Source organism: Maylandia zebra, linkage group LG18 (genome assembly GCF_041146795.1).
Source record: "Maylandia zebra isolate NMK-2024a linkage group LG18, Mzebra_GT3a, whole genome shotgun sequence".
Classification (NCBI taxonomy): Eukaryota; Metazoa; Chordata; class Actinopteri; order Cichliformes; family Cichlidae; genus Maylandia; species Maylandia zebra.
Genome location: NC_135184.1, coordinates 24447518 through 24704466, shown reverse-complemented (window position 1 = coordinate 24704466; position 256949 = coordinate 24447518). Strand labels below are relative to the sequence as shown.

At 41.4% G+C, this 256949-nt stretch overlaps 19 protein-coding genes and 1 non-coding gene across 31 annotated transcripts; 9 read left to right on the top strand and 11 right to left on the bottom strand.

The window, feature by feature from the left end:
- The first annotated feature begins 622 nt into the window (after nucleotides 1–622).
- On the top strand, nucleotides 623–2591 carry LOC101482396 (carboxypeptidase N subunit 2). The gene has a single exon (XM_004570515.4). It carries the CDS (start codon nucleotides 748–750, stop codon nucleotides 2305–2307), a length of 1560 nt encoding a protein of 519 aa, XP_004570572.1. The 5' UTR covers nucleotides 623–747; the 3' UTR covers nucleotides 2308–2591.
- Nucleotides 2592–11615: 9024 nt separating this feature from the next.
- LOC101482682 (transcription factor HES-1-B) lies at nucleotides 11616–13237 on the bottom strand. The gene is made up of 4 exons (XM_004570516.2): nucleotides 12901–13237; nucleotides 12715–12810; nucleotides 12532–12619; nucleotides 11616–12324 (listed from the first exon to the last, which is right to left on the bottom strand). Exons 1-4 carry the CDS (start codon nucleotides 13006–13008, stop codon nucleotides 11873–11875), a joined length of 744 nt encoding a protein of 247 aa, XP_004570573.1. The 5' UTR covers nucleotides 13009–13237; the 3' UTR covers nucleotides 11616–11872.
- A 2214-nt stretch (nucleotides 13238–15451) lies between these two features.
- LOC101482989 (polyamine-transporting ATPase 13A3) lies at nucleotides 15452–50256 on the bottom strand. 4 transcript variants are annotated; one of them, XM_012924472.5, is made up of 33 exons: nucleotides 49970–50256; nucleotides 47009–47078; nucleotides 38982–39155; nucleotides 38669–38848; nucleotides 38481–38551; nucleotides 37668–37751; nucleotides 37480–37549; nucleotides 37253–37387; nucleotides 37084–37156; nucleotides 36844–36975; nucleotides 34742–34909; nucleotides 34469–34626; nucleotides 34207–34395; nucleotides 33338–33399; nucleotides 31826–31976; nucleotides 31551–31673; nucleotides 31444–31461; nucleotides 31052–31229; nucleotides 30771–30891; nucleotides 30006–30130; nucleotides 29748–29911; nucleotides 26826–26954; nucleotides 26651–26730; nucleotides 26532–26574; nucleotides 25976–26085; nucleotides 25776–25872; nucleotides 25369–25441; nucleotides 25089–25266; nucleotides 24580–24761; nucleotides 24321–24409; nucleotides 24065–24145; nucleotides 23712–23807; nucleotides 15452–23093 (listed from the first exon to the last, which is right to left on the bottom strand). In XM_012924472.5, the coding sequence occupies exons 1-33, from the start codon at nucleotides 50026–50028 to the stop codon at nucleotides 22854–22856; spliced, it is 3903 nt and encodes a 1300-aa protein (XP_012779926.3). In that variant the 5' UTR covers nucleotides 50029–50256; the 3' UTR covers nucleotides 15452–22853. The 4 variants fall into 4 exon arrangements, with proteins under 4 accessions (XP_012779926.3, XP_012779927.3, XP_012779928.3 ...); XM_012924473.5 differs by having other exon boundaries at nucleotides 31052–31202; nucleotides 49970–50255; XM_012924474.5 differs by lacking the exon at nucleotides 49970–50256 and adding an exon at nucleotides 48264–48728.
- Nucleotides 50257–52274: 2018 nt separating this feature from the next.
- Nucleotides 52275–62346, bottom strand: LOC101483930 (nucleolin). 2 transcript variants are annotated; one of them, XM_004570521.5, is made up of 14 exons: nucleotides 62217–62346; nucleotides 60891–60948; nucleotides 58367–58519; nucleotides 57634–57696; nucleotides 57423–57546; nucleotides 56552–56709; nucleotides 54972–55043; nucleotides 54762–54885; nucleotides 54500–54657; nucleotides 54070–54196; nucleotides 53392–53552; nucleotides 53220–53309; nucleotides 52979–53102; nucleotides 52275–52884 (listed from the first exon to the last, which is right to left on the bottom strand). In XM_004570521.5, the coding sequence occupies exons 1-14, from the start codon at nucleotides 62235–62237 to the stop codon at nucleotides 52749–52751; spliced, it is 1569 nt and encodes a 522-aa protein (XP_004570578.2). In that variant the 5' UTR covers nucleotides 62238–62346; the 3' UTR covers nucleotides 52275–52748. The 2 variants fall into 2 exon arrangements, with proteins under 2 accessions (XP_004570578.2, XP_012779925.1); XM_012924471.4 differs by lacking the exon at nucleotides 62217–62346 and adding an exon at nucleotides 61354–61506.
- On the top strand, nucleotides 61422–74631 carry gk5 (glycerol kinase 5). The gene is made up of 17 exons (XM_004570519.5): nucleotides 61422–61531; nucleotides 61873–62170; nucleotides 62263–62356; nucleotides 64556–64631; nucleotides 64739–64832; nucleotides 65023–65154; nucleotides 67193–67268; nucleotides 67663–67724; nucleotides 67815–67888; nucleotides 68916–68976; nucleotides 69209–69335; nucleotides 69406–69510; nucleotides 69668–69762; nucleotides 70138–70241; nucleotides 71683–71742; nucleotides 72037–72170; nucleotides 72763–74631. The coding sequence occupies exons 2-17, from the start codon at nucleotides 62045–62047 to the stop codon at nucleotides 72933–72935; spliced, it is 1593 nt and encodes a 530-aa protein (XP_004570576.1). The 5' UTR covers nucleotides 61422–61531; nucleotides 61873–62044; the 3' UTR covers nucleotides 72936–74631.
- A 6644-nt stretch (nucleotides 74632–81275) lies between these two features.
- Nucleotides 81276–87797, top strand: atp1b3a (ATPase Na+/K+ transporting subunit beta 3a). Its single transcript, XM_004570523.4, has 7 exons — nucleotides 81276–81602; nucleotides 82825–82953; nucleotides 84789–84887; nucleotides 85046–85236; nucleotides 85413–85463; nucleotides 86007–86093; nucleotides 86184–87797. Exons 1-7 carry the CDS (start codon nucleotides 81491–81493, stop codon nucleotides 86349–86351), a joined length of 837 nt encoding a protein of 278 aa, XP_004570580.1. The 5' UTR covers nucleotides 81276–81490; the 3' UTR covers nucleotides 86352–87797.
- A 2522-nt stretch (nucleotides 87798–90319) lies between these two features.
- Nucleotides 90320–97036, bottom strand: grk7a (G protein-coupled receptor kinase 7a). Its single transcript, XM_004570524.2, has 4 exons — nucleotides 96278–97036; nucleotides 94594–95049; nucleotides 92068–92348; nucleotides 90320–91913 (listed from the first exon to the last, which is right to left on the bottom strand). Exons 1-4 carry the CDS (start codon nucleotides 96872–96874, stop codon nucleotides 91574–91576), a joined length of 1674 nt encoding a protein of 557 aa, XP_004570581.1. The 5' UTR covers nucleotides 96875–97036; the 3' UTR covers nucleotides 90320–91573.
- A 4319-nt stretch (nucleotides 97037–101355) lies between these two features.
- Nucleotides 101356–104418, bottom strand: fbxo36b (F-box protein 36b). The gene is given in 5 exon segments (XM_012924463.4): nucleotides 101356–101543; nucleotides 101546–101669; nucleotides 102315–102487; nucleotides 103198–103306; nucleotides 104262–104418. Coding segments are annotated over 5 exon segments (555 nt in total). The 5' UTR covers nucleotides 104358–104418; the 3' UTR covers nucleotides 101356–101490.
- A 213-nt stretch (nucleotides 104419–104631) lies between these two features.
- Nucleotides 104632–117667, bottom strand: agfg1b (ArfGAP with FG repeats 1b). Of its 4 annotated transcripts, none has more exons than XM_024806139.2 (12): nucleotides 117273–117666; nucleotides 114091–114184; nucleotides 113710–113825; nucleotides 111443–111581; nucleotides 111128–111281; nucleotides 110824–110934; nucleotides 107826–107970; nucleotides 107439–107518; nucleotides 107242–107334; nucleotides 106879–107037; nucleotides 106238–106332; nucleotides 104632–106118 (listed from the first exon to the last, which is right to left on the bottom strand). In XM_024806139.2, exons 1-12 carry the CDS (start codon nucleotides 117647–117649, stop codon nucleotides 106059–106061), a joined length of 1623 nt encoding a protein of 540 aa, XP_024661907.1. In that variant the 5' UTR covers nucleotides 117650–117666; the 3' UTR covers nucleotides 104632–106058. The 4 variants fall into 4 exon arrangements, with proteins under 4 accessions (XP_024661907.1, XP_024661908.1, XP_024661910.1 ...); XM_024806140.2 differs by having other exon boundaries at nucleotides 110824–110931; XM_024806142.2 differs by lacking the exon at nucleotides 106879–107037 and having other exon boundaries at nucleotides 117273–117667.
- A 133-nt stretch (nucleotides 117668–117800) lies between these two features.
- zgc:110269 (putative flap endonuclease 1 homolog) lies at nucleotides 117801–123408 on the bottom strand. 2 transcript variants are annotated; one of them, XM_004570527.5, is made up of 11 exons: nucleotides 123119–123408; nucleotides 122324–122390; nucleotides 121404–121506; nucleotides 121158–121212; nucleotides 120986–121047; nucleotides 120752–120888; nucleotides 119442–119502; nucleotides 119185–119316; nucleotides 118952–119097; nucleotides 118677–118821; nucleotides 117801–118567 (listed from the first exon to the last, which is right to left on the bottom strand). In XM_004570527.5, the coding sequence occupies exons 1-11, from the start codon at nucleotides 123198–123200 to the stop codon at nucleotides 118511–118513; spliced, it is 1047 nt and encodes a 348-aa protein (XP_004570584.1). In that variant the 5' UTR covers nucleotides 123201–123408; the 3' UTR covers nucleotides 117801–118510. The 2 variants fall into 2 exon arrangements, with proteins under 2 accessions (XP_004570584.1, XP_004570585.1); XM_004570528.5 differs by having other exon boundaries at nucleotides 119185–119271.
- A 52-nt stretch (nucleotides 123409–123460) lies between these two features.
- Nucleotides 123461–134934, bottom strand: LOC101485256 (mitochondrial fission factor homolog A). 2 transcript variants are annotated; one of them, XM_004570525.5, is made up of 7 exons: nucleotides 134780–134934; nucleotides 133966–134186; nucleotides 133697–133875; nucleotides 131125–131216; nucleotides 130819–130989; nucleotides 125304–125379; nucleotides 123461–124859 (listed from the first exon to the last, which is right to left on the bottom strand). In XM_004570525.5, exons 2-7 carry the CDS (start codon nucleotides 134180–134182, stop codon nucleotides 124728–124730), a joined length of 867 nt encoding a protein of 288 aa, XP_004570582.1. In that variant the 5' UTR covers nucleotides 134183–134186; nucleotides 134780–134934; the 3' UTR covers nucleotides 123461–124727. The 2 variants fall into 2 exon arrangements, with proteins under 2 accessions (XP_004570582.1, XP_023010127.1); XM_023154359.3 differs by having other exon boundaries at nucleotides 133966–134148; nucleotides 134780–134929.
- A 1841-nt stretch (nucleotides 134935–136775) lies between these two features.
- stk25b (serine/threonine kinase 25b) lies at nucleotides 136776–142417 on the top strand. Its single transcript, XM_004570529.4, has 11 exons — nucleotides 136776–137184; nucleotides 137889–138119; nucleotides 138218–138274; nucleotides 138391–138499; nucleotides 139815–139972; nucleotides 140099–140284; nucleotides 140701–140846; nucleotides 140960–141065; nucleotides 141146–141217; nucleotides 141845–141981; nucleotides 142076–142417. Exons 1-11 carry the CDS (start codon nucleotides 137155–137157, stop codon nucleotides 142113–142115), a joined length of 1272 nt encoding a protein of 423 aa, XP_004570586.1. The 5' UTR covers nucleotides 136776–137154; the 3' UTR covers nucleotides 142116–142417.
- Nucleotides 142418–146112: 3695 nt separating this feature from the next.
- On the bottom strand, nucleotides 146113–155008 carry septin2 (septin 2). 2 transcript variants are annotated; one of them, XM_004570531.4, is made up of 13 exons: nucleotides 154874–155008; nucleotides 154044–154086; nucleotides 153257–153371; nucleotides 151072–151158; nucleotides 150853–150976; nucleotides 150529–150663; nucleotides 150291–150408; nucleotides 149929–150030; nucleotides 149240–149385; nucleotides 148955–149077; nucleotides 147865–147925; nucleotides 147375–147469; nucleotides 146113–147243 (listed from the first exon to the last, which is right to left on the bottom strand). In XM_004570531.4, the coding sequence occupies exons 2-12, from the start codon at nucleotides 154065–154067 to the stop codon at nucleotides 147383–147385; spliced, it is 1122 nt and encodes a 373-aa protein (XP_004570588.1). In that variant the 5' UTR covers nucleotides 154068–154086; nucleotides 154874–155008; the 3' UTR covers nucleotides 146113–147243; nucleotides 147375–147382. The 2 variants fall into 2 exon arrangements, with proteins under 2 accessions (XP_004570588.1, XP_004570589.1); XM_004570532.4 differs by having other exon boundaries at nucleotides 148994–149077.
- Nucleotides 155009–157433: 2425 nt separating this feature from the next.
- On the top strand, nucleotides 157434–157505 carry trnap-ugg (transfer RNA proline (anticodon UGG)). The gene has a single exon. It is a non-coding gene; the product is annotated as a tRNA-Pro (tRNA).
- Nucleotides 157506–164183: 6678 nt separating this feature from the next.
- LOC101487145 (transcription factor Sox-14) lies at nucleotides 164184–165508 on the top strand. Its single transcript, XM_004570533.2, has one exon. It carries the CDS (start codon nucleotides 164412–164414, stop codon nucleotides 165135–165137), a length of 726 nt encoding a protein of 241 aa, XP_004570590.1. The 5' UTR covers nucleotides 164184–164411; the 3' UTR covers nucleotides 165138–165508.
- Nucleotides 165509–166704: 1196 nt separating this feature from the next.
- On the top strand, nucleotides 166705–170973 carry cldn18 (claudin 18). Its single transcript, XM_004570534.4, has 5 exons — nucleotides 166705–167040; nucleotides 168419–168583; nucleotides 170017–170155; nucleotides 170262–170375; nucleotides 170534–170973. Exons 1-5 carry the CDS (start codon nucleotides 166821–166823, stop codon nucleotides 170628–170630), a joined length of 735 nt encoding a protein of 244 aa, XP_004570591.1. The 5' UTR covers nucleotides 166705–166820; the 3' UTR covers nucleotides 170631–170973.
- A 375-nt stretch (nucleotides 170974–171348) lies between these two features.
- Nucleotides 171349–180687, bottom strand: selenof (selenoprotein F). Its single transcript, XM_004570535.6, has 5 exons — nucleotides 180565–180687; nucleotides 177951–178118; nucleotides 173422–173485; nucleotides 172967–173016; nucleotides 171349–172847 (listed from the first exon to the last, which is right to left on the bottom strand). The coding sequence occupies exons 1-5, from the start codon at nucleotides 180610–180612 to the stop codon at nucleotides 172716–172718; spliced, it is 462 nt and encodes a 153-aa protein (XP_004570592.2). The 5' UTR covers nucleotides 180613–180687; the 3' UTR covers nucleotides 171349–172715.
- Nucleotides 180688–180929: 242 nt separating this feature from the next.
- On the top strand, nucleotides 180930–217646 carry hs2st1a (heparan sulfate 2-O-sulfotransferase 1a). Its single transcript, XM_024806148.2, has 7 exons — nucleotides 180930–181585; nucleotides 203726–203976; nucleotides 204073–204158; nucleotides 204416–204554; nucleotides 205333–205430; nucleotides 210319–210476; nucleotides 214394–217646. Exons 1-7 carry the CDS (start codon nucleotides 181462–181464, stop codon nucleotides 214615–214617), a joined length of 1080 nt encoding a protein of 359 aa, XP_024661916.1. The 5' UTR covers nucleotides 180930–181461; the 3' UTR covers nucleotides 214618–217646.
- A 2182-nt stretch (nucleotides 217647–219828) lies between these two features.
- pkn2a (protein kinase N2a) lies at nucleotides 219829–242126 on the top strand. Of its 2 annotated transcripts, none has more exons than XM_024805911.2 (23): nucleotides 219829–220128; nucleotides 226236–226400; nucleotides 226577–226712; nucleotides 230484–230638; nucleotides 233628–233757; nucleotides 233885–234030; nucleotides 234189–234396; nucleotides 234836–235021; nucleotides 235240–235349; nucleotides 235444–235587; nucleotides 236700–236775; nucleotides 237010–237166; nucleotides 237469–237595; nucleotides 238024–238160; nucleotides 238417–238492; nucleotides 238672–238763; nucleotides 238852–239028; nucleotides 239120–239182; nucleotides 239266–239342; nucleotides 239529–239671; nucleotides 239784–239891; nucleotides 239972–240052; nucleotides 240141–242126. In XM_024805911.2, the coding sequence occupies exons 1-23, from the start codon at nucleotides 220108–220110 to the stop codon at nucleotides 240342–240344; spliced, it is 2919 nt and encodes a 972-aa protein (XP_024661679.1). In that variant the 5' UTR covers nucleotides 219829–220107; the 3' UTR covers nucleotides 240345–242126. The 2 variants fall into 2 exon arrangements, with proteins under 2 accessions (XP_024661679.1, XP_076733197.1); XM_076877082.1 differs by lacking the exon at nucleotides 219829–220128 and adding an exon at nucleotides 223552–223835.
- Nucleotides 242127–242210: 84 nt separating this feature from the next.
- On the bottom strand, nucleotides 242211–250309 carry gtf2b (general transcription factor IIB). Its single transcript, XM_004570537.5, has 7 exons — nucleotides 250158–250309; nucleotides 246859–246971; nucleotides 245487–245620; nucleotides 244506–244652; nucleotides 243779–243908; nucleotides 243200–243481; nucleotides 242211–242741 (listed from the first exon to the last, which is right to left on the bottom strand). The coding sequence occupies exons 1-7, from the start codon at nucleotides 250172–250174 to the stop codon at nucleotides 242608–242610; spliced, it is 957 nt and encodes a 318-aa protein (XP_004570594.1). The 5' UTR covers nucleotides 250175–250309; the 3' UTR covers nucleotides 242211–242607.
- Between the last annotated feature and the right edge of the window lie 6640 nt (nucleotides 250310–256949).

The following is a 256949-nucleotide window of genomic DNA, read 5'->3' as shown; positions in this document are numbered from 1 at the left end:
TGTGAGCAGCAGTGATCATCTGTCCCATTGTTTGTTTGTTTGTTTTCACTTTATTTTTATAATTGAAGCAATATACAGAAATTCATTTAGTGAAAAAAATAGAAATACTGTAAAAAATAAAGCAAAATACACTCCACTGGCACTCTACCTATTCTGATTCAGCTTACACATGAAAAAAGGGACAAAGTGCACATTTATTAAACCACTAATCTCCATAAGTTATCTGTTGATTTTTATTCATTTTTCTTATCAATACAAACATTAATTCTAATAACAGAATATTTACATGCCATAAAATACAAATTATTATCAAATTATCCGCAGATCAAAGCCGAGTACTCCAGCTTTGGAACGTTAACCCTAAAATCTTAATAAGAAGGAAGTAGCATAGTTGATTGTATGATTCCTTACATTATTTCACACATGAATGATCTTCTCAGTGCGACTTCTCTCTGATTTATTTGTTCCGTGAAGAAACATTTGCTTTTGCTGGTTTGCTGAATTGCATGATAATCTTTTTTTTTTGTGGCCAGAGCTGACCAGCGGGCAAAGGTTTTTCTTGCCTAACCCATACTTGTGTTGTTGTTTGCACTTTTTGTCAGCTGACTTCCAAGCCCACAGAGAAACTTGTCACAGTGTTCCTCGATCGCTGTAACACAGAGGTTTTTGTTTGCAGTGCATGAGTCTGAGCTTTTTTGAATTTCCTCTTTCTTTGTTGTTGGGTTTGTTTGTTTTTTTCAGTAAAAAATGGACAGAAATTTGGGTTTGATCCTGCTCCTGCTGCTTCTCTGCCACAAAGGCAGCGGAGAGTTTTGTCCATACCGATGTCAGTGTTTCACTCTGGTCCAGGTGCTATGTGCTGATGCAACAATGACGTCTTTACCAAAGAATATTTCCAGGGAGGTCAAGGACTTTATTGTAATGACTACGGCTGTGCAGTACCTGTTCTCTCACACTTTGGAGGGCAGTCCTCAACTCACCAAGCTTATTTTCCTGGATAATCAACTGAAAAGTATTCACTGTCGGGCATTCGAACATCTGACTGAGCTTCAGGAACTGGAGATCAGCGGGAACCCCTTGGATCATTTATTTCTAGGAACTTTTTCAAAGCAAGGAAATTTGACTAAACTGCTGCTCAACTTCAACAGGTTCCAGACGGTGCTTCCTGGTATGTTTGACTCCTTGAAACAGCTAGAAACTCTGCAAATGAAGGGCAACGTCATATCAGATCTACCTGCGTTTCTTTTCCTGAACCTTCAAAAGCTGCGTGTCCTGGATTTGTCCCAAAATAAGCTTGAGGGAGTAAAAAAAGAAACTTTTTGTGGTCTGGAAAAGTTAGAGATCTTGAAAATGAACAACAACCTCCTCAGCAATTTTACATCTGACACATTTCACAATGTTTCTCAGCTGACAGAGCTTCATCTGGAAGGGAACATGATAACAAAACTTGATGATGGCATCTTTGCTGTGTTAACTGAATTGCAGGTGCTGAATCTCCGTGGGAACCTTCTTACAACCTTTAGCGATAAAGTGTTTGGATTTGAGGGCTCAAATTTGTCGGAACTGAACCTAAAAGGCAACAGACTAACTGAGCTGTCCTCTCTAAGCAGTCTGACTTTACTTACCAACCTCATCCTGTCCTCTAACCAGCTCTCCAACCTTACTGGAGACATTTTTAGAAATGTTACAGCCCTGATGATCCTGGACCTGTCTGAAAACCAGATCACTTCACTGCCCGAAACAATCTTTAATGATCTGTCTGAGATTAGGACAATCTACCTGCAAAAGAACAATCTCAGCACTTTGGATGCCAAACTGTTCAAGAGCCAGGAATTCATTCAGCAGCTCTACCTGTCTGACAACCAACTGGAGAGTCTCCCAGAGGACCTTTTCGACCATTTTATCCTGCAGTACACCGTGAGGCTGCATGGAAACCCTTGGAAATGTGACTGCCACATATGGTACCTGCATGACTGGGTGTTGGAAAACAGCAAAACCATGGAGATGCTGGACAGGGTGGTATGTGAGAGCCCAAACTTTTTGAAAAAACGGGCGGTCATGTCCATCAACAAGGATCAGCTGGTCTGTCATTTGTCCAGAGATGAGATGCCAGATCTCAGCACCTGTAGCCTACAAGCATCAAATGGCATCATGATCATAAAGTGTAAAGTAGATATATGTTCTCCACTGACAGTGAAGGTACAGTTTCAGAAGGAAGATGGCAACATTAAGGAACATATTGTGAAAAATGAGCATGAACCCTCACAATGTAGCAACGAGACACTGATCGAGAGCCCCATTCAGTAGTTTTCAGACTTTTTCTGGGTGCAAATTGTTTCACACTCAGAGTCACGTTATATGTTCAGTGACTGCCATAGTCAATACTCTAAACAAACCTCTAACTCACCAGCTGACTAGTATACATAAATGTGACTGAATGATAAGAAAGGTGGATGAACCTTTTTTTTTAAAAAGTTCAAAGTTCAACTCAATTTCCAAAGATCCTGTCACTGCTCAAAGAAGCAATGAGTGAGCTGTCAGTCATCTGCTAACACATGCTTTTCCTGTGATTAAAACTCCAGTAGACGTCAGTGCTTCTCTCCTCTGTGTAAACTGCCAATGCTAGTCCCCTCAAACAGAACAGTCATCACTGACACAGTGCAGAGTAGTTATGAATATGTTTTTGTTTTCAGCAAGTTTGAGGTTAGTTTCCTGTGAACAAATAATTGAGTAAAACGTAATATTTGCTTCATGAAATTACTGGATTGAATTTTCAAGGCAGGAAAATGTATTAATCCTTAAATCAGGGATAGAAATTGTATGAAGAGTCTTGAAAGGCATGTGGTGTAAAAATCACCATACGAACTACCATGAAGTGAGGGCCATCTGATACCCCTGTATCGGTGTTGTTCCTGCATCATCATCATCATAAGTTTCTCCAGGACTGACTTTGCAGCTAACTAACAATTGTTGTCTGTCAGCTTGAAATGTGGAATAAAAAAGGGGGGGGAATGTCTTTGTTTATATAAGACTGTCTTCTAGAACAAATGGAAACAATTCTAGGTGTGTTCTTTATTAATTTATACAATATCATATACTGGTATGTATTATCAAGCTAGGTTTGCTGTCAGCCAAATTTAGCTTTCTCAATGTTGGTTTGCTAGGGATAGCTTTTAATAGCGGTAGCTAACTTTTTGGCTAATGCTAACTCAATTCTCAGACAACATGACTGATGGTCAGTTGTAATGCTGATCCTGGACTGACATTGCTATGATAATGTCAGAACAACACCAACCCAGAAATATCAGATCACGCAGCAGGCTACACCATGAGCTGGTCACCGGGCTGTCACAGGGCTAACACAGTGAACTTTTGGGAAATTTGACTACACTAGCTTGTATGTAGATCTGACCACACATGACAGCCATTGCTCCCCATGTGTATCACTGAGCCTTGGGCACCTATGACTCTGTCACTCAAATCCTCACACTTGCTCATTTTTTTTGCTTCTAACACATAAACTTTGAGGACAAAATTTTCACTTTCTCTTTAATATATCCCACCCACTAACAGCTGCCACGATGAAGAGATAATCAGTGTTATTCACTTCACCTGTCAGTGCTCATAATGTTATGCCTGATCGGTGTATGTCATAAGCTAACTGTGGTTTGTTTACCTAATATCATCATCAGAATATGATCATAGCAGCCGGCAGTAAGTAGTGCAGTAATTTTCTGCAGTGGAGCAGAAGGGCAAAGCAGCTAAATGAATATACTTACACTATTGCTCAAAAGTCTTGAAAAATGTTTTTATATTCAAAAGAAAAAGACAATTTATTTTCATTTGCAATAACAAAAAATGATTACAAGTGTTCCAACTGATCTATTTACAGCATTTCTGTGTGATCTGATTGCTCAGAGAAGTGCAGCCTATTCAGTGGAGATGAAGTGACAAAATATTACACTGTTTTCAGAAATTTCCCACATAGAACGGATTTCATTTCTTAGAAGAGACAGTGATCACACCCACAAAACGCCCACAGACTGTCCAAAGAATAGCCAAAGATCAGTCACCAGATGAACTTGATAAACTTGCTTTAGGTTACGCAATATACCACTGGATCACAGGGGCGATCTTACTGAAAACAGGCCTCTTTGTGTCTATGTACATAAACTATGTACTGAATTTATGATGTATGATTTGAGTAATTATTCATTTTCACTTAAAGCATTTCTTTAATATTATTATTTATTTTTCAAAAAAAATTTCCTTCTCTTTCTTTTAAAAACAGGAATATTTCAAAGTGACCCCAACCATTTAAGCTGCAGTGTGCATTACATCTCACCACTGCCTTTGGCACGCACATATATTGAGGTTTTTACTTGGCTGTGGAGTGGGTGGACTATTCATTGCAGTTCTTCAAAAGTATGTCGGTATCAAGCAGCCATCCTCTGATCAATCTCACTGCTGCTGCACACTGGGAGGGATAATAAAGATTGAGGGAGGAGGAGAGCCCCAGCGCAACAAGGCACACAGATGGCTACACCTTGAATACAGCACTTTCACCCGTGGTTAATAAGGGTCAAATGCCAAGGGGTCAATTGGGTCCTCGTTTTGAGGTGACTGACATCCCAATTCAAGTGGTGGCATACTTATTTCCAGAGTTTGGAGGGTTGTCCTTAAGCTGGAGGTAATCCTCACTTGACTCAAAGTCTGAAAACAGAACATTTAATGTTAAAAGTACAGCTAATGAGCAGAAAGAGATATGGAAGTCGTTAAATGCATATCTCTGTTCAGTGAGCGTGCTGGCATTTAAATGAATAGAAAAGAAACTAATAGGATGTGTCACAGTTAGCAGTGCAGTTGCTGAAGAATGTTTTTGAGGCTGTTTCCTTTGGAATTAAGGTTACTTAGAGTTATGCAGGAATTATATTGTGAAGTAAATCAAGTCAAATCTAACTGATTCATTTCATGGTATTGATGTGGCCTTTTGAAAGCAAAATGTTGCCAATCAACAGGTAGACACTAGATGTTGGAGTTTAGCGGCTAAACTAACAGATGAAGACTTGATGAAGAACTAGTGGGTCAGAGTTGTGTCTACATAACGAAACCCAGCACTGAAAACTGGATGCTTGAAATAAAACAGCTGAAAGCAGCCTAAAAATGAGAGCAGGATAAATTAACTGCAATTTACAAAAACTAAAACAATGAACTGATACTCTGAAGCTTTGTGCACAGAGATGAGATTAAAGATCTCCTCAGTTTATCATTCAAGTGATCACATTTTTAGGCTACTATAAAAGAAAATCCTTTTTTTTTTTTTTTTTTTTTTTAAACTTCCTGGAATTCAGGTCTCCTAAAAATTATTATTGGGATACTGGGAAGTTTTGGTAGAGTTTAAGTTTTGCCACAAGAAATGAAGAGGTTAATGTAGTTATCAACACTAAATCACCTGCCAGCATCCATCACTGGTAATTGCTCAGCAGAGTTACAGCAGCAGTGTTTGAGAGCAACCCAATGAGTAGGAATGAAAAGCTGCTTTTCCCCCACCCATGGTCACATCTCATCTCTGTATCCAGCTTAGTGGGCATTTAGCACCGGACACCACACTCCACACAGCAGCTCTTCAGATCGAAGAGAAGAGAAACAGAGGGGAGGGAGACATTATCCGGTGAGGCGCACAATGTCCAAAACAACACAAAGCACTGGGGAAGATGGTTTCCCACAGAGTTTAGACTGGTCAGTGAGAAGGGAGGTGGCGAGGGCAGGGCAGGGTCCTCAGGACAAAGACCAGAGGTCATCTGAGGCTCAGTGCTTGTGGCGAGAATTTGGGACTTTACTTTTTTTGATGGGAAAATGTTAACTAATTTCACACAGAGTCGCTGAATAAAATTTTATAACTGATCTGAAACACTGAACTCAATGTTGAGGACAAAATTTTTTTACTTGTACTTCAAACACCATGATTATGGTTTTTGTCTCTCAGCCTTATTTAAATGAGTTTAGTCTGTCATGAAATGATAACCAACACCAGTTGCTATCATGTGGGCAGGTGTCTATTAGGTCCTCTCTCTCACACAGCCGAGAAGGGTGAATGCGATGACCTAAGCATCTCGCGAACACAAATGGGCCATTTTGCACTCTCAAACTGTGAACCTTGCTTACAAACAAGGGTCAATATTTACCCCTCAGTGCACCCAGACCCCTGGATGGAAGCTTAATTGGTGGTGCTGACCAAATTAAGAACAGCTGACCTGATGTGGGTGTTAAGTGGACGGGGAGATGTTACTAGAATGGAAATCTTTTAGCATGCTGGTACACTGCCCTTTGTTTTGTCAGTCCCTATTGGAGGATAACAAGAGGCTATAAGCTCCTTATCATCACATTACATTTATGAAGGATGAATCGGGAACTATGGCCCTCTGGACCCCCATCCTCAAAAATAGCTATCCTTGTTTTGTGCCCAGCTGGTTTTATTATGCCTGCAAGCAGCACTTCATTCTATACTTTTGGTCGGACACTGAAATACCTTCTATGCTCCATCCTCCAGCAGCAAAGATCCTATAAAACAATATGTGTTTCACACATTTGGGTTTGTTAAAACATTGCCAGTTTATTTTCCCTGGTTTATTTTATGAATTCAATGCAGACAAGTCATGTTTCCAGGTTTTGATTAAAAACCTACTTTCACTTGCAGTTGTACATGTAATGTGGATTTCACAGATTGCAGGCCACTGCTTGTGTTGCAGGCCACATCAATTCCTATCAGTTCAATTCCGTTTTATTTGCATAGCACCAAATCACAACAGCAGTCACCTCAAGACCACAAGGTAAAGACCCAATAGCAATACAGGGAAAACCCCAACAATCAAAGGATCCACTTTGAGCAAGCACCTGGTGACAGTGGGAAGGAAAAATTCAATTTTAACAGGAAGAAGCCTTCTGCAGGACAAGGTTCAGGGATGAACAGGCATCTGTCAGGACTGGTTGGGAGTGACAGGAGAAAGAGAATCCTAAAAGCGTTAAGAAAATGTAATGCAGTTATCATTTTTAACCACCTATAAATCAGTCATGCTGCATCATGCAATGTAATTAGTAACTGCATTTAAACCCTTTCAAAGATGTTTTTATTAGAAGTGAACACCAAACAACAGAGAAAACAATCAGATGTACGTACCTACCCACTAAGGACACTTATTGTCGTCAGTTGTTCAACAGTGTCCCTTGGACTAGGATGGCAGATGGAATAAGTAGATCGAGGCCTGAGGCTGTTGCCAAACCAAGCCAACTTTTTTTAGAAAGCGTTTTAAAAACAGCAACCACTGACCAAAGTGCTGGACAAAGCACTGAAATACAACTTAAATAAAGTTTAAATAAGTAAAAGTAAATAAATATAAAAATAATTTGAATTAAAATTACTACACAAAATAAGAGCATCAGCACGATACAAGATTTGGGAGCCGCTACAGCAAAAGCCCTTTCTCCTCTGAGCAGCTCCTCTGTGTCCTCCACATCCAAGAGTACTTGCACCATCTGCAGACAAGACAAGGAAGACTGGCTAAAATCAACATATAGAGTTACAGTAATCCAAGTGAGTTATAATGACGGCATGGATTACTGTTTCAAAATGATCTTTTGATAGAATGTTTTTTTTATTTTAGCCAGCTGTCTCAGCTGAAAGAAGCTAGATTTTACCAATGCGCTGATTTGACTGTCCAATCTAAAATTCTTGTCCATCCTAAAAATCATGCTTCTGACAATAAGCTTTACATACTGAGCCACTGGGCCTATGTCGACAGAACAAGCCTCACCAGTGATGCTAGGCCCAAACACAATAACCTCTGCCTTCTTTTGATCAAAATTTAGGACGTTTAGCACCATTTAGGTTTTTAATTCCTCAAGGCACTCAGCTAAAGTTTCCATGGAGTAGGCATCCTTCTGTTTTAGGGAACATAAACCTGAGTATCATCTGCATAACAATGGAGAGCAATTTTGTACTTGCTAAAATTAGAAGCAAGAGGCAGCAGATATACAAAATAGCAGAGGCCCAAGTATCGAGCCCTGCGGAACCCCACAAGACAAAGGAGCAGAGGAACATCTGAAATCACGTAGTCTAAGGTTCTCTTGGAAAGGAAGGATTGGAACCACTCCAGAACAGTGCCACAAATGCCTACCCTGAGCTCTAAACAAGACATTAAAATATTAAGATTCGCTGTGTCAGAAGTGACAGTTAAGTCTAGAAGAACTAGCATCAGATAGTCCCCTGCATCTGTAGCCAGGAGGATGTCAGTAAAAACCACCAGCAGTGCAGATTCCATGGATCATCCATCATCCATCCATCCATCCGTCCATTCTCTTCCACTTATCCTTGTCAGGGTCACGGGGAGGCTGGCGCCTATCCCAGCTGTCTCTGGGCGAGACGTGCGGTACACTCTGGACAGGTCGCCAGTCTGTTGCAGGGCTAACACATAGAAACAGACAACCATTTTACGTTCACACCTGTGAAAATTTTTGAATTACCAATTAACCTAACCCCACTAAATGCATGTTTTTGGACTGTGGGAGGAAGCCAGTGTACCCGGAGAGAACCCACGCAAACACTGGGAGATGCAAACTCCACACAGAAAAACCCTGGCGTGATGGTGGACCTTCTTTCTGTGAGGCAACAGTGCTTACCACTGTGCCACCATGCTGCCCGTGCTATGAAGAGACTTAAAACCAGATTGAAAACCGTCAAGAACATCATGTTTCACTAAAAATGCCACAAATACACTGTGAACAATTTTCTCCATAATTTTTTAAAGAAAAGGAAGCTTGGAAATAGACCTAAAGTTAGATAACAGGGTAGGATCAAGGCAAGGTTGTTTTTTTTTTTATTAGTGGTTGCACTGTTTGCATCCTTAAAAATTTTAGGAACAACACCTGAGGACAGGCTGCTGTTAATAACCTCACGACAGATGGGATCACATCACAGGGGGGAACCTGAGGCCTTCAGGTGACCAAATAAAGTCTCATAAACGACGGTCTCACTGAAGACTCGCAGTAACTACGGGGCCGAGCAGAATTTCACCTTTATTACATTTCTGCCTAATACCTTCAAATTTAGACACTTTGCAATCACTTTTACAACTGTTTCTTACACCATTCTAGCACCACATCCTCCACTTTAAGAGCTTCATTTTTTGGTGCTGGCTATGATATCTGGCTGTGGAATTCATCGCTCATGTATTTTGTTTCAGGTCTCTTTGGCACTTGGATTACTGAGAGTTCTCTCTAACAGCGTGGCTCATTATATGCTAAATCTAACAGTATACCCATTTGCTATAAAGTCCTTGTTTTTCAACGTTGCATTTGTATTTCTGGCTCTGCTCAAACTCATGGTGAAACAGCAAACTCCTGTGTAATAGCACAAACTTCGGGGGTAAACTGAAAGTTACTCTTATTAAAGGCTCTTGTTACATTAGAGAGATAGACAAAATTAAAAACATGTGACTTATGGTGGGCTTTTATAAGCTTGTTCTGTCGGGTTTTTGTTGCTTTTGATCTGATGTAGCTGATATTTGACTTTAAAGGACTATTATTGCATGACGTTCTTCCTAAATTCCCCCCCTCTGGGTTGTTAAGATTTTCAAAAACAACCAGCTAAATCAAAAAGTGATGAATTGGAGCGTGGCGACAAAGAGTATTGTTCATTCACCATTGATATTGAGCGCATAATCTATTCATTAGCCTTGATGTGAACCACTGGTGACTACTTCGACCCCCATCAACACCATAACAACCTTAAGAACAATAGTAAGGCGATTCACCCACAGAGGTGGAGGCGCTGGAGGTTTCCGGTGTGTGTCAGAGGGAGACGGTTGTGAGAAGCAGGGAACCTGTCACTTTTGCCACTCTGATTTTGAGGGGAGGCCATCAATCATGGAGCTAAGTAATAGGGGCAGGGTCTACCCGTCTTCATGTTTACCAGTCTATGCTTTACGGCGTTTTGGAGAAACTGCAACAACGTGGGGTTTTGATTCGGGAGGGGGGCGGCAGATAAGCAACAATAAGACGAGACATGAGATGAAGGCACAGACACCAGCAGGAGTCATGATCTATTGAAGCCGCTCTGTCCAAAGCCCCTTCACAGAGTCTGTCTCATATACACAGCGATAACCTGTCAGCACCTCAGAGCTCGTCTTATCTGAATGGCACAGCTTTGCCTGAAGAGTTGTCAGAAAGCCTTTAAAACCAGGACCTTTGGGAACAGCCAACAATAAGCCTTCTTTAGCACGGTGAAAGTGACAGCATGGTCCTCCCCCGCTCCCAGCCATAAAACCTCTTCCTGGATAAACAAGGGGAAAGGCCCTTTATGAAGATGGAGAGGGTCACAAAGAGAGGAGCCATTGAGCCACCGAGGGGCCCGTCTTTGTTTTTGTCTTTCCGAGGGTGTTCTCAAAGGATGCTCTGATAGGAGGGGGCAGCTCTATTTTTGTCTTTTAGTCCTCCTTAGCGTCGATCTTCTTGCAGCTCTGCCAAAACAGAGACGTGAACTTAACACGACTGAGTCGTTTGCACAAGTTGAGTTTAATGTTTTTGACAGGGTGGCAGACGTGTTAATTTGGTTCATTTAGTAAGAAATTCAGATTTAAATTCAGTTCCTTAAATTTAGTTAATCTAAATGCTTCTCTGTTAGGATCAAATCCCTTTAAATTCCATGGATTTGAAATCAGAAGCCGTCAAATGACTATGGATGGTGTGAGTGTTTGCCTTCAGAGGTGCCACTGTGTGACGCTGTCAAAGAGAGGCCCCGTCTTTTGGTGACAGGCTCCCAGGTCAGTTGATGGGTTGCCAGATTTAAGGCAACATGCTGATGGAGCTGCGTTGTGTTGGGAGTGTGAATGAGGGGCACCTGTGACCTCTGGTCACGCTCTGCTTGCAGCCCGCTGTGCGAGCACCACGCTCAGGACACACGCTGGGACAGTCAGGCCTTCAACTGTCCACCACAGGGGTTGGAGCGTCTCTGCAGGGCTGCTGCAGAGAGGGTGTTTTACATCATCGTACTCACATCATCAAATTGTTTCAGACACATTTACAGCCTGCTTTGTCAAAAAGTTTAAATAACAGCATCAAATTTTTCGAAATTTAATCCGCATTTAATCCTTGAGTAATACCGGGATCTTATCATGACTGGTCTTCCAGTTTATTTTAACATGATTTCCCATCTGGCAGCAGCACAAGCAGGGCTGCGCGTGTCTGCAGAAGCCAACACGCCCTCCTCTCTGGGCTGGCAGCACGCCTTTTAGATTCAACACAGCCTCTCAGGTTCCACACCTTCTTAGAGAGGTATTTAGTTCCAGCAGAAAACAGATTTCTCCTAACTGCAGAAGGGATGACAAGTGATAACACGACACACAGGAGGGGGTCTATTTTTAGAGGACTGCTTTGAGATGATTTATAGTTATAAGTATAGCAATTAACAGCATTTTCTGTAAGCAACATAGACTGAACTGGACCCTAAACTAGGGGAATGCAGTAACACTGATATCATAAGCCATTCAAGTGTGATGGGTAATGTAAAAGTATTTTTTTGGAGAAAAAGAAAAAGTCACCAATCCTGCAAGTATTGCTGTAAACATAAAACCATTTTATTTATTTCAGAAAATACAGTGCTTTTCGGGGGCTTCTCAGCCCAGAGGCAAAATAAACTGTGCAGTATCAAAAATAGAAACCCCACAGTAAGAAAAGAGGCCCAGAATAACTTTTATAGTCCATATAAAAAAACATAACTGTGTCTAAAGTTTCCTCAGTGTAATAACAAAATGTACAAAATATACAAAAATAGGATTTACAGTGTGAAAGTACTCTTCTCCTCAAAATCTACTCCTTCCTACCACGGCCTCCACACAGAGTCTGAGGTGACAGCCGGTGCAACAGGTGACACGTGGTGACCATTCTGTGCGGTCAGAGGTCCGAGGGCTGCACTGGGCACGAGAAACGCAAACTGTCCATCGGGCGTGGGCACCACTTGGAAGCCTCCATAGAGTTTCATCGATTCTGGGGGAGCGTGCATGAGCGAATTGCTTTTGCAGGGTATCTGTGGGACTGAAGCGACTGGAATCTGTGTGCCGGTCTGTCCGAGTCCAACCGCACCGAGGTGAGGTCCATAGAAGTTCAGAGTATTGATTTGGGCCACGCAGGCTGCCAGGTGGCTGAGGAGGCGAGTCCTCACCTCTGTGTTCACCCCTTCGCACGTGGACAGGAAACGGGTGACTTCTCCTACACACTCACTGAATCCGGCTCTGTATTTACCCAGAACGAAGGGGTCTGTGTTTGCAGCAGCTGGAAAAGAAAAGAAAAATGCATAAATACAGACAGACAGATAAATAGATAGATGGAGAGATGCATGTGAAATGAATACTACAGGGCAAACATACATGCGGGTTGGGCAATAAATCTTGGAGAAAGATGGGCCATGTGTGCCATCTAAAGTTACTCCTCCAAGACTCAGTGCTCTCCAGTAAACATCCAGAAATGGCAGTTACATACCAGTCATCTGAAGTCGCTGCAGGTTCCTGAGGTGCTTCACAGTCATCTCAAGGATGTCAGCCTTCTCCAGTTTAGAGTGTCTGGAGCTCTAAATAGAAAAAAAATATTGAAAATTTTAAATTTGCTTTTTTAATTCACAGATGTTTACATCTAACTGGATTGTTAGCCTGTGCGTCTCCTTACGTCTTTCTTGAGTGCGTCCAGGATGAGGGTCTTCAGCTGACCCAGGCTCTCATTGATGCGCGCGCGTCTCCGCTTTTCCATGATTGGTTTGGAAGACTTGGAAGAGGGGGGGGAACGCAGTTTAGACAGTTTTTCGTAGAAATATCAAACAATTAAACACCGGTGTAAAGAGCTCATTTAACCGACCTTTCTGCTCTCTGTCAAAGCCCGGGGTTTCTCGGGCGTGGAGTCGCCACTTGTAGGGGTGGCAGCCACAGCGGACGGAGATGCTCTCTCTAAAGTACCGGCTGGCATCTTCAGTTCAGTATCAGTAAAAGAAAACCAGCAGAAGCGGTCTGCGAATACCCAGCAGTAAAAAGTCCAGTTCAGTGTGTCCCGCCTTCTCCTGGCAGACCTCGGAGATCCTCGTCGATGACAACACCACCGCTCAAAAGCGACTTCTGTCCACTCGCCAAGCTGACATCCAGACCGCTCCTGTTACGGGCTCCTCGGGTTTCTTTTATACAGCTGGGGCCTGCACGCGAGCGGCTCGTGTGCGGGTTCCCTGGGTTTCAGCCGTCTGTCCAATGAGCGCGCGGGACACGGCGGCGGGGAGGCGGCGGGCTCGTGCGACAGGACGCTCTCATTGGCTACCTGTCAGGATGCTGAAAGAGTGTTTTACAAAGGCAGCGTGAGTGAGGAGAGAAATGTCTGAGCACCAGTTCTCCTGCTGCAAATGAGGCGTCCCGCTCCACTAAAGACGCCACTGATGTGCTCTCGGGGTAAAACAAACAGCACGCTGTTTTATCTGTTTTTAAACGAGACTGTAAAACATAAATTAAAGCTGCTTTTCCGCTTTGTTTGTGTCTCTCTTGTGCTGGATAAAAACTTACAGCTAAAATATGTAGTCATTAAATTTCAGTTTGATTGTCTTAATTTCGTTTCTCCTCGAATTAATTCAGTGTTTGTTTGTTTTTTGCTTTAGACTAATCTAATAATAATAATTTTAAGATTAATATAAGACCTCTCCTGTGTCAAGCGTCTCTTACTTTTCTTCCTGTTAATTATTCTCTTCATATTTTTTTTAAAAGAAAAGGTTTCAAAGATGTTTCTTTACTTGGCGTTTGTCTGTGCGTTTAACTATAAAAAAAAAAGAGCAATCATTAATTTCATTTATTTGCGATCAGTCAGCACTTTTCTCCTGAGCCTAAACTGTCTTTGCTCTACACCTTTTCGTTTGGAAGGTGAGCGTTGATTGTGTCCATTATTATTGACATTTAAAACAAATATTGGAGAGGAGGTTACGTTTTCCCGTCTTGTATTTAAATTAGTTACTTTAAAATGTGTCTAGATCAGGGGTGTTAACCGTAAGGCCCAGAAGCCAGAATCAGTCAGCAAAGGAAAATGTGAAAAATATTATGGCATAAATGTTGAACTTTTAGCTGGATTTTCAGGTTTTACGGCATTTCCTATGGATGGCCCCTATTTACTGTCTACTATACAAATATCTGTTTGTCTGTGTGTTTGTCATGCTGAAGAACTGACATGTGCTGTTGAAATGGCACTTGCTTTCTTATATTAAGATATCTCCGGGATTCAGTCTATTGTTAAACTTCCTAACACTGACAGAAAGTGGAGTTTCAATGTTCCGGACTTTGATGTGTATTTGCGTGACTGTACATGTGTTTTTGTGTGTTTTTGTGTACTGAGAGGAATATCTCACTCGCATTCACACTCCCAGTTTCGTTGGGGAGGGGTGGGACGGGGTTGTTCACTGAGTGCTTCTGAATTTGAAGTAAAGAGTTTCTGACACACTCCAGGCCTGATGTCCAGTGAAGAAAATCTCTGAAGCACTGAGCTGTCTTCACTGGCTTGACCTCTGACATCTCGTGTCTACTATCAGAGAGTTTAAAGCAGAAAGTAAAGACGTATTTAAAATCCTTCTGAAGATGAAAAACAATACAATCTTTTGTGTTTTATGACAAACACCTGAATTGATATTTTTACCCTTCTGTCCTGATTTTCTTAATCCTAATTTATACCTATTACTGACTGTTATTCATCTTTAAATATGTTATATTCTCATCTTTTCCTTCAAAGCTTATATCTGTGATAAATCATACTTCTGCACGTATAAAAACACAAGAGATTTTATGCAGATTTTTATCAGTTATCATTTTGTGTGGCATTTAAGTAGCTTCTGTAATTTTCTGGTACCTGTAAGCGCTTGTTGTCTTGAATTTGCAATTGTTTACCTGCAAGCACACTCAATATCTCTGTGATAAACCACTCATCTCCTGGCGTCAGTGCACATGCCATCTGTAACGTGTTTCATTAACATATATGTTGAGAGACATCTCCATCTAGTCCAGGTTTCTATCGGGAGTTAGCTCGATCCTTTCAGATAGAGTCCTCAGAGGTGAAATGACCCCAGAAGCAGGTCATCGTTTGCATCCAAGACTTCCTGTCTGTGTGAGCCAGACAAACTTCAAGCACCACTGGCTTCCTGACACGAGCTGGTATCAAGTGAAGTCAAATGAAATTGTCAAACCTGCAGCCAAGACTGGGATCACCTCATATAAACCTAATTATACCCATTCCTCAGAATTAAAAGAAAGTTCGCTCAGTTAAATTCAATTTTATTTATATAAAATCTATATAAAATATGCTTCATATTTATTGATTATTTTTGAAAGAACCCACATGTCAGAGATTTACAGTTAACAAACAGTCAGGTGAGTAAACAACACTGAGACACTTAAGATTGACAACGTGCGGCACGGGTGAAAAGCTCAGAGCAAATCACACCGAACTGCAGTATTCGTTTATTTTTATAGGTTACATCGTCAATATGCAAATATAATCACATTTTCTGTTACGCAGGTCCTGATGCTGTCTGCATGCAAGCTGTGTGTGTGTGTGTGTGTCACAAAGTATGTGTGTTGCAAGTCAATTTCTAAGAATAATATAATGCAAGTCAACTTCTGCGGATATGTATTTCTGTGCTGGTCTCTTATGGTAAATCCCAGTGTCACAGGGTCAGCTTCCTGTTTCTACGGAAAACTGTGTCTGGTGGAATATGTGTAACATAACTTTTGAAGCATAAGCAAATAAAACAATAAAAACTCCCTAACACCACAATAATACAGAGAAAATGTCAACAATCAGACGAAATCCTGCGAGCAAGCACTTGGCAACAGTGGGAAGGAAAAACTCCCTTATAACAGGATGAAACCTGAAGTAGAACCAGTCTTTCATTGTCAGTAATAAAGTCACTGTCAAGCTGTCAGCAGAGTGCTGTTGCATGTTTGTCCTTATGGAAACATTATTGAAGATTATTTTTGTTCCACAACACACAGTTCAGATGCTCTCAAACACAAAACCTTTTGATCCGTGACACACAAACACTCACATCAGAGCATCAGATTCAGTGGCTGCTTGCATTAAATGCTCTGTTAATCTTGAAGCTGAATGCTTTCAAAGCTGCTAAATTACAAAGAGGTTCTGCATGCAGCAGATGAGACACTTGGTGCAGCACTAAATTACATCCTACCAGCTCTGTTGGGGGACATAAACAGGCCCCGGTTGTGCAGATGGCGATGTAGAAATTAGGTTTACAGCACAATCCTGATCTGTATCAGTGTGGGAACTCTAGGGTGGGGCGGTCCGAGCTATCCGGGTGTAACGCGTGACAGATAGTGACAAGCTGAGGAAAACAGGGCCTTAAATGTATGAATTATTCTTGATTCTTATATACTTTGACCACATTTGGCTTACATTTCCAAACACACAGCATGTCGATGCCAGCGATCATACAGTCAGGTGTTTATCAAGGGGGAGTTTGGGAGTTTGGTCAGTGTTCAACATTAAGAAATGTTCAAACTTTATGAGATTTCTTTGGAAAGCGGATAATATAACACTTAATACATATCATACAAGAAGAATGAATATAATGAAATACTACTTATGATCAATAGCCTTTGCCTTCAGGAAGATTTGCCTCCTTTTCAATTAGAGGATGTAGCTAATTACACCCTATGACACAAGTATAGAGTTATCTTTACCTGCACAAACAAATTTTTTCCCTCCCATGTTTCCTTAAAACATTGTTTCATTCACAACATAATTTCAAACATGCTTTAAGTCCAGCAGTTTAACCTCTCTATAAAGATATAGCTCTGGCATGTGAAGCTGTCCCCTGTCCAGAGATTTATACCACGATCAGCACAAAACATAGCAGCGATTCTTTTCTCGGCACATGTAAAGCATTAAAATAACAACAGTAAAAGTGATTAAAAGTCACGTATGGATGAAATGTCTTTGTAGGTAGAGGTTAGAAAGCGGGCAGCAGTCACACTCCTCTCCCATCTTCACCTGAAGGCTGCGGCCGTGATTCCTCCTCCACCCAGCCGCCACCTCTGTGTGGGCAGTGAAATGACCATCCTCATCATCAAATACTGCAAAGATTCCCTTTCAACTGCTGGCATGAAAACATCTCAAGCCAGGAGGGGAGGGCACAGACAGAAGGGATCGCTTAAACATCTCATCCAGTGCTCAGCTTACTCTCCGTCCCGTCTTCGGCCTTTGAATTCCCCCTTAAAGAAGAAGGAGGGGGAGGCCCTCCCACCCTTTGCGACTCCCAGCCCCAGCTCGGCCCGCCTATTGTCCCCCTCCCCAACAGCAGTTTCTGCTCCAGAGGCCTTAGACAAGGCTTCCATTAATTGCAGGCCTGTGAGGAATACACGTGGGACAATGGGGCCAACAGAGTGTCCAGCCCCCAGACAAGGCTGGAAACAAGTGGTACAGGAATCCAGCAGAATAGACTAGTCCTGGCTGATGTCACTGAATACATTTACCTACCTCAGAGAGCATTCACTCTTTGCTTTGTTTTATTTGGACAAAAAAAAGAAGGGGTAGGGGGGAGGTAGCAGTATCAATGGAGAAGAGGAGCATGGGAGTGAGGTGGGGGGCGGCTTCTCCGGGATGGGAAATAACCGGTTGTCATGGTGATGTGCTGAATCAAAAATATGGCTGAATTTAGCAGATTTAGCAGAGGCAGAGATGTAAAAAGAGGGAGAGGGCATCAGATTAAACCCTGTGTGAGATAAGAGAAGGCTGCAAACAGAGGTTTAGTTTTTTTGGTGTATTCAGCCCTGTTTATACGGCAATAAAGAGCAGATAAAGGACCAGGAGATTAGCAGACTCATCTAGGCTCATGTTTGTCAACAACAACCTGAGCAGTTTCAAGTCAGCTTATTCCAAGTCAGTACACCAGCTTCTGATGGGATGCTTAGCTATGGCAAGTGAAGCTGCGGAGGAAAAGGGGGAGCATAGCAACTGGTATTTCAGCACAACAACCTGCCATCTGTTACCTAACATAGGGTTTCTTCTTCTTCTCATAAAAGAAAAAGGCATCATTTAGATCTTCAACTTGAAGCCAAAGGCAAGGAGACTGAAGTCTTATTGAAATCTGGGTCTCCCCCTTTGAAAGGGAAACCCAGTCATCGCCTTATCCCTCATCAAATTGAAAACCGCTTTGAGAAATTCTAAGAGAGGCCTCACATTTAATTTTTAAAACCCAGACATGAAAGTGTTGCCTAAACCACATTCAGCAGTGGAAACTCTTTAAAGCGCTAGTTAGCATGTAGATTATATGCATTTCAGTGCATTGTCAAAGTATCTAAGTGTATTTACATGTTAATATGTTCAGGGATACCACCGTCTTGAAAAGGTACTGGGGGTAGATTGGTGAACTGTTTTCTCTCCGTGGAATCTTTGGGAATGTGATTTCTTTGTGCCATCATGGTTCAAACACATTCCTGTAAGGCCATTGATATGATGAGCGCTGATTCGCTGCAGTAAAGCAACTTGTGAACCTTCTGATCCTGCCTAGAAAAAGAGCGTCTTGTCTATAAATATACCGTAAAATAAACTTAGCTAGGGGTTAAACTGGATCTTTTTTTGTTCTGTTTGTGTGTTGAGTGATCTGTTCTTTTAATATTTGCAACAATCAAAAAGCGTCCCTCAAGAAGAGCCCTGATGATGTCCCACCATGTGGCGCTTATCCTCACCCAAGCTTAGTCTATATCCATGAGTGTGTTTGTGTTGGGATTTATGAATGTGAAGATGCCCCATTCTTGCCACTCAAGATGACTCACAAGACCAGCGTTTTGGCCACTTATGCTGTGAAAGCAGCCTGGGGGATGCCCTTTCAGCACTCGAGGACCTCTGGCTGAGTCCCCTTCACACAGCAGATCAGCCTCACTTGGCAAAAAAAAAGTCCCTGCTCTTTACAGAGGGAGCCGTCCTGAGGGATGGCCCGCTCCTTGTCCCCGGGCCTCCCTTCTTCACCTGCCGGCTTAGCACTCATCACTTATGCACATAATCCCTGGTTAGTGCATGTGATCCACCAGCCCAGGCCCAGGCCCCTGGCCCCCGAGTCTCCCCTGCTCACATGCTTGCTGGGTGGCTCCTGGGTGGCCATGGCAACTCTCATCTTCTCATGACAGTTAGGCCTCAGTCATGCCTCTAAGTCCCTCTTCAGTCACAGTGCGTCTTTTTCTGTCCACTGTTTTCTGTCTCCTAAAGCCCTCCACTGTTTGTGTCTTGCTCCATCTATGGCTCTCTGTCTCCCTTTTCTCCCGTTTGTGTCTGTTCCCATGCTTCGGCCCAGCTGAGCCTGAGAAAACGGCCATAACTCAGCAACACTGTGGCACCTTCAGGGGCCACTGAAATGCATTGGTTCCATTCTAGTCCAAATTTAAATAGTGTCACCGTAAATGAAGGCCTGACCTCTTTTTGCTCTCAGTCAGATCTGTAAATGGAGATTGTAAGATACACTTGTGCGCTCCTTTTCAGTTTGGCCACCGCAGGCCTCCGAGTGCAGATCATCTTACCCCAGTGCAACTCTGCAGCCTCTAACCATTAGTTTGTTTAAAGCGCCCTCAGGGAGAGCAACCCCGGCAAATGTTGTGCGGCCTCACTCTAACAAGTGTCGCAGTGATCCGAACCGGTCCTCCCCCTGTGTGAAGGCCATGTGAGAGGCGGCTCCATCCATGCCCCTGCCACCTCCGCACAAGGCCCTCCATTGACTTCTAACCTGATGAGAGACCACAGGAGACAAAGGGCCGTGGGGCGGGGCCCTTCCCTCCGACAAGCCTGTGAACAAACGTTAACACGGCTGCAACTGTCCACCCCCTGAATCACTGAATTTATTGACCAACCACAGAGCCCATTCAGGCCTGGAAGGACTGATAAAGGAAGGGGGGACAGGAACGCCACCAAGGCCCAGTGAGGGAACCCATGCTTAGGTGACATGAGGGAGGAGAAGGGCTTTGTGACCGTCTGGTGGGTCACGGACCTTTTACCGAACATGGGAGCCTTTGTGTCATCTGTAAAATGAGGCCAGGCGTAAGTAAGCGAGCATCAGGTTGGCCTTGTGTCCCGAGTATTAATCAAGGGTCTTAAGGGGGGTCCAACAACGTTGAAGAAGCTGCAGGACAGTGATGTGCAAAAACATGCGTAACACCTAAAAGAACAACGTATGGTGGAGAAAAGTGTGCCTTTGGGGGCCGTTACTATGCAAAATATCCTGAGCAGACACTGTTACAATCAGCAGACAGACTGTGCACCACGGGCCCACGTCTTGGAAATACACAACACCAAAAGAAAAAGCAAAAAAAACCCAAAACATGTGGGCGGGGGGGGGAGAAAAAGTCTAAAATGCTTGAAATAGCGCACGTCTGAGTGCAAGCTTGAGAAAACCTTTTTCAGCGAGTAGCTAGCTGTGAGGAAGAAAGACTGTGTGTTTTAGCTTCTTTATGTCCTTCTACCACTCTCCATCTGTTCCTCTACTGATACAAAAGGAATACAGCAGAGAGTACACAAAAACCCATATTGCTTTGTGGAGAGGCAACACTATCCACGAAACTACATCGCAAACACAGACAGAAAGCACGACATCCTGGCTCTGTGGACATCGTGTTTACCGAAAAGATGATCCGCGGGATTCACAGACACACATGAATTCATGATGCCTCCTCATCCTCATCATGAATATTCCCAAAAAGGCTCTTCCCCTGATCTGTGGGAGATTCTTTTCTCTTTTTTTTTTGGTACAAGCGAGGACCCCCTTCTCTCATTCACAGTCTCCTCTAAATCCACCCATTCACTGCCTATAGGCCCTGATCTCCACATGAAATGATACCCCTCTTTCTCCTCCACTCTGGCGCCTTTAAGCACCCATATGCCAGGCAGCGAGGAGGCTGGGAAAGCCCATAATTGATCAGTAAGTCTAGGCTGAAAAAGTGTGACCAAGGTCAGCCCCCCACGAAGCACGCAAGAGTGGCTTCAGATACAGATTTATTGCAAATTGAAATGGAAGTTCTGCAGAGCAAACACAAAACATTTTTTTTTTTTGCATGATCCAGATAAGAAAGAAAGCACAAACATGTTACAGTTTCTGTTAAAAATGTTCTGTTTTGCATTAAGAAAGAACATTTCATCACATAATTTAAAATTACATTTTAAAACTGCTTAAAATATATATATTTGTTTACAAAATTAGACATTAAAATTAGCTGTTAAAACATTTTATAGCAGCAAGTGTTTTAATGATTGGGTTTGATTAATTAATCAAAACATTATTATTCTTCAGTACCTTTGTGATGTTAAATGGTGAAATGCGCAATAAAAAGAATTTCAACTGATATTTTTCTGCTTTTCACTTCCACAGGAAGAAATTCAGGCAAAGCAACTAAAAAAAAAAAAAAAAAAAAAGACTAAGAATCCAACAGTGGAATGTTTTCTGCCTCAGAAATCGGAAAGTACCATTTACGCCCATGAACAGGCGTTAAATCTCTCACGTTTCTTTGAAAGTTTCTTTGAATTTGTACAGCTTTGAAGTTCTACCAGCAGCAATGTAACTGAATGGTAAAAACAGCAGGAGGGCAGTGTATCCATGTGATAGAGCTGATCTTTTGTTCAGTGTCAGACTTTCAGATATTTCAAAGAGTGGGGCATAATGAAAAAACTCAAAACAATGGAAAGATTAATCTGACCATTCCCAGTGTCTAGTGTCCAGAGCAGTACTTGATTTTCTTTTAAGCTACTAACGGTTGGCACTACAAGACAATACCAGTACCATGCCTGCACAGCAACCAGCAATTAATATTAGCTTAACACCAAGTGTAGCAACAAGAGGGAATGCCTATTAGAGCCTAGCTTTGCACAGAGACAGGATGCCCAACAAAAAAATGCCACCATGTGAGTCCATAGTGGGCAGATTTGAGTGAACTGTGCTGTGTGGGCAGGAAAAACCACACATGCATGTTTTGAGCTTCCTTAAAGAAAGCCTAAGTGCAGCCCATAGCAGTTTTCCCTTTTGGGTCTCCATAAGGGTCTTCTCTGGTAACACATAGCCCATATAAAACTCTGGTAGTTCAAAGGCAAAATTGCAATGGCTGGATGTTGTTGATATGGAATGGACTTCAGGAAAGTCGTGTAAAAATCTGCCAAATTAAATATGAGCAGCTGCCTGTTGTGGTGACCCCCTAAGTAGTTTGTTGTTTTTTGTTTGAGTGACATTCTGGTCCACTCTTCACTCCAGTTTGATGCATGTGAGGTGGAAAATATGTACTCAATGAGCTATAATTATATCATATCTCAGTATCTGATAGAGCACATAGGGGCCCAGTTTTGCAGCCTACCTTGGGACTCACACGAAATGCATGGCTTAAACCTGCACTGTCAGGTACAGTTAGGCCCCAGTGGGGCAGCCAGTACTATGTGCAGAGAGGAACCAACTGTGTGGCCCATTACAGGCCTGCAGTGAGTAAGCCCACACTCTGCTCTACAGTTCGGGGCCCCGATGCGTCCTACATTTCATACTGGTTCTCAGACACTGTGGCCCATGTGACTGCCCACAGTAACCCCTCATGGGGCCCAAGGTAGCATGTTTGCTAAGGTAGCTATTCCCCCCAGTTTCCAGGCTTGGTGCTAGGCTAAATTTAATGAGACATTGAACATTGACCGAGAAAACAAATAATGCCAAGCTTTTCCTTTAATAATCCTCTGGCTCAAGTTTCAGTAGCGAGATACGACAGTACGGCTACGATAGAAGTACAGGGTGTTTGCCCATTTTGAGGAGGTGAATTAAACCATCATACAAGCTTTAGGGAAGCTTCAGGTTTAGCCTGTGTTGAGTTTTGGTTGGCAGTCACATTGAGGTCAGAGATGCTGGATTTTAGGTCACTGGCATAGGTGACAGCGGAGGGTTGGGGGGGCCACTCACTGCCTTCCTGCAGCTCCAGAGCCAGCTGCATATACAGCGCCCTTGGTGCCTTGTGTCTCCGACAGAACAACCAGGAGAGGACGGACGAAGCCCAGCGGTCATTGGCCACCTGAACATGTAAGGTGGAAAATATGGTAAATGGTAAATGGCCTGCATTTGTATAGCGCTTTTCTAGTCCATAGGACCCCAAAGCGCTTTACACTACATTCAGTCATTCACCCATTCACACACACACATTCACACACTGGCGATAGCAAGCTACATTGTAGCCACAGCTGCCCTGGGGCACACTGACAGAGGCGAGGCTGCCGGACACTGGCGCCACCGGGCCCTCTGACCACCACCATCTCCAATGCGTCATTTTCTGTCACTTTTTTGTGAATTTATGGATTTAATCATGGATTAAAATTGTTGTTTTTGGCTGTTTGAATATTACCAACACTCCCAGCCCCATATTTATGTATCTAAGCCTACAATGGCCCCAATAAGACATTATAACCATTGGTGACTGAAAAAAAGAGCTTGAAGCTGATGGGTTCATAGAATGAGCTAGACTTGGTCATTCATGACCTGCTCAATGGTGTAAATGTTAACTTTTTTTTGGCTATGTAATCCGTGTTATTGTTGTAAAATGAGAAGAAAAAAAAGCAGGAGAATCGAGGTTAAGGATAACATGCTACTGTCTACACAGTGAAAGAACAGAAAGTGTAGTGAAAAGCTTCCCAACCTGCGGCGTGTGAGCAGAGGAGGACTCTGCGGGGCGACTTGCCCTGTGATTGCCTCTGAAAACTAGCCTCCACAAGATGATGTCAAGGATCAAAATCTATGGAAGATTTCAGGAACTTGAGAATCAGCTGATTATGAAAATCAGAAAGTCGAAAACATCTTAAATGGAGAAAAAAATGATTCACTGATTTCATTACTTAGCAGTGATGCACCACCGACACTTACTCGGTAAGAAAGAAAGCAAGAAATCACATGCAAAATAAACTAAATTAAAGCATGCAAATCACAGTTTGCAATTTTAAAAGGAGCTCAATCACAGCAAGCAGGCAGGGTGTGGTGGTTTCTGAGCCGTACCTCCAACAAGAAAGAAGCAGCCGCATTCCCGATCATAATGATCACCAGAGTGACACGCCAGTCATGGGGAACACACACGATCTGGGGAGGCAGGAGAGGATGGAGAGCGGTGAGTGCGGCACCTCTGAGCCAATGCAACATCTCAGATATTCACGCTTTTGCGCAGATGTTTCTCTTTTTCGGTCCCAACACGAGGCAACTTAAAGCCTGTGGTGTGACAGTAACACGCGGAGAAAATGAGAGAAACAACGTTTACCTGCAGGAAGTTGTCAACAGCAGGGAAGGGATGCAGCATGATGAGGAGGAGAAAAGTGTACAGACCGATGCAGGTCAGCATGAACAGCCCTCGTGGAAGAAAAGTTACAATCTTTATCAATTTATATGTGGGATACGGGGAAATTCCTAAGTTGTGACTGTTTTTACACTCCTTTTCTGTCTTTTTAAAGCTTAAAAGTGTATTTGTGTTTCCTTAAAATTTGAAACACGCATCGCTGACAAAACAGTCTTAGCCTTACAGTTCTTGTAGCTTGGTTGTCTGAAGGGTTTTCCCTTGGAAAAAACGATCGCCACAGCTAAATACTGGAAGGTGGAGATGTAGAAGAGGGACGTGTTCTCATAGTTCCTGATGTTTTTATGGTTTTGAGGATCAGTTACGTTAACTCCGAGAGAGAAGATGGACCTGGAAACATTACAAGCGCTGCAGGAAAAGAGAAAAATGCAGAAAATGAGGACAAATGTCTCCTTTTACAAACAAAGAATGCAAAAATCAAACACGATAAAGGCAAGTGAAAAGCAAACGTTTCAAACGTCTCTGTTCTTTTACTGATATTAAACAGCACGCCGCCAACTTGAGCAGTAAATAAAGAGCTTCACATAACAACTGTTAGAGAAATCGGTTTATGTTTAGTGTGTCTGAAAGAAATATTGGGCAGATTTTTTCTTTTTAAGCACGTGCCATCACCACATTAATAATCCTAACAGACCACAGATATGTTAAAAAAATAAATAAATCTACATCACTCACTCTGACTCAGGCGTCCATGTCTCGTACCAGCTCTGCTGTCGTACCAGGAGAAAAGCCAGGACCTGGAAGACCAGGCAGGTGAGGATCTGGGTCAGGACTGAGAAGAGGAGCTGGCCTGAGATCAGACTGGACGGCGGGCGACGCCACACCAGCTCCTTCCAGGCTGGGTTCAGACTCACTGACAGAGAGGATATAGTCATTAGAGAGCTGTTTTTTGAACACTGACTGGAAAAAAAAAAAATTTTTTTTAAAAATTGGTGCTCGTCGCCACGCTGCTCACTTGTAAAGGCAATGGTAAGAATGATGATGAGGTCAATGAAGAGAAACTGGAAGTCTCCCAAGTTGCTGAGAACCTAAAATATCAAAAGATCACACAGCGACAAATTAATGGCTCTATAATCTCAGCTGACACTCGCTGACTTTAGAGCTAACCTACATTCCTGTGTCACACTGTGTCATTGTCATCCTTTTCCCAGCAGCGGCGCGTCACTTTGCTGTCACGTTCCTTTGTTTCACCTAAACTTCTTTTTAAAGACGCAACTTGTGGGAACCGTATCAAAGTTTGATATGGTATACATTCCTATTTGGGACCCTTCCCCCCATTTTATTCATGGTGTCTCAAATGACACAATGTTTTCCCAGCAGGTGACAAAGAGAAAAAATTTGGAAGGACAAATATCTATTCACCGAGTAGAGCAGGATGACACTGATGAACTGGATGATGCTGTAGAGAGCCATGAACTTAAACACGCAGAACGATGTTATGAGGGCGGCCCGTCCCTCCCTTTAGAAGGAAACACAGGATTTAGAGTTCAAATCAAAGCTGTTCTCAGCTGAAGATGCTCTCAGAGTGTGAATAAAGCTGTGAGATACATTTACTCCTTTACCTGATTAGGTTGGGGACGCAGGAGATGTTTGAGGTAGAGGAGGTGAAGGGTGACGCAACTGACGCCTCCAGCTCTGACAGAGAAATCCCGCTGTGAGCTCTCTTCAGCGCCTGAGAGGGAGAGAGGACTAAATTAATATAACTCACTTTGGGTTTGAGTAACGCTGCAAAACCAGAGGTAAAACACTCAGTTTGATAAGAGTAACTTATTCATCAATACATCAAATAGATCAATTACTGTTTGTCAGTACATAAAATATTTAAGGAAACTACAGCTGTGGGCACCGAGGGAACAGAGAAAAAAAAACAAAAACACCACAAAGTCAAAAGGAACCATGACTGCAAGTAAAATGTAAACCTACATAAATGCTTTTAAAGCATGCATACATGTGGTTTACTTTACACTTAGTCCAAGTATGTGATATGCAGGTTGCTTTATACCACCTGTAGCCTCTTGTTCAGCTTTAAGAGGCTACAGTGTTTCAGTTTGTTTTTGCAAAAAAGCATAAGAGACGATGAAAAATATCATTTTTATTATAAAGCTGACTCAGACTTACTCCACAGTCATTAGCACCATCACCACACATCCCAACGGTGTAACTGGAAGATAAATAAAACACGTGAAGACACATGAAACGGATTAAACGCAAAACCACAAAACAGAGGAGCGACTCACTCCATGCTCTGCAGGACTTCCACCAGCTGAGTCTTCTGGTCTGGAGCCATGCGAGCAAACACGGTGGCTCTCAGCACAAGCTGCAGTGCCACCATGAGGGGAAAAGGAGAATTACACAGCTTTACACATGTTCAAAGCTAACGTGGACCAAGTAACAGACAAAGAGTACGTGTACCTTCTTGACCAGCTGGGGAAAGTATTCAATAATGACAGCGAAGGCCTTGCCGCTTACAGCGAAGTGATAACTTTGCTCCTGAGAAACCTCCCCATCCCAGGTCCCTTCATCCAGCTCGATCTCCACAATCTGAAGGATTAAAGATGAGCCAGTCATACCATGGTACTATTTTATGTGGAGAATAAAATATCAGATTTAAGCCAAACAAACCTTTTTACTCCCCCTTTTTTTTTTTTTACCTAAAGTGATTCATGCAACTGAACGACTGAAAAATATATAAATGTATAAAACGAGCTCTGCACTGACAAATGCTTCAGTTCTTGCATTCTATATGAACTCAAAGGCAAAAATACTGTAAAAGTAAAGAGATGCCTCAACATGTAGGTGTCAAACCTACTGCAAACAGCAGAGTGGTTGAACAGGATTTGGAACAGTATTTAAAAACCAGCCTTAACAAGAGAAGGTAAATCATCTGTCCAGGCATGTGTTGTTTTCCTTGAATTACAGTACCATGAAAGTGTCTCGACACACACGTCAACGCTTTTAATGGTTGCTTCCAAGGAGCCAGACCTTCCTGTAATATTCGTATCTTGAGGCACTTTGTTACCAACAGCCTGTCACAAAAACACATTTGTTCCCATTTCTTGTGTTCAATCTATGAAAAATGCCAACGAAAACACAGTTTGACAGGCATAAAATTGTATTTTTGCACTAACCAAAAATGAATGCCAAAGAGCTAATAGCTGAAAGCTTTTAATGTCTCAGAATGGTGTGCAGTGTGTCCCTAAAACAGGGGTGTCAACATAAGGCCTGGGGGCCAGAATCAGCCCAGCAAAGCCTTCAGCCGGCCCTCTGGAAGGCTTTGGAAAAGTAGTTAAGTTAAGGATAAAAAGATACTTTCCTACTATATAAATGTGTTAAAAACTTAAAACTTAACTTATATTAAAATATCTAAAATACATTATATATAAATACATACATTTTGTCACATTATAGCCACAAACATGAATCAGTTTTATTGGAATTCCACGTGAAAGACCAACACAAAGTGGTGCACACGTGAGAAGTAGAACCAAAATCATACATGATACCAAACATTTTTTACAAATAAATAACTGAAAAGTGGGGTGTGCGTAATTATTCAGCCCCCTGAGTCAATGCTTTGTAGAACCACCTTTTGCTGCAATTACAGCTGCCTGTCTTTTAGGGTCGATCTCTACCAGCTTTGACTCGGCCATTCTAACACATGGATATGTTTTGTTTTAAAACAAACCATTGTTGCCCTGACTTTATGTTTAGGGTCGTTGTCCTGCTGGAAGGTGAACCTCCACCCCAGTCTCAAGTCTTTTGCAGACTCCAAGAGGTTTTCTTCCAAGATTGCCCTGTATTTGGCTCCATCCATCTTCCCATCAACTTCCCTGTCCCTGCTGAAGAGAAGCACCCCCAGAGCATGATGCTGCCACCACCATATTTGACAGTGGGGATGGTGTGTTCAGAGTGATGTGCAGTGTTAGTTTTCCACCACACATAGCGTTTTGCATTTTGGCCAAAAAGTTCCATTTTGGTCTCATCTGACCAGAGCACCTTCTTCCACATGTTTGCTGTGTCCCCCACATGGCTTGTGGCAAACTGCAAACAGGACTTCTTATGGGTTTCTGTTAACAATGGCTTTCTTCTTGCCACTCTTCCATAAAAGCCAACTTTGTGCAGTGCACGGCTAATAGTTGTCCTATGGACAGATTCCCCCACCTGAGCTGTAGATCTCTGCAGCTCGTCCAGAGTCACCATGGGCCTCTTGGCTGCATTTCTGATCAGCGCTCTCCTTGTTCAGCCTGTGAGTTTAGGTGGACGGCCTTGTCTTGGTAGGTTTACAGTTGTGCCATACTCCTTCCATTTCTGAATGATCGCTTGAACAGTGCTCCGTGGGATGTTCAAGGCTTGGGAAATCTCTTTGTAGCCTAAGCCTGCTTTAAATTTCTCAATAACTTTATCCCTGACCTGTCTGGTGTCTAAATCCAATTGAGAATCTGTGGCAAGATCTGAAAACTACTGTTCACAAACGCTGAAGAATGGGCAAGGATTTCAGTCTCTAGATGTGCAAAGCTGGTAGAGACATACCCTAAAAGAAGACTGGCAGCTGTAATTGCAGCAAAAGGTGGTTCTACAAAGTATTGACTCAGGGGGCTGAATAATTACGCACACCCCACTTTTCAGTTATTTATTTGTAAAAAATGTTTGGTATCATGTATGATTTTCGCTCCACTTCTCACATGTACACCACTTTGTGTTGGTCTTTCACGTGGAATTCCAATAAAACTGATTCATGTTTGTGGCTGTAATGTGACAAAATGTGGAAAAGTTCAAGGGGGCCGAATACTTTTGCAAGCAGCTGTCTTTACACAGACAGAAAGGGCAGTTTTACTGGTCTAGACCACATAAGATGGGCTGTATGTAAATGAGTTTGATATTCCTGCCTTAAGATTTGAGGAAAGAGAAGAAGAAATAGCAGACCATTAAAAATAAACAGTATCTGAAAGTCATGTCTGAGAAACAACAGCACAGAGCTGACACAGAATCTGAGAGATAAATATGGGCCTTCAGTTGATCCATCCACTGTTCACTGAAGCCTCATCAGAAATGGTCTCAGTGGAAGGGTGACTGTCAAGAAGCCATTCTTAAGGGAAACAAAGAGAAAAGGCTGAGGTATGAAAATTACACAAGAACTGGACTGAAAATCAGTGTCAACATATCTGATGGAGAGATCATTCAAACTTTAATGAAGCAGAGAAAGGAACAAAAGGCAGTCAACATCCAACGAAGAGCTCTGGAACATCCTTCAAGAAGTCTGGAGAACTACAAGGGCTGGCTCAAACCTTCTTCCCAGTACCGTCCACTAACCGGGGATTACTCGGTGGTTCTTACCTCGTTGTCCTTAACAGCCTGAGCTTGGTTTTCAGTGTAATGCCACGTGATACTCGCAGGCTGGAAATCTTTGGGAGGCCCAGCATCTGCTATTATGACCTTCTCGCATGGACGGACCATTCCACAGTCTCGAGCCACCGATATGGCCGTCAACATATTGTCGCCTATCAGAAGATACAGAGGAGAGGAGGGAAATGAGAGGCACAAACATTTGAATTTGCGTCGCAAATAAAAGACAAATTGACTGAGCTGCATTACCCGTGACCATCAATGTGCGTATGTTGGCTCGCTGTAATTCACATAAAACACCAGCAGTCTCTGGTTTGATTTTGTTCTGCATAATGATCAGACCGAGGAACTCCATGTTGGTCTCTATTACGTCCCTATGAGAGAAAAATCATAGACTTCTATAAATTGTGCTGCCATTTTTTAAGGAATCCACAAAAAGTCACATTTAGAGAAAAACATATCAGGATGAATCTGGGACACACGGTGACTTCTGACTTTTAGACATCATAAATCTGAGGTTATCGCTGCATCAAAGCAGTTTAAGAGCTCAGCTCACTTACATAATATTCTTCCTGTTTTTAAGTTTAGTTAATGATTTCCTACTTTTATCACACTGACCCCAAACACCCGGAAACAAACACTAATATGCTGCTGTACAGCGAGCACGTCTTTGAGCATAGAGTCACTTAATAAATCATTCATATTGCAGTCGCCTCAAACAGTTTTGTGCCTTTTGGCAGCACGACATTGTGGCAGATGACAAAACTGCTAGTCATTTCAAATACTTCCAATATAAAAGCTCTCAAACAAGCCTTCCTCCTCATGTTTCACTTAGCAAGGACATTTTCTGCCCTGCAATAGAAGGACTTTGAGCTAAGTTACTCTAAGAGCAGCTTCGAGCTTCTAAAAGCGTCATCAGCAAGATGAGAAACCACATTACAAGCATTTTCTTCAGGGTGGGAGTATCCACATGCACTGTGGGCAGTATTATCTGAGGATACGGACGTACAGTACCTGCTGAGGCTCTGGACTTTGTGCCAGGAGAGTTTGGACTCTAGCTGACGATGTGCCAGGGCAATAACCCTGAAGCCCTGCCTGGTGTAGGCCTCCAGAGTCTCTGTGAACGTCTGTGGGACTAAACAGAAGGTCAGAGCTATGTTGGTGTGACCTTATTATATAACATGAGACAAGATAAGAAATGATTTTGTGGGACAGGGAGGACATATTTTATTCATTTGTATTTCTTTACAGCAAAGTCAAATTAAAAGGGAGGAAATAACCATCCCATGTCTGACTTGTGTGCTGTCTGCAGAGGCTGGCCACCACCTCCGGTGCCCCTTTTAAGAAGGCGTCCATGTGTTTTGCCCCAAGCCTCCTGACCACCACGCTCATCCTCTGCAGCGCCGAGGAGAAGGGGAACTGACGCACAATGCCCATCTCACAGGCCTGAGGAGCAAAAGTCACATGTTTGAACTGGGGGGGGAAAAAAAAAAAAAAATTGCTCCGATTCTAAAAATGTGTTGATTTATTCTCTTCATAACAAGTGATTCAAAGACAGTTTGACAGCTGCTTCCAGGCTTCATGCTAGGCTATAATTTTCAGTTAGCTACGTCAGATTTACAAGATTTAACACTGAGTAACAAAGTGAATACAAAAACATTGATGTTTTCATGAAGTGGCAACTTACAGATAATTCAGAAAGCTCCTGAAAAAGAAAAAAAAACAAAATGTGTCATATTAGGAAAATCCGGCATTGATTTATAGTCATCAATGAACATACGGAGGTCACGGTACCATGCTCTGAGGTAGTGGATTGCTCTGATGGGCTTCAGGGACGATGTGCTTTGGAGGGCGTACAACTGTGGGCATTATGGGATTGTGGAGCGCGGTTTCTTCCTCTGTGGGTTCTTCTAGGATCTAAAACAAAAACATCACCTTTCTGCCTTGAATCACTGAGTCAAGGCTGCTGTAAATAAAGGTTGTTTTTTTTTCCTGGAGCTTGGAGCTGGAGATTTCACTTACAGGCTATCAGTAACTAACCACGCTAAACACTCAAAATCTCTGCTTACCCAGCCTGTAGCGCTGAACATCTTGAGGTCCAAAGGGTCTCCAGAGAGCTCTCCTTCTATTTTGGTCAGTGAGTGGCAGGTTGCCATGCAGGCCACGAATGTAGTGTTTACAAGACTGACTTTAGCAGCCTCAGACTCAGGTGAACAAAAGCTGCAGTGAAGAGAGAAGGTCTGACTCAACGACTCGATTCTTTGTAGGTGCGAAAGAAGCAAATCGTGACTCTATATAACTGTGTGAGAAAACAACACAAAGTTTCTGTGACATTTCCAAATCTGTTAATAGAAGCCCTGATAGTAAAGGTCTAAATTTCTCTGTCCAGTGTTTCATAGAGGCAAAGTTAAAGACTGTACATAAAAGATGGAACTATTGGTTCACAGGCTACTAATGTAAGCGCGGACGTTGTTTGGTTGGTTTTCTGAAATCAGAAGAAATTAGCATCGAGTGGATTCAACCGAGAAACAGTCCTCAGGATGTTTACTGTAGCAACATGTTAGCCACACCCTAAAGCATACGCGGCTTTACTCCAAAGAAAGATTTTCTAAAAAAAACAAAAAAAACAAAAAAACAACAACAAAAAAAAAAACAGACTTTTTATATATTTAACAAGATTTAAAATAATTGACTTTGCCCATAAACTCATCAACAAAAGATTTAGCAAGGTCAAAATCAAAAGTGAGTACGACTGTCACGACTGTGAGTACGAAAGCCTCAGACTTTCACGATCAGATACGCCCTCTGCTTGCCATCTACTATGTACAGTTTGGGGTGATCGTGGCTCAAGAGTTGGGCGTTCGCCTTGTAATTGAAAGGTTGCCGGTTTGAGCCCCGGCTTGGACAGTCTCGGTTGTTGTGTCCTTGGGCAAGACACTTCACCCGTTGCCTACTGGTGGTGGTCAGAGGGCCCGGTGGCGCCAGTGTCCGGCAGCCTCGCCTCTGTCAGTGCGCCCCAGGGCAGCTGTGGCTACAATGTAGCTTGCCATCACCAGTGTGTGAATGGGTGGGTGACTGGATGTGTAAAGCACTTTGGGGTCCTTAGGGACTAGTAAAGCGCTATATAAATACAGGCCATTTACCATTTTACAGTCTATGACCAAAGAAGACACAATTACTTTTCCTTCAGATGTGTCAGGACAAAATTATTAGAGAAACTGTTAGCGGACAGCAGTAAAATACAGATACATTCTTTGTTATTCAATAAATCAACAAGCCGCTAAATGAAGCATTTTAAAGCTATGATGCAGTGATGCAATACCGTTTTGTATGTGCCGTCTTTATTTTGAGAGAACTTTACAGAGACTAGACAGTAAAGCATGGATGGAGTGGGGGGGAGCAATATGCAGGAAATGACTGAGGGGCAAGTTGAACTAAGGCACCTGCAGTTGCCTTTGGCATATTTGCTACTTGCACAAAGAGGTGAGCTATAGCAGTTCCTATTTGTTTCTGGTTATACTCGGAGATCTGATCTTAATATGCACACGAATGGCAATAAACCCAAAGTTGCCACTTCCTACCTGCCATCCTCAGCCCTGTGAATGGCCCACAGGTCCAAACCGTCCTCGGTCAGAGTACCAGTCTGAGGGAAAACAAAAACTGCACATTATTACGAAGCTACCAACTCAGGCCTCGTACATCTCATCAGCAAGAGCAGGAAATCAATCTGAACAGCCCATAATTCTAGACAGTGGAACGGAACAAGACTAAGCAGCTTCCTCAAAGGACAAAACAAGGACAAAGATGTGACCCAGCATGTCTGTGTGGAAGCATTTAGCTGTTTAGTACATAATCTTTCTACCAACTGAGGTCAGTGTTAAAAATAAATAAATAAAACCAACAACAACAACCTTTAGCTCCTTTACAACCAAACAAACTATGAATAAAGTCTGTGTCTTTTTATTTTCAGAACTGATGAATTTGTTCCTTCTCTTAATGAATTATACAATCTAGAAAATGTTGGAAAATGCCTGGAAAAACAGACTTCACTGAATAATGAATCAAATTTATCAACTTTGAATGCTTTTCTCAAACTAACAACATTACAACCCGTTTCTCATTGTGCTCACTGGGTGCTCGTGATAACAAAAGGAAAATTACATGTCAAGCACAGCCTGCTTAGATACGTCTAAGTCCTTATAAACTTGTACAGCATCACTCTTTTGAGTGCATAAAGCTCGGTGCTATGAACAAACAGCATATTTGCACGACCACAGCTCTGCCTCGAGACATTTACGGTCATTAAATCATGCACTCACTCTCAAAAAAAGAACTTGTGCTTGAACTGGAAGTGGGTTTGAATGTGTTGAAAACCAATTTCCATGCATTTTGTCTGAGGACTGATTTCTGAGCTACTTCAGATCCTCAGCTTCTACATTTTCTAACTCACCTTGTCAAAGCAAACCACGTTAAGCTGACCGCACATGTTGATCCTCTGCGGACTGATGCAGAAGATGCCGACGCGCTTCAGACGCCGCTGTGCGTAAACGATGCCGGCCGTCATGGCGGCCGGTAAGGCCGGGGGCACGGTAATGGTCACGATGTCCAGAGATTCAATAATGATGGTTTTAGCTGGGACCTGGAGAGAACAGACAGCAACTGTGATTCAGCTCACTGAAGACCTTCATAAGCCTCTTAAAGAGCAGTAATACCTTGTTCATGATGCTCAGGACGATGGTATAGATGAAGCCGATGCCTGCCACCCCAACAAGACACAACAGGAACAGGTATGCGTCGTGGTACAGCTTGAAGTCAGTGGGTTTAGGGTAAAGAATAGAACGCACAAGTTGGCCTTTCTCTGTGCTAAAGCCTGTGGAGACACACAAGTAATACTCTCTGATTATTTTCTTCCTTTTGAGGGTGCTCAGTCTAAAGCAGAAGCTAAACCACCACAGTGGGTCCCAGTCCGTCTCTCTCCAGTTTACCTGTTCTCACCACAACAGCTTTCACCAGTTCTCCGGTGTAGAAGCGGGTCTGGATGACGTGGGTACCACAGTAGAGGGTGTGTTTTTTATGCTCATCTATATTGTAGCTCCTGGCTCCTTCCTCGCCAGCACTGGGCAGACTGGTCTTGGTGACTGGCACACTCTCTCCTAAAAGAGATTTTTTTTATAATCAAAAGAAAATATCAAAAAGAACAGATGCAGAAATGAAGACCAGAACACCAGAATGGCTTTTACTGAAATATTGCAGAAGAATCCCAGCAAAATATTTATTTAATTAACCACCAGGGCATCACATATTGTGACCTACAGGAGGGGAAAAAACAAATGGTGCCAAAAACCATGGCTACCAGGACATCACAATATGTGGACAGGATCCAGCTTTCAACATACAGTCACGTGAAAAACAAAGTCTGCATTTCACCTTGTCTGGTGCATATCAGCACAGAGAGCTCAAACAAACTGTCAACCACGGCGGTAGAGGCGTGATGATTCGGGTTTGTTTTACATCCACACGACCTGGCACCCTGCAGTTATTGAGTCGACCATAAACTCGTGATAAGTCAAATGTGATGTCATCTGTCTAACAACTAGTCATTGAACAGGACAACGATCCCAAACACAGCAGCAAATCTGCATCAAGATGTCTTAAAAAGAAGAGAATTGGGGTGTTGCGAATGCCTTGGCAAAGTCCAGACCGCAAACTTACTGAAATGCTGCGGCAGGACTTTAACAGGAGAACTGTGCATATCTCGATGCCCAAAAACGTTAAAAAGCTAAACACTGTGAAATAAGTGGCCCAAAATCCCCCATAATGATGTAAGACACACGTGTCATACATAAGTTATTGCTGCCAAAAGTGGTTCTACAGGCTAATGAATCATAGTGTATTCTTAGTTTTTCAAAGGACCGTTTACAGTCATGTGAAAAACGTTCTTCACATGACTGTACTTAATTACATGGGATATTTACTTATGACAAATAGTCATAAAACAAAAACAACACCTAGCAATACAACGAGGCAGACATAAATAAAAGGAACAAACGTCAAATATAAAAATTCTATGATGTAAAAAATGTTATTATCAGATGATAGGCAAACAGATGACTTTTAAAATGAGAACACTAGAGATGCAGAAAATAAAACATCTCAGAGCTCGCATCATTCCCATTCACATATAGGCAGGCTTCAGCGTCCACCTGGCTTCAAGTCACCTCGCTGGACAGCTTTGGAAAATGTGAAGAAGGAAGGCATTTTGAACTTTTGTAATTTTTCCAAACCATGAATCGTAGCGCTAATTAAAGACTGGACGATGCTTTTAGTTTACTCACTGGTTGGGGTGGAAAAAGTCCAATTTCAAAGTATATTAGCGTGTTTTCCTTTAGTTGGTAAACAATAATGTGCAAATGTTAGAAGATGCTTGCCTTGGATCCAGGTACATCTGGGTCCATGTTTTCAGGACGAGCTTCTACGTTCTAATGTGACTACTGCAAAGCCCCGCCCACATGCTCTTAAAAACCTCCTGTTTGTGAACGCCAGCCAATCAGAGTAAAATTATCTTAAACTGAGCAAAGTGTGAGGTGCCTTAACAGCTTTCTAACTGAGAGCAAAAGGTCAGAGAAGGATATGATGTCCAAATCTATGGATTCATTCAAGGAAAGCAGATGAACTTTGCATAAGTTAGAGCCTGCTGAACTTGTTTTAAAGGACCAGTGATGATACAATAAAGTAATGTATGACAATGTGGGCAAAAAAAAAAAAGAAGAAAAAAAAAATGCAATGATGACATAATAGCTCATCAGGTTATTCCCTGTAAAATGACAAATGTGACTTAAGTTCTTCTGAACTGTGGACGGGCAAAGAACGCCTCGCCGTGGCATAAGCTAATCAGTCCTTCAGCTAGACGAGCTAAAAATCAAAGCCAGCTTAATCTTTGATATATTGTAGCAGTGACGGAAGTACCAGCTGCCTCTCACGAACAGTCATAAAGTGTAAAGAGATAAGTGACGAGAGATAACCACTGATTCCTGGAAGAACGGTAGTAACTTTTCTCCACGGCGAGCGCGGCGAAGAGCAGTCTCACCTGTCAGCATGCTCTCGTTCACAATGCAGGTTCCGCAGACGAGCACTGCGTCGCACGGCATTATCATCCCATTCGCTGGAATGGCGATGACATCGCCGGGCACGAGCTCCGTTGACATGGCCTGTTCAATATCTGTGGTCAAGATCATGAAAGAAGACTTTGGATACACACTGTCTCTGTAGCCAGTCACAAGGCAAAGCAGCTATTAGCTGTGTGTCATGATCAGAGATGAAAACATGCCTTTATTCCCTCTGCACACAGAAACACGAACCACGCTGTGGGCTGCCACCATGTCGTGCAGCATGACGTATTGCTGAAAGGAGAAGAAAAACAGCTCTTGAAAGGCACCAGAACACAACTGCGTTGAAAACGGGTGACCGAGAGCAGAGCCGTCTCAGGCATGACCCACCTTTTTAATGGTGTACAGTGAGGTAGCGATAGAAATGATGGACATTAAAACAATGGCCGAGGCATAATAATAATAATCTTCAAAGCTCCAGAGAATAATGCTGAAGAGCTGGAAGATGTAAAATGGGTTCAAGACCTGAAAAAAAAAAAAACATGCAAACAGGGGGAATTAGAAGAAATGATAGATGTGCTGTAAGAAAATATGTTATGCAAGAGCTTGAAACTCACCTCCTTTACCAGAAGCTTTAACAGAGAGGGCACTCTCACTGCAATCTCATTCTCCCCAAAAAACAGCCTCCTGATAAAGAAGAATCCAATTTGTCCATCATGAAAAATCCATCTGCTGCTTCTTCATTTTTTTTTTTAAATGAGCAAATAACTTAAGAAAACAGCCTGTAAGAAAGCCCAGCATGTACCTGTAGTCTTGTAATGTTTTAGAAAGCCCAGAGCTGTGCTCAGAGTGAAGGCTTGCACAGCTCACATTCACATCCTCCAGGCCTCTAGAAAATGAATACAATTCATGTCAACTGCAGCTGAGCAGAGCAACACACACACCGACCGGGCATAACATTATGAGCACTGACAGGTGAAGTGAATAACACTGATTATCTCTTCATCGTGGCAGCTGTGAGTGGGTGGGATGTATTAGGAAGCAAGTGAACATTTTGTCCTCAAAGGTGATGTGTTACAAGCTGGAAAATCTGGGAAGTGTGAAGATTTAAGAGTCTGACGAGGCTGGGCCTGGGCAACTGAGTCAGAGCATCTCCAAAGCTGCAGCTATCGTGGGGCGTTCTCGGTCTGCAGGGGTCACTGCTTCATGTATGCAGGATGTGCAGGAGAAACAAGTCGGACCCATGGACACCCCACCTCCTAACTTACATGACCTAAAGGATCCATTGTTTGGTGGGGGCTGTTTTGGCAGCAAAAGGGGGACCAACACAATATTAGGCAGGTGGTCATAATGTTATGCCTTATCGGTGTGTATCTGATCATGCAGAACCTGGCAAAAACTATGCAATCAACAAAAAAACTATTCTGTTACACCTCCTCACGCTTTTACGTTTAAAGCATATATAATATATATATAGCATATATAATTTATATATATATAAATTTATATATTCATATAATTTAACTGAATTTGTAAAAAAAAAAAAGCTGTAATACATGTAGCACATCAAATATTCTGAACACAAGACTACAGCACACATACTCAGTGGGATGCTTACTTGTATAATTCAAAGTTCTGCATCACATCATTCCAGTAGTATCGAGCGCTGTGGTGGACGAAATAGTGAACCTGAGAGGGGGAGAGGGGAGAATCCAAACACTTAGTCTGTGAAACAGATTTGTTTAAAATGGGTTAGTTAGAAAACTATCAAATGGTAACAGGAGACACGGCTTCATACTAAAGTACCTGAACCAGCTGCCTGTGAGAAAACTGTCCGTAGCAGTCTTCGTGTACAGCGCTGACACCAAGGTCTCCGTCTCCATTTGTTACCTGGCTTTCAGGCTGGGAAGCCAAACTGTCAAAGGGCTTCTTCCCAGGAGCCAACATCACATGCACTTTGGCTCGAAACCACTGTCTGAACTCATCCTGAGGTAACAATATAAAGCAGCACAGTTTTCCTGTTCGTGAGGCCACACCAAATTTATCAGACACAGTATGGAACAGTATGTGTGCCACAGAAATAAAATGCTTCATTTCAATATTAACCTACAGCACATACCGTTGTCCTGAGCAGCACTGTGTGTGCGTCCTTCAGCGTGGTGTGAGTACAGGTGCTCTTCACACCCCACTCAGGTAACCAGTAGAGGAGCAGCAGCAGGAGACCACCAGAGCAAATAACACCTGCGCCCACCAGGATCATCTTCCACAGACAGGGTCTGTAACCCGACACCTCCTGCACAGATACGCTAACATGTTAACATGGCTGCGTAGTTGTCTCTTGTCTGTAAAACACCTGGTAATATGCTGGATTCAAGGACTTATTTCAGCCACAGATTAATTAATAGACAAGTGATTCTCTACTAAGTATTTCCCAAAGCAGGTGGATGGTGTGCACTGGAATGCATCAGGAATGGCATCCTTCTTGCAATCCACCCTTTTATCTGTGATTGGGACCGGCACAAGGAGCTCGCTAGCTTGTGACCCCCCCCCTGAAGCTGGTGCCTCCCCCCAGTCTCAAACCAGGGATGGACGGACAAAACCTGCATTATTTCATCTAACTGAAACTGAATTTGAAATCAAAGATATTCAATGTGTAATAAATACTAAGAGAATTGGAAAAACATATTAGTGACTTATCCTAATCTGGAGTCTAACACCGATTTACATCTTATATGTTAATGCACAGCTAGCTAGAGGTGGGACTCAGTAGACAACCCACAATACAATATTACTGTGATTATTAACATTGTGTGACCTGCTGAGCACTGCAGTGACATATGTTGTTCAACTACAAATTATGTCCTCAAAGTTAAACTTTATCAGTATCTGTTTTGTTGCAATACGATAAAGTTATCTCACGTCAGTTATTTTTTGGCTGCAAAATGAGATCATCAAGCGTACCAACACTGTCCTTAAAACCTGCTTTAAATGTAAGACAGTCTGCTATCAGTCTGTGAATGAATGGTAATTACGTGCAATCTGTTTCTGATAATACACCAATTAACTGCGACAAATCACTGAAAAAAAAAAAAAAAGAACATCAATGCTGTCTACATAAAAAGAAATTCACATTTAACAGTAATTCATACACTCAACAAAAATATAAACGCAACACCGTTGTTACTGCTCCCATTCCCCATGGGATGGACGTAGAGACCTAAAATTCATTCCAGATACACAATATAACCATCCCTCCCAAACAGTGGTCACAAATCAGTCCAAATGTGTGGTAGTGGGCACATCTGCTATATTGAGATAATCCATCCCACCTCACAGGTGTGCCACATCAGGATGCTGATCTGACATCATGAGTAGTGCACTGGTGTACCTCAGACTGCCCACAACAAAAGGCCACCCTGGAATGTGCAGTTTTGTCTCACAGCAAAATGCCACAGATGCCACAAGCAATGAGGGAGCGTGCAATTGGCATGCTGACAACAGGACAGACAGACAACCAGATCTGTCGCCCGTGCATTGAATGTTCATTTCTCAACCATAAGCCGTCTCCACAGGCGTTTCAGAGAATATGGCAGCACATCCAACCGGCCTCACAACCGCAGACCTCGTGTAACCACACCAGCCCAGGACCTCCACATCCAGCAGGTTCACCTCCAAGATCGTCTGAGACCAGCCACCCAGACAGCTGCTGGAACAATTGGTTTGCACAACCAAACAATTTCTGCACAAACTGTCAGAAACCGTCTCAGGGACGCTCAACTGCATGCCCGTCGTCCTCATCGGGGTCTTGACCTGACTCCAGCTCGTCGCCGTAACAGACTTGTGTGGGCAAATGCTCACATTCGATGGCGTCCACAGGCCACAATTGACAATCTGATAGACTCCATGCGACGATGTGTTGCACTGCATGAGGCAAATGGTGGTCACACCAGATACTGACCGGTTCTGGGTCCCCAGACCCCCAATAGCGCAAAAAAACTGCACATTCCAGGGTGGCCTTTTGTTGTGGGCAGTCTGAGGTACACCTGTGCACTACTCATGATGTCAGATCAGCATCCTGATGTGGCACACCTGTGAGGTGGGATGGATTATCTCAATATAGCAGATGTGCCCACTACCACACATTTGGACTGATTTGTGACCACTGTTTGGGAGGGATGGTTATATTGTGTATCTGGAATGAATTTTAGGTCTCTACGTCCATCCCATGGGGAATGGGAGCAGTAACAAAGGTGTTGCGTTTATATTTTTGTTGAGTGTATTTAATTATCAGAGTTTAAGTTTGTAGTTTTTCCATCGTATTTTAATTAATTTAACAAAAAAAAAATTTTTTGGTGTCTATATCGATACAATATCGCAACACAAAATGCAGCTATGCTGTATCAATTACCCCCCACCCCATTACTAGTTACCTTTTTTAAGAAGGATGCATACTTAATTGCTCCCAGTATAAAGAAATTGTTAATACTACCGTAATCATAGGGGTGGGAAGTAACGAAGTACAAATACTTTTTAAGTGTACTTAAGTAGAAATTTCAGGTATCTATGGAAGCCCATTTCCGCAAGTAAAAAATAAATAAATAAATAAATAAATAAATAAATAAATAAATAAATCCATAACTTGAAATTTTGAGTTATTTTTTAAAATTTCAACTTATTAACTCAAAATTTTGAGAAAAGTAACTCGAAATTTCAAGTTAGCTCTGCCAATCAGTAATCTATGTGAATGATGTCATTTCCTTGTTACCCGGAAGCTGAAACCTTCAGCTACAAATGCTACAGCTAAGCTACCAGTATTACATCCAGTCATGAATCCACAGATTGCTGAGTATTTTCAGCGTGGCTTCAAAAATGATGAAATCCTTGTGTTATTAGCTGAATCACATGGCGTTACTATCAGCAAACGTACTCGCGAAAGAGCCAATTTGTTGCGATCCGGTTATAGTGCGCGTTACTCTGCGCCATATGCTTCCAGGTAACAAGAAAGTGACCTCATTCACCTAGATTACTGATTGGCAGAGCTAACACGAAATTTCGAGAAAATAACTCGAAATTTTGACCTATGGATACTTGTTTTTTTTGGGGGGGGGGGGGGGGGGGGGGTTTAGTGGCGGAAACGGGCTTCCATAGGTATCTGTACTTTACTTGAGTTTTTTTTTTTTTTTTTTAAACAACTTTTTATTTTTACGCTCTACGTTTTTAAACAAATATCTGTACTTTCTAATCCTTATATTTTCAAAACAGACTCATTACCTTAGGTTTAAGGCATTTGAGGAGAGTTATTATTTCATGACTTTCAGATATCAAACCGACTTGAGCCTAAACAGTAACACATGAAAGGCCATCCTGTTCCAGTACTATTCGGCAAGTGATGTGCCATAAAAAGAGATTAAAGATGTAAAAAAAAAAAACTGCCTGGTAAAGTTAAAGGGATTAAAGTGAGGCGTGTTTTCTTTTTTTTTGGTACAGTACCAGAATGACTGCAGGTGTCCAGAAGTTGCAGTACTTCAGCATCTAGCTAGCCCCACGAAAGATGAGCGAGCATAAAGGCAGTAATGTTTTGTAAATGGCAGCTAATTTCAAATACAGCATTTCTATCAGCAAACACACAAACAGTTTGTGTGCAGTTTATCTGCTAACTAAAGGTCGAGCTGCTGGTTTTCACAAGGAGAGAAAAGAAAGAGAGCCAACTTCACTCAGAGATGGAGAAAGATGACAAAGACAGGAAAGGAAGAGAGGTTAGATTTAAAGGTAAGGATGGCTCATTGGTGTTTGACTAACTGGAAATGTAAATCTTACATGTAAGTCCCCTTTTTTTAAATCAGATACTGGGTCTGTACATGTCACATTATGATGTTTTGCAGCAGGTTGCACAATATGAAAAACAAACTGAGGTAGACTAACTGTGCTATTTAAAGGATACACGAAAATCCTCTGCAAGTTAGCACAGGATAAACAGGTTTGTTTGCTGCACTGTGATGAGTTTAAAGTAAAGAACAGTGTGTGACCGGTGCACAGTGGCTAAGGTTTCATGGTCAGAGTTAGGTTACATGAAGGGTGGCAGAGATGATGATGCTGAGATCCATTCACTGAATTCACCTTCATACCAACTTTATAGTGTCTAATATAAAGACAGCATAAATTGTGTACTGTATCGAGGATGGAAATCAGTAACATCTGCTGACATCTGGTTGAATAAAGTTGTGTATTTTGAATTTATTGTGGTTAAATTCATATTCTATTAAACAGATTCAGGCTGACTACAATTAGAACTACAAAAATTTGCATTTCCTGCGAAAATGCTGTGTGGATGCCTTAATGCTGAAAAAAAGCTGAAAAGGTTGAAAAGTTGCAAAAAGTTGCATGGCGGTGAAGAAACTGAAAATTCTGCTGAAAACAGGTGAAGAAGCAGAAATGTTTTGCTGAAAAGTGGTGAAAATCAAAAAATTCTACTGAAAGGGGTAAAGACGGAGAAATTTTTTCTGAAAAGTGTTGAAATTTTTTTTTTGCCGTGAGCAGGATTCGAACCTGGCCCTTCTGGTCTCACGGCAGCTACTCAGCTCACTGAGCCAAACTCATTCTCACAAAGAAGAGGTGGAGAGACTGACAATTCTGCTGAAATGAGCAGAAGCTGCTGAGATTTGTGCTGATAAGAGGTGAAAAGGCTAAAAATTTTGCTGAAAAGAGTTTAATGAGCAGAATTTCTGCAGAAAAGATGGAAAGAAGCAGAACGTTGCGCTGAAAAGAGGTGAATGAGCAGAATTTCTGCTGAAAAGTGTTAAAAAAAAAGTTTAACTGTTAACTGAAAGAAATGTTGCCATAAGCGGGATTTGAACCCGGGCCTCGCAGTCTGAGAACGGCTGCTCATCTCACTGAGCTAAAACACAGCTCAAACCGGCAAGGAAAATCAGTGACCACACTGATAATGTGGAAAAAATGGGCAAAAAATAAAAATTAAACTGAAAACTTTGCATGAAACAGCTGGCAGAAAGGTTCTTCAAAGAGCTACTTTCTTACTCCGAGTACATTTCAGAGCCTGTACTTTTTCACTTATACTTGAGTAAAGAAGTTGAATCAGTACTTCAACTTTTACTAGAGTATTTTTAAACAGTATCTGTACTTCTACTTAAATACAAAATCTCTGTACTTTTGCCACCTCTGCTAATCACTACATTCCTTTTGCATTACTCGCACTCTCACATAATTACCAGTTAACAACATAAGCTTTAGTTTCCAGTAGAGATGGACCGATCCGATATTACGTATCGGTATCGGTCCGATACTGACCTAAATTACTGGATCGGATATCGGAGAAAAATAAAAAATGTAATCCGATCCATTAAATATCACGAAAGCACCTCACAAAACTTGCAACACGCTGTAACTCACCTCAGAACGTTAGCACGTCGGAGCAGTATGCATCACGTGATAGAGCGGCTGTGGCATGCGGGACCTTGTCGGTGGTCTGGATAGCATTTGGAGCTTCGCTAGCAACCCGGCATTTCATCTCCGACAAAGTTATCCCCGAGAGAAGTAAAGCAAGTGTGTAAGTCCATCTCTGAATGTTTGTAAAGCATTCCTGCGTTAAGCTTAACAAGCGATATATGGAGCGACTGCCTCTTCTCGCTGCTACTTCAATCATGAAACTGCTTAACTATCAGCTGATCGGCTTTTCTGTCGCGAGTTCGTCTCTCTTGTTTGCTTTTGGCCCACTTTGCACCAGAAAGAGGAAACCAGCGGCTGAACAACAGCAGCACGTTTAAGCTTGATCAGCTGTTGTTAGAATGTATTTAATATTACTTTCTACTCGAGGATCTTTTTCTACGTAGCTGACGCTGGTAACTGTGCAGGGGCGCATCTAGCAAAGTTTAGCCAGGGGGGCCGATAGGGCATGAACAGGGAAAAGGGGGCACAAAGACATACTTTTCTTTCTTATTCTCATTTAAAATGTCTCGCTTTTAATTATTTAATATTTATCTGAATCTTACACCCAAAGTTTTAATCTGATGTAAAATGTATAGAAGTCCATTATTGTATATAGTAACTGTTAAGTCTAATATACCCTAGTAAGCTATAGTACTTTTTCCTTTGGGAAGGTACCATCTGTGCAGTCTGCAATTTTGTTGAAGAAAGATGTTGAATCTATTTAATATTTCTTGAAAAAGAATTGATTTCTGTGCATTTTTTTTCACACTGCATCAAATTAAGGTTGATTACGTCGATTAAGCATCATGAGGTGGCGCGTGAGGGGTGGTTCCCTATTTTTTATTTATTTATTTTTGTTGTTGCTGGGAGTTGGAACCCTATTAGTTAGGTTGCTTAATATTTATGCTAAGTACTCTTTAAAATACCAGAATAGGGAGGATGGTGTAGGTTTAAGTTTATTAGATTGATCAGTATTGCTGAACTATGAAATTTTTTTTTTTTTGCATACAGGTATAACAGAATAGCTTTAGTGTAGTTGTTGTTTTAAACTTGAGTATGAACTTGCAGCAAGATATTTAAAAAACAGTTTTGTTGATTAAAAAACACTATATTGGATTCATATCGATATCGGCAGATATCCAAACTTATGATATCGGTATCGGTCATAAAAAAAGTGGTATCGTGCCATCTCTAGTTTCCAGTCACACACACACACACACACACACACACACGCGCACACACGCGCGCACGATCCTTGAACACAAAGCAATAATGTAAACCAGCCCAAAGAATCTTGAAAGCGATCACTATGGTGATTCTACCTCAGAAACACGTACAGGTAGGAATGGATGCTACATTTATATTTCAAAAATAGCGATAATCACTGCTTTTGTTACCTGTTGAGGTTCAGGCGGCTGCTGGTTTTGGCGTAGGCAAACATTCAGCGTTAACACTCTGGGTTCTTAGCTAGCTCTGTGTTAGCATGCTGTCTAATGTTTGCAAGGAGCTGATGATGTCAGTATAATGCGACTGTTTCTGCATCGTGTTCTTGTTCCCTCATGCAAAGAAAAAAGGTAATGCCCAAATTTCCACTCTTTAAATGTTGTACACCACTCCGGTTTTCCAGCTCTCTGCACATTAACTGAAATCAGCTGACTGTAGCCCAGCAGACAAAAATGATACACAAAATATGCCGTTTTAGTTCTACCTGCCTGACGTGCAGATAACTGGAGAGCCTTTGTAATTTAAGTACCGGCATAATTGCAACTTTAATACAGTAATCACATTGCATTCAGTTAGTGCATTACCAAAAAACATGTTACTTTGTAGCGAGTTACAACTATCAGTATATTGGATTAATGCAATGGCCTGCCAAATAATACTGTCTGCTTAGTGGTTCAGACCATCCAAGTATTTATTGGTCTGTTACTGAACGCCAGTTAGCCATGTCCATGTGTTACAGGAAAAATGATTCTATGTTTCTTTACCTTCTTTTAAATGTGCAAGCATGCCCTTTTGTCTATGGTTAGATTAGTTTAGAATTATCTTTTTAGACTTTCTCAGCAAAGACATACTGTTTTGGGACATATTGTTTTAGATTGTTTTATCTCTCACAGCTTTCTCCCAGCTCTCTGCTGACGAGACTAGCGCCACATATGGAGTTGTTTATTTTATCTGTTTTGTATTTTCTTATCCTGTTCTCACTGTCTTTCCTATAAAAAGTGCCCAGCCTCTGTACACGTGTGAGTTGTTCTTAGCAGCTCACCCGTGTACACGTTTGATAAAGAAAGTAACTTTGTCTCATTGTGTCTTTATTTCTCCTGGGTTTTTTACAGAGTTTTCCCCCAACACCATGCGTTTTGCCCATAGTTTATGGCTTCCTAGTGTTAGGTGATAACTTAGCTCTCCACCCACATGTCTAAATATTATAACTTCTGGATCTAGTAAACCAACGGGCCAACAGTAACACAGTTGAGGCTTTAACACGCCAAGTCCACAGACCATTGGCTGATGTCCATCTGTAGTAAACACAACCTGCTTCCTTCAGAACAACAACAACAACAAAAAACAAAAAACAGTTGTACCCATCTGACTGAAACTCACTCTTCTTTTACACAATACTTACACACACTGGTGCATTTACATGCCAAAAGTAGATGATATGAGAAAACCAAAAAGTGAAATAACTGAAATGATACTCACCATCTCATCCTCCAGGCCTGGGCTGATGAGCTTCACCTCGTTCGCCTTCATTTTCTCAGAAGTCCCGAAACTACGAAGAAATGCAAAAAAGTATAACTTGTCACCACTGTATACCCCGCAGGTGTGTCATCACTAGTGGAAGCTCTTCAGCTATCAAGGATCTCTTCAACTCTGTGTAGTCGATAAAGGTCCTTCAATAGCAGTCAAGGGCATAAAATGACTTCATTTTATAGTCTCTCAAGAGATAGCAACCTAAACTAATAATGAAGTCAGCCATTTATTATTTATTAATTTTTTCCTATTTGGCTTTTCATCATTGGAGATGAAAATAAAGTTAGATACAAGTCAAACAACATCACGACAAGGACAAAAATCTTATCCGTGAGATAACCGATGAGGTGTCTGTGTGGAAGAAAGATCTGTCACCGAACCCGCCTGAACTGAAAAATGCTCCAACGTATTCCAAGCCTCTTGTGATTCTTCTGCAAACATCTACCTTCATTAAGTCCTGACAGTTCATTCTTAATGTTGCCGATTTTCAAGTTTGCCGGAACAGTATTGTTGATGCACTCAATATGACTCGAAGCACTTTATACACTTGCTTTATTTATCTATCAAATCAATAATCAGGAATGTAATAAAAACAGACAGTGTGTAATCTGCACATCATAATCCTACTCACTCTGCATGACCCCAGTCCAAACACATCTGTTAATTACTTATAATAAATATAAGAATAGTATTAAGCAACAATCAGTGCATGATAGGCCGCAATATACACAGAAACCTTTGCACTATTGTTAAGTTCAAAAACAGTCACAGCTGCAGTTTTGTGTGCGTCATCCGCCTGACCTGGCCCATCAAGAGCTCCATGTCTGTAATACAGTACTTAATATTTAAAATGTACTTTTTCATTTAGCACTCTTTGCAATTTTGATTTAAAGGTTTAACATTAAAGTGCATTTTTTATTCCACGGAAAATTTTAATTAAAAAAAAGGAAAACAAATAGACCTCAGCTTTGATCAGCTCTGATCAGATGCATCTCAAAAACTCACAATATCTTTGGAAAAATTCAAAGTTTTCTCTCAGTTATTTAAGAAAGTGAAATTGTTACGTATTCTAGACTCGCTATACAGAAACTGCAATGTGATAACTCAGAGTTTACAGCTCAAAGAATTATTGAATGAAAAGTATTCAAAGATTTCATTTGGGGTTTGGGTGAATTATTATTTAAACAGTGTAAATACTGTGTACCTCTTGGTCTAATTCAGTACACGCAACCACAATCATGGGGAAGCCGGCTGACTTCACAGTTGCCCAGATGATGATCATCGACATCCTCCACGAGCAGGGTGAACCACAGGAGGTCACAGCTGAAAAGGCTGGCTGTTCTCAGAGTGCGGTATAGAAGCACATCAACAGAAAGCTGACTGGAAGGGAAAAGGCGCACAAGCACCTTCAGCCTTAAGGTGACTGTGAAGAAAAGTTAAGTCAAGAACTTGGGAGAGCTTCAAGAGGAGTGAACTTAGACTGGTGTCTGCATCTACAGCCACCGGGAACAGAGGTCCTCAGGAAAGGAGCGACGAGAGTCATAATAGGAAGCCACACCTGAACCAGGGATTCAGAAATGTCTTACCTGAGCTAACGAGAAAACGAACTGCTCAGCGGTCCAAAATCCTCTTTTAAAACAGAAGTAAATTTGGCATAGAGTCTGGATGAAGAGCAGAGAGGCAAAGAACCCGAGGTGTTTGTAATCCAGTGTAAAGTTTCTGCAGTCTGTGATCTGCTGGCATCGGTGGTGGTTGGTCCACTTTATTTTTTATCAGATTCAAGGTCAACACAGCCATCTACTATTAGAGCTTGATTGGCCAGCCAACTCACCTGATTCAAACACCACAAAGAATCTATAGAAGAAGGTGAGACAACCCAAAAACAAGGGGAGCTGGAGCCCACTATCAAAGCAACCTGGGCTTCAGTAACACCTCAGCACTGCCACAGACTGAACTCACACATGCACAAATTCATGGTAAAGGAGCAGAAACCAAGTAGAGTGCATAAATGAAGACGATAAGAGATGAGATTGGTCTCTTCCAGATTTGATAAGGATAGAAATCATAAACTACACCCTTCATAGTTATCAGATCTGATATGAGACAATATCTTTTAGCTAAAGTTGTTAATTCCTCCAGTGGAGCTTGTGGACAACCAGCAGATGTGCATAAAAGCAGTTCTGTCCAAACACCTTACCAACAGCCTTTATATTGGCTTTTCCTTTAACTTTCCCTTTATCTGTATATAAAACCACTTTATCACCATTAAAAAGTCACTAAAAGTGAACACACGGTGCTTCTCTGTGCCAGGAAAACTTGTAGGGGCAGATATGAAATAAATAAAACTGAAACACTGCTGCACTCTGCAAGAATCTGACACTCTATGTAAGCAATGGCTTCCCAACAGCTTGATCTTAAATATATTGGAGTGTCCAAATCAAAGCCAGTCCTGAATGTGTAGCAGGGATTTAGCCGAGCTGTTCAAGTACACATGTGCAACATGACAGCTTAAACCCTTCAGCACATGCAGCCCACACAGACCCAGGTGTGTGAATCCTCTAAAAGGTGTCTCCACCACATGCCAGCCCCACTTGAGCCATATTTAACAAATCCGACAACCAAAGCGATAAACGCGCTGCTTTAAATGCGAAAATTTCAACTGTTGATGTTTGAGTGTAAGAGCAGAAAAAACACAGATTTCCACGGTTTTAATCACAGCCTATCGGGCATGATCAGTGGACGCAAAGCACTTTCCAGTCTCTCTAACTTTCACCAACATGGCTCAAAGTCGTCAAAAAGTTTCGCAAGCTGTCGCTAAACTGAGATTTGGCGCATTTTTTGCTGAAAGCGTCCAAAAACGTTACAATCATCGCGTAAACGAGCGTGGATTCATGCGAGCTGCCGACTTACCGATGCCTCCACTCTCTCTGCTGGATCAGATCAGCCCCTGCATGGTGGAGCTGCTGCATTAAAGTTTGCTTGGATGCCCTCTGCAGCCCGCAAACACTGCGGATCGTGCAGCGAGTGTCTGGAGAAACGCGCGGTGGACACAGCAAGAGATCCACGCTGCGAGGCGACCCGGACCGTCCCAAACCGGTCCATTTACAAGGAAGTGGGGAAAACAGGATGTGAGGTCACTGAAGGACACCGCTTTTGGGGCGAATTTCTGCAAGTTGCAACGAATCGTGTGCAAGGCTGACTCGCAGTATTCAGACTGGTTATTCGTGGTTTGATATTGGGGCACGTTTAGCCGTGAGGGTGGTGTTGTTTCAGGACGGAGGCCGCTAAGAAGTTTCACCAAGTTAACCTTTTATCTCTTTATTGCAGATGTTAAAAATAAAACACACACAAAAAAAAACTTGGTTTTGTTTCAAAAATCTATTTCATCATCTTATCAAATCGTAATAAACGTTTTGACATGAAGTCAAAGGAGCTTGGAAAGAAGCTCCTTTGCTTGGAAATAGCTCCTTTGACTACGATGACCTGGATGACTGAGAACCTTCACAGACGTTTTGACATGAAATGACGTTACATGAGTGCCAACAAGGCGGGCTTCTTTCATGAGTTTTTATATATTTATAAGATGAACGGTTTAAAGTGCAAAATATGACAACTGAATTTAAAGCTGTCAGATGCACGAGTATTGACCATTTTACAGAAACACACAGGCTTCACATTAAATCAAGAGAAAAGAAGTCATATATTCAAAGTTCAGCATCCTGCGATCCACCTCTGCGTCCTTTTCCTGAAACAAACATATACATTAACTTAGTTTCCATTTGATCTGAATCAAAGCTAAATAGCCAATTAAAATTTAGGTCAAAGCACAAAATGATAAAAAAGTAAACTCCAAATTAAATCCTTATCTGGACAGGTTTTAGTTTAAGTTTAATAATAGCCGAACAGTCTTAGTCTGTTGTCTTGAATATATCTACATATGATTCTGCAGATTTGTAGTACTGCAAGCTTTCCATTTGTAGTCTGGCACATGTTGTGCAATGTCATTTTTCACTGTGCCACAGCAGTCTGTCCCAGCACCAAGCAAAGTGCAAGCTAGGCACAGCTCAGTCATGTAGCTTGTTGCGGGTCAGCAATGTGTGTAAACAGCTTAAATTTGTTAGTGTTACTCCAAAAAGCTCTGCAGATCTACTAAAGCTCTGCCTGCTTTGCTCTATTCTTCCCTCAGAATGCCGAACCCAGCAGCGAGCACAGCGCTTGTTAAAACCTGCAAAAGTCATCAGATCATCAGAAGGACGCACAGAATGATTGTCTAAAACAAAGTCGGTCCATAGTGAGCACCAAGTGCAAAATGATGTCATTTTGAGTTTTATGTTTTAAAAGCATTGGAACAGGGCAACAAGAGGCTAAAAGATTAAGCGGTACTAAAAAGAAACACCTGGAGGAACAATTTAAAATGAATTGTGTTAATCAGCAGCAGGTCAGTAACGTGATTTGGTTTAAAAAGAGTATCTTAGAGAGGCAGAAGTTCTCAGACGTAAAGACGGGCAGAGGTTCACCGTTCTGAAATTCTCTATTCTTTAAATATCTCATCATCTACAGTACATAATATCTTCAAAATAATCTGGAGAAATCTGTGTGTGTGCAAACTATAATACACCATCTGCGAATGGACCTCAGGCGGCACTACTGTCGTCTTCTCTCAGCTAAGTTCAGCTCTGATGGTATGGGGGTGCATTAGTGCTCTGGAACTGCCAGATTGCACATCAGGAAAAGCACCATCAATGCTGAAAGCTATATACAGGTATTAGAGCAACATATGCTCCAATCCAGAAGACGTGTTTTTCAGGGAAAGTCTTGCATACTTAAGCAGGATAATGTTAAAGCGCGTGCTGCATCTATTACAGCAGCGCAGCTCCATAGTGACGATCTGGACTGGCCTGTTGAGCAGCTACAATCACCGAGACAACAATAGGACGACATTCTTCTCCCAAATTCAGCAGCTGGTCTCCTCAGTTCCCAGATGTTTATGCGCTGTTGCTTAAAGAAGACGGGATGCTACACAGTGGTAAACACGAACATGTCACGTTGCTGCCGTCAAACTCAAACAGATTTTTCTTTCTTAAAATGATAAATGTCTTCAGTTTAAATATTTGACAGGTTTTCTATGTTCTTTTTCTGTGTTGTTATTTGGCGATATATAAAAATAAAAATGAACTGAATTGTTCTACTCTGAATAAAATATAGATTTACGAGATTTGAAAATCACTGGATTTTATTTTTTTGCTTACATTTTACACAGTGGCCCAACTTTTTTGGTACTGGAATTGAATTAGGTACATTATTCTTTACATACTTTTCATGTCGGTGTAGAAAATCTAACCCAAAGTGAAAATAGCATCATCAAGTTGTACTCACTAACAAACAAGAAGAAAAACTCTGTGGACTACAGTGGATTTAATTCAGGGTTTGAGCAAAGAAGCAAAACAAAAACAAAACAATGAAGTAAAAGACAGTAAAGCGCTACAGTGAAGCTAAAGGGGACTTCATCCCTCTGTGTGTGATCACACAGTCTACACTATAGTCTGCTGACCTCTCCATAATGAGCATTTTATGAGGCAGTAGGTTACGTCTTTCCTCCTGTCCTCGCTCTTCCACCTGTCAACTTTCTTCCTTCTTTGCCAGCTTACAGACCTGCAGACTTTCCATCGGGATCCCCCTCCAAGCCTCCTTAGGCTCGCCGACTTTTTTTACCCTTGGGATATGCATAAGCGATAGTCACTTTGCAGCCATCTAGCTCGCAGTCCTCCATAGCCTCTTTAGCAGCTTTGCAACTTTCATCGCTGCCAAAGTTCACAAAGCCGAACCTGACAAAAATGAAATGTAAAATGCATCCAAGTGAGAATCGTGAACTCAGTTTAAGCAGTTAACACAGTAAAGAGACAGCTTCGCACTACAGACCTCTTTGAAACGTCTTTCTTATTTACAGTGACTCTTGCGTTGACGGCTCCTTCAAAGACACTTTTGAGCATCTCTGGACTCGTCTTCTCAGCGAGGCCCATGACGATCAGTGTTTTTGACAGGACTAGAAAAGAAACATTTAATAATTTAACGCCGCTGTTTTACTCAAACTGACATCACAAACGCCACACTTCTGTAATCAAGCAGCCAATCTGAAAACATCAAGATAATGAGATGATACCCTTTGCTTTCTCTGGCTTTTCACACGATTCTTCTTTGGCTTCTTTTTTGCCGGCCTCAATATTTTGGGATGACTGCAAGGCCTTTTTATCTGTAAGGAGGTCAGAACATGCAAAGTCCACATTAAATTTACTAAAAAAGAATATTCAAACAGCTTCACTGATTTCACTTACCTTTTTTCCTTTTGTTTTCCACATCAGCTTTAGTGACTCTACAAGCACCTTTTTCTCCTACACAGTTCAAAATCAAAACCCTCTTTTGGATCGTCACTCCTTGTTTTTGCTTCTGTACCTTCCTAGCAATGCTTGTGTTTTTGAACTCCAAAAAGGCAATTCTGTTGAAAAATAAAGACATTTCACTTGTTATAAACAATCTTTAAAAATGCACCTATTATATTCATTTTCAGCTTAATATCTTTAATGTTATCTCTTTGAACTCTCGTAGAAAGCTTTGCCTGATTCCCTTTTAAAAATACCATTAATGATCTAATACTAAGCCTTAGCGCATTCACTAACAGCCTTTATGCTAACCTGGTTCTGATTGGCTCTTCGTCATAAACAAAAGGATTAAACAGCAGGTGGGTGGGGCTTTTGCCATAGCCATTGCAAGAGGACCATATAAGGATATCCCCTCTTGGTGGCGTCATCATACTACGAGTTTAAAGCAGATTCAAGCTTCAACTTTTAGCTCACAGGGATTACTTGTACACATTATGACCTCATCATTAGAATCTCAGCTTTAATATAAACTTCCACCATTCTAACATGAAAGCATAATAGGTCCCCCTTTCAAAGCATAAACAAGTAATGAATGACTTCCTCATCTGACAACTTCCTGTTCAAAACTCTCACCCTTGGGTTGGGCCTTCAGTTCCACCAGGAAACCGGATGGCGATGGCCTTGTGGAAGACCTTCAGAATGTCTTCCTTCGTTACGTTGTAAGGCAAGTTCTTTACAAACAAACATCTGGCATCTCTGGCTGCAAAAATACAGGAAAGTTCCACTTTTTTTAAATATATAAAGCTTATATTACTATTTTGATCCTCACAATGTTTTATATTTTAAACTCACTAAGAAAGTGTTTACAAAGGTTCCTGCTAATGACCATTGCCACAGATTCCTATAGGACTGGAAGGCTCAAGGAACTTCCACATTGGTTTTTCACTACCAGAGGCCAGATCCATCTCTTATACTATGTGACAAATGCACATTCTTAAAGTTCGATAAGAAGTTCATTAATTTAATCAACGCACATTAAACAAATCTATTTGGTCATTTTTACCTTGCTTTTTTAGTTCAGGAGATTTCACCTTCACTTTTTTTGCACTTTTGATCTTTGCTTTGGCGATCTTCATTGGTTTATCGAGCAGCACCTCCCCATTTGATGTCAAGGCTTTAGTCAGGTCCATTTCTGAGAGCAAATCTACAAATGCATGTTTCCTGTAACAGCAGAAAATCACTTTATGTACTTTATGTAGCAGCAATAAATAAATAAATAAAATGAAAATAAAAAAATAAAGCATAAATTAAGAAAACATACTCACCTGGATTGGTCCAATCTGATGTCTTTGAACAGAAGATTTTGTGACATGAGATATTTTTCTAGTGACTCTTTCAGTTCTTCAGAATTTTTAGAGCTGTTGAGGTTTCCAACGAAAAGACAAAATCCTAAAGAGGAATAAAGCAGCGAGATGTGTAAAGGCGTCTTCAGGATCACTGGATATCTTACAAGACAAGCAGTAATGAGTTCATACCATCATTGATGCGCTTTGCTTTCTTTGATGGGGAATCCTCAATGACGGTTTCTGCCTTCCTTTTACCATTTACTGCAAGAGATAGAAAATGTGGTAACCGCCATCGTCCTGGGTTTTGGTCAAGGTTTTTCAGCTTATGGACTTTGTATTCTTGTTTATTTATTTTTTCATCTTCTATTCCTTTAGTAATTTGAGTCCTGATTTTTGGATTAAGTTTACTTTTTTCTTTGATGGAATTTGTGAGGATGTTGTCATTTTCTTTGGACAACCCACCTCACCAATACAGCGGTGCTTTCTTTTTACTAAGGCTACGTCCACACGTACACGGGTATTTTTGAAAACGGAGATTTTCTGTTTTCGTTTTAAAAAATAATCCTGTCCACACGTAAACGCAGAAATGAAGGAAAACGCTGCTAGGAACATGCCAAAGCAGCAGGTGGCGCTATATTCCTATCCGTGTAGAAATGTTGGCCAATCAGAAGTCAATAAGCCTGGGTGGGAAAGCGTAAACAAAGATGGCGCATAGAAGCAGAATGTGTATGCATATGTAAGCATTTAAACACTGCAGAGAGTAAAATTAACTGTATTTTGTCTACGTCCGCCATTGTATATATTCATTTCACCGAAACAATAACGTGACGTACAGTGTGACGTCAAAAAATGCGCACACCTTTGACGCTGCGTTTTCTCCATTTACCTCGTCCACACGTAAATGCAAAAACTGGGTTTCGAAAATATCCACCCTGGCAGGAGTTTTTAAAAATCTCAGTTTTCAGTGACCGAAAACGCCGTTTACATGTGGACAGAAGGCGCAAACACATAGAAAAATCTGCGTTTTCAAAAATAGCCGGGTACGTGTGGACGTAGCCTAAGTCTGTCTGCAGAGAGTGTATTTGAGTCCTCTCATTTAACGCTATATGGCACAATGAGACAACAAGCAACCAAGAGGAGAGAATAGAATAGAATAGAATAGAATAGAATAGAATAGAATAGAATAGAATAGAATAGCCTTTATTGTCATTGTACAGAGTACAACGAAATTGGAGTGCCACTCCCTTGGTGCAAGTTTCAATAATAAATATAAATGTAAAATATAAAAAGTACAAAAAAAACAATCGTAAGTACTCAAACAATAGTATGTACAATATATACAGGATAGCAGCATTAATATAATGACAGAGAGAAACTATAAAAACACAGACAGTAATGAGGGAAAGGGGAACAGGAAGGCAACTAAACACAGCTGCAAATTATCAGGAATTTTTCAAAGGACGTAGATGCTAAACAAAAGAAGTGACTATCAAAAAGAAACAGGAAGTGAGAACTGTAACTAAACAGCAAAACAAAGACAACAGTAAACTTGACATAAAGGAAAGATGCAGAAGTCAGGCAAAGAGGAAATTATGAGACAATAAAACTCTTAATAAAAACAGCAAATTAAACTAACAACTAAGGAAATGTTGCAAGAAAAATTAAATAAACTAAATAAGAACCAAATGAAGATTATTTAAGAATAAACAACCATGAAAAACTCATGTCTGAAACGTCATGTCTGATATCAATTAACAGTACTATTTTACCTTTTTTGTCCAGTGAGCGTGCGTTCACCTTCGCCTTGTCCTCACTTGTGATCTTTACTTTGGTGATTTTCATTGGCTTATCGAGAAGGATCTCTCCATTTAACGCCAACGCTTTCGTCAAGTCCATTTCGGTGGCCAAATCTAGAAAAGCATGTTTCCTACAACAGCACACATTCATATCAGTTATTTCATCTAGCAGCAAAATTTACAAAACACAGAAAATATTTTTTAGGAGGGGCAAAGAAAAGGTTTTGATGTTTTTCTTGTGCATACTTTCATTTTCCACATTGCTAATTTTTGGGGGCTTTTATGAAGTGTTAAATATGCAACTTGTTAACCTGACAAGTTATAATGCACTCTCAACTGTCAGCCTGTCAAAGCAAACACCACATCTGTAGTGCTCTTTCTCAGCATGAAGCCATACTGCTGCTCACTGATCATCACCGCTCTCCTTGACACAGCTCAGGACGAACCGCCTTTCTCCTTATCCATGAACTTACAGCTTAGATTTAACACAGCAGCTACATGCTGAACATTTTTGTCTTTGTGATTTAACCAAAAAGTCGGCTCCCTTTATGAGCAATGACCGTCAGCAAAACTGTTAAGTTACGTTAACACAAAAGATGAATATTGTGCAAATTTTAGGTCAGTTTTGAGAATGCAAATACGTTTCCAAGAAGTCACACAGGACTTTCACAGCAACCTAAAAATAACACTGGAATTTGTCCCACAGTGCAGGAGAAGACCGTTAAATTCAGATCAGGCACATTTGTTGCTTTCACAGGCAAAGAGGTTTTTCATCACACCTTTTAGAGGACTTAACATGAAAAAAACAAATCACATAAACAAAGAAACAAACAGAAACACTCACCTGGATTGGGCTAATTGAATGTCTTGAAACAGAAGGCTTTGCGACATGAAGTATTTTTCTAGTGACACGTTGACTTCTTGATAGGTTTTAGTTTTGTTCAGGTTGCCAACACAAATACGAAATCCTAAAGAAGAATAAAGGGATGAAACATGTGAAGGCGAAGCCTCTCCAGGAATACGAGGTAATGTACAAGATAAAGATGAGTCCTCACCATCGTTGTTCACCTTAGATTTCTTGGATGGGCGATTCTTAACTGCTTTTTCTTTCCCATTTACTGCACAGGACAGAAAGTATTACAGATGTTAAATGGACTTTTCTACTTTAACTGCACTCTAAGAACATTTTTTACCAAAAGCCTCATTCACCCAGTAACACACACACGGTTACTGGGTGAATGGATGCAGTGTGGGCTACTTAGGGTTCAGTATCCAACCCAAGGACACTTCCGACATGAAAACCAGAGGAGGCAGGCAGTGAACCGCCAACTTTATGATTAGCAGACGACCCGCTTTACCTCCTGAGCCACAGCCAATAAAACACAACTACTTCTGCCAGCTAAGGCTTCATGGTCTCTGGAGGGTTTGGTCTTAAACGCCTGTTATCACAATTTTATAGCATGCAATAGCTTTTATCATTTGAAGAATAATATTTATGTCTTTGAAAATACTTTGACAAAGGCTGGGGTCGATTGGGGTCTCTTCATCTAGTAAAAGCAGACCTGCCATCATTTAAAGATGCTGTAAATTAACTGTTGTGACTGGATCTTTTGTGACATCAGTGGAAGGGGTTCGTGTTTCATATCGGAAGCAGCGCTCTAAAAATCTTGTATGAAATGCAACAGATAGACTTTATTATTTTATATTATTACACATGCACACTTCAGAGGAGAAAGGATATTGAAAGATTTTGGTCATGCAGCAGTAACATCCAGTGAACATCCTTACCACAACCAGTCATCTTTTCGGCAGTCATCTGATCGCTTGCATCAAGTGTCGTTTGTGTGTCATCATCCTCTCCTTCCTCATTCTTCTTCTTCCAGGATACAGTTACTGTGGGGGCATTTCCTTTAACTTTTATCACAGTGTCCGTCTGACGATCTGAAAAGATATTTTAATTACTCACACAGCTCAAGTGCAGACACCCTGTGTGACAGTAACTCACCGGCCACCTCAGTGGGTACACCTGCCCAACTGTCCACTAAATATCTAATCAAATATTACATGGCAGCACCGCTGTTGAATTTAGGCAGGTGGACATGATCCAGATGTCCTGCTGAAATGGTAAATGGCCTGTATTTATATAGCGCTTTACTAGTCCCTAAGGACCCCAAAGCGCTTTACATATTGTGGGATTATAATATTATTTTATGCCATGTTAGACCCCTAATTAAAGATTGTGAATTATTATGTAGTTTTAGTTTGCATTATTCTCCTGAATTAGAAGAAGGTGATAACTATTGCATTTGTTAAACTGATTTGCATTACATTAGACTGCTGATTTATTGTGAATGAATGATATTGTTTTATGATGCATTATACTGCTGAGTTATAAGAAATACTGTTCGCAGAAAGTCATCGCCTTATTTGTCTGATTAGAAGAGAACAGAACATACTGGAGTTTTCTGCCCCATCTCAGCAGGAGCAGATAAACAGGGAGCCAAGGTCGTAGCTTAGGCGCTGTGTGAGAGAAAGAATGTGAATGTTTAGGCTTTTATGATTAGGTGGGGGCCACTAGAGGCTATAAGAGTTTGATCAATGCTCCACCATTTTGAGATCTGATGCTGTCTGCGTACGGTGTCCATCTCCCACGCGTGTGATCATTAAAATCATCGTTTGACTCAACCCGGCTGGACCAGTGTTGTTCTTTTGGCTTTTCCTCTTGTATCCATCCCCAATATATTGAATCCGTAACAATATCCAGTCATCCACCCATGATAACAAGATGGCGCGGCCACGTCCAGACGCCTTCCTGACCGCTCCGCTCCGGTTACATTTCACTGTGTGTTATACTTGTATAACTATGCATGTGACAAATAAAGAACCTTGAACCTTGAACCATCCACACACACATTCACACACTGGTGATGGCAGCTACATTGTAGCCACAGCCACCCTGGGGCACACTGACAGAGGCGAGGCTGCCGGACACTGGTGCCACCGGGCCCTCTGACCACCACCAGTAGGCAATGGGTGAAGTGTCTTGCCCAAGGACACAACGACCGAGACTGTCCAAGCCGGGGCTCAAACCGGCAACCTTCCGATTACAAGGCGAACTCCCAACTCTTGAGCCACGATCGCCCCTCAAATTCAAACCGAGCACCAGAATTGGGAAACGTAAAGTCATCTTAACTTGGAGTTTAAGTGACTTTGAATGTCGCATGATTGCTCATGCCAGATGGGTGGATCTGAGTGGAAACTGCTGATTAATTATTAATTTCCCACATAATCATCACTATGATTACAGAAAATGGTCTGAAAAAGAAAATATCTGTAGGCGGCAGTTCTCTGCGTCAAAATTCCTTGTTGGGGTCAGAGGTCAGAGGAAAATGGCCAGACTGATTTAAGATAATAAGATGGCAACATTAACACAAATAGTCAGTTGTTATAACCAGGAAAATGCCGACGAGCACCTCTGAAAGCACAACATCTTGACACTTGGAGCAGATGGACTACAACAGCAGAAGACCACACTGGGTATCACTCCTGTCAGCTAACAACAGGAAACTGAGGCTACAAGCTCACCAAAAATGAAAAATAGAAGTAAGAAAAACATTGCCTGGTCTGATGAATCTCTATTTCTGCAGCAACAGTTAGGTGGAAAGGACGGAGTTTGACATAAACAACATGAAAGCATGGCTCCATCCTCCCTTGTATCAACAATTTCCGGCTGCGGGTGGTAGTTTAATGTTGTTGGGGATAATTTCTTGGCACACTTTGGTACCAGTACCAGAGGACTGTTTAAACACCACAGCCTACTTGAATATTGTTCTGGTCATGTCCATCTCTTTATGACCACAGTGTATCCATCTTTTGATGGCTGCTGTCAGCAGCATAACAAACCATGTCACAAAACTCAAATCATCTCAAACTGCTTTCTTAAACATGACAGTAATTTCATTGCACTCCCCAAATGGCCTCCACAGTCACCAGTTCTCAATCCAAAAGAGCATCTTTGGGATGTTGTAGAACAGGAGATTCACATCAACTGTGCAACTAACAAATCTGCAGCAACTGCGTGATGCTGTCATATCAATATGGACTAAAATCTCTGAGCAATGTATCTATCGCCTTGTTGGATCTGTGCCACAAAACAGTAAGTTAGTTGTGCAGGCAAAACTATACGCCAGTTGTACCTTATAAAGTGTCCGCTGAGATCATAAAGATTGAAGGACTTATAGTTACTAACATTATTCAGCTCAAACAGTTATGTTTACTGTGAATTTCTACATATTAATAGGGATTTACTTGCCAGTGTCAGCTGTGTCCTCTTGTACAACTTTGCTCTGTTTTTTTCTCCGTCTCGTAGCCTGAAACAAACACAACAGTTTCAGTGAACGATTTACCATTTACGTTTACCAAAAACCCAACTTGAAGTCTGTAAATTCCTTTGCGATGTCTGACAAAACACTGTGCTAACGGCAGAGATGTTCGTGTTACTTTTAGCATTTTTATCATTAAAGACAGAAAAATTAACTCTTCCCTAAATAGCTGGCCTTTCTAATGTAATAACGGTATTATATCCGAGTACTCGACTATAATCAGACTCATGTTTTGTACAATTTTAATTATGATAATTCACAAGTTAACCGACTGCTAGCTCCTGAGTTCGCACTGACCCCAAAAAACAACGTGATATAAACGCTTAACACAATGCATTATTATCACATCAAAGCCTGTTTGTGTAAGTTGCACAAATGCGGTATAACTCTTACGTCTGTTTTTGCCATATTAAACCTTTAAATAGCACAAAATCACAGGCTGAAACAATTGTAGCGTCAGTCAGAACCATACACGCGTGCTAGGATGAAAACATCCACATGCTACCGGACTTGAGTACTGCGCATGCGTACGATGTACTCTACGGATGCCCGCACAGAAACACGCTTTCGGGTAAGTTTACGCGGTTTTACGACTACTACTTTCGTTATTCCTTGCTGATAATTAGACTACCGTTTGCGCTACCGCACGGTGAGGGGAGTAGATCCCGGAAACAGAGAAGGTTAGAATAAAGCGGTTAGACAGATTTGGGGATGTTTTTGGAAGCTAATTACTATTTAAATGTCTTCTAGCCAGTTAGCCCTAGCTTAACTTTTGAGTTTGGTGAACTTGTGAAAAGCATTTCGGCTCCAGCCAAACTTTGGACCCATTTTCACTTTTAGCTACAAAAATTTGTGATGCGAATGTTTGCTCTGCTGGAAAATCATGCTGTAGCAATCTGTTGACTCAAACAGGCTGAACTGGAACCCGAGTCCAAAGGTGGAGTTACAGTCCCAACACGAAACCCGGTGCAGATAAGCTACTATCGGATTAAACGAGCAATTCAGGTTGTACACAAGACCACAATGAGTTGATCACAAATGGCGTGGGACAGCACTGAGACAAAATAGGACACACTTTCCCACAATGGGGAGCCACAGGAACGGTTTCAAGAAGGAAAGCTACATTTTGTCGGTGGACGTGGGCACAACGTCAATCAGATGCCACGTCTATGACAAGGAGGCAAAGATCCGAGGATCATGCTCTACAAAGGTATTCATCTGTTCTGCCTTTTTAATTCCTCACATAAACCACCTACTTGGTAAATTAAATGCAGCATCCACACAAACTTGATCTTTCCCCAGGTTGTGCTCCTCTATCCAGAGGTAGGACATGTGGAGATGGACCCAGATGACCTGTGGAAAGGGTTTATCTCTGTGGTTAAAGGAGCCGTGCAAGGTACATCTGCTCCAATTCCTACTTTTATGTCAATCCGGAGATGTGCCATGAAAAAGTGTTTGTCCCCTTCCTGATTTCTAAGGTTTTTTGTATATTGGTCACACTTGAATCTAAAGATAAACTCTTTTATTTGCCATTGTTGCACTAGGTCAGGGTACCTTGGAAATCTCGTGGATAATGGCTATCACTGTGGTTCAGTGAGTCCCAAAGCCTTAGAAATGGCTTTGTAACCATTTCTAGGCATGTTGTAATACAAGCATAATAGATAAAACCAGAGGTGTGGACTCGAGTCACATGACTTGGACTCGAGTCAGACTCGAGTCATTAATTTTATGACTTTAGACTTGACTTGAAAAAATGTTCTAAGACTTGTGACTTGACTTGGACTTTTACACCAATGACTTGGGACTTGAATTGGACTTGAACCGGTTTACTTGAAAAGACTTGATATTTTACCCCAAATATAAAATTTAACATGCATATTATATAGAGATTGAAAATGTGACGTCATTCACGGGTAGAACCGCAAAGGATTCTGGGAACTCGTGGCAAGCGGTACTAGCACACGCAGGCTTTCAATTGAAATCAGTTATACAGCGATAAAAAGAAACACAAAAATGTCAAGAAGCCGTTGTATTATTAACTGCAATAGCCGGTCGCATGACAGCCACGAGAAGCCGACGGGTAAAGAGATCGGTTGTTATCGGATTATGTCGTTGAAGAGAAATTGTTCAAGCCATGTTTCCGAAGTAACAAAGACGCGACTGGATTGCAGCCATTCAAAGATCAAATATAACGTCCCAGAACCCTCCAGCTCACAGGTTAGTCTGCTCCAAGCATTTACACGAAGGTCAGTGTTTTTTAGTAGTTAATGCGTCATTTTCATAACATAATTGGTGATATAGGTTACAAGCAAGTCTGGCGCTGAACAGAAATTGTCGCGCTATGCTCCTTTATTTATTGTGCATAAATAGTGAATTGTCCTGACACAATATTGCGTTTCGCTTCTGTTATTATGGTACATTGACAAAAACATATACTTTTATTCACAGGATAAAACAGGTTTTTTGTATCACTAATTGTCCAGTACGATTACAGCATACAATATTATTGTCACTGCTACATTTCTGTGATGGGTACCAGAAATTATTTCCACTACTAATTAATTACCGTTGAGCTCAAAGGTCCTATTAATAAACGGTTAAGGAATGTATATTTATGACGACGATTTGTGAGACTGGTAAACTTATGATACGTACGATGGTCTTTCGTTCTACACGGTGCATTTCAAGGTCCTGCACCCATCCGTCGGTAAACTGTACCTGGGCTTGTTGCAGTGACCGGAAGTTACTAAACTTCATGAGTGTATGCACTCACTCCAAGAACCGTATGATTATAAATATGCATATAAATATGCTACGATGAGATAGCTGACTTCATCTAACTAGCAAATGTTGTCCAGGCTACGTTGGTGATGCAGTTTTTTTTAATGTGTATGATATTTTTGTCATGCGATTTTAAAGCCGGTCCTACAACCGCATCCAAGAATAACATGCAGCTTATCTCAGAACTGTCGGTGAAAATTATTCTTGGAGCTAGGTTTAATTGAGCTGCATTTTATAGAGGTGCAATTTCACAATTTGTGTATATTTTCTAAGTTCACTATTTTGTCATGTGTTGAGAAAAACACAGATTTTAAAATTACATGGTCTAATATTTACATTTAGCATAACTGCAACATTATTTTTTCTTTCTTTTTTTTTAAAGACTCGAAAGGACTTGAAATTCAAAGTTTCAGACTTGTGACTTGACTCGGACTTTTACACCAGTGACTTGAGACTCGACTCTGACTTGCCTGACATTACTTGAGACTTGACTTGAGACTTGAGGATAAAGACTTGAGACTTACTTGAGACTTGCAAAACAATGACTTGGTCCCACCTCTGGATAAAACACTACCGAAGTTTCCCATAGTTCATTTAGTTTTGTTGTCAAAGAGAAAATTGCGTGCGAAAGATCATATACTGATATTCCAGTTAAGCACACTTGGCTTTTAGATTTTTTTTAATTGTTCTTTTTTTTTAATCATTTACTGCAATGTGAATGTCTTATGTTGGAATTTTTTTAGAAAAACGATCCTTGTCCTTCTTTTTCTCTGCCTAACCGTTTTGTGCTCGTGTTGCTGTCCTGATCATATAGATGCAGGAATACAAATGCACCAGGTAGAGGCCCTTGGGATCTCCACTCAGCGCAGTACCTTCACAACATGGGACAGGTGAATAGCTTTGCTCACATACCTACTTTAGCACATCTTTGAATAATTCATGCCCTACGCTGGCTTTTCCTCTAGCTTGTTTCTCATCTCCTCCTCCGCTTTGACAGGAGAACTGGGGTTCCTTTCCACAACTTCATCAGCTGGCAGGATCAGAGAGCTGCAGACCTGGTGAAGTCCTGGAACAGATCCTGCACCATGAAAGTGAGGCTGCTCCCCATTTCTATCTTTCATGATCTTTAGTCAATAGATTGGACTTTAAAAGGCAAAGGCAGGAAAAAATTTCAAATAAATATGATGTTCCCATGTAAACTCAAAATTCTTTTCAACCAGTGCTGGATGTGCTTTTTGTTTATCCATCTTATTTGTTTGTTTGTTTTTACAAAAATCTCAGGCAATCCATGGTGCAATGAAGGTCCTCTACTTTGTTACCAGGCAGAAACGGTTGCTTGCAGCAAGTCTCATCGTCTTCTCCACTCAGCATGTCACTTTTCGCCTCGTCTGGGTCTTGACACATTACAAACAGGTGCGTGGAAGGGTTAACTAACGGGCTTGTGCTCAAAAGTAGAGTAACACAGTTGCACACATTTGCATGCATAACAACTGGGAACAATGTGGGCCACTGTTTAACTGCAATCAAACAATTCGTTTATGTGTGAAAAATCACAACTAAACGATGAATTCAGGAACAGTGAATGCACTGAAAAGTTGAAGTTCCCTCATATTTGACGGAATATAACAAATCATTCATTACTATTAAGGGTTAGGGTTAGACTCTTACAGTTGTTACCATCAGTATAAGAGAATAAATAACTATTTACCATTTGTAAAGGATTTTCCAACCACTAGTCTGTATGTATTTTTAATACATATTCAAAGTAGATTTGTGGAGTAATAATCAGCTATCTCCTGTGCATGGATAACATCAAGCTGTACAACCGGCATGAGTGAGACATTGACTCATTGATCCTCAGCCTGAATAAGTGTGACTCAGTGGTGTCAGAGTGTGGGAAGGTGTGTGCATGGATAACATCAAGCTGTACAACCGGCATGAGTGAGACATTGACTCATTGATCCTCAGCCTGAATAAGTGTGACTCAGTGGTGTCAGAGTGTGGGAAGGTGATCCACACCAAAAGGTTTTCGAGAATGCAGGATGACAAGCACATAGAACAGCTACAAGTACCCACAGTCCTTTGGGTTCCACAATGAAGATCTAAGACAAGTCATTTAATACTCAACTGTAATATTAAACAGGAGGAGATACACTGATATGTCAAGACACAAAAAACCTGCTCACAATGGACGGAGGTCTCCACCCAAAATCTGACACCCTGAGGCTGTGCAAGTAGCGGAAAGAGGTGAGGCAAGGATTAGACGGTGACGGAGGATGCATGAGTAGGTTAGGAAGATGGTTCCACTTGAGATGAAGAATACTTCAGGCAGTTGAAGAAAGATGATGGTGAGGGAAAGGAGGAGGAAGCATTGTAAAAGACCAAAAGCCTGCATTGGGATGTACCATCGACAGGTAGAGGAAGTGGCTGACATCAAGAAATCCCAGCAGGGGCTAGAAAAATGTTGGCTTTAAGGACAGCACAGAAGCTCTGATAATGGTGGCAGAAGAGCAAACCCTAAGCACCAGATTCTGAGATAAACAGAGAAGCGCCAGTGGCTGAAGGAACAACTGGACCAGATGTGGAAGATACAGTTCAAAATGGTCCCAGTGGTAACACCAGCATCAGGAGCTATAACCCTAAAAGTGGATGAGTGGCTCCAGCAGATTGAGGACACATCAGAGATTTCTGTCCAGAAGAGTAAAGTCCGAGGACAGCTCGGCTAAAGCGGAATTTATGCTTTGCATGTTCACAGTCCACCGCCAATCAGGGGATGGCCCGTCTACCTACAGAGAACTCTGTTGTTAATGGAGGCAGAATACAAAGTATGTGGTATAACTGGTTTGTGGGCTGATTGCTGTGTGCTGTTTGTGGTCCGTCAGCCACCTGCAGGGAAGAGCAAGGTTCAAATATACAAAGCGCTGAAGTCAAACAAAGAGTCCACTGCAGCCACTCTCAAAGCTTCTGTATTATTATTTTTTTTACGTTTTTTTGTGTGTTTGTTCGTTTGGTTGTTTTTTTTATGCTTCTCCCGTTCCCGGTGTACTCCGCTTTCCTGCTCTGGCCCACTTATCAACCAATCAGCATTCAGCATCCAGCGACATGCAGTTAGGATTTTGGAGGACTGCATGGGAGCACGGCTGTGATGGGAGAAAAGCCTTCAGGTCTCGCTGTCCGAACAGAAACGTGTACGCAGACTGACACATTTACAGGAACATAAATTACGCTTGAGATGCTGCGCAGAACCCTCGCTCCCAGCTTGTCCCTCTTAAGAAACACAAACATGCTACGCCCCAGGAGGGAGGTTTTTATTTATGTAAAAATAAACTTGTGTTGATGCCCTTATGAACCAAAGAGTTGATTAATAAAAAAGGAAAGGAGAAGCCTCAGTATTAGATGGCCCACAGCATTCTTCTGTTTTCAGCCTCGTCGTGTTTCTTTCTTCTTTCAGGTTTGTCAAGCAATAGATGAAGGTTACTGCTGCTTTGGGACAATAGACAGCTGGCTCCTGTTTAAACTCACAAAAGGTGGGTTTGCATTGTTTAGCTTGGTTTCCCAGACATCGAGTAAGCCTAGACTAAAAACACTTTTTCTTTTTTTCTTTCCTTTCAGGGGAGAGTTTTTTTCCTAGCTATTCTCGTTTAGTCTCTTGAACTCAGTGACATCTAAAACAAGTTCAGTAATATAAGATTTGTGCAGTGAACTGTGATTTTTGTACAGTTCCTAACAGGATAATAATCCCCAGACAGAATGTCCTTTGTCTTATCAATCCTACTGAGTCACTGATTGGCTGAAATTCCTCAGGAATGTTTCGGCTCACTCCTGGGGAGGAGATTTGGAAAAGTGACAAGCAGCTCGAGTTTTTTGTTAATTAACCTTTCTTTTAGAGAATGATTATATGCATCTCCTAATCTGTTTCAGGACACCTGCATGCCACCGATTACTCTAATGCCAGTTCAACAGGGATTTTCGACTCTTATCAGGTCTGGTGTCAGTCATAATTATTTACTGTTTATTCTGTGGTTGGTTTGAGTTTGTCTTTTTATATCCCTGTAATGTGACTTGTTTCATAGATGTGCTGGAGTGGGTTTCTTTCCTCTCTTGTGTCCCTGCCGCTCTCTATTTTCCCCAAAGTAGAAAATACAGGGTGAGTGGACCATTCGCTTCCAGTTTGTTCATGTTTTAGCAAAAGTCGCTCATATTAATAAACATGATCACATTTGTCTTTGTATTCTATGTTTTTTTTATGTCCCTGCTGAGTCTGAGACATGCTTGTTTTTGTTATTGTTTGTCTTTTTGTTTGATTCAAAGTCTATCTGTCTAAATTTAATGAAACTTTGTGGAGACAGTGAGTATCAATAAAGGAAGAACCTATCAATGTTTAATGCGGTTCCATATGAGACGCTGACTTTGGCAGAGAATCCAAGAGTCCTTCTTTTTATACCTATTTATATATAGATCAATGGGTCCCAACTTTTATCCATGCACAGTGTTATAATATGCAAGGAAGTGGGGGAAAAGAGATTGTGTTCATTTTGTTTCTGTTTTTTCTCTAAAAGATTTTTCTTGAGAAACACTGAGTGTGTGCCACAATCCCACATGATCACATTTAATGTGACTCACATGTTTGCTTTCTTGCAGCTGGTGGAAGCAAACATGTGTGTGCATAAGAAAAATGTATACATTAAAGTTCAAATGCACTGACTGAAAATGTACACTGTCAACAGTCACTTCAATATGTTAGTTAGAGAGTTATAATTAAAGATTCAATTAAACCCAACCTTTGCAATATACAGTAAGCATAAAGCGGAGCATCTCGTTATGTCCTTTGCCTTCAGTTTGCCTTTAGAGTAAAGCTCTGAAAGAGACTGTGAGACGATTCAATTCAATTTGATTTAAATCACAACAACAGTCACCTCAGGGTGATTTATATTGTAAGGTAGACCCTACAATAGTACATAGAGAGAAAACCCCAGCAATCATATGACCCCTCCCCCCATGAGCAAGCATTTTAGAGACAGTGGGAAGGGAAAACTCCTTTCTAACGAGAAGAAACCTCCAGCAGAGCCAGGCTCAGGGAGGGGCGGCCCCAGCCACGACCGCTTGGGGTGAGAGAAGGAAGCATCGTGATGCATTGTGTCTGATTTCTCCGGTTTCTTGTCTTGACACCACAGCCATGACTTTGGTTCCACAGACCCATCCATCTTTGGCGTGCCCATTCCTATCATGTCAGTGGTGAGTCAACATCTGACCGTCACACAATCTCTTGTCTGCATTGCAAACCTCTAACTGCTTAAACCTGGGATTTCACCACCATTATGTTGTAACAAAGATGTCTTGCAAAGTTAGCTAATCAGCAGCTGATTGCACGTCATCCCTGCACTCTACTTCACTTCCCTTAATTGCAAGTTTTCAACATTCATTGTCATCAAAACTTTCAATTATCTCCTCTGTCCATGTGCCTTAGATGGCAGACCAACAGGCAGCCATGTTTGGAGAGTGCTGCTTTGATGTTGGTGATGTGAAGATCACCATGGGAACAGGCACCTTCATGGACATAAACACTGGGAGCAAACCACATGCATCTGTAGCAGGTAAAGAGTCCACACATACATTCATATTCACCCATTCAGGCTAATCATAACCTCTGACCTCTCTTTACAGGTCTGTATCCTCTTGTGGGGTGGAAGATCGGCTCAGAGGTGGTGTACCTGGCAGAGGGAAATGCAGCCGACACAGGGACCGCCATCAAATGGGCACAGAAGCTGGGTGAGCAGTGAGGCGTATAGTGTGAAAACACCACGCAGGACTAATTCATCCATCTTTAAATCATAGTCGGTTTTCCTCTTCCACACTGAACACTGAGCGTGGCAGTGACGGACAGAACCAGGGATTGTGTGTGACACCTGTGTGTGTGCTGTTTCAGAGCTCTTCTCTGATGTCAGAGAGACCAGCACCATGGCTTACAGTGTCAGTGATTCAGATGGAGTGTGTTTTGTTCCTTCCTTCAGCGGCCTGCAGGTCTGTGCACTTTTTGTTTTTCTGCTGTAAGCGTGTGTTTCTTATTACGTGTAGTTTCTTTTAACTCAACACTCATTCATTTCTTTATTTTATTTATCTCTCTGTAACATGGTGTCTCTTTTTTTTTTTTGCTGCCCTCCATTGTGAACTCGCCCTTGTAAGTGTTTATGCTGGATGCTAAATGCTTATAGTTAGACACGCAAAAGCTACTTTTCGACAGTAACCCTGCAGGAGCTGCGTAACAGCACGTCTGCTGACCAACAATTTTTGAGCTTGACTTTAAGACACAAAGACCGTTTAGAGACCTTTTTTTTCTTTCATCCTTTCTTTAACGACTGCAGTTTATTAACTGTTGGTGTAAATGTTTTATTAAAGGCTCCTCTGAATGATCCAAAAGCATGCGCTTCCTTCATGGGCCTAAAACCATCTACTACTAAACGCCACCTGGTCCGGGCCATTCTGGAGTCAGTCGCCTTCAGGTGAGGCATTTTCAAAAGATTAAATACTGTGCAAAAGTCTTGAGCTATCACTCATTTGGTAAATATTTTTGCTTCCAAGAGCAAAGAGCAAGTTTCAAAGTTTTTTTTATTGAAAAACTTTGTTTTTTTTTAACTCCTTCTCAGTCCTGTCCTTGTACCTGACCATTTTTAGCCGTGTTTGGAGTTTTTGGTAAGCTGCTTAAAACTGATCTGTAAATCATTCAAGTATTAAAAAGGCACCTAACTCAAGGGAGGAACCAGTGTTGTGTCTACTCATAGCAGACAACTTTGTTAGTAGCAGCTGGTCACAAAAACGCGTAATCTTTTTCAATTTCTGTAGAAGAATCTATGAAAATGTTAAATAACACACTTCTTATATTGGCATCAAATATTTTTGCACCACACAATAACTCCCAAAGAGCTATTAGCTGAAACCTTGGCATATTTTGGAAGAGTGCGCAAGTATATCCTTAGAAATGTTGAGGAAACTGGATAAGTGGAGGACAGAATAAGAAATGTTCGACCTAATAACTATCTAGCAGATACAGTGTATCTGAAAGTCATGTCCTGAAGACATGAGAAAAAAATGTATTTTCAAAAAGGAAGAAAGGCTGAGGTAGGCCAAATTACACAAGTACTGGAGTAAAAATCAGCCACAACAGGTCCGATGGAGTGATGAATGCAAATTTGGCATTTTTGGTTCCAAATGTATGAAGGAGTTCAGGAGAGAGGTGAGTGTCCACAGCCATCTGTAAAACACAGGAGAGACTGTGTCATGGTTTGGGGCTGAATTTCAGACGGTGGAATTAGAGATCTTTAAAAATCTGGAAAGCCTCAGTGGCTTCATTTTCTAACCTGATAATGATCCTTAACACTTGGGAGTTCGCCTTGTAATCGGAAGGTTGCCGGTTCGAGCCCCGGCTTGGACAGTCTCGGTCGTTGTGTCCTTGGGCAAGACACTTCACCCGTTGCCTACTGGTGGTGGTCAGAGGGCTCGGTGGCGCCAGCGTCCGGCAGCCTCGCCTCTGTCAGTCTGCCCCAGGGTGGCTGTGGCTACATGTAGCTTGCCATCACCTGTGTGTGAATGGGTGGATGACTGGATATGTAAAGCACTTTGGGGTCCTTAGGGACTAGTAAAGTGCTATATAAATACAGGCCATTTACCATTTATTTATTTGTGGAGAACTGTTCCTGAAGAGTGTTTAAAGAGATTAAAAATTGTGTTGAAGATTAACGGTGGTCAGACTTGCAATCACGCTGGGATTGTACAAACTCTTCTTTTGCCTTAAGAGCTGTATTCTCATGTATGATTGCACCAATTTCCTAGTTTTCGAGTCCAACGTAGTGAAATGAGGGTGGCTCAAGACTATTGCACAGCACTCTAGTTTCCTTATTGCTTTACTGTTTATTCTCATTCATGCTTATTTACATTCTGTTCCAGAAATAAGCAGCTGTATGAGACAATGTTAAGAGAAACCTGTATTCCCATCACAAAGATAAGGTACAGTACTTCTTTTAACTCGTCAGTCTGAAGGTAGTAACTGTACATGCAATAAAAACTCTGTGTGTTGGCATTTAACTCATACAGAGACCAGACACCCGTTTGATATTTTATTTTAGTGTTTGTCTTTTAGCCAACAAACTGGGCGTAACAGAATAGACTCTTGTGTTCTCTGCCTCCACTCATGCAGTTCATTTCTTTATTGACTTTGCATTATGGCTTTATGTTTCCCTGATACTGTTACAGTAAAGTGAAGGAAAATCTAATTGAGTGCTCGGCTCCTTTCTCTCTCAGGGTGGACGGTGGTGTTTCCTCCAATGACTTCGTCATGCAGCTGACCTCAGACTTGTTTGGTAAAAAGATAGCCAGACCCCAGCACCATGAGATGTCATGTCTCGGGGCTGCTTTTGTCGCTGGACTTGAAGTCGGTATGGAAATAAATATTTAAACAGAACAAATATTTGCACTGTAGTCGAATGTTTTGAAGGAGCATTTGATTCACGGCCGTGTGAAGATAAGATGTCTTAGAAATGACGTTGAGCACAAACGGAGTGATCTATCATGCTCTGACACTCTGGTCTTACTTTCACTGTGGTTTTTCTCTAAAAATATTACAGCTCCTGACAGGCCCATTTGAAAAGTTTTGATCAAAAGTCCTATTTTTATTCCTGCTGACTCTGGCAGGAGAGGCAAAAAGCCTTGCTGTTTGTTACATAACCTGTTTTCCATTTAATTATTCACATTATGTAATTAGATTGTTATATATTAGTCAGCATTTAATCAAATCAACCAGAAAATATGGCTGATTTGTTGTGGCTGTTTCATAACAGGCCAGAAGCAGGTGGTGCTGACGACTGAAAAATAAAATGAATCATGAGGAACATGGCTTTTAAGTGGATCAGTCCACAGTGATGTAGATAATTAGATCATTTGTCCAGCATTTATTGCTCTTTTTGCACCACAGCGTACCTTATGCGGTGCTAGATTCTGCATTTATATTTGTGTCGGTGTTGTACGCAGGTTTCTGGAGGACGCGCGAGGAGCTGAAAAAGCTGCAGAGTGCAGACGATGAGTTTTTGCCCCGATGTGCAGACAAGGAGTGCACCGGCAGCCCAAACGGGGAGTACGTCCCCATCCTCCAGAGCTGGGAGAGAGCTCTGCGGCGCTCCATGAATTGGTACAACAAGCCTTGACACTTGAAGCACACACACGGAGAGTCCATGGGGTGACCATGAAGGATGGGGATGTCAGATCTGATGACATTTGAAAGTAAACCGATGATTTTTGTTAATTTTTTTTTTTTATGTAAGGAAAACATCTTTGCCAGCAGTTACTTAGTCGTCCTAGGGAACATGACAGCAGATTTTTTTTATTTTTCCAAGATCTGTTTTCACAGCCACTTGTTTGTCTGCAAGTTTGCACATAATCTACCTAGCTTCGTTTTTAGAAACTTGTTGAAGAGGTGTAGCACAGTTAAGGAAGGAAACCGTTCTGGACCGCAGCAGGGCATTGATCTTGTCATAGGATACACTCTCCAAGTGCCCCTCTAATGTAAAGCTAAAGGACAAATGCACTGACATGATGCTGCAGCACTGATTAATACAGTTGAAGGCACGCTTGTACTAACTTCACACAGCAGTGCAGGTCAGATCCAAGCCAAAGGATTCCCCAGCCACAGCCTTGAATTGCTGTCCACAAACAGGAGTTGCTGTTCCCTGACTTGATTTCCTCTTCTTGCACACAGCAGCTGGTTTACAAGCACATTTCATTCATTCCAGGATGGACGTCACTGGTGCTGCTTCATATTTCAGTCGGTATTTTTTTTTTTTTTTTCCGCAGCGGAAATAAGATTTTTACATTTTCCCACATGGGGGTGCTGACGACCACCTTTTACAGCTTTTTAAAAATCATGAGGTCGCCATAGCAACCGCATGCCAAATGTTCATCAGCAGCTATAGAGTTAAAAGCGTTCATCCCAGATTCACACATGAGCCTCTGTTCATGACACCTCAGACTGCACAAAAGGAAGCCCAGATCCGATATGTGCAGCTTAATGTTTCACTTTTGCAGCAGCTGCCTCCCAATTTTAAATCTGAACGTTGACCTCGTAAAGTCATACATGATGCCTTTTTTTTATTTTATTTTTTTAAATTAATTACTGTGTGATCAACAAATTATATTCAGTGGCTGTATTCAGAGATTTAAATATGACTAGAACAAAAAACGAATTGTATGTGTTTGTTTTTCTGTATGTGGGAATTTGACTGGAGTTAAGTGTTTAATGTTAATTCTATGCTTCCAATTAGTCGATTATATACCTCTCGATTGGCAACAAGAGCTGGAAAAAGTATTAGATTTAACTGTAATAAACACAAAAATGTCTAATTTTGTACTGTTTGATGCTTTGATCTGTTATTTTGTTGCTGTGAGTGAGGTCATAAGGGGTTCAAACCAGTCCATGTCTCATGATTATTCTTTGTTAGTGTGGAGTACAACCATGGGGATGTCATATGATAATGTTTTGACTCGAGTCTTGATCTCGACTTGATGAACTCTGATGACATAGTTTAAAATTCTGATCGCATTATGATGAAGCCCAAATGACTAACTAGATCTAAACTGTGAATGTCTTTCCTGACTTGTTCTGCTCCCCCGTGTGATGATCTGTTCTCTTGCAAAGTGTAATACTGTGCCTAACCCTAAAGTTAACACCAGTTCACGTGTGTGACATGACTTGTACTTCATTCAGTTTCTGAATGGCACGTGTCATTCCAACATGCTAGGGCCTAGCAGATGAATACAATGTGTGTAATTGTAAAAAGATTTGGATGAGAAGCTCTAGCATTTTTGTTGCTGGGGAGGGGCTTCTATTAAAAACCTGAATTATCAGCTGTTGTGGTCGTGGTGATTTGGGTGCCTTGCGCACTCAAGCTGCACAGGTGTCTGTGACACACGGTGAGTGAGTGAGCAGATGCTGCCCGAAAGTGTTTACCTCCACAAGGACTCTGGGGAAATGCTGCTGCCTCATGCCTGAGATTTGGGGGGGGGGGGGGGGGGTTTATCAGAAACACAGGCTGCCGGATGAGTCTGGGGATTGAGTCCCATTGATGTGGGCAACCTCGCTGTGAGGGTTGCTATGGCAGCTTGGGGATGGAGTGACTGAGAGAACAAATGGAGTGTGTGTGTGTGTGTGTGTGTGTGTGTGTGTGTGTGTGTGTGTGTGTGTGTGTGCTCATGGTGCTGGTATGGCGAAGGGGGTGCTAATTGAGTGAGCACAAGGGGGATTTCCTAAACAATGGGAGGATTGTGTGTGTGTATGTGTGTGTTTGCCAGGAGGAAGAGCAGTCGTGAGTTTTTGTGTACATCATGCGGATCCATGGTCTGCATAACACCACAGCACTACAAATGCTTCTTCTACTGTAACTCGAGCTCAGCTTTCTCACTCAATTCTTATAATTTAATTGCCACTGTGCTTTTCTTGCAATCGAATGTATGTGTGTGTGTGACAGAGGACTAGCATCAATCAGTGCTGCTGGTGGCTCTCACGCTAATCAGTAAAGTGTGTGTGTGTGTGTGTGTGTTGTGCCTGAAATCCTGGTGCACCCTTTGCCTTGTAACAAATTCAAGCTGACAGCAGGAACTGTATGTAGTGCGACCACTACTCCAGTCCCCCTCCCCCCGCGTGAACTGAACCCTGCATCAAGGGTCATTATATAACTCCCTTTTTCTCTCCCTCCCTGTGACACACTGGGAGTGTTCAGCAGAGTGTCGGGGGGGCTGGAAGTTAAGCTTTCGGATTTTTGTTTGAGCCCCACTTCTCCCCTTATGCACAGGCATCTAACCTCCTTTCAGTCATCTTCTAGCAAAGCACGGACTCCCACAGGGCGCGAGGATTTTCCTTTTAATGACACAGAGACTGGTTGAGTATGGAACGCCAGGACTGCCATAATGAATTAATTAAATACACCATTAAATAATTAATTAAATGTGTCAATAATTAATTAAAATTGGAATTAATTAATTAAATAAATAGTTATGACACATGTAATTAATTAATTGTTGACACATTAAATTAATTATTTATGTATTTCACATTTTAATTAATTATTGACACATTTAATTAATTATTGACACATTTAATTAATTATTTAATGATATATTTATTTATTTCATTTTGGCAGTCATGGCGCCTGGCTCTCATCATGAAATAATTTTATCTGTCAGCCTCACCCATCAAACTCAGGGGGCGGGGTTAACGCGGCCCATGCAGCTTCTCTAACATTTGATTGGTTGCAGTGCAAAGTAAGTCAAAACAGGTCGATCCTAGATAATCGATTGCTTGTGTAGACTTGGGGCAGCCAGGTATCCCCGAATGCAGATCAAATCACAGGCAGCAATGGTGGTGGTGTAGTTTTAAAATACCCCGTTTTTCTGTCACCAGCTACACTTTTAACAGTGTTTTAGCCGCGAATGTCGCGACGTATGTCTGGTCAGGTTGTCAACATAGAACATGTTTGCAAAAGTGCTCAGATGTTTTCAGAGATTTCACTAGCTCTGCTAACAATTAGCATGCAGAGTGCACCGAGGGGTTAACCGGTTTGTTTACATATTCCACTCTCCGTGTTCCACATGTTGCATTCGCAGATTCTCATTTTCACCGAACGATCGTCTCTTTCCGCCTGGTCTTGTGTCTCTGTGCTTCTGTAACATAAAGAACGAGCTGACATTTTTCTCACGAAACCAGCGATCAGCTCAACAGACCCTCAGTTTACCTGCATGCATCCTCCTCCTCATCTGTCAGCTGTTTAACACCTGCTGCTAATTCAAGAAACACGCCTAGTTACCTGGTGATAGTCACAGTTTAACCGGGCAGCCGGTGCTCGATATAACGCAATGTCAGCGCATTTTTCTGCACAAGATAAGTAAATATAGTGTTTTCCCCGAGCGCAGAGCTGCTGGAGCTTGTTTCCTTACAGAGCACTTTATAGGCGAACCAGCTTTATCAGCGGCTGATGTCCAATCACCGGCACACAGCTTTGAAACCTCAGCTGAGTTTTAGCTCTCAGTGGTTAAACGCTGGACTTCATTCACTCAGGTTCTGTCTGTCGGGTCACGTTTACTTCGCTGTTTTATTTACAACTGAGCAAATCGGTTTGGCTGAGGTTAAAGTTACGTTTCATAACTGCATAGTTTCACAGACGTTTAATGGTTCACTGGCACATGTGTTAGACTGAACTATCATCTAAATATCATCTGTTTTTTAATAGTTATTCAACTGTATTCTAAGCACCAGCTGTCTGTTAGAATGTGATTTTTTTTTCTGTCTGTTGGCAGAGGTATAAAAATGCGCAGGAAAATCTGACGTGCATGGCAAACTTCACCTACGATATTTAGGGAGGAATAAACACACATCAAACATAAATGAACCATTTGCCTGTCTCCATAATTGAGAGAATTTTCTCTTCTTATGTCAACTCTCTCTCTCTCTCTCTCTCTCTCTCTCTCTCTCTCTTTTTTTTTTTTTTTTTTTTTGCTTTTTCGGTCATGTTATGTTTACCTGTCAAAGGCTTGTTACAAACTATGAAACACATGGTGCAGACTTCTGGATGTTAGAAGAAAACTAATACTGCTCATGAATGAGACTAAAGGCAGGAAGGTGTCCTTTAAAACTAAACATGTTAATAGGACCTCCCTGTTTATATCATAGTTTATGATATAGCACGTGTATTTCAGTAATAGCCTGCTGATTTCAGTGTAGTGGTGAACAGTCGCACAGCTCACGTATGGCGTTATCTGTGATATTCCTTAACTATAATTTATCCAAGTTAACTTCAGTTGACCATTCAGACAGTTCTTTTGCAATGAAAAACATAAACACCCATGCTGCCGGTAGGTTTCCTCAGTGCCAGCTGTTAACATTATAGCTGCTTATGCAGTAACCATGGTAACCACGGACTCTGAGCGGCTGGATCGACGGAGGTCAGACAACAATTTTACATGTATGATCTTAAAACAGGACACAGCCACTATACGTGCTGGCCTCATATCAAATGTGAAGGCAGACTGAGTCTATGTTTGACGTTTGTTTATATCTAATCTTCCTTTTCAAACATTTAAACAGCAGCGAGTCTGCAGCTGAGGGAATACAAACTCAAATTGTCGGAACAGGTTTGCTCGTTTCTTGGATTCATTTGGTGATTTATTAAATCTATAACTGTTATTCTAATCTGCTGCTGGGTCTCTTACACTTTTCTTTATGCTGTATATTTTCATGTCTCTGGAATAGTTGGCAGTTAGATAGTCAGCTGGGAAACTCTGTGTTAACTCATGGAGCTGAGGATATCGTGGATATGCTGACCTCGCTCCGTGGTGTACAGGGCCGTTTACCCTCATGATTAATATTCACAATAAAAATATTAGCCGAACATCATGAAGTCTGTATGTGTTTCATAGTGTCGAACAACCTTTGTACAGTTAAAGCCAGCAGTTACTACATGACGGAAACACCAACGTTATCTCTTTTATGCGTTTATACACAGGTCAGGCTGATTACTGAACAAAAACCCAAAGATCAGATGTTAAACAGATTTTTTTGCTCTCTCTCCTCCTTAAACATGTTTTTAATGTTAGTCATAATTCAGAATTGGCGACTGAAACACGTAGGACACATAAGAACTTCAGGAAATAAAACACCGATAAATATAACCTCAGTAAAAGAAGTCAGCGGGGGTTACTACAGCTGTGTACCGGGGCCTGCGCTTTGTCGGTGGGATTGCTTGCGAGGCGAGCGGGTCTATCCCACGCTTTGCCGTGAGACTGGGCAGACATCTCCGAAATCATCGAAGCACTTTTGCAAAGAGGCTGTATCTTGACAAACTGACCAGACACATGAAGATTAAACCACTACATTCTCGGCTAAAAAAATATTAAAACGGTATTTGGTGACACACAAACAGGGTTTTTCAAAGCTCAGTTCTGTTAGCTTCCACATGCAGGTTGTTGTGTGCTATAGTGATGGGTCGTTCGCGAACGAAATGGCTCTTAGAGCCGACTCTTTGAAGTGAACGACGCGAGCCGGCCCCTTATTGGGAGCCATGAGGGTTTTTTTTTTTCTTTTTCTCACCCTCTCTCTCGCCCTTTTTTCCGCTAAACTCGGCACGCGCGGCCTGTACTTTGCGCTGGCCAGAGGGGGGGAGGGGCGTTAGTTACACTCGCAGTAGCACAGGAACAGAGCCAGAGAGAAGGGACAAGGGACAAGAACGTCACATTAGAAAGGTATAGTAATCATCCACTATTTTCAGTTGCAGATGATAAAGGATTCAGAAATCATGCAGGCCCATATGACAGAGAATGTGCATCTTCTTTTTGTTTTAATATTTTAATTTATATTTAATTGTGTTGTGGTTTGCAGTGTTTTGTGTTGTTTTACGTTAAATTTGTTTAAAAGAAAAAAGCTGAAAATTTAAATAGTTAAAAGTTTAAAATGTAAATAGTTGTTTTTTGTATTATATGATTTATTTATTACATTTTATGTGGAGTGAATAAATAAAGTATATTTATGGTGGCCCTTAGAGACAAAGCACGTACAAACTCCAAAACACGTACAAACTCCAAAACACGTAAAAACTCAGAAGCACGTACAAAAGACAACAGAAGTGCTCCAGGATGCTAGGGCGCAGTGTTGAGCTTTTGTTACCTAGTGGCTACACAAGCCAGGAAGTATCAACAACCGGATTTGGTGTGTGGTAGTAACAGGTAAATGAACTTTTTTTTTAAATTATTTGAATAAATATGAGTGCTTGTCTATAAATACACAAACAATACACACATGCTTTCAATTGTGTAATTTAAGTGATCTGGGTAGCTCTGTTTTGGAAGTTCAGTTAACGCTAGAAATGTGTTTTGGAGTTTGTATATGCTTTAGAGTTTGTACGTGCTTTGTCTCTAGGGGCCATATATAAACATATAAATAAAACCACTTTTTTTACATTAGTAATTCCTTTTCTGCATAATTTTATATTATTGTTAATGATAAATTAATTAAAGCAACAAAACAACCTGAAGATCCGGTTCGAAGCCGAAAGAGCCGGCTCTTTTTAGTGATCCGAGCCGAAAGAGCCGGATCTCTAAAAAGAGCCGGAAATCCCATCACTAGTGCGCTAGAAACAATGGCCACCAGGCCAAAGCAATGGTTTTGACTCGATCAGGTTAACCCCGCCCCCTGAGTTTGATGGGTGAGGCTGACAGATAAAATTATTTCATGATGAGAGCCAGGACTGCCAAAATGAAATAAATAAATATATCATTAAATAATTAATTAAATGTGTCAATAATTAATTAAATGTGTCAATAATTAATTAAAATGTGAAATACATAAATATTTAATTAAATGTATCAATAATTAATTAATTAAATGTGTCAATAATTAATTAAAATGTGAAACACATAAATAATTAAAATGTGAAACACATAAATAATTAAAATGTGAAACACATAAATAATTAATTAAATGTGGCAATAATTAATTAATTACATGTGCCATAACTATTTATTTAATTAATTAATTCCAATTTTAATTAATTATTGACACATTTAATTAATTATTTAATGGTGTATTTAATTAATTCATTATGGCAGTCCTGGCGTTCCATAGCTATGGTTGAAGCTATGATAGGATGGCATCCTTGCCTCAGTCTGCGGTGGAAAAAAGCGTTTCTTTGTTAAATAGGGCACATCTGTTTACAATCACGCACTCTGAATCTTCTTGTCCTCCTCCTTCGCTTTTTCACACATACACGCACACACGCAGTCTATTTTGCCATAGCAACAAGGGTTAGCAAATGAGGCAAATATCTGTAGGGGGGAATTGGTCGCAAATCGCATCCCGATCGGCTTCTGGTCTTTTGATCACTCGCTCACACGCTCCTACATATTTATGCGAACGAGCGTGATCGTCCAGAGCTTTCTGAGTGATTAGCAGCGCGCCCCGTGCTGCTCGAACACACCTCATCCCGATTGGTTATTGGTTTGGTGACTCACCGCGTACGACTTGTGTGCAGAAGAGCGGTAATTCATCTATAATAGGTCCGAATACTTTCGTAATAAAGCAAAAGATGCACGTTATTTTTAACAGTACTGTGATTTTAGGGTTTCCACAGACGCACTTTGTGCCCAACAATCCGTAATCAGTGCGCCATTTTTTGCGCTTTTCTCGTGTTAGCTATAATAATAATAATAATAATAATAATCATAATAATAATTATAATAAAAGATCTCTCACTTAATAAATGGAGATCCCAGGCTCTTCTTTAGTTGGCACTGCCATTAAGGTGCATAATAAAAACGAGAGATTAAGCATGATGGCGCGTGCTCCATTTATAATTAGTGCGCGTAACGCTGCGTCTCCGTGCGTCTCCCCGTGATTAGCCAATCTGCATCCATCTGCTCGTACTGCATCAGCTGCCACGTTAGGCCCAGTGTGGACGTCACAGATTTTTTTCCCCTCTTTCCTCACCTTTTTTTCCTGTTCCACCAGAGCATCTCTCTCTCTCTCTCTCTCTCTCCTTCTGCTCTCCCTCTCTTTCTACACCGCCCACTCCTTCCCCAATCATTGATCCGACCACTCACTGCCGCCTCGCCGGCTTCTTTTGCCTCATTACATCGCCCGCTGCGCTTTCTGCATTTTTTTAGGGAGGAGAAACGGCACATTTTGGGACCAAGAAAAAAGAAAAAGAAAAAACACATCACCATGGCGAGCACCGAGGATAAAGCGGCCAACAAGGAGAACGTGTCCAGCTGGAAGGACTCCATCTACAACCCGAGAACCGGGGAGCTGTTGGGTCGTACTGCCAGCAGCTGGGGTAAGGATCCCCGTTACACAGCAGTCAATTAGTGGCCGCGCTTTGACATTCACGGAGCTTATACCTAATCTTATATTCATTTTCAAAGCATTTATAGCCACGTGTCTCTTCGGTATAAAGCCTCCTATAAATGTCTTTGTGTGGATGGATTTAAATGAGTGCCACATAGATGGCTGAGAAGCCATCACGGGCCTGTGTGAAGGTGTTAAAGGAGAAGCCTGTACCAAGAGGCTCGCCAAGATAAATGATGCTATCAGAGGTGTGCAGCAGTCTGTCTCTGCTGCATAGGGGAAAACAGCCAAGCAGGCGATAATCAGTCACAGCAGCCTTGTACATTTAAAAAAATATATATATATATATATAATTTAATGAATGATCAGCATCTGCATTAACAGAGTTATCCGGGACCTGCACTGACACAGCAGAGCCCAGCTGAGAAAGATGCTCATCATAGCTGAGGAATGTGCCACAGGCACAATCAATATCTGATCAGGCCATACATTTTATGTAATAATCCCCCAGTTATTTCCAGAGTAAGGTAGTAACAGGGGTACCCTCCCTCCAGCAGCCGGCTCCTATAGGCTAGCGCAGATTGTCAGGCTGCCTGCGCCCCTGTGCTGCTGTGCAGTGGGATGCTCCATTGCAGTTGCATGGCCGCCCACATTAGCATGCCTGTCAAGGTCAAATGGGATTCCCTCTCTCCTCTTTCTCTCTCTTTTATGCACCAGGCAGGTGCATTGTGGGATACTGTTGGAGTGGAATGAGGGAGGGGGGGGGGTGTACAGCGGGAAGCTGAGGGGTCCACCCCCCACCCCCCGTTTTTGGCAACTTAGAGGGCATCCGTGCTGTGCAGGCTGGATGATGGTGAACCATTTTGAGTCAGATGTTCCCATAAATGCAGCTTTTTCTCTCCCTGCAGTTATATAAATGAGACAGCAGATGCCCCGAGAAACTGCAGCAATCTTTGAATCACGTTTGGGCTGAAAAGAAGTGAAATGGGGCCTCACGTTTGTTAGCAGCCGGTGAAATTTCCTCCCATATTCAAAATGGTTTCCCTCGAAGGGACAGTTCATTCAAATGACCTGAAGACGAGGGGAAATGTAAAGCAATCAAGCGTAAGGCTATGGCTAAAATGTGCAGTTAATCGCAGTGAATCCCTTTTTATCTCATCACCGTCTTCTTTCTCTTTCTCTCATGTGTTTCCTCCCGTGACATCCTCCAGCACTCATCCTCTTGTTCTACTTGGTCTTCTACTGCTTCTTGGCCGGCATGTTCGCTCTGACCATGTGGGTGATGCTGCTCACTCTGGATGACTATGTGCCGAGGTACAGAGACCGCGTTCCAGAGCCAGGTTAGTATCTCTCAAGATTAAAATACACAGGCGTAACTGGACTTTTCCTTTTCTGTTCCTGGCAGCATCAATCATCCAGGCATTCATTATTAATGCCTGCACCAATAAGGTGCTGTCACAATAAAGCGCTGCATAACAGCTGCTTTTTACATCGATCTATTTTGAAGACTCTTCCTGTGTGATATCACCAGTGGATGCTGTTGGCTGAGTGTTTTCTTTCCGAGCGTATAAAGAGGGGAAAGAGGTTCTACAGCCCACAGACGATCAAAGATAACCAAAAGTCACAATGTTTTTCCCCCCTTTCTCGTTCACAGTGAACTCCCTGCCCTGTTCCCCCCCACAACCAATCAGCATCTTCATCTACTTTGAACTAGGTGTTGTTGATTTTGGAGGACTGCTTGGCAGGAACCCATGGTTCCACACTGAATACCAACCCAAACAGACACAACCTTGTAGCATAAATTCACCATGATTATTTCTATATCTGCGTATTAGGACATCATTCACCTCCACCTTTAATGACGAGTTTTGATAACTCTGCATAGGCGTGGTTTGATGACCATTAGAATAGTTTCCAGGTTTTTCCAAGGGTAGACAGGAAGAGACCACCCTCACTAACTTCTGAGCTTTAAAGGTTAATCCTGGTAGGCTTGGGGTAAAGAGTTAACAGCAGATGTAATGGATCTAAGGTTACTTGGGTTCAGTTGATCTGCCTGCCCACAGTGCAGTCACCACACCTGTAAGCAGGAGTGCAGCATGAAGATGGCCATGCAGAAGTGAATTTCAGATTTCCAAATGAATCCTTTTAATAGATTATCAGAATCAGCAATGTTCTACTACAGTACTCATGGTGACAGCCCAACTATGCTACTTGCTATTTCTTCGCTGACAAACAGAAGGCTAACATTTATTACCAGATGGACATCAATGCCATGATGAAGGGCTTCAGGGCGAATCCTGAAAATGTACTTTTTAAACTCTCAGCTGTACGCAGAACCAATTTTTTTTATGCTCTGCCAACATACCGTCAGCATAAATGACACTTAATAACAGGGTGATTGTTATTCATAACCGCTGATGCAGACCTGCTGCTGGACAGTGTGGTTGTATAAAATGTGGCGTACTTGTTACGAGATCATCGATGGCTTTGGCAGGACATAACAGTGTTTGAAAGATAAAAATTGAGGTGCAGGCGCTGTGTTTTTGGTGTCATCTCTGACAGTAATCAATGCTGATTGCTGTTGATAGTTTCGATTTTTGTGTTGATGTTCAATGTGTAAATCTGGCTTCCTCTGAGTTGATGGCTGTGTCTGGTTTGTGTTTCCAGTCATTTTTATTAGATGATTGATTGTATTGTGGTGATTCATCTTGGATTGGAGGAGTTAACAGAGCTTTCAGAGACCAACATTATTCTTTATTTAAAAGTTCACAATCATATTAGATTATAAAACATTCATAAATGATCTCAATTTTGCAGCAAATATTATTGTCGTTTTGGCTTCAGTGCTCCGTAGTATGGTGGTTTACACATTGGCCTAACGAGTGAAAGCTTCCCAGCTTGATCCCGGGAGGGACACAAATCCCTTTGGGGTTGTGTCAGGAAGGGCATCAAGCGTAAAAAAATCTGCCAAATCAAATAAGCGGAGCTACCCGCTGTGGCGACCCCGTGTGAATAAGGGAGCAGCTGAAAGTGGCTTTTTATTTGGCTCAAGTGCTGAGAGGGCCTGTCCAAGTCACAGTGCCATCCCCACAGCACCACCTACCTGAAACGCATTCAGGGCGTGTGTGAGTATGTGTTCACCGCTTTCCTTCGTTTACCTTATGTCTCGTTACAGGGTTGGTGATTCGTCCAAATTCACTGGACATTACTTTCAACAAATCTGACTCAAAAAACTACAAAAACTATGTCAACCATCTGGAATCCTTCCTGCAAAGTAAGTGCACTTTGCTCTAATGCACAGATAAATTAAACAGATTGAAAGCGAGCTGTAATAAAATGAATACCACTCTCCCTCTCTCCGATCTTTTTCCATTAACTCTTGCCAAATATCTGAATACGCTGTACCTCAATCCATCTCTGTCTCTGCATCAGGATACAACGATTCGATGCAGGAGAACAACGAGGAGTGCATTCCGGGAGAGTATTACATGCAGGATGGCGGTGAGATGACAAAGAAAGTTTGTCCCTTCAGGAGGACCTCCCTGAGTTTGTGCTCTGGCCTTTCCGACACCGACTTTGGATATCAAGAAGGAAAACCCTGTGTGCTGCTGAAGATGAACAGGGTAACACTCGCTATTTCTCACAGATCCAGGGAAACATGCGTCCTTTTCCTGTTTTCCGCACAGCCTCTATTCTCCACTTATTTGTTCCCAAAAATAAATGATTTCTAATTCTGGACCCACGCAAGCAGCAGCCATGCACAGTTTCAACCTCTCTTCCTGTTTCTCTCCTTTCGTAGATTATTGGCCTGAAGCCAATTGGGGATCCCTACATCAACTGCACGGTCAAAGTAAAGCATTTTCTCTACATTACACTTGTCCTGCTGGCTTGTATGTGTATTTTTTGTCTTTTTTATTTCTTTCATACAAAAACATAACAGTTTCACTGTTTTCTTTCTGTTGATCTCGCTTTCATTTCTTCCTTCTTTTTGTTTGTGTTGTGTCTGATATCTTCCTGCATGCTGTCACTGATGGCTTTAGGGTAAGATAAACATGTAAATTTTACAGGATAAGGCCAGTAGGGGTGTTAACACATTTTCATTATGTAACATGCCGTTATGCAGGTGACTCTAAACCAGTCTTAGTGCCATTCTAAAGTCTATTTTAATCTATTCGGTGTACGTTTTCTGCCAGAAATGTCACTTTTTTGGATTGAGCGGAACGCATCGTGTTTTCCACTTCATTTAAACCTCCTCGCTGACAGCAGAGAGTCCTCACTTTTCTGTCTTGTTCCGTCCCGTTTCATGTGGTCTCGGAATATGTCTCATTAATTCGACATTAAATGAATTCCTTCATTGTAAAATCTTTACTCTGAGACGTGTCCTGCCTTGCAGAAAGACCACCCGGTCCAAATGCACTACTTCCCAAGTGAGGGCCGCATTGATAAGATGTATTTCCCCTACTACGGCAAGAAAGCCCATGTAAGTATTTAACTACAGCCGGACAGTATCCACTAACCTGCCCAATAAGTGATGTGTTACTAATAAATGATCGCCTCGGTCCTGATGCAGGAGAACTACATGCAGCCCCTGGTGGCTGTGAAGCTGCTGCTCACCAAGGAGGACTACAACAAGGAGCTGGCCGTGGAGTGCAGGGTAGAGGGCACCAACCTGCGCAACAACGACGAGCGGGATAAATTCCTGGGCCGCGTAACGTTCAGGGTTAAGGTGGTGGAGTAAAAGGCAAATATACAGCCTGTGAAAGGAAATCTAATTGAAGCTGCCCACTAAGGATTTATCTTTATTTTATTTTATTTTTTTAAGAAAAAGAAGGAATCGTCAAAACGTCACAAAGGCGGCATTTTGGGATGTGGCACAACACAGTCAGCGAGACAGTGGTACCACATGCTGCTTTCATGACATTTCTGACTTTTCTTTTCTTAACGATTCCTCGCTGACCTCCTCAAAGACCCTCATAACAAAGCACAGGCTCCGCTCGTGAGTCTGTCCATCCACACGCCCTCCCTCCCCTTTCCCCCTCTTCCCCCCCTTCCCCATTCACCTATTGCACTGTTCATCCTCCGCTCAGTTACGTTTGTTGTTGTTTTTTTTTTTCTTTATTTGTATTGACGTGATTCGATAACTTATAGCCATTGCAACCAAGCCATTTGGAGCTGTTGTGTAATTGTTGATGAAACAATTTTGTTTAAATTTGTTTTTAGAGCTTCCCGCTGCCAGGGAAGAGAGTGTTGCTTTCATCTCTTAAACTGTATGGATTCAGTATTATCATCAGTGTGGAGAGGATTTTTATCTTGCTGTATAGTATAACTGAGAAAGTAGAACATCTCCAGAGTATTATTCGTCGCACATCACAAAGACTTCATGGAAACATACCGTGATAATCAAGTATAGCCACTGTATCCCTGTATATGAAATGCCAATTACAAAGTCCCTTTCTACTATAAATACATTGTGATCCTATAACATATTTAGGGGAATTATAGATAGATCTTTGTCTTGTGGTCCGCGTAGCCACAACCCAGTCTTGTGCTGTGTGTCCGTCTGTCTGCATGTCCGTCTGTCTGTCTGCCCGTCTTCCTGTTTACTCACCTCTCCACTGCAATAGCAAACACGTGGGTGAGCCCTCCGGGACTTGAGACCACCTCGCGGGGCAGGGGGCGGGGGGTGCCGTCGTGTCGACTGTGGTTCAAGGCGACACGGGCGCGCACTCACTCGCGAGAAGGTACGGTGTAAAAATGAGCTTTTAAGGCGGAGAGGCGCTGGAAGAAGCGTTGTTGCAAAACTCAAAAGTTCACTGTAACTATGTACTGTATATCTATACGTGATCTGTATATCTATCTGGGTCTCAAAGATTGTTAGTTTTTCTCTCTTCTTCAGCCTGTTGATCTGATTGTCTGCCGATCTATTACTCTTCAATGTATATATATATAAACTATCTTACCATATTTACTTAATTCACACTGTATTTTTGTCACAAAAACACAATGTCTGTGCACTGTAAAGAAATAATTTAAACAAAGATTTACAGGAAAATATCTTATTCAAAGCTATGTTTACACAGTCTTAAAAGGAACCCGCATTTGAACAAACAACTTGTAACATCTCTTCAGGGTGCCTTAAGACCTGATGAAATAAATTGTGGGATAAGTGATTTTGAAGAAAAAATGGAGTCCTGTGTTGTGTTTTGTTTTCCTTCATTCAAATTCTACCTTAAATTCTGTCAGCATCCAAGTCAAACTTCACTGATTCTGATTCTTTACAACAACTTGCTTTTTTGCACCAATATCTAATATAGTAAACTCTGTGCAGACATGGAGGATGACCTGCTGAAGTTCTGATTACGGAGCGTCAGAATGGAGAAGAAAGGCATGGTTGTTGGTGGCAGATGTGCTCGTTTGAGCTGATTACTCTGAATCATCTCTTTACAGAGAATAGTCTGAAAAAGAGAAAATATAAGAGAACAGCAGTTCTCTGGAAGAAAATGCCTTTTTGATGCCAGAGGACAGAAGAGAATTGTCAGATTCCTAAAGGTAATAAGAAGGTAACAGCTATTTAAATAACTCATTACAACCAGTGTATGCAGAAGACCATCTCTGAATGTGCAACATGTCAAACCTTGAAGCAGAAGACCTGAGAACAGGAGACGGAAGCTAATATTTGCACAGAGTCACCAAAACTGGAGAAAGAGAAGATTTGGATAAACGCTGTCCAATCTGCTGAGTCACATTCAGATGGTAGGGCCAGAATTTAAATGAGATGAAATCATGGATCCATCCTTCCTTGTATCAACAGTTCAGCCACCTGCCGCATTTTCTTGCTGCACTTAATGCCACACTTTGATCGTCAAAATTACCAGCTGAGTATCGTTTAAACACCGCAGCCTACCCGAGCATTGTTGCTGACCACAGTTTGTGTTTGTGACTGCACCCAGCAGGATAGTGCACCATGTCACAAAGCACAAATGATGTCAAACTGGGCTCTTGAACATGACAGTGAGTTCGCTGTACTCAAACCGCCATAGTCACCAGATCTCAGTCCAACAGAGCACCTTTGGGATGCAGTGAAACGGGAGATTTTTGAAAACAGAAGCAGCTTTTCTTCCTCTTGTGAAATAACAATGATCTGACCTCTTTTGTCCAGGGACAGTTACATAAATGAAGCCATGTGTAAAGATGGAGGGGGATTCTGTGTTTGGAGGAACCGATAACAACTCAGACACCTGATGCCCAGAGCCAAACCCAGACACCATTGTTGTAATGGGTCACAACCCCCCCCCAAAAGGCCTCGAAACACTTATTTAATCTTTAACAAGGACATGTTTTCATACATGTATCAATTCATTTTTAGGGCACATCTTGATTTCGCCCATCATGTGACTGAACAAAGGAATGTTTAATTGTATTTTTGGATGCATCATAAAATTACATAATTGTACTTGTTTAAATTCCCAATTCTGCTTCATACCTCTGGGACTGGAAAGAGAGCTAATGAGGGACCGCAGTTGTTTATTGAAGCCTGGGATTGTTTATCTTCAGCCTCTAAGTACTCTCACCGCAGTTGCAGCACATATTTGCTGGCACACGAGGGAGCCAGAAGCAAGAATAGTTTAGGCGTGCGCGTGGCACTAACACAGTGCTGCTTGTTGGATGACGAACTGCAAGGGAGCAGGTCTTGGTGTGGCATTTGAACTTAGCAGGTACATGCTTAAATAAAATCTAAACAATCATTAGTCTGTAAAGATTTGTTCATCTTTATAACCTCAACAGTCTTTTCCTCATTTCTCAGAAACCTAGTCTAGCCTGGTATTTGTGCAAAAGGCCAGACCTGCAACTGAGTCTGAAATGGCTGTAGAGGTCAGAATACATCAGTAGAGGCATTCGGATCACACCTGTCCACTCTAATTTCACAGCGCCTTCATCTGCCCGGCTCCTGCAGCGCCCCTGGGCTGCAGCAGCTCAGTTCTTTCGTTGTCAACAGCAGTTTGAACCCAAGTCCTGCTACATGAGATAATCTGTCGGGGTTTAGCTGCAGCAAGAATCCACCTTAAGTTCTGCTAAGCTCTTACCGTCCTTGAGTTGGGCTGAACAACTGGTACTGGAGACAAAAGAAAGTACACTTCTTCAGCTGTATGGACGAAGGAGGTGGGCAAACGTAAAATAAACCGCTCTGACATGAAGAACTCACACATAAATGAGTGTTTCATGTGTTAGTGTCTTCCATAATCATTTCATATTTTCCCCTTCTAGCCATCACAGCCACCTGATACATTTAAAGGTTGACTTTTAATTTCATTCATATTTCACTAAAAAAGGAGAGACCAAACGTGATGAAGCTGTGAAATGTTTTACAGTTCTGAGATGCTACAGAACTTGAAGGGATTTGAAGCTGATTTGAGCAAAGAAGGCGCAAGGATAACACTGGTTATCGCCTTATCAGCTATGAGCTAAATCTGCCAGTTTGGAGCACAGCCTGAATGTAGTCAGCATCCTAAAGGGATTAATGCGACTGATATTTTTAGGTTTTACTCCAGAGTTCTCCGCAGCACTTTCCCTGTGGTTATATTTAGCCCAGAGAACATGCGCGGCATGACTCGATTTGGGCCGCTCTCTGACGCTGGCGGTGGAAATGTTCAGGCTTCAAGGTGACAACAAATGACAAACACATGAATATTCATGAGTGAAGAAAGACACTTTTTAAAAGACATTTTAATTTATTCAAATGAGTCACGATTCAAGGAAACGTCTGCTGTGCTGTACTTCATCTAGTGTAGCAATTCCTCTCATTTTATATTTACATGCATCGTGTACTTATTAAAATTACCTGTATAAACTGACCTCTGCGCAAGATCTGGAAATTTAAAAACTCTCTAGAGTCTCTAGACTCAGCCCAACAACCTCAAACTAAGAAAGGAGCCCCAAGTTAGCGTTTCAGGGCCAGTATAAAGCAACCTGTGCATTCCTGGTTCAGGAATTTATTGCTCAATCTGTCTAAATTTTAATCTTTTATGTGCAGCAATGAGCTGCTTTTTCAGCGCTCATCTCTCCCCCAAAATCCCAGAGCGAGAGTCTCCATTTCTCACTACAAGCAGAGGCTCACAGCACCAACAGCAGAGGGACTCACTGAAGAGGTTTTTGGTATTCTTCACTCTCTTTCATTTAATTCTATATTATAAATTACTTACATACAATATTTTCCTTTCTCTCTGTGCATAGATATATATATATATATATTTCTTTATATACAATACATACAATTGTAACAGTTGGTCTTATAAAACTAAAACATTCAGTGTAAATGCAATCCTAATTGTCAGATTTAGGATCACAACAGGTGACTAAAAAAACACAATTATGTCCTCCACATGGTGTTAGATAAAAAGCACTTTCGTCGTAGAAACAGGGTGATCTGATGACAGCAAGGAAAGTGCTCTGAAATTCTACAGTTCGCTACCAATGAACCTCCTCCAATTCTGTTGAATGTCTACATGTGTGGTTGTTCCTGTTTGCTTGTAACACAACACTGCTTCAGCTGGTAAAACCACACTCACTGAACCTCTTAGACAGGAACTTTATAAGGTAGTTCTGGCACAAACATATTGCGTTAACTTGCTCCTCTTACTCCTCTAATGTGTGTCATTAATGAAAACTTTAGTAACACTTTCTCCTAGCAGTCATTTATGGTCAAAGTCGTTGCAAAGCTACAACATTAGAAAAGAAAAAGAAGCTGTGAACCTGAGCGACAGTGCTCGAAACACATTGTCAAATCCTTCATACTTTACTGCTTCCCTATGCCATGGACATCCTTACAAGAGAGGGACGGTGCGCCTTTCTCGACAGACACACTCGTGTTCGCCTCTCGTAAAACCTTTTTTCTTTTTTACACGAGTTTAGAAAACAAAATACTGAATGTTAACACGGTTGTTTCGTATCAAATGTGGCTGCTCACAGCAATGTACACGTGCCAGACTTCTTGTCATCATCGAGACCTCCTCCACCTTCTTTCCTGTTGGGATCATTGAGTTCATCAAATAGTCCAGTCTCGATCATCTCCTGCTGCCATGGGATGGGTACAGCGCCTGTGCTAAACTCCTTGAAGAATTTCTCGTCATTGGCGTCGAACTCGATGCCCTTGATCTCAGAGAACTCGGCGATGTCACCAGTGTCCTTGGCATAGACAACGTTGGGCTTGGGGACCCATGGAGGGTCAATCAGCCCTGCCTCCAGGCGGGGAAAGTTGATGGTCTTGAACCACTCGTGTTTCCTGGGATCCTCCATGTTGTTCCTAATGAAAAGACAAAAAATACACTTCTCCATCAGAGTTTGTGAATTGCAATGTCCGATCCATGTGGCAACTCAAGGGCAGCGTTTAGACATCCATTATACTAGCATTAAGTTCACAAATGGCAATAAACTTCTTGGATAAAAGAGCCACTTACCTCATGCCCAGACGCTCATCCATTTTCTTCTTGAGGAACAGCTGGATGATGTCCTTGGTTAGTGCATCAAAGCACTTGTGCTCCCACTTTGGCTCCTCATTTTGGATGCGCCTCTGCACCTCTTCCTTCTCAACCTTCTCCTTTTTGCTCTCAGGGCCTTTAAAAGGTGTGTAGCCAGCCACCATCTCATAGATACTGCAGCCCAGGGCCCACCAGTCCACTGATGTCCTGTATGGGGTTTTGGTCAGGAGCTCAGGGGCCATGTAGGCTCCAGTACCAGCCTGGATAAAGGACGAATATGAGATTCAAATACAAAAAACACTTCATTAGATATTCTGACCTAATGGAAGGTGCTTCATATTTATTACGAAACTTGAAACTTGTAAGACCATTTAAGGAGGAAGCACTTAACACCAAGCAAAAAGTAGGTATAGTATTATACAGCATGTGGCCATACCCCTCAACAGAAGAAGAGAGCTAAAAATCTTTATAAAGTCTTCACATCTTGTCTCTAACTTTCACCTGTCACTCTATTCCCTACTTTCTTCCTGCCCTTCTGCTCCCATGTCATCCTTGCTTTCCCTATATGACCCCACATGTAGCCTCGGACCAGGAGCTTAATCCTATTGCTAAGCCTACTACCTGTCAAGAGTTGTGTATGTCTATGCACTGACAGAGCTGTCTGGCCTCTTATATAAGGGACAGCCATTTTTGGATACTATAGCTACCAGCAGAAATAATACCAGACAGCACATAGCCATGAATTACTAATGGACATATACAGTAAACTGATATAAAACTTAAAAAGCTACTGCAAGCAAACAGTAGGAACTACAGGATTCACTGTCCTGCTATAGTGACACCAAAAATGCATTTACTATGTACTGAAAGTATTCTGTGTGGAGCTAGGATGTCCTCCACGTATACCCAGGTGCTCCACCTACAGTCCAAAGATAGAAAGACTAGGTGAATGGAAACTAAAGTATTGCCTGTTACATGTCGGCCCTGTGACTGACTGGCACGCTATATACTGTTTAAACATTACTTATGTATTTTATATTACAAGACACCAAGCATGCAAAACTAGTAAAATGCATTCATTTTCCAATTTGTTCCCTGTGCAACTTAAAAAAAACAAAAACATGTATGACCACTCATGTCATAAATTGAAATCAAAGTTCATCTGGTTTTAGTGTGTTTTTAGTGTTTTTAAAGAACCATTCCAGACGTGTTTGCAAACTAGCACATCTAAACATATTCAGCGTACATTTTACCTGGATCTGTCAATCTAATCTGGGACAGACTTGTGTAATTCCACTAAGAGGATTAGGGGTCCAAAGCCAGCCTTGCCTGTAAAGGTTAGCCTAGTCACTTTGGCTGGCTGAGGAGCATCAGAGTACATGATAATGAGCTTACTGGACTTTCATATAGCCAAGAGCTTACTCTTTGCTGCAGCAAGTAAGTCCTAAAGAAACCCTGGTCCTTAGATGTGTACAGTGGGGTATAATTTAGTGTTAGCATTACCTACCGTTTGTCAAAAACATGTTTTTGTCAGGAAATCACAATTATTATTATCATTTTAATTAATTATGCAACTACTGGTGTGGCATCGTGAACTCAGTGAGAACATTGTATCTCTATTTCCTTTTCTTGGGAGTAAAGCAAGAGACTGATATGCTATGTATGTGCTGTTGAAAGACAGTGCAGCACAGCTAAGGTGTCAGAAATAACTAAATCCCTGTGACCAGATTCTTCAGGGAGACCTTCTTACACTTAGCAAGCAGTACTTTTAAAAGCACTGCACCTGCAAGATCTCTAACATAACCACAGCACAAAATGGTGGCCTATAAATAGCCCAGCTATAATCTGACCGCTAAAGGATCAAATGACTTATATAATCGATTCAGAGACTCTCATCGCACAGATCCTTAAGGAATCCAGTAATCCCTGTCCGGATTTAAAGTAAACGCCAAACCAGGACTGACATCTGCCCAGTATCTTACCTCCACCTGTCTTCGGATAATTTAAAAAGATGTAGTGGAAATCAAAGCTTGTGTATGTATATGTGTGGTTTATGATGAGTTGACAAAAATATGTCTATAAGAGCGTGAGTCAGCACAGGATATTTTGCGAGCAGCAAAATATGCCTTATGCTAACAGCCCATTTATGGTAGATATTTTCTACCGTACTTTGACTGCCCACTCATTCACAAGGAGTCACCACAGTGGGTAGTTCCACATGTTTGAGTTTTTACACCGGATGCTGCTCCTGATGCAATCCTCCTGGAATTAAACCAGGGGTCTTTTGCTTGTTAGGGAAATGTGTAAACCACTACACTGTGGAGCTACTATGAAATCCTATAATCAGTCCTGGCATCATATAGCTGTGGCTCTAAAGCTAACAGATTTCTAAGAGCTTAAGAGTGAAACTCAGTGTACTTGTTGTTCTGCATCTTGTTAAAAGTGGAAAAGAAAAACCTGCCATCTAAATTTATAACATCACTGTCGTGTGGGACATCTACTCACCATCTGGGTGACAGTCTTCTCTGGAATGACTTCTATGGCCAGACCCAAATCTGAAAGTCGGCACTGGCCTTGGCTATCAAGCAACACGTTCTCTGGTTTCATGTCACGATATATTATATTCATGTCGTGCAGGTGTAGAATGCCAGTGGTGATCTGCGCTGTGTAGTGGATGATGCGTTTCATCTCAATGCCCTTGTCCACACCCTTGCCATCGTAGCCTATGTTGTAAATGTGGTACTTGAGGTCTCCTCCATTCATCAGGGTCATGACAAGGCACAGGTGGGTCTTGTTGGCATAAGCATACGCCAAGTTGACCAGGAACAGGCTGTTGACCTTCTCTAAGATTTTCTTCTCCAACAGGGCCATCTTCTCACCTCCCTTCTTCTTCAGACGCTTTTTACACAACTTCTTGCAGGCATACATCTGGCCCGTGTTCTTGACCTGAACAGCACATACCTGGAGGAAAACACGTTACTTGTTAGGAATGTTAGCTTCCAGATGTTAATCAAATCATTTTAATTTATTTTACTACAAAAAAAAAAGCCTGGTCTCTTGGTAGCTTACTGACTGATCGGATAGCTCCCACTCTCTACTTTAGTATTAACAAAATGTACACAAGAAAATAGATGTGACTTATCCTTTAAAACTTAAATGTTCCTATTTCAGAATTTCACACTAAATATGATCATAAATAATTTTAAAATCCAGAGAGTGGTGCAGGACTTAATGTTTAAGATGATAATCTAGCTTGACCCTTGCCAGTGATGCCTTGACAAATCTGACACCTCTCTTGCAGTCAAGGCCCACTATCTGAAAAGTCACTTCACTTATCATTGTTTATAATTCAAAGGTGATTTCTACTTTACTAGCTAAATGAAAAGACTGAACTCATTGCTTAACTCTCAACCACTGTGTATGCTGATTTAGCACAAAGCAATAACAGTCACAGCAAATCTTCACCAGGTTATCGCCAAAATCTCCACATTTACATTAAACAGATATAGTATAATTTTTTGGTGACTAAATTGCTCTTTGGACTTCTATTGTATTAATTTTCTGAGCAAGTTGCATTGTTAAATGTTTGTTTATTTAAGCCTGTTTGTCAGAGCTTGAGTTGACAGTAAAAAAGTTCCTCAGGGTTCAATTGTGGGTCCTCTATCAGTGCATTAGACACTGTCAGCCTAAGCCATGATGAAAGCATTTTTACACACATATATTTTTGGTGCCTCTCAATACATTTTATTTTTGCCGTTTACATAATTTCATACTGCTCTCCACTAATCCACTAATATAATTACTGCTCAGTTAATATGCTTACACAGCAGTTTTTTTTCTTTAAAAATATAATATTTTAAATTAAAGTGCACTTTCAGTTACTGGGTTGAAAGCTTTCATATGTTCTTTAATCCTCAGGTGTTTTGAAAAGACACAATCCCTAAACCAATTAAACAAAGTAATACCTTGTGAAACGCAAGACAAAATTTAAGCTGTAATGCCTGTGTGGTATATGACTTCATGGTCAGTCTCAGACATGTTAAAACTTAAAGATGTGATTTACTTATATGTGTAATTATGTGTAGAGCACACCTCTACAGCTTAGTTTAGCTTTATCCATACTCTATGGTCGTAATGGGATGACTCTTGCAACTCAAATAAATTAATTGAGATGTATTTGCATGCTTACCTCTCCAAAGCCTCCTTTTCCTAGAGTTCTGAACTCATAGAAGTATTTGTCATTGACGGGCTGTTTCTCGTACTCCTTCCACTGGAGGAATTTGTCAAAGAACGGGCTGGCCTGATAATCTGTGAAGGGTTTTCCTTTCAGAAATTCTCTTACACCGTCCTGGACCTTGCCTTTCATCACCTCCTCGAAATTGGCATTGGTGACAGATTTGCATTTGTCAGCAGCCTCTCCAGTAAGAAATGTCAGAAAGCTCTTGGAGTCAGCCTTACAATACTTGGTCATGATGTTTTGGAGTGCCTTGTCTTTTGTTGCTCCTTCAGCCAGATCCCAGTCATACAACTCATCCAAGAACTCTGCGGCAAGCTTAAACTCATTGTTACTTGCAAGGAACTCGCGGAAAAACTTTTTGCCAATAGGCTGCCTTTCACAAAGCAATGTAAAGTCCTTTTCAATGGTAGCTCGTACTGACGTGCACGCCTCAGGTTTGGGGAGAGACAAGCTGCGACGCCGCTTTTTCATCTCCTTGTCATCGCCACCCTGAGCTTTTAGGTAGGCCGTGTTGGCCACCAGGTTATCCAGTCCCCCCATGTCACACATCTTGACAGCTGTATGTTGTCTGTCCCCTCTGAGAAACTGGGTTCTTCAGTGGGTGCCGATGGATACCCTGACACTTTCAGAATGTGTGTCTGTGTGATGGCGCAATTTGCTCAAAAGCCACCGTGCAAATGAGCTTCCTTACCCAGTCTACCTGCAAACCTAAGACACACTGACACACCCAGTAATTACTCATTTAGAATTAAATACCAGGGAGGGATTTTGGCTTAAGGATCTTTGTGTGGTCTATTCAAGGATGCTGAGCACGGAAAGGGAATCGTAAGCGGGCTCTGTGGTAAGAGGCTTTGTAGCCCTATATATTTATTCATGGTGTTCAGTAGTCTTTGAGTAGTTCAGTGAGTTCTGTTGACTATGCATTTAATGTTGAGGTAGTAAAAGATCAGAAATAAGCATAAAGTACTCTGGGAAGAGTGTGTCACGATCAAGCAATGTAGTTCATCAGCATCCTACTTTTTTCTCTTTCCCCTCATCCAGACTCAACAGAGCAGATACATTAGAGAGCTTGCTGCTAATCTGTCTGCTTCTTTTTTTGCCCTCACACTTTCATTCTCATGATTCACCTCATTCATCACTGATCAGCACGTCACAATGACACCTACTGAGGACATTCAAGAGAACGCTTACCACAAGACTCTATTTTCTTAGACAACAGCCAAATGTTTACTTAGTTCATGTTTAGGGTGTTATCATTTATCCACAATACGATTGTATAGCTCACTGATCTGAGGAGCTGTTGAACAGACATGTGGAGCAGACCATCATAAATTAATCTGTTGCATGTGAAGGCTAGAGTTTTGAATCTTGGAAATTATAGCATGTACATTATTTGCTGTATATAATGTAAAATGCAAATTACTTTTTGTATGAGTAAAAGTCAACAGAGAGAAAAACATACATCAGCAGTGGTCCCATCTTTGGAAGTGTACACGTGTCAAAGAAACATACAGGATTGGATTAGTGTGGCTCCAGTAGCTCGGTAGTGATCACTTTATAAAAGCCTGACAAATACGACCTTAATCGTGTGAGCGACTTGGCTACTGCCTAACAGAGAGACAACAAAGGAAAGGCCAAATATGTATATTAGCCAACCACTGATATTTTTCTAATTGCGATAAATTTGCTATATTAGGGTACATTCCAGTGCACACACATAGATATGTATATACAACACAGATGAATATATGATTTATACCATAAAATAATATGCATATGTTATAAATGGTATAATAAATGTATTAATTCAACATTTTAATTTAATTGTTGCAACTTTTTCTTGAAATTAAAGAAAAGTTTTGTATTTTCCTTTTGTTACTGTTGGCAGGAGTCCTACCAGCCAGCTATGATAATGCAGGCTAATTCAGTACAATAAACCTTGGATAATATTAGCTAATCCTTTCTCAAATGGCCTCAAGCTCTCAGTGCCCCACAGAAGATCAAGAGCTTTGCTTAGTGTTTGAAATCTCCAATCTTTAAACTTTTGTTTTTCAAAAAGACCACAAAGAGCAAGCAGTGTGGCAGGGCAGGGCAGGAAATCTCACAGCGAAAACAGTAGTTTGCTTAGCGAAATTTCAATTTGCTGTATTTGCCATCTAAATTTGTATGCAGTTACAATGAGGAAAGACCTTAATTAAACTTAGATCTTGTTCACTGGTAATTCACTAAACTCTAACTACTACTTTTGAAATTCTCTGGTTTACATAATTAATCTCTGAGCAGCCTGCTCCTTGAACCTTAGGATGATTAGCCTGGCCTCAGGTAGTAAAGGTTAAGATAGGCAGAGCATTCTCATCCTGTCTCCCACATGGTCCATTATGTGGTTTTTACGTGGTCTGACTCAATCCTCTTACCGCCTTTTCAAACCACTCCACAAAAAGAGGAAGTGGATAGATAATATTCCCAGAACAGCAGGTTGGAATACCGTAAAACAAAGATGCTATACAGGGGGAGGGAATTTATTTTCAGAATCAGAATACTTTATTAATCCCTAAAGAAATTATGTGGTTACATGTGGTTTTCTGGGACAGCTTACACATGAAGTATATAGAAAACCCTAAAATATTAAGACTTCATGGTCTATTGTCCTCTCTGTTCCTTCTTAGAAAGCTTCAAGACCAAAAACCAAAAGCTGAGGTGTAGATGCTTTAGATGGAGACTCTATAGGCAGCCTGATGTAGAGGTAATGGCACATGAAAGCCCCTATAAAGAGTGACCACTTCTTATAGAAGAGGGAACGGACTTTGGATGACGGTGGTGAAGTTTGCTTAAGCCTTTTGATTTCACAGAAATTTGAAAACATCAACTGTGATCCAGTCAAAATATATAGATATATATGTGTGTGACTGAAACAAATAACTACCCTATCAAAAATGCAGCATAAACTGCATCATCAGTTGTGAACAAAGACACAGATAGACAGGTGCAAAAATCACAGAGGAGGTGTCTTTCCTATTAAACGTCTGCGCCCACCATCCATATTTAGTGCATTGAATTGAAGTGTCTCTGACACAAGTCTGTGCAGTCACAAAAACAGACAGCCATGCAAACATCTGCAAAGACCCTGGCAGTCACCAGCTAACAAAGAATTTTGCCTACTCAGGCACACTCACTTCATGTGAACCAAAGGTTTGAATTTGCTGGTGAAGAGAGGAAATGAGTTCACCACCAGATTACCATCTGGCAGCGCGTCAGCTCACACGGGTGACTTTGTGATTCTGATTGTTTATCATGATTTTATCAGGAAGACTAAAGAAAGCAAAACAATCAAAGGAGCGCTCATCTGCAAACCGAGGAATTTTAAAACAAAACTGTCTGAATGACATCATGAACTCAAGACTCAATGGGAAGATTACTAAATAAGAGTTCTAACTTTTATGACCTGAAACCTTGATTGTAGCAAAATGAGTTATGGATTCCCTTCTGTAATCACGCATCCATCAGACAGTAGAGTCACTTGGAAAAACCCCATAAGATGATGAACGTGACTTCTAGAAGCTGTAAGTCAGAGTCAAAAGGACTCAGAGACTTGGAAAATCACCAGCAGAGACAAGAGAACAGACACAGTAGTGTCCCTTTAAGAAGACACATTGCAGGTCAGAAGCACAGGTGGTTGATACTTCCTTCTGGCTAATCCCTGCCCACAGTTTCCTGCCCAAAAACAATTCAAGTTTTAGTTACAAATACAGGCATCCATCTGCACAGATGTATTTGGGAAAGTTGCTAAATTATTGCCCTCTTGCTTTTGGTTCATTTGCAACTTGACCCAAAAGCTGCAGAAACAGTCCTGTTTTGTCATGTGACTAATCTAGTCAACCTTACATGACAAGGTAGAGAAGAACAATGCCCAAAATGAACCCAGAATGGACCATTAGCTTTAGCAGCCTGTGTCCCTTTAATTAAAAAAGAAAGAAAAAAAAGGACTAGCATGATTGGACAGATACTTGAGTACCTGACAAGGATTTCATAGCTCCTCCCTTTTACAGTGTTGTAGGCCCCAACCAATAGGAGAGCAACAAGTAAACATCTCCTGGCTAGCTGGATAACACCACGTGACCTCACAGGGGCTGAAGCAACTCTTCCTTGTTAAGAATGTAACACTGACAGGATAAACATTAATATATAATGTGATGTTCACAGTAAAACTGAAGTACAACAGAATCCAGTTGATGTCAGCTGATAAAATCAGGCTCATTTATTTCCTAGATTACTGCTAACCTATGATAATTGCTAACTTAACTGCATTGTCAAAGAAATGTTTGAATCACCTGCAAAATGGTACAAAATAAGGTGTTAGTTTTTCTCAGTGACAGCATCTACCCCAGTTAAAGTTAAAACTCATATTGCTTTATTACCAGATATGAATAATTGTGTAATTACCTCATCATTATTTAACACGTCTCTCTGAGCAAAGCTGATCCTTATCCTAACAAAGCAGCAAGTTTATTCTGAGACTCAAAATTAAATGACAGTCAGACAATTGAACTGCATGTTTTAGATTAAATTTATTTCTATTTTCAACCTACAATGTTTTACATTAGCTACACACTTCCACAATGTATTTTACAGCAATTTTGGACTATGCTCAATTGCTAAGTGAGAAAAGTTATGGAACAACAAACTGCAGATGATAAAACAAGCACAAATTAGTTTACATTTTATCAATGAAAGAAAACATCTTTAGATAAACTACACACAACTAATTTTATGGACGCTGAATATGCAGAGACAGCATATTACTTTAACAGTAAACCTAAACCACATGACTAGGGGACATCTGATAAAAGGATTAACTCAGTATCTTGTCTGGATCTGTACTGTAGTCTCCTACTCCACTGCTCAGTACTCTGCTCTGAGTAAGGGTTTCAACCTGATACCTTGTGCCCTCCAAGAACTGGTCAGTCACAGAGTTGCTTGAATCAGAGCCAGACTGTGGTTCAGAACCAGGATCAGGGTCAACATCACAGCGAGAGCTGGAATCCAAGCCACTGCCAGTGCCAGTGCCAGGTTTAAGACTGCAGATGTCAAGGTCAGACTCCTCAGAACAGAATGCCTGATTTGTCTCCAAGCTTTCGCCAGGAGATTCTTCTTCTTTCGTGTCTGAGTCAGGAGTCTGCCCCTTGGTCTTGAGCCTCCTGCGGCTGATCAACTTCTGCAACTGTAACTTGTTGGTGAAGAAAATAGTACGCCACCCCACTTCTACTGCCAGAGATGCCACCTCAGCCGAAACGGTGTTGCAATGCCGATGCACCGCCTGTTCCCAAAACTCCTCTGATCCACACAGCTGAAGACCAGGCATAACAAAATATGTTGTGTGTTGAGCATAAGAGACAGTAAAAACAATAGAGGCAGGGGTGCACATAAGTGGTCCGCAGGTGCGCATTCCCTGTCAAAATAAAAGACGTGCACCAGATAAGAAGTTGCAACGCGCGTTTAATGTTCAGACATTTGTTTAGTACTCTTAAAGATGTCGAAAAAGCAAACTCCTTTAAGCAATTACTTTGGTGTTCCTCCACCTCCAAAGAAATGTCAGAAGGAGTCCGAACCGGAAAAGAAGCGTGTATTCTCGGAAAAGTGGTTGCAGGAGGTGAGCTGGCTTCAAACAAATGATGAACGCGCAGAGATGTGGTGCAGAATGTGGCGTGAAATTCCCACTCTAGCGGACAAAAACAGTGCCTTTTACATGTACACGAACGCGCGTTGCAACTTCTTATCTAGTGCGTGTCTTTTATTTTGACAGCGAATGTGCACCTGCGGACCACTTATGTGCACCCCTGAATATAGGAATAAAATGCAACATCAGTTTAAGACCTGATGATTTATTACGGCAGAAGACAAAATGTGCAAGGGTAAACAGATGTCACATTTAATATCCAATGATGCAGTTTATTTTTGGCAGCAAGTTTATTTGCATGTTTATTAAACTCACCTTTCTGAACCTGCGTGATGTTCGTCCCAGCTGACCCACATCCTCAAGCTCCAGATAATTTATTATCCGCAGAAGTAAGGAATCAGACAAGTGCTCCAGATAATCATAATGGCCTCGGCACAAAGCTGTGGTGTACTCTAAGATTCGAAGGCCGAAAACCATGCGGACCTCACCTAGAAAGAAGCCTCTATTTGTCATCCATATACAAGCATTAAGGTTGTTTTCACATACAGTAAATACAGTGTATGATATATATTTGCTTATGTTGGTAAACAGGCTATAGACAACAGGATTTACAAAAGGGTTACATATAAAACAGAGAAATTACCTGTTTTTATAACTACTCTGCGTTCCACATTATAATCAATCCAGTTCTTTTGGGACACTCACACAAATATCTTTTTAGAACTGTTCTGTTATTTGTTATGAGCAATTTCTTCTGCCCTCTTGAAAAAAACAAGACTTTTTTTCTTTTTTTTTCTTTTGGCAGACAATCGCTTTTGTGGCACAACACCATCATCCTGGTGTTGCTGACTGACTGAGCCATTGTTAACAAATTTGCTTGGCCTGTGCTGTTCCTGCAATGATAATTCAAACACGCAAAAAATCTCTAGTAACCCTAACTACAAAAACTCCCTGTAGGAAAAGCACCATTACCATCTGTTGTGTTTAAGTTCTAACCTGTCAGTATGGCAACAACTTTTTTTACACCTGTGTGTGTGTCTTTTTTTCCCCACTGTTAAAAGTCTTTAATGAACATGACCAAGTTCAGTCATAAGATGCATATTTTCCATTGTGTTTACCTTTCTTTACTTAAGGAAAAAGCTAATAGGTTAGCTATATTTATGTGATGTACTTTATGATTTATGTGATCAGGCCTTACTGTGCAGCCAAGTGTCATCCAAGAAGTCCTCATGGGATTGCTTCAGCTCCCCTGGCTTGGAGTACCTGTCTACAATTCTTGGAGATATCTTCCACCATCTCCATATCACCTGGGAATAGCAGGTCAAAGTATGACTTATGATCATGATATTTACAACCACCATTTTTCCATTTTTATAGACATACAACTCTACGGTATTTACATATAATAAGTAAAACAATTTGAGTAAAACAATTCAGAAACACATACTGAACAGTTAGGTGAGGGGCCCATGGGCCAGTTCTGCTGTAAAGAGGGATAATCCTTTTTCTATTGTACTGTATACTATTATGTCCCGAGTAGAAAAGCAAAGCAATGCAGTAAAAACAACACCTATTCAGACATCTGTACATTTTAATGCAGGAGTGTCATGTTTTACATTGTGAGCCACATACAGTGCACTTTGATTTTGATCTTGATCAGCCGGACCAGTGAAACTCCCCTTTCAGTCATTGTAAATAAATTTAACTTCATATTTAATCCCTGGGATACGTTAATACAAGAATACGTGCAATTTCAACAGTACATCTCGGTTAACACAAGATTTTTTCAGAAATTAATTAAATAACAAAAAAAAAACAAAAAAACGGGAACATTGCTGTTGGACTAGAAGGGCTTTATCAGGAGAAATAGAAAAAGTTGTAAACGTATGTAAATTAAGTTAAAAGTCCAACATGTATGTGTCCCTTCACTTATTCCAAAGCTGTCCAGTGGGCCTAATTTGAGTTTTCGTCTTGGCCGATTCTGGTCTCCGGTCCTTATGTTTGACATCCCTGTTTTACCTTGTAGGTTGTAACTTGCTGTTAATAAGTAGCAAACAGGTGAGGATGCTAAACCGATAGAGTTGCTAATGTTAATTTAAGTTTATTGGCTACAGCTAAGTTAGCTAACCGTCGTTATAACCTTAACTGAACGTTTATTCTTGCCACGAAGTCGCTACATGGGCGCAAACGGCTTCTTAGAAAATAGAAAATTAAGCAAAATTTTAATGAGCATTAGCCCTTATCAAAGCTGACATTACTTACATCTGACTTAGTGACAGAAAAATGATAAAAGCTCTGAATGGGTGCAGGTCCCCGTCCAGAGACTTCAAACAAGGGGTCTGTTAGAAGGGACGCCATGTCAGTTTATATGTTGGCATGGCAACGGAACTTTGCCAAACGGTCTAAGCAACCGAGAGCAAAAAAGCGTTTCGCTTCATGTTAAACAAAATTTAAATGACTTAAAGAAACCTTAGTATAAACTTAGCTGCTTAAACATTTTTGCTCAAAAAAACTAAAACTAAAAACTGGACTTTATTACACTCTACAAACAAGAAATTAGTAAATCATCAAAGGTTTCAGAGACTTATTAAAACAGTCCTACATGTTTTAGTATCAAATAAATAAGACACAATTTCTAGTTAAAAATCTTTTTAATTTATTTATACATATATTTATATATGTACACATATACTTACCTAGTCTTGTAAAAACAAGAAACACATTGTCAAATTCATTGTTAGTCATAAGCAGTACAACTGAGACCCTCCAGAGTCGCAGTAATGATCCAGTAATGTAGTAGTCCCTGATTTAATGTTCTTTTCTTTTGCCTCATTCCAAAGCAAACTTGGTCACTTATATCCTTATTAATCTCCTTATTCTGTCCTTCTCTCCAAAAGCTTTTCAAAAAACAAGGCAAAGAAGAGGACAGATACTGAGGGAGTGCGCTGAATAGCTTACAGGGTTGTTTTTTTTTACTTTATATATTGTATATGTTTGCCTAGGCAGGCTCTGGTAAACCTGTCAATAGGACAAGTCATCTATGTTCATGTGAACAACTCTGTTTTGTTTTTTGAGGTAACCATTCTGGATCACACCCACACGCCAAAGCTTTCATTAACAGTCTTTCTTTTTCTCTTTACAATATTCCTAAAATATAATATCTGAAGCATCTCCTCTGACATATTCCACCTGCGGTAGTGAGGTTGCGAGAGTATACTAAATATTTTATCAATTAGGTAAAGTAACAGAAACAAGAAGTACTTAATTAAAGGCCTTTTGTGCTCTAGCAGACATGCCTGTCTTTTTATCCTTTCAGCTGTAAACATCTTGAGTTGTCTGCCGGCCCAATTAACTAAAGACTTGCACTTAGTTTCAAACTAAAATTTAGGCCATACTTTTGACTAATAGTGTAGGATCACTGCTGTGCCCCATTAACCTGTGTGAGATGTTACTTTAAATTAAAAAGACGCTGCTGCTCTGGGTATACAGGCAACATTTGTTTCTTACGGACTGCACTCTGGATCTGCATGTTAAAAGGAAACACCTTAGTGCCAGTATAGTAGCAGTAAGCTAGAATAAAGAGATATCCCTTTTGAAAAAGAAGCACCTGCATCAAGTACAGATCATGGACTTAAATGGAACCCTGTTAATAGTCTTAAAATGTATACCCTTACCTTACCCTACATAGATAGTGTGTAGTGGGGTTTTTTTTTGTTTTTTTCCACAAGGTGTCTGTATACTCACCTTTGTTAATTCAGTCCTTGTTATACATATACATGTACTTAATTGTGATTACAAATGGTGATATGCACAGAGCGTACAGTTATAAACAAAAAAATAAAATCATATAATGTATATAATCAAACAGTACATTTGCCCTCATAACAGTCCCTTAGTCTTCAATAAAGTCCTTTGCAGTCCTTCATAGTGTTGTAAACTTTTTTTATAAAGAAAAAAAAATGTAAGTCTTTTTTAGAAATGTACTGCCACTTGTGACTGAACGGGTGCCTTGAATATGTGCTGCATGCTGCCCTCTGGTGGAGAGGACCAGGAGCTGTGCTACAGGAAAGGGTTGGTGGATGAACCCCCTGAAGGGAATGGCCCGGCTGGTGCTCCTGCCTGAAATATGAGAGAGTCCAAAAACATTGCTGATTTGAGAAAATTGAGTCTTTCAGAAAAACCAATCAGGCCATTTTTAATTAGTGTGACAGCTTTTTGAGAACGCAATACATGCTCACCACAAATGGGTTATTGGACATGCCAGGGACAGCTATGGGCTGCCCAAATGGTGTGATCGAGGGCTTGTTCTGACCGTAGACTGGGTATCCAGGGCCTGGGGGAATACAAAAGGTAAAGGGGTTTAAATGTGTTTGGGACTGCTCTGTCCAGCACTCTGCAGAGCCAGTATTTTCCTTTTATTTTATTACAACAGTTATATCATCATGCCATAAAGATAAGAACATAAAGACAAAAAGACAACCACTTTACAATGACTTAATGACAAGAGTCAAACCTTTAAAAATTCTACGGGAGTCTAAAAAAATTAAATTGCAAAGAAAGCCGCGGCCTGGCATGCTGGATTGCATTCAGGTGTAAACAGAGCCTTATGACTTTTATTTATTGTCATCATTCTGGACTACAGCAGACCTTAAAGCTTTGTACACTAAATGCAATCTTTTATCACTGTGCAGTAGCTGCCACTGCTAGGCTGCACTTTAATTTGAGGCAGCAAGGCTTCAACTTAATTCTTAATGCAGAGAGCTGTTATGTAAATAAGAACAAAAAAAGAAAAGCATGCAAAAAAACCCCTTTAAATTAATGGCCGCCACTGCACAGACACTTAGGGTAAGAGGACGGAGGGATGTGGAAGACCACTAACCATTAGACTGAGGGTGATAGGCCCCTGGCTGAGAGTAAGGGATGGGGGCCTGACCAGGGAATTGCTGCTGGAAGTTTCCGCTGAAACTGGTGGGGAGGCAGTAGGAAGACGCATTCCCAAAGCCTGCAGGCATGCTCATAGAGCCAGTACCAAACGAGGCTACGAGACACACACAGCATGTGTGCACGGTCAGTGTACACGCATACCCACAACACACACACACACAAGGAGTAAATTCTAGATACTTTGGCAAATCACAAAGCTAATAGGCAATGTAACTGAGTTACATCAAAGTAACACAAATGTCTAAGTAAAACAGAAACATTTATAGTGAAGTACGTTAAACTCTAAGTGCGTACACACCTGCAGCTGGAGCTCTGCCATTGGTCTGGAAAGGGTTGGTGGCCATTTCTGGAGGAATGGCTCCAGCAACGAAAGGATTTGTGGATGGGACGGCTAGATGGAAAACAGCCATAAAATGAGTGTTTAAGCTAAATGAACAAGAGGTAAATGTTTTTTATTTCTGTATGCATCATTGTAGTAGTGAGCACCATGAGCACCTCCAAAGCCAGGTTGCATACTGGGTAACACAGGCGGGTTTTGAGCTGGCGATGAACCCAGTGCTGGTCCAAATATGTTCCTGTAAAAAACATGATGCCACTGAATGTTTAATAAAGGATACGAAAGGCATTACCAGCCTTTTTAACATACACTTGTGCATCCGCATCAAGTGTTCATCACACTGATAAATACACTTATCAAATTAATGTATACTCTTCTAATACTTTTCAGAGTGTTTTCAGCTTAGCAGAGAGGCCACATGAACAAATTCACTGTTCCTGGTAAATCTCACTGTGTGTGTGTGTGTGTGTGTGTGTGTGTGTGTGTGTGTGTGTGTGTGTGTGTGTGTGTGTGTGTGTGTGTGTGTGTGTGTGTCACTTTCTCACCCTTGCACATTGCTGCTTGTGGAGGCAGAGAAGCTGAGCTCGTTGTCTAACTCAGCCAGAGCAGCATAGCGGTCCTCTCTTTGGCTCCCTGTCTGACACTGGGCAGTGGCAGCACTAGACACTGACGGAATTGGCACTCCTCCCCCTTTCAACAAATATTAACATCAATAAAAGAACTAATCAAACATCAAGTGCCACATGCATAAACACACACACCCAAATAATTAAAAGGATCAAGAGCAATTCTCTCGCTAGGAACCTCCCTTCGCTGTCCTTAAGGGATGTCTTTTTCAAATGAGCACAAATTAAAAAGACGTGCATGCGTATTCACAACACTTGTCAAATGGCCTTACGTGGACAATAGGGCTGTGCGATATGACGAAATATATCGGATGACGAAACGACACTATCGTTTGTTTTGTGGTGTTGCAAAATACACGGTTTAGAGCAATATTTGTGAAGATGAGGTAGAACCAGGTAGCTCCAAACAGAAGGACCAGTCAAAAAAAATCGAGGATCTTATTCCTAAACGAGGGGCTACCTTGGTTTGGTTATGAAAAGTCTGACACTGACCAGAAAACCGTACTATGCAAATTATGCCGCAAACTGGTCCCCACCACAGACTCAAACACGACAAATGTCTTCTACCACCTAGGGATGGCCGATATGACCCAAAATTCATATCTCAATATTTTTTAGCTGGATGGCGATATACGATATATATCTCGATATATTTTTTTAAGCCATAAGGTAAGAACAGAAAGAGAGTTCTTAGTCAAAGCTGTGACTGACAGCCTGGAGTTTGAAATCCACTTCGTAACCGTGTCTCTTAACAGGTGCCATTTATGGTCCTTATACACACACAATATGGTAATATTACGTTGAAGCACAGTACGTATCACTCCGCGAGGCTCCGGACTACGGTAGCCGTAATGCTCCGACAATCCATCAAGCGGTGCAGTTCCGTAGCTTACCAAAGTCAAACTAAAACATTTTTGACAGATTGCTGAGCGCCGTGTTCAACATAAAATCGGTTCGCGGTCAGTACGCACAACCAGAATTCATACATAAGGCGCACTGTTGATTTTTGAGAAAATGAAAGGATTTTAGGCCGTCATGTCGTTAGCACGGTTAGCTCGTTAACACGTTAACACATTGACGCCGTCCAGCCCCACGCACGGGGCGATCCGCGGTAACTCGTTAACGGAGATTTGCCGTGTCCATCTTGTCGTTGCCTGCAGGTGAAGCGATGGGGGAGGGGGAGTTGTGTTCAGTGAAGGAGAGGCGAGGCCCAATAACGTTGCATAGAGACAAAAGTGGACGAAAGCGAGGCAAACTTGCGGCTCCACAAGTATAATTATAACGTAACATATATATACTATATCGATATAAACGATATTGTCACATCTTATATCTCGTATGAAAATATATCGATATTTTTTAAAAACTCGATATATCGCCCAGTCCTACTACCACCTATGCAAGAATCACATGAAAGAGTATGGACAGAGTTTACGGATGAGAAGCAAAAAAAAGAGCTGTCATGTGCTCAAAATAAACCTTAGATTCAAACGTTAGAACAGCCTTTTCCCCACAGCACACTGTGCGATATGACCAAAATCTCATATCCCGATATAAAACATCTATGTCCGATAACGATATAAATCACTAAAATTTAACATTTTCTGTAAATTCTGTGAATCTCGGGTAGCTGAAGTCTTTCTAGCTGGGCGTCGTGTATCTGGAGTCGAGTGTTTTACCGATGCATGAAACTACACATTTTCAGACATAGGTTGTAACGGCCGCCGTTTTCTTTGCGGCGTGCTGCAGGTTAAAGCCTGTTCTAACGTTTGAGTCTAAGGTTTATTTTTTAGCACCTGACGGCTCTTTTTTGCTTCTCATCGGTAAATGTGCGTCCGTTACAACTTAAATCTAAAAATATATAGTTTCATGCATCAGTCAAAACACTCGACTCCAGGTACGCCACGCTCAGCTGAAAACACTTCACACAAGTCAAGTTGCCCGAGATTCAGAGAATTTACAGAAAAAGCACTATTTTGTGATATATATCATTATCGGGATGAGAAATGTCTCATATTGGGATATGAGACTTTGGTCCTAGTGGACAATAAGGGACATCGTTTTAAGTCTGGGGGGAAAACGGGCTATATTCTTGTCTAATAACATGTCATCTTGAATAAAAACTGAGGTTGTTTCTGGGACACCTCGCATTATACCAACCTGAACACTAAGATGTTAGAAGCTCGTCAACAACAGTTCTGTCTCTTCTGTGAGGTTAAACAACACAAGCTCTCCACAAACTGTTTAGTTTTTTCTGCCCCTCAGCTGTGATGTTGCCAGTTTTTCTGGCTGGAACGCTCACATGGAGCAGACAGACGGTATTTTACATACCCGCCCGTCTGTTTACATTCTCTGAATCCTGCCAGCCTGCAGCCTGGTTCCCGATGATATCACACACTTGGTGAAGTGTGTCCAGCAAGCACGACACGAGAAAGGGTTAAGGAAAGGTAGGATTTTATGAGTTTGTAACTCCCTAAGCTGAAACGATGGCCATGGTAGGAGAGAAAAATATTGTGCAGTCTGAGCCCAGCGTTATACTTTACACACTGGCAATGGTCTGCTAGCGTCCACACGTTGTGCACTATTGTCAGCAAAGGATGGATGCAAGCTCTGTGCAGATGTCATGTACCCTCCAGTTTAGGCTGACCGTTACACTATAGGGCACTGCCTGTGCACGCATCCTCTAAATGGCCTCCAAGCAGACCAGAAAGCAGTACAATAAATACAACTGCTCATCCGAGATAACCATAGCAACAGTAACAAAGACCAACAAAAACCTCGAGCATCCAGAGTGCATTCCTGCATACAGCAGGCTGGCCCAGAGGACACAGCAGGTGAGAGATGAATAAAGAAAAACTGTAGTAAGGGTGCATACATGTGGATAAGATGGAGGGGAAAATGGCAGGGAGGGTGGTACCTGATGAAAAGGACTTTGAGGGAGGTGATGTGCTCTGATGGGATGGAATTGCAGTGTTTCCAAATGCGTCAAAGTTGGCAAAGTTGGTATTTGAATTACCCTGAGGTGCTGCTGCCATACACAAGGGAAAATTAACAACAGACAATGAATGTGGGAATAAAAACAATGGCAGGAGAAAAATGTAAGGGACAATGACAAAACGCAGTGTTCGCATATCTGTATATACTAGTTGGATGTCAATTAAAAAAAACAACAACAACGACAATAACAGTACATGTTATGAGAATCATGAAAGACATCTTACCTGACTGGTTTGGAAAATGTGCAAAGTTGGCAAAGTTGGTAGGGGTGGCAGTTTGAGTGGGTGGAGCAGCAAAAATGTCACCCAGGTCTGAGAGCAAGTCAAATTTCTTCTCCTGAGCAGCGCTCTGAGCTTGGGAACGAGCTAGCCCCGGAGACTGGGTGGTGCAGTCAGGAAAAAATTGTAAAAAAAAAAAAAAAAAAAAAAAAAAAAATCACACACACAAAAAAAACAAGACTTTTCTTCAGCTGAAAATTGAATGAGAAAGGAAAAGAGTGGCCGATGGGTTGAAAGAAGCTCTGTGTGCATTCGTCTCACCTGGCGCAGAGGGGTCTTATTGAGCTGCAGGGTTTTGAGGGGTTGGACTTCTGGTGTGCTGCCAGTGCTGCTTGCTGAGGAGCCGGACACAGAAGCCTGAACATTTGCTACTACCCTTGCCTGGTCAGGAGGAACATACCTAAAAATCCAGGGAAGAGCACCAGCACGAAACAAAAGCCATGTTTAGTCCCAGCAAACACAGATTTGATAACATGATGGTCATACTGAAGAGCTATTGGAACATATCATTTTAGGTCTCAAACGAAGCATATGGTCTGATGATTTTCACATATATGGTTTCTGTTACCTTAATTTACTTAGTTATCGTGCTGGATAAATGGTAGGGTTGATGACCCTTGTGACACTAAGTTGGATAAGTGTTTGAGACAAAGACAGAAGGACAGTATTTCAAAAGAAGATAAAATTGACCCCGCGCTTTGTATATGAGTATTTGAGAGTTGTGCTTGAAATCCAAAAATTCTGCAGAAGAAGCAGCAAAATGATACAGAAAAAGAAAGCCTTAGACAATGAAGAATGTGCTGCCAAACTCAAACATATGGTTAACCAAGTCCACAGCAACAAAATGGTTTTTGGCAAAGGTAAAGCTCAGCAATCATTTTCTTTGCTGACAGTAACAAGCAAGGACTGAACAAGAACTTTGTGAATTCTTAGTAGGGCTGAACGATTATGGAAAATAATCTAATTGCGATTTTTTGCCCCAATATTGCGATTGCGATGTGATATGCGATTATTTTTTAAGGTCTTTGTCTTCTGTATTATTAAACAAAGACAAGCAATACATCATATAGTATGGCCAATACTATATTACATTAATTTTAAACTGTTCTTTCCTGGAAGACAGACCTCTGTTATGATGACATGAGGTGATGCATGAATTGATGACTGACATTTTTATTTAACTTCTTCAATCACAACAGTATATTTGAACATACACAATAGTTTATTTTTAGCTTACAAACATCTGAGCATAAAGTGCTGACAAGGAACCCTGGTGTAAACATTAAAATGAAAGTCAGTACAATGTGCAGATTGCAGAAATATACATAAACAAAATCAGTGGCTTTACCACACTCAGTTTTTCGACATCTGTGAACTACTAGACAGTCATTCAATTAAAAAATAATATTAAATAAATAAAACTAATAAATAAAAAATACACACATCTTACTGATCTCTGCAGTCAGTAACATTACACATAAAGTGCAAACATAATAGCAATTGTATAAACACACACACAAACACGCCTTTAAAATTTAAAGGCGTGAAATTGGACGGTCTAGTTCTGATTAGCGTCACCGCTGTCTCGGTGGAGTTTAATAAACTCGGCCGTCTGCTTCTTGCTATCTAAAATATAACCAGACACTGGTGTAAATTCTCGACTGTCTCATACTTCTGTTTAATACGTTTTCTGTTTGACGTTTAGTCAGCTGTGTGAAAACCAAGGAGGAACCCACCCGGGGGATTAATAAAGTTTTATTTTATCTAATCTAATAACTTTAATCTCAGCCAAACCGATTTACTCACGAACAAACAAAACACTGAAAAAAGCCCAACAATAACATTTTTAGGTTGTCTAAGTGACTTATATATTACGTTTAACCCGAGCAGCGAAACTCCGCGGTGATCTGAAAATGATGTGCCGGGAGTTGTGCCGTTCTCGGCCGCATCAGTAACCCTCGAGCTCCCGGCTAGCTGTCGAGCTGGTGGGTAGCAGACGCCTCTGAAAACGTCGAAGCACTTTTGCAAATATGGGATATCTTGATAAACCGAGCAGATATTTGATGTTTACAGAACTACTTTCTCGCCTGAAAATATGTTAAAAGTTTATTTTGTGACCCAGAAAGATTAGTATGAGTAATTTTAAAACTTAGTAGCGGCCGCCATTGCTGGAAACTGGAGTTTGGCTGGGCCGTGCTATGAATTCTGGGATATGATAGTAATTTGGACAGCCTTCGGCGCGTCGCTGTGACGTAATCGGTCTACAAATGCGGCCTCAGGAGGATGCAGTCCATGAATTTGGACATGTCCAGAGTATAATCGCAGCCTTTGCGGTTAGAAAATTGCACTTGATCATGTCGCGATATTATCGCAAATGCGATATATCGTTCAGCCCTAATTCTTAGCACTCTAAAGTATTTACTACCCAATGTTTGCACACAGTTAAAAAAAAGATATATATAAAAGTGAAATAAAGTATGCAAATATCACTGCTCAAACCTGATAAAACAAATAAAAGGTTATGTTACCATCTCTTCTTTTCATATTTTTCCTGGAGGAACTCTTTTACTTTCTGCGGTTCTCTGAAATCTGGAACGACTGATGTTCTGTCGTCATAGAGGCCCAACCAGATGTGTTTACAGACCTACAGGGGGGCACAGGAATGAAGGGAGTGGGAGGCAAGGAGAGGATAGTGGTGGGGGTGGTGGCACAGCCATGAACGAGGTGAGGGAGAGTAAAGGGAAAAGGGGGGAAGGGGTGGAGAGAAATGTGAGTATATAAAAAAGAGAAAGGAATGCCAATAACTTGAATAAAGAAGGCTACTGCTAAATTAGGACATGATTATCAAAATAATGCTCGACAGTGTAAATGACAGTGCTGAGCGCTTTGCTGTAAAGTGTGCGCGATACCTCGTTGCTGTGTTTCTGTAGGAACTCGATTTCCTGCTGTGTGAATGTGGTCATAGAGATGGACTTCACTCTGTGTGGGGGATTCAGTCCTCGCCTGTGGGTGGAGGAGGTATATGTTGTTAGCTAAAGAACAAAAGAAGCAGGATGCCAACCAGTGCTGTTCGTTTACAAAGAAAAAGCAAACAGAAACACAAACCACAGATGCCTCATTACATCTTCTTGTCAGAGTGAACGCACCCTTGAGTACTTTATAGCCATTTTCACACATGCACAACAGCAGCCCTGAGCTTTTCATATCATTAATAGATGCAGAACACACGTCCCGTGGAGCCAGACATTAAATGCCTTTTAACCCCTCAGCTCCCTGTGCAAAGTCTGTGTGATTTCTCACAGTGCTTATTTACACCAGCGTGAGAAAAGCTGCGCGAAAATGTCCAGTGAAATCACAGGGAGACAGAGTGGTCATCGTGTCTCCTGTCTCTAAGAAGAGCATTTCCAACGCATCTGAAAATGATTTTCTTAGAGACAGGAGGTACATGTAAGGACAACTTTAGAAAGCAGCTTTGTTTGGGACCTGCCAAGCACATCAGACAGACGTTTCTAAAATACAGAACAACAACAAAAAAAGTATGTTTGCACTTAGTATAGTTTTAGGTTCAAATATTAGGATTGTAATTGTAAATTCGCTGATATCCTAAACATTACTGACATAGTTTAATTACACGTGACATATATTTATTAGGGATTTCTAGCAGACGCAATAATATCAACCTATCAACAAATAATCTGTGTGTAGTCGGCACGTTCTCCCTCTCTGAAATCACTCCAGCTTCCCCCCCACAGTCAGAAGTGATGCAGGAGTTTGTTAATCAGCAATGTTAAACCGTCCATAGGTGTGAATGTGAGTGTGAATGGTTGCTTCTCTCTCTGTATTAGCTCTGTTGCAGACTGGTGACTTGTCTAGGTTGCACCACACCTTTCGCCCCATGACAGCTGGAACTGGCTCCAGCCCACCCTGCCAGCCTGATTTGTATAAAGGAAAGAATATGGATGGATGGATGAAAAATTAACTGATGGATGGATAATCTGTAAACCCAAACTTACTTTTGGTTTAATGTTTTGAAACAAGAAAGTCCCTGTCCATATTTACCATGGACACATGGAAAAAAAAAAGTTCAAACAAATCTCGATCAGCTGATCTGAATCAAGTGCAAAAATCAGTGCAAAATAACTGTGTAGTAACACTAGTGAGTATTCAAGGATTGCGACACATAAATCCAAATGTAAGTTTGTACAAACTGGTTTGTGAACTTTAGCATAAAGAGTAAACATGACCAAAAAAATGTTGTGATTTATTGATTGATTGTGTAGGACAAAGATCACACATTTAAATGCTAAGAGAGAATATATGCACACACACACACACACAATATCAACATAAAAGGAGTAAAACAAGGCTACATTAAAAAAAATACATCCAAATCTGCCTCAAGTAGAACGTCCTCAAACCCAAACTATTGCTGAAGAAAAACAAAATTCATTTAAAACAAACTGAATTCACGTCAACAAAGAGACACTGTCATTGGAAACCAGGATTGATGTAAAAATTGATGTAAACTGCAACTTGACAGACCTTCAACACTTTGTCTAAACATGGGGAAAAGTACAGTAGTTAGTATTTGGTCTGCACATACCAAATCATTGTATAGACCTGTCCACATAGAACAAAGCTCATTTTGAGAAACTGATTATTCATCTAATTATTTCCAGTTGCCAGAAAAAAAAATGTGAATACCAAGATTTCTTACAGCGACTCCTCATAAATTGTGTTCTTCTGAGTCACAATCATCTACACTCACAATCTGACTAAACTATTAACTCACGAACACATATTTACTCAACACAATGATTCATCACTTGAAGTGCAGACTGTACAAAAAAATTACATGACAAACTCTATAACGAGCAGCAACAACTTCCAACGAACATTTCCTGTAGCTGCTTAACCCTAACCCTAACACAACTACCATATGGCAAAAGGTGGGAGTACACCCTATACAAGTCCCCAGTCTTTTGATATCACTTTTTAGTTGGTGTGCTAATACTTTAACATATTTAAAATCCCATTCGCATTTTGTTTGTTTGTTTGCTTGTTTTTTCCATTTTGGGATGCATATGATGTCAGAGAAACCAGATATACGGTAATATGGTCAGGACAATGTGTGAGTATAGAAGCCCCACCCACCTGCTGTCCAAACCTTCTGTTTGTGAGGAGCTGCCAATTAAAAGAAAATTAGCTTTAAACTTGTTTTAGACAGACTTGTTATAAACTGAAGCCTGGCATAAGACAGACAAGCTTTATGCTGAACTGTCAATCATGCAGAGCTACTCTAATAGAATTTAATAATTGAATACAGGGCTAAAAACTATCATGTCCAATTTAAAGGGTAAGCAGTGGCTGGCAACACCTTGTCTTAAGTAATTACCATGCTGTATACTGATAGCAGGATACGCAGAAATGTTTCCTCAGTATCAGCAACTTAATGGGTGTGGGGGGACAGCATATTGCGCTGATCCGGTTTATTGCCTGAATTGCGATTTCACAATGATTTGACATTATGAGGAAGATGTGGTTCAGTCGCAGTTGCAGGCGACCCACTGGCCCAGCTGCTCTTCAGTTACTTTCCAACTTCAGAGACTCACCCTGCTTCTGCTTATCTGGATGTGTGTGTGTTCTTGCGACAAGCCTTCTCAGAGGTCCAGCTAAAGTTCAACTAGAGGAGGTTCCCCCCCATGACGTGCCGTTTTTGAACCCGGTGGTCAAATATTTGACTGTCAGCCAAAGTTACGAACCCAGCGTTAGGCGTGCTACCCTAGACACACACACACACACACACACAATCAAGCCACTGACACAGCCCCCTCACTCACCCTGTGTGTTTTGTAATAGCACATGTTATCACACTAAAGCAGCGATGTAAACAATCTAATCTGCTAACACCGCCCATCCCAGCCCGACAGCTCCGGGCTGAACCGAAGGTAACGTCTGCGTTACCTGTCCTCACTTTAACACTAGCTAACTAGCTAACGGTACCGCCAAGTCAGCGCCGGTGTCCCCACCGCCGTCCAACCGTGGGACACTAAAGAATAAATACAACACTTTGGCCCAAAAGGACACTCACAAGATCCCGGAGCAGGTGGTACAGACGAAGGAGCCCACTGTCATGTTGACATAGGTCGGGCCGCGTTGGTCGCAGTCGAAGCATTTCCTATTCGCGGGCAGGCTAGTCATTTCCCGGAGCATCTTCAGATGAGTCTCCTCCTGCTTACGCTTCGCACTCGTCGCCATGACCGAAAAACTACAACGGCTTGTTTTACCTAGGGATGGGAGGAGTTTGGTCAAGGGACGCGGGGCAGGACGGGTGTCTTCAGGACAAACTTGCCGCGTACTACGGCGGTAACTGTGGTCTGAGAGACACCTTGCTGTGAGAGGTCTACGGACCGACTGGCACACTTCTTCCCCTACACGCGAAAAAAGTGAGCCCCAGCAGCTCCTCATCCACCGGCGCCATCTGTTGGTTTGGAATGACGCCTCGTATTGTGGTTTAAAATTAACACTTGCCTTTGGAAGTGCTTCAGAAAATAATGTGCTATGAAAACACAGCACTTTTACAGTGTCCATCCGCTCATAAGCACATCGCGCAACAAAACACAGTCAAAGATTGCTTTAATTTAAAAAGGCAAACTGAAACTGATATAAAAATACAAAACAAAGAGCATGAACATAAATTCTACACATTTTTCCATTTATTCAAACACTTCAGTGTCTCTTTTAGACATGATACCACTTGTACATGTTTTAATATTCAAGTCTTTGGTCCCTGCCTTGGCACACTTTACACAACAGGTGCTCATTGAATATCTAGAGATGAGACATCCGCTGTCTCCAGTTTTGGCCTCCCTGACAGTGATCACACTGTTCCCTTTCATAGCCATCCACCTCCTGCTCTGCTTTTCTTGGTGGCTTTGCAGGAAACTGCTGGACACACTGAAGAACTACCCAGTGATTTCCATTGTTGTGGATCATACTGTTCACATGAGATCACTTTACTGTACTGTCAGAGGAGCTGTCTTGTGTGATGCCTATTTTGAGTTCTTCTTAAAAAGTAAAAGGCACTTTGATAAGATAAATCCTGTAAAAAAAGATTTTTTTCCTATAAAAATATTTACATTTGTAAAAATATTACCGTAACCCAAGATCAAATGAACAGAATAACATTTCTCTTATGGTGCATATTCAAGATTGGGACGACAGATAAGCCGCATGTTGAAATGGTCCATAATTTTTTGAGATGTCCAGACAGAGATGAACTGAGAGATGAACACTCCCATCCTTGTGGCGTAGACAACTGGCACATGCTTATTTTGACTTTGGTCTCTTTCTGTTGCTGGTTGGGGAGCTTGCATTGTCCACAGGCTAGAGGTAAAGTAAGAAAAGCTAATTTTATTCAAGTTATTTTTACCATTTTATTCCTAAAAACGCACACATTTTGATTTATATTTGCAACACTGTTTTCTGAGCTCACCTGCACTCGCTTTCTGGTAACCCTAAAGAAGTCCTTAATGCAAGTCTGCTTCCCACCACCCTCTGCCTTTTCCTTTTCCCTCTCCTCCCGTTTATTTTCCCGCATCATACGGAACTTCACCATTCGATTACGGATCCTCTCCTCCCTAAAATCAAACAAAGATGACTTTCAATTTTCATATGTATAGTTTCATTCATTCTATATATGCATACACATACATATATATACACACACACTATAAGAAGAACAATAGAAAAGCTCAATAAAAAACGTACTTAATTCGTTTGGTGTGACAGAGGAACTCAACCAAGGCCTCCTCATTTGGCTCGGTCCAGATGAGCTCGGGAGCTGAGCTTTGTGGTCCATCCAAGAAAATCTTCCTTGCTTCTCTGTATTTCCACATATTTGGAACAGGATGGGTCTAAAGGCCAGATATCACTGGCTTGTTAGACGTCACATGTTCTTTTGTAAGAGAGGTAAAGCCAAAGCTACAAAGACCATCTGATACCTTTCTGTTGATATGCAAAACCACATCCTCTATGGTATGGTGCTTCTGGATCAGGGTCAGAGCTCTCTTAGGACCCAAACCGGGTATCTTTTCACAGTAGTCGCAGCCGAGCAAAATACACAAGTCAACAAACTGGCAGACAAATACAAAATAAGAGAATAAGACAGCTAAAGTTCATTTCTATAGCAGTATGTCCAATACAGATATATTATAATAAATTACATACTTTCAGAGAAATCTAAATGTTTCAATCTTACCTCCTTATGACCAATTTGGAGTTTTTCTAATAGTTTAGGTAAGGAGTATTCAATGACTTTACTGTAAAAAAAAAAAAAAAAAAAAAGAGCGTAAATAAAACATTAAGTTCAACTAGATCAACTAGTTCACAACTAGATGTCACAATCTAAAACCAAAACAAAGACGAGCAGAAATAATACATTAAGAATAAGTAACCAAACAAAAGACATGAAAATGAATGTTTCATATACAATGATAACGTCTCTTATATTTTTTACCCCTATATTTTTAAACATTTTAGCGAAATACACAACTATTCCATACATGTAACATATATAGATTTTTAAAAAATAATAATATTTGCTTTTATCAAACATGCCATTTGTTCTCAGTTGATACTGTATCTCTCTGAGTACAGTTTAAAAGTAGATTATTTTGTGCTTTGTATGTTATCAGCAAAGTGAGTGATCAACGATATCAGAAAACCTTAAGACGTGTAGTAGTTCATCCATTTATAAAGCTTTCAGCTTTCTTGTGTAGCAAATTCAGTGGATTAATGTTTGTTATCTCCGCCAAGGTCATGTTTTTGGTAGCATTTGCGTGCGCGATATTCTGTCTGTAAAAACGATAACTCGAAATGTCTTGAATGAATAAAACTATGTAGGGGTGTAGAGTGGAGTCATTTCAACAATCCATTATCCACTGGCTACTCCTACATAATGTTTTATGTATCTACACCAGCTGTTTTTAACCAGTCTTTTGCTGCAGCAGTGCTAATTTTTCTAAAAGATTTTGCTAGCATGAAGTTTCAACATTATATATTTACCCATTTTGAAATTAATATCATACTTATAAGAATTCCAAATGTTTTCTTTCTATTTTTATTTATATTTTACACCACATCTCAACTTGGCTTAGAAACTGAGTGTAAACTACCTGCTAATGAGCTGCGAGCAGCCCTTTTCTGTCTGACAGTCCACTGCTGTCTGCAAGAAAAAGTAAGGAGCAGATTTCCTTTACTTTTCTTGTGAGACTTGTGGCTGTGGTTTAAAATAGTTCACCACCTGCTGCCAGAAAGTACAGTCATTATGGAGCTCCGTCTCATCTACTATAAATACAGAAAATTAGTGCAAGTGAGCAGGTTATTACAATAACTTGAGATTCTAATCATTTGACATAATAATTTACGTAAAAACACGTATGAGAGCCTCATAAAGCTTTGGATCTGATCATGAACACTAAATTAATGCAACAACCATTGCAAACCTTTGAAATATTTCTTATTTTTAAATATAAACAAATTTAGTAAAGTGAGCTGCACAGTTTCTACCTGTCCTTCTTTGCATTCAGCTGACGAATAAGAATATTGGCTCCAAACGGCAGCGTGTCCATGTCCTCTGAGGCCACAGCGTGCACAGTTCCCTCTCTCACCAGCTGAGCGCACAGTGCCTCAGCGTCCCCTGGAGCCTGAGAGACAAAAGTGACATGCATGAAGAGAAATCTGCAGAGGAGGAAGAAGAGATGAAATATTGCACAAACATTTTCATTACTTAGCAGGTCGTACCTGGATAACAGGTACACCAAGATACTTCAGGAGCTGAAGACATTCTTTAGTCTGTAATGACGCTGCAGTGAGCACAGAGGAAAAACACATCAAAATAATATTCCCAGTAGATCACCCCTGTTCTACAACCACTGAAAACTCAAGTCTTTGTGCATTTTCTGCACAGACCTACCTGTGCCCGTCCAGTTTGAGTAATTCCTACCTGCTGTCTGGGCTCGCTTCTCAAGCTGCAGAAACAACAATTTTCAATCAGTCACAGCCGTCTGTATCTCTGTTATCTGGCAGTGATCAAATTTACCTACACGTTGAAAATATTTACTGTAGACTAGTCTCTCTGACCTAAAGTGTTCTTAAACATGCCAGGAAATGTTTAGTATCATGTTAAGTCAAAAACTATACATGCAGGTTTGTGTCTTACAACAGCCTTCTTTTCTCCAGGAGGCTTTCCATCAAACACAAAGACCGGTTTTATGCCATGTTCCAGGAAAGTGAGTGTGCGAAAGAAGAGACCTGTGAGGGGGCTGAAGAAGAGAAATCAAGAGCATTTCACAAATATACACAGACAAATAAGAATAGAAAGACTTTTTCCTGCACAGCTACCTCGAGGGTTTATAGAGAATGGTCTGAAAAAGAGAAAATATCCAAAAAGCAGTAGCTCTCTGGGTGAAAACGCCTTATTTATGCCAGAGGCCAGAGAAGGATGGCCAGACTGCTTCCCATAGGAAAGCAACATTAACTCAAATAATCATTTGTTAAAACCAAGGTATGCAGAAGAACATATCTGAGCATGACACGCTGAACCTTAAAGAAGATAGGCAGAAGACCACACAAGGTGCCGCTCCTGTCAGCAAGCCTCTGAGGAATGTTTCTAGCCCCTTCTTTAATCTATGCAACAAAGAATTAAGGTTTTTCTGAAGATAAACATGGGTTCAACCCAATACTGGCAAGGTGTACCTAACAATGTGACCAGTGAGTGTATTTTACTGGTGTCAGTGAGGTCTTGTTTACACTAATTGGCTGTATAGTTGCAGGATGTGGTGATTTTTGTAAGCCCTTTCTAATATTTTTAATCTCATGCACTGATAACACAGTGCAACCTTTAAAAGAACAAATTAAGTGAAATGAATGAAAGAAAAAAAATTAAAATCTTTAGAAATGTTATTGCAGGATTATTTTAATTCAAATGTCTACTATTCTACAAGTGTTTGTATTTTTCTAGGCACCCAGTGTACCAGGTTTGATATAAGGAATTAATACACCATGATAAACAGTAAAGAGATAGAAAAAATAACGTTTACTTCAGTTTAACAGAACAGAACAGCATCACATCATGCTTACCTCAGTGTAGGCGTTGCTGCACGGAACTGATTTACAACAATAGAGGTATCGAGTGCGATTACTTTTCCTGTGGAGTATAGTAATACAACAGCAGCGTGAATACACAACAGTTTAAATTTGCCCTTAGACATTAATTACTTTTCAGTAACATCCACTCAAATTACACTTGATTAAATTCACCTAAACGCACTTGAAATGATCTACACTATTAAGCCAAGTCAAATACTGTACTCCGTTTACTTGTCAGGAATTTGTGCAGCGCTGATTTGTACTGTATAAATTGCTTGTAGGATTAGCTTTGCCTATTCTTTTATGGCTTTTCTCAGCAGTAAACAGAGCTGGACTATGGACAACTTCATATACAGTTCAGATAACATTTGATTCCTTGTGTCATGGTGCTCAAAGTGTGAGGCGAATAGTATTAATAACACAGTTGTCACGCAATGCTGTGTGTGTTTTCGGCACTAATAAAGTTACATTGAATTAAAATAAATACTAAGATACAGATGTTTTGATTGGACTGTCGAGTTAGCTGATTAACATAAGAGAAATAGTGCGGACGCGGGTAAGTTATTAATTACTACCTCGGAAAGCCTGATTATTATAGCAGTAGCTTTTAATTCGTGGTACGTGGACTGGTAATACTTAAAAAAACCGTTTCTTTAATGTCAGGTGCTATAATTACAGCTAGCGATGCTAGTAGCTAGGGGGAGAGTGCTAACATTAGCGGCTAGCAGCTGACCTCCTTAACAGAGTCAGACCTGCTGCTGAAACCATCACCGATCGTGTCTGTACCTGTGTAGTCACTGATATCCTTATACGATATGGCATCAGGAGCATCTGAGCGTATTAAATCAGCCAGTTTAGTGATCCCCATTGTGCCGTCACCACCGACAGTTTCCTCTTCGTGTTCCAGGAAAAAAGGCGAAAAAGTGATTTAAAGTGAGTTAAGTCGAGTTTCCCAGATAATTAGAGCAGGATCCCTTGGATAGTAGATTATCGATAAAGTTTTAATTGAAGACGTCTCTCAAGTTATGCCTTTCAAGTTAAAAACACATCATCATCTTCTTCTTCCTGGTGCTGCATGCCTGCCACCTAATGGAGAGTGTTGGAGTCAGCGCTGAACACACACACGGCTGAAACTGACATCCATCTTTTATTACAGCAAACATATTTACAAACATCAAGTGTATTCTTATATTACAAAATAATTTAAAGTTTTAACTCCAACATCCAGCTTTAAGTGAGACATGTAGGTACAGACTTCAAAGAAAAACTAACAGCAACTCTTTGCTGACACCTCAGTAGTATATGTGATAAATAAACCTGCGTTAAATACATATTTATATTACTATCAAAATAAAATGGTTTTTTTTTGTTTTTTTAATAATTTCAACCAGATCGACCTCTTCTCATTGGACGATCACACACACACTGGCTCTTTGTATCACACTAAATTATGTATAAAATGTCATATTCCATGTTTTAATATTGCAGGTGACTTAGTGGGAACAAAGATGAGTTAACAGCATGGAAAAACAGCACTTCACAGTACCCTACCCTTGTTACTTTGGTTAGCAAATAATCAAGATGACACAACCCCTAGACAAAAACGTTAAAATAAATAACATTAAAGACAGATTAGACAGGCTTTTCAAATGCTGTAATGTACACAAGAAGTTTTTCCAGTAACGAAGGGTCAGCGTTATGGCATCTTTAGAGTCAATCGGTTCAGTTTGACACTTCTGGAAGAATGGTAGTTTATGACCTGCTTTCAACAGAAAAGTCAGGTTCAGTTTTGCAACTATGGTTCCCAAAACATTTGTCACTTATCTAATAATTTGTTCAGGTTAAAAGATTTCATTTACACAACTGTAACACCAGTTCATTATGTGCAATGGATTTGTCAAGTTTAGAGGTGCAAACAGTAATATTTGCATAAACTATTTATCAGTAGGAGCTGACAGTTGTTTGTGTAATTTGTACCGTATTTCATTTACGGCTGATCCAAACCAACCAAAAATATAGGTTTGACAGTGGAGTAAACTTCACAAATAGGACACATGCTGGAGATAGCATTACCTTAACTGGAGTGGTTGTTGTTGCTGCTAAATCGTTCAGCTGCATTGTCATTGTGCTTTAGCTTTCCAGTCATTCGGCAGTTTATAAAAAAATCATTTACTTCTAATTTTAGTGCTGCGAGACACTAGGCCCACGATTACTGTGAAATTCTGTCACATCGACTTGACAAACAGAAAACAATGTTTTTCTGCCTCATGTTTTACCTCATGAGTGCCGAGGCTGACCTGTTTAGGATAAACCTCCATACAGAATTTGCTATAAATCAGTGATCACGTCTTTAACAGGGAACTGCTTTGGTTTCCAGTGTTTTGGGAGACTCCATCTAGCGACGGAACCAGATCCAGGTGTTAATGAGCCAGAAAGCTACGGTGGCAGAATACAGGATCACCTCTCGCTTTGAGCGTTCTTTGTTTTCTTCCTCCAACAGCTGCAGACGCCGATTCAACTTCACAATCTGAAAAAAAAACATTTTTTTTTTAAAAAACATTTTAAAAAAGGCGAAACACTCCCTGTACTGGGCCTAACTAAGATTTACTGAAACATGCGCAGAGAAATCTCCACATTTGGCTGTGTTTCATTGCAGTGCACAGAGAAATATAGCCACTAACAATTAAACAATACTCCCACTCTCAAATAAAATCTCTGTATACCTTTTTACTTCTTCAGTTAGTATTTGTGTTCCTTATTTTTGTTTATTTAGAGTCGAGGGTCTAATAACTGTAACTGAACACTTGCTGCGTGCAGCTCTGTCGGCATCCTTCAAAAGGAGCCATATCTATACATTATATCAGAGTTTACCGTAAACCTGAAAGTAAGATAAATACATTGGGACAATACATAAATTATGCATCACCTGCCCCTTTTCATTCATGCAGAAAGCAAGCATATGAGACATTACCTGTCGTCTCAGTGAGGAGGCATCCACTAAGCCGGACTCATCAGGGTTTAAATCCAGGGCCAGATCCAGGTGTGTCCTGTGGAGATGAACACATCTTCATTCAGGCCCTTAATGAGGGATTCGATGATTTTGTGACCAGTATTCAACTTGATGCCTACTCACTATATACCCGCAGATCACATTCACCTATGACTGCTGGCCTCAGCCATAGGTGAATGTGCTCAGCTTCATATGTTAATCTGATTGAATTTGTGCTTAAAACAGTGTGGTAAAGGGCTCACAGACTTTGAAACAATGACACACAACAACAACAAACAGCTATGATCAAATTGTTCTTTTAAAAGTTGGTTCATCCCTGGTAATAACATTTATATTTGACTTCTTTCTCAGCTCAGAAACTGAACACATTACAAAGATGTTCTTGTATTACAGTGGAGCACTGTAACAAAAAATAATTTCCCCCAGGGATCAATAAAGTATTCTGATTCTGATTATTAAAACTTTAACCCCAATTCCAAAAGGCTGGGACGCTGTGTAAAATATAAAGCAAAGTGCAATGATTTGCAAATCCCAGAAAACCATTTTTTATTCACAACAGAACATAGAAAACATGTCAAATGTTCCAACAAACTCATTAAAAAAAAAAAAAAAAAACTGGCTCAGTTTGTGTTCGACGGCAGCAACACATCCTAATAAAGTTGAGACAGCGTCAACAAAAGGCTGGAAATGTAAGTGGTACTAAACAGAAACCGTTGGAGGAACTACTCATTATCGTTTTAAAAAAACTGACATTCTGACAAAAATCTCCAATCAAGTCAAACAGCTGAAAATCAATACAGAATTTCAGGCAGCACTGCATTAAAAACAGACATGTCATGGGAATCACAGCTTGGGCTCAGGAACACTTAAAATCACTGTGTGTAATTCACCATTACATTCACAAAAGTAACTTAAGGCAGAAGTGGAAACCTGTGATCAGGTGAAAAACTTGAAATTCCACTTGGAAAACAAGGATGCCACCTCCACTGGACTAAAGAGGAGAGGGACCAACTGGCTTATCATCAACTTTCAGTTTACAAGCCTGCATCTCTGATGGTATGGAGTTGCATCAGTGCCTATGGAACTGGCAGCTTGCACATGTGGAAAGGCACAGTTACAGCTAAAAGGTATATACAGGTATTTGGGCAACATATGCTCCCATCCAGATAATATCTTTTTCAGAGAATGCTTGTTTACTTCAGCAAGACGATGCTAAACCAGTGTTGAACTGACTGGAAACATTTGGAGCATCATGAAATGAAAAATGTGACACAGGAGACCCAGGACTGCTGAGCAACTAGAATCCTCTATCAGACAAGAATGGGACAACTTTCCTCTCCCAAAAGTGCAGTATCTGCTGTCCTCAATCACCAGAAATTTACATGCTGTTATTAAGAGAAGAGGGATGCTACACAGTGATAAACATAACCCTGTCTCAACCGTTTGGTTTTTTTTAACGTGTTGCTGCCATCAAATTCAAAATGAACTAATTGTGGCGGAGGTGTGGTTCCCCCTGGCTCAGCTGCAGGGAAGGCATGGTGCAGTGAGCTCAAGGGGCAGTACCAGAGAGGTTGGAGGGACAGGTAAAGGTTATTAATCTAATGAGGTCTTCCCTTCTTTATAGTGATGTCAAAGACCAGAAGGAGAGACGCGTGTGTGAGGTCAGGTGAAAAGCTGACCGTGCTGAGACACTGGTGCCACACTTAAACACTAGGGGTGCAACGATACTCGTATCGATATTGAACCGTTCGATACAGTGCTTTCGGTTCGGTACGCATATGTATCGAACAATACAACATTTTTAATTTATTTTATCAACTTTCCTTCTGACGATGCTGTCTGTGTTGAGCGCTCAGTGGATCTGCGCTCGACAGTGCAGCCTAGGCGGAGTAGTTGAACGCACATTCACTGAGCGCAGGGCAAGCTAGCGAGACAGAAGTTAAGCTCTCCTTGCAACATGGCAAAAAAATGGCAACCTCCCCCACCCTCATTCAGATCTGGCGTTTGGAATTATTTTGGTTTTCATGTGACGTATGACCCTGAAGGTTAGCGCGTCATGGACTAAAGTAAAACAGTATGTTGGATGTGCCACGCAATGCTCAATTACATTGGTGGGAACTAGTGTGTTAGCGCAGTTAGCTTGTTAACGTGTTGGCCGTCCAGCCCCATGCACGGGGCGATCCGCGGTAGCTCGTTAACGGAGATTTGCCGTGTTGTGGCATTAACGTCATTTCAACGAGATTTACGCTGACAGCACTAGTGGGAACAAAACGAATATGACTGCACATTTACTCCGACATCATCCTAGTGCAAAGACAAGTGGAAGCAGACAAAAACAACAAGCATGCATGCTACAAATTTACCCGAGTCATTTAGACAGCCGTTAGCACTTGATTCTCCTTATGGGGACCTGATATGTTTAATATGCTGCTGAGAATATAGCCCAGAAGAAGCGTATAGTATAGCTTTTATTTTGGAAAGAGCCATTTCTCTGTAATAAACTCTCTTTTCCAAAGATGAGTGATTCCTCAATCAGATACAGGGCTCGCAAAATCGCTAGTAGGGCTGAACGATTATGGAAAATAATCTAATTGCGATTTTTTGCCCCAATATTGCGATTGCGATGCGATATGCGATTATTTTTTAAGGTCTTTGTCTTCTGTATTATTAAACAAAGACAAGCAATACATCATATAGTATGGCCAATACTATATTACATTAATTTTAAACTGTTCTTTCCTGGAAGACAGACCTCTGTTATGATGACATGAGGTGATGCATGAATTGATGACTGACATTTTTATTTAACTTCTTCAATCACAACAGTATATTTGAACATACACAATAGTTTATTTTTAGCTTACAAACATCTGAGCATAAAGTGCTGACAAGGAACCCTGGTGTAAACATTAAAATGAAAGTCAGTACAATGTGCAGATTGCAGAAATATACATAAAAAAAAAATCAGTGGCTTTACCACACTCAGTTTTTCGACATCTGTGAACTACTAGACAGTCATTCAATTAAAAAATAATATTAAATAAATAAAACTAATAAATAAAAAATACACATATCTTACTGATCTCTGCAGTCAGTAACATTACACATAAAGTGCAAACATAATAGCAATTGTATAAACACACACACAAACACGCCTTTAAAGTTTAAAGGCGTGAAATTGGACGGTCTAGCCTTCTGATTAGCGTCACCGCTGTCTCGGTGGAGTTTAATAAACTCGGCCGTCTGCTTCTTGCTATCTAAAATATAACCAGACACTGGTGTAAATTCTCGACTGTCTCATACTTCTGTTTAATAAGTTTTCTGTTTGACGTTTAGTCAGCTGTGTGAAAACCAAGGAGGAACCCACCCGGGGGATTAATAAAGTTTTATTTTATCTAATCTAATAACTTTAATCTCAGCCAAACCGATTTACTCACGAACAAACAAAACACTGAAAAAAGCCCAACAATAACATTTTTAGGTTGTCTAAGTGACTTATATATTACGTTTAACCCGAGCAGCGAAACTCCGCGGTGATCTGAAAATTATGTGCCGGGAGTTGTGCCGTTCTCGGCCGCATCAGTAACCCTCGAGCTCCCGGCTAGCTGTCGAGCTGGTGGGTAGCAGACGCCTCTGAAAACGTCGAAGCACTTTTGCAAATATGGGATATCTTGATAAACCGAGCAGATATTTGATGTTTACACAACTACTTTCTCGCCTGAAAATATGTTAAAAGTTTATTTTGTGACCCAGAAAGATTAGTATGAGTAATTTTAAAACTTAGTAGCGGCCGCCATTGCTGGAAACTGGAGTTTGGCTGGGCCGCGCTATGAATTCTGGGATATGGTAGTAATTTGGACAGCCTTCGGCGCGTCGCTGTGACGTAATCGGTCTACAAATGCGGCCTCAGGAGGATGCAGTCCATGAATTTGGACATGTCCAGAGTATAATCGCAGCCTTTGCGGTTAGAAAATTGCACTTGATCATGTCGCGATATTATCGCAAATGCGATATATCGTTCAGCCCTAATCGCTAGCCCAACGTCCCGGGGCTAGCGATTTTTCCAGTCGGGCTACCAAAATCTATCTCTGCCCTGCCCGTCGGGCTATTGTAGGAAGGAAAATATATGTCAATGCTTTTGCATTCTTTCAGAAATGTAGCTGGGTAATTATGTCATTGGCATCGGTGATCCACTGTCAATATGTGACATATTGAAATCGCGTTTGAATTTGCGCTTGTTTTTTGCTTTCACTTTGCAATCGCACGAACTGTGTTAGAGAGCAACAGCACTGATTGGTGAGTGATGATAATTTGTGCACCAATTCCTCTGACATCGTCTTATTAATCGTTAGCTTACTAGCAAACATGACAAGTGAAATCTCCAGCAGCTTAAACATGTGAGAGGTTGATCGCGCAGAGAATCGCTGAGCTTATGTGAGTGCGTGTGTAAAAGCAGCAGGATATATATTTTAGTTCTGCTGAGCCAAATAAGACAGGTCAGGGTGAAGAAGTGACAGCCAAAGAAAAGCTTACCAAATCAGACTATAAGGCAAAAAGAAAGTGCAGCTTTATGGTTTCATGGACAAAAGAATTTCTGTGGCTGCAATATGACAAGCTATATAACCAGGGCTGCACATAAGTGGTCCGCAGGTGCGTATTCGCTGTCAAAATAAAAAACACGCACAAGATAAGAAGTTAACATTATATAATTATACAATATTATACTTTAATGTATAATATTGTAAAGGAAACAAAACAGGAAACAAAACATCAATCAAAAATTGCTCTCTTTTTTATTTGGGCTACTTAAATTTATTTTGGGCTACCAAAAACTGAAGAGTCCCTGCCTGAAGGGCTACCAGGGATTTTGAAATTTTGCGAGCCCTGAGATATATTTATTTTATTACTTTTTTGTTTCAGCAACATTAAATTTAAAAACTGTACTTTTGAGTTAAAATATATATTTATAATTTTAATAAATAACAAATTAAAAAGGCATGAACATTTTTTTTGTATCGAAAAAATATCGAACCGTGACACCAAAGTATCAAACCGAACCGAGCCGTGAATTTTGTGTATCGTTGCACCCCTATTAAACACACATGTTTGAGATTTTCAAGTCATTGCATTCGATTTATTTATTTATTTAGCAGTGACCAAACTTTTTTGGAATTGGGCTTGTATTTGCTATTTGCTGAAGTCACGTTAAGGAAAAATAATTATTATTTCTTTCTTGTGAACTAAAGTCGTCAAACATGTAAGTTACACATTGAACAAAGGGGGATGTACACAAGTCAGGACGCCAGGACTGTGACGTATGAGAGTTTTAAATGTCACTTCTTTTAATAAGAAACTCATGCTCATGACTTTTTCCTGAATTTCCCCACAACAATCATCTGTTTCTTTAACAATCTTTCTTAGTGCAAAGATTTGTAATAAATTCAGCCAAAAAGAAATGAATAAAGAAAAAACATACCTGCGATGGCTGTCATCGAGGACCTCAAGGACCTGCTGGTAAGCACGGCGTGTTGTTGACTGGATGTACGACAGGAGCCCAGCAGCTGTAAACAGGTTGATGTTTGCATCCTCGGGGGAACAGAGGGGAGGACACAAACGGACTGGGGGGGCAGAAGGGGAAGGGGTTACACTGGCAGGGAGATAGGTGGGGAGAAACATTAAAAGAAAGAAGACATTTTTATAAATCAACCAAGAGTGAAAGAAAGCTTTACATTGGAAAGGCAGCGGTGGGGAAGCAGCGTTTCAAACGTGGCTGTGGTCGTACCTTACATCGCCTCTGCTGATCTGACTGCTGTGACGGCCGGATACGTTCTCACTCGCGCTGCGCTCCCTTCGAGGCCGACCATGAAAGCTGGCCTGTTGTTAAATACAAATTTGAAATAACATTAAGCTCAGTTTGTAGCAACGCATGATTGCTGATTGATGAACCACACTTAGTTCAGCCAAACTGACTGGAAAAATAATTTTTGGCCACCTGATTGACGTTTTTCCTACAGAAGAATGTGTGATTATTAATGACTCTTCACCAATTACCAATGCATTATTTTTCTATTGTGTCTTAAGAACCACAAACCATATTCCATGGAGAAATCAAAATGGGAAGAAGTGCAGCATAGCACAAAGACAGTCCTTAAAGCTAAAAAATAAATAAATAATCACGTTCAGTTTTCATTGCGTCTCATAAATCCCACGACTCCAGGCAGTTTTTGTAAAAAAATGTCAGCAACACCTTCAAGACCACCATCAAGGAATATCTAAACTGATATTACTAATAAAGTAGAAATAATGCTGTGGGGGGGGGAATCTTTCACTTTAGATGTGTAATATATGGTACTGCAACCATGTCCATTTGCATAAACATTTCCCTAAAGTTGGGATTTGCAGGACTATTTGACTAGACAACTACTCTTCGCTATTATCACACGTACTAGTAGTGTAATCTAAATTGTTTTAAATTTTGATTGAAGCCAAATGCAGGTAAATTGCTATGCAGCCACCTGCCATCAGATGGCGCATCGTTGTTGAGAAAGGCCATAAATCTGCTCATCTCGGCCTGATCTCTTTGTTAACACTATTACTGTTTTTTTAAAGGCAAAAGAATGAGATTGCTGATACAAGCAGTGAAAATGTGCCTTCTCCAAAAGGTCAGTGGGCACTTCCTTAGCAATAGAATGAGGAGTTCAGTCATTTGGGAGGGGCTCAGAGTAGAGCCGCTGCTCCTCCACATCAAAAGCATCCAGCTGAGGAGGACGCCTCCTGGGTAAGGTGCTCTGCTGGTCATTTCCTAATGGGAGGAGGCCCTGGGGTAGAACCAGGACCTGCTGTACAGACTATATTTAATCACCTGGCCTGGGAGGGGGGTGGCTGGATTATTTGTTGTTTTGTTATTTTAGATTTTAACTTTTATTAAAATTCATGACAACCACTGTCATGAATTTTTGAACAGCGTGCATCATTCATAATGATCGACAAAATGCACCACATTTTTCTGTTTAACTCATTGGTTTTTCTGCTGTTAATTTGTCACATTTTAATAATACGTGAACTTGCCTTTGTAGTAATGCATTTATATATTATATTTAACATAGGTTTAAGTGTTTTTCCTTCTTCGTAGTCTGGAGTGTAACATGTAACGTTGATAATGCACGATGCGAGGTGCCGTACAATTAAGCAGCATGATTCATAAATCCATCCATCCACCCATTCGCTTCCACTTATCCTTTTCCGGGGGGCGCTGGAGCCTATTCCAGCTGTCATAGGGCGAAAGGCGGGGTACACCCTGGACAGGTCGCCAGTCTGTCGCAGGGCTAACACACAGGGACAGACAACCATTCACACTCACTCTCACATTCACACCTAGTGGCAATTTGGATTATCCAATTAACCTATCCCCACAAGCTGCATGTCTTTGGACGGTGGGAGGAAGCCGGAGTACCCGGAGAGAACCCACGCAAACACGGGGAGAACATGCAAACTCCACACAGAAAGACCCCAGCCTGATGGTGGAATTGAACTCAGGACCACCTTGCTGTGCGGCAACAGTGCTAACCACCGTGCTGATTCATAAATCAAGAATGGGATTTATGATTTAAAACTCTTTTGTTTTGAGTTTTAGACCTTATACAGTTCTCAAATATAACTTGATATCTGAGTTTTAGACGAGTCAGTTAATCACATTTTTATCCCCTGTTCATTTGACTAAGAAATTAGTTACCAGGACTATCCCTACGCTATAAATAGTGTGCAAACATGTTTATGTGCCGTCTTCCAAAATCCCAATTGCATTAGTCAAATGCTGATTGACTGACAAGTGGGCTGGAACAGGGAAGGGAGCGGCAATGGAGTTCACTAGGAATGGGAGGATTGTGAGGAAAAAAATTAAAAATTAAAAAAAAAAAAAAAAAAAAAAAAAAAAAAAAAAAAAAAAAATCACAGACCAAAAGATAGCGCATGAGAAGTACAGACAGTGGGTGCAGTTAATACTTTACATTGTTTAACACTCAGTACCACTTCAGCTCTTTGTAGATTATAACTTCACGCTTCTCAGCAGCTGACTGACATACCAACAACAGCACAAGCAAAAGTAGCCCGCAGACCGGTTGTACCACATATTTTGTACAGTGCCTCAATCGACAATAGACACTCTCTGCAAGTAGACAAGCCAATGGAGTGCCAGCATAGTCCCAATGCACTAACACGGCTGAACCATAATTTCAGCATAAGGCAAATATAGTATACCACTACATTATGGATCCACTTAAAGTTTTGAATATAATGAGAGAAGAAAATTCAATATTCTGAGAAGGAAGCTGAGATTACTCTGAAAGAAAACGTACCGCTTGGCTGGGATTGCGCTGCGAGTTGACAGTTTGGTCTGTTTCAAGCGAATCCAGAGGCTGCTCGGTAAGGGTGAGGACACGTGGAGGGGCCTTCATGTTCAGGAGGTCCACAGGAGGAATGGACTGAATCAGATCCAAGTCTCTTGGACATGCAAATCGAGGATCCCCTTCATCCCCTACAGAAAAATTGGCCATGAAATTTTTATACAGCATATACATGTTTTAAACATAATACCTCAAACATGACTGCCAACTGTCATCCTCACCTGCAACAACAATCCTCTCAGGAACCTGCATCAGAGCTGTGTGAGTGGGCAAAGGCTGCTGAAGTGGTATGGATCCCGCTTGGCTCTCTGGGGCCACTTTGAGGGTCTCTGGGATTCGCATGCGCTGGCTGATGCCCTCTGTATACTCCAGCTCAAAATGGATGCGATTCATCTCAGCCACCTCTGCAGAGGGGGTATTGAAAGTTGCCCCACTCATCCAGCTGATAACCCACAAAATGGGAAACAAATGAAACGCACAGATACTAACCAAACAGTGTGGGTGTGACTGCAGCTAAGAGTTCAAAAATATAAGCTCAACTTAATGCCCCATTTTAAATAACACATCAAGGCTCATATCTTGCCTGACCTTTTTATTACATGCCAATTTACAATAAAACACATGCTGCAGTTAACCCTGAATTTAGCCAATTAGCTCAGTAGCAAATGGTGCTACCTAAACTTTAAACACGATCATTAGCCCGTGCAAAAAGCATCTGCTCCAGACGGTGTAAGGTAGTGGGTTTAGGTCCAAGCTAATGAGTACACTACGAGAAATAGCATTTCATGTTACGTCGTTACATAACAGCGACATGAGGTGAAGCTGTTGCTGGCACGTCGCTTCAATGTCACTGAGTGAAAATCCACATAAGACGCCATGTCTAGCTTGTATGTTAGCAATCTAGCTTGTCGCTATGCTTGAAAAGCGTTAACAGACGACGCTATCGATTTTAGCTTATTAAACGCTGCGCTGTAAGCCGCTGACTGTCTGCACTGACATGCTGGTTAGCCAGAGGTCTGTCCTGTCAATACTCACCGTTATGGTTTTACCACCTGGGTTTAAACTGACATGCGCCAACACGCTGTTCGGGCTGTCATACAAATAGCATCAGGGGCTCCTCAAAGGACCAACCGAGACGGACTCAGCGAAAGCTCTCAACCCTTCTAGTTAGTGTGGGTGTAGCTGTTAACGCTACCCCGCGTGACCGCCGGGGCGGTTACTATGAAGTGCACCGAGAGCCGCAGGAGTTGGTGAAAACCAATGGACATTTAAAATTGGCAGTTTAACCTGCTTTATTTACGTAAGTTGGTCGTCTCTTATTTATTTTTATTGTCACATAAGTTAATTTGTCTGAACTGCAAAAATAAAATGTATTTCAAATAAAAGTAGCCAACGTCACGGGAAAAAAAGAAAACAGGGTGGTCAGGGTGACCACATCCCAACAAAGTGTGTGGGGTAAATAGTCTGTGTGTGGGTCACACTAGGGCCGATTAAGATGCGGGACTTTGCTTCAATGTCTGGGTTAAAAATGCACCAACCGGCCAGTTGTTACTGGGGTGTTTTGGTGGCTAGATGGTTTACTTCGAGTGCAGGTTTAAAGTCTGATGGAAATGAAACTTGCATTTTAATGAAGCTGGACCTTTTGTATTGTAGATAGATATTGTAGATTGTCAGCAGTTTCTGGATGATGTCTGTTGTGATATTTTGATACCACGGTTAGCATTTACAGGATATTGTTTTATACAGGAAAACTGTTACTCAATAAGGCCCATCTACTAGTTGTTTTTCTCTTTCTCTGTGACCCAAGAATTAATGTGTAAAGACTCACAAGCTGGTACCCCAAGGTCGAAAACACCACAGAGATGAGACCACTTCCTTACTCCCATCCTCCCTTTTTCTTTATCTCTTAGAAAAAGGCTCGTTAAAGGCCAGGTGGTTTGTTTCAGAATTCACTAATGAAAGAACTCTGTATTCTATGTCTAGGAGTGTATTTTGCTGGGATGATCATAAATTGTAGCTGAAGAGAGAAACTACACACAGGATACTTCTTTGCTCACAAGGCAGGAAGACGTTTCCTTATTTGGTCTGTACCGGTTTGAACTGGGAAAGCTGACACACGAACCTTTTTTTCTCTATATAAGCTGTTATGTACTAAATAAACCTTTGAGTCGATTTGGGAAGACAACCTGAAGCAGTCTGTGTTTCCTTGTTCTCCCAAGCTGCTCCCGACGTCGTAACTAACCCAGCTGAATGGCATACCTGAGTGTTACTTTAAATAATTAGGAATCTTAGAAGGAAAGGACAGAACTCTGCTTATCGCTCGTGCCTTGGAGGGAAAACCGGGATGGACATTTTTTCCTTCAATGTCTTTAGGTATGGTGTCTATGTATGACAGCTCGTGCATAAAGGTTTGATTAAATAAATAAAAGCAAAACAAAATATAAACATTCATCCATTCAAAAGATATTACTCAGTCTTGTTAATATGTGTGTTGTCGTCTTTGTCCACACTATCCACTGTGCTCAAATTTATACTATTATATCTTCATCACAGAGACAAACACAAAGATTTACTCCCACATAACACTTGTCTGCATATGGTTAATTTGATTTGCCCTAATTTGAATTTCCAGTTCCTCTGCTATCAATCATACGCAGAAAACACACACAATCATTTCCACAAAATGTAATTTAAACTTATTTCAGCTTTAAATTGAATTGAAGTTGTTCATTTTCTATTTTTGTATGTAATGAATCCTCAGTGGTGTTCTAATGCTGTCTGGCAGCTTGTATGGTATTATGTGAGATATATATATGGGACTTTGGTTAGATCTGAACGTAGGTAAAACTATTTTCCAAGAGATCACGTGTTGTAGTTTTTTAAATTAAAATTGTGAATGTAGTTTTATCTTATTTTAATTTTTGCCGTGTACCGTGTTAAGAAAAAAAACTTGAAAGGTTTGAAGAAGCGTGTCTCTGAAGCATGGAGAAATACAACTCCCACAATTCCAACGAATTTAAGAAAAAAACGCGCATGCGTTCTCGAGCTGGGCCATTATTTTGTCCTCCTCAAGCTTCAATTGAACAACGGGCTAAGCGCTCCTTGAAATGAATTAATTATTAATTCACGGAAAGAGCTATTTTTCTCCTCTATTTCGGACCACCGACACTCATGGAGTCTCTCGGTCAGTAGCTCGGCTGCTCAGTCCTCCGTTTTACCCGGAGGCCGAAAACAGTGCGCGGAGTGACAGCCCCGTTAAAGCCTGCAGACTGGCTGTTTATCTAGTTGGCTAGCCAGCCTAGCTAGCTTCCTAGACAGATACGAGGGGAGAAAAAACCCGAAAGGACAATTTATTGACTTTTGAAAGACAGGACTGTGGCCGTCCCTGTCCCGTCCAACCAGCCGAGGGGATGGCACACCTTCGAGACATGCAGAACCAGGTAAAGAAATGATCTTTTCTTCAACTGTCACCTCCCTGCTTCTTAACCAAGACCAGCCGAACCCCCATGGCTTTTCAGGCTTTCCATGAATAACCCGGGTGGTGGGCTAGGCCATAAAAGCAAGTGTTAATATGCACAGATGTGAATTTATGTATATATAATGTTCTTGTCGGTGTCACAGTCAGGTGTACAATTGACTGCCATCAACAAATGACAAATATGTAATAATAATCTCTGATCTTGTATGAGTGTGTAATGACATTTTATTTTTTCAGAGTTGGGCGTTTAGAGTTAAGTCTTTATTAAGATAATATTTTTTGCACTTAGTGACTTCTTTGAAGGCGTTTTTGTTCGCAAATCATTGCTCATTTCCTGCTGTTATGGAGAGACAAAACCACTGAACTTTCAGGAGTCACACTTCTTAAATTACATCCTGGCACAAAGCTCGATCTAGAGTCTAGTTAATTGTATAGGGATGTGACTGAATAGATGGGCACTGACATAGATAAGAAGGTTAATTCTAAATCATATTTTATATTTGGGCAGCGCATGCAAACACTATAATATGGAGATAAGGGACAACTGTGAACATGGCTTCTGTGTTGAGACTCGCCCACTCATAAGCACACACATTAAACTACAGGGGGTTGTCACTGTGGTATATACTCTGTACTTAAATCCCTCTTTTGCTCTCACTGGGCCAGAATACTCGGTTGGACCCTGAGGAGTACTTCACCAAGCAGGAGCGGATCGGCAAGGGTTCGTTTGGAGAGGTCTACAAAGGCATCAACAACCGCACAAAGGAGGTGGTGGCCATTAAAATTATAGACCTGGAGGAGGCAGAGGACGAGATAGAAGACATTCAGCAGGAGATCACGGTGCTGAGCCAGTGCGACAGTCCTTATGTTACAAAGTATTATGGCTCATATCTGAAGGTGAGATAATGTAAATACTGAAGTGATACTTGCCCAGATGCTTAAATATACAAACACATACAGTGGTTTGTTCTTTCAATTGTTTCCTCCTCCCACAGGGAACAAAGCTGTGGATTATCATGGAGTATTTAGGTGGAGGATCTGCTCTGGATCTAGTAAGTAGATTTCTATTTTTATGCAGCTTACAAAGTTTTAGACAACTCCTCCAATAGTGCACTTTTCATACTCGAGAGGGAAAACTCATCTTTTTGTCACACTGTCACCATCCTAGCTCCGTCCAGGACCTCTTGAAGAAACTTACATTGCTACTATACTGAGGGAAATACTAAAGGGGCTGGAGTATCTGCACTCTGAAAGGAAGATTCACAGAGATATCAAAGGTAATGAGCACTCACTTCGATCTTTACGGTGTTCAGTCCTTTTAAATCAAACTCTGGTTCATTTTCCTCCTTGGTGCTGTTTGTTTGTGCAGATGTGAACCCAGTTATCACACTCGGGCACAGACCAAAACAGCCACACAGAGACCCTTTGGAAGAGGTTGTCTTGGTGCAGTTCTAAATGAACTCCAGAATAGTTTATTTATGATGTGAATATGTTCCTGGTAGTTGACCCAAACAAACTACCAGGTTACAAGTTTGAGATTTAAAAAAAAAAAAAAAATTCCTGTAGGCACGTATGCTTTGTTTTCAGAGATACAGCAAGGTACTAGAGATGTGCAAAGGTCTGTATGGGCTAGCAGCTATCCGTGAAATGAAAGTAAATTCTGTATATTCTCTAATAGTCCAGGACACAGCACCTTCTTTCTATATTTACACATCTGTCCAGTGAGCGGACTGAACATCCTGACGTGTTTTTTTTTTTTTTCTCTTTGTGAAAAGATACCAAATCATAGGGAAGAACTCAAAGTTTACAAACTCACCAACTATACCAGAGAAAACAAACTATAGGTGTGAACTCACCCAAAGAGTCTCATAGGTGTCAGCTAACAGCTAACATAGTTGTCAAGTTCTGCGCTGGTACAAACTCGGGTATAATTCAGAGCTGTTTTGTAGTGTACGCTGTTGTGAGTACAAGACTCAATGCTGTGATCCAACGTTTTATGTCAACAACTGAACGCTGTGATAGAGAGCTGCTGCACAGCCGGCCTTAACCAGATGCTGCAGAGAAGAAGTGCACACACTGAAATATGCCAACGAGCTGTGTACATTTTTAACACCATCTGTGAGCTTGAAATCTCACAACATGCTGCGTGTGCGAATTGTATACACTTTTACATATTTTGTGTGTGGAGCCTTTTCTGCTCTGTTCTTTCCTTGTTATAAAAAAATGTAACACTTTGTAATTAAGTAATCGCACAAATAAGGAGTTTAAAACTTTGGTGTATTACTCGGTGGGGTGGATTTATTCTCCGTATTATTTGTGTTCTTGTGCTCCTTTTATCTACAGTTGCTTGTGAAATTAAATGCAGCACTCCAGTCTCCAAAATCCAAAATTAATTATTATGATTTTGGATTTCAAAAGTGAGAGTTGGCCTGAATAAGCTGTAACAACATTGTTACTCATTATCTCAGATGTTCTGGCCTCATCTTATTTTTAGCACGTTATATTAACCAGACTGCTGTAACAGATACAAAAAGCAGACCCAGATACTTTAGGTTGTATTTTAACGGTCTGTCTTTTCTGCCTTTCTCCCAGCTGCCAATGTGCTCTTGTCAGAGCAGGGTGATGTGAAGCTGGCAGATTTTGGGGTGGCGGGGCAGCTGACAGACACTCAGATCAAGAGGAACACATTTGTCGGCACGCCTTTCTGGATGGCCCCGGAGGTCATTAAGCAGTCAGCCTACGACTTTAAGGTGAGGCAAACGTTTGTGAACAAGCTGTGTGTACACTGAGAGCATGAAGAGACATCATTTTGTTGTTAACCAACGGGAACTGAATTTTGATGCCTTAAACAGCTTTTTATGTCTTTACCCACTCAGGCTGATATCTGGTCTCTGGGAATCACCGCCATTGAGTTGGCCAAAGGGGAACCCCCCAACTCTGATCTACACCCCATGAGAGTCCTCTTCCTAATCCCCAAAAACACTCCACCCACATTGGAAGGCCCTTACAGCAAACCCTTTAAAGAATTTGTAGAGGCTTGTCTAAATAAAGACCCCCGTTTTGTGAGTAAAACACCAACATACATGAGTATCATACATCTGGTAATAACTGCTGCACTGAGAGAAACTGAACATGAATTCTTTATCCTACCAAGTATTTTGGATTAGCATGTCCGGTCCTTAATAGGAATTAGAGATTGTTCTGGTTGTTTCTCAAATATTCCAACATGATCCAAAGTGCGCTCTTGAAAGGCGCCAAAACCTTTCCAAGTAATTTGACACTGAAGCTTGCTTTAGCATGTGTTTGTAGACAACAGCACTCCAACTTGTATGGGCTGAGTGATATTACCCTTGGTTGTACATTTTTATGCTCCTCATGTTTTTATTCACTACAATATAAAGCACCTTGAGGCAACAGTTGTTGTGATTTGACGCTGTATAAATGGAATTGAATCGAACTGAATTTCTTCTCTGCACAGAGACCAACAGCCAAAGAGCTTCTGAAACACAAGTTTATCACACGTTACACCAAGAAGACAGCTTATCTGACAGAGCTGATTGACCGCTACCGCCGCTGGAAATCAGAGGGACACGGGGAGGAGTCCAGCTCTGACGACTCGGACATGTTAGTCTCAAGAACATCACACTTATTTGCATTAACAATCAGGGTGTATCTGTCAGGGGTATGTTTACTCGTCCTTTCAATCTTCTTCCTCTTCCTGTCCCCGCTTCTTTCAGGGATGCTGATGGTGATGTAGATCAGTGTCCCATGTGGACCTTCCCCACAGTCAGGCCCACTTCTATGAACAAGTTACAGAAGGGCTACACGCACACAGATTCAGAGGTAAGGCAGACTGAGCAGAGACGGAAACACCAGGTCGAATCTTTTTTCCTTTCTTCTTACGCTCTGTTTTCTCTTTGCAGTCAGGAGATTCTGTGAAAAGGCAACCAAAGTCACAGTGCTTGTCTGCTTTGGTAACACCCACCTTCAGAGAGGTAGGCCATACTGCTGCTTTTTATACAATCTCAGATTCATTTAGATAAAATGTAGTAGTCGGAATATTTGCTTGACAATTGAAAGGTCATTAGGGTCCAAAAAGAAGGGCATCCAATGTAAGACTGCCAAATCAAACACGCAGCATTACCTAGTGTGGCGACCCCTTGTGGCAATTAAGCAGCCGACAGCAGCGTTTAGATTCATTTAGACTGGGCGTCGGCAACCTTCAGCATCAAGAGGCATTTTAGCTCCTGCTAGCAAACAGTTGGATAAAAAAAGAAGCACACGTGGGTAACGGGGCACAAACAGGCGGATGAAATTGGGAGAGGATAAATCAATATATATATATATAGTAATTGTAACCTGTGACTAACGCGAGCCACAGGTTGCTGACCTCTGATTTAGACAAAGGGCCAACATCATGACACCGTGAATCTCTGCCTTGTTTTTTACCATTAACAGGTAAGAGTGAAGTGGGTCTTGTTATGATATTAATAAAAAGCTTGCCCCCACATAACCTGTTTCATTATATTTACTCTAAACAGAAGGATTTTTTTTTCTTTTTTTAAGTTTCTCACTGCACGGCATACTAAATCGTTCCTGTTTGATTTTTCCTTTACCACCAGTTGAAGGAGAAGCGGCGGGCAAGTGGCGGCGGAGTAGGAGCCATTGAGGAACTGGAGAATGCCTTCAACCTGGCAGAGGAGTCCTGTCCGGGCATCTCTGACCGTCTCGTTACACATGTGATGGAGAGAGTGTGCAGGTGATGTACCGCCGTCTCAGCCGGGCTGTTTAATATTAAACAGCAAATACACACTTATCTTATTCTGACCTGCTGCTTCATGTCGTTCTTTTAGGTTTTCTTTAAATGGCAACACCACCCCGTCTTTGCGGTGAAAGCCTCGCTGGATGTAACGTGACCCTTCGACCCTTTTTCAGTCCCCCCCAAATCCACACAGCTTCTCAGATAAGGACCACAGACAAATCCCCACCCACCTCCATCCCCTCATACCTGTACACCCTTCCAAGTCCAGCCCCTGAAGAGATCTTTTAATTAGTTATAATTAAATATTTTTACAGTTTTTCTTTATGAGCGGAGAGTATTTAAGACAAAAAAGCCATGACAGTTAGAGCGTTGTGTATCCATGTTAGTGGAAAAAAAACCAACTATAATAAATTCTATGAAAAATGTTCCATTATCTTTGCTGTCATATGTCATTAATTTAACTACTGGCTCATGTTTCTTTTTTATAGAGGACCTATAATACTTTCCTTTATTTTCTCTCATGTATATGCTGTTACACGCTTGATGCTCAGATTACACTTGGCCAAAGTTTAAGTTTACTGCTCAAAAAGGAACACTTAGTCCTCGCAGTATAACACCAACTCATGTCAGGAGTATCAACCTGGCCAGGCTGGAACCTCAAACCACTGTGAATTCATTTTGTGTGCTTTTAGAAATGAAAATGATAGCGTGATGCTGAGCTTCTGGGCAGTATTTGAGTATTTGGCTGCTTCACCAGCATAAAGTCCAACAGTGGCTCTGGGGATTTCATTCCTGTACTATTCTGTGTTATACTGGGATCATTAAAGGTTACCTTCATTGTTTTGAGCAGTGTAATTACATCAGTGAGCTAAAAAGAGCCCAGACTTAAGACTGCTATCAGTTTCAGACGTTTTTTTCCTACTCTTGATTCTGTATGGTGCATTGCGATATCCTTATTATGGTCTTTTCAGGTACATACATTTAGCTGTCAGCACAGAAGCCCCACCCATGTGCCATACAAGCCTGTGTATGAGAACGATATTGAGAGGAAAGCTGGTTTTAGGGGAGGGTGAAGGAAACGAAGAGGTTGTTTCAAATACAAGATGGTTGAGGATTATTTGTAACAATGATTTCCAAAGATATTGGAATAATGGTCTAAGATGAAAGTATGGACCTAGAAACATAATAGGTTAATTTTAAATACAGTGCAAAAGTCTTGAGTCACCCCTCTTTTCTTTATATTTTGCTCCCAAGGAGCCAGACTTTTGTAATTTCAAAAGTGCTATTGAGCAGTAGTTCTCAAGGACGTCTTTCAAAAACATATTTTGGACCTTGGCTGCTTTTTCAGTCCAGTCCTTGCACCTGTTCATTGCCAGTGGAACGTTTTCTTTTTTTTTTTTTAACGACCAGCACCAATGAACCATTCAAGGGCTGCATTTCAACCAGCAGCAATGGGATTGTGTCATAAATGATGGAATTATAAACCAGGAAAAGTCCGATTTTGTTCCAACATGTAACCCTATCTAAAAAGCATAAAGAAGAATAAAGGTACATATTACATTTCATCTTTCAGACTTGCTAGAACTGTTTTTTGCCTTATTGTGTTAATAAAAATGTGTTGCACCTTTTTCTAGTTTTCCTAGAAAACCATGAAGAAATGAGGGGTGGCTCAAGACTTCTGCCAAGTATCAGTATCAGCTTTAACCTAGCCTATACAGGGAGTGCAGAATTATTAGGCAAATTAGTATTTTGTCCACATCATCCTCTTCATGCATGTTGTCTTACTCCAAGCTGTATAGGCTTGAAAGCCTACTACCAATTAAGCATATTAGGTGATGTGCATCTCTGTAATGAGAAGGGGTGTGGTCTAATGACATCAACACCCTATATCAGGTGTGCATAATTATTAGGCAACTTCCTTTCCTTTGGCAAAATGGGTCAAAAGAAGGACTTGACAGGCTCAGAAAAGTCAAAAATAGTGAGATATCTTGCAGAGGGATGCAGCAGTCTCAAAATTGCAAAGCTTCTGAAGCGTGATCATCGAACAATCAAGTGTTTTATTCAAAATAGTCAACAGGGTCGCAAGAAGCGTGTGGAAAAACCAAGGCGCAAAATAACTGCCCATGAACTGAGAAAAGTCAAGCGTGCAGCTGCCAAGATGCCACTTGCCACCAGTTTGGCCATATTTCAGAGCTGCAACATCACTGGAGTGCCCAAAAGCACAAGGTGTGCAATACTCAGAGACATGGCCAAGGTAAGAAAGGCTGAAAGACGACCACCACTGAACAAGACACACAAGCTGAAACGTCAAGACTGGGCCAAGAAATATCTCAAGACTGATTTTTCTAAGGTTTTATGGACTGATGACATGAGAGTGAGTCTTGATGGGCCAGATGGATGGGCCCGTGGCTGGATTGGTAAAGGGCAGAGAGCTCCAGTCCGACTCAGACGCCAGCAAGGTGGAGGTGGAGTACTGGTTTGGGCTGGTATCATCAAAGATGAGCTTGTGGGGCCTTTTCGGGTTGAGGATGGAGTCAAGCTCAACTCCCAGTCCTACTGCCAGTTTCTGGAAGACACCTTCTTCAAGCAGTGGTACAGGAAGAAGTCTGCATCCTTCAAGAAAAACATGATTTTCATGCAGCACAATGCTCCATCACACGCGTCCAAGTACTCCACAGCGTGGCTGGCAAGAAAGGGTATAAAAGAAGAAAAACTAATGACATGGCCTCCTTGTTTACCTGATCTGAACCCCATTGAGAACCTGTGGTCCATCATCAAATGTGAGATTTACAAGGAGGGAAAACAGTACACCTCTCTGAACAGTGTCTGGGAGGCTGTGGTTGCTGCTGCACGCAATGTTGATGGTGAACAGATCAAAACACTGACAGAATCCATGGATGGCAGGCTTTTGAGTGTCCTTGCAAAGAAAGGTGGCTATATTGGTCACTGATTTGTTTTTGTTTTGTTTTTGAATGTCAGAAATGTATATTTGTGAATGTGGAGATGTTATATTGGTTTCACTGGTAAAAATAGATAATTGAAATGGGTATATATTTGTTTTTTGTTAAGTTGCCCAATAATTATGCACAGTAATAGTCACCTGCACACACAGATATCCCCCTAAAATAGCTAAAACTAAAAACAAACTAAAAACTACTTCCAAAAACATTCAGCTTTGATATTAATGAGTTTTTTGGGTTCATTGAGAACATGGTTGTTGTTCAATAATAAAATTATTCCTCAAAAATACAACTTGCCTAATAATTCTGCACTCCCTGTAGGTTCACATTAGTCCAGTGCTGCAGATGCTTCATTAATGTTTTAAAAGTAATCTTCTATTTAAAAAAAATGTTGTTACACTATCATTTGATCCAGTTTCCACGCCTCTTGCTGCACATGGGAATATAAGCTTGAAGGTTTGGTAATTAACCTCTATATCTCACAGTATCTCAGTAATTAGTGACACCCTGTTACTGTGAGGGCAGAATCACGGTGGTTCTTTCAGAGGTAATTAATCTCACTGAAATAAAACACGTAGCAGAGCATCACCTGATGTGCATGACGAGCAGCTTCGGGCTCCTCTAATTTTATAAAGTTTATGGTCTAACTGAACACCAGCAGGCACTGATTAGGTTTCAATGGGAAGTGTTGCCTGTCTAAGATCCAGTGTATCATACACCCAGAATCAGTAATCAGCAGAGTTGTGTTGCTTCTGAGGCATACCTTTCTTTATGAATTTAGAAAAATTAATTGCATGACCAATCGCTCTGTGGCTCATGGCTGCTTTCATCTAGTCATAGTCTGTAAATGGGATCTGGCAAAATGCTTTAACACGAGCAGCTTAAATTCAGCCAACGGTAATCAGGCAGTCACCTGATTTTCCCTAACACTGCAAACTTACCTGGTAAGTTATTCTCACAGACGTTAAATCTTGCACAAAAATGATTGAAACTGTGTCCATTGTCTTTCCGTATACACACAAACGCAGTGATTACAAACACCCACATTTCTTTCTGTTATTTAAATCTTATTATTTGAACTGTTCTCCCTTAGAAATAAAACAAAAAAACAAAAAAGGTAGGGGGGAAATGTTAAAAAAAAAAAAAAAAAAGCAGACTAAAAAAAATGTTTGATACTTAATAAAACTTTTATTACAATATATGTATCAAGAACAAAATCTGTCAGGTACAAACAGCACAAAGGAATGTCAGAACTCACATCTCGGCTGGTGAGGGGATCGTTGGCTACACTGACCTCATCAGGTCGCCTTTAAACTCTGCGGTCAGTAGGGACAGGTAGAAGTTTCAACTTCTTAAATCTCACTGTACCAATAAATTCGCTCACTGCTCCTGTCACATGATTTCACTTTACACCGAGGACGACACACGTGAAGGACTAAATGCATTTAGTTAAGTGAAAGCACCAAAGAGGCCTCGCGCCTCATTTGTCTGGCGTATGGGGAAGACTATAAAAGGTTCTGGATCACAGTTTAATTCATATCAAAAGGAGCTTAACCACACTCGAAGGCAGTTGAACATACTGAGAAAAGCACAAATGGATGAAACGCTGCCCTAAAATTTATCATAATTTTTTTTATGGGTTGAGAATCGCATGCACATGAGCGGGTTAACATCAATACTGAGCAGGACAGGTTCCATTTAATGGCAAGCATGTATGGTGAACTCATAAATTGTTAAATAATGTTTTCTCCTGACAGGAATAACATTGAAACAGTCATGTAACAATGGAATAAAAGAGGTTTTTCAGCTACGTCTGCTACTACAGTTCTCTCTCTCTCAATGACACTCCTTCACAGAGCATGTGTTAGCATGTGCTCCGACAGACGCTTCAGCACTAAAGTCTTCGCATAGAAGCAGCAATACTTTGGTTTTCTGAACAGCAAACAAAAGGGAAAAAAATTAACTATCTCCCAATATAAAATATGCAAGCATTTTAAAATATTGGTCATATGACTTCATTTCAGTAAACGATTTCTTCTAAAGTGGTACAATTAAAAAAAAAAAAAAAAAAAAAAAAAAAAAAAAAAAATGGAACCGTGTGTGAATATATAAATGTAACACTGTTGAATATACTTTACTGTATGCATTTAAAAAAAAAAGAAAAAGACTCCAGATCCCATGTGGAGCTGAAATTATAAAAATAATAATAATAAAATAGTGGCAAGCAAGAGGAGTCATGACCAGGCAGCTTTACACCTTTTCCATCTCTCTGGTCAAACTCGAGCAGTGGCTCAAATATCTAATCCGGAAAAAAAAGAAAAGTAAGAATATTAATATTTGGACATCTGAAGAAATCTAGCACGCTGTAAAATAACTGATAATGCGTCTGCAGCAGAATTGCCCTCGGGTCTCCACAGGTCTGCCTCTTACCATCAGTTTCACACATGTTGGCCTTCTCCCTCTCCGTCTCCTTGTTTCTGCATCTGGGCCTGCATCTTGGCAATCATCTCCTGCATTCGCCTCAGCTGAACGACACAGAACATCAAAAGGTGTGAATCAGGACACTCATGGCTGCGACTTTGAAGTGACATAAGGCATTTTGGGGGGGTTTTCTATAGAGTCTATCATATAATATTGTTTGTTGTTTCTGCAAGGTTGTCTACTTATTTGTTTTAAACTGGACCTTGGTGCACACCCTCACTCCATCCCCTGTCTGAAATATGCCGTTTCATCTCCTCTCCCTTTAAAACCTGCCTCCTTGTTCGCAACAGTCAACAAATCTTCTGACTGGCTGCCCGTCGCAAACACAAGCAATAAATGTGCCTCATCTTTATCTTGGCCCAAAAACTTTCTTTAGGAAACCTAAACAACACATTTCTTTGAAAACAACGCTTGTAGTCTAGTGTCTGAAATATCTCACCTCAGCCTCCTTCTCCTGCAGGATCATATCCTTGTCCATTTCCTCCGGCTCAGGTCCCTTTCTGCTTTACAGACACAACTATAGTTACTGCAATGCTGTGCGCTGCAAAAATCAATGACTTAATTATGCAGGACACAATTAAAAAGATAATCATTAAAGCAAATACACAACTGGAGAGGTTATAAATGCTCTTGTAGTGATTTTTGAAGCATGATTATTTAGTCAGCAGAGAAACTGTGTTTTCTCTGCATGAGAGAGTGTTGCCATTTTAAGCAGCGTTAAGCAAACACGACAAAAGCCACACTGAGGAAGTAGAAAAGCGGGTCAGTGGGTTAGTTTTGTCTGCAGGGACAAGGTTTGTCTGCAGGGACAAGGTTTGTCAGCGAAGAGTTGGCAGCTACAACAAATAACTACACAGAGGTGAAAGCATGAAGATTCAAGAGAGAAGCAGTGGGTGCAAAGGTCAGGGGAAGAGCAGGACCTCCCCCAAACTAAGAAAATCCAAAAATAAAACAGTACCTCCATCAGTCCACTCACTGGGAATAAGGCAATTCAACACCAAACACCATCTTTGGACAGATGGCACGGCAAATATGAAGACAGTAAAACCACTCCCTTATTCTGTGTTGCCTTTAGAAGAAAAGTCTAAAAACAGTCCTTTGGGTCAACGTTAGGGGTTAAATAATGAGCTACCCACACTATGTTAAATGCTACACACACAGTAATCTTGTTTCTAACCTGCACAGATTTGCTACACACAAGATAAAACAACCCACTAAAGCAAACAGCACTAAATTCACCTCCAACTACCTCTACCTATTACAGTTCACATGCAAAAATCACGGGTTAGAGTTACTGTACTACAGAACTGATACTGGAAAAAAGGAAATGAATGACCGGACTACCCAATAAACAGGAATAACTCTTTATTTTTCCTTTTCTGGTTGGTTTAGCTGGGTTTTGTTAAGTTTCACCTCGTGTGTGTGTGTGTTTTTTCCACAATACTGGATGTAAATGTACACACAGCTCAGAGATTTGCTGTTTGAGGAGGGGGAGGTGCAGAAAAGCAAGCAGACAGGGAAGTACGTACGCAGGAGACATAGGCAGAATGTAACCATGGGAGGACAACCTGCCACCCCGTTTGAGGCGCTCCGAACGGAAGTTCTCATAGTGCAGGTCCTGGGTTACTTCCTGGAGATCCTGCATGTGGGTTCTGTGGGATTGAGGAAAAGTCAAACAATAAACAGATTTGCAGAGAGCTCAGGCACCGCCATACTCCCTCCAAAGGCAGGCGGAGGCCGTCTGGTTACAGCAGTTTCAAAATGAGACTACGTTATCTACACAGTTTTGTCAACTCACAAACTTCACCACTCACATCAGCATGATCCGCAGTTTGAGGAAATCATTGTGCTCCGGGTTCTCCACCTCCACCACTCCCCAAGGGTACAGACGACCTCTGACCTTTTTCCCTTTGGCCTCAATCTGCTGGTTGGAACCTACCACTGCAAATGGGATGCTAGCCTGGAGAAGAGGAGCAGTAGCTCATATTTATCATGTTTCAACCACACACCATGGATAATTATGATACTTAAAACCAATCCCTAAATTGATAGTTGGAAGTTTAACAAAAGCAGAGCTGTCCCAAACGAGTACCAAAGCTTCTAAAGTGAATAATCAAAGCTTCACAAGATGACCAGGAGAGTAGGATTGGGTTGTCTACCACCTCACCCTAACTAACCAACCAACTAAACCAGCAAATCCTGCATTTATGACATATAAACTAACTGTTTTTACAAAAAATTAATATTTGTTGGAAAGGGCTGTCTGATAGCTTTCCTCTTTGCTTTTGTGGTCTGCACCGGCTAACACACTGAACCTTGACCCAGAGTTTATTTTGATGCGTTTGTTTGTAAGCACACGTGCCATCTCACAAGTTGACTCACAGAAAACACTGAGATAGAAACTGGGTTTTGTTCAAATCTCCCATCGCTATTTGCGTAGGAAGAAGACAGAAAGAAACCTTTCTCCAAGGTTGAAATCGTGCACAGATAATGAAGTCAGTACCTTGAGGATCCTCGTCTGCTCTTTGAAATCTTCATCTTCATCTGACTCAGCATCGGGAAGATGGTAGATTTTGATGCCATGCTCGTCGATCTCATCGAGAATCTTGATAACACGAGAGTGTAAAACAACAGTTATTAGCAGTTATGTTAAACTGATGATGATCTTCTGCTTTCTTTTGATTCCAGACACGAGATAACGATCCTCAGAATCATTTCTCAGGATCAGCTGATACAGTAGTACCTGCAAAATTCTGATGCACCCGATGGATAAAGCAGTGAGTATGATAACATGATACTGTAACTACTCTTCAAGTCAGGAAATGGAAAAAGTCCCCGAACAATGGGTAACTCTGGCGTCCTCACCCTGCGCTTGAGCCTCTCCCTCTCTCTGAGGGTGAGTGTGTCGGCCTTAGCGATGACAGGAACCACATTGACCTTGTTGTGAATGGCCTTCATGAACTGGACGTCAAGTGGTTTCAGGCTGGGAGGGAAAGGAAACAGAGGGTCAACGAGAGACAAAGAATCTGCGTGAACAGAGGACCTTCACTGTAATGACTTAGGCCTATACAGTATTTGTGCAAGTGGGGATAGCAGGACGCACCCGTGGCCGAGTGGGGAGATGAAATAGAAGCAGCAGTGAACTCTATTGTCAACAATGTGTCTACGATTTAGGCCGCTCTCGTCGTGGAGGTAGCGCTCAAACTGGTCATCAATGTAGCTGATAATGGTGCTGAAACTGGATGGACAAAAAAAGAAAAAGTTAGAAATTATACTGAGCAAAGGCAACCACAAAGCCTGGCTAATAATAGATTCTCTCCTATCCTCTCCTATCATCACCACTCACAGATCACAGGAATAAGATAGCAATTCAAATCCAAAAATACCTCATCTACTCATCAGCCTCCACCCTACAATGATTTCTCACCAGTCTTGGCTGTTGATGGCGTCTCCGTATCCTGGTGTGTCAACCACAGTGAGGCGGAGCTTCACTCCTCGCTCCTCGATTTCTACAGTGGATGCCTCGATCTGAACTGTCCTTTCTATTTTTTCTACGAGAGGGAAAGATCAAATGCAGGTTTCTCAAACTGCTTCACAAAAAATTAGTCATCAGTGTTTTCAGCGTGTAAATGTGTGTGTGTTTTACCTGCTGCTCCAGGAATGACTCTCTCAGGGTACAGGTCAGTGAGGAAGAGGCTGTTGATCAAGGTGGATTTTCCAAGTCCAGATTCACCTTTAGATAACAGGAAGGTAAAGCTGTCACAAGTAAATGAGGGCTGCATAATGGTTAAATGGTTAATGGCCTGTATTTGTATAGCGCATTACTAGTCCCTATGGCCCCCAAAGCGCTTTACACAACCAGTCATCCACCGATTCACACACACATTCACACACTGGTGATGGCAAGCTACATTGTAGCCACAGCCACACTGGGGCGCACTGACAGAGGCGAGGCTGCCGGACACTGGCGCCACCGGGCCCTCTGACCACCACGGCCCGTAATTATTAGCATTAACACAATGCTAATAATTACAAATGCACAGTCAGGCTCTGGTTAGTGCAAGGGCTCTTCTAATGCAGAGCTCAGTTTCAACCAAAAGAACAAAGACGTCCTCAGTGCGCCGCAGGAAACGCAGTGTGTAACACACACTGCATCTCACACAAGATAGAAATACACATCAACCAAACTCTAAATCTGACTTCAGCATTAATCTTTCCCCAGCCGTCAGGTGGCTGAAACCTTGTCAGAAGCTGGGAAGGATACGAGTTTGTTCATGAGTTAAGGGTAAGAACCTCAAATTGACCAGAGAGGTTACACAAAAGAGACCTGACATTCAAAAGCCAAATAGAAATCTACAGAATTCCAAATTTAGCAGGTTAAACAGGAAACATGACACCAATTGTGTGGTGAAATTTCCATTTTTCCATTTTCTTTATGACTTTTCAAATTCAGGGTCAGGTGGAAACTGGAGCCTATCCCAGCTGTTATGGGGAACAGGCAAGGTACACCCTGGACAGGTATCCAGTCTATCACAGGGGAAAGGACTGATGTGATTCTAAAACTATATTAGTCCAGCTCTTTAATAAAATAAACAAAGGGTAAACAAACTGTATTTAATGAGAATGACGTTATTTGAATGCTTCAGTCGATATAATTTATGAATGAACTACACATCAGTATCAATGTCTTTACAGGACAAAATTTAAACCATGCATCCAAATACCAATAGTAGGTGTTCCTCAAGTGAAAGACAATAGTAACTCAGTCTGATAATCAGGCCAAGAAAAACCTCCTGCACACCACACAAACATCTGATCTGATCTGCCGCATCGCTTCAGTCTAACACTCTGCCTGCTGTCTGGAAAAAAAGATTCAAAGCAACCGTAAAGACAAGAAACTACTGTTTAGTTTCTTGGTTACATCCAGCTAAAAACAGAAGTCGAGCACAGACACAGAGTCTTAAACAGCTGCTCTCGCCAGGCTGTGACAAAAGATTTACTGAGGTCTTCTTTAGTGGCAATTTGCCAGGAGGTCTTGTAAGGGAGCAAACTGACATATTTATTATGCACACTGCAAGTTCAAGTGCATGTGGGAAAGGAAGAGACTACAGAGATCAATGCTTTTCATTTTCATTGCAACATTATTATTTCTATACGTGGAGAAGAGCAGCATCTAGCCGCTCACCCAGGAAAACACTGTTTAACACCCCCCCCCCGGGTGTTAAACAGAGGGTATATTACTGCATTACAAGAACCAGCAGGCCTCGCTGTCCACTGTTTGAATGGGTCCCTGGAGGCACACAGGCTACATTCCTCTCTGGTTTATTTTAAAGAAGAAGGATGAGCAGTGTTGAGGGGAGCTTCGACCCTCCCCCATTCCCAGCAAGCACAGGGGTTCACCCAGTCACAGGAACCAGAGTAAGAGTTTACACTGCTGCCAACATCAGCTGAGCAGCTTTACCGATGACTACGTCTGCGCAGAAAAAAAACTTCATGCACAGTAAGACAGTCAAGTGCAAGCCTACGAATTATAGAACACAAAACAACCGGTGTGCTCGTGACACACAAACGGAAAAAATCTACGGAAGTCAAAAAGAGCTCAGACTGCAAAAACTGCATATTGTTCAAGCGAGCATCCAAGATCCCAACATGAATTTAACCCAATAACATGAGCGAAAAAAGACAAAATGCATTCCACAAAGTGGCCGTGTTTACTCTAGCTTTAACATTCTTATCACTGAGATACATTATCATTTTCCAGACTAAATAAAAAACAGCGTCACGTCACAGCAACATGAAAAATGTGGTGGGAAAAGCATTAGCGCACTCACCTACAACCATAAGGGTGAACTCAAAGCCCTTTTTTACAGATTTTCGATGAACCTGATTAGGCAGGTTGGCGAATCCAACATACCCCGGGGTCTCGGGGTTTGAGAACTGCCCCTGCTGTAGCGAAAAGGGAGGAAAAGTAAAAAGAAAGGAGTGTAAAATGATTATTACTTCCGATTAAACTGAGCAGGATAAATGTGAGGCGACAGCTAATTATATGCGAGCGAGCTTAAATCACTGAGCAGGCTTGACTGTGACGGGGTTATTTAAGAGGCTATTTCCAAAAGATCTCGCACCACCCCATTCATCCAGCATTTTCTACACGCAGCTCATCAAAAGGAAGCCATTTACCAATCCCTGCAGCTAGCCAGGCTGTATACCAGAAAATTCAAATGTAATACAAAGCAGCACCTTCTTTATTCAGTTTATAAGGTGGACAAAGCCTCCATTCCTTGTCCTTTCAGGAAGAAGGTCAAGATGAGCGAGCTTGATAAGCAGTGTGTTTTTACACTGCCCTTAGCCCTTTCAGTACAAAGAAAACTGCATGAGTGAGTCATGAGGATAATGAGCAGCACGCAGACAATGTACCCATTAACAGGACGGTAATATCAATGCCTAAAAAACAAGAAGTTTCAACTCAGTGGGCATATTGTGTTTCCTTTTCACTACCATTAAAGCTACTGCAATGGAGTAGGCAGTCACTGAAGTACAGGCAGGAATCTAGTATTACAGCATGCCTATTGGTTCAGATAGAAAAACTGGTTGGTTTGTTTGTTTGATATGATTTACCTTCATTTTGTCAGCTTGAGACATGTTTTCCTCCTTGTTTAGGCTGAAAGAGAAGACAAAAAACAGACAGATATAAACCAACCAACACAAAAAAATATTTTCTCACCCTTCTTCTAAAATGGGGGTTGGACTCATGCAGTCACATACTCAGAGGCTTCAGAGTATGAGAGACAGGAAGTCTGTTTTTTGCTCGGAGTGGCTTGTGAGAGTGATGTGTCTCACCACAGAAAAAACTGCTTTCCTGCTCTAGGTGTCTGCATTACAGCTGCATCCCACTACAGCTCTATGATCTGAGGGAAGAGATGAAGCTTAAGCCTTCAAACCCAACCTTTCTGTAATTACCATCATATCGGTCTCTTTTGCTAGTTGTGTTGTAGGCTGTTGTATGTTATTCGAAACCCCCGAATGAACTGAAACTGTGAGAAACACACCGACAGTACGAGGGAGAAGACGTTTTCTCTGCATATAACCGAGCATTTCTTTTCCGGTTAATTAACTAAATATGTTTCCGAGGTAGTTTAGTTGAGTTAGCATTACAAGTCAGCTGATTTTCCGATTTTCTAAATGTGACTGATATTACTTAATAAACCAGCTTCGGGTATTTTAAAATTTTGCTATAGCGGTAATTATCGACGGTCAATTGAACGCTGTTTAACAAGCTAGCAGCCCGAGCTAGCAGCTCGGGACACTGTTAAGCTAAGCTTTAATTACTATTAACTAGCCGGGCAGGAAATCAAATAAGCTAATGTTAGCTTCGTCGTTTTAACAGCGACGGCGCCGACACACTCGGTGATAAATAACTGGTTAAATGCTGAAAAGTACACGGTTACCTTGCAGAGTAGATGGAAGTACAGGGAGCGATGAGCAGCAGACTTGGCGGACACCTCAAATTCTTCAGATTCCGCTGCAGCAGCTTCCTTTAGCACACAGACCACAATGCACTGGGCGAGAGGAGCGCAGCAGGCTCAGCCCTCAGCCGAGCCACTGAGACTGCTAACTAACTAAAACTAGGTGTCAAAAAGGTAAATCAAATAAAAACTAGACTTTAGAAAATATAGAAAACAGAATAATAAAAACAGAGAGGAACATTATTTTGTGTTTGTCAATATAGTTAAGTCATTGCTGCAGATGTTCAGTAAGAATAGGTTAATACAAGACTTAGCTGTAATACCTGATCTATTTTTTTTTTAAATTTTGTCCTTGAAAAATGTCCTCTATGATATAATAACAGGATTAAACTAACATTCGTATTAATGAAAACTACGGTGAATGTTTAACATGTTCAGACTTATAGAAACTAAACTGGAAAAAATAAACAGATTCTAACGAAAACTTAACTGAACCCGAAAACACTGAAGTCTGAAACTGACAAAAGAAAAAGAAAAAAAAGACTTTGCCCCTGTGAGTCAGCAGGAGCCTGTGTCATGTACAAGATCGGCCATTAGAAATGCATTATAAAAGATAAAAGCCCATCAGACAGAGCATGGGGGTTATTAACAGACTAGACTCCCAAAGGGGATATAATAAGTAGGAGCTACCCTGAATTATTAATATAGTCCAGTCTGTGATGCAGCTCAGATTGAGCCTTTATGGTAAGTTCAACATAGGGAAGTCTTTTTCTTCTTCCACCTGCACATATTGGGTGTCACCATACAGCTGATCATCTGCCTCCAGCTCACCCTATCTCTAGACTTCACTTATGTCACACCAATGTCTGCAGGTCCTCCTTGACTACACTCATGAACTGAGGCCTTTTGTCCGCTATACCTACTATTCCTCCTCTCCACTTGTCCAAACCATCCAAAGTTAATAAATCCAACGTAAATAAATTATAAAATATTTTACATTTTGTGAAACATCTACAATTTCATTAGCTGAGGTTTCATGAAGGTGGAAGATCTTGTGAGAGACAGGCTTTGTAGCAAGATATATTTTTGTGATGTTTTCAGATATTTATTCTTTCACACTCTAGTTCTCCCTCAATGGGGAGCAGCTTCAAGGAATCAGCATAACTTCTAGTTATTCCCACCGATGTTAATAATGGGATTAATATGCCGCTATTGTCTGCCCATCTCCTTATCTCAGTTATGTTACCTAACAGCAGACCCTCTAGACTGAGGAGACTGGGTAATGTAGGTTATTTTGAAGATAGGGGTGTAAACTGAGAAACATTTCCATGTGTCAGCCTGTTTCAAATACTTGTCATTGCTGGTATGTTTTCCTCAATGATGCCAAACTAATGCAATGCAGCTGTTGCACAACTGAGTCAGAAACTCCTGTTATTAGATAGTGTTGAGAGAGATCGTGTTAAACAATGCTGATTGTCCTTGTAAGGGAATCAGTAAATAATGTAAGTTATAAGCAGACTTGATATGGCACTACAATCAATTACTCATTAATACCAGTCCCTGCTTGCAGAGCTGTCTGAATAACACTGGAATGTAGCTTAAAAATGTAAACAATCACAGTCAGGCTGGGACAATCCTGATCTTTTTCTTCTGAACAAAATGGCTTTCACAAATAACTGTTGTCTGATTTATCTATCTGAGTTGTCTAACTTCTCTATCTACAGTTACAGGCTGAGAGGATCTGATAGCACTTTGGGTGTTTGGGTAAAGCGTGGGTGCACTCTCAGGGGGAAGGGTCACATTTCTATACCGACGATTCCTAAACTGTTCCTATAAACAGTGAAGCACACCGATCATAGGTTCAAGAGGAAAACATCGCTGATTATCTTGTGTCAGTTTGCTTTAAAAGGAGGTTTCTCACTAGTCACAACATAAAGTCTTTGCAGTACATGTAAGGCTATCATGAAATATGCGAGAATCATATCCTGCATATCCTGCTTATAAATGGGGATTCGTTACATTTTTTTTTGACAGAATTTTACAGCCTGATGCAGTCACGCACTGATATCTTTAATGGATGACTCCATATTACATCTCGTTTATGGAACCTTTGAGAAAAAGAAAAAAGAGAGATCACGGTTTGATGAAAATGATGTGATAGCTCTAATTGCACATTTCTGCAAATGTCCAGGATCATGTCAAAGGCATATTTCCCATTCCAGCACACAGCTACAGCTACACCAGTTCATGTTAAATGTAGAATAAAAATGCACCGATGGCTTCCGTAATGAAGTTCAATTAAGTCATACCTAATCAATGATGTGTCAAATCCAATTAATTATGACTTTGGTAGCTGGACATGCTTGTGGGTCACCGAGCTAAAGTAACGTTACCTAACAGGAACTAGTTCTTACATGAATGTTAAGCAAAGGTTACATGCTACATGCTAGATAGTGAATTTATAGAACGTTTGGTAAAAACCAAGTTTGACAGCTGTGATTGTTAAATTTTATAAATTATACTTCTTCCGTCCTTTACATGCGGCTCGTTGGTCTAGGGGTATGATTCTCGCTTTGGGTGCGAGAGGTCCCGGGTTCAAATCCCGGACGAGCCCACTGTTTTTGTGCCGTAAATCACAATTATTTTTGACGCACCATTCCACAGTTTCTTACAGACGTGTATTACGTTAAACTTTTGGTTTTTAATAATGTTCTAAAGTAACTGATATTAGTAATAAGGCTTTTTCTCAAAAGACACGGGCTGTGTGTGTGTACGTTCCTGAGTCTCCTATCACTCAGCGATATACTGATCTCTTGTGGATTACTGCGAGTACTGCAGGTAGGTGTGCCGAATACTGTTTTTGAAAATATTTCTCAAACATCATTTAGAAAATTTAATGTCATGAATACACATTTGAACCAAATTTAGATGAAACATAGTTTAAATGCCTTCCTGGTTAAAATAAATAAATAAATAAAGGTAGTTTAGAAAACATTCATGTGGATTGAAGGCTGTCTTTCTGTATTCAGCCAGTAGTAGCAGCTTGTCAAACCTTACATTGTGCCAACACCTCAGCTCTCCCCTTTTTAATGTAACCCAAGAAAGCCACTCCTCTGCTTAGGCTGAGTCCAGAAGACGTCTTGGGAAATACCAGCCTGTTTCCCTTTCTGTAACAGCACTCACATCATCGCTACAGAAACTACACTATTTCCATTATTTCTATAAGCTCCTTAGTGGCAGCTCAGTCTGTCATATGTATTGGCTTCATAAGATGAGGCGTCTTATGAAGTTTTTAAAAAAATATATTTCATGTGCTTGTTTCCTCGACTCGACAACATGGCAAAAAGCTAAAGTTATGCTTTGGATAAGAATAAAAGTTCCTGTGAGAGAGTGCAAACAAGAGAGATCCATGTAACGAGCCACAGCTTCTCTTTTCTCAGCATCATGTTTTTTCAGTGGAAAACAAACTTCATAGCAGAATCTGAGACAAACAGGGAAACAAATTCTTCTCTGGTTTTTGGTCACATGTACAGCAGATATGTAGATATTTTACAGATGTTTAACATTTTCTGTCAACAATATTAACCCAGGCAAGCACTCCTCTCCTCTCTCCACCGTCGCCACAGCCTTTTAACCAGAGTGTTATTTAAAGTAAGCAGCTGCCTGCTTAGCCGGCACCTTTCACTTTTCAAGCAGCACTTAATTTACTGGAGGACATTTTAAATCTCTTGCCTCCATGGCACTGAGTCGCTGACAAATGCCTGGTTGCAAATGTATCTCATTGACTGCTGACTCGGTTGTATTACAAGCTGGCTGATAGGGGCTGCCACAGTAATGTGGCCTTCAGGTTTATCCTCAGATGTTGGAGGAAGTGTATTAATTTGGTTTAGATGGGGCCTTATGAGAGCGTACTGGCAGGCAGACACGAGCCAATCCCCCACCCCCCTCTCCGTCGACCTCGGATTGAAGCTATCTGCCACAGAGCCAAAGCATATTCTACCATCAATGTGTCAGGGGAAAGCTATTAAAACCGCTTTACTTTTCCTAAGTATCATGAGAATAAGCACAAGATTTAGTGAAATCCTCCCTGGAGCACTGAAAATCTTGGGGATTTTCCCGCTGAAACGTTTCCTAATGGGCCGCTCAGAAGTGTCAGAAACTCTTGTTAGACTTGAATGTTTCGGGATTTCAGTGTATTTATTTGCAGCTGAAATGACAAAATTTTAAGTCTGTGCGTCAGAGCTTTCCACATCATCAGATGGAAACAAATTCACCAGCAGAAAAAAACAGAACCTTAGATAAACTCAGCTTACCTTTTCTCAAACACCATCAGTGCACACTCAGATCACGCACACTGATGTGCAGCAAAGCACGGCAGATTAATGTGGTAAAGCACCTGAGCAGTTTCTCCATATGATGATCTTTATCTGCTACTTCGACCCTTCACTGAGATCTTAAAAATAAATAAGTAAACAGGGGACTTTTTGTCAATAAATCAGTAATTTTCCCACTCTTCTCTGCTGAGTTTGTTCGTTGATAGAAGTGATGACTGAGATTACAAGCTCAGCATTTTGATTTATTACGCAAACTTTCCCCATTTTTATGGGAATTTCATTTTGACCATCAATTAAACTGCTAATGTATTTTTGAGTTTATTCATTGTTTGGTCTACAGAAAAGAGAAAAGTTCATGACAGGTTTATTTGATTTGTTTTGCAGTCTGAATCCATTTGATGCCACGATTACTGTATCTTGGGCATAAAGTAGAATATCTGTGGTAGATGTTCGTAAATATTAAGATATTGATCCAAGATTTATTTTGGTTTTGAAATAGTTATTACATCAAAGTGGAGTGCTGTAATTCCACCATGTTAGGCAGAAATAATTATTCCCACTACTGAAATGACACCATTGCTCATTACTTCTCATGCATAAACTCTTTAGGCTGCATGACTACCAGCATTAGTATTAACAGCATTGGTAAATCACTTTAAGGTGTCTTCTTATCTGTTTACAGTGAACATAAAATTACATTAGACAGACCCATCTATGCTGACACAATGATACACATTAACCCAGCAACCCACTGCACTTATGGTGTCTCAGCTTTCATTATATTAATGTATTTTTAAAAAAATCACAGGCTGAGGAACTGACCTGTAAATCAATTCAACAAACAGAGAACAATGGTACTTCCCCGGTGCATGCACTTAGAAAGCTACAACATTAACTGACAAAAAATTGATTAAAATTGTTGATCAGCAAAAAAAAAAAAAAAAAAAAAAAGAGAGAGAGAGAGAGAGAGAGAGAGGGTAGAAAAGTCACTGAAACTCAAACTATTTAAGTAATTAGGTCGGGGGTGGGGAGTTCACAGCTTAATCTATTTAATTCATTTGTGGATTTGGGCTGAAAGTACTGAGAAACATACATCTGCCCAAATGCATGTACGAGTCACTTTACTGGCTACACTAGTACTAGGCTGGACTCCACATCCATGATATTAATCTCCTTTTCTACCAAACACCAAAGGAGATGTGGTGACTGTGGAGGTCATTTAAGTGCAGTGAACTCGCTGTCTTGTTCAAGAAGCCAGACTGAGATGATTTGAACTTTGTGACATGGTGCACTGATAGAAGGAGCCATCAGAAAATGAGTACACAGTGGTCATAAAAGAATGGACGTGGTCAACAGCAATATTTAGGTAGGCTGTGGCGTTTTAACAATACTCTGTTTGTACTACAGGAAGCCAAAATGTGCCAAGAAAACATTCCCCGCACCATTACACCACCAGCAGCCTGAGCTGTTGATGCATTCATGTTCTTTACACCAAATTATGACGCTACCATCTGAATGTCATGGCAGAGATTGAGATTTAAATCACCTTTCTTCCACATTCTGATGCTCAGTTTGAACTTTACCAGGTCATCTTGACAATGTCTACATGCCTAAATGCATCGAGGGGCTGTCGTCTGATTGGCTGATTGGAGGGGATGATGGATAAATTCAAGTAACAATGTTTCTCCCTTCATATTTTACGGGCTCCTGTAACTACCTTTCATATCATTAAGAAAGTGATCCGCCCCAGCTCAACTTTTCATTTGCTCTCACGAGCTGAAAAGGAGCCGTTGTTTACACGTCACGAGCTTTACCCAGTCAGTAAAATCAGGCCGTGCTGTAGTTCCAAGCCTTGTCAGAGCAGCCCAAACTCTCCTATTAATAAGCCTTTACAGCAGCTTTGATCCACCTCCCAGCAGACAAGGTTGGGCAGATTGTAGTAAGGATTTTAAAGCCATTCATGCAATTTTCCAATAAACCCTTTTCCCCAAAGGAAAAATCCCCAGAACATCCCAACAATGACTGTAAGAAGGTTCCTCTGAACCATGATTAAACGATTAAAACAGGCTGATTTTAGCCAACTGACTCCCAGTTAAAACAGTGAATTCGAAGTGGGGGCTTTATTTTAACAATGCACCGTGACATGACCTATCCGGGATGTAATCTTCTCTTAGGGACAGCCTGGAGGAGCTTCTATTAAGCCCAACACAAACTATGTTGGAACATCAGTGAACAATATACCTGTCAAACCCATGAGTGTTTCATCTTTTTAAAAAGCTATTTCATAAGATTAAAGACTTATGTGATTACTAATCAGCTCTGCCAATAAATATGCAGTCAATTAATGTGGTAAATAAGCAGGAAACTGCTCTTCCCTCAACATTAAGTTGACTTGATGGATTCTTTTCTTGTCAGACGCCAGCACACTCCCCGGCTTGAGTGCCTGGCCTGCCTCTCCGTGTCGTCTTTCATTTCCTTTTCACCCCCAGGTCTTTTTGTACCTGTCAATTTCTTTCTACAGTGTGACTCCTTAATCCACCTGAGTGCATAGAGGACAGTTTTGACATAAGAAGAAAAGATAGACTCCTAAGGAGAGGACCGGTATCTTTAGAGCCTTGGGGATAACCGGATTACGACAGCCATTTTGTGCTGCTGGCAGTTTTTCTTATTACCCATTTCCCCCCCATCATCTCTCCAGAGTTGAAACACTGCCCTTTCTTAGAAGTCACTCCAAACACAGACACAATACACGTTTTTCTTTTATTTATTTTTATTTCCCCCCCAACTAAAACAACAGAGAGAGCTTTCTGCAGGATAAAGAAAAAAGACATATACCAGTGACAAAGATAGTTTCCCCGCGCTGCCCTTTGTGCAGTCTACCTTGCACGTTGTTGTTTTCAAACAGTGGAAAACTCTCTAAAACATGGTCCCTCTGCAGAAGCAATAATTGTCTCTGTGTGGCTGCGGGTGCCTCCTGCGTGCGAGGCCCGTCTGAACCTACCGCATGGGAGATAACAGCACAGCTATGAGGAGACAGATCAGCTGTCTGACCCCTGCTGCCAATCACTTTATCCCTCCAGCCCGTCTGCTGCGAGGGAACCCACAGGGAAAAAAAACACTCCCCGAAAACGTCTTATCATCTCCACCACCGACGCATTGTGCCCTATCGGATCTTTTATGTCCATTTATTTCGCCTTTGAAGAGGCCTGCAGCGCCTTTGATTGTGGGAGGTAAATGAAATAAAGCCCCCCCTTCTCGCTGGTACCCTGATATCTGAATTCATCGCTGCAACCGAAACCTAAACCCTGAGCTTCAGCTGACCACCGCAGGTCTGCTCACAGACAAACACATCCTGCTTCTGTCGTGGGTATAATCCGTTTCGCAGAAGTCATTTTTGGGCCTGGAAACCCTGTTATATGTTGAGCCTCTACAGTACATGTATTCTATACATTAAACCATTAGGGTTACCTTTTATATTAGGCAATAATAAATTATATGCACATAAACTACATATAAATCATAGTTAAGTTGCTGCTAAGTTTCTAAAAATGTCATTTCAATAACAGATGAGAAAGCTGAAGCATACATTTGATCAGATAAGGTAGTAATGATAAAACCTGTAACAATCAATGGAGTCACCCAGGACCTGTGAATTACAGCTCTGATTAATATTGATCCCACAGAGTACGAAGGAGGGAGGGGTGAGCCACTCACGCACATATTGATATATAATAAACCTGCATTGTGTCATTGGACAGAATTCAAATGAGCGATGTAAAAGGTAAGAGTAAAAACTGATTTTGCGGCAAATGTGGAAGCGAGTTTGGAGAGAACAGAGATCGGGCCATGGTGGGTGGCATCGCAAAGTGGGAAAACTGCAGGAAAAAGGGAGGGTGAGAGTTTGGGGGCGTTTTGTTAAGATCGGACTGAGGTCTGAATCATTGTCAGTTTTACAACCATGGCATGCAAAAGTAAGATGTTGAGGCAAAGAGGCAAAGACCCTTGCCGACAAGTTTCTTTCTAAAGACAGTCAGCCAAGCTGAATATGGGGAAATCTTTAAGGCATACTAATGAAATAGCACTTACCTGTTTGGAAATGTACTGGTCTTTCCTCACTAAAGCCAGTGGAAGCATTTTAAAGGTGTCAGCTTATTATGCAAGGGCTTGTTGGGGTTTGGCCCAACAGCCAAGACCTGCAGGCATTCCCATTTAATTTAGTTTTACACAGGGCCATATTTCAAGAGCCGTGTCATCCGTGTTGGAGGGGAATCTGGAAGTTTTAGCAATTTGAGGGGAATTAACAAGCTGCAGTTGGATTTTTTGGGCTGATTACATTGGTTTTAGACACTGTGTTTTTTCCACCATGCATTTAAAAACAATAGGAGCTGGTTCAACGTGGATTAACAAAAGAGGTATGCAAGAATACTTTGAATGGACAGCACAAAATTTAGAACAGAACTAAGAGTAGAAAAAGAAAACACTGTAGCCAAGAACAACTGTGGTGCTAACTGTGGCACAGTTTCAGAAAACCTGTCAAAATAAAATAAAATAAAATAAAATAAAATAAAATAAAATAAAATAAAATAAAATAAAATAAAGGTAGCTGACTTCCTTTGAAATGAAGATTATTATTGTGCAAATGAGGCATTCAGGGCCACAAGCAGCCGCACCTTTCAACCCCCTCATACAAATCCTTTTAGCTTCTAGTTTTCTGCAGTCCAGCTTCTTCGCTGGTTTTCATCCCTGCTTCTCTCAGTTGAGATTTGAAGAGACTAAAAACTGTTGGAGAGCGAGAAGAGGGGGTGCCCCTCAAATGTTGTAGGCCTTAACAGTCAGTTTTTTTGTGAGAGGATTACAGTGCGCTCTCTCATTCCCATTGGCTTGGCCCGCCGTGACAGTGGTGTGATGATGAGGAGGATGACATGCCCAGCATCTTCCATAACAAGCTTCCTCTTGGTTCCATTCATACGCCCAGGCTTTTGGCTTTATGTAGTTTTCAGCTCCACTTTGTGTAAACGCTTCAGTCAATTTGGACTTAGTGTTAGCTTAAAATATTTCTCTGGCTATTCCCGAGAGTTCTTCGCACTTTTCCATTTTACTCACTAGAGAAACATGAGCTTTTTGAAGGAGTAGGTGAATTTAAAGTGCGGTCAGTAGGTGTTTTAATTAATGCGTCTGTCCCTGCGATGGCAAAACCTTTAGATCACATCAAGAGACCTATGAACGCCTTCATGGTTTGGTCCAGAGGTCAGAGGAGGAAGATGGCCCGGGAAAACCCGAAGATGCACAACTCTGAAATCAGCAAGAGACTCGGAGCGGAGTGGAAAATGCTCTCTGACTCTGAGAAGCGTCCCTACATCGACGAGGCCAAGAGACTGCGGGCTCAGCACATGAAGGAGCACCCGGATTACAAGTACAGACCCCGGCGCAAACCTAAGAGTCTCCTGAAGAGGGACCGGTTCGTTTTCCCGTTGCCGTCTTTACTCGGGGACGCAGCGGAACACTTGAAAGGATTTTCCATCGACTCTTTTCTCGTCCCCGGGGATAAAGCCAGAGCTCTCCTGGCTCCCGCCTCCGCTGCTTCCTCATTCTCTCTCCTGGAGCCGGTGGCACATTTCAGCACCGGAGCTGTCCAGCGGATGGCGGAGATACCGCACTCTCTGACCGCAGGCGCCGTGCCCTACAGCGCGCACACTTTTGGATACCAGACTGGAGGGTTTGGGGGTCTGCCCTGCCCCGCACAGCACACCCACACTCACCCATCGCCTTCCGGCCCGGGATACATGATGCCGTGTAACTGTGGCGCCTGGTCTGCAGCTACTTTACAACCCCAGGTGGCATATATCCTCTTTCCTGGAGGGATGACCAAGAGCGGCATGGACTCGTACGCTTCACCCAGCTCCAGTGTGTGACAGACTGGATACACATAAAGACGCATGGGCAGGAGGGGGAAAGTTTGCGCACAGAAAGAAGAAGAGGTCGTTTAGAGACTCAGGCTTAGATGACCACATTTAAATATTAAAGTGTCAGCGCAGATATTTCAATCACGGATTGATTAAAAAAAACTATAAAAGTCCCTGTATTACTCCTTATTCCATGTAAATAGAGTAAAAAAAAGTATTTAGAGAAGGGGGAGGGTGGTGATGATGCTAATTTGTTACTCTTTTGTAAGGAAAATCGTTTCAGTTTAAATACAGTGGACATGCATAACATAGGACCAACATGCTGAAGTTATAGACTTGTCTCCTCCCCCCTTTCCAAAACAGTCAGGTTTTCATTAGTTCTCACACTTGGACAGTTATTCCACAGAATATCTGCTTCATTAAGTGGGACTGTTTTTGTTTGATTGATTGATTTGTACTCTGAATTGGGAATAATAAATGTTTTCAGAGGGACTGTCTATATATGTATGTTTAGAACTGCATTAAGACTGTGTTAAACCAGGTAAAGCAGTGGGTCAGTTTCTGTTTGATGAATAATATTAAGCAGAAGCTGGTAGTTGTAGTCACTGGGGGTGATTCACAACCCTGTTAATCATATTTTACATCACACATGAGCTGTAATAATACTTCACTGTTGCGATTGTGTTAAGCTCTAACCACCTATATCTCCTGATAAGCTGTTTTACAGACTTACACTAAAGACAAACAGATACTAAAACATCACAGACACTTCACAGCAACTGACAAACATTGCAAACATTACAAAATTACATTTTCCAGTCCAGTCATGTTTGACTACTGCATGACTCCGTGTGTGTAAGTGTGTGTGTGTTTAAGCAAAAGTGAGCCAGGGTGATGATAAGCGAATAATAGGAACTTATCTCCTCTCCCGTTTGTTGACCAAGTGATAAGCAGAATCATGGAAACTGTATGAGGTACAAAATTGTTTCACGTCTACAATATACAAGAAAGAGAACTCACAGTGAGCTCTGGTCTTCATGTACAAAAGCTCAGCAAGCAAATCTCTTGTATTTGGAAGTGTAAATGGAAAAAAACAAGGTGTCCTTTATTGTCTAAATGTGCATTTGTTCAGCATTACACGGTAGAAATGCATCAAATATTCCTCACTGTACTTTTAGCAGGGACACTGCAGCTCAAGAGAGAGGAGAGCCTGCAATCTTCTTAAACTTCTTAAGTCCTCCTGTGTAGCTGATGGTGATCTTTGGCCACCCTGATCGGTTCCCGCTCACCTGTGTGTATCTGTACGTTGTTTTTCCAGACTTTTTTCTGGTGTGAGGGAGTTACTAACGATTCTAGACTGACAAACAGTTTGTAATTCGCAGGAATAGTAACGTTCTTTCTCAGGTGTCAGGTGTTCCTATCACCACTGCGTTCACACCACTTGGTAGCCCAACCCATGCTGCCGTATCACCCAGGGGTAACACCCAGTCTCCTCCACCCACCCACACTACCACCATGACTACAAAGCACCTCTTTGCACATTTTGATTCTCTGCATCACACGGCACACCTGTGACACCTTAATCTACACTCAGTTATATGTCCAGCTATACTTTAAGTAGTATCTATTAATCTACACACACACTGCATCTCCGAGGTGTATATTTTCCAGCTTCCGAACCACCACACAACAATGGCGCCTTCAGTTCTGCAAAATGGTGGATTCATCTTGGGTCTCATCGGTGCAGCTGCCCTCATTGCGGCCACAGCCATGAACAACTGGAGCGTGAAGGACAGGCAGGAGCAGGTCGTGACCTCCGTTTATACCTACAAGGGTCTGTGGCAAGACTGTGAGACGACCTCCGCCGGACTCACAGAGTGCCGCCCGCTCTACGGCCTTCTGGGTTACTCAGGTATGGCGAGGCTCTCTCAAGCCTTAATTTTCACATCCTATCTGGTGACTGACTGTTTGCTTTCAAATTAGTCTAAATCATTGTTGTCTTAAACACTGAACATATTCAGGCTGGGAATTATTTTTCCCTCACTGACAAGGCCACAGCCGCAGGAGTTTTTCTTAACAAGGAAATGAACACTCTTCCGTCTCTGCTCTAAAAGGAGATGTTACATTTTCACTGATCATAGAAGCAATTCTGTAATTTGGTTATTTTAAAATGTCTTGAGTGCTCAGGAGACGTTCAGGACAAGGCCGTATGTCGAGATCCAACATATGCTTCCTCTCAAATGTCCCAGGAGGAGGTTGTTTCACATCAACATTTCGGCCATGATGAAACATGTAAAAGCAACAGCATTGGAAAAAGATTGCTTTCCTCTCTGCGTCTCTTTCATTCAACAAATTTGTAAAAAAACAAAAAACAAACAAAACAAAACTGTAAAATAATGAAGTGAACTACATTGGCTGATTAACATCCTCACTTAGAAACCTCCCTGAACTCTTTGCAAAGTAAAATGTAATTATTAGGTTGAAGAACTTGTAGGGAAAAAAATATGTTTTGCACTTCGGAAACTCATTTTGGTCAACATAAAAACTTGATAAACCTGACTCACAGGTATATTATCATGTCTGTAAAAACTTATTTTTTACATTTATTTGAAATTTTCTTTTAACAAAGACTCTGAATATTAAAATAAAAAAATACACATATGGATAAACAAACAAATAATGATCATTTTAAAAAGCAAATCCAAACTGGAAACCAACTAAAACTGAAGTGAGGACAAAAATGAAAAATAAAAAAGGAAAAGTGCTAAGAAGTGAAATGCCCTACTGGTAATAATAGGGTGAAAACCTCACCATGTTCATCAGCCATGAACCTGAGTTTTTAAATGTGTCTGTAGAAGTTTTGAACTGTCGTGTAGGATGTAGATACGTTTCAAACTAAGTAAAGAGGAAGTTAAGACAAAACAAAAAAAGTGTCACCGAAAGAGATCAAACCCTTGGTTTTTGTGAGGGTTGGGCCCGCACCTATTAGTGTTTGCATTAGCATTTCTATCATAAAGGCCAGGCCCAGACTCGGTTATCAGAAAGCAGAACAAACAACAAGCAAAGGCACCTCCCAACAGCACATCTACTGTAAGAGAACACACTTCAAATCTTTAGACACATTGTATTTGAAGAATTAGTCATTTCAGTATAAAAGCCTACCTTGAGTGTTTTTTGTGAAGCCATCTACAGTTTTTGACATAATAAGACTTGAACTGAACTCATCAGTGGTCTTAGGTTGACTAGAGTCAATGTAACGCGCTAAGGTCTCCGTGTTTTCTGTCCACCAGGTACCTTCCAGACGGTGCGAGCTCTGATGATAGTGGGTGTGGTGCTGAGCGTGCTCGGGATGCTGATATCAGTCTTTTCCCTGAGCTGCCTCACAATGAACAAGATGGCAGACAGCGCAAAGGCTAACATGAGCCTCACTGCTGGCATCATGTTCGTCATCGCAGGTCATTATTTACCTCTGTGAACTTTCTAGTACAAACTAAACTGAATTGTTTTTGTCTTTTTGTTTCTTTTTTTGGGGGGAGGGTGTCTATTATTGGACACCCCCAGAGTATCTTTGTATGACCAATGGTTCAAAATCATCTTTTTTTTTTAATCTTGCACATTGCAAAACCCGATTGGATGCCCCTCACAAACAGGCAGGTGGGCGGGGCCTCTGTGCTGAAAGTCATACAATTAGGGACATCCGTTGTGACTGGTGTCATTCAAATCAGTGAATGTTTCTCCTAAACTTTGTCGAAATATCCCATTTTTGTTTTTTATACAGTAACTTTAACAGGATTGTCAGAGTTACAGGCCCCTCAAGGAATGCAAATGGCTTAAAATCATTGTTACAGAAAACTATTTTGACATAGAAGTAATTGCAACTTGAAGCTGAGCCTGGCCTGAACAGGTAAAAAGGTCAAACGGAGCTCTTTCATATGAGATAGCTTGTGTGAACCACCCTTGAAGTTGACCCAAATTACATTTTTTCCATTTGGTTTCAGTTTTCAATAGAGTTTAAATGGTTTTTGTTATTGATTTTTTTCAACCATGAAATATTCATGTGGTGTATTTATGAAGTTATGAGGGCTCAAATATACTGAAAAAATGTATGCTACCTAAAAAGAGCCAAGTTCTACCCACCCTTAAATACTTTGAGGGCCTGTAACTGGAACAATATGTGAACTGAAGTTAAAATTTTGTACACTTTCATTAGATTATGTTAAAGTTACGGGACCACCAAAAGTAGCAGATTCTGAATGGGTCGGTTGTAAACTTTCCTCAGACCTGGCTGATTTTATATAAAACCATCCACTGACACCATACTGAGCTACACTGTAAGAGTAAGTAAAATACTTACAGTGTTGCCAGCAAGTTGCTGTAACATTTAAAGCAACCATGCTGTAATTTATTTAACATTTGTACAGGACAATGCTGCACAAATGTTGTGATGCTTTAATTTTACTGAGGTTCTTTCACACTAATGTAATCTTGTGCTTTTGTTGTATTTACTTTAATTTGTACAGTTTCTATGATAATTTCTTTCATGAAACTGCAGTATTTGCAAAGAAGTATTGACATTCATCATATCCAGGAGATAACTTTAACTGCAGGAAGTATTCTTAAAGCTATTCTTAAAGCTAACTGCATCTGACATCTGAAATTTACAGCACAGACTGTATATTTGATCTAATGGTCAAATAAACTGATATGGGCTCCCAGAATGCAGTTTGGATCAGTCTGGGCTCCACAGGAATTATTTGCACCTCATTAGTTAAAACACCTCATATTTAATATGAGCATCCACTGCAGTCATTATAGCAGTATTTGACCAAGCTGAGAGTGTGGCAGAGGTAAATAAATCACTGAGCTCCTGTTTTTCTCCTTCTCTCAGGTGTGTGTGGCATTGCAGGAGCTTCTGTGTATGCCAATCAAATTGTGGAAAGTTTCAGGACGTCCACCTACACCAGCTACACACAAGAAATGATGGGAGAGGGGATGAACATGGGAATGGGCGGAGTAGGAATAACCACGTATGATGCTGTTTTGCTTGCATGTAATTATTTCACCAAATAATTCCTATAGTGTGTGTGCAATGTAATGTTTTTTGTTTTCTGCTTCTTCTTTTTTTTTTACCAGTTACACATTTGGCCCAGCACTGTTTGTTGGCTGGATCGGCGGGGGCGTCCTGCTCATTGGTGGCATCCTGAAGTCTCTCGCTTTCAGAGAGATGATAAAAGATGAGAAACCACGGTAAGTCCCCTCATAGATGTATCATGTTTTTAAATTACTTTCTGCTGCAGTTTTATCTGGAGCAGTTCTCTACAAATGCCCCCCTCAATTTTTCATTTACATTTACAAGAGAAACATTTTCACAACAGATTTTTTCCTGCCATTTGTTTCTTTTGCAGTTACCCAGGGGTTGTGTACAAACCTCAGTCCAACAACAAAACTGAAGTGATGGACCACCGCTCAGAGGGAGGCAAGAAAGAGCACCAGTATGTGTAACCTCAGCCACAGCGTAAACACGTGTAGTGACTTTACTATAGAAATGTGTTTCCAGCTTTACACGTTCAGTTTGCCTTATAAGGGGATTTATTTTCATTTGCTTCATATACGCATTCAATTGTGCATTCTTATTTTCTGATAGTAGAAGTTAGCAGTGTCTCACGTCTGTCCAGCTGCAGGTGCAAGGAAAGAGTTTTTGGCTATATTATTATTTTTATTTTTTTACATGGACATAACAGTGGTTATGTGATGCTCAGATGCTGCATGTAACTGAAGCTTCTTTTTTTTACTTGAGTTTTGTGTAATCATTATCTGTCTGAAAATAAAACAGTGATTCCTAAAATATGTGCATCAAGTGGTTGTGGTCGCTCCAAGCATTTACTGACTATACATGCAGGTATTTAAAGTATGACGTATGTATAGAAACTTTTACTAAAGCTGTATATTTTGCAGATAAGTCCAAGGAACAGGCAGACCTGGTAAAATCAGCTACTGTATCACGGTTTCCTAAACAAATGTATTGTTGTAAAGGGAGATCTGTAATAAGGTCAGGCAAGTTTAAAGCTGACACAAGCAACCAGGCAGATATCTTGGAGCTCATTTTAACAGTGCTTAGAAGCTTACTGCACCTGGACTCAGGCTGTCTGAAATCCACCTACATTGTGCTGGTGCCCCATCTTCAACTGGTTCTGCTGTAAAAAACCATCAGACAGCTGGATCCAGTCCAGTATCCAGAGCTTTAATGGCTCTGTAACTGTATCTTTATTTTTGGTGTTGACATGGAAACATCTCTACTGAAACCCAAATTAGCAGCTGAAAAAAAAGTTTTTTTTATAATAACAAAAAAGGCCATTCAATAAGAACACAATTTGTAAAGATAAAATAAATTTTTAAAAATGGCAATGCATCACAGGACTGATGTGATGTCATAAATAACCACTAGATGTCAGTAAAGTCATACCTATGAATCTAAAACCTGCACCCACAGTACAGTCAGATGTTTGGTGACTACAAATGACTTGGCATGGAAATGTCTAATGGAAAGGACAGAGCATGAAGAGAAAAATCATCAGTGACTGTTTATTGTTGCATATTTCGACCCATCACCTGGACATAAAAAGCTTTCCAAAAACAAATGCAGTTTCTGTTCAAAGCAGATGGTGCAGAAAAACACAAATTTACATCAGATTTCACATCCCAAAACTGGTTTCCTGTGAGCTCTTCACTAACGTGTGCCTCTGCAAAGACATCTGCATTTGGAGAGGACCTAGAATTTGTTCACTCCGACTATAAATGCGATCAGTCGCAATGCTGAGCATTATTCAAAAAAAAAAAAAAAAAAAAAAAAAAAAAATTTAAAATGATACAAGAATATCAAACAGACGGGAACAGGAAGTCCCACATACAGACAATACAGTTCATTATGTCCAAGGTCGTTTCAAACCTAAATGTATGATCAGTACTTAATGATTAAAACTGAACTGAAGCTCACATTATCCTGTTGAACACTCTCACGTGAGCAGTTTGGTGAAATCCAGATGACTCGTGATTTTCAGATACAAAAAAACAAAACAAAAAACAAACAGTCGTACAGATCAGAGATTCAGAAACCATCTATCAAGGCCAAGTTGTGTACAAATTGGTAAATAACTAAGACATCTCAGTTCACACAAAATACAAATCATATCTGCTCACTCCTCTAGTAATCCCCAACCAGGGCGAGAGATTTTGATGAATTTTTCACGTCTCCTGAGTTTTTCTGCCACGAGCTAATAAAACGCAGATGAACTAGATTTCATTTGTGGTGACTAAAACGTGGGAAATCAGATTAACAGCTGCAACAGTTCACCTGTTACAGCAGCAGCCTGATCACAGACGAGTTATGGATGGCTATTTGTACGAATGTGTCGGAGCACCACAAACAAAATCCCTCTCACCTGAAGGTGGAGGCACAGACCTCACAGCGAAACTATCTGCACAGCTAGAGTCAAGTACAAGCAGTGAATAAATCATTATTTGTAATCTGGGGAAACTGAGTCTTCCAAATTATAAAAAACACAAAAACAAAAAAAATAAAACTCGTGTCTATATTCGGTCCAACTTTTCGCTCAGGAACTCCTCCACGCTGTCTGTGTTCCACTTGAGGATGCTGAGTTCTTCAGCAATGTTCCCGTTGTCATCCAAAAGCTTTAGTACAGGATCTGAGCCTCTGACGTACTGCGGGGAGAAGAACGAGAAAGGCTCATTTGATCAGCATAATCTGGTTTACATCTCCTGAGAATAATTACTGTGGCAAACAATGCTGGTACATTAGCAACACGATTCATCATGGCTACCTTGATCTGAAGACCCTTGAACATCTTTGGCTTCTCACTCCTAACAAAAGCTGATGGGAAAAAGAGACAAATGAGTCAGTTAACTCTTTATATTTTAGCTCAGAGGTTTGGAATGAGTGACCACTGCAAAACATCCCCAAAATAGATTTTTAACAGCAGAAGAGACTGTTGTAAACACAGGAGGGACACAGCTGAAGCAAGCATATGGCACAAGTGGGGCTCCAGACGTCTACACCGCTGCAACCTGACACCAGGTTTAACCACACGTCTCCATGTGGGAGAGACAAAGGATAAACAAATGCTTCAAAAGGCTGTTTGAAAACAGTCCTGCTGGCTTTTTAGTGCTGTTGTCCCTCCCACTGATTAAAACACAGACTCACACAACGGAGGAAGATCAGTTTCAGTTAAAGCTGTTGTTCCAAAAAAAAGTAATGATGCCCCAACTGAGGACTCACCTTGGACTTGAGGGAACCTCCCCAGTTTTCATCCACACACCTCGAGGATGGCTCCAGCGTAGAGCTGCACAGAGAGAAACGCAACATGAGGCAGTCCGAGAGATTTCCTCCCAACACATTAACGCCTGCACACAGTCTGAGAGGACCGAAGCTCCACTGGGGATGGACTGTCTGCCCGAAGGAGTAATTTGATTCAGGCAGACTGATTCATAAATGTGTCCGGGCGACTCCTTGGGGGTCATTAAGCTGTGAGCCTGTGCATATGGAGTGGGGCTGATGGATGGCGGTTTGTGCAGGGCTCACTTGTAATCAAACCTCCGGCACCAACACACAATAAGTTAGAGGAAATTGGAGTGTCACAGCAGTATTTCAAGGCCACGCTCTGCGTGTTGTTTTCAAGGAGGAGAGTGGTAAATGGCCTGGTTGGCCGGTTCGCACAGCAAATTAAATTACGCATGCAAGGCTAAGATCCTCTCCTGTTCTTGGTGTTCATCTGAACAACAGACTGGACTGGACTCATAACTCAGACGCCCTCTACAGGAAAGGGCAGAGCAGGCTGTACCTGCTGCGGAGACTCAGGTCGTTTGGGGTGGAGGGCCCACTCCTGAAGACCTTCTATGACTCTGTGGTGGCTTCTGCTATCTTTTATGGTGTGGTCTGCTGGGGCGGCAGCATCTCTGCTGGGGACAGGAAGAGACTGAACAGGGTGATCCGAAGGGCCAGCTCTGTTCTAGGATGCCCTCTGGACCCAGTGGAGGTGGTGAGTGACAGGAGAATGGCGGCTAAGCTGTCATCCCTGTTGGACAACGTCTCCCACCCCATGCAGCAGACTGTGACAGCACTGAGCAGCTCCTTCAGTGGGAGACTGCGGCACCCACGGTGTGGGACGGAGAGATTTCGCAGGTCTTTCCTCCCCACTGCTGTCAGACTCCACAACAAAGACTTTAACTGAACAAACACACACATCCACACATGTGCAATAACACTAAGTGCAATAATCTTTTCTGGCATCGTTGTATTTTTACTCAGTTGTATATAGCATTCGTATTCTATTTTTATCTTATTGTATATTTTTATTCTATTTTATTCTACTGTATATAGTATATTATTTTATTCTATTCTGTACAGCTGTGTACTGTATTTATTCTTATTGTATTCTAATTTTTGCGTCATAACTTTTGCACTGTCCACTTCCTGCTGTGACAAAACAAATTTCCCACGTGTGGGACTAATAAAGGTTATCTTATCTTATCTTATCTCCCCGTCCTCCTCTGTGTGTCTGTAAACCATCGGCACAGCTTAAATTAAATTTCCAAGCTTTTCATTTTACCACACATGGCAGATCAGAAGATCGGTGGAAAGTCACGACTCGGTTGGGAGCGGGAAGCTAATGATGGATTACTTTATCCAGACCTACTGCAGCACTTTAACATTTCAAAGTGTTGTTAATTAACTAATCACCCCCTCCATCAGTGATTTCAAAGCTAAAAATGAATAAATAAAGAAAGAATCAGACTTTAAAAGCTTAACTTTACCTCTGGCATGTCTTAATCTAATGGTTATCCTGTCAAAATAAGCTGACTTAGAGGTCAGCTTTGATAGATCAATATAAAATCATCTCATCTGAACAGATTACATTAGAAGTTTACAGGGAATATACAGCCAACGTATAATCCATATTTTCCACGATGATCAGGACCGTTCCTGATTCTAACACTTCTTTTTGAGTAATCAGTTAGTCGCTGATCTCAGAACATTTTGCTGTTTGTCCAGCAAAGAAAAGCTTTTTTGTGGGGGCCCCAAACACTACGTAACCAGCCAACAGGAATCTTGTTCAAAAATCAGCCAATGTATTGTAAAGTATGATTTTTAATGAAGAAAACAGCTAAAATAACTTGTTTCAGACCGATGATGATCTGAGGGGCTGCAGGGAGGCTCAGTAAAATACACTTCTCAAGAAAACTAAAGCTAAAAGTTGAAAACATCAGATCTGAATGAGAAAACAAATACTGCTGGATATGGACTGGCTAATGTGTTTGTTTTCATTTCCATCAAATGCAGCAATCAGAGGGCTAGATTCAAAGACACCCCAAAAATCTAACTGAAACTATGATGTGGCAAAGAGCTCCTGGGCAGTCTGAGGAGCAACTTAGTGGTGTCAGACCAAAACAAAACGTTCAAGAGGTGTTTTGGTGGATTTAGGTCGGGCGAGTGCGGGGCTGATCAGTGGTATCAGTTCCTTCATCTTCCAGGAACTGCCTGCATACTTTCCCCACATGAGGTCAGGCACTGTCATGCATTAGGAGTAATCCAGGACCCACTGCACCAACGTAAGTTCTGACAACGAGCACAAGGATTTCATCCAGATACCTAATGGCAGTCAGGGTGCTGTTGCCCGTCTCCATAGATTTACCTCCCCAGACCATCACTGACCCACCACCAAATTTTCTCCTCGGCTTCTCCAGATCCTTTCAGGTCTTTCACATGTGCTCTGGGTGAACCTGCTCTCATCTGTGAAAAGCACCGGGCACCAGTGCCAGTTCTGGTACTCTATGGCAAATCCCAATTTGACTACACAGCCTCATGAAGTCTGTTTCTAGTTGTTTGACTCCAGAGGTCATTTTGGAGCTTTGGCAGTGCTTATCCTGTTCCTCCTTGCCCAAAGAAGCAGACCGCTGTCCTGCTGCTGGGGTAAGGACTTTAACCGTCCTGTCCAGCCCTCCTAGAGTAACTGCCTGTCTCTTAATTTCATTAACACCAAAGCAGCTGAAACTGATTAACAACCCCCTCAGCAACTTAACAGCAGATCAATATCCCAGAGGTTTAACTGACTTGATGCTATACAGGGATTTAAAAAAAATGTTCCTTTACTTTTTTGAGCAGTATATAAATGAGGAGGTCACGGAGTTTTTACTGTTTTATTTGATTATGCTTCAAATGTTATGTCATGCTTATGTTCACATATTTCACCAGACACAGCTTTCTGTAGAAACAGGAAGCTGACCCTGTGACTTTTACTGAAAGAGATTAGCACACACACACACGAACTTAGTGATACATACACCCACGTATGCAGAATTAAAGGAAACTGCTATGCTTGTCCCACCCTGCTTCTGCTATAAAAATAAACGAATACTGCAGCTCGGGGTGACTCTCTGTCTGAGTTTCACCCGTGCCGCACATTATCAGTATCAAGTGTCTCAGTGTTGTTTATTCACCTGACTGTTTGTTAACTGTAAATCTCTGACAGAGGATTATTTTGAAATGAGAATTTCCTAAAGGTGGTCTAGTGTAGTTTAATAATAAATCGAGCTGGAAACAAGCACAAGTCAAGAAACTAAGGCCTCCAGTGTTACCATCATCAATTGTGCACCACAGAGGTCTGAGACACTCTCATAAAGGTTTAGCTGTTCTACAGAGATGTAATACATCATTCACACCCAGAGGAGCTGAAGTGCTGCTGCACCCAGGTGGTCTGCAGAGAAGAGCACATTCGAAGATGAGTAAGCGAAATGCCCTCCGTGCTCAGTGAATCTTACTAATCGACCAGGCTGTGCAGTAAGCCATTTGTCCGAAGGCTTTAACAATACGGCGCTGATGGCAATTGAGATGCTGAAAGGAATTCTTAAGGCAGATAATTGTCGCCGTCTGAGGATAAAAATGTGCTTAGTGACGCCGTCGTTTCCATCGGAGACCTCTGAGTGCAGCGAGAGATGGGCAACTGCTCTTCTAAGTGACATTTTCACTCCAACGCCGAAGAGGAGTAATCTCTGCTCTAAGTGTCTGTCTGAAACACAGTTATCATCAAGAGGTGTAATGAGGTGTGTGCTGCACATTTCCAAGGTGCTGTTGCTAGGATACCGCACACACGCACGCACGCACGCACGCACTGGGGGCCCTGCTTAATCAGGGAAAAATTACATTGTTTTTCCACCATCACTTAAGTCAGTGTTGATCTGCCAGAGCACAGCAGAGAGTCCTCCCAAGCAAGCTGTAATATCCGGGGCAGCGAGCATACAGTAACTTGCCCTCACTGCTTACAGACAGGGTAACACCTGACACGCCGACCCCGAGCTGAGGTTAAGGAGCCTCGACTTTGAACATCTGAGAAAGATTGAGACGGACAGCTACTAACAAGCTGTGTGTGGCACAGCTGCAAACAGTGTCAACCGGAAGGCTGGATAAAGCTCGGCTGTTTTTAGTAGCAGTTCGAGCGTTGAGGGACATGACCCTGTCAGTAAACGTGACACATTTCGACAGAGGTCCTGTAAACCCTTCTGCAAACAACTGAGGAACAGAACAAAATGTCTTCTTTAAAACTAAGCATTCATTCATAGCTCAAGACCCCCACAGTTAAGAAACATGAATTTTTTAATGTCACTATATGCTCTTTATTTAACCTTAGTTGTGGTTACACTTCATCTACTCTGATTGAATCTCCTTGTGTCACACTGCACGCTGTGCCTTAATCTAGACAGGCAGTTGCTTTCTGTCGACCCGATCCGTGAGCCCTCCGTTTTTCTCTTTACCTTGCGCCCGTCCATCTGGGCCTCCTGCTGGCAGCACTGCCGACAATTAGGCTGGAGCTTGGCGAGGCTGAACTCCCCGAGCAGGTCACAGGAACTGCACAGCAGGTTGCTGGAGAAACCCAGCTCCCTGCAAGCCTCAGACGAAAGATCGGCACCGTATGCCGACAGCTGTAGGGAGGTACAAGGACAACGATAAAGGGAGGAAGAAACAAATGTTTTCATAAAGGACAGAAGTGTTAGGTTCCAACGGCACAACTACAACTAAAAAGTTCAAATTAGCAACAATTAAGTACTTTGTCATATAAGATTTTAGAGTACTAGGACAGTTATGCCATCTCAAAACAAATTTAGATATCAACATAACTGGAAAATATATTATTAATTATTATTCTAGGCAAAGCTGAATTATATTATTGAGTAAAACCAAAGTATATACACTTCACCAATTATAATTTGTAGCTTTTATCCAAAGTACAATCTAAATGAGTACCTCAAATGGTATTAATACTACTGTCACTCAGGGAACATTGAGTTATCTGTGTAATATAGTGAAACACATTAACATGCTACACGCTACAGTGCTGTACAGGTTATACAAAATATACACTTAACAGTCACTACAATGTGTACACACTAAAAATCTAATAAAACAAGTACACAAGACTGTTTGCAGAATAAAAACCAGGGTACAAAGCAAGAACAAATGGGTTTTTAAAAGTGTTTGAAAATGATAGGAAGAGCAGGCAGCTCTTTTGTGAAAAGGTAAGTTGTTAGAAAGATTAGGAACCAAGAGTGAAAAGGTTCTATCGCCTCTGCTTTTAAACCTGGATCTAGAAATATCCAAGAGCAGATGGTTTGTAAACTTCAGTGCTCTGATAGAAGTGTAGGGTCTCAAAAGTTCACTTAAGTGGGCGTCAGACTCTTAAAAATGAGTAATAAAATATTCAACTGAATTCTGAAATGGACTGGAAACTCTGCTAGAAACTCTTGTACCCTGCTGTCAGCTCCTACGTAGTGCAAAATTATGTGACATGCTATATTTCTGTGTGTCTCCTTAACGTGACAGAGTACCACCCAACCTGACAGTGTGTGTGGTACTTTCAAGCTCAGGCTTCACACTGCTCCAAACACTCAGTTTGTTTGGTTTTTTCTCCATTATTGGCTCGGTATGCTGTCATAAAGCGAGGATGCCCTAACATGGTCGTCTAAGGCAAGCAGCTCTGGCTACAGCACAGCAGCTCACCTACCAGCTGATTAAACATTTTGTTTATGAGGGGCAGCCAATCAGAAGAAAGCTAGCTTAAAGGACGGGCTTTTATCATCAAAGGATGAACTGGGGTTTCCACCAAGCCCCCAGTATAAGATAAAATAAGAATCATTTTAAACTGTAAATGATGCATATTTACTCTAACAGAAACAAACATAAAATCACGCATTTCATACGCCAGATGCCTTTGAACGAGATTTCCAAAGAACCTAACACACCAGTTTAAAACACATAACAATAACCTGAAGTAGCAAAAGTCTTCTGCGTGGAAGATTTCAGGGTTAGATTGCTTAAATCAGCCTGTGAATAACAGACCACCGGGCTGCTGTTTGTTAATCAACTTTGTCAGCTTTCCTTGAAGACGCCCCCGGCAGGAAAACGTGATTCGCTTTCGCATCAGTGTCCTCTTACATTCGACCACCCCACAAACACTTTCATATTTGGGTCGAGGAAGATCTCATTCTGATGATTGTCTCCCTTTAACTTTAGCATGAAAGGTTATCTTCTAAATAAACTACAAGATTTTAAACTGTTGTAGCGCAAACGATTGTCATTTCCAATGATTCTGTGTGTGTTTTTATGTCAAAGGCTTTTGCTTATATTATTCAATAGACTGCAGTCAACAGGGTCTATGAAGGAAGTTCTATATAAAATGACCTGTTGCACAAGCATCTTTATGACCCGGCTTTATTGTACCCACTCTATGATCTACATTATAACCAATCCAGTCATTTTTAATATCGTTATAGAAATATGTTATATTTCTTGCTATTTGTGCTGCCATCTTGGCTACATCTCACTCTCTACAAAGAAAAAGACAGCTAATGTCAATGAAGCTTTTTTGTACCCAAATAAATAAAGGGCACATAAAAACTTGCAGATTCTACCTTGTGACAGAAATATTCCTTGTAGCTCAAAACGACTGGATATCATTTATAAGATGTATGTTTGATAGAAAATAAATCATTTACAACAGTTGAAATTCTACCAATCACTTTTCAGCACGGCACCGGCACTGAGAAGCGCTCAGGTACAGTAAATTTAGTACACCGGAAGTCTTCTCTTTGTCATCGACTTTCTCCTAAAAATACACAAGACTCGAAAAAGTAACTACATAATAAGTAGCAAAAATCTAACAAGCACATTATAAAGGTATCACTTCCCCCGGGACTCGGAGCTGTTTTCAGGATAAGCCACGTCAGTTTGAAGCTCCGGGTGCAGCAGGATGTGGCTCATTAAAAGCTGAACCTAAAGATCGCCAAAAAACAGCCCCGCAGCCGCTCACACTCACTGTAAGCAGCTGTGACAGCGGCCAGCGCTGCCATTTCTCACAGTTAATAAACTCACCGTCTGTAACAGCGACAGGAGCCACAGGAGATATACCTCTCCCGACATTTTGGAGCCTGCTTTGTTAGCGAAAACTACTATTAGGACCTCTTTATTCCACTGAAGGCCGGTCCGTGGTCGCGCCTGTCCGATAAACGTTAGTGATAATCATTTCTGACTTTTATTTATCATTTTTAACCTTTAATGATAAAATACATACAAAAAGCTTAGAAAGCATATTGTGTAAATATTTGAAGTAAAAAATAATATTTCTTTTTAATTTTATGCTTTTTTGTATTTTGGCATAAACCAAGCCAGCCTAAAGAAATTCTTCCTCACCTCGGTCATTTCATGGTTGCTAATGGAAGTGCGACCCCTGGTGTCCAATTCTGGGTCCCACAACGGAAAACGGTCCAATCCGAGAGGAAAAGGCAGAGAGAGTCGACGAATGGGAGATCTCAGCTGTGTGGTGGACTGTTAATACACCCAATGGCCTGAGTGGTAGTAACAGTGTGTCCGTGGTGCGGCTGTGAACACACTGGATGGGACGGGACACCTCTGTGTGGGGGACGCAGACGACAGCGGCTGGTACCATCGCGAACAAATCCCGGAGGGACAAATACGTACTCTGGAGAAATCTCTAAGGCTCTACGACCCCTCCTCCCGCTCTGCCGAGATTTAACAGAATGAAATAACCAAGCCGAGTTTGAACACGTCGCGTTTGAGGTAACCACAGGATCTGAACGCTGGGAGATATCCACACACACGGAGGGGGAGAGATTGAGAGAGAGAGAGAGGGCCATGCACACACTCTCAGCCGCTTTGTAACCACCATCGTCGCTGCTGTGTGTGTGTTTTCGGTGTCTCCTCCTCTTCCTCTGAGCATGGACTGACCATCATCTCTCTCTGGATGATTTGATGGGGCTGCTCAGAGTCATGATGCCGCCCAAGTTGCAGCTTCTGGCGCTGCTGGCGTTCGCAGTGGCCATGTTCTTCCTGGAGAACCAGATCCAGAAGCTGGAGGAGTCCCGGGGAAAGCTCGGTAAGTTTACGGAGCCCTCCGAGCCTCTGATCCCGTCCTGTCAGGGACCACTGCAGGCTTGTGTGTGAGAGTGAGGTCCCTGTATAGATGTGGGCATCACCATTGTTTTGCATTTGGGTCAATCAGAGCTTCCAGCACATATGCTTCACATGGTCCAGACAAAGGTTCACAGTAAGGACGTGTTTTCGTATCTGGGAGCTGTCCTGCTGAACTTTGCATGACTGTGAGGCAAAAATATTGAACGAATTTGAGTATGTGCAGTAAAAGCAGTGCATGCAAATTGAGTCAACCTCTCATCTCATTTTATGCAGTCCAGTGTGAGACAGAAGACTGGGGCGCTTTTTGTCCCTGACTTGATGCATAATGGTGTTTACACAGTATTGTTTTCATTGGAGGTTAACCTGACAGGTATTCTCTGTGCTTATGATTTGGCCTTTCCATTGTTAGAGTTGATGCAAGTGATGAAAATTGACCTTCAGAGTTTTCAGAAGTCCAGGTAGAGATCCAAGATTCCTCTTTTTTTTTTTTTTTTTTTTTAATCACACACAGATAATCAGAGATTTCTTCTCCCTGCGAAATGACTTATATGTGTAAATCCCCCAGCTCTCTGTCAGAGGAATGATCAGCTAATTTAGAAAGATGTGACCGTAAACTGTGCCTGGGTCTTAATGGTGCTGGACGCAGACTGTAAGGCCAGGGCGGTGAGTGAGGAATATATCCCAGTGTTCACAGGGCAGAAAGCAGCTCTTTGCTTAAAGTACTTCTTAGTAATATTTTGTATTCATGGGGGACACCGCACTGCTGCAAATCCTCTCATGCCCCCATCACCAAACTCTTTCCTCTGATTGAAACGTGGCCGGCGCTGCCTTCAATTCCCCTCGCTGGCTCCCACCAGGGGCTCAGTCCCAGTAAAGATCTGGGACATTGGAGGATTATCTCTCTGGTGCTTCCACTTTGGGGATTTTTTTTTTAAAGCCGTGCAGACACTGTGAGAGTGCAGCCAGCGTACCTCAGGGGTTCACACCACATCTATTTGAAGGGAAGGCAGCCGGGGGACCTTTTGACATGTGGCAGCAGGGAAAAGCACAGGTGTAATTCTGTGGCAGAGGTGATAGCAGGAATGAATTCAATCCAGGCGAGGCAGTTTGGGGGTCCTGATGGCGCGTGGGCTGGCTCAGGCACGGCTTACAGTTAAAACTGGTGAAGGAAAAATCTCTTTGGCATCATTACACAAAGGAACCTGTAATAACTTTTCACTATTTTTAAGTTTAAGTGGTCTGAGAGGGAGCAAGACTCCCTCACCTCCTCTGAGCTGTTTTTTAGAAAATCTAGCCCACGACAAGGGACCCTGTCCCACAACTGCAACCTTCATCAGTCAGTTGTTCAGAAGGTAAAATATGGCCCGTGTAACATCCCAGAGCTGTGGGTTACCAGCAAATCCCCACTTAAGGGTTGTAAATTAAAAATGAAAACGTATTTTCAGGCAAAAATTCCATTTCAGCTTCTCAAATGAGAGTTGTTGTTTTTTGTTTTTTTTAACACTTGCGTGACAGCAGTTCGAACATCTGTGGGTTTTTCGAAGTCAGCTCCAATTCCACTAGTGAGCAGCAGGTTTACCGATGAGTGGATCGACTTATGAAGCCACCTGAATATTTTCTGCTTCGATTTCTGGGCAGAGAACCATCATTTGAGTGTGTCGCCTTTGCTTTGTGAAACTGAGTAATATACTGATCATTGTGTGTGTATTCCGGTCACGTGTTGTATGGCATGTGCTCTGTGGTCACGTCTCCTTTGTGTTACGGACTAGAGGAGGTGATCTATTTATCCGACGGCTGGTGGTTCGATCTCTGGCTCTTCCAGTGTGTGAGTGGGTAAATGAGTGATGTTGTTTAAGAAGTGCTCACACAGAGTAGAAACGTGCTATGTAAGAAGCAGGACGTTTACCATTTGTCAGTCCAGGCTGACCTTAGAATTTAAACACAGTCCTCTGAGAGAGAACGTCATGCAGCTGTTACCCTGGGAAGGATGTTAGTTCAGCCTTGTTGATAGTCAAAGCTGTCAGTATTTTTCTTTGTTGTTTTTTCTGGTCATAACCAGCCTAACCTAAGTGCTTCTATAGTGTAGAGGTTTACGCATTTGTCTAATGAGTGAGATGCCTGGTTCAGTCCCAGGAGAGACACAAATCTCCCGGAGGTGACTCCCGGTGACTAACAGCAGCTGAAAGTAGCTTTATCAGCACTACCTTAGCTTGGCAGGCTGAAGGTGTAAAATAAAAAAATATTGTAGTTTCATATTTATATCATTTGTCTTTGGAAACGTGTGTGTTAGGGGACTTTTTTGGAATTCACTTTATTAATGAGATTATATGACATCTGCTGCAGACCACAACAATCTGCTTGGATTAAAAAAAATCTAATTAGATGCTGACAGCTCAAATCCTGCATATCAAAGTACTTACTTCATTTTATGTTTATACCCTGGACTCTACTAGAGTAGCTTTGCATGATTCACAGTTCAAAATAATCCTTATTTACCTGATATTGAATCGTGTTGGAGCCTCTTAAAGCCCCTTTCCATTAGTATGTAGTCGGCTCGACTCGACTCAGTGTTTAGGGTTTTCCATTAGGTGATAGTACCTGGTAACGGGTACTTTTTTACTAGCTGCTCGGCCGGGGTTCCAAGCAAGCTGAGTAGAAAATGTGGCGTCACGCACATTTGGTGGTACTCAATTATAATGGAAAAAGAACGAAACCAAGTGGAGTAGGTGTTCTAGTAAGTGGAAGAGACTCTTCTGGTGTCTGAAACAAACTGTATAGATCCTCTTTGAGAAAACTTTCCTCTGATTGGCTGCCCTTCATAAACAGGTTTGCTGGTGGGTGGAGCTTCTGTGATCACAGCCAGAGCTGTGATAACCATAATAGGGATATGTCTTCTCCTTGACATCATATAGATCAAAGAGTAGGATAAAAACTCTCTGAAGCCTGAGCTTTTGGCTTACTGGGATTACTTTCACATATACTGACCTCGGTGTTTAAACATGTTTAGCACCGCAGCAGTATTTATGTGTCTGGGGAAAAAAAGGCAGGCGTAATAGGTCCACCTTTAGGGCAGCTGATTAATAGTTAGATATTATCAGATCAGTTGATGTTGGAAGGCGTTCTGGCCAGGTTATAAACAAGAAGCACTCAGAGGGTGCTAACATCCGCCAAGGCAGCGGAGTCTCCCTGTGCAGTATTTACTTTTAAGATAATGGTGTTCTATTTTATATATTCATTTTGTTTTCTTTGTGCTCCAAGATGTTTTTAGTGTAGTTAAAAACTAAAGCAATGTGTAGGGTTTTGTTATTTGCTCTTTTTTTTTTTATACTCCTATAGGACTTTTTAATCAATTTGACCTTCAACTATATCTGTTGCCCTTAAAGAGAGGTCAGAGGTCAAATGCGGCATGATATATGGTACTTTCCATATATGGACAGCACACACCACACTTCTTCAATCATAGTGTCTAAGCTATAATGCTTGTTGCCAATTTTTAACCAATAAATCAATAAGTTGACCTTGTATACCTTGTTGAATTTAAGCTAACTTGTAATGGACTGTGAACATAAGCTCACTCTACACCCCTACAAAGATTTCATGCAATTTGTTCAAAAGTTTAGGAGCTATCGTGTATACAGGCAGAATGACTTGCATGTACGCAAACCAAAAACCACGACCTCCTTAGCGGAGGCTTAATCTTAATTGAACAAAGCTGAGATTTCCCATGTTGGAACAATCAGGAGTCCTGCAGGAATAGATGGCTATATTGGTCTGTGACATAGTTTACTGCTGCCGTAAAGAGCTATACTTTACACCCAGCGAAAACCCAAACACACACACACAGCGAAAGCTGAAACACAACCTGAGAGGCCTTTTCCCTGACCGCCCACCACCATGAGAATCTGTTGACTTGGCAAAAAGCAGTCTGATGGATGACTGGACTCGGTGGACGTCTGTATAACGGAGCTCTGAATTATGTGCTGCATAGCCAAATAGTTGTGACTGATGCCTTCATGTGCTGACAGACAGCCAGGGGGCCGGTTACAATACCAGGTACGCCTGCTACAGATGCATCTGTGCAACAATGAAAAAAGAAGGTGGGGTCTAAATGTAACTGAAAATGGGGATAGGGGTTTGAAAAGATGAAGATCTATGTGATCATGCCGTGTCACGCTATTACTTGTTCACTGTGAAATTTTTGTGGGATTGAGTAACGGAAACGTGCGCCTCACAGCATGGGATCGAATTACGCAGCATCCAGGTTGAATCATTTCTCCCATTAGACACCACCCGCAGGGCGGACACGCTGTGATTTGTTTCCAAGCTAATCTTCATCCCAAGGTTTCACTTAGAGGAGCTTCCTGCATCAGAAACACGCTGTGGTGCAACTGCGTGTCCCGCTGTGGGCCCCGATCCATAATTCTGACAGGATTCCTCTCTCCGGCTTCTCACCGGCTCGGCTGCCGAGCGGGTTGACGGTAACGCAGACGGGATGTGCAGGGATGGATGGAAAATAAAGTTTCTGTAATAAAGAGCCAAACAGAGAAGCATCCAAGGCTTCTCTCGCCCCGTCAGAGTTGTCATTAATTTCCTCTCAGTTCACGCCTGACCTTGAAGAATATCACTCTGCTTTGTTCTCAGGTTTGAGACTGAAAATCAGGAGTAATGTTTCCCTAACAGGAGACAAGCGCCCAGTTTGATTCAGCAGGGACTGGATCTTCTCCAGAAGTTGACAAAATGTAATGAGGTGGTTAAAAGCCAAACGACATGTTTTTTTGGAGTTTTTTTTTTAAATCACCTTAAACCAGAGAGAATCCCGTGCTAAAAATGACTGATGGTGACAAAGATGTAAGTGTAAATCGTTGCTGGGGTTCGTGACACAGCTGAATAATTTTTATTTGTCAAAACTGTGAGTGCCTCCTTATTTTGTTGGAAATGTCTCGAATGGATAGCGGTGCCTTTCACTTTCAGGAACACTTTCTTCTTCTCCCATCTTTTCTGCCTGAAAGCATGTTCATTACATAGCTGAGTGCATCATTATTTGTGCCTGTCCTTGCTACCTTGCTTTTATAAATTGAAGCCACGCTAAACGTATTTTCCTCGTGGAGAGGCTCGGCTTTTCAGCAGCTTCTGTGCCTGTTTTAAAGGTTTTTAGATCAATCAGAACCGAGCCGTGGCCGCGCAGCTATATGTCGCAGTTTCATTCTAGGGTTAGATAGTGAGGGCTGTGGAAACAGACACATTTCTTATTAGGGTGTCACCTCGTGGCCCTTCTAACTGGAGAAAAAACAAAAAGACCTCTTCAGCTCTCTGCCCTGCAGGCCATGTGAGGGTTGCGTGTCTCCCAGCAGGGCACATGCTCAAAGACTTTCTTCTTTTTTTTTTTTTCTCCCCCCATCGGCATCATCGCTTTTTTCTTTTTTTACTGGCCGTTACTCACCCTGATTAAAGGAATTCAATTTCCATCTGTTGCGTGGTGATATTCAGTTCCAGACACAAGCGGCTCTGTGATGAGCTCTGAAGAGAGAAGCTGTTGAATGCAGAGAAAGGAAGCCTCGCGCTCATTGTCGGCGTGTTTGCAGAGCTGACGTGAGACGTTTAAGCATTCATTTGTTGCCGCAGCCCATCGCTGCGGGGCCCGCGTTTGAATTTGACTTTGATTGTTATGCCGGGCACTCACAGCCCACCCTCACACTCCAGCGCTCGGGGAACAGGGGGACGTGGTCAGGAATTTGCTCTTGGAAGGACATCGGTCAGGCACCGCTACCCTGTCCTCACGCACGCCCTCGCAGACTTTAATTAGACGGCCTGATCGCTTTCTGAGCCGGCCTGCCGCTGTCTCCTCCTCCTGCTGCTTATGTTGGAGATCGAGCTGCAGTTGTGTTTGAATGTCACTCTTTTTATGTCTCCCTTTACTCCTACACATTTGTCAAGAGGATGTCAGCCGGTGTCTGTGAATCACTCGACACCAAACAGTGGCTTCCTTTCTAAAGTTAATTGGTGACGCGTTGGCAGCGCTCAACTAGACCCGTTTAAACCTGAACCTCCTTGAACGTGTCAGTTCCAGCTTCTCTTCATCTCTTCTCGTCTTTTCTTTGGCTATGCCGCTGAGATTCCCTTTGAACTCTCCCTGACACCCTGCATCTCTGTTTTTAGTTTAAAGGGGGGAGGGTGCATAAGTCATTTCCTTTCACTCTGCACCTTGGCATCTGCTACCAAGCAGCCGGTAGCGCCTATTGCCCGGACCTGCCAGCTCAGTCACTCTCTGATACGTGCCATTTGAGCAGCTAATGGAGAGGAGCCCGCTGAAGGGATGGGCATAGGTGTCAGGGATGGATTTGTTATGGGAGACTGGGAGGCAGAGTGTACTAATGGTCATACTGGGCTCTTTGCTGTATTGTTAGAAGCAGGCTCTGATTGAGGCCGAGGATTTATGGCCCCTGGCGTGCACTTTGTGCGACAGGAAATGTGTTCCTGCAAAGTGGAGCACGCAGCAGCAACCGGAGCCGGCTCTGCCTTTGCTGCCGGAGCAGGATGACAGACAGGCTAATCGGGGTGTTATGGACGGTTTCACACCCTGGATGTAATTGGAAGCTGTTCTAGAAGAGCAACCCACTCTACTACCGCTCGGCTGGCCCGTCCCCAGTACTCCCTTCCTACCTCCTCTCAGGCTCTTCCCTCCTCACTGTCTTCATATTTTCCGGCGTCACTGCCGGGGGAAGGTGTCAGCTCACTCAACGTGATAAAATTGGCTTTGAACATCACGCGACGCGGAAAGCCTGCCGGTCATGTTATATCGGCCAAGCTCATTTTGACGACGGGAGGTGTGACTGACAGCTGCTGAGATATTATTTAATTAAAATGGAAGTGAACACTGACTCTGAGAGATGATGTATAACGACGTGTTTAAGGCCATTTAAGGTGAAATGTATAAATTTAGTAAAAGAAATCATGATTTGACAAAAAAAGAGCTTGAAATAAACAGTTTTTATTTTATTAAGTAAGTAAATCAGACACAGTGTCAAGAAAATAGTTGGTACTTTAGCTCATAGTCACCTTATCTGACTGATATGGCACTTTTAAGACCAATAACTGTCACGGATTGCCGGGGCAAGCCGTGTGGAATTGTAGAAAGGGACCAAAAGGCGGCAGCTCTGGTGCAGGTGAGTGTTTATTCACAGAGGTGGGTAAGTACAAACAACGGTGGCGACAAAACATGAAACTGGAAACCTAAACTGGGTAAACTAATAAGACAAACCAGAAACGAGGATGCAGGGAGGTCCGGAGAAATACATACGGGAAGACGCAGGGAGACCGAGAGGAAACAACACAGACGAACCAGCAATTACTATGACAGAAGACACAACTTAAATACACTCAGAGAACACAGGGAGATTACATACAGGTGGGAACACAGCTGGGAGTGATCACGTGACGAGAGTAGGGAGACAAACTGAAACACTCACATAAGACGCAGACCTTCACAATAAAACAGGAAACACATACACAACACACCAACTTAACACAGACTGGGGGACACAGAACATAGGAACATGAACCATGAAACAGAAGAGTATAAACACCCAAGGTAACCAAAACCACAGAATACTAATAAACTAAACAAACACGGAGTCGCAGACTCCGGATCATGACAATAATGATATTTGCTGATATAATTAGTAAGTATCCGGTTATAGTTATAGATATTGTTCATCCTAAAACCGAGGCAGTTAACAAAGAAAGTTTCATCCAGATTGATTAACATAGGAGTCGTACACACATACCTTAGATCAGCGGTGCCCAACCTTTTTTCACCACAGACCGGTTTATGCCCGACAATATTTTCACAGAACGGCCTTTAAGGTGTCGCGGATAAATACAAAATAAAAGTAGTACCGGTACCGAAAAAAAGAAGATTTATTGAAAAGACCCAGGACAACCGAGTAAACGATAAAAAGGATAACAAAATAACGCTGACAACCGATAAAAACCCTGAAAACCATACATTTCACACCTGAGCCTCAACTCTCGTGGCCTGGTACCAAACGACTCACGGACCGGTACCGGTCCGAGGCCCGGGGGTTGGGGACCGCTGCCTTAGATCATTATCGCATGATTTTAATTAATTAACTCAGGCTTGGAGCGGAAAGGTGCCCTCTGGTGGCCAAACTTTGCAACATCAACACCCATAACATGCCTGAAGGGTGTTTCTTGGGTTTCTTCTTTGATGAACATAGTTAGCTAATATCGGTCGATAATATTGGTTCACTAATAAATCAGTCGGGCTCTAATGGATATGCCGATTGAGATGACGTCATGTTTTGGGACTTTTCCGAAATATAAACACAGATTCTTGTTAGTCAGAAGCAGCCTGGCTTCACTCTGTTGCAGCTCCTCAATAAAATAAAATACATCTACATTGTTTACATTCGCTGGTACCTCTGTCTTTAAAATCTGTTTATATACAATTTTCCCCTTTGTCACTTTAATCTCAATGAATAGGTTTGTCCCACTACATTTACAACATGGAAATATTGAGATTTTTCTTGGAGCTTTGCCTCCTTTTCCATTAACTTTTTCTGTTCACCTGTAATTACGCTGACATCCCTAACATGCTAACATGTACTAATGTGACTTTTCCTCCTGCTGATCTCAGAAATAATCTGTCCTTTACTCGTCGCTCTACTTTTTTTTTTTTTTTAATGATATTAAATGCTACATGAACAAATTTACACCGGAGGCGTAAAAACCGGAGGCGTACTTAGTTAATCCTGTGCGCTTCTGACAGACAACGGAGCCTGTGGTTGTAAACACGTGACAGCAGGTGTCAGTTTCCTTGCTTCTCCTTTAGCGGGGCTTCATTTTTCTCCTCCTCCTGACAGGAGAAACAGCAAGGGGCTAATAAAACCCCGCCGTGATAATGACTTATAATGGCACTGCTCTCATCCAGCTCTTTCTGGATCAATACTTGTAAACAACTTCTTCATTTGCTCGCTGAGCCCCTTTTGTGAATGAAATGAGAATATCTGCTGCCGGATTTGGAAAATAAGGCGCCATCAAAGGAAGAGGAAGTGAGGTGGAGGGGGGTGAAACGCAAGAGATGATTTAATTTTCATTGTCTCACACAAATATTTAAAGCCATGGCTGGTGGAAATCGTAAGCCTCTACGGAGCGGGGGGGGGGAATGAAGAAAGCAAGCCTGCAGCATTTTTACAACCCATTTCATCAGAGCACAGAGGGATGTAGGAGGAAGGAAGGCTGAGCAGCGCTGCCCTTGTTCTTCCTCAGCCTCCGGTTCATCTTTGCTTCTAATTGTCGCAGAGTGGGCTCAAAGCCGTTCAGCGCGTTCACCTGTGACATGTCCAGCACCGCGCGTCCTCGGGGAAGAGCTGCTACTTTCATGCCACCACGCTGTTTCCAATCAGGCTTCTTCTCATCCATTTCTTTATTTCCCTTTTTTTTTGCACTTTTCCCCTTCTTCCTGTCAGTGATGGAGCGCCTGACATTCAGCTAGAAAGTTTTGGTTGGTTGGGTTTTTTTAGGCAGAATACAAATAAGTACAAACACCTGGGTTGAGATGTGTGTTTGTGCGTGCGCAACACTTACTAATGAAGTATCTGGGCTGCTGGACGCACAGGTCCGACACTCGGAGGATAAATAGATTCGTGTGTCTGCGTCCCTTTCTGTTTTTCATCAACGTCTGCTCAGGCAGTGAACGCCACGCACCAGATTGATTGATCGAGCATTTTTGTTTTTTCTCGTTAGCGTAGTGTCTCTGTGCGCCCTGCTCCTCCTGACCAATACTAATGTGCTAAAGCAGTGCACCGGATTAGATTCCTGCTAATTGTGACCTTATCAAACAGACTGGATGCCGGCTTGACACGATTGATTCAATGCTACATGTGAGCATTGCCTAGAGGGAGTAATAAAGGGTCTGTGCGCTGTTGTGCAGGTCAAGTGTCCTTTCATTTCCCCCCTTTTTTTTTTTTAAATTTATTTACAGGAGCAGATCAGTGCAGCTTCTTTAGTGTAGACATTACTAGGCATTTCAACACCTCCCCCAAACAACTCTCAAATCTCCTTCATGCCACACTTGCAGCATCTTAGCTGACTTACTTGGGTAAAAGGAGTCCAGCTGGGTATGGAGTAGTTCAAAGGGTTGTTTAAAGGTTAGAGTACAGTCTTGAGGAGACGCGAGAACATGAAGGGCCTGCACCACTGAGCCACCGTGCTGCCAAATGTTAACCGTTTCCCTCCATAAAGACATCATTTTACGACCTCATTTGCAGCCTCCATGACGTGTTTTGACACCTAAGTGTATATCAATAAAGATGCAGTTTGATGATAGCTGCACAGAGGCCACCTCACTGACCCAGTCATTTTGTTCTCGACGCAGAAACCGCTCAGTTCAGAAAAATACCTTCAAGAGTTGCTCTTCAAGGCTTTCAAGCAGCAAAAGTTAAAACTTTGATATTCCTCTCTCTCTTCAGAGCTGCGCGTAACCTTGACAGCAACACGTAAGCAAATAAATAAAAAGGGTTTAACCTTTAATCTGTGCTGATTACAAGCACGGTGTGGGAAAGTGACTGTTGTGACCAAACAACCAACAGCCTGTTACCTCTTCAGAGGTCACAGGGCTTCCACGTGACAATCCCTTCCCCTTGCACTGTTTTTAAAAATGTAAATTAAATGGATTACTGTTTATACAGCCCTCGTCTACCCTCACTGAGCACTCAGTGCTTTTACACCACCAGCCACCACAGCTGCCTCAAATCGTGAACAACATGGTTAAAATGTGCACGAGCTTCAAAAGCCTGTTGCTATATTAACGTTTACACTTATTACGGATGCCACCCACAGTCGCTTGTTAATTCATTCGGGTTCCATTTACATATTTTTGCATTTTGCTCTCAAATACCATCATTAAACTGGTATTCTAATGCGGCCTAAATAAAATAGGAATGCAGCCCTGTGAAACCCTCACTGAAAACAGCATTAAAGGGATTTTAACACTCTGCCCTAGTGTGTTGTTCCTTTTTTAATCAGTAAATCAGACTATAAATGCATCCAAGTGGCCTGAGAGGCTGTACCAAGAGTAACCCTAGCAGACCTAAAGCTGTTTATTTCTTTTATATGAATTCTGCATCATAGGTTTTAGAAGGAAGCTGGTCTCGTTGGTTGGGAAGCTCCCATTTTACAGTCTAGTTTCATTTTTGACTTTTGCATGAATGACAGGGTGAAGTGCTGGCTCAGCTGCTTACTCTCGCTGAAAACTGAGCACAGACTTCTTGGACGACCTGTCAGCATAATTAACCTTCTTATTTTATTTGATATCTGATTTAAGTAAAAACGGTCCAGAAGACGCCAACATCGCAAATGCTGCTGAAAGGTCCAGTTCACTGACTACGCTTTGCTGTGTCCATGGTGATGTAAATTTTAAGCGTTTGTCCAGTTCAGACTGGGGAGTTAAATATCCCAGTCCCACCCACAGAACCTACAGATTTGCACAAATGAGAAAACGACTCGGAGAAACCAAAACCATTATTGTACCCAACTGTAAACATGTTTATTCCTGCTGTGATGTTGGGTAATTTTGGTGCTCTGTGAGGATTGACTTTCTTTTGGAGCTGGCCTCATGTGGCCATCTCAGATACTCTAATTTCCACACTGTTGATTTTCACCTAGTTTACCCACAATGCATCACGGCCATAGACGGTTTAACCAAGGACACAGGTGTTGCACTAGTTGTAACTAGCAGAAATGGGTAGCGGGTTACAGGGGTGGGCATTAGCGCGTTAGCTTAAAGTCTGAGTCGCTAAAGGAGTTAGATCGTCATGGTAACATATAGGTTCAGGCTACGTTCAGAGTCTGAGTTTAAAATTGACTCTCAGCGTGCATCAAGTGTGATATACGTTCTCTGCTGAGGAATTCCAGTTTATATAGACCACTTGTTGATGTTATTGGTACCGCTGACTGAAGTTACTGCAGTGCAAACTGTGGTTTGCTTTATCAGAGGATTCGCAGTCATTCAGCTGGAGATGCAGAAAATACTTAAATGATTTTTGTTTTAATGTTTTGACCTGATCTACAGCTTTGATTTCCAAATTTATAAGTTATCTTTGTAGGGTAATTATTAATCAGTAAACTTAATTTTACTTTGATCTGGTGACAAACTAAAGCAACAGTTCTTATTGTTTGGGGGTTGTTTTTTTTTTTTTGGTTTTTTTTTTTACATCTTCTTTATTAGTCATATCTGAACACACTGAGTGACATTTAACATTTGCATGCATACAGATAAAAGTTTCAGAGCTAGAAATAAACTACAGCGCCTAGCAGTAAAAATAAATGAATTAATTAACTCAAGAATTTATATTTATCTAACTGGTTGAGCTTGCAATGTTCATGAATTCAGGACTAATCTGCAGCATTACTCTCTTTCACCTTTTTTGCAGCACCAGTGTTGCATTTTACTGTTACACTGTAATATTCTGCATAGATCTCGATCACCCATTCCCCTGGTAAGGTCTCTGATTGGAGTAGTCAGCACTCAATTGATCTGTTTTGTGAAGAAGAAGAGCTTCAAATGGTTCCTTCTTATGCAGCCTGAAGCACGGAGACTGAAGCAGAAAGCCCGAGTTAACGGAGAAAGCTAATAACCATCGTCGTGATCCTCATTCTCTCCGACTAGGTTTTTAGGTTTTGTCAAGCCAGTCAACACAAAGAAAGCCTGGCTTCTTTCAGCTCACCTCATTTGCAGTCTTTACACAAAAACATCATTAAAATCAGAACGTTTGCACATCTGCTAACCTGAAAATCCATTTTTATGCTTTTACACCTGGGGAAAGACGTTTTCTTTGGAAAGATGTTTTCAGATGTGTACATTGTATAAGAATTGGTGACGTTGATCAAAAGGATCAATGACTTTTTATTCTTTTATGTCCATTGCGAGTTTCTGCCATCTGGCTTATGGTTTTGTCGAGCGAAAGATTTTATTGAGCAATCCAAACTCTGACAGACCCGAAAAATGGGCAGGATTATTTTATCAGCATCTTGAGAAGCCATGTGTATTTATATCCTCGGACGACCTTACACACAGCGGAAAGTTTCATATCGATCCAACACGGTGAGGTTTATAGACTTCAAACTGGAAATAGAAAACAGAGACTCAATGCTGACTGAAAATCCTGAGTTTAGACCTGCAGCTGAAGAGCGGAGTGGGACCTGATCTCCTGATGGTGAACTCGGTTCTTCATCCTTGGCCTGCAGATGCTTTACGTGAAGAGATGAAAGAAGAAGACAAACATAAATGTTCACCTGTCCCACCCACTTATCATTATTAAACCTATGAATAGCTGTTGTCAGCTCCATCTAATAGAGTGTGGAGTTTTCCCCGGACTCCCATACATGCATTATTAATTACGTGTTACGGGGCGAAGAGGCGCAGAAGCACAGTCAACACAGGATATCTGAGTTGTGCTTGCAACCAGATCTGCACTGTTATACAAACATCGTTGTTATATCAAGATACAACTGCTCTGAGGAAGACTGCAAATCTATATGCATTCAGCCGCTTCAGGTTTCTGCACAGATTTGACTGCAGCGTTTGTGAGCCTTTGAGTGGAGGAAGCATTTAGCAGTGACAGAGACCTTCCTGCCGTGGGTTTTTTTTTCTCCTTTTAGCAAATGCATTTACTGGCTCATCCTCTCGACAACACACGAGTTACCCACATATTATTCTCCTTCCCTTTGAAGCGCAGCTGCCTCTGAAAATGTTGGCTAATTCCCACTGCTTAGTCACTGACAATCTGTGCCAAGATGAGATCTGTTCCAATCAATCGCCCCCCACCCCACTCCTTTGCAACTTGTCAGACCCGCCTTTACTTAACAAGGCAGGGGAATGATGGGATCTGCCATCTGTGTAAATTGCTCCATAATCTCATCTGACTGGTTGTTTTCTGATGAAGCAGACAGAACGTGGCCGCCTTTACTCTTTCGGTTTTTCCCAGACATTATTGGCTCACCTGTCAGACAGCACTACTGGCTTCGATCGCGCCAAAGACATATTAGGGTGGGAAATGGCAGGTTGAACCATGATGATTATCACCTCCATCTATCCTGGATTGTTATCATTAGTGTGGAGACATGTTTCGCATTTAGACTAGAAGATAAAAACGGCCCGCATGTGTTTGGGGCTGACTCGGTGTACTATTTGAATTTGATCCTGCTTCTTCATCATCATCATCTGTATTTCAACTCCCCAGTTAAAGCCGACACTTTCAAAGCATTTTCTGCCAAAAAAAGGGCACTTTTGTAGTTTGTAGTCTGAACGTCTTCCTCCTAAATGACATTCAATGGAGTAATTGTGGACTCGAGACCCATACCACCTAACCACTGTCTGCGCTGACAAGGGTGCGTTTTGTTGTCGTCTCCCCATCTGAGGGATGCTTTGTGGGTATTTTCATGACAGAGATACCCTTGTTTTCAGCTACTTTTGTTGGGAAGCGGGGAAAAAAATGTCGTTTTGAAGCTTTACAGGAGGATACGTGACCTTTACGTGGACTGTTTTTGATTAATTCAATTCCAGAGCCGACGCAGAAGCAGCAGAGAGGGCGCTTCCATCGCCCTCGGGTCGTTATAGGTGGAAATCTGACCTTAACAGTGCGTCTCTGCACCTTCTAGTAAAAGCAGAACAAACAATTAAACAGAGAAACTCTCTTTGGTGAGCATTTATAGAGCCTCGCAAAGCAGCAGTGCCAGGTCCTGGGCGGGAAATATCGCGTCACTGTGAAACTTGTTATTTATTAGGATCTGCAGTGTAGCCAGACGTTTTATTTTCACACGTCACCTCCCTGGCTGGTTTGAAATAGTGGAGCCTTCCTGTTACTTATATTAAAATCTGACTTTGATGCATTGTTCGCCATCATTTAAAGCATTCTTAATCAAACTTCCCCTCCTTTTACGATCAATCTAGACAACAGACCAAACGGAGGCTCATTACATCTTCTTGTAGACAATAAATTTTTGTGTGTTTCTGTGCTGCTGCTGTCACTGACATCCCCTCAAATGTTGACTTGAATTCTCCTGGCTAAACACATACCAGTAAATCATCGCTCATACTGGGACTGTAGATGTATAGATTAGCTACCATGCAGCTATCCTGTGGTTAATGTTCTGCCATTAGCAAGCTGCTGCTTTAGCAAGTTTTAAGCTTGGACTAAATACAATTTCTGCAACAAAAATTTAAAGTTATCGTTTACTGTGCGACTCTTGTTTCGCCCTACTCGTCTTTATAACGTTGCTTCAGTTCATTGAGGTTTGCACCACAGCATTTCAGTTAAGGTCTAGACTTTCACCGGACCTTTGCAGCAGCTTGATTTTCTGTTGTTGATTTGTTGCTGTGCATGGCTTAATTGTCCTGTCGTATGAGCCAGTTTGTGCCAAGCTTTAGCTGTCACACAGATGATTGAGATTTGACTCTAGATATGACTACAGAGGACATCGTTCCAGAAGTCTTCAGGTTTGGTCAGATGATACTTTGTAAGAGGGAAAAGGCTATTCCTGCTGTAGCTGCTAATTAGTGCTAACACATAAATTACACCTAGCTGTCACTTAGAGCACTCCTCTTATATAAATTGTAATGGAAAAGTAAGAGTTGAAGAGCAAACCCGTTATTTGCTCAAGGATGTAAACATTTTAGTTTCTGCAGGGACCGACTCGCTTCAAGTCGGTCCCATGCAGTTCCTCATGTGGCCAGTCGAGGAACTGCAGTTTTTGCCAGTTTGCAATCACAATTAGCTAATCCAGTGGTTCCCAAACTTCTTTTTGCTAGGCCCCGCTTTGTTTTACAAGAATATTTGTAAACATTTTTTATTTTATTTTCATGCCCCCGCAATGGCTCTGCTCCCCACACTTTGGGAAACTCTGTTAGTGCTCTGTCTCATAAAAGCTACTTGTTAATTTATTATAGTGCCTTCATTATTCTGTTCACACACCACTGACAGGTTGTCAGCCAGCAGATACATCTTAGCAATCAGAAATAAAATCATGTATCTGGCCACATGGAAAATGGAAATCCAAGTCGTTTTTCTTTTACCTCTAGTTGGGCTCCACCAGCTCATTGGGATAATATCGGTTCTTTTATCTAATAATGCTGAGGAGACTAAAGGCTGGTGGCATCCCTGCTACTCCAGCTCTGCCTCATAATAAACAGTGAGCAGATTCTCTGGCCACATTTTTGTCTGTCTCCATCTCAGACCTGGTTCGTCCTGGCCTCCCTCCTTCTCCACAAAGCCCCCGCCTCCTTCTGTCTCCCCCAGCTGTACGCTACTGCGGAGAAGCGACGAGTGAATGAAACCTTTCTTTGAGCGTCAATGTTGCACTTATGTGTCAAATCTAGCGGAGAAAAAGTTCCACGGCGTTAGCAATTACCCCCATTTCCTTAGCACTTCAGTCTGCTGGAGACTTCTCTGTTTTTGTTTTGGTTTCTTTCCCACTGAAGTAATGTGCAATTAAATAAAAGTTTTCATGTGTGGTTTTAAAGTTTAAAGGAAGGTTGCTTTTTTTTTTTCTCCTTTTTTTATAATGCGCTGCAGTGTGCGTGGGTTTTGCACGTCTCTGTTCCTGTCTGTCATTCTGATCTCGTTTGAATGCACCCAACACCTTCACAGCCACTTAGTGCAAGCGGCCTTGTTTATCTGTCTCTGTGTTCGGTTCTCTGCGGCTGCCAGCAGCGCTGAAAAGCTGCACCAACAGATTCCTCTCACAGCATGTTTCATTTTCCTTGTCATCGCTTAACTAACAGTGCCAATGCAGGTTCTGCTCCGTTTGGTCATCCCTGAATCTCTCCCTGTCGGTCTGACTTTACTCCTTTTTCCTCTGATAATCCACCCTCTGCTAAATGTGTCCAAAGGCTGAATTATATTAGAAATTCAGAAGTGCACAATTTATCCAAATGTTCGTGAGTGCTGCAGTGGTGACATAACTGTCCCCCTGGAAACCTGGCACTGCAAAACAGTAGCATGCATCCAAGTCTATATAGAGGGGGACGAGGAGAAACAGCAGCAGTAGACTAACTCAATTTTTTTTATATATACAGCAGCAACCTAGATCTCCTGCCTGTCATCCTTCATTGATTTTGCAATCCAGCGGCATCCAAGCAGAACCATACAAGCCCATAGACCTCAGTCTGCCGCTGATAGCCGATCTCTATTACCCAACTAGCTCAAGGCTTCGGTTCGAGGGGCTAAACTTCTCAGGGGAAGAGGCAGAGAGCTCCAACTGGCGTAACGGAGCGACGGTAAATTTATGAGCTGCTTGGAGAACGGATCATCTTCTCTCCCCCACTTTTATTATCCCATCAGATCTGACGTGATAGCAATAATACATGACGGCCTGTCACATTCTGCAGATCTGGCGGCGAATATGAATGATGATTTCAAATGCCTGGGTCTAATCGGCGTTAAATTGCTTTAGTAAATATGTTCAGCTACCAGCACTCTGTCTTCCTCCTGTCTCTGACTTTGAATGAAGCTCAGAGTAATAGGCTTGTAGTTGTCACAATGTTTAAGACCCGTGTTGGCGTCACGGTTCATAATTAGCTTTTAATGCACATAGTCGGCTTGAGGGGAGGAAATCGACGGAAATGTGGAATGAAAAGAGGCCTGCTGTGTGGCCATAGTAATTCAGGCTTTTGTTCTCTAATTAAATGACCTCAGAAGGGAGCGCTAAGCTTAAGTTTGTGTGTGGGGCGCCCTCTGATAAGGAGGTTTGCGCCAAGTGTGTTCAATCTTGCAATGAATAGGGCGTCTACTACAAAGCCCAAGAAGCCCTCTCCGTGTCCCCTTCGCCTCCTTGTTAACTGTTGGAAATTTGGCACAAAACGCCGTGTCTTTAACAAGTGGCTCACAGCCCCTTCACATAGTTCAAGACACTGTAGTTAGGGACACGGTAGCCCCCGGTGTTTTCTCACTATTCTATCCTTCAGTTTTAAAAGCAAGACACTGAAAGACTTCCCTGCAAGCTGAAGCTGCACATACTCTTCCATTAGTGTGTTTATTCCACGGCAAAGCAAATTGCACGCTCTTCTCTTTCTTTCTCTTCTCTCTCTGATGTCTGCGGTTCGAGGCGGACAGAGCTGAAGCCTGTGGGAACACATTTTAACAGTTACCTCCATTTATTTGTGTTTGTATTTTAACCATGTGGGCTAATTTGGTTCTACTTTGAACGGGGTTTTGTTTGCCATGCGCACACAGTTTCAAACCGTGTTGTTTTAAATATATGCAGCTGCAGTCGAAGCACTTACTCCTTGCTCTGGATAATCCAAAGATCCCCGCTGTCAACAGTTCTCACTGGGAGTATTTTATTTAATGGAAAGTAGTCCCAGTAAAACACTCCTGACAGTGAGGCCTGTGGATTATTTAGAGTAACTGGAGCACTGGAAAAAGTTGCTGTTGAATATTTCAGATGTTTCTTTTTCTTTCTTTAAGCTGTAAGCACTGGAAACACGTTTTCATTCATAATATATTTGGCATGTGAGAAGTGAGGTAGATATGTGGATTAAAGCTGCTTTTAAGTTCAGATGATGAACGTTTTCTGAATAATCAGTAAGAATAGCACAAATCAAACACAAATTTACAGGTTAATTAATTTTGATTCATGAATTGCCAGTTTTATGGAACTTTATATTGTAAAGCAAAGACCCTACAATATCAGAGAGAAAACCCCAACAGTCATGTGACCCCATCTATCAAAACAGGTTATTTTATTGTTTTAGCTATTTTCCAAACAGTACTGAAAATACAGAAATATAATGAGCACGAGCTAAAGTGCAAGCTCTCAGGTTTAATGAAAATATTAGATTAACCATTGAGGAATTACATGTGTCTATATTTGTCATAAAACTTGAGAGTGATTATGCTTTTTTTCATTTTGTTTGTTTGTTTTTGTCCATATAGGCCTCGGTCACACAGGTCTAAAAAAAACCCTTGCAGGTTAAAAGTAATTACAAGGTGATTCTCTCAGTGACACGAACCAGAAACGGAGAACATTCACCTTCAAAATAAAAGTTATGCTTTGCACAGCAACCGACACATTTCAAAAGGTTCAAAATGTCCACGTTTTAAGTTTGCAGAGTTTGACTGCCATCGTGTAATTAGTTTGCAAGTGTTTGGAGACAAGTCGGCATCTTCCATAAAAAAATCCTGGCGACCTCAGCAACCTGTTAGTGATCCAAATAGTCGCAGCACCGAATACTTCTTTGTGACAGCTTTTACACCACCAACTGCCAGCAACCTCCAGCAACCACTTGCCAGCTGGAGGCAGAATGCACATTTTTCCCTAGAAGCAGGTGGTTGCCAATGGGTCATCAATTTCACGGTGACTACCTCTTTCATCCACTTGCAACCAGTCAGGGATTATTTCTTTTTCCCTTGTGGTCGGTGGTTGCCAGCCCTTAAATAACAAAAAGTATGTCATTGTCCAAAATTATATAGACCTCATTGTGGGAAGTATAGGAAAAATAACTAAGATGTAATATAGCGCTGTGCGATATGAACAAAATCTCATATCCCGATATAAGAATTCTATCGTCCTGATAACGATATAAATCACAAAAATGTAACATTTTCTGTGAATTCTGTGAATCTCGGGCAGCTCGACTTGCGGGAAGTGTTTCCAGTTGCGCTTCATGTAGCTGGAGTCGAGTGTTTTAACAGATGCATGAAACTAGACATTTTTAGACATAAGTTGTAATGCCCGCCGTTTTTTTTGTGAGTATTTATTACACGGCGTGCTGCGGGGAAAAGCCTGTTCTAACGTTTGAGCCTAAGGTTTATTTTTTAGCACCTGACGGCTCTTTTTTTACTTCTCATCCGTAAACTCTGTCCATCTGCTCTTTCACGTGATTCGGTTTATTTTGAAAAGTCTCAACAGGATCTTGAGCTTTATTGTGAAAGGTTTATGTGGAACATAAACAAGCGGACACGAGATGGTTTTACCATCGTTGCTGCTAACCACAACGCATAAAAACAGGCGGTGTCCGTCCGTAGTGTGGTTATATTAAATATAAGAGAAAAAGAGAACTTTAAGAAATTAATATAGCCACTACAGTGAGCATCAAAACGATGAAAAAAATATTACAGTAAACAGTTTATTTTGCGACACCACAAAACAAACAATAGCGTAAAATGAAACGATAGACGTTTTTATATCGTCATCCGATATATATCGTTATATCGAACAGCCCTAATGTAAGATAATATTTGGAATAACCATTATATTAAGGTTCCCATCATTCATATGAGTCAACTCTCTGTCAAAACCTTTGAGAATAAAGAGTGTGTCCTTAAGACACCTGGCACTGCACACCCGTAAAACTCTTCTTTTGTCTTTGCCATTCTCTCTCTGCAGTCGCAGTACTCCATTTTAAAAATAATCCAAAAACGACACTTGATCCCACGTTGGGAAAGTTTCAACATAGCAACTGTTATTTCTGTTGTTGTTGGCCAAGGCGCTCTTTGGACGGACATGCGAATGAGTATCTCCATTACAGCTGTTCTGCACGCTGACAGCCTTCAGCCATTACAGCCACCTGGCACGTCTCCACGCCATCAGTCCAGTTGTGAGCATGCGGAAACGACGAGGCACCGTCAGAAACCAGATCTCGCTTTCATGAGTGGAACATTAACAGCTGCTCGGGAAGGTGTAAGAGCAGGGGCTGAGAGTATGTTCGCATTCACACAGATGAAGGGGAGGCTGCCGGAATCGCAGATGACATCTTAATTGGCCTTTTGGTGCCAGATGCCAGCCTGGAAAGACGTCCAGGCCAGGTCCAAGCTGTAACTGTGTCTCAGTTGCCAGGCATGGCATTAGGAAAGGTTTTTAGGAGCCTAGTGGCTCCGCTGGGAGCTCCCACGGGTATTAGGTTCTCCAGTGTTGTGCTGCCTCCCCTCCTCGTACAAACACCCTTCTTCTCTCTCCATGCTTCCTGCAGAGCACTCTGAGGCTTTGTCAACACCCGTCAATCTGAGGCGAATTCAGATAAAGAAAAGCCCAAGGACGACAAAGGCCAGGCCTTCTTTGTGTTCAATCTATTCACACCGAGCTACTGGGGTCTGGCTTTTCTGCAGCTTCGTGCAGTGTTTAGGTGGAAACAGCCCCCCCACGCCTCACAAAAAACCCTCCACCCTTCTCATTTAAGCTACATTGATGTCCTGCAAATATCCAGTTAGCCACAAAATAACTGCCAACCTCTAACCCTGAACCACCTCTTACTGTTCCCTTTCCCACTCCCCTTTATGTGACACCTTTCTCAGAAGAATCATTTGCCATTACCCTGAGCCTGTTCTCCATGCTAGTCCAAATGAAGGTACATTTATTTGATCTAAAATATGAGCAAACACACAGTCCACTCTGCAGTTAAATGAGGAGAGTGAAAGTAAAGGTAGAGGACTGATATTAAAGATGAATCTGATTAGCGAACAAGAGAAGCAGTACCACAGTGTGAAATGGGCTGCTCACAAAATGATTACCTAATATTCCTGTTTGACATTACTCTTGATCCTCGGCGTGAAGCAGGGAAAGATCTTGAAGCTCTCCCGACAGATGGTGAAATGAAAATCCATTTTTAATGAAGTTACAGTTTAGTCTCTCACACAGCGCTGACGCTTCTGACAAGGAAACACGATATTTTAAGGTGTAAGTGGATCAGATTTGAATCAAAGACTATATTTGTAGCATGCATATCAAGTACAGTGAGTGTTGGATCATAGTTGTAAGTAAGAAAAAAACACAAAGCTTTGAGGATTTGGGATGCTCTGAAATCAAACTGGAGCATGTGGTCTTCTTATTTTTCTCTTAAATCGATCAGTAGTTTAACAAATGAGCTGGACCTTTTTCACGGAAAAGTTCCTGCTGTTATTCTGCTTCACAGGGAGGTCAAAGGTCAAGTTCAGCTTGAGAACAGCTTCACCTGGAGCTTGAGTAATCAGTAACTCACCGAAAGACTTTTTTAATCTTTCCTTTCAGGCAACTCTCATTTAAAAAAAAAAAATCTAACTTCTGCATCTTGAACTCGCCTTTTTCTAATTTCCGTTCGTCTCCCCAGAACGAGCCATCGCCAGACACGAGGTACGAGAGATCGAGCAGAGGCACACGCAAGACAGCCTGCGGGAGCGGGACTCAGCCGCAGCGCTGTCCGACAGCGAGGATGACGTGGTCATCATCTACAACCGGGTGCCCAAGACAGCCAGCACTTCCTTCACCAACATCGCCTACGACCTGTGCGGGAAGAACCACTACCACGTCCTGCACATCAACACCACCAAGAACAACCCGGTCATGTCCCTCCAGGACCAGGTCAGGGGACCTGCGTTTCCTCCATCTTCCTACACCTGATCATCTTTGTCTGCTACGGAGGTCATTATTGTGATATGTTGATTTTGGTTTGTTCAGGTGCGGTTTGTAAAGAATGTGACTGAATGGAGGGAAATGAAGCCGGCTTTCTACCACGGACACGTCTCCTTCCTGGATTTCACCAAGTAAAGAAGCCTTCATTTCACATAGTGTTGTTTTTTTTTTTTCTCCACAGCCCTGTAACCAGTTAATCCACCCTGCTGTGGCTTTGATCAGCTGACTCCACCTTGTGGTCACTTAAAGCTGTTCACTCTCAGAGTGAAAAGCAAATTGTAGCCATTTGAATGTTTAAGAAAACAAAATTGCATAAAAACAAAAATTCTGTTTCATGCATTTTGATTTCATTCCTGGTGAGCTTTCTGAAACGAGTAATTCTCCTCAGGTTCGGGGTGAAGAAGAAGCCCATCTACATAAATGTGATTAGGGACCCAATTGAAAGGCTGGTGTCCTATTATTACTTTTTACGTTTCGGGGACGACTACAGGCCCGGCTTGAGACGCAGAAAACAAGGAGACAAGAAGGTAAAACAGCTTTATTCTTTTATTTAAAGAATGGATTCATTTTCATTTAAATAACAGGGATCTGTGGATGAAATCTCACTTAATATTTGGCTTGAGTGATCAAACCGAGCGTTTATCTTCCAGAGCTCAGCATTTCGAGGCCTCTGTGCTGCCGACAGTCATCAAGGCATTGAGTGGTTTTGGGGTGTCCATGGTTGAATCCCGTGGTTATAAATGGAAAAACATCAGGAATGCTAGCAAAAACAATCTAATTACATCTGGCACAAATGTTCATTTGGACTCAAGGATGAGCTCATTAAAAGTTAGTAGTCAAGATCAGTGTCACCTCACCAAAGTCGAGAATTCGCAGTTTAATTATCGCTAAATTTCACACAAATGCCTCTAACAGGAAAATCCGATGAAGTGGTGACATAAAATGTCACCAGACTAGGTTGTTACCAGCTACTTAACTAGCATACCACTGTGAGGTGGTAATTCCAGTTAAAACAAAATTCCCTCTCTTTCATTTCTCCCAAATGTGTGTTTTGTTTTTTCTTTTGAACTAGAAGAAAAAATTACTGGAGAATTGAAGTTCTGACTAAACTGTGGAAAATAACCACTTAAAGTACCTTTTAAAGGCTCCGTGTAGCTTCAGGATTATATTTGTGCATAAAGCTACTTCGGAATGTTGTCGTCTTTCTTTTGTTTCTCAGTGCATTAAGGGATATGAAGGTCTAATATGAAGGAACACTTATCTTTTCGTCTGCTTTCTTGGTGTTTTTCATGTTCTGTGTTTCAGACGTTCGATGAATGTGTATCAGCTGGTGGCTCGGACTGCGCTCCCGAGAAGCTCTGGCTCCAGATTCCCTTTTTCTGTGGTCACTACTCCGAATGCTGGTGAGAATTCAAACACCTGCTGCTCCTGCTGTGTCGCATTCAGACCACACTGAGTCTGAGATTATCAAACGTGTCTCCTTTTTTTATACATTTGCATGTTGACAGAAGAGATCTGGTTATATTGCAACCAAAAACAGGAATGAACAGGCTTAATGATACAGCTTATGTACCTAATAAAATAGTGTAGCTATAAATCAATACACTGTTTTGTTTTCTTCGAGGTGTGCATTGTGTGTTTTAAAAAAAATTTTTTTTTAAAAATGAGCAAAGCAGACAAGATGAGAACAAAAGAAGTAGCAGACCTGAAAAAACTACAGCAGAGAGTAAAGTATCCCAAAGTCATGTCAGGCTTTTATGTAGCATTATTGCTGTTGGCAATCAGTGGATGGATCAACTAATGTTGCAGGTCCTGTGTCAGGCCTGTGCTGGGTGTTTAACTGTTTCTTAAACACATGACTTTTCAGATACTGTTCATCAGTCACAGGGAGGTTGTTTTTTTTAAACTTGCCATTTCTTTTATCCTCCAATGTCCAGTTTTTGGGGGGGTTAAGGACACGCTGCACACCATGCTGAGTTTTTGGCTAATAGTTCTTTTGGGAATCACCTTGTTGGTGCAAAAGTACTGTTTTATGCCAGTTTAACTGTGTTATCTTCAGCATTTTCTACGGATTCAACTGCAGAAATTGGTTGACAGGGCAGATTTAATGTTTTCATAAAAGAGTGGTTAAAGACAGACTATTAAAACATCTATCCATCTTGTTTCGCTTTTCTGGGTCGCGGGGCAGCAGTCTTAGCAGAAAAGCCCAGACCTCCCTCTCCGTGGCCACCTCCTCTAGCTTGTCTGGTGGAACACCAAGGCATTCCCAGGGCAGCTGACAGACATAATCCCTCCAGCGTGTCCTGGGTCTGCTCCTTGGCCTCCGAAAGAAAACCGGTTCCTCCTAAAACAGTCAGGTACAAGAACTTGACTGAAAGTGAGCGAAAAAGCAGCCGATGTCTGAAGAAAAACTTCTGAAAGCCCAGAGTACCATTGCTCAAGAGCACTTAAAAAAAAAAACTGCATTATAATTCTGCCTCCTTGGGAGCAAAATAAGAATAAATCAGGATTGGCTCGATGCATTTACACAGTATCAAATGTTAAATATGCTCGGTTGGGTTCAGATTTAACACCACTGTTAGGGTAGGAATAAATGCAGCGGTGAGATATTTTTCTCTGGGTTTGTTGTCAACAACACAAACAAGCAAAGTCACTGACCTTGTCTTTTCCTCGGTGCATGCAGATGAAATTGTTAAAAAAGACGTGATGTATCAGTCTTCTTCAGTAGAGCACCACATTCAGTCATTCTCTGCTTTGCTACACTCTCTCCTCAAGGTCTCCAGTAGCCCTCTCACTGCCTTGAGCCGTTCTCTCTACATTGTGTTTTCTTCCTTTTTTATCAGTCTCTCGCTGACCCTACTCTTCCCTCTCACCCTGACTAATTGGGTGGATGCCGTAGGCATCCACACTATTGAGATCCTGTTTCTCTTTATTCTTTATCCTTTATTATTCTAGTTGCTCCGTTTCTTTGCCGCTTAACTACTCCCTCAGTTTTCAGCCGATTTTTACCATTCAAACTCTAAACTGTTCTGCTATTTCTGCTTTCGACTGCTATATCTTTTGGTACTTATTACTATTATACTTTTTAAAATATTACACTTTTTTCCTTTAATTTGTCCCATTGAAATGAATGGGAAACTTCTACAATTCTGCTAAAACTTGCTTGTCTTTGAAACTTAACTACTTCCTCATACTTTCACCTAGAAACTCCATTCAAACTTTAAAACGTTCTCAGATGATTGGGCTATTCCTGTGTGATTCAGCTTTTTCATATCTGTTACCGTTTTCATGTAATGACTCTTTAAGTTTTCAGTTACAACTTTGTGATTTTTCAGAAAATACATGTGTTGCTATGGTTGCTATGCAATTAACTCCCACTGCACACTCGTCCGTTCTGAATTTTCTCTTCATGTCTGAACAACTCCTTGCTACTCGCTCAATTTCCACTCAACTTCCACAAATTATACATCAAAACGTAGGTATTTTTGCTGGCTTTAAGACAGTGTCACTATAATTATTGTGAGAGTTACGTTTTTTTCACAATTTGCCTCGAAGTGACACATGGTCTAAAAACTCCCCATTCAAAGTCTATGGGGAGGTTGTGAAACTCAGAGCTGAAATACTGAAACTGAAGGCATTTTCAAATCGTCATATCTCCTTAACGAAGCAAAGTTAAGACATGAGGCTTGTCCCTGTATATCTTCAGACACTCCTGACACTCACAATTCAAGAATTATTTTCTCACCTATTACCGTTCTGAGATGAGTTAGACTTGTTTGAGGGGTGGAAATCTGTCCTCCTCTCATTTTTCAAATTCCGAAAATGAAGCCGTTTCTTCTCTCGTCATATCTCCGCGACGGAGATACAAAGAGCTATGTAAATCGCAGTCAAAGTACACCAAAGTCCGCTGATTCACCCAGTGCAAGAATTATGCTTCTATCCCACCTAGTTTTTGAGTTACACGACGTTTTGTAACTCCAAAAAACGGCGTTTTTCGCGTCTCACCGCGATCTAATTCTGACTCCTCATCACCCTTTTTTTCAAAGCGCCCGCCCCCTTAGAGGTGGCGCGATTGGTAATGACACCGCTCTTCAGACCAGAGGTCGTGGGTTCGATTCCACCTTGGCCCACATGTTTTTTTTTTTAACTACAAATTTATACACTATCACAGACCGGTAATTCATATTGATAATTTATTACAATTCTGCAAAGTTTAATGATTTTAGCAGCTTTTCTAATATGGACCTCAGATTCTGGTTAACAGTCTATGGCAGAAATACATACAAGTACACAGCCTGATGAAGCAGACAGAAGCAGTACCTCTGATTGGTTCCGCAGTTTCACCTCTTATCAGCACAAATCTCACCCTCTTCTGCTGTTTTCACCTCTTTTCTGCTAATTTGAGCTTCTGTTCCACAGTGCACTCAGCCTCTTCTGCTGTTTTCATTAGAATTTTAAGCTTTTCCACCTTTTTTCAGTTACGTGAGAACCAGTTTGGCTCAATGAGTAGCTGAAAAATATCAGCCTCTTCTGCTGTTTTAGCAGGATTTCAGAGTTCAGCTTTTTCACTTGTTTTAAGCACAAATTTCAGTTTCTTTACCTCATTTCACAACAAAGTTCTTCCTCTTCACCTCTTTTCTGCTAATTTGAGCTGCTGCTCCACAGTGCACATTTTCCCTCTCATCATATCTTTGCTTGTGACCAGAACTCATTTGGCTCAGAGGGTAGGGCATCTGTCGTGAGACCCGGTGGCAGAGGTTCGAATCCTACCTGTGACAGCTGCTACACATGTTCACTGCTTGCATGCGCTCTGCTTTCTTGACACTCTCCAGTGTGTCATTACACATACAGCCATCTTCAGCAAGCACTTCTGCTTCTACACTTCTTTTCAACTCGGCTTTTTGCTTCTTTACCTCTTTTCAGCAGAAATTATTCCTCTTCACCTCTTTTCTGCTAATTAGAGCTCCTGCTCCACAGTGCACTTAGCCTCTTCTGCTGTTTTCATTAGAATTTTAAGCTTTTCCACCTTTTTTCAGTTACGTGAGAACCAGTTTGGCTCAGTGAGTAGCTGAAAAATATCAGCCTCTACTACTGTTTTAGCAGGATTTCAGAGTTCAGCTTTTTCACTTGTTTTAAGCACAAATTTCAGTTTCTTTACCTCATTTCACAACAAAGTTCTTCCTCTTCACCTCTTTTCTGCTAATTTGAGCTTCTGCTCCACAGTGCACATTTTCTCTCTCATCATATATTTGCTTGAGACCAGAACTCATTTGGCTCAGAGGGTAGGGCAGCTGCCGTGAGACCCGGGGGCAGAGTTTCGAATCCTACCTGTGACAGTTGCTACACATGTTCCCTGCTTGCATGCGCTCTGCTTTCTTGACACTCTCCAGTGTGTCATTACACATACAGCCATCTTCAGCAAGCACTTCTACACCTCTTTTCAACTCATCTTTTTGCTTCTTTACCTCTTTTCAGCAGAACTTCTTCTGATTCACCTCTTTTCTGCTAAATGTTTAGCCTTTTCACCTCTTATTAGCACAATACTAAGCAGCTTCTGCTAATTTCACCAGAATTGTCAGTCTCTCCACCTCTTCTTTGTAAGAATCAGTTTGGTCCAGTAAGGTGAGACGCCGCCTATAGATCAGAAAGGCCAGGTTCGAATCTCGCTCAGGGCAATGTTTTTTGTTTTTTCAACTTTTTCTGCTTTTTTCAGCAGAAATCTTCAGCGTAAGGCATCCACACAGCATTTTCGCAGGAAATGCAATTTTTTCTAGTCCATCTACCCTCTTGCTGACTGAAGGTCTGAGTGTCTGGGATTTAGAGAGCAGTATATTAAAGTAATGGAAAGGCCCTTGGAAACATTAAATAAATAGTGAAGACAAAAAGGTGAGGTCAGTGCAGCCAGTCATAGATTGATGTGTTTAAGAAGGCCTTGCCAACAATTTACTTTATAGGTTTAAACAATCCTTATTTTATTTTCACTACCAAGCTTTTTTTTTTTTTTCCTTTTGCTCCGCTCTCCTGTTGTCTCAACCCTCTCCGGACTCACGGCTCACCTAATCGTTCATCCTGTCTGTCTTTCAGCTCCTCTCTGCTGCTCTTCTCTCCATCACCTCCTCTTCCTCCGTGTCAGGCCTTACATCATTCTTCCCCTCCATTTCTGCTCAGTTTTTCCAAGCTGTGTGGGATATTTTTTTCCCATCCAGCAGAGCAGCGACTCCCTGAGAATAAAGAGAAAATATCCACATCGAAAAGAAAAACATGACTTTTTTTTCTTTTTTTTGTGTGTAGGAACGTGGGCAGTCAGTGGGCTCTGGAGCAGGCAAAGTACAACCTGGTGAATGAGTACATGTTGGTCGGCGTAACAGAAGAGCTGGAAGATTTTGTCATGATGCTGGAGGCCGCGCTGCCACGCTTCTTCAAAGGAGCCACTGAGCTGTACAAAACAGGTGCTGCTCCTGCCACACAGTTTAAATAAAAAATAATAATAATAATAATAATAATTATATATATATGTATGTATGTATGTATGTATGTATGTATGTATATATATATATATATATATATATATATATATATATATATATATATATATATATATATATATATATATATATATATATATATATATATATATATATATATATATTAGGGGTGCAACGATATTCGTATCGATATTGAACCGTTCGATACAGTGCTTTCGGTTCGGTACACATATGTATGAACAATACAACATTTGTAATTTATTTTATCAATTTTCCTTCTGACGATGCTGTCTGTGTTGAGCGCTCAGTGAATCTGTGTTCGACTACTCCGCCTAGGCTGCACTGTCGAGCGCAGATCCACTGAGCGCTCAACACAGACAGCATAGTCAGAAGGAAGAGCGCAGGGCAAGCTAGCGAGACAGAAGTTAAGCTCTCCTTGCAACAGGCAAATTGAACCTCATTCAGATCTGGCGTTTGGAATTATTTTGGTTTTCATGTGACGTATGACCCTGAAGGTAAGCGAGTCATGGACTAAAGTAAAACAGTATGTTGAATGTGCCATGCAATGCTCAATTACATTGGTGTGAACTAGTGTGTTAGCGCAGTTAGCTCGTTAACGTGTTGGCCGTCTAGCCCCATGCACGGAGCGATCGGCGGTAGCTCGTTAAGGAGATTTGCCGTGTTGTGGCGTTAAGGTCATTTCAACGAGATTAACCTGAATGCACTAGTGGGAACACAATGAATATGACTGCACATTTACGCCGACATCATCCTAGTGCAAAGACAAGTGAAAGCAGACAAAAAAAAGCAAGCATGCTACTAACTTTAGCCGAGTCATTTAGACCGCTGTTAGCACATGATTCTCCTTATGCTGCTGAGAATATAGCCCAGAAGAAGCGGATAGTACAGCTTTTATTTTGGAAAGAGCCATTTCTCTGTAATAAACTCTCTTTTCCAAAGATGAGTGATTCCTCAATCAGATACAGGGCTCGCAATATCGCTAGCCCGACGTCCTGGAGCTAGCGATTTTTTTCAGTCGGGCTACCAAAATCTATCTCTTCCCTGCCCGTCGGGCTATTGTAGGAAAAATATATGTCAATGCTTTTGCATTCTTTCAGAAATGTAGCTGGGTAATTATGTCATTGGCATCGGTGAGCCACTGTCAATATGTGACATATTGAAGTCGCGTTTGAATTTGCGCTTATTTTTTTGCTTTCACTTTGCAATCATGCGAATTGTGTATAGAGAGCGACAGCACTGATCTGTGAGTGATGATAATTTGTGCACCAATTCCTCTGACATCGTCTTATTAATCGTTAGCTTACTATGCAAACATGACAAGTGAAATCTCCCGCAGCTTAAACATGTGAGAGGTTGATCGCGCAGAGAATCGCTGAGCTTATGTGAGTGCGTGTGTAAAAGCATTTCAGTTCTGCTGAGCCAAATAAGACAGGTCAGGGTGAAGAAGTGACAGCCAAAGAAAAGCTTACCACAAAACGGAGAAGTTATGACAAATGAGACTATAAGGCAAAAAGAAAGTGCAGCTTCATGGTTTCATGGACAAAAGAATTTCTGTGGCTGCAATATGACAAGCTAAATAACCAGGGCTGCACATAAGTGGTCCGCAGGTGCGCATTCGCTGTCAAAATAAAAAACACGCACAAGGGTTAGGGTTAAATTTAAAAACTGTACTTTTGAGTTAAAATATATATTTATAATTTTAATAAATGACAAATTAAAAATGCATGAACATTTTTTTGTATCGAAAAAATATCGAACCGTGACACCAAAGTATCGAACCGAACCGAACCGTGAATTTTGTGTATCGTTGCACCCCATATATATATATATATATATATATATATATATATATATATATATATATATATATATAATTGCTGCTTCAATCCTCTCACTGCAATTTCAGGGCTAAATATTGTGTGTTTACGTGCTGCGGTTGTTCATTAGCGCTTTGAATCGCTCTCCTGTGATCAAAATGCAGTCGTGCTGCTTCACTGATGTAGTTACAGATTAGTTATAATGAGTGCAGCCAGAATGAATAATGGGCAGCACAATAGGGTCCGGTGTGACAATCACGCCGATGCACAATGATTCAATATACCCGAGCGCATTAAACAATTAATCTGAAGACTAAGTCTCACATTCAAATGTCACGTCGTCTTGATCTGTCTCATTTCTTTGTGCACGGGTACAGCTAATGTTTACTAAATTACTCAGCTAGCACCTGGTTGCCAGGTTTCTGGCATTAGTAAGTTATCTGTGACTTTCAATCTGGTCAAACCGGAGGACTGTAGATAACGCATGACTGTTTGTGGTGCTTCTTTCTGTTTGTTTGTTTGTTTTTTATTTCTCTGACTACTGCACAGTGATGATGCACAGTCACTGTGCCTAGTCAAGTGTCAGGCAATTAACAGTTAATTAAAGAACTACTTATTTTACAGTGCGTGGTTTTTGTTTTGGGTTTGTTTGGTTTTTTTAATACAGAGCAAATAAACTTGACACTATTTAGTGGCCTGTTTCCAGAGTTAAACGGACAGTTAACTGCAAAGTCATATTTATCTATTATTCATCTTTATTGTAGGGCTATTTATTCCTTTTAGATACACTATATTGCCAGAAGTATTCATTCACCCATCCAAATCTTCTAATTCAGGTGTTCCAATCACTTTCATGGCCACAGCTGTATAAAAGATACTGTGATGTATAATGTGCAGAGGTGGACAACTTTCTGTAGAGTCAATGCTACAGATCTTCAAACTTCATGTGGGCTTCAGATTAGCTCAAGAACTGTATGTAGAGAGCTTTGTGGAATGGGTTTATCATATTAAAGCCAATGGATTAAATTGGGATCTCACGCAAGTGCTTGTGACGGCAGACGAGCATATACTTTTGGCAATATAGTGTCTTTTTGGTGCAGGTTGCCTTGTTTTGGAGATACTGGCTATAAAATCTGCTGAGTCTGATCCATCTTGATTATGCTTTGCTTAAATATAGGAATATAACCAAAATATAAGCAGTTAATTCAAGTCCCCCTTCTGCAAAGACTGACAGTTGACACAACAATTGTTTTCAAACGTTTGCCGATCGGTCTGAAAGTGACTGCAGTCTTGTTTGGAGACGGGTTGGAGATGAGTTGCCTCCCAACCGGTGACCTATTTGATGTTTTGCAAAAGAAAGTGGTCACCATGCCTACCTGCAATTGCTTGTCGAAGCAATTTTTGTTGCCTACAAGGAGGTGGCCTCCAATTCCCCCCCCCCCACCCACACTTATGTATTTTATTTTTACATTTCTGAAGAAAAGGCTTAAATAACTGTGCGTCACACACCAGCACACTCTAAATGAATAAAAGTCCTATTTTTAGGTGAACTGGCCCTTTAAGACAGCCTCCCCCACACACAGAGACACACATGTTTAGTGTTAGCTGTTTATTGGACATACAGATAGCAGTGTTATGTAGGATTTTGTTGTTGTCGGTTGTGTAGTTTATATTAGAAAAAGCTCACACTAAGTATGCTTTAATGTTGCTGTTGTCACGGCAGCCATTTTGACACGAAGCAGCAGGAAGTCACTTTAATGAAGGCCACGCGCCTAAACAGAAAAGAAGCTGCTGCTGTTTCATGTGAAAATGGCAACTGTTCAAAGATCTCGGAAAAAAGAAAAGGTGTCGTTCTGATTGAAGCTGCTTGTTGTTAATGCCAGTGGATTAACAGAAGAACTGCAACAATCGCTTCTGCAAAACTAACAAAAGTAACACTTAAATGCATTACCAGTAAATATAACAGGCCGCTTGTGTACTAAGTACTGAATGATTGAGTTCATGTCCTTTAATCCCATGTTGTTCCTCCCACTCGCATCACAGGTAAAAAGTCCCACCTAAGGAAGACCAGCGAGAAGAAGCCACCCACAAAGGAGTCGATTGCCAAGCTGCAGCAGTCCACCATCTGGAAGATGGAGAACGACTTCTATGAATTTGCCCTGGAGCAGTTCCAGTTCGTCAGGGCGCATGCTGTCCGGGAAAAGGACGGGGAACTCTACCTGCTGGCCCAAAATTTCTTCTATGAAAAAATCTACCCCAAAAACTAGAGAAGAGAGCGGAGTGCTTTGGAGGAGGACGGAACACTTCGTCCATGCTCAGTCATGCGCTCTTGAGACAAACAGAAGTGGGAGTGAGGTGAGACTTGAGGACTACCGCTGACCGTGTGCCTCGTTTGAGAGCATGATGCGGAGCTGGAGAAGCAATCCGGCTGTGACGCAGCGACCGGACTGGCAGCAGTTGCTACTCGCGGCTGTGCCGGCCAGCTGGACGAGGAGCTCGCGTTTCAATCGGCAGGTTGCTATCGCTACCGGCAGCTGCTCCACTCCCTTTCACTTCAACGCCGAAGGTCGTCCATGCCGAGGGCCTCTCCCGGCTCGCGTCTTAAAGGCGACCGGCCGACAGCTGATCATCCCTCCACTCCTGATTGGATTCACTGTTCTTCTATCCAGAAGATTCTCATTGGCTCTGTACTGTTTGGTTGTGTTTGGTTGTATTTTATCTCTTTATTACGTTTTTGGTTTGTACGTAAAGACGTTTGACGGTGAAACGACATGCCTCACGCCTCATCACCTCTACTAACTTAAAGAGACGGTACTGTAAGAAACGTTGCTGTGTTGCTGGACTTGAATGGAGCCTTTTGAGGTTTTTATGAGTAAAAGTCCTGTGAACGCGGACTGTTTCCCGGGGCACGCGTGTATGTTTTATACTATACTAAGTGTGTGACTCTTGTAAATGTGCAGCTTTTCCTTTGGAGGGTAACAGAGGAAACGTTTACACCTTATTTTATTGAAGTGAGGTGAACTTGCTGCTTCTGTAAATATTTACAACTTTTTAAATCCATTGCATTTCCTGGCAGATAGGTTACAGAAGTCTGGACGTGTTGTTGGTTTTATTTTTGTCACGTAGAAGCATTTAAACACGGGAGGCTGCTAAAATCCGTTTGGGGAAATGTGCTTTTCCTTGTTTTCAATGCGACTTTTGTACCAGTAAATTTAAGACTTTTAGCAACTAAAGCATGAAGAGTGGACATGAGGAAGTTCCCCTGCTGTATTGGGTGTCCCCTAACTCCACTATGAGCCAAACGTTTCCATTTTTTTTTCTTTTTTTTACAAGTGGCGAAATTATGCATTAATTCAGGAGCTTCAGAAGAGCATTCCCAGTCAAAGCCAGACTGTTTCTCATTGATTTTTATGCCAAGCTAACCTAACCAGCTGCAGCATTACAGTATGTTTAAAAGGCTGATAAGAGATCAGTCTTCATTCATTTACTTGATAAATTGGCTTTATTTGGGCTCTGATGGGGTTTATTTTTTTAATCGTGTAAGGGAAACGATGAAAATTACAAGTATTTTAAAAAGTATACTTTGTTATGATGGGAAAGAGCCCCAGCTTCTTCCTGGATGTGCTGTCACTGTCTGTATTTGTATATCCAGGTGAATGGATGCTCCCTTGCCATCTGAGGACATACTGTAGTTAACCACTCTGTCTTGTGTGCCTTCTCTAGAGTTCGCCTTGTTTTGCAGGTTTTTCTGATTGAACATAAAGACAACACGGCTGCCATGTCTGTTTTCATCTTTTGATTGACAAACAATATAAAGAAGACTTTAAAAAAACTACCTGAGGTTCATGACTGGTTTTTAGTTGTTTTTTTTTTCTTTTCCAAATGTTTTTGCATCATCATCATCATCACTGTGTACAGCAAAGCAAGGATTTTGCGAGGTGACACACATAAACGGAAAAGTCGAGCTGGCTTACTTCAGGTGTCCTGCAGGGGGCGATAAAGAGCCTCCAGGTTCACTCCTGCCTCTGAGTGTGTGTTTATCATTTTCACATGACTCTTCCAAACAGTGTTTGATGATTGCAGTGACATGTGGTTGTGTGCCAACCTCTTTATATTCCCAGCACGTGTTCAGCACCTCCTCTTCTCGTAGTTCCTGCAGCTGAGCTTCATAAACGGAGGGCACTGAAACAGGAGCCACCACAGGCCAGGGAAAGTTTATGTGAGCCAGTGCTGCCACTCAGCGTTATTCACCCATGCTCTCAGATAATCCCTGGACAGGCATCAGCTACTGGACTCATCCCCGGTAATCTCAAATCATTCTCCAGTTACAGCTTCCTGGTCTTGGCCCTCTGACCTAGATTAACATGGACAATGCCCCCCCTCATACTCTGAAGCCTCAGTTACACGCTGCCTTTTAATATTAGACCAGGGACTGCCTTTTTTTACGACAGTCTGCTACTGAAAGCTCCATGTACACAACCTAAAATAAACCTTTAATACACACCCATACATGCACAACATTTAACATATAGTCATGTAGCGTTGTGGTTTTCAGTGTCAGATGTGAGGTTCCCTGTTGATTGGATGACATATAACAAATGTATAAAACCACTACAGATACCAGATTTTCTACTGATTCTTTTTTCTTTATTTTATTGTTTACCGGTAATTAAGTGAGCCGGGGGATTCTTTCAGTTTAGCAAAGCTGGTCAAGAATTTAAAATGAGCCAAGCTGTCACATCCTGGGGTTTTCATTCAGTCACTAGGGTAATTTTTCCATGCGCTAACTCTGTTGTCATGTCAGTCACTACCACTCCCACATGCCTGTCCTTTCTTGTCAGTAGTGTCACCTGATCTGCCTCTCCTCTCCACTCACCTGCTCCTATTCAGCCAACCGATACCGCGGTAGGTGTTCATCCAGCTCCCCACCACTGATCAGTCAGACTGTCTTTGAGCTCGGTGCCTTAGCTTTCCAATATTCTGTGTCAGTGCCTGCTTTTTAATATCATTACCTGTAGTTTTAGAATTTGCTACATCTCGTGCTTTGTTTGTCAGTAGAGTTAATTAGCTTTTTATTTATTTAGTTGTTTTTTTTAAACCAGGAGCCATTTTACTGGATGTTCATTTCCCCACTGTAAAACCCGTGCTATGTAACGTCATTCAATATGTTTTGCTTAGTGTTGCATCACTGGAGGTTTGACTAAGAATAATGCATGAGCAGAGTTTCACACGCAGGCTGTGGATATCGACCTGAGAAACATGGAAAAGGAAAATAAACAAGCTAGCCTGAATCATTCCCTTTATGTCTGTGAAGTGTATTTTTATGCTTTGCCGCTATTGGTAATAATTCCATCCATTCATTTTCTTGCACCTATCCAGCTCAGGGTTGTGGGGGTGGTTGCAGCTGTCACAGGGTGAAAGATGGGGTACATCCTCCACAGGTTGGCAGTCTATTGCCGAGCTAAGACAATGAGACAACCATTCACACCAGTCACTTTGAAAATCACCAATTAGCCTTTCCTGTGCAATGGAGAACATTTAAACTCTGGTAGAGTAGCTGGTGGATTTTAACCCACTACCTTTAGGAACGAGTGCTAAACACCACACCACCATAAACTCATATATATATGGGGTTGCTTTAAAAAAAGGCAAAAACAAGCTAACTTGAAATATATAGAGTGAATGAAAGGGTTGTTTTTCCTTTTTCTTTTTAAAATCCTGTCTGAACCATAGCCATCTCACTAAAACGTCACCATCACCTCAGTAATCTGGATAATAATCGTTTATCATGTGTTGTAACACACCCACATCTGTATTATTTCAGTGAGATAACAGAGGTGGAACTCTGGGGAGGTGCAACGCAGACATACACGTGTCTGATAATGGCAGATATCAATAAATATAAACAAACCTGCCAGCACATTAAATCGCCTCCATTTTTTTCCCCTCCCACACCATGCACTACGCCTGAGCAGTTCACAGATTGTGAATACTGATGATGTATCACTGATGTATATGAAAGGCATCACAGCATCTATTCCGCCCCCTCCTGTCCTCAGTGGGCTTTTGGAGAATGACCTTTGCAGGAATTTAAACAGGAACATCACATTTAAAAGTCTTTAGTCTCTTTTGCATGTACAATATGCTGACAGTGCTCAGTTTATGACCAACAAAACAACTAAGTACAGAGAAAAAAGTAAGTCCGGTCTCTGGGACATATGGCTGGTGATGAAGAGTGTGCCTCTGTGGGTTATGTAATGCTGCAGTAACTCTTCTCACTGAGGTGCGACATATCAGCCACTGATCTCACTTCAAAACCACAGCAACAGAGTAATGTTTAAAAGAAGTGGAAGCACAGTGGGAAAGGAGCCCCTGTACCAACTTTGTGAAAAACATGGCATCAAATTAAAAATGAGCATATCATTTTCTTTTAAATAAAATACGATTGTTAACATTTGACATATGTTTTGTGCTATTTTTATCCTTGGACATGGTTAGCAACAATACTCAGGTAGGCTGTGATGTTTAAACGATCAGCTGCTATGCAAAAAGATATCTACCACACTGTTATATCACCACAAGCAGCCTAAGCCAGTGGTATAAGGCACGATGGATCCATGCTTTCATGCAGTTTACACCATATTGTGACGCTATCATCCGAATATCGCAGCACAAATCAAGACTCATCAGATCAGGGAATGTTTTTCCAGTCTTCTACTGACCAGTTTTGATGAGCTCGCGTGACCTGTAGCCTCAGTGTTATGAACTTAGCTGACAGGAGTCCCATCTGGTGTGATCTTTTGTTGCCTTGGGCTTCAACATTGGATGTGTTGTGCATTCAGAGATACTCTTCTGCATACCTTGGTTGTAATGAGTGATTATTTGTCATCAAAAAGGGATTTTCAGCCAAAGAACTGACCGTCACTGTATATTTTCTATTTTTAAGACCATTTTGTATATGGTTGTGTGGGAAAATCCCCGCAGATCAGCAGATTTGCATGTTTCAAAGTCACGCACATCACCTTTGTTGCCCACTCTGATACTGGGTTTAAACAGGCTGTGATGACTTCATCTACATGCCTAAATATGATTATCTGATTAGATTAAAAGCAGTTGAACAGTTGTACCTATAAGAGTGGCCAGTGAGGTTAGGGTTAAATTTTAAATGTTATCTTTTTTTAAATTGTACTTTCACTTACCTTCTCAACTTTGAATAAATATAAATAGTTGCAAGACTTTTACTTGTAAAAGCATTTTATTTAAATTGACCGGTGTTACTCCTCCGCCTTTAATGTCTAATACGGCTGCTTCACATATGTAAGCCTTGATTTAATTTCTTTATTTGTGTTTGGGGAAGATTTGGGGATGTTAGCCTGAGGTGAGGCCAGCCTTTACGAAGTTTCTGATCACATGTGTGTAGTAGCTGTCCCGGCAGTGTTGCAGCTCCTCTGGGCGGACTCTTCTATTATAACCACCGCCTCTTTCTCCAGCTGCACTGGGACAGATTTATGCTTCAGCTTTTTATTTATGAGCGCCAGTCCACCCTCCTGGACTCCGCTAGGACGGTGCGAGCGCGTCAGAGAAGTGTGAAGACGGCATGGGAAACTCCGTGTACCCGAGATGACCGATGGTTTGGTCAAAATAGTGAAGTTTTTTTGTCGCCAGAGAGGGAAACTTAAAACAAGGTTTGCTTTTGGAGTCCCACCACCCCTCCCTCCGCTCTCCCTGTAGGATTTGATTCAAAGGCGAAAACCAAGATGGCCGCCGACTCCGTGCAGGTAGGAAAAGTTGACAACTGTTGCGAAAAGTGCGCAAACTTGCTCCAGAGGTGCAGTTAGAAGTTAGCTAACAATTAAAACGCTTTAAAACGAGGCTTGCTGTGAGTTAGTCGTGTGTTAGAGGACTGCAGGGCCTCTGCTAGGTCCCAGAAGGCTGCCTGGGAATTATCCATGGATTGAGGCCTGGCACACAATTGTCCAAACTAACTTTCAAACCGGGAATTTTGTGCGAAAACCGCCGTGTTATTTAATGTAAAGGATCCTGTTGTAGTAAACGAGGTTTAGCGTTTGCGTAACCGTAAAAGCTCTTAAATAGTGGCTGTTTAAAGTAAACGTACAGGTCTTAGTTAACCTGCGTTACTTTTTTGGGAAAATAAAAGTTGCCGCCGTGTGTTTAGATACTGGCAGTGTGCAGAAAATGTGGTAAAACTAGACAAAAAAGAAAAAATGTCGTCTTTGTAAAGAAAATGCTTTGAGTTTTCTTTTCCAAGCTCGTTATAAACTGGTTGAACGTATAACCAGCGACACCACAGCAGCCAGCTTAGTGCCAACTGCAACAGTAATGCTAGTTTCTGTTTTTGAAAGAGAGGCTGGAAGTCAGTGTTACGCTCTCCTTTTTTTGTTCGGTGTGAACAGTTATGACTCACTGATTAATACAGTTTCACTCGAGTGACGTCACTCCCCCCTCCTCCTCCAAGTGCATCTTTATATCAGAAACACTGTTGAGTTGTGCGACAGCTCATCCATACAGCTCGTTGTCCGATGGCACTACTTTATGCGTGACCTCCAAAACTCGTGTTCAACTTGAAAGCTGCCTCACCTCCACGGGTGCGGGAACCTAATGCTGTATTTGTCATGTATGGATGACTCAGACCGATGAGGTGTTTAATTTGTGCATCTTAAATAATACATGCCACATGATCTAGGTAGATTATACAACACAGAATCTATACTTGTTTATACTTATTATATTTAAACATTATATTGCCTGGGAGCAGCCATGTTTGAATGCTGTACATGTGTAAGGACAGACATGTATGTAAGTTAGATTAGGCTCACAGACTAATCTTACTTTGAGGACTGGTTGATTTGTGTAATTAAAAGAGTGTAACCGTAATTTGGTTTGTACCTTTTGTTTTTCTTTAGAGCTAACGAATAACAAAAAGCAAAACCTTCACCGTAATGACTAAAACTAGATGATGTATTAATACTTCAACCAGACTTTTAACAACTCCATCACAGTAAGAGAATCGTGGACATTTGGATAATAATTTCGGTCTCTGTTTCAGAACCGTTACACCGGTTAAATTATAAGAAGATTTACTTTTACTTTCTCAAAGGTTAGCAATATAATCTGGAGTGAAATCTGACACTGCACATTTATGGTCGTGTGTGGGTGATGATGAATGATAAAAACAACAGTCGGCATAATGTAACAGGAAGGCAGTGTCAAATTTGTGTGCATGAATAAATAACAGTAGGACATGTTGGTTTCTCCGGTGCTGGGGTCTTTATCCTGTTAAAAGCCACACGTAGCTTTTAATTTTATCTTTGGCATTCTGCTAAATTTAAACACCTGCTTCTGGAAATTGGAGTCGAACTCAGCAGGGTGACAGGTGCAGGAAAGTGGTTTACCTCTCATTCAGGTTTTTTGGACACCTACTGCCTGAGGAGCTCAGAAATGACCTTTAGCTGCTGTGACGTGACATGTGAGGCGTTCCCTGCTGTTTGACTTGCTGTGGGATATGTAGACTGCTTGCGAGAAGGTTGCACTTGTAAGAGCTATCTTTATTAGCTTGTGTTGCTATTTTTGGCGGCAGCACAGAGTACAGGGCTGTGGCCAGTGCTCTGCAGCCAGCTGTGGGGGTAAGATAGACCGGGTGTCGGGTTGTAGGCTGCGATTAGGCCTCGCACAGAAATGGCAAGGGCTTGGCTTTTTTAGCACAGACTTCGATAGCGGGCTCAAACTTTGCATTGTCCTTTTGTGTGAGTGGAGCTCTTGTTGTTAGACTTCTACTTCTACCTGAGGTTCAGACCAAATGTTTGCTTTTACCTCAGTTGCCTTTCATGTCCCGGAGCTCTAAAGGAGCTCATTAACAAAGGTCAACATTTGTAGGTAACCCTTGCCCTACTCATTTAAGAATATGGCACCTTTTTTGTGTGCTTTTCCTTAGACGCGCATTAAGTGGTTCCCAGCAGGACTGTTTTTGTAACATCAACTAAAATATGTATCCACAAGGTTTTCGGTACTGTTTACATTTGTTGTGAAGCCTTGGATGTTTCACAGTGCAGCCAGCAGAGCCACACTGGCAAGTTCCCTCCATTCATCATGAACTGTATGTATTGTAGCGTGAGTGGAGACATTTGCTTACAATTTCTGCTCTGCTCGTCTTTGAACTTAGTAAGTCTCGAGTTCCCGGTATGATGTCACTCCCCCTTACGGGGTGATACGTTCTAGCGTCAAAAGATGATAAGAGCAGTTAGAGGTAAAGGAGCAAGTCAGTGAGGTATTGCAGTGAGAGGAGAGCTTGGTCTTTTTCTTTTATTTGATCTCAAAATTAAAACACAGGCCCCGCGGGGTCTTCTAGCTGATTAATTTCTGCCTTATCTGATTGGCCTTTCATGGATTTCCTTGCATTGTTGAACAGTAAAATAGGCCTCTTCTGGTGTCCTCCTGCTATCGTCATTCCACATTGGGCAGATGCAGCTACAGTGCAAACAAGTTTTGCAGAGCAGCCAACTTAAGAAGAGGACTCCCCCACCCCCCTCCCAGCTGTGACCTCCATTTTACCTACGAGTCGACCAGGATATGTGTAAACTATAGTTTCCTTTAAAGACTACTTATAGAAGAGAGGCCAGGATGGGGGAAGGGAAGGAATAAGCTGATGGAAAGCCCTCATCTTACCAAGCGTGATGCGTTTTCCTTAATATTAATCTGTCAGTCATATGCCATTGACTCGATTCAGGGTTTGGTCCAGGTACATGTGGTTAGCTCCTGATGTACCTTGTGTAATGATCAATTCAGGTACATGGTGATGGTCCTAGAAATAGCTTTTAATGTGAAACAGGGGTTCAATCCTTGGAAAGGAAGTAACTGTGAAGAGAGGTGGAAAACCAGAAATGCAGCTTGGATAAAGGACAATATACCACAGTCTTGTTTGAGAATTTCTTTCTCCACCATCACTGACACACACACACACACACACACACACACACACACACACACACACACACACTGGCTGTCTATGGCAGGCACACTGCTTTCTGGTCTGCCATAGACAGCCAGCGTTGTTTTTTAACATGGGTTAATTTTAGCCACAGCCCTCTGCATGGAGTCAGATTAGGTCCCATTCTGGGCTGCTCTGACCTCACAGAGTGAGAAGCTAAGAGGGATTTGGCCATCGCTGCTCAGACGGTTTATCTTCCCTGCTGATGTCAATAGTCTGTAGGAGAAAGAAAGTGTGAAGAAGGGAAGGAAAAAAGCTGGAGAAAATCGGATCATAGTGGAGTGAATGATTGTGGCTTTGGGCAGAGCCTAGGTTGGTTACGCTCGTCTCACCTCCGTGGGAGAGGATACTATTAGCTTTATTAGACAACAGAAATCCACTGGAGTTGATGGGATGATCGTGGCTGGTCAGCAGAACGTGCGTGGACCGGTTTGTTCAATGGATCTAGAGATGGAATTGGCTGAAACCGATGAAGTTGTGGTAAGACAGAATGATCCTTTCAGCATCCTCTCATTAGCAAGTTTAAAGAGTAGTAAACCTTGAAACTGAAGATTTCTGATTAAACCTAACTGCAGTTATGAGGGTGCAAATTTCGTACTGATGGGTTGAAAGCAACAAAGATTTTAACAAATCATTCTTTGTTTTCTTGAATAGAGTAAGTTAATGTCCTTCTGCTTACAGCCCAGGGGCTTTCAGGACGAGGCAGTGAGTTTCTCTCATGTTGAATCTGTTGTTTATTATTATTATTATTATTTTTATTTTTATTTTTTCCCCAAAAAATCATTCTTGGAATAATAAAGCAAAGGCCTGGCTAATATTTTGTTTATTACAATTTGGCTGCTTTAATTAATGGTTAAAATGAAATGCCGGTCGTTCATTGTTGCCATGGAGCACAATTAAAAGGTCATGCTGACAACTTCATATTTAAAATCAGGAGATATTTTTCAAGCCAAATAACTTTTGCTTGAATGACTTTATAATAAAATGTAATATGCTGATAATCAGACCTTAGATGCTCACATACTAGTGGATCATTATGCTGTACTATGACCTTCTAGAGCAGAAGTGTTCAGGAAGCGACTTCTAATCCCTCTTTAGTTAAGGTGATGGTTTTAAGGATGCAGGTCATTGGTGACTGACAGCAGCAGGGAAAACAACACGCACAGCGGCTAGCTCAAGTTCAAAACACACCACTATGCTGGGGTGATGCCAGAACACCGTGAATGGGCTGCCTGCGCCGAATTTCTGAACCCCGTGTTTTGTTAATGGATATTTTCAGTGTAGTTGATGTGACACGTTCATTTCGCATAGTAATTTTATAATGTAGAGGTGAAGGGGGGGGGGGACCCTTTAGTGTTTGGGGGATCAGTATTGTGGTTTCTGTATTACACAAGCAAAAGATCCCCAGCTCCATCCTGGGAAAACACCCACATCCCTATGGAGTTGCTTCAGGAAAGGCATCTGGTATAAAAACTTGTCAAATCAAACATGCGGGGCTACTCGATGCGGCGGCCTCTTGTGAGTAAGAGAGCAGTTGAGAGTAGGTCTAATATAGAAAAGACTGGCAATCTCTTGGTGATGAGATCATATAAATTTATGTGTCCAGGAAAACGCCTCTTTGGGCTCCAGAGCTTTGATGGTAATCAATAAATATTAAAAGCTTCAGCAAACAGGAGGATTGCATAATTGTAATATTGTCTACGCCTGTGCTGTGATGTCTGACTGAAATAGTCAGTTAAAGAAAAAGAAACTGGCTCGTGTGCTTTCTCGCTGAACAGAGGTGAAGGGTGAAATATGCTTCACTCTGCAAGTGGACTTCTTCCACTTCTTTTCAAGGATCTTTATTTGTTGACGTGTGCATTAAAGGCTATGAATGATTGCTATATCTAGCTACAAAATCATGAAGTTGACAAAAAAAATGAAAAATCGTAAAATTAAAAGAAGAAAACATTTGAAGTTGGGTATCAAGCATAAGATGTACTATCTTGCATCAAAAAGCCAAAAATAACAGGAAAAACACGCGGGACCTCTGACTGTACGTAGCTGTGTCATGTGACCTGCTGGCTTTACCTGGTGCATTTCCTACTGGACCTGATTTTCGTTTATTATTAAAAAGAATTCCAAGAGCTTTTGAAAGATTCTCTCTGGCTGTGCGTGTTTCTCTTGTTTGTACAGTACCTTCTAATCTCAGCACGTCTCAAACATTTCATCACTCTGAGGGGGACAGTTCTTCTGCTTTTGCTGTTAAATGCTGTTTGATGACCAACATTAAGGTGCATTACCATGATCTTCCTATGCATTAAATCTACCAGGTGTTTGTTGGCTACTTCTTATTTAAAATAAAATACAAATCCCTTCTGTCTGCTCATCAGTCATGCTTACATGTGTAGTCACCACACAAAGACCAGGAACAATTCGGATTTGGTGAATATTTGCATTCAGGGCTTCAGATTTCACATGAACTTTGCTTGTGATTGTGAGAAACTCTAACTGCTGGGCCGAAATTGTTTTTAACTCCTCCTTTGTGTTTCCATCTCGTCATGAGCGCTCATGACGAGATGGAAATCCATGCATGTTATGAAGCAACAGCTTCAGCTGTTTTGCAATTCTGCACTTTAATGCAGTGCAGATTTGTTCTCTCCTTCATAGTTTAACGTTGATAAGACCTGTTGATTAAATGCTAGTTTAAAATGCCAGTGTGCACAGTACGTGACTGACCTCTGCTTGTCCTTTCCTCCTCTTTTTTTTTTTTTTTTTTTCCCTACCATCCCTTTACTCTTCTTCTTCTCCTCCCTTGCTGAACTACTCTTAATTACATTCCACATCTTCACCCTATCTGCTCTTTTGTTCCTCCTCCTCTTCCTCCTTCTCCTCCTCCAGGGGGATGCCCGGGGCCAACAGGTGGCAGAGCGTCTCGGTCTGGGACACAACCTGGACCTGTCGGACACCATGGTCCAACAAAAGCTGGATGAGATCAAGGAGCAGATCCGCCGTGAGATCCGTAAGGAACTAAAGATCAAAGAGGGTGCAGAGAACCTGCGAAAGGTAATGTCACAGATATAGTATAGTATCCGCTGTTTCCCTCAAAATGTCTAAATCTAAATATATTATGCAGTTTTTTCTATCTCTCCCTTGTCTAATAACATCACATTTATGATTAAGTTAATGGAGATGCTTTTCAAGGCTTTAAGGTGGTCTCCTCTCATTTTTCCGCCTCTCAGGTCACCACAGATAAGAAGAGCCTGGCTTACGTTGACAACATGCTGAAAAAATCTAACAAGAAGGTCGAGGAGCTTCATCAGGAGCTACAAGAACTTAACGCCCACATTGTGGTAAAAGACCCCGAAGAAGTGCTAGGTAATTACACAAGCACTAAAGGAGGGCAGGGTCAGATTCAATAGATGGTACCAAAGTAGGAAGGGGTTAATATAAGTAGTCAAATAATTAATCATCAGAAAAATAATGTTCCCACCTAAGTTTTTGTACAGCCACTTAAGTAAATGTAATAATGCCATGCAAAGATTAGCCTTCATACAATGAATATTTTCCATGTTAAACGTCCAGGAAGTCTGTCATAACTTAATAATTACAAAAGCTGCCTACATCAGGTTTACAGGGCCGAAACTCTCATTTAAGCTTTGGTAAAAACTGTAACCAAATCAATACACCCATGTGTCACCGCCATCAGATGGACAGCGTCTTTTTAAAATCAAATACCTGACGTTAAGTTTACTTTAAGCTTCACATGCAGTTTTTCATATACACACAGTGTTTGTTTAATTGTCTTATATGACCGAAAACTCGCTGAATAATTAACAGATGAAGCACTGATGAAAATAAACTGTAGCTCCAGTCCTAATTGGCTTGTTGCAAATGACAGCACAGTCCAGGAGTCATGGTCTTGGACATTTTTTTTTTTTTTAAGTCTTATTATGAAGCTCTGTTTCTTTATATCTTAAAGTGTTCACATTTATTGTCGTCTTGTTTGCAGTCGTAATCGTACGCTGGCATTCTTGTTTGCAGCCAGTGTTTTTTAAAGCTAAATTCATTCTCAGCTATGAGTTTATCCAGGTCACATAAGGCAACAGGCCACTCTTCCAGTTAATGTATGTGTAGCAGTCTTATGGTTTAGCTGTAAATGCACAGCACCAAATAATTTTGTCTCTGTTGTGTCAGACGAGCACCTATGTAAACACACACAGAGCACATTCAGTGTTTGGAGGTGACTCACTCTCCAGAGGCTGACATTGTTGCATTCCACATTCCCGTGGCAGTTACAATGAGCTGTCGATTGTTCCTCTCCGAGGCTGTTGAAAGCCTGCTCCTTTGCATTTGTTGACAACAGTGGAATTTGGAGAGAGTGGACCACAGCAGCATCTGTGCATTCAGTGTGCTTATTGTCACAGTAGCTGCCTTTTAGGGTAGCTGTCGGTGGCAAATGTCTGCGCAAATTCAGGAAGAGAAGGAATGGTATTTGTCTGCCTGTTGCCGTCACGTTGTCCCGGCTCATTTGACAATAGGAAGTTGATGAGGAGGGATTTGTGAGTGTGTGTGTGTGTATTTGTTTGCTGGAGGAGGGAAGGGAAGTTGTCTTAGTAAATGGTTATCTTAAGTGAAAATAAATTTAGCCTGACTCTGCGACCTATCTGGTGAATAAGGGCTTTCTTTTTAAGTGACGCGAGGCCAGTGGAATGTCGCTGGCCATCGCAAAAACGGCCAAGAGGGACTGAGCGCAGTTCAGCTCCTTAGACACGAGACAGCTTCTTGAAATATGTTCAGCTCTTGTTTCCTGAATTAGCAGGAAGGAGTTGCTCTGTCTCTCCGAGCAGCCCAGAATGTGTTTCTGTTCCAGGAGAAAGTTGAGGGGGCTCTGGTTATTCTCCGCCACTCAGCTGAGGAGGCCAGAAATGGACTGACTCGCACTCAGGCGCTTTGTGTGAGCAGCAGGGGACACCAGTCAGGTCCCTCTGTCACATATGATCTCATTCATAAAGAAAGCGAACCCCGACATCGTCTGTTATTAAGTCTCAATCTGTTTGCCTACCGCTCATCACACACAGGTTTAAGGTTCCCACTCACGATGTACTAGTTTAGACGGTGTAAGCATGTCTCATTGCCTTCTCATCAGATGCAGATGGGGTTAATCTGAGGGAGGGTTCCCCTTGTCGATTGTCCAGCAGTGACATCAGCCCTGCAGCTATCTTGTCCTACGGCCCAGCAGGGACTGGATCACTCTTGGAAGAGGCGGGGGTTGTAGTCCTTAAATTCTTGGCTCAATGCGACCTCAGCCAAACCGCACCCCCAGGCGAAGAGGAAAGCCCCAGACATGTACTAGATGACACAAGCAGCACTTCTGCATGTGTCTTTTTAAATAGATGTCCTGTGACAGTTTTGCCCCGAGCACCTCTAAAATTCTCACCTTGCTCCACAGGCTTTTCTGCAAATACTCTGCTTTTCTTGTCTAGCCCTACCTCTTCAAGTGTGTCACCATATCAAAGCGTTACCCTGGAAGGACTAGCATCCTCCCCTCCTCCACATTAACAGAAAACTCAGCAGTGAAGCGCTCTCTCAGCTTATTAAGTCTCATTAGATGAATCATTTAGACTTTTAGTTCAAAGAATAAGTTACTTCCTTTTTGCCCGTATCCCGCAGGTGCTCAAAGGAATCGTTAGAGGGTGTTTTGATGAAGCATTCGGACTGAATGAATCACAGACCTGCCTGCTGGTTATTGTTATCTGCATCTGGCTTTGTCTCAGAGTACAACGCCGTTTCTTTGCCAGTGTTATTTTGGGTCTTGACACCTTCAGTGAACTGTTGGTCTTTGGTTATGTCATGTGACATGTTTTGTGTCTTTGGATTTGGAAAACTCACTAAAAAACAGAGCTGAGCTTAAAGGCTAGAAGTTAAATACATAATGAAGAGTACCATGTTAAAGGACCTTGCAACAGATTGGAAGGGTTCATGCTTCAGATGTGGGCTCACTTAAAGAATGCTCTGACTCTTTTCTAAGACTACTAGCTTTATGAAAACATAGCTTCTGAAACTCAACTTGCAAGTCAAGTCAGGAGAAGTCGGGCAGGTTTTTTTGCCCACCTCACCCGTGTGTGTGAGAGTGAATGTTCTGCTCTGCTTTCAGCTGCAATGATCAGCTTGGAGAGGGTTTTTTATTTTTATTTTATTTATTTATTTTTTACCTGCACCTTTCAAGTTCAGACTTGACCAAAAAACACAACAAAACAGTGAACCTATCCACCAGGTCTGTGGTCCATCTCTGAGAGCAGACGACAGTGGGTTTAAGTATCTCTGTGTGTTTGCCTGTGTGCATTTATGTGTAAGAGGAAAAACAATTAAATGTCTACAGATCTATGGACAGATTATTGTTTAGTCTTTGCAGCCTGTGGGATCTGGACATGGATCATTTTTAAGAGTTGATATTCTGTTGCATGTATCTTTTTTGGGTTTACTTTGTCTTTGCATAAACAGTATAGGCACTAGTACTGGCAATCATCTGCATGTTCACACTTGTGTGTTGTTCCTTTTTTTTTTTTTTTTTTTTAAATGCGTACAATAGAGACGGCCGCAGGGGTTTCCCTGCGCTGTTGGAACAGCGCAGACTTCAGGAGAGAGTCAATGAGCTGAGATCAGAAATGACAGCCTTTCATATTACAACTCCTGAATACCAAAGCATTAAAGCCAAACTCAGACTGAATAGTTGTGGCTTCACATTTGAAGGATTTCCGTTCTGAGCAAAAACTTGTTTGAAAAATCCACGAAGCTTAGCTGACAATAGATTTCTTAATCCTAATGTTGTTGACTTCTGTAGTAGTTTTTGTGCTGAGTCAAGCATTGTGCTAACAAACCTCATCAAGTCATAAACAGCACACCCTTCTGAGCATGTAAAGTGTCCACTGAAGTTGCAACAGGACACGCTTTATAAGCAGTTTATCAATCCTTTTGCAGAGCTGCAGGATTGTTTAGCTTAATAAAAAATGGCGCACACATGCTCCGTTAATATTTGTAGCCTCTGCATATTTGTGCCAAATGTAACATGCTTTATGTAATGTCTACAATTGTTTCCAGATGGCCATAAGATGCTAACTTTTTTTTCTTTCCTCTTCCTTTACCCAGAATGCCCTTTAACACCAGGTACCCCTAACAGCGAAGCAAGAATGTGCACCAGCAGCAACCGACTGGCGGCCTTAAAACGGCAGGTTGACATTGAGCTAAAAGTCAAACAGGGCGCCGAGAACATGATTCAGATGTACTCCAACGGGTCCTCCAAGGTAGGCGAAGGGTTACCCGGAGATTCAGGCTTGCTCTGGTTCACGTCGGACACATTCTGATGATACTTTATTTAATGAATAGATTCACTTCTACATAGCTGACTGCTTCTTCTGTTTTAGTCTTTGTTCAGTAAAAATAACAATGCTGAGATCTGGAAGCACAATATTAGCCACAGTTATGTACAAACGATGATGTTGCTGGGTGGTAACATTATTACCTCAAACTAAACATATTATGTGTTTATACAGTCAACAGACACACTTCAAACCAGTTGGCATAGTGCCGTTTTGAGCTGTGTGGGTTCAGCCTGAACCTCATTTAAATTCAACAACTTAAAAACAAAATGTTCTGCTCCTGGCACCTTAAAGAAAGCAAGTAAGCAAAAACACCACCTGTAACTGCAGTAGGAGTGTTTTTGTCATCTCAATCCGGGTGATTTGGATGGCAAATGATTGTGATTCTTTACGGTTTAAAAAAGATGACATATCTTTACTACTTTGGAAAACGAATAAAATGCAGCGGTACAGATTCAGCGTTATAGCCGTCTTCTTGTGAGCTGTCAGCATTTCAGTAGATTGCTTTCCCACCACCACCAAGTGGCTCACTGCCATGATAACAATAGGACCAATTTTCCTGTGAAATTTGTGATTATCACTGATCTGTTAGTTTTCACATATTTGCATGTAATTGTGTATTTACTCAGAAAATGACAGCGCGAAGTGTGTCTGCCTTACCTGGACTTGAGCATGCTTCATCACAGTGATGAATGAATTTACTTAAGGGGCTCACTACTATTAATTAAGCTAGATTTGTACGTGCAGAACCAAGGATTTTTTTTTTAAAAGTCATTATGAACAAATGATGAGGCTTGCTGGTTAATCTGAGTATCTGATTTGACCTTTTCCAAAACACTACTTAGTGTAATTTTTGTACCGCAGGTTGTCAGTTTCCAGACTCATAATCACAAGTGCTTAGACTACTTAAGGTAAAGTCTTTGCAGAGAGGTGCTGTGAGCATAATCGCATGTTAACTGGAGCCGGCTGGCCTGTTGCCATTATGAATACCAGGCTGCTGCATGGCAGGTTTGCTTTTATAGCTTCACTGTAGGGGAGGAGGAAACGGGAGAAGGCGCTGACACATACTGTGTGTCATATGCACTGCTGTTTGTTCACAAAGCTCTGTTGGTCCTTGTGTGTCCTCGAGTCCTCAGAGTCAGGGAGGACTATAATTTAGTTGGGAGGTGTGCGTTAAGTCACGAAGACCGGTAATAACAGCCGAGAGCCTCTCGTGTTAAGCTCGGCCCTTGTATCCGTCAGTAGTAATTCAAGCCGGTGTGTAGTAGATGGTTTGGTGTAGTCTGGGGTTTCTGGATTGAATTGGAATCATTGGCAAACCCCAAAGAGGTTTTAAGCCGAGTCGAAGGAACTGTAATAACATTATTTCTAACATTTATTTTTTGGTTTTTTTGGGTTTTATTTCCTTAACAAAAACAGACATGGAGCCTTTGGTTTCATGAAACATGCACACGACTCATTTTGTGTGTGTGTGTGTGTGTGTGTGTGTGTGTGTGTGTGTGTGTGTGTGTGTGTGTGTGTGTGTGTGTGTGTGTGTGTGTGTGTGTGTGTGTGTGTGTGTGTGTGTGTGTGTGTGTGTGTGTGTGTGTGTGTGTGTGTGTCTCTCTCTCTCTCAAAATCATCCTAACCTGACAGAGTGTGCGCGGCGCTAGCGTACTGCCACTCCCTGGTTTCTCTAAGGAGACACGTTTGCCTAGAGGTGTACCATGCAAAGAGTGGTGGAACTGCTGTCAGAGTGACGCTTAGACTTGAATTCACAGCTGAAGAAAGTGACACAAAAGTGTGTTGAGTTTGAAGCTTGAAAGAGCCGAGTTCTCAGGAGTGACAGTGTGTTAGAAATATAAAGGTTGTAGTGTCCGGTAGCAGGTGGAGACCAAGGACCACCTGATCTGCCCATCCAAGATGAGTGGCCCACTGCAATCGTAACTGGGAATAACTGCAAAAATGCTGGAATGTAGTGTGATGATAGGTTATTGCCTTTTTAACCAGTGTGTGGCTCTATTAATGTAATTTAGGTAAACTGTGTGAATACTTTTATTTTATTTATATTTTTTATTTGATGAGAGCTGCGTCTTTGTTCATAAACTCTGCTTGAGGCAGTTCTACATTTGTAATGAAGCAAACTGAGGTTAAGGATATTTTGAGGAATCTCAGATTTGTGTGTGAATCATGTGGTTTAACTTTGAGTTTGTGAGTACCAACTGTTTGTGAATGAGGCCCCTTGCTTTTACTGTACATAGACAATGTCAGGTAATCACCACCCACCAAAAACCGAAAACTCTTCTGCTTTGAAATGATATAATTTAGCTTTTTATTGCAGGATATTGTTAATAAAACTGTTTTGGTGGAGGACACTTGAATTTCTGGTGAGTGTAGTTTGAAAACTGTAATGCAATAAGCATTAAGGGAGCTGTAAATTGATTTGCATTGTCTGGCTTGCTGGGGCGGGTGTAAGCGACCTTTCCCTGTCAGACCGACGGAGGCACCTTCCAGTTGGAACTATTCCTCTCCTGATGTCAGAGAGGAAGTGCCTGTTGAACGGAGGCCTTTCCTGCAAGCGCAGATATCAACAACCAGGATTTAAACTTAACAGGAATTTGGGGTGGAGTTTGCTTACTCCAATGTGTGTTTGCACGTAGGAAAGGTTCAGCAAACACAGCAGTGCACACATTTTTTTTTTTTCTTTGGTGAATAAGATTTTCCATGTTGTCATTTAGACTTCAAGTCCAATTAACGGCACGAACGGGTGTCTGGGCTTTTTGTGTTACATGCAACAAAACAGAACACGTGCAGAGGGATTAGGTGCATTTAGACAAAATGTTATTGAATCCTCTGATTTGGTCATCAATGGTCTGTAGAGATAAAATACCTCCCTAATGAGCGGTGATGGTTTAGTTTCCAATTTTACTCACAGGATCGTAAGTTGCTAGCAGCCGCTCAGCAGATGCTTCAGGACAGCAAGACGAAGATTGAGTTCATCAGGATGCAGATCCTCAAGGCCAGCCAGGCCAGCGAGCTGAGCTTTGAGAACAATGATGTGATGGGTGAGCCTTCCCTTCCTTCAGAGCTTTTTTTTTTTTTTCTGAGGAGATTAAAACAGAAAGACAGAAACAGTGGTTATAAATCCGATGTCATCAGAGTGAATGATTTAAGTGTGACCTTGTACTCCAGAAAAGCCCATCATCAGCCCTTTAGATCTGCGGGTGGAGGAGCTGTGTCACCATGCCAAGATAGAGGCTGCGGTAGCCGAGGGAGCCAAGAATGTCATGAAACTTCTGGGCTCTGGAAAAGTCACAGAAAAGAGGGCACATTCAGAGGTAGGCTGTGTAAAACTGGACAACAAGTCAAAATCTGTCACTTTTGAGATCATGCAATCTTAGACTTGAGATGAAATGGATCTCTGGACTGCTGTAGTAAAATAATTTCCTTTCAATCTGTCTTAATTCGCTGCCTTATCCTCTTCCTTTCCTTTCAGGCCCAGGCTCGTTTCAATGAGTCCAGTCAAAAGCTTGACCTTTTGCGATATTCTTTGGAGCAACGCCTCGCTGAGTTGCCTAAAAACCATCCTCGCAGCAACAGCATCATAGAAGAGCTGTCCCTGCTGTCGTCACCAGCCCTCAGTCCCAGATCCAGTATCATCTTCCCACAGTACAGCACCGTGACCAAGCCTGCAGCACTCACAGGTAACTGGACTATTGAGCTGTTCCTAATCACTAACAGTGCAAATATGACTCTGTTTCTAAAGGTGGTCTATTGGTTTTTTGTTTGTTTCTTTACCCTTTAATTTAAAGTTGTATCCACTTTTAAGTATACTGAGCTGATCTGTGTGGACTGGTTTTTATTTTTGGTTGTAATACAGTGTGTACTTTTTGCTGTTGAATCAAAAAAAGAAGATGGATTATTAGACAATCAGATCTGGTTGGTTGGTTGGTTGATTAGTTGTTTTTTTTCCCCCCTAGTTATTTGGAGGTGCACAAATTATAGTCCAGTTTAGGAGCAGACAGTAAACTGGGCTAGCTCATTATACCAGTACATGGTGTCACTTGAAGTAACCTGAAGTGGGAACAAATTTGTGCAGGAGCAATTGTATAACACGTGTGTCCTGTCCTCGCTCACCTCCAGGCACATTAGATGTCAGGCTAATGGGCTGTCAGGATCTACTGGAAAATGTCCCAGGTCGTTCCAAAGCTGCATCTGTCCCGCTGCCTGGCTGGAGCCCCAGCGAGACCCGCTCGTCCTTCATCAGCCGAGCAAACCGAAACCGCGGCGTGAGCTCAAGGAACTTAACCAAGAGCGAGGAACTCTCCAGTAAGTACATCTGATCTCGTACACAAAATAATTACCGAAAGATGAACTGTGATATTGTGCTGATTCACAAACAAATGATCTGTTTACTTAAAGTGTGGGCATGACCCAGAGCAAGTCACACCTGAAACTATAATATGGGTGAAGTGAAGCAACTGCCTGTTTAATATCAACGGGGATAGAATTGGGGTTTTGTTAATAGCTCAGTGCTTTTTCCTCAGATGAGATCAGTGCAGTGTTGAAGCTGGACAACACAGTGGTAGGACAGACGAGCTGGAAACCAGTCAGCAATCAGGCATGGGACCAGAAGTTTACATTGGAGCTGGACCGGGTAACACACACATTTCCACCCTTGAACTACACCTGCGCTGTTGACTCTGTGTTTATACAGCACGGACGCTGAGTTTCACATCTTTGCGTTGCAGTCCCGGGAGCTGGAGATCGCTGTGTACTGGCGGGACTGGCGTTCACTCTGTGCTGTCAAGTTTCTGCGGCTGGAGGACTTCCTGGACAACCAACGTCATGGAATGTGTCTGTACCTGGAGCCACAGGGAATGCTGTTTGCTGAGGTATACAAACACCATTTCAGTTTAATTCCATAAAAGGGGGATAAGTAGTTGTAACTGTCGGCATATTTTAGTAATCTAAAAATTGAAAAAAGTAATTTAAGTAGTAAATTAGCTTTGAATGGTCACAATTAAACATTATCTGGTAGGACATGTATGGATAGACATACTTACTTGTACTTATAGGAAATAAAATTGGAAACATGGTGAAGTGTGTCAGTTGGTGATCTTTTTGCTTATAAAAGCTCACTTTTAAACTTGAAAAAAAATTGTAAATTATAAGAAATAAATACTCTGAGAAGACCTAGACTGGAATCTTGGTAAAGTCTGTCCACAGAAGAATATTTCAAACGTATTGTGGAGATGTCCAACTCCATGTTTTTTTTGTTTTTGTTTTTTCATCGTCTTTATTAGAGCAGTTTCATCACTGGGTTCATCCACTGTCTGAAACAAGCTCCAAAACAACAAGTTTTTAGCTTCTCTGCCTTTAAGCCAGCTTTCTTCTGATTGGTTGCCCCTTGTAAAGAGAAGGTTTAAGCAGCAGGTGGGTGGGGCTTCTGCACTCGCACTCAGTCAGCTGTTATTGAGGGTATCTCCTCGATATCAAACAGATCCAGGAGTACAAAAAACTTGCCAATAAAATGATATCTGGAGCAGCCTGAAGGTTGAGTTCTGAAATAACAACGTGCCGTAAACTAAGTGTGATTGTTAAGCTTTTGTTGCAAGACGGGGTTTAAATAATCGCTCACAGATAAAAACAAATGACAGTCACTTGCCTCAAACAGTGTCTGCATCAGAAGTGTAGTTTAATAGATGTTGTGTGTAAAATTACTCATGCATTAAACTTAAAATAAAATCAGAAGGTTTTACTGTTGGATGTAAGATTGTAAGATTAGATGTGGAGCTTTTTCAGTGTGATCTAATCCTGACAGAAATCTGTAAAGTGTTACGGGTGTGCATGATTTGGCACACGTTTGTGTTAGTTTCTAGTCTTGCGACAGCGTGTCCTATGCTTGTGCATAACTACAGACATGTGTATTTGCACAGGAGTAAAGAATGCACAGGAAACAGATGTTTTGTTTTGTGAAATTACTTTTTTATTTCTCTGTTTTCAGGTAACATTTTTCAACCCTGTCATAGAGAGACGACCAAAGTTGCAAAGACAAAAGAAGATTTTCTCCAAACAGCAAGGTGAGTCGCTGCTGTGAAGCCATCATGTTCTTATTTCTAAGGCAGCAGTGATGGATTCTTGGTTAACTTGCGTGTTTAAATATATTCAGTGATTCTCCAGTGTTCATACATTTACTAAGTACTGTATGTAATTTCCTCGGATCCCTTACTTATTTGGTTGCATATTCCTGATTCTCTTCTTCCATTATTCATTTTTTCCTTACAGTCTTTTTCCTGTCTTTTACTCTTTGTCAGGTAAAACTTTTCTGCGAGCCCCTCAGATGAACATCAACATCGCCACCTGGGGCCGTCTGGTTAGAAGAGCCATACCAACCGTCAGCACAAACTCCTTCAGCCCACAGGCGGCTGAGACTGGATCCAGCAGCCTGCCTGGTTCACCCACACCCAGCAGGTACACAGCCATACAGCAACCACAGACTGTATAGAAAAGATGTGTATAGCCACTGTGACATCTGCAATTTTAATTTTGATCTCTGCCTTCTTGTAGGGTGCTAAGTAATTAACTAATGCTAGAAAACTTGTTTAGCATCTGCATAGCTCCATAAAGTGTATGGCTGCATTGCAAAGATTTTTACTCGCATGTAAACATGCATTTTAATGCTGTAGTGTTTGCCATTTTACATGAGTGTCTATGGGCACAGCTGCTCGGTAAGAAGAACTTTCACCACTGCTGTACTTCTGTCCCTTACACAGCGACCCGCTGGTGACCAAGCTGGACTTCGACAAAGAGCCCACTCCAGGGCCCAAACGTTACTCCATACCCGATGACATCCGAGAACCACAAGTGCATCACAGCGTTTCTGACAAGGGGGAAGTACAGGTATGGTTTTGTTTAAGGAATTACAAGAAGTGGTGATAAGACGCATGCGAGCTGATACAATCACAGATGCAGTCATGCTGAGCTCTCTGAGAATCTCCTGTGCGTAAAAGTCCACCATGCTGGGCCTCATTCCTGTCAGCTGGAAGGAAGTGTGTTGTTGCCAAACAAGTGAAATTTAATTTAAAAAATTTAAAAAAAGGAAGGAAATATTAGATTGTTACGCACTGAGAGAAATGATTTTTGAATTATGTTTTGTTAGTTAGATTCTTTAATAGAAAACCTTTATTTCTCCAACGTTAGTTTTCATCTACAGAGAAACACTAAAGACTAAATTTAAAGTCACAACAAATAGGTGACCAGCACTGTTTTCATATTTACCCTGTGTGTCTCTTTCTGCCCTTCTGTTCTCCTGTGTTTCCTCTCCGCAGGATGCACTCGCCTCATTTGACTTCCTCAACAAGAGAATCAGCACGGTGATGAAGCCAGATATGGATGGAGTGGTGCACCATGAGTTCCAGCATCCAGACCTGGAGCTTACAGCCATTCAGAAAGACACAGAGATAAGGTAAGGAGGGTCACTGCTTGCCATGTATATGCTACTTTAAAGCTTTGAATTGGTTTCCTTCAAATAAAAACGACTTACTACTCAAAACAAATTACACTGGGTTAAACACTGCCCCCTGGCTTTGGCTCCAAGTCACTGAATTTTCATGGTGGTGTCTCTTTCCTTGTTTTGTTTTGTTTTGCTGTAACTTTAAAGTTTAATGCAGGTTGGTTTGGAGTGAGTGAGTACACTGATGTATGCACTGGTCTCCTTCTAGGGAAGAAGAGCCGTTCCAATTCAGTCTCCAAGACTTTAAATGCGTGGCAGTCCTTGGACGGGGTCACTTTGGAAAGGTACTTTGAATAAAAATGCTGCTGATGATTATCTTCTTGACATTTCTACTATATTAAGAATGTTTAGTCAATTTAAAAAAAAAAAAAAAAAAATGTTTGCCATAAATTTTCTGTGGACTGAATAACTTTTAGTAGACAAATCAAGCAGGAAAAAACTGAAGTGTTCATCTCCTCCACAGGTGCTTTTAGCAGAATACAAAAGCACTGGAGAGATGTTTGCCATCAAAGCTCTAAAGAAAGGAGACATTGTGGCTCGCGATGAGGTCGACAGGTACTCACTTAAAGCTCTTTCACAAACCCCCCACTGTCAGGTCACTTCGGTGTAATGTGGTGACTCAGCTTCCTCCTCTCTTTGCCAGTCTGATGTGCGAGAAGAGGATCTTTGAAACGGTCAACAGCGTCCGTCACCCGTTCCTGGTCAACCTGTTTGCGTGTTTCCAGACGCAGGAGCACGTTTGCTTTGTGATGGAGTACGCGGCTGGAGGCGACCTGATGATGCACATCCACGCTGATGTTTTCTCTGAGCCCAGGGCTGTGTGAGTGTCTTGTTAACGTGTGGGCAGGACCACAAACTCTCACAGCGGCACGTCGTCTAAATCTCCTGTGTTTTTTTGTACCTTTTTGCAGGTTTTATGCAGCCTGCGTTGTTTTGGGATTACAGTTTTTACATGACCATAAGATTGTGTACAGGTAAGGCCTGAGAAATTTAAAGTAATACTTCAATTCAAAGTCAGGGTCCCGAAAGTTATTTTTGCTCTCATTGCAATTTTCAGAGATTTGAAGCTAGATAACCTGCTCCTGGATACAGAGGGCTATGTAAAGATTGCTGACTTTGGGCTTTGCAAAGAAGGTAAATGGATGATGATGTCAAATTGAAACTTTGAGAGTTATTGAAAGCATAACCCTGTGGTAGATTGTTCACTCCTGTGCTGTAAGATCTTCAGAGAAGCAGAGTTATGAACTTGCTCCATCAGTTGTTGGAGGTACACATGTAGATTTGTTTTGGAGTGATGGACGTGCTCTGTGCTGCCTTCAGGAATGGGTTTCAGGGATCGCACCAGCACGTTTTGTGGCACACCAGAGTTTTTAGCTCCGGAGGTGTTAACTGAAACGTCGTACACCCGCGCCGTGGACTGGTGGGGCCTGGGCGTCCTCATCTTTGAGATGCTGGTTGGAGAGGTGAGCATGTGTTTCGTCAAGATGTCAAGAATCCATCATTTATTTCTTGAATATGTTCCTTACATCAGGTTTTTGTTTTGTTTTTTTTCTCCTTGGCACGTCTCTCTTTCAGTCACCCTTCCCCGGTGATGATGAAGAGGAGGTATTTGACAGTATTGTCAACGATGAAGTCCGCTATCCACGGTTCCTCTCAACTGAGGCCATCTCCATCATGAGGAGGGTGTGTAGACAGACAAGAAACGGTCTCTTTGTGCTCCTGGGTGTAAACTTTAACATTATATTTTTTGTCTTTGTGCTCAGCTTTTGAGGAGGAGCCCAGAAAGACGGCTGGGAGCAGGAGAAAAGGATGCAGAGGAGGTTAAGAAACATCTCTTCTTCAGGGTAAGAGGCGCAAAGAGAAAGTTATCACTGTGGTAATCAAAGAAAAGAACGCTGTTGTTACCCACTTGCTCTCTGTCTTTATTGATAGACCATCGATTGGACCGGGCTTTTGGCCAAGAAGGTGAAGCCGCCGTTCGTCCCGACCATCCTGGGCTCCAGTGACGTCAGCAACTTCGACGATGAATTTACCTCAGAGGCTCCGATCTTAACCCCGCCCAGGGAACCCCGAGTGCTGAACTCCGAGGAGCAGAACCTGTTCTCTGACTTTGATTACATCGCTGACTGGTGTTAGCTCCGCCTGAATCACACACACACACACACACACACACACACACACACACACACACACACACACACACACACACACACACACACACTGTGAACCAAGCACAGCAATGACTGTAGATCCCATTTTTTTGTTTGTTTGTTTTTTAAATCCTTAAACAAGAACAGACAAACTCTTCCCTGCCCCTCATGTTTGGGGAGGAGCTTTCGGGCAGAACTGTGTGCCATTGAGAAGAAAGTCCAGATGCCTCCTGAGGACACACACTTACTACTTCTTTTTTTTTTTTATATCCACATGAAGAACTTTTCTTTTCTTTTTTTTTTAAAGGAGAGGGGAAAAAGAATGAATTCTGTTGTTGGAGAGTGAAGCAGGCGGGATGTCCTCCTGTACAGACTGCCATCGTGTCCGTTGTCTGACCACTGAGAATGTTTTCCACATGAACTCTGAGAAAACGGCAACATCACAGTCATGCTATTTAGAGTCACTGTTTTCAATTTTTTTTGATCTGTACAGATAATATTCAGTCGTATATTTTATTGTTTTGTTTTGTTTTGGTTTTTTCGTTAGTCTCGAAGCCCTCGCCGTACCTTATCTCACTGTAAAGTTCTGCAGCAATCGCATCTGAAAGTGGCGCTCATTGAATTTGAAGTGCTTAAAGCATCGTCACTGAATAGTCAACAACAAAACATCTTGACGACTACTACTACTACTGCTTCTTGACTTGAAAACAAGTAAGAGTATTCACTACATATTCTTTTGGGTCTAGCGGTCCAGTTTACCTCCTTTTCCTCCCAGCGTGTCCACCTGAAGCTTCCATGTCTTACACACCGCCCAAACTGGTAAATGAATTACTGTTTATTTTGAGCCGAGTTCATTAAAATGCCCTTTGGCTGGGGAAAAAAATGATGAAAAACACTAAAATTATCTTGTCTGGTGCCCTCTAGTGGCCTCGCTGCTTTTAGTGACCAGCTGTGGAGTTGATACAGTATCCAGTCGAGCATCACGATCAAACCATAACATTATATGACCGCTGGTTTTGCGCTTTGATTCCTTCATGTCCTTACAGAACAACCATGTGTTGGACTTGACTTCTTCTTTCTTTTACCTCAGTAAAGACACTAAAGCGTCTCGCCCAGTTACAGCTACCGAAACCAAACTCATCCTGTCCTCCTCGGGAGTAGCAGAGGAGCGGCTCTCTGTAGTTTAAACAATCTGACACACTGAAAGTTTACATAAAGGCAGATTTAATGAGGTGGTTTTGTGCAGAAGTCGGTGTCCTCAGCTGTTGCTTTGGAAATGAGGCTACAAAGCTCATAGTAACTTCAGGTCTCCATCCAGAAGCCATTTGAAAGCTTCCTGTTGTTCAGGTTACATGTTGTAGCTGACATAGGGGGCACGGCACTCTGTTAGTGTGACTGTTCTGTATAAACTGACTCAAATGTTGCAGACCTGTTTATGAATCACTACAGGGGGAGGGCAGGGTATATTTTATATAAATATATATACATACTGTATGTATACAATTAAGCTGAAAGCACTAATTTTATCAATAGTTTTTAATTATCAATGTTTCTTAATGAAAATAGATTGTACAAAGTGTTTGTTTTTTATTCTTTTGCTTGTGCATGTTGTTGCCAGAACAGATGAACTTTATGGATGGTACACCAAGTACTCACAGCAGTTGCTCTTCATCCTCCGGTGTAAAAAAACAAAGAAAATCAAAGGCATTGTTGCAGTCATTGTTTGTTGCCCATCACGAATGCACAAATTAAACATTTGTAACAGTGACTTTGTTTCTGGTTTTCCATCACCTCTGGAAGTTTGAGGTCATCTCCACATACACAGAAAGTTTAGTTTGATCCAAACACTGACCTGGTTTAAAGAGAAATTTTATTTTTAGTTAAATTACCCAGAACAATTCAAACACTAACAAAATAGAAACTGGTAATTTTCTACAAAAAAAAGTTTGTGTACAGTAGGAAATCAGCCTAAAATTGCAAGTATCAGTTACACTTCCCACTTGGACATATATACATTGTACAGTATATACACTCAAATGAAATACTGCAAGTACAGTCTGCAAGCTGTTTATTTAAGTACTGGAATGTGTGTCCGTTGCACCTGTCAGACTTTGGTGTCGTCTAAGGCAGGACGAGAGAAATCTTCCAAAACCAACACTCATCATTTAAAAAAGAAAAAACAGCAATAATAATGGTGATGATCTTGTAGGTACAGCAGAAATTGTTGTGCTGTACGAGAGGAGTGTTCTTCACAGTTGGGGCAGTTTATCAACAGGTGTATCAAATTTGAAGTCTGGGGGGAAAAGCTCTGCAGCCCGTGGGTAGATGAGTCGATACGACTGTCTGATCGTCACATCTGCAACACCAGCGATGTCTCCAATTTCTGTGGAAGAGCATGACAGACAATTCAGCCATTACTAGAAGTATATGCGGAATGACGCCAGTGCATTTTTCTTAACAGCTTTCTTGACAGTAAATAGAGCTTTAACACTCCTGACGTTTTTAAAGCGGTTAAAAGTTCTAACTTTGAACAGAAACGAGCATTGCATATATGATGAAAAAAAGAGGGGCTTTTGTGACAGACTGCTAGGAAAGAAACAACTTAAAACTATTTCTTTCTCCAAAATGGTACAAGGTCTGGACTGAAGAGAAGTAAAAAAGCAGCCAATGCCCAAAAAACCTTTGAAAGGCCTTCAGAAAGTCTGGAGACCTATTGCTCAAGACCTCACAAGAAAGTCTTTCTCCTTGGAAGCAAAATATAAGGAAACGAGGCGTGGATCAAGACTTAAAAATGGCGTGAAAAGTCTACCTGTTGTCTAACTCCAGTCCATAACCTCTTACCTTTCTGGGTCTTCTTCTCTGCTGAAGCTTGGGAAGCCATGTAGATGGCAGCTGCAGCTACAGAGATGGGGCTCCTGCCAGGCACCAAGTCGAGCTCCACGGCCTTCCTGGCGATGAAGGTGGCTGCCATTTGCACCTGTTTGGGTAAGCCGAGGTTGGAGCAGAAGCGGGACATGAAGTCCCCGGTGGTGATGAGGTCTACGCTGGTCTCCAGTGCCTTCAGGATCAGCTTGAAGCACCTACCGATCTCTTTCTTTGAGATCCGGGACACAGCGCAGATCTCTGCAGAGGAAAGGAGATTTTTAGGGGTGGTTGGATGGACTGCAATTACTTTTTTTTTTAAGGTTTTATCCTTAAGCACATCCTACACTTCTGCCTCCTGACTACTCCTGTAAATAACATTTACTAATGGCACCACATGAATAACAAACAGTCCTATGTTGGCTTATTCCATGAAAATGTGAGTGAATAAGTTCTTTATGTGAATACATTTTGTCCTGAACACAACAGAGTTATATATAATCATTTAAACAACGATAGTAAATTACTCAAAATCACACAAGACAAATTTATTCTGACCTTTAAAGGTTCGCGGCACACCCTCCTGTCTGCAGGCGATGTAGAGACAGGCTGACGCGATGGCATCATTGGCTCGGCCCTTCAGGCTCTTCTGTTCATAAACCTGCTTAAATAAGTTGTTTGTTCTGTCCTGAGGGGAAAAAACATTATTTACACTTTAATTTCAGTGTCATGGATTTTATGCTTCTGTTGGAATTTAACTGCATGTTAACAGTGTGATGTTTGTCTTTACATGACCTTAAAACAGGGAAGTCATTTCGTTTCAGTTTAACAAAGTTGCTGAGCCCTATGTTTGTGGCTCTTTTATGACACCATTTTGCTTAATTTTGAATGAAAATGATATGATCGTGTCTGAATTAATGTTTAGGAACACGACCATAGCCCACGACCCTTTTGTTCCTCAAAATGAGAACATCCTCACAAGGAAAACTGCGTGACAGCTTCAGCTGAGACTTCAGTGTGAAAAACAACAAGAACTTTGATAAAAAGAACAAAGGAAACAAAAACAAAAGCAGTTTTTTGCACACAGCAGGATTTTTGTTTCTTGCTCCTCTCCATTAGCAGTCTGTTAACTTTTAACATCTCATTAGATTCACTTTCTATCTCACAGGCTGTCACCTGTTCACAACAATGACAAAAAGCAGATGGGCAACTTTCTCTGCTCTCAGTGAGACTGTTAGGCCACAGCAGAAAATATTTTTACAGGTCCTTATTTTTTGTTACTTACTACAATGTTCCTCGGCAGGTTGATGCGATCCGCCATGGTGCTGATCTCTTTGAAGGCGTTGAGCATGGCCCGGTCAGAGCTGCTCATGGTTCTCCTGTTCTGGTACTTCGAGTTCCCAAATTCATCAAAGCTGGCAGCTCCTGTTCCCTGTGGAGGTAAACGGTGCACGTTTACCAGTGAAATTATTTCATGTGAAACCACAGTAACGTCAAATAAATTACAGCTAAAAATTAAATTCACTCAATATTTTTGTACCCAAATTGAGCCAGTACACTTGACTTCTTCATTCAGCCACTAAAAGTAATTTTTCTGTTCAGCAATGTCAGTAAATAAGTAATTTGCAATCTAACAATAATGTGCTTTGCTATTTTTTTCTGCATTTGTTAAGTACTGTACATTCTGTTACACTGCTCTAATTCAATTTATGATGTCAAAATTAGGGGACATCCCCTAATATGGTCGTTCAGGCTCACAGGACAGCTAATCAGAAGAAATTTTGTGTAAAGGGGAAGAGCTAATGACATCCCGTGACATCATTTGTATGCGACACAAACGCCACAATACAGGTGGACGTCGAGGTGATGGTGTACCTGCTGCTCGGTCTGTGGCTTTTCCTCAGACTCGGGGACCACGGTACAGTTTCTGTGTAGCCGGGTTTAGCAGGGTTTCAAAAATATTGGTTTTGATTTTCCTGATGGAGATTCTTTCATGTCTCATCGAGTAATGCCGCTGACTAGCTATTCGTTGCCATACAGTCTGCTGACATCACATTTTTGGATCGCCTTGGATTGTCCCAGTCAAATAGGAACTAAAAAAGTACCTCCTACCAGGTACAATTATTTAGTCTCAGGAAAACCTTAAAAACCGTGTCTAGCTGTGCCAAGGCAACCCGAGCACATACTAATAGAAGAGCTACTCTGGCAGCCATCTTTAATAGGGTGAAAACAAAAGGTTGGCTTTTTATTTCAAACAGTGTCTCACCTTGCTGATCATGGTGGTTAAGTCTCCTCCATTGAGTAATGGGTTCTGGGCGTCTCCCACTCTGGATGGGTCCTTGAGGGCTTTCTCATTAGAAAACGTTCTCCACTCTGAGCCCACGTCGATTACACGATCACCTGAACATATGATTTGGATAACTGAATAAAGATTCATTTAATACAACATTTACTATTCAAACTACCAATAGATCAAGATCCTTGAGCTGCAACATTTCACTGTATTACAGCTTGGACTGAACGAGGCGTTTCTGATGAAGCTCCAGCTTTTAAATTGTTGCTGATTATATAATTTTCTTTAAATGCTTAAGATTTAAAGTTTACTTTCAACTCTATTACCTAACACTCGCAACTTAATCTTCAGCTGCTTGTTTATCTGTTTTGAAGTCACATCCACTGCTCTGAAAAGGGTTACTCTCTGACAGATATAACTGACACTACAGAAGGTTTTCAGGGATTCACCAACACTCAAAAAGCTTTGATGGCTGCTGGTGTTCCTTGTGCCTGGTAATATTTCATCCCTCTGAAATAAGTCACCAGAAGATGGTGCAATAATATAAGCAAATTCACTCAAAGACATGCTCAGAATTTAAGTTTCAAACACGGCTGCTACTATGTCAGTCCTCCTCTATTGTCTTTCTTTGGCTCTTCCTCTACATGTTCTCCTCCTACGCTCCATTACTACTACTGCGGTTTTGAATATGGCTCAATTATTTTACACCAAAAAGGAAAAGATAGGGGTGTGACATCAGCAATGAGGCAAACTGTCTGAACAAGGCCATTGCATTCTTCAAGTTATTATGACTGTCTCTTCCAGGAACTGTGTACTGGGGTTGAAGATTAGATTTGATATTTTAATCCTGTTTTTCTTGCCATCCATCAGTACTCCTAATATCTCGAGGCAAAGTGACATTCATCTCCTTAGAGGCTAACCAAAGCTATGGAAACGGGAACAGAGGGCACTTAAGCTTGCATTAAAGGGCGGCGGGTGTCTCTATTCTCTCGGCTAACCTGCTCTGTCCTGAAGGGGCTCATTAGAGGAGAGCTTGTTGCTCCCTAAAGCTTTGTCTAATAGCAAGCATCAAGCTTTTTGCCTCTTTAACTCTATCCACAAGACAAAACCTGTCATGTCACCTGACATCTATGGATAATTTTAAACAATATATTTAATTTACCTATACACTTTTGGAAAATGTGGCCTTGCATAGCTTGGAATTGAACTATGATGACAAAGCAAATGAGTTCAGGAAGATGTGTGCTGAAAAAAAAATTGTTCCGTTTAGTTGAGATAACAAGTACAGGAAACCAAATGCAGGATGTGTTCAGTGGAAGCTTGATCTAAAACCATGTATACTTGCCTACTACAAGGCCACATTCAGGGCAGATCATGTCCCCTGCTCTGTAGTCCTCCACCAGACAGGCATCAGGGTGGTTGGGACACTGAACTCTGGGAAGGGCCATAACACCTGGGCTGCAGAAACAAACAGATAAGAGGTCAAAAGCAAGAAAAGTTTAAAAACAAAGGCAAAGATGGGGAGGGGCAGAGAGAGAATTTGTGTTCAATTCATGACAGTAAACATAATTTTTACCCACAAAGTCAAATCTAAATGAAAAATAAAGATTCAAACGGCCAATTCACAAAAGACTACTCAGAGTAAAACATGGGAAAATAACACCAACTGTTCTGAGAGGGCAAATTTACATACATACAGACTATGTTACAGTCTAAATATACTTCACCTTTTCAGTTTCCTTTCCCTTTTTGTGTTTCAGAAGAAGTGCCTAACTGAATGTTCACCAACAACACATCTCCCAAAGCAAGTAACAGCATCAAAAACACAAAGATAGTAGCTAGCAACAGTACTTTAAACACAAGGCTGTTTTGGTGACAGGTTCATCTCACTGTTCTGATAATCTTTAAGACACACTAGTGTTCAAAGGTTTGAATTCAGTCATAAACCTAGTGTTTTTTGTTTTTTTAACTGTGTAACAAAACACAGGGCATGGAACAAGACATGGGAACAATACACACACAAAGTAATATACTGGTATAAACATTAATATGAGATTGTGTGTGCCACATGGATGTTTACAGCTCTACTTGGTCTAAAAGCTGGGATTTACAAACATGATAAGAAATAGGGGGGCGGAGATGGCAGCGTAGAGGTCTGGCACGATCAAACTGACTTGTACACAAAATAACTTCAACCAGGACTCTGTGTGCTCCCCCAAAAAAGCTTGAACTGGTGATAAAGGACTATAAAAGAAAAAAACAAATGGCTCACAACAAGCATTAATCTGCTGGATGTTAGCAGAAATGCGGTGTAATGAAGAACAGGAAAAAAGATCTAGCAAAATTCAAACTACGCTTGACCAAAAGTTGAGCAATTTAGGTGATGCAGCAGAAATGCTGGTCAACAAGAACCACACAATGCGACAGAGTTAAAATAAACTGAAGATAAAAAGCCACCCACACTAAAATCCTCAACTTCCTACATCAAGAAATTAGTGACTGCTGTGGATGCTCAGGTTAAATCTGTCTCACTCTTTGATCACTGAAGAAATAGTGTCCTGTTGAGTTCCACTGTGTCACTCTTCATCCCTTTATCACGTATGGATTACTACAACTGTCCACATACCTAAGCAAAGCCTCCCAGAAACATCTGCAGGTTGTTTAAAACGCCTGTTCTGACTGAGTCTTCCAGCTATTCACATTTCACACTATTGTTAATTCGGTTGCACCGACTCCCCATTAACATCCACGTTAAGATCCTGAGTTTGACTTTTAGGGTTATGCATGAACAGGCACAATTGTACATCAGTGAACTTTTACATCCCTAGCAGGTTCCCTGAAATCATGTGATCAGGGCCTGTCGGCTGTGCATCATACAAGGCTGAGAACTAAATGAGAAACAATTCAGACTCTGGAACTCTCTCTCCCACTGAGCCTGAGATTGTTGAACTCTTTTTAAAAAAAAACAAAACAAAACAGCAGCTTAAAAGATTTTTAGGGCATTTCACACAATTATTTTACCCTGGTCTGACTCAGCTGATAAGTTTGCAAACTTGTAGCTCATCCCCGTGGTTTGGTTTGTTTTCACACAGAAAAATTCAAGTGAATGTCAAGCGAATAAAAAATGCGTCACAACAAATCATATGAGAATGTTCAGTCCGCTCACTGGCCAGATGTGTCTGGGGTGGATTCAACAAAAGTAAATACAGGAATAAGGTGCTGTGTGAGAAACCCGAGAATTTATGTTCATTTCAAGGTTAGTTGAAAGGAGATATCCTTGAGTTATATATATATATATATAGTTATACATTCTTACTTAGTTTGGGTAATCTGTGAGAGTAGTGGGTGTTGTTCCTCGCCGCAATGACGAAAAGTAACAGAACAGTCAAGGAGTGGGAGGTTTCTGATTAAGGGTGGATGAAACAAATAAGGTATCCTTTTTATCCGTTTAATCAAGAGAAATCCACATCTCTTTGACAGATGCTTGTCAATACATGACCGCTGGTGGGTCAGTAACCACACAAGGTGTTATACACAAATGTACATTTCTGTCATTGGCAAATTAAACTGTAAGCCACTTTTTTAGATCATGGATGGTAGTCTCGTCATTGTTGGTGGATTTCTGATTTATATCACATTAGGGGTGGGTTTTGATTATCGATTTTCTGTGTTTTATCCTAAGTTACTTTGATACAAAGGCATCTGCTGTGATGCTTACACCTTTGATAAAGTCTCACAAGTGTCAGCTTTCTTTTTATAGGTATAAAAATATGGCTATGTACTGATAAATGATAAGAATTATAATATTTCTGACTGTGAGGCAAAATTTCACTGATTCAAATCGAATCCATTCGGGACCTTGTGAATCGGAATCGAATCGATTCTAGAAATCTGTGATGACACCCAACCCTATAATACATACGTCCAATATTGAATTTGAAAAAAAAAACATTCATCGGTTCTTTACATTTTGCTAGGAAAACAGGAAATACTAAACAATAGCAATCATTAAAAGAGTGGATGTGAAACTGTCAGTCAAATTAGCTCAATCAACTGCATTTTACTCCTTCATACGCACACCCTTACTGTGCCACTGATAGGAAAATCAATAACGTAAGAAACTTTAAATGCAAAAATTATTTGCTAAACTACAGTAATTGATTATACGTGCTTAAAGGAGGGTACGTCAAACCACTGTTGTGTAAAGGTAGATGGACTCCGCGGGAAACTGCGTGTGTTTACAAATGATTCACAACTGCTCACTGAGTGGTAACGTCAACAACACATTAGCTTCAGTTTCAGCTACACACCATTGTAATACACGAAAAAAATTGAAATGGTGGACAAACAAGTCTACAATGCAAAGACGATAACGTGGCAAAAAGCAGGAGCATCAGCACCACATCGCTGTGCAACAAAAACACCGACTTCTGGTGACATCTAATGATTAGCTGCTAGCCAGCTAACTAGCTGTGCTAACAATTAGCACAATGAAACGAACAGCGATCGGTAAGCACAGCGACGTATATTGTTTTAGCTTTAGTAACCACGACGCACACCAGTATTTGTTCTTATGAATTAACATTCTTAGAACCATATGCAAAGAAAGTATAGGTATTACATTTACTCGGCTCTACCACTTACTGGCTTGTAGACGCCATGTCACTCCTCACTCTGTCTCAAATTCAAAGAAACAAACGAGTGCGGCACCTCTATTTATAACTTCTTCTGATCACGTGTCCATATGAGTACGGGAAGAGAAAAAGACCAAATTAAATACAGGTAGCCTTCGGTTTCTTTTACGTTGGGCTGTAAAAATTCGTTACATAAATACGCAATATTTGTTTTGTTTTTAGGAGATTTTCATTTATTGTCAAGAATGACGTACCATTGTAACACCATTAAGGTGTTGTCATTACAACACCTTAATGGTTTAGCGAGCTAAGCGAGCCTAACGTTAGAGTTTTCTGTGACATGAACGTGTCTATTTATTTGGCTAATGACCAAACCGTACTAAAACCACTAAATGAAGTGCAAAGTGGCTTTCACAGGAATGTGGATGCATTATAAACACCTATAAAAACGTAAATAAATGTTGTTATGTTGATTCTAATCTGTTTCTGACTCCAGCTGTAAAAACAGAGAACACCACGAATTTCGTCAATAAAATTAATTTCAGTTTGAACTACTGACAAACTACAGTGACTTTCAAGCATCCTTCATTACACCGTGGGACGGTATCAATCAATCAATCAATCAATCAATCAATCAATCAATCAATCAATCAATCAATCAATCAATCAATCAGTCTTTATTGACAGACTTTATGGCCATAGTTAAACAAAACAAAAACAAAAACACAACACAACACAACATATAATCCTTAATGAAAAAAATATTTTTAAAGATATTAAACCATGATATACATAAAATACACAATTACTTAAAAGATAAGATAAGACTTTTTTGATGAAATTTTTGTGTTACCTCAGCTCAGGTTCATATATCAGAAGGAAATACAAAAATACAAATAAGTACAATCAATGAAAAAAAGTAAGATAATACACTATACACAATGGTAGCATACACAGTATGTGATTATGGATATGGTTGGAAATATGCAAGACATAAACTATATAGCTTGACATAACTATTGTACCACTATTATTCCTAAAGAAATATTCCTAAAAGAAATCAATAAACACACAAACTCTTCACACTCAGACTGAATGAGTAACAGGAACCACTCACTGTCAGCTTTGTCACTGCTAAAATTATACTGTAATAGTATTTGCCTGAACAAAGAGTTTCCACATTGTCCATATATGTCATCATCATTCATTCATTCATTTGATCAGTAATAAAGTGACCAAGGTATTTCACCTTTTATGAACCTCAAGAGTATTGTCGGACAGTTTAAACACAAAGAAATTCAGCTGTTTATCTTGCTTGGTTCTACATGTCAAGATAGCACTTTTAACAGCATAGTACATTATATCATATAGCACACCATATTCAGTACGTGTATTAAGAAGCTACTCTAATCCAGCACTACTTGGACTAAAAACAACCAGTTCATCTGCATACGTATGATGATTCATCAATGTTTTACCTAATATACATACAGTGTTACAGGTTCTCAGCTGTATGGACAATCATTATCAACATATAAATTAAATAAAATTGGAGACAAAATCCCACCCTTTCTGACACCATTGCTAACACAAAAGGAGGCAGAAATCCTGCTTCCCCATTTAACCAGCATCTTCTTATGAGCGTACCAGTAAGACAGAATCCAATGTATCCAGGAACTCCCTGTCGCTTCAATTTATCAAAAAGTTTTTCAGGGTTCACTTGATCAAAAGTTTTAGAGGCATCAATGAAACCCATAAGGGCAGATGAAGTTTAGGCCCTATTCAAACTGAATGTTCCCTTGAGTGCATATATGCACATGTCCGTGCCATGCTTTCATTTGAAGGCAAACTGATTATCCAGGGAAGAGATGAACACACTAATGCTATCAAACATGATTTTTTCTAGCACCTTAGATAACATACTGGCTAGTGCTACTCAATTTAATAATAATAATAATAATAGATTGGATTTATATAGCGCTTTTCAAGGCACCCAAAGCACTTTACAATGCCACTATTCATTCACACACTGGTGGAGGCAAGCTACGATTGTACCTACAGCTGCCCTGGGGCAGACTGACAGAAGCGAGGCTGCCATATCGCGCCATCGGCCCCTCTGGCCAACACCAGTAGGCAGTAGGGTAAAGTGTCTTGCCCAAGGACACAACGACCAGGACAGAGAGCCCGGGGATCGAACCAGCAACCTTCCGGTTACAGATACGCTTCCCAACCCCCTGAGCCATGGTCGCTCCAATTTAACAGCTGTGTCCTTTGTAACTGCTACAAATAAAATACATAGCATTGAGTCTGGTAGTTTGCCATGAATCATAAACCTTTAATATCTAATTGTATGCAGGTTAAAGTTTCACTGTCATGTTTTTAATGTTTGTTTGTCTTTTATCTCTGACTGGAGGCACTCATATGGATCGTTTTGTGAGAAAGAAGAGTCATGGGCCCACTGTTCTTTACCAGACATGTTGGAGACAAGTGGTGATAATTGGCACTGTGCCTTTTCGTACTTGGAAGTGTTGGTGACTATGTGGTGATCTCCTTTGAATTTTTTCCTGTAAGAGAATACAGAGAGTAGGCCTACTCGAACCTTAGGGCTAATGGATCCACACGGCAGAAAAGCCCAGCAATATCAACAGTCTCCTCCTATCCCGTTATCTCTGGTTTGTGTTGAGCCAGCTAATACAAAGAAATCGTGGCTATGTTGAACTTCACTATACCCCTCACATTGTCAGATAGACCACTAAGGCAAACATTTAACTACCGGCCAAACCAGCCTATGCAACAGACACATGGTACTGCATAACCTAATAAATACAAACCTCACATTGCACCAGACTGTGACACAAATTGTGACTGTGGTTAGCCTGTGTTGTAACACAAACCCATCGGTGGCTCAATGTTTGAGAAAAGTTAACTGAATCTTTCACACTTCTTTATTTAAAACAAATCTTTAAACTGCACAGTTTTTTTTTTCATAAGAGGCAACAAAGGTCTGCCAGATTGCTGTCAGTTTGTCTGTGTGACTCAGTACCAGTCTGTGTAATAATTCTTTGGCATATGCAGGAAACCACAGTCGCAAAGACTCAGGTTTTGTGGTAGCAAAATAAGATAGACATCAGGATCTGAAGCAACTAAACCTGAGTGAGATAAATACAAATATAATTGTGTTTGCAACTTATATTAATGTCTGTTGCTTAAAGAAAATGCTTTCAGCTGCAGTCTGCAGCGACTGCATTTTCATTACATCAGCGCATAAGCCAGGACAGTCAGCGTGCATCAGGACAACACCAGATGGAGCTAAAAAATAAAAGCAGTGACTGAGGTGTGGAATATGCACGTGCTACGAGAGCTCGGCAATGCTTAGCATGATTACAGTTATTGATCATCATTCAGCATGATTTGGTTCAGATTTGCTTGAACAGTACCACGACTCTGAGACTGTAACTCTTTGATGAGTGTATACATCTTATATCTGCAAAGCATGGCTGATTCTGGCTCATTGAAAAAAAGCTTTTGCATGGTTATCCTACCAGTATGACTTAAAAAAGAAAAAAACAAAAGAACACTCCAATGTGTTTCAGCTGTTCAGGAAATGATACAGAGGACAGCTGTGCACTGCGAGATAATCTCATTTTTTGCTGCACAAATGATATTTGCCTGAAACATGGCCTCGTGTGATGCGTTTATAAATCTTTTAATATACAATAGCTTTATGAATATTCGAAAAATGTTATTAGTAATGATCAAAACGGAGGCAACGCAGAAACATAAAAGAAGACCAACAGGAAAATGTCTCTCTTAATGGTAATTTAGTAACAATGACAAATATAACATACATACATGTGCAGAATTCAGCGGTCTGTGAGGTTTGTGACTGTGCTGGGGTTACAAAATGCCTTTCTTACTCAAGATCCCTTTAACCTTTGAAAATATATTTCACTTTACACCTTCAAAACAGTCCAAATTGTCAGGCTTAATGTGTGGCTTTAAGTGCTCCTTCAGCCTTTTCTCCCTGTTTCACTTCCCTAAGAATGGCTTCTTGACAGCCACACTTCCACTGGGACCATTTCTGATGAGGCTTCAGAGAACATTAGATGGATCAACTGAAAACCCAGATGCAGCTCTCATGTCCTGTGTTAGATTTGTATTGTTGATTGTCATTTATGCTTAGAAATATCTACTCATATATGCTTAGAGTTTTATAATCAATGTCATGTTGGTAGAGGTTTGATCCTTAGTATTCTGTGGAGACTCTGTGTGCCTCCCAGAGCACTCTGGCATGCACACACAACTTAAGGTCAGGAGAGAGGTTATATCTGCTCTTACTGATTTATGGTATAGAAGGACACCTACTCTGTATCTGGTTAAGTATAAGAGCCTTTTGTTTAGATGGACCGCTAGACTCCTGGCACCAGCTTTGGGGAGTCTTCACGGGGTCACATCTTGACCCCACACACACACACTTACACGACACACACAGACAAGGTATTCTTTGTCCACATGTATACCTATATGAAACGTCATATGTTAATGAACCTATGCATATTCATGTGACCGCAATAAAAGGAGTGCTACAGGGAACCTGGCTGAGAGTCTGACGGAGGTCAAGTGGGTGGAATGACACTTGGCTCCAGGCAGGTCTCCCTCATGCACGAGTAACACAAAGAACTTTGCCTACTTGTGTCTTGCTTTTGCTGTGTAGTAAATTGTCTTGAACATTCCAGCGAATAGGTTTATGCTACAAACTTATCATACTTCACTGTGCAATACCTTTTGTGCAATACTTTTGTTAATAGTCAATGGTGCAATAGACCTCAATACTTGAAATGTGCAATTCACTTGTATTTTTATTTTTATTCCTATTTATTCTATTTATCCCCTTCGTATATTTTATTTATATATGTCTCTGTATTTATATATATGTGTGTGTGTGTATATATATATATAATATTCTGTAACTGTAACTTCTGTCGGTGCTGTGCTTTTGGAAACCGAATTTCCCAGAGGAACCCACCCGAGGGATTAATAAAGTTTTATCTTATCTTATCTTATCTCCTGTGTGTTTTGAAGATTCAGCTAAAGAAATTAGAACAGATTGTAGGATTCTTGTGATGTGCCGCTAGTAACAAAGTGCCGAGAAATTGAACTTAAAATTGACACTTTGCTAAGCTGTCTGTTGTGTGTGGACACAATTCATTTCATCTCTTGAGTCATTCAGGGTCATTCTGTATGCTTTAATGATTCATAACTAAAAAAAAAACAAGAAACGTCTGGCTCAATATTCAGTGTCTCAAGATAAAATACTGTTTCACCAAATTACTGGAATCACTGATCTTCTGTTATATTCAAATCTTTTACAATGGACCAAAAGTGCCCCCAAGCCTTTCAAATATTTTTTGTTTGTCTTTCAGTATAATCTTTGTCTTTCTAGTGAAATGTTTGCCTGACTCATGCTTTTTAATATCACTGATAGCGAAAACCCTTGAATGGGCCAGCTGTTTCTGTGCAGATTCCACTTGGAGAAATTGTTACAAATCACAGCATAATGACATAAAAATGGTAATGTGCTCAGTCTGCTTCTTTGTCTCAAACACATGCAGATGCACACAGAGTAACAACTACCTCAGGGCCTCAGAGGTTGTTATCCATCATTTTCCCGCTGCATCACCACATTATCATTCTTTATGACTGTCATATTACTACATTTTCTTCTCTAAGTATACCCAACAAATCTTTATTGATTGCATTCATCCACCAATCCCAAGCCCTCCCCCAGCACATAGCCAGCATTAGATTAGTTAGTCTAACTAACCAAAGGCTGAATTTCCCTCTCCACTTTGTGCGTGTGTGTGTTTGTGTGTGGGTGAGAGCTGTGTGTTTACAGTGCATGTGGGGGAAATTAACTGCCATAGAAACAGGTCTGTTTGTTTGTCTTTGTTGGTGCTTTGTGGCTTGAAAAGAAGCTGAATGTATGTTTATTTTTCCTACTTCTACACAGGGACCTCACCTGTATACATGCGCAGTTATTTCATATTTATTATTAATGCAAAGGCTGATGCAAGAGTGTGATGTTGTGCAGCGCATTCTTTAGAAGGAGATCCATGCTGAATAATTTATGCCACTTGTAAGCCTCACCACAGTCACCTAAACGAAAAGAGGTTTGACATGAGGGCAGTGGCCAAATTTAAACCTTATGAATGGTTATAAAGGTGGTCATGGAGTGACTGGGAGTTGTGTAACAGCACTTTGTGAGATCAGAAGGTTAAGTGAGTCCACTTTCTTTTTTCATTCACTTCTCTTTGTGCAAACACAGCCATCACAAGATGGTGTTACTTACTCTGAGTAAACATTTGGCCCCACAGTAGAAATAATACATTTGATATACTCCACTGTATGGATTCTACCTGCTTTCTACAGAGACAAAAATATGCATCACTGTAATTCTTCTACACGTGTTTAAGTCAGGAACCACTTCCTCTTTTGCGCTTCTTCTTCTTCTTTTTTTTCTTTTACACACATCATGTACTCTGAGTCGTCTTTCTTTCATGTCTTTCTTCTCCTGCCTCCTCCTGCCCCCCCCCCTCTCAGAGTACAGAAGTAGCGTGAGCACAGCTGCCAGCAGCCTTCGACCGGTTGAAACCTGTATGCATTGCTACTGAAAAGACACTTCCTCCACCCATCACCAGCCAGATCCAGAAAGAGCTGGAAATCAGGAATGAATCTGATACACAGTCACAGTAACACAGTGTACCCCTGCCTTGTGTGTGTGTGTTTAAATTATCTTTTTACT

What these genes read in the sequence shown, in the direction of transcription:
- LOC101482396 (XM_004570515.4), top strand. Translation starts at nt 748, where the DNA reads ATGGACAGAAATTTGGGTTTGATCCTGCTCCTGCTGCTTCTCTGCCAC.
- LOC101482682 (XM_004570516.2), bottom strand. Translation starts at nt 13,008, where the DNA reads ATGCCAGCCGGTACTTTAGAGAGAGCATCTCCGTCCGCTGTGGCTGCC. An exon ending in CTTTGACAGAGAGCAGAAAG is followed by an intron (nt 12,811 to 12,900) that starts GTCGGTTAAATG and finishes CCCTCTTCCAAG; the next exon opens with TCTTCCAAACCAATCATGGA. An exon ending in GCAGCGACTTCAGATGACTG is followed by an intron (nt 12,325 to 12,531) that starts GTATGTAACTGC and finishes TTTCTTTTCCAG; the next exon opens with CTGCTGCAAACACAGACCCC.
- LOC101482989 (XM_012924472.5), bottom strand. Translation starts at nt 50,028, where the DNA reads ATGCAGCAGCTCCACCATGCAGGGGCTGATCTGATCCAGCAGAGAGAG. An exon ending in ACATGGACGCCTGAGTCAGA is followed by an intron (nt 24,762 to 25,088) that starts GTGAGTGATGTA and finishes CTTTTCCTGCAG; the next exon opens with CGCTTGTAATGTTTCCAGGT. An exon ending in CCTCTGCTCACACGCCGCAG is followed by an intron (nt 23,094 to 23,711) that starts GTTGGGAAGCTT and finishes TTACATGTTCAG; the next exon opens with GTGGCCAATGACCGCTGGGC.
- gk5 (XM_004570519.5), top strand. Translation starts at nt 62,045, where the DNA reads ATGGGGAGCCACAGGAACGGTTTCAAGAAGGAAAGCTACATTTTGTCG. An exon ending in GAGGATCATGCTCTACAAAG is followed by an intron (nt 62,171 to 62,262) that starts GTATTCATCTGT and finishes ATCTTTCCCCAG; the next exon opens with GTTGTGCTCCTCTATCCAGA. An exon ending in ATTCCCATCACAAAGATAAG is followed by an intron (nt 71,743 to 72,036) that starts GTACAGTACTTC and finishes TTTCTCTCTCAG; the next exon opens with GGTGGACGGTGGTGTTTCCT.
- LOC101483930 (XM_004570521.5), bottom strand. Translation starts at nt 62,237, where the DNA reads ATGCTGCATTTAATTTACCAA. An exon ending in ACGCTCACTGGACAAAAAAG is followed by an intron (nt 55,044 to 56,551) that starts GTAAAATAGTAC and finishes TATCTCTTGCAG; the next exon opens with TAAATGGTAAAAGGAAGGCA. An exon ending in TCCTGAACTAAAAAAGCAAG is followed by an intron (nt 54,197 to 54,499) that starts GTAAAAATGACC and finishes GTATTTTTGCAG; the next exon opens with CCAGAGATGCCAGATGTTTG.
- atp1b3a (XM_004570523.4), top strand. Translation starts at nt 81,491, where the DNA reads ATGGCGAGCACCGAGGATAAAGCGGCCAACAAGGAGAACGTGTCCAGC. An exon ending in TCGTACTGCCAGCAGCTGGG is followed by an intron (nt 81,603 to 82,824) that starts GTAAGGATCCCC and finishes GACATCCTCCAG; the next exon opens with CACTCATCCTCTTGTTCTAC. An exon ending in ACTACGGCAAGAAAGCCCAT is followed by an intron (nt 86,094 to 86,183) that starts GTAAGTATTTAA and finishes GTCCTGATGCAG; the next exon opens with GAGAACTACATGCAGCCCCT.
- grk7a (XM_004570524.2), bottom strand. Translation starts at nt 96,874, where the DNA reads ATGTGTGACATGGGGGGACTGGATAACCTGGTGGCCAACACGGCCTAC. An exon ending in AGAAGACTGTCACCCAGATG is followed by an intron (nt 92,349 to 94,593) that starts GTGAGTAGATGT and finishes TCCTTTATCCAG; the next exon opens with GCTGGTACTGGAGCCTACAT. An exon ending in GATGAGCGTCTGGGCATGAG is followed by an intron (nt 91,914 to 92,067) that starts GTAAGTGGCTCT and finishes TCTTTTCATTAG; the next exon opens with GAACAACATGGAGGATCCCA.
- agfg1b (XM_024806139.2), bottom strand. Translation starts at nt 117,649, where the DNA reads ATGAGGAGCTGCTGGGGCTCACTTTTTTCGCGTGTAGGGGAAGAAGTG. An exon ending in ACCACCTGCTCCGGGATCTT is followed by an intron (nt 114,185 to 117,272) that starts GTGAGTGTCCTT and finishes CTCCACCCACAG; the next exon opens with GCGAGGACTGAATCCCCCAC. An exon ending in CTATCACCCTCAGTCTAATG is followed by an intron (nt 106,333 to 106,878) that starts GTTAGTGGTCTT and finishes GTATTCCCCCAG; the next exon opens with GCCCTGGATACCCAGTCTAC.
- zgc:110269 (XM_004570527.5), bottom strand. Translation starts at nt 123,200, where the DNA reads ATGGGGATCACTAAACTGGCTGATTTAATACGCTCAGATGCTCCTGAT. An exon ending in GGATATCAGTGACTACACAG is followed by an intron (nt 122,391 to 123,118) that starts GTACAGACACGA and finishes TATACTCCACAG; the next exon opens with GAAAAGTAATCGCACTCGAT. An exon ending in CTGAATGCAAAGAAGGACAG is followed by an intron (nt 119,503 to 120,751) that starts GTAGAAACTGTG and finishes TTTTTTTTACAG; the next exon opens with TAAAGTCATTGAATACTCCT.
- LOC101485256 (XM_004570525.5), bottom strand. Translation starts at nt 134,182, where the DNA reads ATGAGTGGGGCAACTTTCAATACCCCCTCTGCAGAGGTGGCTGAGATG. An exon ending in AGCGCAATCCCAGCCAAGCG is followed by an intron (nt 131,217 to 133,696) that starts GTACGTTTTCTT and finishes ATTTAACAACAG; the next exon opens with GCCAGCTTTCATGGTCGGCC. An exon ending in ATCAGCAGAGGCGATGTAAG is followed by an intron (nt 130,990 to 131,124) that starts GTACGACCACAG and finishes TCTCCCTGCCAG; the next exon opens with TGTAACCCCTTCCCCTTCTG.
- stk25b (XM_004570529.4), top strand. Translation starts at nt 137,155, where the DNA reads ATGGCACACCTTCGAGACATGCAGAACCAG. An exon ending in AGTCAGCCTACGACTTTAAG is followed by an intron (nt 139,973 to 140,098) that starts GTGAGGCAAACG and finishes TTACCCACTCAG; the next exon opens with GCTGATATCTGGTCTCTGGG. An exon ending in GTGATGGAGAGAGTGTGCAG is followed by an intron (nt 141,982 to 142,075) that starts GTGATGTACCGC and finishes TCGTTCTTTTAG; the next exon opens with GTTTTCTTTAAATGGCAACA.
- septin2 (XM_004570531.4), bottom strand. Translation starts at nt 154,067, where the DNA reads ATGTCTCAAGCTGACAAAATGAAG. An exon ending in CTCAAGCTGACAAAATGAAG is followed by an intron (nt 153,372 to 154,043) that starts GTAAATCATATC and finishes TTTTCGCTACAG; the next exon opens with CAGGGGCAGTTCTCAAACCC. An exon ending in AGTCATTCCTGGAGCAGCAG is followed by an intron (nt 150,977 to 151,071) that starts GTAAAACACACA and finishes TCCCTCTCGTAG; the next exon opens with AAAAAATAGAAAGGACAGTT.
- LOC101487145 (XM_004570533.2), top strand. Translation starts at nt 164,412, where the DNA reads ATGGCAAAACCTTTAGATCACATCAAGAGACCTATGAACGCCTTCATG.
- cldn18 (XM_004570534.4), top strand. Translation starts at nt 166,821, where the DNA reads ATGGCGCCTTCAGTTCTGCAAAATGGTGGATTCATCTTGGGTCTCATC. An exon ending in GGCGGAGTAGGAATAACCAC is followed by an intron (nt 170,156 to 170,261) that starts GTATGATGCTGT and finishes TTTTTTTACCAG; the next exon opens with TTACACATTTGGCCCAGCAC. An exon ending in ATAAAAGATGAGAAACCACG is followed by an intron (nt 170,376 to 170,533) that starts GTAAGTCCCCTC and finishes TTTCTTTTGCAG; the next exon opens with TTACCCAGGGGTTGTGTACA.
- hs2st1a (XM_024806148.2), top strand. Translation starts at nt 181,462, where the DNA reads ATGGGGCTGCTCAGAGTCATGATGCCGCCCAAGTTGCAGCTTCTGGCG. An exon ending in TCATGTCCCTCCAGGACCAG is followed by an intron (nt 203,977 to 204,072) that starts GTCAGGGGACCT and finishes TGGTTTGTTCAG; the next exon opens with GTGCGGTTTGTAAAGAATGT. An exon ending in GGTCACTACTCCGAATGCTG is followed by an intron (nt 205,431 to 210,318) that starts GTGAGAATTCAA and finishes TTTTGTGTGTAG; the next exon opens with GAACGTGGGCAGTCAGTGGG.
- pkn2a (XM_076877082.1), top strand. Translation starts at nt 223,749, where the DNA reads ATGATCGTGGCTGGTCAGCAGAACGTGCGTGGACCGGTTTGTTCAATG. An exon ending in CTGAAACCGATGAAGTTGTG is followed by an intron (nt 223,836 to 226,235) that starts GTAAGACAGAAT and finishes CTCCTCCTCCAG; the next exon opens with GGGGATGCCCGGGGCCAACA. An exon ending in GTGCAGAGAACCTGCGAAAG is followed by an intron (nt 226,401 to 226,576) that starts GTAATGTCACAG and finishes TCCGCCTCTCAG; the next exon opens with GTCACCACAGATAAGAAGAG.
- gtf2b (XM_004570537.5), bottom strand. An exon ending in TGAATGTGGCCTTGTAGTAG is followed by an intron (nt 245,621 to 246,858) that starts GCAAGTATACAT and finishes TCATATGTTCAG; the next exon opens with GTGATCGTGTAATCGACGTG. An exon ending in TGTGCCGCGAACCTTTAAAG is followed by an intron (nt 243,482 to 243,778) that starts GTCAGAATAAAT and finishes TTTCCTCTGCAG; the next exon opens with AGATCTGCGCTGTGTCCCGG.